The sequence below is a fragment of the Orcinus orca genome, chromosome 17 (genome assembly GCF_937001465.1).
Source record: "Orcinus orca chromosome 17, mOrcOrc1.1, whole genome shotgun sequence".
Taxonomy (NCBI): Eukaryota; Metazoa; Chordata; class Mammalia; order Artiodactyla; family Delphinidae; genus Orcinus; species Orcinus orca.
In genome coordinates this window covers 3,129,750-3,417,412 of record NC_064575.1, presented here as the reverse complement: position 1 = coordinate 3,417,412, position 287,663 = coordinate 3,129,750, and the positions used below count along the sequence as shown (strand labels likewise).

Below are 287,663 nucleotides of genomic sequence, written 5' to 3'. Positions count from 1 at the left end.
CCAGGGATCGAACCCACACCCCCTGCAGTGGAAGCACCGAGTCTTAACCACTAGATCGCCAGGGAAGTCCCTTTCTTTGTGGTTTCGATTCGCTTTTCCCTAATGGGACGCTAATGATGTCCAACATCTTTTCACGTGCTTATTGGCCATTTGTATATCTTCTCTGGAGAAATAGCTATTCAAATCCTTTGCCCATTTAAAAAATTCTGTCCATTTAAAAAATTCTGTAACACCTCTTTGTTGACTTGGAAGAGTTCTTTATATATTCTGGATACCACTTTCCCATCAGATATGTGATTTCTAAATGCTTTCTCCCATTTTGTGGGTTATCTTCTCACTTTCTTGGTATATCATTTGCAGCACAAAAGTTTAAATGTTGATATAGTCAAATTTTTTCTTTGGTTGCTTATGCTTTTGGTGTCATATCTAAAGAGCCATTGACTAATCCAAGGTCACAGAAATTTACTCTCATGTTTTCTTCTAAAAATGTAATAGCTTTAGCTCTGACATTTAGGCCTATGATCTATTTTGAGTTAGTTTTGTGTGTGATATAAGGAAGGGGTTGGATTTCACTCTTCGGCATGTGGATATCCATTTTTCCGGCACCATTCATTGAAAAGACCCTTCTCACCCTAGCCTCACCCTATTGAACTCTATGTCAATTTTGAGCAAAAATAATTCTGTTTCTCTCTGACCACAGCCTGAGGGGAGGACAGCCAGGTTCATTAACGCAGTCCCCTCATATTCCAGAATTTCTAGTACCTGGTATTTTGTGGGACAAACCTCCTCCAAACGCATTTGTTGACTAAACTAACACAAGAAGCGTACTTAACCTTGCTGAACTACCTAAGAACTTGAACCGCTTCTGCTTGCTATTAATACTCAGTGCTGTGAAGGAGGCTACTGGTTTCTATTGAAACTCGATCCTGGAGTATTTGTCTGGGAAGCGGGGGGACTGATTTTCCTGTTTTACCCATGACCTCTCCCAATAAATGCATTTATTAATTTCCATGAATTGTTGTGGCTGCTGGGAGGTGAGGAGCAGCTGCCAGTGGTAGCTCAAAAGCCCAGGCTGCCAGCAGAGGCCACAGAGACCCTGGACTCACTGCTTCCCGACTCTGTCATGGCCTTGGCCCCTCCAGTTCATGCCCTAACTCAGCCTTCCATCCAACTTGCAGAGAGAATCATGGGCACATTTTAAGTTCTCCTGGCCAGTCCTATGACAGCACCTCAAAAACATCACATGAAGTTTTGGCCTTCAAGGTGGACCAGCTCAAGCTACTTGGCCCACTGGAAGCACTCAAACCATATTGTAGAAGATATTCAAGATTTAATGCAGAACCTACGTTTGTTTGTTCCACGGGACTCCAGAAAAAAATCACTATTGAAGGATCTTCAAGGGTCTTCAAGGTCTTCAAGGAGCCCAGAAACAACCTCAAATAAGGGGTTGTAATTATTTCAGAGAAGTCAAGCTCTAATTCAACCTGAGTGCCCTTTCAGGCTGGTGTTCCTCCTTCTAATAGGTACACCACCGTCAGAGTCATGGTGTTCCAGGGAAAAGCACATGCACTGGAACATTCTCAAGTCCTGGCGGGACCCAGAAGAATGGGGTTCAGCCTCCTCACCCGCCAGCATGACCAACATGTCTGCTCCTCTGCTAGGAAGAGATATGGAAAGGCCTGGAATCCCAGGATCCTTTTCTTTTTTTAATGAATTTTTTTATTTTTATTGAAGTATAGTTGATTTACAATGCTGTGTTAGTTTCAGGTGTACACCACAGTGATTCAGCTCTACATACATTTTTTTTCCAGATTCTTTTCCCTTATAGGTTATTACAAAATACTGAGTATAGTTCCTTGTGTTATACAGTAGGTCCTTGTTGGTTATCTATTTCATATATAATAGTCTAGAATCCCAGGATCTTAACAGGAAGAGGCCTTCAAGATGCACGACTCTCCCTTATTTACAGATGAGGGAACCGAGACCCAGAAAATCAAGGGATTTGGCCTGTGTCACGCAGGGAACTGAGGCTTTGGAGAAAGACTGTAAAGTACTGGCACGTGGTAATGTTCTGGGTCCAGAATCACTGGTGTAAGACAGTTTTCCATTCAAAATCTGATGCTTCAAACACGCCACTGTCTTGCCCAAACTATTAAGCTGGGATGTGGATAATTAACAGCAAGTGTTGGCTAAAAGATGGAGGTGGAGGTGGGCAGTTACTACAGCCTCAAAGAAACCCAATCTAAATATAATTCCCCACTGCAGCACTGGGACACAAAAGACATCCTCTTGTACCTTTTTCTCTGCATGAAATGTGTTACAATGAGAGGTCAGCTGACCTTTGTTCCTTGGATTATGTTGAGATTGTACAAAGAGCCTCCCAGTTTGTATTTCACAGGGCCCAGGTGCTGGCCACCCCTGAACCCGGGTCCCCAGACCTTACTGTCCAATGCAGCAATTATGTTCTCTCTCTCTGCAGCTGCACTCGGAAGAGTGCTTTTGTGGCCCACCAGGAATTTCCTGTGATAGAATATCAGAAAGTCACTGGTGGCTCGGAGGAGGTGACCTCACAGGGCAAAAGCTCCCTGTTTTCTACAATAAACATTCTCAGCGTGGCCATGCCGGAGACTTCCTACACAGACCCCACACCTACGAGCCACTTGTCATCTTGACACCAAACAGCCGGAGAAAGAAATAGAACCATTTCTAAGAGATTATCTTTTTGGAAAGTGAACTGGCCTCTGGGTTCCGAGTACATCAGCAGCATCATAAAAACCAGTGACAAAAAAGCTTACCCAAAAAGGATTTTAAGAGAACATAGGGTTTTTAAAATTTATTTATTTTTGGCTGCGTTGGGTCTTCGTTGCTGCACGCAGGCTTTCTCTAGTTGCGGCGAGCGGGGGCTACTCTTCACTGCGGTGCACGGGCTTCTCATTGCGGTGGCTTCTCTTGCTGCTGAGCACAGGCTCTAGGCACGCAGGCTTCAGTAGTTGTGGCTCACGGGCTCAGTAGTTGTGGCTCGTGGGCTCTAGAGCGCAGGCTCAGTAGTTGTGGCGCACGGGCTTAGTTGCTCTGCAGCATGTGGGATCTTCCCGGACCAGGGCTCGAACCCGTGTCCCCAGCATTGGCAGGTGGATTCTTAACCATTGTGCCACCAGGGAAGTCCGAACAAAGGGCTTTTATAAAGCAAATGGTTTGCGGTTCCTAAGCGAGGGATGGAGGCCCTCAAATGACCCTAAGGCCCTTTAGCATCTTAAGGGAGAGGAGCAGGGCCGCTTGCTGTGCTCCACGGGAGACCTGGGAGCATGGTGTGGGGGGAGGCCAAGGCCTCTGTCCACGAGGCTTTATGTCTCCAGCCCTATCTCAACAGCCAGCATGCAGAAGAGTCACTAAGAATGAAGCCAGGACCACGAGGTGATGAACCATCAGAGCTGGCATCCACGGAAGACACAGGCCATCCTCTACGGATTGGGAGACAGTGGTCCAGGGCAGGGGCAGCCAGCATACTTGCTGCAGCTTCCTCTGTGGTCCAGACGCATACCACCAACAGAGGCGGCACCGCAGGCCAGAGGGTGGTGTTTCCTCTTCTCTCTTCCAAAGACTGCTCTCTACACCTCGATTAGCCTTTGTGTGTGAAAGTGTCATGGATCCTCATCCGCAAAATCTCACGCTTAGAGGCTGCGCGGAGTGCCATTTGTAAATAAGGAAACCGTGACGGATTGACTAGTTGTCTAGCATGAGAGAAGAGGGACCCGTCACCGCTGAAGGTTAACTTCAGCCCTTCTGAAGGTCTTTGTAATGAGCCACGTGCTTAGCAAGGACTCCTGAGAACACACCTGCCTGTCCCTCCCCCTAGCTTGTAGCTTGGACTCCCCACTACCACTTGCTTCCAGTGGTTAATGTTTCCCATTCATACAATTAATCCCCTTGGTAGCTAATAAGCTCCTGTCCTTCTTGTAAAATAGGACTTGATGGTTTGATTAGGCTTGTGTTTTCCTGGTCTCTGTGGCTCTCTCTCTCTCTCTCTCTCTCTCTCACACACACACACACACACACCCCGAGTCCTTCCCGTCTTTCCGTAAGAAGGTGACAGCATCTGGGGCAGGCTGCAGGTGGGCGGGCAGCTGTCCTCACCCGCGTCCTGGAGCTCCTGTTCAGAGCATCCCCTGAACCCAGGCCCCTCAGGTCAAGTAGGAAGCCAGTGTGACCAACGGCAAGCACTGACACGAATCTTTACTGCATCCCTTTGTCTTGGCGTGGCCGCATTCTCACAGTCCTCCTGAAGGGTCCCAGGTGTCAGACAAGAGCTCCGAGCCCCTTTCTTCTCCTCCTTCGGTGTGACTGGAATTACAGGCAGGCCATTGTAGCAAAGGGTGGGCGCCTCTCACACCTTGTCTGAGGCACAATGCAGTGTGCCTTTGACGTCACTTCCGCTGACCCCATCTGAGGACTGGACGCACGACTCCTTTCCAGACCACAGTGTGGGTGACCCAGGCTCCCCGCCCCCCTAGTCCAGCGTGCTCTGGTCAAGCTGCCATTGTTCGCAGGGGGGCACACCTGCCCGAGGAAGGTGGTTCCAGGGACCTGGTCTAGGGAAAGGATGTTGCAGGTACCATACAGGAGGGGATTTCATTTAGTTATTTATATTTTAGACCGCGCTGCGAGGCATGCAGGATCTTAGTTCCCCGACGGACCGGGGATCGAACCCGCGCCCACTGCAGCAGGAGTGCGAAGTCTTAACCACTGGACCGCCAGGGAAGGCCCCGGGAGGGGATTTCAGGTCCCAGCCTTATCCGAACAGGGGCTGAATCAGAGATGTCTTAGAGCCGAGTCCCTGCATCCAGCAACGCCCCGTCACTCTCCACCGCCGGCCCAGACAGCACTGTCCCTGCTGAAGGAGCAAAGCGCATATTCTGAGGCTTGGGGAACGGGGCAGAGAGGTACGCCTGGCTCGCCGCTCCTGAGGAGCTACTGCGGCCACGTGTGGCGGCAGCTTCCGCAGCTCGGGCTGCGTTTTCTTGTTACTCAGTATCACTCCACGCGGGATGCCTGGGCTCCCCCTCGACTCGCCCACTGTTCAGCTTCCTCCTCGTCAATCCCCAACCCACGGCTGAACCACCGCAAAATACCGTTTACAGACACGTTTGTGTAGCTGTAATAAATTGGCGCTGACTTCTTCTCTATAGAATATTCAGGAAGGACGTATATATACAGTGGTCCCAGACAGAGACCCAGGCCTGGCGGACGGCACTACGAACTGGGAGCGAAGACGTCTGGGTCCCGGCGCTGCCAGCCCCTCCCCCGCGGTGACGGAGGACGGGGTGCATCCTCTCCCCGGACCTCCACCTGCTCCTGCATCTGTACACCAGCACTATATGATCAGAGGGCCTCAGAGGCCCTCAGGCTCTGAAATTTCAGCTCAGTAATATGGTTTCTGAGCGCTTACCTGGTACCACGCCTAAGACAGCCCAGACCCCTATGCCCGTGACCTTAGCCTAATGGGGAAGCCAGACAGCAAACACATAATTACAAACAATAAACTTACAAGTGTCTGCATCACTACAGAGGAACACTCAGAGTGCTCTCAAGGTACACAGTCCGGTCTGGGTACCGTGATGGCAGGAACTTTTGCGAACACCCAATGGCATCCAGCTACTCGTGAAGAGAAGGTACAGAAAACGCAAGGGTTGCATTTCAGCGGGAAATACGGGAGGCCGGAGGGCATCGCCAAGAGGCAGAACTTGAAGAAGAAAAGACAAATGCAAAGGAGCCCGTCTAGCCCAGTTCTCACTCCCTGTGCCCTCAGGGTCCGGTCAGTCCCGGTGAATCCACAGCAGCCGCCATTTCAAGGCGTTTCCAATGCCGGCAGAGACGTGTGCACTGAACCGCTCAGACCGCCTGGAGACCCGGGTTCAGAAAACGGCAGGAACAAAGGCAAGCCGGGCAGCAGGAGGCAAACCAAAACCACAGCCAAGACCCACACCCCGCGGCGCGGGGGGACTGCCCGGAGGCGGCCTGTTTTGTCCACATCTTAGCAGCAACCGGCTGTGCAGCCTTGAGCATGTCGCTTAACCTCTCTGCGCCTCAGTTCCTCGTATGTAAAATCAACCTAAAACACCGTATTTCAACAAGCCTAAAATGTTGTCAACTGTAAGATGTGCTATTTTATGAGCCACTAAGAAGGAGAAAAACGCTGCCAGTTAAACTATGATGGAGCGCTTTCTCATCACTCCAATTTTTTATTTTACATTTGGTAAAAAATCCTTCTTAGATCTTCTCAGATGCAGGTTTTTACCATGGCAGTCTTATACATACATAAAAAGGAAATATAAATTAGGATACTTCCAGACCTTTCTCAATTTGGAGCCCAGATCTCCTTCCGAATGGCCTGTTGGTCTGGTCATTGTCACCCCAGGCACCAGCCACCGGCAGCGTTTCTGCAAAGCGTTTCTTTTTTTGTTGTTGTTTTTGGGGTTTTTTTTGGCTTTTAATTAATTATTTATTTATTTATTTTTTGGCTGCATGGGTCTTCGTTGCTGTGCGCGGGCTTTCTCTAGTTGCATTGAGCGGGGGCTACTCTCCGTTGCGGTGCGCTGGCCTCTCACTGCAGTGGCTTCTCTTGTTGTGGAGCACAGGCTCTAGGCATGCGGGCTTCAGTAGTTGTGGTACGTGGGCTCAGTAGTTGTGGCTCACGGGCTCTAGACTGCAGGCACAGTAATTGTGGCACATGGGATTAGTTCCTCCGCAGCATGTGGGATCTTCCCGCACCGGGGATGGAACCCGTGTCCCCTGCACTGGCAGGTGGATTCCTAAGCACTGCGCCACCAGGGAAGCCCCTCTGCAAAACACTTCTGCACCGTCTTCTGCTGGACTGGCGTCAAGCCTCAGACACCCCTCCTCCGAGTGCTGCTTTCTTGACCTCCCCCGGGGGTGCTGAGCCTTCAGGGCACAGACACGGTCCTTTCCAAGTGACCCTCAACACGTTTATTGCCTCAGACAGCGAGGGTTTGTGTACCCTCCACGCCACCAGGAAGACAAGCAAGCGTGTGCAGCAAGACAGGCCTGGTGACCACGCTGGATTCCAGACGCTGGGCGGGCTGTGCCTCAGGTCCCAGGAAGGACAGACGTTCCTGCCTGGGGCCCAGCAGGTGGTCACGACCTGGAGTTCATTTCTATAGGGAACCTAGTTGTAGTACATTGTCAGCACTCAATAAACATCAGTTCTTTTCTGCTTTGAACAAACACTTGTAGCCATAGGGAACTATACTCAATATTTTGTAATAACCTCTAAGGAAAAAGAATCTGAAAAAGAATTGTGTGTATATATATATATACACACACACACACACACACACACACACACATATAACTGATTCACTTTGCTGTACACCTGAAACTAACACAACATTGTAAATCAAATATATTTCAATTTTAAAAAAAAGAAATGCTTGTAGCAAATTATGAATGTTTTACAAAGATGAGCCTTTTCCTCTGAGTTTTGCAGGTTGGAGCAGTGTGGCCGGAAGACAAGGTACAATGAGCTGACTGCTCTACCATTTGCGTGCTTTCAAAGCAATCTGAGATCGGGGTGGGAGCTACCAGGAGAGGGACGGAAAAGTGAACCTGGTTTCTTCAGCCCTGCAGGTAGCCCGTGTCCTCGGGATGAAGCTCAACGTGCATGACCAGCAGCCAGCACTCAGAACGGCTCAAAGAAGCCCCAGCAAGGAAGGGACGTTCCTTGGGGTTCAGTGCAGGTGCCTAAATAACTGTTTTTTCCTACTTTTTCCATCTCTAATTATTTAAGCTTAACTCGGTGATTACCCAGTGTTCTTGGGAGCCCAGAACGGCCTCGCTGGTTCTCTTTTGTGTGATGTCAGGGCTTGGAACACTGAATTCTATCTCAGACCGTGACAGCTCACACACCTTTCCCACGTGTGAGAGTGGGGCGGGGGATGGGAAGGGCTCTCCCCGGGGAGGGGCCATCGGAGGAGCGAGTGGAACAAAGGCCAGTCCCCACTGCATGAATGACCGGGGGGCCAGTGGGAGGCAGCTGATGGGTTGCTCTGCCCAACTGGAAAGGCCTTTATTTCACAATCCTTCGTGAAAAATATAAGACCTTTAACCCTTCACCACCATCGGTCCCTCCCCCTTTCATTTGCTTTGGTGCAATTCGGTGTTTCTAAGGGAAATATCTGAAGAATACTGTGAAATCCTGACTTGGCAAGTCATTGGCTACAGGGACCAAAGCTCTTCGGTTTTACCTGTAAGATGAGAATAAGCAGCGGAGGCAGGCCTGGGTGGCAGGCGCCCAGGAAAAGGAAGCGGAGGAGGGGCACTTGCCTTCCCTCTGCATTTGCAGGCCAGGATGTCAGGCTTCTAGTGTTCCAACACCATTTCTGGCTTACAATGTGGCTTTGAGCCTAAAAATATGTGTATTTTGTATTTTGACAAATACCATCCAGCTGCACTCTCAAAGGCTGTGCCCAAATGCAGTCCCATTAAGGAGGAAAAGAGAGCCCAGCTCCACACAGGCTCACCGGCCCCAGATTCTTTGGTTTTTATCTCATCATTGGTGAGGTGGTGCAGATTTCACGCGCTTATGAACTACTTCTCTGAACTTCTCGTTTCTCTGTCAGGTTGTTTGAGCCGTCCTCATCTGTATCTGACAACAGCAGCTTAGAGGGGGAGTATCTGCTGGGACGGAAGGGGGACCAGGCGCTGGTAGAAAAGGTCCCCTGAATTCTCCAGTGCAGTCGGGCCCCACAGAAACTGGGAAACTCTCTTCAAGGATCTCGCTCCTGAAACCTGGAGGTGGAGAAGCCAGAGCTCCGAGGAGCTACCACAGGTCTCACCCTCCCCAAAGGACTGAGCTGCCAGTGCTGGGTGGCCCGTGGCAGCAGCTGTGGGGCCCAGGGGTGCAGGGCAAGCGGCTGCTCCCAGGTCTCTTTGTATCACTCAGCCCAGCCGCAGGGTTCCCCGTAGCTGGTAAGGCTGGAGTCTGAATTTATAGATTTCTTTGTTTATTCTAAAGAAAAGAAGCAGGAAGTTCATTTTTACCAGTGACCTTGACTAGAAGTCTTTGATGATGAGGTTTCACGGGTTAAAGGTTCATCATGGCTTATTTATGTCATTTCTTTAATGGATGGACTTCTTGAAATAAACTATACATACACAGGCGAGCGCGCCTGTAGTTCAAAGCCAAAGTTCTTCAATTTAATATACCTATTTTTATTGTAGCTCCATCCCAAGCTATAATACAAATAATGTCATATCACTTTCAAATATTTGCCTGGACTTTTAGAACAATCATTGTTCTAGTCTTTCTAAGCTATTTTAGACCTTAATAGAGAAATTTAAAGATATTCCTTCTCCACAATCATTCATCAAATACAACTTTATACGTTGTACATAACATTTTTTGTTATGCTCTTTGTTTTCTCTTTGTTTAAAGAGCAAAATGTTATTCCAGTGGAGGAAAAGAACTTTATTGCAAAAAACGATTTACAGCTGTGGTTCTAAAGTCACCCTGAAGAAGTATAAGAAACCTGGGGAAATGGCTCCACCTAGTGCCCTAGGTGCGGTACTGCAACACGCAAGCTCCATAAACGGTACCAGTGCTTCTCAAACTTGACCGTGTACAGAAATTATCCGTGATCTTGTTAAAATGCAGATTCTTACTCAGGTGAGAGGTGAGGACTGAAACTCTGTATTGCTAACAAGCTCCCTGGGGATACACATGCTGCTCGTTCATGGAATTTCCATGAATTTGATGATAAGTCTAGTTGTCTAAATAGAAGGTTGTAATTAGATGTAAAGACCCTTTTAGAAGTTAAAAGTTCGTAAGTCAGAATTGTTTTCCCCCTTGTCTGCAAGGGGCACTATATTAGTTGGGTTGGTGATGTTGATTACTAATTGCAGAAAAACCAATTGCCCTAAGTGAATTCCCTTTAATGTTCAACCCTTATTTTGTAAGTACAACATCTAAGAACATGCTCACGTATTCCCTTGCCCACTGCCTTACTGTGAACAGTTCTAAGAGCAGCGTTTCCATGTTCTATTTCATCTCCCTGGCAGCTGGCATTGGCTAAATTACAGCAGGTGCCCAGCCCGCTGGTCTAGGTAGGTGAGTTCTCCAGGTGAGAGACTAAAGCAGGTGGGCATGCAATGACAGGTGGCAGGTGCAGGGAGCCCCGGCTAAGTGTGTGCTCCGAGACTCTGCTGCACGAGGAGAGAAATCTGTGTTATGGGGACCCTCTTCCCCGAAGCTGTCCATACAATGTCTTCACAAAATAACAAGTGCTCCCACTTCTTGGACCCCCATTGTGCCCAGACTTGCCGATGACGTACACCTTCCCTCTCACACCCAGCACCACGGCCATCTGAGGAGGGACCTTGCCATCTCACAAGAGAAGCTGCTTAAGTTTTGAGCTTTAACAGCCCTCCTGGGTCAGCAGCCCACTCAGGACACACATGCAGGACCATCTCATTCAAAATCTCTTCCTTTAAACCACTTTGCCACCACAGGTAACGCTAGTTCCTGAGCGCACACCTCCTGGGGCGTCTCTTTCTTAAATAGTCTGCAGCTGGTTTTCAAATGTGTATGTTAATATAAAGTCTCAGAAAGTGAGAGTTTATCTCTTCTGTGTCCTTAACACGCTAGGCGGTGCTATTAATGTGCTATAAATGTCGTTTTTGGAAACCTGGCAAGCCACTTCACAGGTTTCTGGGGGAGCTAAGTGAAAATCAGTGTAAAACCATTGTTACTACTTTGGCTTTGATTTCCTCCTCCTCCTGTCACCGACGGCCACCAAGGAAGAACTTGGGTTTGCCGTGCCCAGAGGCAGCTTCCGCTTCCTTTAAAATTAAAGGTGAACTAGAGTATTGGGAGCAGGTTACCTGCAGCACCTACTGCTCTGGGATTCAATTTCTCCTTCACTTGCTTCTCCATTCCCTCCTACTGGTGCGTGTAAGGTGATCACTCTGCCTTTCTGACTTTAGTAGTCCCAGTGCCTGTTGTTGGGCCTGCTGTGTGAGCACTTCGGGTTTGCTGAATGTATAAATCATGAATAATTAACAATCCTAATTAAGTGGGACCAAGATCACACCTGGAAATTCCCACGAAGTGCTCACATGTGGTCAGTAGGTGGCAGTCTTGCCTCATTTCTGATGGCTAAGGGGCACGCGCATGCGTGTGTGTGTGTGTGTGTGTGTGTGTGTGTGTGTGTGTGTGTCTAGTTGAAAGCCTGTGCTTCCTCACTTGTAGAAAAAAGGAGAATTCTCTTTCCAATTCTTTATAGAGTTGGAAAGAGTCTTCTGCAGGTCCCTCACTCCATTTGTCAAAGCAGAGGACCTGGGCTTCCTTGGTAGCGCAGTGGTTAAAAATCCGTCTGCCAATGCAGGGGACATGGGTTCAAGCCCTGGTCTGGGAAAATCCCACATGCCGCAGAGCAACTAAGCCCATGCACCACAACTACTGAGCCCGTGTGCTGCAACTACTGAAGCCCGTGCACCTAGAGCCAGTGCTCCGCAACAAGAAAAGCCACTGCAATGAGAAGCCTGTGCACTGCAAGGAAGAGTAGCCCCCGCTCCCCACAACTAGAGAAAGTCTGTGTGTGCAGCAAAGAGGGCCCAACACAGCCAAAAATAAATAAATAAAATAAAATTTTTTAAATAAATAAATATGCACCCAACATAGGAGCACCTCAATACATAAGGCAAATGCTAACAGCTATAAAAAGGAAACTGAAAGTAATACAATAGTGGGGGACTTTAACACCTCACTTACACCAATGGACAGATCATCCAGACAGAAAATTAACAAGGAAACACAAGCTTTAAATGACACAACAGACCAGACAGATTTAACTGATATTTATAGGACAGTCCATCTGAAAACAGCAGATTACACTTTCTTCTCAAGTGCACACGGCGCAGTGGTTGACAATCTGCCTGCCGATGCAGGGGACACGGGTTTGTGCCCCGGTCCGGGAAGATCCCACATGCCGCGGAGCAGCTAGGCCCGTGAGCCATGGCCGCTGAGCCTGCGCGTCCGGAGCCTGTGCTCTGCAACGGGAGAGGCCACAACAGTGAGAGGCCCGCGTACCGCAAAAAAAAAAAAAAAAAAAAATTACAGACCAATATCACTGATAACTATAGATGCAGAAATCCTCAACAAAATACTAGCAAACAGAATCCAACAGCACATTAAAAGGATCGTACACCATGATCAAGTGGGATTTATCCCAGGGATGCAAGGATTCTTCAATATATGCAAATCAATCAATGTGATACACCATATTAACAAACTGAAGGATAAAAACCATATGATCATCTCAAAATGTCCTTTCTCAGCAGATCCTGATTAAAATAATAAAGTTTAGCATGCCTTTCTTTTCATCGACAAGATGCTGACCACAGACTGCATGAATCTTAAGGTGGAAAGGAAATAACATTTATGGAACAGCTACCACATACGAGGTGGACCACATAAGAGGCTTAATTCACCAACACTCAGAGGCACTTCTGTGTCAGGCGCAGTGTAAGTGCTTCACAAATACTGACGTCTTTCAATCCCCATCATCACTGGATGCGTTAGGATCTGTCATTATCCCCCTTTTTTCAGATGGTGAAACCGAGGCTCGGAGAGGTTAAGTAACGGTCACACAGCTAGTACCGGCCTCTGAGCCCAGGGAAACTCTCCTGGCAATTCTGCAAATTGGCCTCCGTGCCTGGAGCCTCTCCCTGGTAACCCAGTGAGCCCCCAACCACAGGAGAGGGTGTTGCAGTTAAAGGATGCACCCCAGGTCATCCGGCTGCCATTGGGGCCTGAAGCAGCACTGAAGTTTACACGTGCAAGACCATGCCACGCCTGGCACACTGTCTGCAGCAAAGCCTCCCAGACGTGGCCACCAGAATCTGCACTAACTAAAGTCAGGGAGCATGCTTTGTTCTCTGACACACGCGGAGCTGGGTCCCTCTGCTGCCGCCTGGCGTTTTCTCCGCCCTTGCAGAGCTGTTCCACATTCCAAAGAATAAAGTAACATTCAAAAAGGAAAATAAACCGAGGAAATCCAGTTACTACTTCCAGGCATGAAAAGATCTTTCCCAATGCATATCAACTCAAGCTTCTCTGGTCTTGGACCCACACAGGCCACGTACACTGAAAACAGGCTGAAGCCACACACCAGGAAAGGACTGGAATCCAGACGGAGGGCGTCTGGCTTTTCTACTTAGATCTCCAGGTGATGTGAACTCTTCATCCTTGGAAATGACCAGCAGCACCCGGCACTGTTACATAATTCAGCTTGAGTCTCCCCGCTACGCAGTGATTTTAGGACTGGCTTCATAAAGCAGAATGGACGGATTTTGTGGAACGTGCCTGTTTTGGCCAAGAATGATCTGCACGATTATTCGATTAAGCCCAGGATACAGCTGTTTGTGACTAAGCCCCTGTGCCCTGAGGGTGACACGTCACCAGGCAGCTGTTTCCTGTTTTCACTCTTCCCTTTATCATTCTATCCGGACTTCCTTTCACCTGCAGGCCCCCAAGACGACCAACTTCAGCGAGTCTGACGTCTGCCATCTCCCATCTCCTTTTCCACCCTCACTGCTGCTCAGGGTAGTTGAGTCATTTACGTGGTGCGGGGACCCTCGTAAGGGCCTCACGAGTACATCCTGGGACTGGAAGGCGAGGAGACCCCGTCATCCACCTTCACGCAACTGACTGCCCCCTCATTTCCCGTGAAGAACTGTCTGTCGAGGCAACCCCGGCCCCTCCAACACAACTGCAAAGTGAACCACAAAACAGAACCTCTAGCAGCACGTCCGGGGGGCAGTAACCCACCCAGAGCGAGGCTGGCACTCTGCACAGAAAATGAGTGGTCTCTCAGGCTTGTCTCCTGCTTCAGGCCGGACACAGGACAGGATGTGTTTAAATGTAAGGAAGTTCATTTCTGTGCAAATAGGTTGAGGTCAAAGCAGCTTTCCTCAGCACCAAGGCAACACCTCAATCATCATGGTATTTGAGCTTGTAATATACAAAGATTATGGGTCACTGCACTTTACAGTTGGGAAAGGTGAAGGGACTTGCCTAATGGATCCTATATAGCAATGGCTTAAGAATAGGGCGTAGTCTTCCCTAACAGAAAGTGCCTTTGAAACAGTATTAGATGTAACAATAAGAAGTAAGGTCACTGCCTTTATTTGCAATCTATGCCTTTTTTTTTTTTTAATTTTACTTATTTTTGGCTGAGTTGGGTCTTCATTGCTGCGCGTGGGCTTTCTCTAGTTGCGGCGAGCGGGGGCTACTCTTCGTTGCGGTGTGCGGGCTTCTCACTGCTGTGGCTTCTCTTGTGGAGCACGGGCTCTAGGCACGCTTGCTTCAGTAGTTGCAGCATGTGGGCTCAGTAGTTGTGGCTTGCAGGCTCTAGAGCGCAGGCTCCGTAGTTGTGGCGCATGAGCTTAGTTGCTCCGTGGCATGTGGGATCTTCCCGGACCAGGGCTCGAACCCGTGTCCCCTGCATTGGTAGGTGGATTCTTCACCACTGCGCCACCAGGGAAGCCCCCTGCAGGCTATGCCTTTTTGATTCAAAAAAAGAAAAGAGACTCCAAACAAACTAAACAGTGGTAGTAGGTCAGGGATGGGCAACAGTAAGAGAACATGGACTTCTACTTTTTAGACTTCAATATTACATAACTTCAAAACAAGCATGGGAAAAAAAAAAAAAAAACACAAGCATGGACTACTTTTATAATGATAGAAAGTTTTTTGGGACTTTCCCCCGTGATTTTAAAAAATGAAAATGTATTCTATTCCTGACTCTTAGTCACTGTAATCGTCAATAAAAACACGTTTTCTCTGTACCTTGGAATTCTTCTTTGCTGCCATCTCTCTTCTTCTATATACAATATTCAAATAAAACTTTTTAGATACCTAGCATAGGAAATGTAAGATGGCTTTATGGCCAAAATGTTTAGAAAAAGAGGCACAGAAAAAAGTAGATGGTTTCTGGTGCTTTATCATCACTCTCCCTCAAAAACACCTGTCACTTGTGTCTCTAAAAAATAAAAACATGTTTTTAAGTTGTTGCCCATCCTCTGAAATTCATAGGTGACTATCCGAGAAGACAGGGCTAGTAGTGATTCTTATAAGTTCTGGGTACTAAGAAATGGTTTAATAACAAGCCAAACTAAATAATCCTGGATAAAAACTGAAATACACTCTTCGTACTTAAATTACTTTATAAACAGAATCTTAGCTCAGCTATATTTGAGGTAGATAAGGTAACAAAATAATGCACTGTTTAGGTTTTTAAATTTTTTTATTTTCATAAAATAAACAAGCAGGAATCATTTTATTTCTACTGTTGAAGAATTATCATGAATTATTCAAGATTTAATTGCATCAGGATAAATTAAGCTTTCACGTGCTTAGATACAACAGACTTACTGACTGCTGAACCTTTTAAATTAACTGAGTTTAACTTTCACATGACCAGTTGTTTTTATGGCTTATATAATCATTGACCATTTTTTCAAAAGCATTTAAAATGACTGAAAAACAAAGGTTTCCAAAGTCTATAAGTAAAATCGTATCAATTAGAATTAGAACATTTACCTTCTTCAAGGAAAAAAATGATACTGGCTTGATCATTTCTGTCTACTCTGAGTTGAGAAAATGAATTCCCTTGGAGTTCTGGTCTCAATTTTGCTAGCAAATATTGAACTGCTTAGAAGCTACTCACCAGTCTTAAACCTTCAACTCACACCCCACATCTTAATCATCCCAAGCTGAAGGCTTGCTGTCTTGACACTGGGCAGCAGCGCTTCCTCGCGGCTACCGGGTAAGAGGCTCACCAGTTCATTAGCAGCCCTCTGACCTTGACCAAGCAGCCAACAAAGCAATCCCATCCCACTTGCACGTTCACTCTGATTTGCAACAGTAAGACAAGACCTGGATGGAAAGATGATGGAAGACTCAACCGGAAATTGACTAAGAGTTACGCTCTTCCTTGGGCAGAGAACCAGGGAGCTCAGAACGGAGACATAAGCACACAGATCCACCAGATCCTCTATGCAGTCCTTGCTTACTGTATTTTTATTTTAATTTAGATAAGAAAGAGAGAGATGATTACACAGAAAACACCAACATCTGCAGAATTACAAATTAAGCAAATGCAACGGGAAACACACGTGTTTCGGTCCCTTTCTGGTGCTCTTTTACCATCTGCTCTCTTGGAAGGAACTCAGGAGCTGTAGTACTTGAGGAGATTCTCATCCGTAGGTTTGAGGATTTTCTTATCTGCCATATTCACTACCCACCCAGGAGCAAGACCAAACAAAATCTGCCTTGGATCTTTTCGAGTGCTGAGCATTTGGAAGAGTTCGTCTTTCGTGATATCAGGTAAGATATAACCATACTTCTTGGCAAGCTCCAGTCTCGCTTCAGGAAATTCAGCAGGATCCGCCAAGTAACCACGATTCCTTGCATCAGTGTAATAGGTTACCAGTGCCTCAGGGGGGAGCATTCGCTTGGGAATGGGTTGTCCACGGAGAAAGAATGGAATAGGTTTGCACAGTATTTCTAAAAAAAATGTTTAAATAAAAAGAGAGAGATGCAAACACTGCCTATATATATAATGATTTTCTCTTAATAATGGTATTCTTTTAATTATTAATTTTTAAATATTTCCAAGAGGAAAACTTAATTCCCAAAACTTTTTTTTATTAAATGGAAACACTTGACTTTCAAAAGTCTGCATCTTGAAAGTCAAAGTTACTCCTGCATCACCAACAGCGAGTGAATTTCTAAACGTGGGAAATAGCATACTGAAGCCCCATGTTTTAAAAAACAAAACCTTTTTATGACACACTGGCTGAGGTGTATGAGAAGGCGGAGCGCCACCAGCCACACCAGTAGTAGAAACCCCTCAAACAGGAAGCCAAGGGAGCTGCAGAGCAAGTCAAACCCTCGTGTGGCAGTCAGCACGCGACCCCGAGGCAACAAGCTTACCCAGGCTCCGAGGGTCGTAGAAGGCCGTCGTGACGACACCCCCGTTCTTCTCGATCGCAGCGATGGCCAGCTCTGAAGCCAGCTGTACTTCAATATTAACTTTTGCCTTAAAGGTGTCAGCACCCTGTCACCCGTCAAAACAAGGTCTGTGAGGAGACGGCTTGGCTACAAGTGAATTAATTACATGAGCTTCCCGTCTACACTGTGTTTTCTCCTCTAAAGGGCCTGCAACGTGACAGCTATTCCTACTTTAAATACCTCTGCTTTGAGGTCCTATCAAACACCAAATTCTTCCACGTTTTTTTAGGCCAACTTGTTTTACCAATTTTCATTCCCTATGAGCAGGGATGACTAGAATTCCATTTTATGCATTTGGCGGGCACCAACATAAATGCACATTCCCATTACTTCAGTAACAGCAGATTGTTTAGTCCTCAGGACAACTCTAAACCAACAGAATCACTGCCACACCAATGTCATAGACGGCAACACATAGACGGAAACGCAGAGAGGTTAAGCAACTTGCCCAAGATCACAAAGCCAGGGGGAGTCTAGTCCCAGCGCCTTCGTTCCTAACCACATTATGCCATGTGACACAGATAAAAACTTACCTTCCTGACCCATAAGTAAGCAAGAGGCCAAGAGCTGGTTAAAGAGGGGGGCAAGAGGGCTCGAGCCAGCAAAAGAACAAAGTATCTGAGCTTGGGAGGGGCCACTCTAGGGAAAGGGGCAGAGACAACAACAAAAATAAAAATAGTACTCAACTTTTTAAAGTCCCGTCTGGGCACTTTCATTAGGATGTGCTATATTTTACTCTAATTGCAGAACAGATTCTGACAAAATAAAAAGATGGTGGCCCTACCATTCTTTTTGCAGTAATAAAAATTTTTTTTGCTATTCTGGTACGGCCGAAACAAGCTGGCTCCCAATTTCAAAATATTCCATCAATTCTAAGACACATTTTCTCACATTTTTCCCATCTATGATACTGGTAGGCATTTTTACAGTCAATGGCACTCTTGACTCAATGAAACAAAGTCTTGCCATATTATTTGAGATTTCTAATTACTATTCCACAGATTGCTTAACCATTTCCCCATCCTTGGGCATTGGGGTTAGTTCCAGCATTTTCAGTGTTATAAGAAGAATATTTAGCATTTCATTATATCAATTAGGTTTCTTTTATTTTGTTTTTCCTTAGGACTTCTGTTCCCAAATTGGTAATGTTGTGCTGAAAGAGCAAAAGAGTCTTATTATCCACTATTTACTACAAATCTGAAATCCAGAAAAGGGCAAGCAGTTTACAGAGCTGTAAATAATGTATAACTGTACTTATTCAACCAATGTCCTGGTGTAGATTTCAGAATGATTTTTGCTAGTTTAATAGACACATGCCTGAAAGCTGTTGGGATGTGCATTAATGTCTGGTGAGGTCATGGGTTTTTCCATATGTTAATCTACAGTTGTGTTCCCTTATTCGCCTCAAGTAGAATACTGAGGTTTAATGGTGTATTTGGTATTGTCTCTTCAAATCATTTTATTTGGAAAACTTTTATCCACAAGTGTACTTTTTCAAAGGAATCTAAAGGTTTTCCCATAAACAATGCTCCCCTCTAGTGGACACTAAGTTACTTACACAGCAATATCGTATTACTGACATACAAGAAACAGGTAGTTGATCAACAATCTACAAGTTCATTTGCTTATGAAACTCCTGGCCAACTTCTACAAATAGAAAACCGCTTCCCTACAATTAGAACTGAATTTGATTCATTTCTGTCTTCCATAAATACTGAGTGACTATCACAAGCCAATATTTCCAATGTTGTAAATACAGCAATGTATCAAAGTACCTGCTCTCAAAGAACTGACATCACAATGAGGAAAAACAATGAAAAATAAATGCATTACTTGGTAATAAGTGTCAAGTGTTCATACACTCAAAGAAAAATCCTTTGGGCAGAATAAGGCAGACGGTCGGGTATGAGGGTATGAATGTTCCTTTATAAAGAATGTCAAAAACATCTTCCTACTAGGATGACATTTGAACAGAGAACCAAACAGAGTGAGGGAGAAGTACGAATGGGTACACAGGAGAAGAACATCCCAGGACCAGGGAACAGAGCCGCCCCTGCCTCCCGCCACCAACAGCATGCAGCTTTCTAAAACCACAAGTATAACACGATCGCCACTACATAATGTTTATGACAACTCAAAAGGGATAAAAATAAAGCAGGCAGGGTGTCGATTATATGCAAATCAGAAATAGCCATCTATGTAACTCCAAAAACAATCTAATTCAGACTTACCTCCTCTACCAGCTGGACACCATAATCCCTTTTAGATGGCTGGATGGTCACGCCTCTCCCATTGACAAGTTGGGTTAAATCAATAGGTTGTGTAGGATCAACTCGACCCAAATCGATAAGATACTGCAGCCTGTTGAGACTCAAAGGCTGATACTGGCGTCTGAAGCTACACAAGAAAGTAACAGTAGTTGGAAAACTCAGCCAGACTTACCTTCCAGCAAGATCTCCAGATCAACTCAGAGCTTTGTCCTGGGTTTTCCTCCATCAGTTTATATGGTTTAACAAAATAAAACCCCTGAGTATGGCATAAACATGTAATATTCCTTGATTTGGGGGCAATGAAACAAAACCAGTAAGTACTTACTTTGTTTCACCAACAATTATTTGCCTAGGCATCTACTTCACTCATTTAGACAAATAAATATTTAACCCACTATGTAAATTATACATTAATGGAACTCAAAGTAATGGTGATTACCATTTATTGGGTGACGAAAATGAGTCAGATTTTATATATGTAATCGCCCTAAACCTCGCGAGCAGACACCATTATCTCCATTTTGCAAGTCAGTGCAATGTCTGGCTTTTTCCCCAATTCAGGCTAAACTTCATTACCAAAAATGGTTCAGAGAAACAGCAATGAAAGTTTGCCTCAAAGTGGATTTAAATTTCTACCAACCTAGTTTTAGGTAACTCTCAGTGAGAATTAGGTATTTTACACTAAGAAGAAAAGCAAACTTACCTATGTCCTTCATTAAACCCGTATTTTGGGATTCGAAGGTAAAATGGAGTCTGGCCTCCCTCAAAGCCCAGCCGGGGCCGGGTTCCTCTCTGTCGTTCTCCCTTGTGGCCTCTGCCACATTTCCTACCTCTTCTCTGACCTCTTGGTCGTCTTCCCTGTAAGGAAAGAAAAATGTTTTATGATCTACAGATGCACTTTTAAAAATTGCATTTCACCTTTGCACTGTATCTTTTGGTTACGCCCTTCATTCATCCAACCAAGCACGACTAGCCAAGCCCACTACGTGCCAGGCACCATCCTAGCTGCTCTGAAGTCCAAACACTCCACATGAGCAACTCTGCCTCCGAAGATGTAGCTAATTCTTGCAACCAAACTCCAAGTTGTGTTTCAAAGGGAAAGTTCCAAGAATGAGATGAAAAAAAGGAGACTGTGACAGGTTGGAACTGAAAAAAATTGTAGAATTAAACATCCACAACAAGCAAAGTTTGCATGATACGCAAGCGCATTTATTTTGGAATTAATTGTCAATATGCCATTGTTACCCATATATAGCGTTTTATTTAAATACCAACTTATAAGGAAAATATTTTTCTTACTTTACATCCTGTCACTTCAGGAAAGCAACAAATTGATTTTTAAAGTGACAGTATGTCCATGACAGCTTTTCTAGCTATATTCAATGATTTGCAAAAGAGACATCAAATGTAATAAATCTTTCCCATGAAAATAAGGTATGATGGAAAAGCACTCCATGTTAAACCCAATTTTAAATGAGACAATCATTTGTACTTTCTGCGACCTCGCTCCCCCGCCCTAATTAACGTAATTAAGCCTCTAAACCTGAACCTTACAGAGAACTGGGACCACGTGGGCAGGTTTTCCCGCGTCACCTAAGCAGAGGGGCTCAGGGGCCCCTGGTTCCCCCAGCGCCTCTGGACCCGCGACCCCGAGGGCCCCCGCGCCGCCCGCAGCCTTACCGGTTTCCTGGAGCCCGGGTTCGGCCTCAGGTTAGCCAGGCTCACACGAGGAAGGGCCCGCAGCAGGTCCAAAGCCTGGGGCCCTCCGCCCCGCACCGGGCCGGCCATAACGGCGCGCCCGCCAAACCGCAAGGACGCCGGGCCGCCAGAGCTACGTAATTTCCGGCACTGCTTTACGGCCGAGGCCCCGCCCCTGTCGTGCTGCAGGCGCGCCGCGCCGCCAGCCGCGGGGCATGCCGGGAGCCGGGTGCATTCGCGGTGGCGGCAGGTGTGCGAGGGTGTAATCTTCGCGGTGCGCCGGCTTTATGTTTAGTTCGTTGGGGATGGGATCCTGTTTTGAGAGGTCGTGCCTTGACCTTGGCTCGGAATGTGCTGCGTTCTCTTCCGCCGCACAAAGCACGCGTTGAAAACGGTGTGTGCGTTAGAGGGCTTGGAGTCACTGGCCTGATGTGTCTCCCAGCCTGGTCCTTAGAGGCGCAGGGTCTTCTCCGAGCTCCACGTGGGGCCCAGAATAAGATACCCTGGGCGCTGAAGTACCGGGTTGGAGCTGAGCCAATTATACGCCCTGTCCTCTGAAAAGAATTGCACAACGGAGAGTTGTGGGTTAATTGTTAGTTGGGGCAAGATGAGGGCTATAGCATGGGAGATAGCCCCTCAGCTCCGAGGAACTGCTCCGGAGGTCAGTATATATGTGATTTACGTGAAGGGAGGTAGTGTCATCAAGCACACATGTTGGCAGAGGCTTGCTGCTGGTCACAAGGAGCAGATGTCACCGTTAATGATTCTAGTGCCCTTCTAGATACAAGGAGATGCCAGAATTTGGGCTCATAAAATCTTCTGGAAATGCCTATCTGAAAACCTGTTCTGCCAGTTTTCCCAGAGCAAAGTGCGCCTTACTCCTGATCTCAGCCCTCAAGTCTTTTCAAGGGGTGTTGGAGGTCAGCGGCTGCAGTGGCTACCGACTTCATCCTTGTAGAGGCAGATGGCAAGTTCCGACTTTTAGCTGGCAACCTTGAGATTCGAAAATAATACTCAGGGTCGAGCTATTACAGTGTCTGGCTGGTACCAACCCGTGAATAGGACGCAAATTCTGCATCCTGTCCGAGTGCGTCTGTGTTGCTTTGACCAGGTCACAGACATGCTAACTTCACTTGCTGTTAATACTGAAGGAGCCACGCTGAGCGCTTGGCTGTGTGTCAGTCGCGTGCTGAGTCACCCTCATTCGATTCATCAACTGAACAACCCCTCGTGGGGTAGATGTTATTACCTTTCGGACTTGACAAGGGCGGTAGCTTGAACGACGTCTCATAGCAAGCAGCAGAGCCAGGATTCACACTTTGCCTCCTATTACATAAGTAGTATTTTTTATAATATAAAGTTGAATATCTGCAGCACAAAATACATAACAATATTTTCACTCAAAAGTATCGGCTTCCCTATTTTTGTCTTAAGTGAGTATAATATGGACCATGCTCTTTTCTTTTCCTTTCTTTTATTTTTCTTTTTATGTTTCACTGTCTTGCTGGGGGATTGTTCTGCTCATCCCTACTGGTGATCACAAATGGTGAAGGTGGAAATAAATTTTTGGAGGGCAACTACTTCTCTGTTTAAACATTTTTGAAGTTATTTTAAATCAAGTGTGAAAAACTACAGAGGGGACTTCCTGGTGGTCCAGTGGTTAGGACTCTGTGCTTTCACTGCTGGGGCCGAGTTCTATCCCTGGTCATGGAACTAAGATCCCACAAGCCCCGTGACCTGGCAAAAAACCCCACAAAAAACACAGAAAGAAAAAGTTGCATTCATTCCTTTATTTGAGCAATATTTATGAGCGAGACACTGAACTTGTTACTGAAAAATATACATGGATGAAGTCAAACAGGATCTTCTCCCAGATTGTTTGAAATCTAGTAGGGGAGATTTTCCAAGAATTATTATTATTATTATTTTGGCTGCACCACGCACTTGTGGGATCTTAGTTCCCCCACCAGGGATCAAACCCGGGCCCTTGGCAATGAAAGCGTGGAGTCCTAACCACTGGACCACCAGGGAATTCCCCAAGAATGAGTATTTTTGAAAAGTTAAAAAAAAATCAGGCCTCTTGTAGAACAAATAGCACTACAAGAGAAATACAAATATGAATATAAAACAATATGAAGATAAAAGTCCATACTATTTAGAAGTGTAGAAAGAAATATAGTGAAAAAAATAGAAGCTAGTTCCTGCCTTTAAGGGTTTTCAATTCAATATATCTCATCATCTTTCTGTTAGAAATTTCATACTTCTGGGAAGAAAATTGCAAAATATGTTGCAAAATGTGTCCTAATCTACAGAAAGATACATAGTTTTCCCCCTATCTAGAAAATCATTGTTTTCACTAAGTAATGAGCTCTAGATGAGTGTTAGTTCCAATAATATTTTTTATCATCGAAAAAAAATTTTATTGAATAAATGAGATACAGGAAATATAAAACAGTGTGCTGCACTTCTGTGAAGTAGATGCTTTTTGTTGTATACGTTATGTAATGTTATTGGTGGACATCAGTTAATGATAGTGGAAGTAATAATTGTAGGCTACATATTTGTTTAGCCCATATGCAACATGTTGACCAAGCATATAAAACAGTCAAAATAATTTGATGAGTCTCATCTGTGTTGTAAGAATGTAAATTAAGGGTGTATGGTGAATAAGTCATCGATCTTTAAGCCCACAGAAATTTTACATCATCATTATCATTGCAGGATAATATTTATTAAGCACCCACATGCTTGGGGTGTTGTCCTAGACCCTGTTTAAATCACATTAAGGAGACCTTGTAATAAGAAAACATCTCAGCAACTATTTAAGAGTCATCCTGACTCCAGCCCTGGTTAATAGTGACTACTGAGTCATTATATAAAAGAATGAAGTGAACCCTATAAAGATGCTATAACTTGAAGTCCATTGGGAAGGCCCTCCTTCTCATACACTCCCAAATAACCTTCCTCCACCTATCCCAGTGCTTTGACAGTCTGTCAATATAGATTGATTCCTTTTAGCTAATTAATTAAAATTTTCAAGGATGTAAGAATGGGAGTTGGGGATGAAAATAAAAGGGGATAAATTCATCACACAAGGTACTGTGTATGAACCATAATGATAATACACTATGAAATGAAGAGTCACATCAGGACTTCCCTGGTGGTGCAGTGGTTGAGAGTCCGCCTGCCAATGCAGGGGACATGGGTTCAAACCCTGGTCGGGGAAGATCCCACATGCCGCGGAGCAACTAAGCCCGCGCGCCACAACTATTGAGCCTGCGCTCTAGGGCCCCGCGAGCCACAACTACTGAAGGCCGTGCTCCACACAAGAGAAGCCACTGCAGTGAGAAGCCCGCACACCGCAAGTAAGAGTAGCCCATGCTCTCTGCAACTGGAGAAAGCCTGCACGTAGCAACGAAGACCGAACTCAGCCAAAAATAAATAAATAAAACAATAATAAATTAAAAAAAGTTCAACTCAACTGTTTCTGAGATTAAAAAACAACAAGACAAAAGCATGCACATAAAAGTCTCCCATCTCATCTCCCTAAATGAGGTCACACATTAAATGATATTTTGGCAGGGATGGGAACAGGAGGAGGAAAGGAATTTCAGTGATTCAGTTATTACTGACGAGTCATTTTTAGAATGGGACCAAGAATAGGCTTATTTTGTGAAGATCAAAGTTGAGTAAAAAAAACTGGAGATGTGATTTTTCTTAGTGAAGGAAGGAAGGAAGTCAAGGGCGGGAAAGAAGTGAATGGCTTTGATACTGGGAAACAACAAATATTGAGAGAGAAGAGAGCATGAAAAGGGTTGAAAATAAATGTCACCTTCAAAAAAATTACCTAGTTTTATCAAAGGTTGTTCCTGACTCAAAGGTCTTCATTCACACCTAGATAATTTTTGTTTTGATTTTATCATAGTACATAATGCATTCATTTGTTATGAAAAAAATGCAGCTGTACAAAAGCGCCTACACTGAGAAGCAGGAGATCTTCATAGGCAATCACTTTTAACTTTCTGTTTTCATTTCTTCTGGTGATTGCCTCCATATTTACAAATTAAAATTTCCCTACACTAATTGTTTTTTATCAACTTTTGACATTGTATATTCATTCACTTGTTTTATGATAGCTGAAGATCTATATTAAACTACTTCCTTCTAGTATTTTCTCTCATGGTAAACTGTGTGATTTAAATAATATAAGAACTTTAAATAATATAAGAACTACTTCTTGGATGTTCAAGTTTCAGAAGTATATATGAGCTCCTCCCTCTAAGATGAAGATACTGACACGCCTCCCCTGTCACTCCTTTGCCCTTTCTCATTTCCAACTTCTGTTAGCTGCCTATTTACTAACAATTTACTGACAATTTAATCCATTGTCATGGATTATCAATATACCTGTACACTTTCAATCATCATTTAGTGTAAATAAGAAGCTACAATTACTGTATTTGCTCTTTCTAGACCAGTTTTCAGTATTTTCCTCTTTTCTGGCCCCAGAGAACTGGCTTTCAGGTTGATAGACTTTCTTTAAATTCATGGCCATAAACCTCAAATTGGTCATCCTACCTCAGTGTTCTAGAAAACTTACTTTTTCACTCTCCATGATGACTATTTTGTATCTACTTTCCCTCTCTCTCTGTCAATGATTTTCCTTTATACTTTAGAAAAAGGAGTCATGAGACGGAGAATTTCTTCCACATCCCACCAGTAAATGTACAGTCCTTCCCTAGAACAGCATTCATCCTCTATATCCTATTAAAGAGAAGAAAGTGGCTTTTCTCCTGCTAATGGTCAGTCTTTCCACCTGTGATCTGGACTCCTCCCACCTGCTTCAGAATTTTGTAGTTTTCATATCCCCTTTCTTTCCTACATTATCAATCTCTCCTTGTACTGCTAATCAGAATATAAAAAGGTAAAATGGTGGGGCTTCCCTGGTGGCGCAGTGGTTGAGAGTCCGCCTGCCGATGCAGCGGACACGGGTTCGTGCCCCGGTCCGGGAAGATCCCACATGCCACGGAGCGGCTGGGTCCGTGAGCCATGGCCGCTGAGCCTGCGCGTCCGGAGCCTGTGCTCCGCAACGGAAGAGGCCGCAATAGTGAGAGGCCCGCGTACCGCAAAAAAAAAAAAAAAATGTAAAATGGTGCAGCCTCTTTGGAAAACAGTATGGAGGTTCCTCAAAAAAGTAAAAATAGGGGACTTCCCTGGCAGTCCAGTGGTTAAGACTCTGCACTTCCACTGCAGAGGGCGGGGGTTCAATCTCTGGTTGGGGGAACTAAGATCCTGTGTGCCGCACAGTGCAGCAAAAAAAATATTTTTTAATTAAAAAAATTTTTTTAAGTAAAAATAGAGCTACGTTATCCAGCAAGCCCACTCCTGGGTATATATCCAAAAGAACTGAAATCAGGATCTCGAAGAGATATTTGCACTTCCATGTTTACTGCAGCATTATTCACAGTAGCCAAGACATGGAAACAACCCATGTGCATCGACAGACAAATGGATAAAGGAAATATGGGATAGACCTAAAATTAAATATTATTCCAATTTAAAATTTAAGGAAATTGTACCATTTGTGACAACATGGATAGACATGGAAGATGTTATGCTGAATGAAATGTCAGTCACAGAAGGACAAGTACTGCATGATTCCACCTATATCATGTATCAAATAGTCAAACTCATATAAGTAGAAAATAAATTGGTGATTGCTAGGGATTAGGAGTGGGGTAAATGGAGAGTTGTTGGTGACTGGGTGTAAAGTTCCAGGTATGCAGAGTGAATGCTATCTAGGGATCTATATGATCTAGGGATCTATAAGGTCTAGAGATCTATAACATTACAACATGGTGCCTATAGTTAGCAGTGTGGTGTGTGCTTAAAAACTTAAGAAGGTAAATCTTTTTAAAAATATATATATATATATATTTATTTATTTATTGGCTGTGTCAGGTCTTAGCTGCGGCATGCGGGATCTTCGATGGAGCATGCGGGATCTTTTGTTGTGGCATGCAGCCTCTCTAGTTGTGGCTCGTGGGCTCAGTAGTTGTGGCTCGCGGGCTTAGTTGCCTCGAGGCATGTGGGATCCTAGTTCCCCGACCAGGGATCAAACCCACATCCCCTGCATTGGAAGGCAGATTCTTAACCACTGGACCACCAGGGAAGTCCCAAGATGGTAAATTTTATGTTAAACGTTCTTATCACAAGAAACAAAGCAAGGGGACACAAGAAATCTTTAAGAGGTGATGGAATGTTTATTACCATGATTGTGGTGATGGTATCACAAGTGTAAGCATATGTCCAAACTCATCAAAATGTACACATTAAATATGTACAATTTGTATATATTAATTGTACCTCAATAAAGCTAAAAAATAGAAATTATCTTCTAAAGTGAGTTCTTAGCAGCACTCAGAGCAGTTGGCCACCCCCACTTGAAATATTTTCCTTGTTCGATTTCTGGATAGCCCACATTTCTGGTTTCTTTCTTCCATCCTGGCTGACCTCTCTCACTTTTACTGTCTCCTCCTACACCATCTGACCTCTAAATATTGAAATTTATTGTTTCTATGCAGATGTTCTCCCAAGGTGGTCTTAAATGGTTTATAAATTCTCAGATTTATACCCGCGTCCCAAATCAGAGCCAATCTGTATAGAGGGAAGACTGTGAAGACACAGGGAGAAGACAGTCACCTACAAGTCACGGAGAGAGGCCTCAGAGGAAACCAGCCCTGCCGACACCTCGATCTTAGACATCTCACCTCCAGAACTGTGAACAAATTAATTTGTCTGTTAATCCACCCAGTCTGTGGTCCTTTGTTATGGTAGCCCTAGCAAACTAATAGAGATTCTGGTACCAGGAATTAGGGCACTGCTCTAACAAACATCTAAAATTGTGGAAGTGACTTTAGAACTGGTTAATGGGTAGAGGCTGGGAGAGTTTTGAGGGGCATGTTAGAAAAAGGAAGGAAAAGAGAAGATTTGGAAATTTCTCAGCCTTTCTATATTGCAAAAAATGAGAAAGAGTATTCTGGAGGGAACATCAAGGGTGTGACTGGACAAACATTCACTACAGGGGCACAACAGTAAGTGTGAACTGAAAGATGGAAGAGTCAGAGAACTTAAATACAGATTGTTAGAGGTTACGCAATCTGAGGAACAGAGAAAAAGAATGAAGAAAACTGAGCAGGGCCTTACAGAATTGTGGGACACCATTAGGCATACCAGCATTTGTGTAATGGAAGTAACTGAAGGAAAGGAGGGAGGGGAGCAGAAAAATATCAACTATATAGTGGTTGAAAACTTCCCAAACACTATGAGAAACATTACGTATCCAAGAGCCTCAATAAACTCTTAGCATGACTGAAAGGAGGTCTACACCCAGACACATCATGGTCAAATGCTGAAAGCTGATGGTATATGTCCAAAGGAACTGAAAGCAGGAAGTCAAACAGATATTTGTATGCCAATGTTCATTGAAGCATTATTCACAAAAACCAAAAGGTGGAAACAACCCAAGTGTCCATCAACAGACGAATGGATAAACAAAAAGTAGTGTACACCTGCAAAGGTATTTTATTCAATCATAAAAGGGAATGAAGATATGATACATGCCACAACATGGAAGAACCTTGAAAACATTATGCTAAATGAAATAAGTGAGATACAAAAGGATAAATATTGTATGAATCCACTTACATAAAATATCTGGAATAAACAAATTCATAGAGACAGAAAGTAGATTAGACATTACAAAGGGTTAGGGAGAGGGTGGAATGGAGAGTGTTGCCTAACAGTTACAGAGTTTCTGTTTGGAGTGATGAAAAAGTTTTGGAAACAGTGGTGAAGTTTGCACAACATTTTAAATGCAATTAACGCTACTGAGTTATACACTTTAAAATGGCAAAAATGGCAAATTTTATGTTAAATACATTTCACTACAATTACAAAATTAATGATGTAATGTACCAAAAATCATTGAATTGTACACTTTAATGGATGAATTGTATGATTTGTAAATTATATCTCAATAAAGCTGTCAAAGTAAAAGTATGTAAAAAGATAAACAGCAACAATAAGAGAGCTGGAGCAGCTATGTTAATATCTGAAAAAATAGATTTTAAGATAAAAATTGTTAACAGGAAGCAAAAACTGACAGAATCTAAAGAAAACAATAGACAATTCAACAATAAGAGTTGGGGACTTGAATTCCCCTCATTCAAAAATTGACAGAATAAATAGGCAGAAGACTGATGAGGTTATAGAACACTTGAACAACATTAAAAACTAGCTGGACATAATAGACATCTATCAAACACTCTGCCCAACAACAGCAGAATACATATTCTTCTCAAATGCACATGGAACAGTCTCCAAAATAGACCATATGCTGTGACATAAAACCTGTCTCAATAGAACTGAAAATCTGAAGTCACACAAAGTATATTTTCTGACCACAATGGAACTTGTGAAAGAAATTTGGGAAATACACAGATACATGGAAATTATTTTCAAGTATATAATTGCCTAAAAATCCACCAAAAAAAAAAAGCTACTAAAACTTAAGTGAGTATAGCAAGATTTCAGATACAAGGCCAGTATGCAAAAATTAAATTCCTGTATCTAGCAATAAATAATTAAATTGAAATTTGAAATACCATTTACAATTGCATAAGATATGGATTTTCTAGGCATAAATTTGACAAAAGGTATTCCGGCCTATACAATGAAAAGTAGAAAACATTACTAACAGAGGGCTTCCCTGGTGGCACAGAGGTTAAGAATCCGCCTGCCAATGAAGGGGATACGGGTTCAGGCCCTGGTCCGGGAAGATGCCACATGCCGTGAAGCAACTAAGCCCGTGCGCCACAACTACTGATCCTGAGCTCTAGAGCCCGCGAACCCCAACTACTGAAGCCCGCGCGCCTAGAGCCCGTGCTCTGCAACAAGAGAAGCCACCGCGATGAGAAGCCCACGAACCACAACGAAGAGTAGCCCCCGCTTGCCACAACTAGAGAAAGCCCACGCACAGCAACAAAGACCCAACGCAGCCATAAATAAATAAAAATTTATAAAAACAAAGAAACACTTTAAAAATAAATAAATAAAACATTACTGGTAGAAATCCAAGATTACCTAAAAATTCACACTAGTTCTTGGATCAGAAGACTCAGTTGTCAGACGTCCTCAAATTGGTCTGTAGCTTCATGAGAATCTCACTGAAAATCCCAATAGCCTTTTTATTTTGGAGAAATCAGCACCAACTTAACATTTTTGAGAGCCCACAAAATTATCAGCACTCAGATCCAGTATAAGAATGATTGGGGAAAAAATAAAAGAGAGTATGAATAAGACCCCCAAACTTCAAGCATTCTGGCTATCATATAATTAAAGTGGAGATTTTGTTGTTTTGTTTTTGTTTTTAAGATCTTTGTTCACTAGCTTCCCCTTCCCTTACACTGGACTCCCTAAGGATTGTTAAAAAACAAAACTCAACAGAATAAATAAAAAAATCTAATTGGCTTTATGCAACGATTCATGAATGGGGCAGCACCCCATCCAGCAAGTAGAGAGGAGCTCCGGGGAGCCGCACAAACAGAAGACTTTTAAAGGCAGAAAGAGGGTGGCAACGAGGAAAGAGCAGATTACTTCATTTTTCTTTGGGGGATGGAAGGGGTCTAGACAGGCTGATTAACTCACTAGCGCCGACTAGGAAATTCCAGACTGACTTTAAGATTACATCCTGCCAGAGATTGAAACTGGAATAAGTTTAGGTAGTAAGTTTCAGTTTGGGGATGATGTGGGCTTAGCACAAGTGACTCCATTTGGGGCCTGTTATCCTCCTTTTAACAGACTGTATATATCCTCTAAGTTTCTCCACTAGATTGTGACAACTAAAAACTGTCGTTTGACACCTGGTTCTACAAGGGTGAAGTCAGTAGCCGCTGCAGTCGCTGACCTTCAACACCTCCAGAAAGGAGTTCAGGGCTGAGATCGGGATGAGGTACCCTGTTCTCTGGGGAAAACTGGCAGAACAGGACTTCAGATAATTAGATACTTGCAGGTGAAAATTTTTATGAACCCAAACTCTTGCATCTTCCCACATTCAGAAAAGCACTAAAACCATTAAATCTCTTCTGACTAGCAGCAACCTTCTGGGGAGACACGTGCTTGACTGCATGCACACTTGGACCAAAATCATCTACCCACTGACCTCGCCCCCCGCCCAAACTTTTCAGAGCACGTCCTCAGCGCTGAGAGGAGGTGTCCCAGGGCATAGCCCTCAGTGAGTCCCCAAATAAAACGGAACCACAGCTCTCACTGTGTGTTTTCTCCAGTGGTCAACTGTAACCCTCCGAAGGTCAGGGCATTTTGCCTTTAGGTGTGTCCATCTCCGCCCCTCCCAGATCCTACCAGGTATTTGATGGGCATCGGGCCACCGCTGTAGAATGGGGTCATGTGTTCTGGGGCCTAAATCAATAGGACCTCCAGAGCCACCAATCAGCAAATTGTGGAAACTCGGTGACAACTGAGTGCTTCCCTCTCCAGTTGCAGTTCAAAGGAGGCGAGGCGCGGGCCCCCAAACTACACACCTGTGCAGCCCCCAGTGGAAATACCGCAGAAGTTGCTCCCCAAGTCCAGTCCTTCCCGACCTTTGCAAGTGAGTGGGGTCGGGAGTGACCGCGCGGCCCCGCCCCCCAGACCGGCCGCCCGCACTGAGCACGCGCGGCCCGCGGGCCGGAGGTCAGCTCGGGCCGCCCTCTGCCGCGGCCAACGCGGCGTCGGGCGGCCGGGCACTGTGACGCGCGGGGCGACCGGCGGGGCGGGGCGGGGCGGGGCACGGTACGGCGAGGCGCGGCGCGGCGCGGCGTGGGCGCGCACGCGCCTGAGCGCGCGCCCGTGGGCGGGCCGGACTCGGCGCTTGCACCCCCTTGGGCAGCGGCTAGGCGCCCGCTCCGCCTTCCGCTTCCGACGCGCGGTCGGTGGAGCCGGTGTATGTGCGGCAATAACATGTCGGCTCCGCTGCCCGCCATCGTGCCCGCCGTCCGGAAGGCCACCGCCGTGGTGAGTGCGGCGCTGGGGGCCTCGCGAGGGGTCGCGTCGCGGGCCGGTGGGCGGCGGGCCGGGGCTGGGACGGGGCGTGCGGTCCGGGGGGTCGGGCGCGGTGGTGGGCGCCGCCCGGCCGGGCTGTGTGCGGAGGGGGCGGGGTCGCGGCGGGCGGGCGGGCGGCACCGAGGCCCAGCGCCCCCGGCCCCGCATCCCCCGGGCCCTGCGCGCGGATCCGCCCCGGGACCCCGGAGGCACCCGCTTGAGTGGACGGCGCCCCAACTCCAGGTGGCTCTGGAGCACGTTGCTGCCTTGTCTGTGCATGAGGTAGATGCCTTGATTGTGTCACCTTGCACCCCTGTCCTCAGTTAAAGAAGTTTGAAGATTTAGTGTCCTTTTCGATCAGAGGTGCTGTTCCTTAGGAAACTTGTGCGTGAGGATCTCAAACTTACTTTTAGCCGCCGGAAAGCTCCCTTTTGGGATGGAGAAATTATACTGTACGCGTGAGAACTTTCATGGTTTGACCCTAAAGAGACAAAACGATTTTTCTTGGAATGTGATCATTTGCCCAGAAGCCTGTCTAACTGGGACCTCTTTAAGTGCTAAAATCCCACGTTAATTATCTTAGGAAATGCACCGAGAGACGTTAAGTGCTTTTGCCCCTTACGCGAGGTCTGTAGAGATTGATTAACTTGCTGAAGGTAGTGTTCTGTGATTCCGGCCTCCACCTTAACTGGGGCTCTGGAGTGTGTAACATTCCGCTGGGTTTATTTAGGCATTGCTTACTCATTGTTCCTCTTCCGTTCTAGGTGATTTTCCTTCATGGATTGGGAGACACAGGGTAGGTACCATTGTTAGTACCCTAATGAAACGGGTCATGCAACTCTACACGAGCAAAGAATTCTAGGATTGTATAAAAATAGATTGATAGTCATATTTCGTACAGTCCAGTCATGAGATAGAATCCTTTCTTTTTTTGAAAACCCCCAGAATTTTCCCCTCATCCTCTTATTTTGTCATTCTTCACCTTCTCTGTCTGGAACATATTAAAACTGCAAACTCCTCCTTGAGTTGCCGTGTGTAGTGGATACCAGAGATGGGAGGTATGTTTGTAGAGATGCAAGTGACAGCTTTCCAGAGGAGGTAAAATTTCAGGGCAGGTTGAGAAGAACTAGTTGATTTTGATAAGTGAGATAATAGCAATGTGAACATTCTGAATGAGAGCTCCGATGTTCCCTTAAAAGAAAAAAATCAGTTGAAGGGCAGGGAATGCAGCTCAAAGATTTGTTTGGAGGCTTATCAAACACATTCTGTTGTGCTAACTGTAGCCACATGGTTTATCTTTCACTCAGTCTCTTTCTATATTGAGAGCTTTTTAAAATTTAAATCAGTGGTTATCTGTTTGAAACTTCGATCAAATTATTGTTATAACATTGTTACAAAATTGAAGAATTAGAGGAAAAGTGAAGATAAATTTTGATAAGATAGCCAAGAAACTATTAAATCTTCGCAAGGAGGCACTGGGCCAGATTAATTCTTGAAAGTGATTCCTAATATCCTTTTATGCCTCCCAAGTAGAGGTACATGACACATGCCTTGCATGGAGTTATGGGAAAGGTTATAGGACTGTTTCTGGCCATCAGGTAGTCCTATGAAAAGGACAGACTTACTTTACTATTTATTTATTTTTCTAAACAGAGGTTTTAGAGGAGCTCTGTTTTATCACCAAACCCTTCTTGATGCTGAGACCCAGGGAGGATCTAGTTCACCTGTAACTTTCCCAATAAAGAGAGCTTCAGGGTCTGAAGAATCAGTCCAGGGGGTAAAATCTTCAGTTGTAGAAAGATTCTCTGTGGACCCCAGTTTAGCCAGATTCTTTAGACCAAAGTTAAGAGTGAAAGTGATGAAAAAAATGAACAATGTGAGATTAAAAACACCAAGAGCAGCCATGACATCTTGACTAAGAATTAAGTTTATATAAAGAAGTAGAGGTCTCCAGTTCTGACAGTATTTACTTTGGGGGAGGGCACGAAAGAAAGCTGACGCTAGATTGCTTCCATGAGCACATGACGAAATTCAGAACCAGCCGATCTGACAAGTGGCAATTCAATGTTTGAGTTACTTTTTGGAGGACTAAAGTTCTTTTGTCAGGTTACCGTAGAGGATGATAGGGATTAAGCGACTCAGCTATGGAAATGGGCAGCTTTGCCTTTCTTGGTTAAGGTTCTTTTTTGCAGGACCAGCCAAGGTGTGTGCTGTCTGGGAACTTGGGTCTTGCAGTCTGTGTTCTCATGAAAAGTCTCTGATGGCCAAATAAGATTGGGGGACCCTGTATAATTCTATATTTTCTCAATTCTAATATGTCATTTCCCCCACATTTTTATGTTACTGAGATGGGTATTCATCTTACGATATGTGTGTTTATTGTGGTGGTGATTTTTTTTTTTTTATAAAAGGCTTTTTTTCAGTGGTGCCACTTAGATTATATCTTAGTGTCTAGGAAATATGTTACGGCATAGTCTCCTCTAGAAGATTTACTGGGTATGCACTAGCATGTTTAAAGCTCTGGAAAGTTCTGCAGGAAACACATCTGACCACAAAATTGTTTCTATGCATAACATGTATAATAAAATGTGTTAGTTCAAACTACATTGCCTAAGATCAGTTTTCCTTCCAAAATAAAAACAGCTTGTCTTATGATTATGAAAATGTTACATTTGTCTTATAAAAAAAATTCAAATACAAATATGCTTGAGAAGAGAGTGAAAAACAGTTGAACAACCCAGAGATACATATTTATTTTTGATAGCATTTTAAAAGTGTTTTATTTTGAAATGCTTTCAAATTTATAGAAGGGTTGCAAGAATAAAACAGATTCCTTAAAACCTTCTACTCAGATTCACTGATCTCTATCGAATATGTTACTGTGTTTGCCAAAACTTGGGAGAATAAATTGCCGATGCCATGATTCTTTATTTCCAGACTTCAACATGTATCTCCTAAGAACAAGCAGAGTCTCTTATGTAACCACAGAAAATTACCAAATTCAGGAGATTCAGCGCCATTTAACATTGTTATCCGGTCTAGTCTGTCGTCTAACAGACCTTGGCAGCTGCCCCAGTCGTGTCCTTTGCAGTAATCCTGTCCGCCTGCACTTCCATCCCAGCCGCACTGCGCTGAGCTGCTGCAGCTCTTCAGTCTCTTTTAATCTGGAACAGTCCCTCGGCTCTTCTTTGGCGTTCGTGACATGGACGTTTCTGCAGGGATCAGGCTGGTCCCTCCATTTAGGTTTATTTGACATTTCCTCACGATGACGTTCAGCTTGTGCATTTTTGGTACGAACACCATGTACATGGTACGGCCTGTTCATTGCATCACGTCAGGAGGCACGTGGGACGGTCCGTCCCATTACTGATGCCGACCTGGATCACGCGATAAAGGTGGTCTCTTTCTTCCTCTGGGTCTCTCTACGGCACCTACTCTCCCTGTGTAGGTAGAGTGAGTCGTGGGGAGATGCAAATCGTACATCAGACTTTCACCTGATATTTTTCGCGTCTGTGGATGATTCTTGCTGGAGTAGGTTGTTACTGTGATGTGATTTTCTAATCCTGCCACTCCTTTGATGTCTATTAGCTTGCCCCTCCCCACTTGTGTAGTTTGGACTCACAGATTTACTTCGAGGGTTACATTCCCTCGTTGTGTTGTCATGTAAAATTTTTAACTACTTCTTTTAAAATAACTTCAAATTTACATGAAGGTTGCAGAAATAGTATTTAGAGGTCCTTCTACCTGTCACTCAGATTACGCAGTTGTTAACATTTCTCACACGCTTGAGAATAAGTTGCAGACATGTTGCCTCATGACTCCATAGAGCTTCAGTGTGTATTTTGTAAGTACAAGGACATGGCCACCTAGCCATGGTATAAGCATCAATCAGGCCGTTAACACTGATCTGTAGCTACCATCACATCCACCAGCCCCACTTGCCTTTCCCTGGGTTGACCCAGTGGTGTCCTTTCTGGGTCCAGGATCTCAAGTTAGATTGAGCTGTCATGTCTCCTGAGGCTCCTTCAGTCCTGAGCAGTCCATTTTCTTGTCTTTGGTGACCTTGACACTCTTCCCCTATGGGCCAGTTCCTAGGTAGGATGTCCCTCAGTTTGGGTTTATGTGACGTCTCCCTTTCGGCAGGGACACCGCAGAGGTTGCTGTGGTGGTCCTGGGACCACACTGTGTTGATTTTTGTGCCTTTGCTGATGATACTGTGTTTCATTATCTGGTTAAGGTAGTGTCTGCCAGGTTTCTCCACAGTAAAATTAATAAATATAATTGCACTTAAAAAGTGTTTTGTGGGGAGATACTTGGATTTTATGAAAATATCTGTTTCTCACCAATTTTTCACCTGTGGATTTAGCACCCATTAACGATTGCTGTCTGGATCTGTTATTGTGATGGTTGCCAAATAATGCTCTTTTAAAAAATTCCTTCATTTGGTATTTATTTGTTGGCAGTCTACAGTATTATTTTCAATCCTCTCCTTATTTGACCTCTCAGTAAGATCTGACCCACTTAACCACTTCTGCCTTTGAAACTTTGTTTTGTAAACTTTTACAATCTGGCCTAGAAAAATCTCACACAGATGGGCGATACAGACCAGCGAAGCCTGGAATATACGGAGGGGAGGGAGGGGTTTCCATGAAGAGGGCCTGGCTTTCTCCTTCCCCGCTCCCCTTCGTCAGAGCTGTGCTTTCCGGTGTCACGGTCAGCTGTGAGGGGAGGGGGTGTTCCCACGCAAGAAGCATGACTATGGGTGGGGCACCTGGGGGGAGGCAGGTCCCAACCTGCACTGCTGGCCCAGAGTTGCCAGAGCTGAAGCCAGCTTTCTCGCGGAATTACGAATACGGGAAGGGGGACCGACTAGGAAAAAGCCTGTGGTGTTGGGCTGGAATCGAGGAACCAGTGTACTCAGACTTTTTAACAAGTTCCCAGACGGCAACACATTTTCGAAAACCACTGGACTGAATGAACTGTTTGAGGCCACACTTCTAGATAGAGACAGAGTTGGGGCTAGAACCCAAGACTGCTACTCGTTTATTATTTACTAAAGTATTTTCCTTTGTTGCTTGTGCTTTTGTCTTCACGTCTAAAAAACCATTGCCACGTCCAAGGTCACAAAGATTTTTGCATGTTTTCTTCTAGGAGTTTTATAGTTTGATCTCCTACGTTTAGGTCTTTGCTATATTCTGAGTTAATTTTTGTACATGGTGTGAGGTAGGAATCTAACTTCATCCTGTTGCACGTGGGTTTCCACTTATTCCAGTTACTTTTGTTGAAAAGACTATTCCTTCCCCATTGATTTGTTTTGGCACCCTGTTCAGAAATAAACTGACCATAAATGTGAGGGTTTATTTCTGTATTCTCAAATCTATTTCATTGATTTGTATGTCTTTTCAGTGTCACAATCTTTATTACTGTTGCTTTGTAGTAACTTGAAATTGGGAAGTGTGAGTCCTCCAACAATACTTTTTTTTCAATATCGGCTGTTCTGGGTCTCTTGAGTGTCCAAATGAATTTTAGAGTTAGCTTGTCAGTTTCTGCAAAGCCAGCTGTGATTCTCATAGAGATTGCATTGACTGTGGATCCATTTGGGGAGCACTTCCATCTTAAGAATATTAAGTCTTCCAGAATGCAGGATGTCCATTATATAGATCTTCTTTCATTTCTTTCAACATGTTTTGTACTTTTCACACTAAAGTCTCACATACACACACACACGAACCCACATGGAAACACACATATGCACATGCATGCACCCATATATAACTTCTAGAATAGTGCCTGACTCAGTACAGTGTTACATAAGTGTTAATGTTCATAATGTTACTAAGTTTTCTGTATTTCCTTAACATTTTGGGGGAAGGTGGATTAAAATAGAGAAGTAGTTAATAGAAAAGCATTTAACATTTATTTCAAAACTATTTAATCCAAAAAGGTCTTAAGTTACCTTTATTTTACCCTCTAATAGAGGTAAAATGTGGAAAGTATCAGGTGTAATGTCAAGTGTAAAGACACAGGGAGCTGTATGTATGTATAGTATCATTCCATTCTTGTGAAATCTGTATCTATTTCTCAAGTGATATGCATGGAAAAAGTTGGAAGGAAATACGTAGAAAGATTAACTGTTTATTTCTGGCCAGAAGGATTTTGATGACGCCTCATATTCTGTTTTGACCATATATATGTACATATACGCATAAGGAGAGAACGTTAATTAAAGTTACTTTTTCAACTTCTTTTCTTTTTTTGGCTGCGTTGGGTCTTCGTTGCTGTGCGTGGGCTTTCTCTAGTTGTTGCGAGCGGGGGCTACTCTTCGTTGCGGTGTGTGGGTTTCTCATTGCGGTGGCTTCTCTTGTTGTGGAGCATGGGCTCCAGGCGTGCCGGGCTTCAGTAGTTGTGGCACGTGGGCTCAGTAGTTGTGGCTCGCGGGCTCTAGAGTGCAGGCTCAGTAGTTGTGGCGCACGGGCTTAGTTCCGTGGCATGTGGGATCTTCCCGGACCAGGGCTTGAACCCGTGTCCCCTGCATTGGCAGGTGGATTCTTAACCACTGCGCCACCAGGGAAGTCCCATAGGTTGTTATTTTTAATGGTGTAGTAAGCATGGAGAAATATCAGACAGCTGCTTTACTTTACTCCTCTGAGAATTTTTTCTTCATATAAAATGAATTATATCATGTCTTGCCTACTTTGTTAGGCACATTGTTGGGAGGTTATAAAGAGATTAAAAAAATGTATTTTATAAATTATAAAGCCCAGTGAAGTATATGCAAGAGAAAACACTGCTCTTCAGGAATCACGAGAGATCATTTTTATCCGCAGGTGAAGCTGAAATCATAAGCTTTGGGTTGTTTCTAGATTGGTGGTGGTCTTTTAAGGGGTTGAAATTTACCCTCACAGATTTACTCTTCTGTTATTAACTTACTGGAATTTAAAGCAGTATCTAATGGCGTTATTCATGTGGTTTCTCCACCAGGCATGGGTGGGCAGAAGCCTTTGCAGGTATCAGAAGTGCCCACATCAAGTACATCTGCCCGCACGCGTAAGTGTTTTCAGTTTTCAGGCTTGGGATTCAGAGTCTGGAGAGGAACAATCGTGATAGCTTTACTTTTCCAGCAAAGCATTTGAATATAATTAATTTTTATCTTTTAAATGTTCAGCTTCAAAATAAAGATTAGTAAGTTCTGTGAAACTAAAATGTGTCCTGGTTACGTTGAATTTTTTTCTTATCCTTTTTGTTGAGAAATTTAAAATAATGCTCTCTTGGAGATCAGTTGAACTCACAGCCAGAAAAATTTTTGTAGACATACAAGTGCTGTTAAGTTCTCAGGACATCCATGAGCTCTCTCTGAAGGGGATTTACCTATCAGGTTTGGGAGAAATCTCCACTACCTTGAAAACACGCCTAAATTTGATCAGTTCGAGGCAATGTGATGCAGCGTGGAAAGAGCACAGACTCTGGAGACTGTTAGGTTTGGTTTTGAATTCTGAAGACATTTGTCGGTGTCAGAAAGAAACTAGTAAGTTTTGAGCAAACTCAGAAAATCACTAAGATGAGCAAGTCTTAGGTCAAAGTGTGCTGAGAAGCAGTAGCCATGAAGAAACAGGTGGGGTGAGATACATGCTGATAGCTTAGTAATTCATCCTCGGAAGTGGTCGTAGCAGCAGAGTCGATAAATGTGAAAGAGGAAAAATACGAGATTATGTAAGAAAACATCCCCCCTCTTTTTATCCTGAAAGGGTTGCGGTGTCCTTATTAATCTGACTCATGCCAGAGACAGAATTCTTTTTTTTTTGTCTTTATTGGAGTATAATTGCTTTAAAATGTTGTGTTAGTTTCTGCTTTATAACAAAGTGAATCAGCTATACATATACATATATCCCCATATCCCCTCCCTCTTGCGTCTCCCTCCCACCCTCCCTATCCCACCCCTCTAGGCGGACACAAAGCACCGAGCTGATCTCCCTGTGCTATGCGGCTGCTTTCCACTAGCTATCTATTTTACATTTGGTGGTGTATATATGTCCATGCCACTCTCTCACTGTGTCCCAGCCTCCCCTTCCCACCTGTGTCCTCAAGTCTGTTCTCTGTGTCTGCAAGACAGAATTCTTGATGGTGTTGGAATTTCTGCTACACTGTTATTGGCTCCAAGATTGAATTTAGTTTAAGGCTATTTCCCAACCTAGGGAAGTTTATGTTTTCGTGGAAATTTTGCTAAGATTTTGTGACCTCTAAGGTAAACTTGTTTCATGAGTCAGGAGGATGGTGGTGAGATGTAGTTAGAGTGTATTTGGTTTTCTTTCCTTTTGTACCTAGCTGCATTCAGGTTGTCCAGCAAGTTTTTCATCACAGAATTGAGTTGGGTATAATGGACACTTAGGCAAGACTTATATTTCCCTTATTTATTTAGAGGTCTCTTAAACAAGCAGGTACATAGCTAAGAACTAGAAAATAAGCAAAAATGTAATTTGAGCCTATGGGAATTGATGTCACCATTCCTGTGCAGTAAGTTGCTTGTGTCCTTAGCCCCTTAGTCAAAGTCTCAGAAATTTCCATCTGTCTTGGTTACTGTTTTCCTTCTCGTGTCTGGTTTGAAAGTATCAAATAAAGATGTTGAAGAAGGAAGATGTTGTTTATTCGCCAAGCTTAGTCCATTCCAGCTGCGGCTCTGTCTTGAGAACCATTTGGAGGGTGTGGAGAACAGAATTGTGCAGGTGTACGTGCAGTGAAGCAGCTCATCTATTCAAATTGTAGCATTCAATTTTGTGAGAGCCTCAAGTAATCATCTTCAGTTGATGGAATTTATCAGGTTTTGTACTTTGGTATACTATACTTATTTTTCCTTTTCTTTTTCTTCCCCATGTAGACCAGTTATGCCTGTAACATTAAATATGAACATGGCCATGCCTTCTTGGTAAGTAAGACTTCACTTATTCAATAAGAACTTTTTACTTATACTTTTTTTTTTAATCAGAAGTGCTTTTGCATATAGCAATTTTTAATTAATTATTTTTAAGTTGCAAAGTTATATAAATTTAACCTTTATTCGACTATTTCAGGTTTTATATGTTAGATTTGGGGTAAATCTTAAGGAGCTGCACCAACAGGTAGAGAAACAGGAGAGAGTGGGTGGATAGAGATACCGCAGAGAGCACCTCTCACTGCTTGATAAACCTTTGTTGATTTCAGTACCCAAACGTGTTCGTGTGCCCGTGTGGCATCCACTCTGGTGAAGCCGTGGCCTCTCCACCTCCCACCTTCTCGCCTTCCTGGAGAGCTGGCCAGTTTTTAAGGAAAGCAATTCCTGCTGAGCCCTCTCGAGACATTCGTGATGTCAGGCGTTCCCTGTGTGCTTTACAGTCGGTTCTTTGTTCTCTGAGCCACTTACAGACCATGCTTTCTTCCTGCTGCTCTGAGATCTGCCGTCAGGTCTGTTCAAAACTGATGACTTTGACACCTGATTCCTATTTCCCTTTCCCCTCTAGCTCCTGCCACCGTCTTACCTTTCAGGTGACTATGGGATCCAATGTCAGTGACCCATTCACAAGCCTTGACCGGCTTGTCACTTCCTGGACTCTTCTCTTTCCGCTGATGTTTTCCTCTCTCAGCTTCAGGCACCCACAGCATCCCCTGGGCTTTGTCGTCTGGAAGTGTTCCATCTCTGAAGGCACTTACTTCAGACCTGACTGTCAAGCGTAGTTGTTCCCCCTGGGAGTTTGCTCCCCCGTCTCTGCACTGCCTGTTGAGGCCTCGTGGGGACTCCAGCCTGTCGCCACCTTGTCCTCTGCTTGTTCCCACTCACCTCTAACCCACCCTGCACCTTCGTTTTTATCTGCTGGACATTGCTTGGCAACTTTTACAGGTTCCTGCCTACCCTGACCTTTGATTCTTCCACCTTCCCGCTCTGGCACAATTCCTATCCAGAAGCAAAGTTTCTACCTCACGTTGCTCGAGACCATAGTGGAAGCACCGAGCGGGTAGTGAGGTAGTCGGGGCCAAAGGAGGGCCCCAGCCTCCGGCTTGAGGTCGCTGCAGTGCGTGGTGACGGGTTTTGCAGAATGTGGATGGAGGTGGCCTGTGTGCAGTAGGTGTGGGCCGCGCGTGCGCAGGTGCCGTGGTGAAGTAGCTCTTTCCAGACGGCTGACTTACGATGCACTAGGAGGGAAGCGAGGGGCTGGAGTTTATTCCAAAGATCTTAGGGCTGTGGTTTGAGACTCCTGTCAGGCGTCAGGTGGGACTAGGTCATTCTCCAGGTGTTTCTACCTTAAAATTACATGGTACTGTGACTTTTTAATACAATCTGTATCTAGTTGGTGTGAGGGGAACTTACAGGATGTCACATTCACGCATTTAAGTTGACCGTTTGGCCTCCAGAGACAGTTTTTTTTGTTTTTAATATTTATTTATTTATTTTGGCCACGCCGGGTCTTAGTTGTGGCATGTGGAATCTTTTAGTTGCGGCATGCAGACTTCTTAGTTGTGGCAGGTGGGATCTAGTTCCCTGGCCAGGGATCGAACCCAGGCCCCCCTGCATTGGGAGCACGGAGTCTTACCCACTCGACCACCAGGGAAGTCCCCAGAAACAGTTTAATTTGAGTTTAATGTTCTAGAGAATATCTTTGGTTAGCCTTTTTTCTCTAAAATTACCATCTTCTTATCAAGAGTAGATATTCTTAGAATTGAATGATTCTTTTAGAATTTTGCCTTATTTTCCAGGTTTGACATCATTGGGCTTTCACCAGATTCACAGGAAGATGAAACTGGAATTAAACAGGCAGCAGAAAGTGGTAAGTAAGAAAAGTTTTATAGTAGATTCAGTCGTGCTGTTGTTGTTGATGGAATACTACATACTATGTAAACGCAGGTGGTGCTGTCCTTCCTTTCTGACGGCTCACTGTCTTGTTTGACTCGTTAATAATGGCCCGTGAAGGTGAGGCGTGTGGGGAGGAACGGCACTTGTCAGGCTTGAGTGCTGTCGGATGCGTCGTTTTGCTTTGACTGACGTAGGCCAGTGGAGAAAATCGCAGCATGGTTGATGGCTGTGACCAGTTATTGTCATTAAAGAGATTTGAAATAAGGACATAGATAAGGCTACCAATGATGTCATGATATATAACGAAAATTATGGTAATGGTTAGTTTTAGTGAGGGGCCCCTGCTCGAACACTACTGGACCTGCCAGGCGATTCCTACAAATCATCTCACTGGGCACTCCTGTAACGGTATGAGCTCTGCTTTGCAGGGTCTCCAGTCACGTCCTCGCTTATGAACATGGTAACCCCGCTTACTTGTGGGGTGAAAACATAAAGAACACTAACTTACCGGGAGAAGTCTGGTTTTAGCCCATGCCCAGAAGCACGTGTGTCTTTGACTCGTATGTACTGCAACATTGACAAGTAGACAGCGCGGTGGCCAGGCCGGCCTCCCTCATGACCTGGGTGATGACTTGGTGGCCTCGATGCAGCAGGCCTGGCTGTGAGGCGTTCGTTACAGACGCGAGGTGATAGGTACCCAGGGAACCCTGCACGGTCTTCCTATTTTCACATTTGTTGGAAATTTTCAAAACTCATTTAAAAACCAAAAACGGTAGGTAGGTTCCTTTTTAAAAATCTTTTTATTTTTTAGAAGAACTCTTAACTTTAAGACAGGGAAGATGCATTCAAAACATATTGGATATTAAGGAATGTCATACCAAGGACACTGACTTTTAGGACCATCGAAAAGTGGATCAATGCTACACTCCTAGAGCTAGGGTTTTGTCAACCTATAATAGAGCTCGTGTCAGGTCTGGGGGTGGGTTGTCAGGGAGGGTGGGCCTTGTGGAGCAGACGGCCAGGCCCAGTGGGTTGCAGGGTGAAAGTCCCTTCCCCGGGTAGGGTTGGCCCGTGGCATTCTTCGTGTCTGACGTGATGTCTGATTGGAGAGAATCGGGTTGAGGCCCAGAGTTAGGAATGAGGGGTGTCTCCATTTGGGGCCGGGAAGATGTGCCCGTGAACAAAGAAGAAAGGGCTCGGGGTGCGTCCAGGGCCTGGAATCAGGACCCGTCACTCCACAGCTGACTGTTGTCACCATACCTGGTTTAACTTTATCTCAGCGCTTGGTGTAACCAGAGGAGTGAAGCCGTTTGAAACGGAGGGAAAGTGGCCCCAGCTCCCTGCTCCTCCCCAGCGCAGGGCTGCTGCTGCCCACCTGCATCTCCTTTCCCGCCCAGGCCCTGCATTCCCCCTCAGTAAAGCCTCAGGCTTCTCAGCAAGGCTTTCACCTCTCTACTCCTGTCCTCTCCTCTAGCCCGTTTTCCACACACTCATCAGGGTACCACTTGCTTTTCAGCCTATTCTAACTAAGAACTAAATTTATACAAAAAGAAAAAAACGTTTAATTTGGGCTTTGGGGTTTTTGCAGTGTTCTAATAAAAGCAGGGTTTTGGTAAAAAGGAAATATAAAGTTGGCAAGTTTCATCTTAAGAAGATGAAACTTACACATATGTCAAAAATGAGAGGAGATGAATTTGTAAAAGGTGCAGTTATCAAAAACATAGTATTATAAAGAAAAAGGAAATTCTAGGAGTTAATCAAGTAGTACGGTTAATGATGCATGTCAGAGTGTTTTGCAGAAACCAAAGAATTCATTTGATTTTTCTCCCGCATTGTTCATTGGCTATAGGGAAAAGCGTACTGTGTCTTCTTTTCTTTTTTTTAAAATAATATAGTGAACTGTTTAAACACCGTCAGTCACAAACCATGTAAACTACTTAACTACCTACGATTTTAAAATAACAGCTTTTAGGTACAAATGCCTATGGTTCATTGAAGAGAAAGAACTGTAAAATGTATATGAGCAGAATGGACCATGGATAAAGGACTATCCGTACCCATCTGTTGATGCGAGAAAAAACTTGTTTACAGATTATGCAACAAATAATTGAACAGTTTAAGTTTAAGTAACAGCTGCAAAATCTTGAGTTTTTGAAAATCCATTCTAGTTTTGTATTTTAATAGAGTGCTCCAAGTTTTTCACTTGTTTTGACCTTTAATATACTTTGTGGTTTTCTGTTATTAATTTTTTTCCTATTTAAATTATATCAGTGGGCTTAACTTTGAAAGTATTGGTGATTTAACTTTTATGTTATTTTTAGTAAAAGCTTTGATAGACCAAGAGGTGAAGAATGGCATTCCTTCTAACAGAATTATTTTGGGAGGATTTTCTCAGGTAAGATAAAAGTTTGGGTGATATGTCGGCGTCATCAGTATATTTATCTAGAAGTCTGTAGTTTCCATCGTTTTTCTATGGAGGAGTCCTGTTTTTAGAAGATGTTCTAGAATCTGATATATTGCTTACTGTTAATGCTGAATTAAGTTTGAATGGACCAGAAATAATGATTGATTAATTAGAGAGTGTGTCATGCTCTTTTCCTTTTTTAGTTTTCTCTCTTCAGTGATAGCCTTCACCCTATAGATTATGTCTTGAAAGTCAATTTTTTAAGGAAACTGATTGGAACCTGGAATGTATTTTTCTAAAATAGCTAGTACACACGCAGTTAGGCCTGAGTTAACACTCTGTACCTCTCTGAACGAAACTCTGCCTAAACGCAGGTGTAAGTCCCCTTCCCAGGAGCAGACGAGCAATGGAATAAAAAGGTCGAAGACAGGAGAATTCCTTCCCTCTGTTTGTCACAGATTCTCAGTGGTCGAGCCCTGCGGACTTCCCTGTAATCCCGGTGGGGTGAGATCAGGGTAGGGACTCCCACAAAGCGACCCCGGCGCAGGGGCTGTGCTGGCCGCTTCCTGACCGCCACTGCATAGCGCAGGGGCTGTGCCGGCCGCTTCCTGACCGCCGCTGCATCTGTCCTGGTCCCTGGGTCGGGGGTGCTTCAGCCGCACCCCATGTTCAAGGATCCCTCAGTGGTTCCCGTTCTTGAGTAGATGGTGGGGTCGTCCTTGGGAGGGGAGCAGAGTCAGTCTTGGTAACAGCACGGGTCAGAGGGCACGCAGGCCCCAGCATACGGGTGTTGTGAGCTGGCGGCCAGTGCTCCAGAGGTGTCCGCCGCGGGCTTCTTCTCATGAGTTCTTGTTTTGGAAAGTAATACCAGTTTAAGACCAGATTTTGGTCCTACGTGTTTGCTGAGGAGGAGATAGTTACTCTAGGGGACTTCCCTTGTGGTCCACTGCTTAAGACTCCGCGCTCCCACTGCAGGGGGTGTGGGTTGGATCCCCGGTTGGGGAACTAAGATCCCATTTGATGCATGGTGCAGCCAAAACAAAGAAAACAGTAACTATAAGTTCGGAACTTCCGTACGGCATTGTCAGGGCAGCAGCGGGCTCTGCTGTTGGCTGGTTGGGCAGTCGCTGTGGTCTCACGACGGTCTTCACCGTGGAGAGTCAGGTCCTTGTGGACACGGCGGGGCGTGCATGTATTTCTACCAGTTTGCCTATTGTATTGGGCATCAGCCACCCGCTTCGATTTTTTTATGAATGGTGTTGAGAACAAGCATCACTCCCGTTGCTGCCGGCAGAATTTGTGTCCCACTGACTTTCCCTGTTGTCTTTCCAGGGAGGAGCTTTGTCTCTGTACACGGCACTGACCACACAGCAGAAGCTGGCTGGCGTCACCGCTCTCAGCTGTTGGCTGCCCCTGCGGGCTTCCTTTCCACAGGTGCCTGGCGCACGCCTGCAGCGCGGCGTCACTGAGCGGAGGGGTGGCAGATGATGTTGAGGACACCGTCACGTTATGATTATTAATAAATTTAATTTTTTAAAGCAGTTTCAGGTTCACAACAAATTGAGCGGCAAGTACAGAAGGTGTCCATATACCCGCGTCCCCGTCCACGCACAGCCCCCCATCAGCATCTCACAGCACAGGACGCATTTGTTTTAACCAGTGAACCTACGGTGACACGTCAGTGTCACTCAAGGCCCGTAGTCTACATCAGTCACCCGTTTTTAAAAAGAACTGCCGTAGACTTCTGTGATGTACTATCGCTAGGCTTTACCTGTATACTGCACTGTCTCTACCGTGGGTTGCATGGAATAGAATAAGAAATGAGTCCTTAAAAAGAGAAAGGAAGAAAGGGAGGGAGAGGGAAGGAGGAAGGAAGCCCTTACTGTCATAAATTCTATATTTGAAGTCTTTGGTACATTTTAAGATACATATCAAAATTAGGGCTATTCTTTACACATAGAAATGATGTTTTTGAATGCCCAGTATGTTCATTGCTTGGTGGCAGAATTCTAGTGTAGAATGTAATTTCTAAATACTCAACAGTATAAAGCAATATATAGTACACATGGGGGATGCGGGTGTTATTTTATTTTCAAATTCATCCTTAAACCTAGGGGGTTTTTCTTATCACTATATAGTAACCCTTCGGTGTCTTGCACATAGTAAGTGCTGTTTATTAACTTTCTTATTCAAATCAAATAAGAGGGACTTCCCTGGTGGCGCAGTGGTTAAGAATCCGCCTGCCAGTGCAGGGGACACGGGTTCAGTCCCTGGTCCAGGAAGATCCCACGTGCCGCGGAGCAGCTAAGCCCGTACACTTGCTGCAACTAGAGAAAGCCCGCGTGCAGCAGCGAAGACCCAACGCGGACAAAAATAAAAATTAATTAATTAAGTAATTAAATACACATTCTTAAAAAAAAAATAAAATGAAAGAATCAAATAAGAGCTGCAAAGAACATGACTCAGCTAAAACATACTTCTTGTGTCCAGCCACCCGAACATATGATTAGGATACAATGTGTTTCAAGGAACTGATTCATTAGGAAAACATACAGTACAAGGCAGGGTAATCATATGTCCTATAAAAGTCTAAATAAAGAGATGGGGGGGTATAAGGATGGGAGGAATTTTATTTCTGTGGCCAAAGATCACCTGTAACGTGAGCAAGCACGTGTTGTATGTGCCGAGCATGATGCTCCACACGCTTGGATAAATGACCCTATAGTCCTGTTCTGTTTTCTGCAGGGTCCTATCAGTGGCGTGAATAGAGACATTTCTATTCTTCAGTGCCATGGAGATTCGGATCCTTTAGTTCCCCTAATGTTTGGTTCTCTTACTGCTGAAAGGCTAAAGACATTGGTAAATCCAACCAATGTAACCTTCAAAACCTATGGAGGCATGACGCACAGTTCATGTCAACAGGTAAGTGTTTGGAAGCAGTGATTATAGGGACATGTCTGCAACGGTTTGCATGTGATATTTTCAAGATAAATAACATTTGACTGGGGATTTAAAGAAGTTAATTAATGAATTCACATTGAACCATAGGTTAGTAGGACTTAGATCAAAGTTTACGCAACTTAATTCAACAGACATTCACTAATTTCTTATTACATGTAAACACTGTAAATAGTTCAAGGACAAATAAAATCATTTCTTTGTTAAAATCTAAAGTAGTTTACTTAAAATGAAAATTTTGAATAGGGAGAAGGATATATATCCAAGTAACTATATAGAAAGCAGAATGTGATATGTGTTATATTAGGAGTTTTTTAAAAGTGCTCTGAAAAACTGAGACGGGTGATCGTAAGAACGAGGTCAGGATAGGTTTGGAGGCTTGAAAAGGACTAGAATAAAAATCAGTTGCTAAGCATTGAGACAGTCCAAGTTAACATTTTTTGCACCTGTCAGCCTGGCGAAATCATTTGCTTTGGGACAGAGAAGGCAGGTAGTAATATGACTTATCCAGAAAGATGGGGAACCTGGGATTCTAGGCGTTACTGAGAACATAGTTGAGCCCCTGATGATGCATTGAGTCCAGAAAGGGCAACACGCCGGGTACCAGGAGGGAGGAGCTGAAGGTCCAGAGCAGTGGTTCCCCCCCCCCCCCCCCCCCCCGCTCCCGGAGCTTAACAAACACACAGATGCCAGGACTCCAGACTCGGTGCCTCTGAGTCAGCACACTGAGGCTTCAAGGGGCAGACGCAGGCGGCTGTGTGTGTGTGGTGAGACTGTTCACCACACTGGAGAACACTGGACGGACGGTTCGGGGCAGGAAGGGACAGGAGGTGGGGCTGGAGGAGGTGGGGTCGCAGTGGGGGCCACACGGTGGGTGAGACAGGCCACCGCCGTGCCGTGCCTTCTTTCCCGAGTGAGGAGGCGATGCGGGCGAAGGTTCCTGCGTGCTCCTGTGTGGGTCTGGCGGTGGCAGCAGGAGATGTGTTTGAGGGAAGTGAGAAAGCTGGGCCAGACGCGGGAGGTGCCGAGCAGTTTCCTCTGTGGTGGATTCACCTCTGCGTCTCTCCAGGCCTGCCTTGGGGACCTGCTCCCCTCAGCCTCAGCTGGCTGGTTGTGTGTGAATCCTTTGGAAAGGCACAAAGCATCTGGTACTGTTGATTTCGCATCTCATTCTAATGAGGGAGTGTTAGAAGCTGGGCACGGACACTTGGTTGACGGCAGTTGTGTACATACCAAGTCTTCTCTGTGTAGTTATTGTCACTTTTAGACCCCCTTCCTCTCCCCCCGCCACCCCCAGTGTTTTATTTTGTTCAAGCAGTGCAAATGCAGACCATTTTCATAGGACTTCGTAATACGTGAGAGTGATCATTGAATTACGATAATAATCATCGTGGGAAATGTTTTCTAATTTCTATCGGTGCCTCATTTCTTTTTCACCACTTTTTATATAATTGTAGTAAAAATGTGGTTTTAGTTAGTGGTATTTAGTGGGGATTTAATTTCTGATTTGTGTAACTGCATATTAATAATCCCTTTATTCCAAACAGGAAATGATGGATGTCAAGCAGTTCATTGATAAACTCCTACCTCCTATTGATTGACGTCACTAAGAGGCCTTGTGGAGAAGCGCACACCAGCATCATCGTCATAGAGTATAAAGTTTTTTCTGTGCCCGATCTTGAAACCTCTGATGTTTGCAGTGTTAAAATGTTTTGCAAATACACACCAATGACACAGACTAAAAAATCTCCTCATGGGAAATTTATGATCTTTTAAGTTTCTATGTATGTATTTGTATAACATGATCCAGAATATATTAGTATTAAAGTAGGTGAAGCAGGTAGCTTCTTTCTCTCATATGTAATTCAGCAAAATAATAAAATACTGTAACCAGATTTTTTATTACATCACTTGAAAATTATTAGTATGCTTAATGAAAACCTGCTCAGGTATAAATGAGCAGTTAAGACATAAAAGGTCTATGCGTGCTGTGACTTAAGGCTCTGGACTTATTCCCAAATTACTTAGTCACCATGCAGTATCTGTATTTTTATATATGTGTTCATATGTACTTAATGATTATAATGCATAATAAGAATGAGGTGTTATTACATTATTCCTAATAATAGGGATAATGCTTCTAAGTGTCAGTAAAAAGAAATATTGCTGTCTTCAATTAATGGCCCTCTTATTTTGGGGACCAGGTTTTTCTTTCCTGAATATAATTTCTATTTAATACTCTTTTTTCCTCTCTAGAAAAGAAAAGTGTTCTTTCTTCTTTTTTATCCTTCATAACAGACCAAATATTGCCTACTTGCCATGGACGTCTGCTGTCAATATGTGCTGTAATTTGACATTCCGAATCACAGACGTGATGGCACTGAAAGTGTATTTATACTTGTAGAAAGAAGCCAGGCATCCCTTCAAAGTTTCTACACTACTTCTTAAACTGGACCTTTGTCTGCAGCTTAGGCCTGCAGAGTTACAGGTAACGAGGATAATTCTGTGGTTGTATTTTTCTGTAATTAACTGAAAGAATAATTAGGTCATATTCTAGTATGTTCCGAAATATTTAAGACTGATCTTACAAACTGTAATTTCTAAGATGATTTGTTCTAAGATGATTCTTCTCATAGCGTAGAGTTTTAGTTTACTTATTTTGCACATATGTTTGAAACCGACTGCTGTAGGAAATGAACAATCCATTTGAAAAATTTGCTTTACTTTTATCTGCCAGTGGACTTATTTGAAATTTTCACTGTAGTCAGAGAGGATCTTTTTAAGTTAGTTTCTGTGCAAACATGAAAGTAGCAATTATTTGATTTTAAATAGATTTTTCAGATTATTGGTTAACATTATTTGAAAACAAGTTTATGGGTAATAAAAGCTAGTCAGAACTCAGTACATATGGTGTAGTTACCACCCAGTTTAATATGTAGCAAAAATGTACGCCTGATATTTCTGAACTGTTGTTAATTTTTCTGCTGTATTCCAACTGACTAGAACACCGTTACGAACGCATCTTTATAAATGGGTGCTACTTGATGATGGAAATGATTTCGTATGGACAGCGTAGGATGTTAATAATGAAGCCATACGTTTATGTCTGGATTTACAGTTTTTAAACAATCATTTACTAAGTCATTTTGCTTTTATCTTGAAGAATGTAAACTGTTGTTTCACTTACACAAATCAGCAAGATCTAATTTATGGCAAGAAATAGATTCCATTGAAATGTGCTGTAACGTGGGAAAATGTAAATCTTTTTCACGGTTTCTATCAATGTGAAATAAAATGTAATTCTGACTTTTCCGTGACTGGCTCTTTGGGAATATGATTTTTAACATTTGCGTTTCCTTGGAATGGCTGTCTGTAAGGAAAAAGAGGAAAGCGACAGTGTAATCCCAGGAACACACGTTGAGAGGGAAGTTTGATGGTGGTGTGGCCCCCGCCTGGCTCTCTCCAGGCGGGGCCCAGGCTTCCTATTCCTCAGTGTTATTAACAAGCTGAACAAATCTTCAGTTTGATTTTCAGTGTTCCTAACCTATTTAAGAAGTTTGGTGTTTCGCTCTGTCTTTTCCTTCCATGTAGTATTCATGGGATTTTTTAAAATTCGTGTCATAAATCAGTTATCCAAGTAGTTTCTTCTCCTTTTATCTCACTGCTGATTTCTAACTCTTCCCAGGAAGGAATCCCGTCTGTTCTGCCTCTTAAGCAGTCCTTCAACTTCTGCTTTTGAATAAAGTGACAGCTCCCCTTTTTGTGAGGCTGCTTGTTCCATTTTGGGGTTGCCCTCGTGGTAAGAGAGTTCTGTACTGTAATGCTCTCTTCAACAGCTCTTTTTTAGATTTATCCTTCTTCACAGCAGCATCATATTTCACGTGATAATCTTTGATTTCATCATCCTTTTGAAACTCTTGGTTCACAATCAGATGTAGTCAGAGCATGGTATTGTTTACGTCTGTCGACAGGTAACGACAGTGTCTATGTATGTGAGTCATTGGGAGGTTTGCCTACTGCTGAAGTCCTTATTGCTACTTTTTAGAAGTAGATACATGACACCCTCCTAACAACATACCATTTTATTCGTAAAATTTACTAAAAAGTGAAAATTTGTTTATTCGTTAAGTACTTAATATATTCCAGGCAGGCACTGTACTAAGCATTTTATATCCTTTACTCATATAATCTTCACATCAACCTTAGCTTCATTTTACAGAAGAGGAAACTGATCCCTGGAGAGATGAACTGTTTGCCTGTGGTTACAGAGCTATTATGTGTAAGAGCCAGGGTTCAAAATGATGTGCCTTAATTACTTTGTGGTCCCCTGCCTTGCCCTGTGCCCCTGTGAGGTAATTTAAATGCTTCTAAACATAAATAAATGAATAACTAAATAAATACAGCACAAACTTATATTTCATATAATTCAAAACACCTAGAAATGCTAAATAAACCAGGGTAAAAATCAGCTTGCCCTAAAGAAATTGCATCCTGCGGTACCCAGAGAGAACTCAAAAGGGACCTAAAACCCACACGGCACACTTGACTTGGGGTGTCTCAGAAATTACTCACCGTTATGAAGCTAGCACCCTTTTAAGGGCTGTGCTCTCTGTCATATGAACTGGAAAAAAGTCTGACTGCCAGGAAGCGATGGGGAAGCTTGTCTATTTTGGCCTGGGCTCTGAATGAGAGAGAAGGGAGCTCTTCACTTGAATTTGTTTAACCAGAAGCTTGTCCTCATAGATACTTGGATTTTGAATGTATACTATTAATGTGGCCTGGAAACACATAAGCTTCTAAGTTAATATCAACAATTTCCTTGGGGACTTCCCTGGCAGTGCAGTGGTTAGGCCTCGGCACTTTCACTGCTGGGCTTGGGTTCGAGCCCTGATCGGGGAATTAAGATCCAGCATGCTGCAAGACGAGGCAAAAAAAAAAAGAATTTCCTCAGACTGGCGCTGACCCTCGGGCACCTGGAAGAGGCAAACAGATTCTTTTCAGTTGTTTGTTTATTTATTTAGGCGGCCTTCTCATTGCCTGACTTATCTTGTTGCACGGGCTCTAGGCACGTGGGCTCTGTAGTTGTGGCGCGTGGGCTCAGTAGTTGTGGCTCACGGGCTCTAGAGCGCAGGCTCAGTAGTTGTGGCGCGCAGGCTTAGTTGCTCCGCGGCATGTGGGATCTTCCCGGACCAGGGCTCGAACCCGTGTCCCCTGCCTTGGCAGGTGGATTCTTAACCACTGCGCCACCAGGGAAGTCCCCAAACAGGTTCTTTATGGAGAGTGACATTCTCAACCCAGGCTGGTTAATTTAGCCCTGCCAAAAGTGAGCTCAACACCCCCAAAGGATGAAGCCTATGAGAGAACTACCTACACGGGAACACGAGATGACACAAAAGGTAAAGGGATCATTGGGCTCTCAGGAACTTTAAAAGGATAGATGGTATGAGAGAGTTAACCAACCAGAGAAAAGAACAGACAAGTGAGAAGGACACAGTATCAGAAAATGCAGCTTTGGGGACTTCCCTGCTGGCGCAGTGGTTAAGAATCCGCCTGCCCATGCAGGGGACTCGGGTTCGAGCCCTGGTCCGGGAAGATCCCACATGCCACGGAGCAACTAAGCCTGTGCGCCACAGCTATTGAGCCCACGTGCCACAACTACTGAAGCCCGCGTGCCTAGAGCCCGTGCTCCGCCACAAGAGAAGCCACCGCAGTGAGAAGACCACGCACCGCAACCAAGAGTAGCTCCCGCTCGCCGCAACTAGAGAAAGCCTGTGCGCAGCAACGAAGACCCAACACAGGCAAAAGTAAATAAATAAATAAATTTATAAAAAAGAAGAAGAAAGAAAGAAAATGCAGCTTTGAAAAAGAAAACGTCTAGAAGTGAAAAACAACCACTCAAGTGAAAAATCTTAATGGAGAAGCATTATTTATGATGGTAAAATATTTGAAACAACCCAACGTGGGATAAAAGTGGACCAGCTAAATAAACTACCCTCCGCCTACACAATGGATTGTTACACTGCTATAAAAAAAGAATGAGGATGCTCTGTATTAATTTGGGAAGGATTCAGAATACATTATTGATGAAGAAATAAGGTACAAAACAAAGGGGAGGAAATAAGACCATATATTTGACTTGGCTAGAATTTGCATTAAAAGAAAACCTCAAATGCGAGAAGGATGCAAAGAAGAACCTAATAAAAGTGGTTGTGGATGGGGGAGAGGATGAGGCAGGTAAGGAAAGGAGGGGAGAAGGCCGGCCTTGGATGTGTTTTCTTTTTTTTTGCGGTACGCAGGCCTCTCACTGCTGTGGCCTCTCCCGTTGCGGAGCACAGGCTCCGGACGCGCAGGCTCAGCGGCCATGGCTCACGGGCCCAGCTGCTCCTCGGCATGTGGGATCTTCCTGGACCGGGGCACGAACCCGTGTCCCCTGCATCGGCAGGCGGATTCTCAACCACTGCACCACCAGGGAAGCCCGGATGTGCTTTTTTTATTCTTCAGATTTTTTACTGTGGTAAAATATAACAAAATTTACAGTTTTAACTACTTTAAAATTATACAGTTCAGTGGCATTCATTACATCCACATTGTTGTGCAACGGTCACCACCATCCACCTCCAGAACTTTATCAACTTCCCAAGCTGAAACCCCATACTCCTTGTTCTTCAGATTTTGAGTTGTAATATCTGACCTACAAAAAATATTCAAATGGATGAATTAAACTGCATACTAGGGACTTCCCTGGTGGTCCAGGGGTTAAGACTCCACACTCCCACTATGGGGGCCTGGGTTCGATCTCTGGTCAGGGAACTAGATCCCACATGCTGCAACTAAAGATCCCGCATGCCGCAACTAAGACCTGGCACAGTCAAATAAATATTAAAAAAACCCTGCATATTAGACACAACAGACGTGTATGTATGTGAAATTGTGTATGAAAGAAAGCTCTGAGGAATTTACTCAGGAGAAATCCCAGCAAGCAAAAGGGGAGGGTAAGAGACTAGAAAAGTAAAATTAAGAGGTCCAATGTAAAGTTTAATGGAAGTTGCAGGAGAGAAGAGAATGGGAGAGAAGCAATATATGAAGATAAAATGACGGACATTTTTCCAGACCTCAGGAAAGGTAAGAAATCTCAGATTCAGGAAGAAAAATGTTACTAACAGTATAAATAAACTACTAAGTCTCTAAAGAGACATTTCATGGTGCAAAGCAAAACTGAATACCATAGAAAAAGGTCTTAATAGCAACCAGAGAGAGCCTGCTTTCACTGTCACACAGCATATACTTAAGAAAAACACCACCAGAGGTCAGAAGATAATGGAATAACATCAAAGTGGGAGAGAAAAGGACAATTGGGAACTTCTACAGAGATCAGCTCATTTCACAGTGAGGGCAAAAGAAAACCACTTTGTCATAGAAAGTGTATGAGAAAAAGAATACTGACAGAACTGTTAAAAGGTGTTCTTCCAGAAGAAAAATGAGCCAGAGGAAAGGAGAGATGCAAAGAATGGGGAAAGAGTGGTAAACATTTGGGTAACTAAACAAAACCGACTGCATGAAACTAATACTAACTTGGGAGCTGAAACACGATAAAAATGAAGTACCTGCCCAAATCAGTTGTACTTTATATACTAGCAAGGAACGTGTGAAAACCAAAATTTAAAACACAATACTACTTATAATTGCCCAAAAGGAAAAAGGAGTACCTAAGTGTGAACCTAAGAAATGTACAGGATTTGGAGGCTGAAAACTATAAAATGCTGATGAAAGACATCAAAGAAGATGTAAATAAATGGAGACAAACATCGTGTTCATGGATTGGAGGACTCAATATAGTAAAGATGTTACTTCTCCCCAAATGGATAGAAAATTTAATGCAATACCTCTCAGAATCCCAGCAAGATTCTTGTAGCTATACACAAGATTTTCTAAAATTTATATGGAAAGGCAAAGGAACCAGAATAGATTAAACAGTATTGAAAAAGAAGAAAGTGGGAGAAATCCATTGGATTTCAAGACCTACTATACAGTGACAGAAATCGGAACTATGTGTTATTGGCAGAGAGAGACACATAGATGAACAAAATAAAGCAGAAATAGCCCCACACAAGCACAGCCAAATGGTTTTGGACAAAGGTACAAAAGCAATTAAACGAAGGAATGATAGTCTTTCAACAAATGGTGCTGAAGCAATTGGACATCCAAAGCCAAAGAAATGAACCTTGAACTAAACCTTATACCTTATACAGAAGTTAATTTAAAATGAATCATAGACTTAAACATCAAATATAAAACTTATAGAAGAAAACCCAGTAGAAAATCTTCAGGATCTAGGGCTTGAAGTGTTTCTAAATAAGACAGCAAAAGTATAATACCTCAAAGAAAAAAATTAATTGGACTTCCTCAAAATCTAAAACTTTGGCTCTTTCAAAGACCCTGTTAAGAGGATGAAAAGACAAATTAAGACTGGGAGAAAATATCTACAAACCATATACCCACATATCCAGTACCTATAATATATAAAGAACTCTCAAAACTCAACAGTTAAAAAAAAAAATCCAGTTAGAAAATAGGCAAAAAAACATGAAGAGGTACTCACTGAAGAGGCTACACGGATGGTAATCGAGCAGATGAAAATACATTCAACATCGCTAAACCATTAGGGAAGTGAAAAAAGCAAAATGAAGTATCACTATATACTTATTGGAACAGCTAAAATAAAAAATAATGCCAATGCCAAGTGCTGGTGAGGGTGCAGAAAAGTTGAGCTTTATTTCATCCCCACCCCTACAAGTCTGGAAGCGACATATCGTTGTATTCTTTTTTAGTTAACCTTACATTGTGAATATTTAAATGGAATGACTATTTCTCATCTACTTTCCGAAAACAGGAGAACCATAGAATATTTCAACTCCTATCATCCCTACCATTGTATATAAGAAACCCACAACTTTTCTTTTGAAGCATTCATAGATTGACAGGGAATTATGAAGATAGTGCAGAAAGGTCCTGTGTACACTTCACCCAGTTTTCTCCAATGGTTACATCTTACCTATGTAAGATGAACAGAGCCTAAGAAATCTGTGGGAACCCATCAAGTATATGGAGTCCTAGGAGAGAAGAGAGAGGCAGCAAGAATATTGGAAGGAACGATGGCAAATCTCTCCCCCCACCCAAATTTTGATGCCATTCCCACCAGATTTGTACTACGGTTCCGCTATCTCCACATTCTTGTCAACACTTGTTTTTATTCATACTTTTATTCTAACCATCCTAGTGAATGTGAAATGGTATCTCGTGCAGCTTTAATTTGCATTTCCCTATTAACTGATTGTGTTGAGAATATTTTAATGTGCTTGTTGGCCATTTATACATCTGGAGAAATGTCTAGTCCTTCGCCCAACTTTTAACCAGGTTGTCTTTTTGTTGTTGAGTTTTAAGACTGCTTTATATGTCCAGGACACTAGGTTCTTATCAGATATGATTTGCAAATATTGTTTCCCATTTGGTGGGCTGCTTTTCTCCTCTTGATAGCAATCTTTGATGTGCAAACCTATTTAATTTTATCAAAGTCCAGTTTATCTGTTTCCTTTTGTTGCTTGTACTTTTGGTGTCATACCTATAAAACCATTGCGAAATCCAAGGTCATGAAGATTTATCATTGCCATTTTAACAAAATTAAGTGTTCCAGGTTGCCTTTTGTAAGCTCTATAAAACTAACCCTTGCCCCCAACACCCCTGGAAAAGTGCGCCACTGCTTGTGAGGCAAGGTACTCCCCAATCCATGGATTGTTTTCCTTTGGATAAAGCACATCAGATTCATCACTAAATTGTTTCAGTTTTGTCATTTGACAATGTTATGTGTATTTTACCACAGTGAAAGTATAGTAAGCTGATTCTTTGGAAAAAAACAAAAATGACAATTATTAGAGTAAATGTACAAATCTACAAACATAAATGGCGATTTGTACATACTCATTATTAACTGATGCATCAAGTGGACAACAAACTGAGGTATAAGTATTTGAACAATAAAATTAATTTCGGGCTAATGGGCCCATATAGAACTTCACATCTGCCGTTATAGAATACACATTCTTTTCCAGGACACATAGAATATTTATAAAAATTGATAAAACAAATCTCAATAAATACCTTAGAACCAGTAACTTTGCAATCGTATATTTTTACTGCAATTTAAGTTGGGAATCAATAATAAAAAGACAATTTTAAGATGAAAACAAATAAATGAAATAAAGAAAAAGGGACATGGTTCAAGTTACTCTTTCCCCCAAATAACTGAGGTAGAACAAAACCTTACATCATAGTATAGAAAAAACATTATTAGGTGGTGAATTTTGACTAATGATGGTTAAATTGGGTGTGGGGATAGGTCTGCAAACTGCACGAGATGGTAGTCAAGGGCGTTAATTGGGCAAAGACCTATTGAAGGAGCCTATACTCTCCAGTACTGATAATTTCAATTTTCTACCTTGGCTTTATGTTGTTAGTCATAACTCTTTAGGACGTCAACTTCCTCACTGACCTTCAGAGCAGGCGAGATGCCTCTATTAACTTCTTTGATGAGAACGTTACTGTCAACTATTATTCAACTGTATTCAAGGTACTGCGTCCAACATTCTGAGTCAGGAAACAAACAAGATTGGGTCTCCGGCTTTACGGCGCTTACAAACGACTTTAAAGAGGAAGCACTTACAATGGTCACATTCCTACGACAAAGGCCTATTTAGGGGGATGGGGAATCTGATTTCCAGGCAGCCGTCGACGGCGGGGAAAATGCTGGGGTTCCGACTGACTGCAAAAGCCGCCCACGTTCCAGCGTCCAAAAGCCGCCGGGCGCGGCGTCCCGGGGCTCTGTGCGGGCGCCACAGCCCGGGGAAAGGGGACCGGGGGACTGGGGACAGGGGGTGGGGTCCGCTGGGCGGGCTGGGCGGGGCCGGAGGGAGCGCGCGCAAAGCTCGGCCGCGCCGCCCGCCCACTTTCACGACAGCCGGCGAAGCCCTGCGGCCCGGCGGACTCGTTGCCCAGCTGGTCCGCTGTCGATTGGAGGCCCCTGCTCGGCGCGCGCGGAGCTCGATTGGCTCTGCCTGTGGGGGAGGAGCGCCGCCTCCTCAGCCGCTGCCGCCGCTGCCGCGGGCTCCGTGAGTGAGGAAGCGCCTCGGTCAGGCCTGCTGAGGGCCCTCGCCGACGCCTGGGCTCGCCCGCCGCCCCGCCAGCTCCGCTCGCTTCCCGTCCCCCGCGGCCCGGCGCGGGGCAGGGCTGCCGGAGCCATGGAGGACGAGGTGGTACGCATTGCCAAGAAGATGGACAAGATGGTGCAGAAGAAGAACGCGGTGAGCGCGGCGGGCGGCGCGGGCCGGAGGGAGGCCGGGCGGCGGGCGGGGGCCAGTCGGCCTGAGGGGGCTCCGGGCCCGCGGTGAGCGCGGCGGCTGCCGCGTGACGGCGGCGAGGCCCGCGCTCTGGGGAGAGGGTCCTGGGCGGGGGGCTTCGTGTCCCGCGGCCGCGTCCCGGGCAGGGGTTCTTGGGGGGCGTCCTGTCTCGCGGCCGCGTCCCGGGCAGGGGTTCTGTGGGGGGGGCGTCCTGTCTCGCGGCCGCGTCCCGGGCAGGGGTCCTGGGGGGGCGTCCTGTCCCGCGGCCGCGTCCCGCGGCCACCGGCGCTGGAACCCGCCCTGGGCGCCCGAGGCCCCTCGTGATTAGCGCAGCCTGGTCAACTCCATCGAGGCAATAATGCTGCTCATTATTTTAAACGTCGCGGTGGTAAAGCCTCGTTGGTTTAGCTGAAGAGTGCAGAGAGCCCTCCCTGTTTGAAAGCATTCGTTCTCTTTTCTGGGCTCGTTGGCCAGCATGGAGAAAACAACATCAGACAGTGGTTTGTGATCAGTTTTAGACGTGAAACTGTTAAAGCAGAAGGTGAATTTCCTGGAGCTTATTTCTGAAGAAGGCTGCACATTCCCTCGATTGTCTCAACCACCCTTGCATGTTTGCTTAGCAATTAAAAAAAGGTAGACGATGCCAGTGTACTTGGCAAGTGGCTAAACTTTTTTGACCAAGTGCATCTCGTTACGCCGCGGCGTGCGAGGAGCTGTGTTGAAGGCACTCGCACTGACGAGGCTGTGCTGCCGGCTGGGTTCGGACACATGTCGTTGTTGGTCCTCTCGAAGTGGTTTATGGTTGATACCAGCGACGTTTTCTGTTACTGATAATGTGTTCATGTGAACGTGTTCTCTTGTGGTTTGTAGGAGGTGCTCCAGTTTCTGCATTTCTGTCCACCTGTGTGGGCCACTTGCAGTCCCTCGCTTCCGAGTCGTCTATTTTCAGCTAAACTTCTGAAATTCTAAGTCAAACTAATGTGAAGGAGAAAAGGGCCGCTCTGATTTGCACAGCACTTTGGAGTTACAAAGCATCTGTGCAGAATTCTTTGGGGACTCACGACAGCTGTGTTGCGTTCATTTTACAGAATAAGAAACTGAATCAGACCAAGCAGTTCACCTCCTTAAATGAAGTGTGCATTGTGGATTAAGCCAGGACCCGAGTTTTCTGCTGGGCAGCAGGCAGAAGTAGTGTTAAACACTGAATTCTTAAGACTTCAGACGTAGTCAGCTCCTCTTTTCCTTTAGCAGGTGCATTGCCCAGCATGTAATTTCATACCCTGTTAATCAGTATTTGCAATTTTGGCTTTTTTAAGTATTTCCTGTTTGTTTTCTGTTCCAGACGTTGCCTGTGCCATTTATTTTTTCTGTTGATACAGGCCTTTCATTCCTCACTGCAAGTGATGAGTTCTGTATATTTGATTGGCTGAACGTTTCTGTTATTCCCGTTAAACTGGCAAGTTTCTTTTCTTTGCCTAGAGAACCCTGGACTCCCCTAGTAGAAGCTGGCTCCTAGGGAAAAAGGCTGTTACTTGGGTAATTTTTTTCTCGGACTCAGGCTATAAAATGTGTACCTTTTAATCATACAGTGCACTAGGTGTTTTTGTTTGTTTCCTTTCCTTGAAATAGATGTTTCCTAGAAATGAGGAATTCCTTAGTGAGCAAGTATGGAGAAGACCACTTTGTATTTGTGTGCAGTTCTCAAATTATAAACACATAATGCGCCCGCAGGAGAATGAGGATAAGCTCCTAGATAGTCCTCAAGGCTCATTGTTCTTCTCAAATCTTACATTTCTAGTAGTGCAAAACTTCACCAATGTAAAAACTTGCCCCCCCAAGAGAAAGGGAAAATTGACTGGCTCTTTTACTTTTTATTCCTCCTCTATTTTCCTGTCTGTCTTACAGAAATTCAAATAGGCAAATGAGATAGAGAAAGGGAAATGGTCTGAATGACTCTCCCTCCCTGCCCTCCAGAGCACATCAGCAGCCCATAATTAGCTTTTTAAGTGTTCAGTAATTTAACAGAAGTCATTCTGGGCATTTTAGGATTATGGTAGATTTGTTTCTCTTTTTTGTGTGTGTGGTTTCCAAATTTTCTCTGAGTTAATTTTTGTATTATTTTGATACTGTGAAAAAGTAAACTTTGCTTGAAAAGTAATAGTTGTCCTATGAATTGAAATTTAAGTGCTGTTATTAGATATTGTTTTAATAAAACCGTAGGTATCACTTTTAAGTAATAATAAAACAGCTATCATTTATTGAGCTATTACTCTGAGCTAGGCATTCTACTAAGTTACCTACCTTATCTCATTTATTCCTGACAGTTTATTGAGATAAGCATTATCTCTATTCTAAAAATGAGAAAATGAAGTATTTAGAAAGTTAATTGTCTTAAGCCTAATAGCTACAAAGAGGCCAAATGAAGATGTGAATCTAAATCTATTTTGCTTCAAAGCCAGTACTACTCTGTTCAACTACAGCATCTCTAGAAGACCCTTGCATCTGTATCTGAACCTTGCCTGGGTACAGTTGTACGACCAGGGCACTTGCTGTCGTGGGGCAGACGGGTTTCCCTAAATACCCCAACAATATCTTGACCGGGTACTACCCAGGGTGTTGCCCCACGTGTGTACTTGATCTTAAACAGTACACGCTTTGAGGCCATGATGGACCATGTGAATTAGTGCCAAATTTTCAGATATTAGCTTTTTTTTTTAATAATGTATTTTTTTAAAAATTTATTTATTCATTTTTGGCCGCGTTGGGTCTTTGTTGCTGCACGCGGGCTTTCTCTAGTTGCGGCGAGCGGGGGCCGCTCTTCGTTGCGGTGTGTGGGCTTCTCACTACAGTGGCTTCTTTTGTTGCGGAGCACAGGCTCCAGGCATGTGGGCTTCAGTACTTGTGGCTCGCGGGCTCTAGAGCGCAGGCTCAGTAGTTGTGGTTCGCGGGCTCAGTAGTTGTGGCTTGCGGGCTCTAGAGCGCAGGCTCAGTAGTTGTGGCTCGCGGGCTCCAGAGCGCAGGCTCAGTAGTTGTGGCGCATGGGCTTAGTTGCTCCATGGCATGTGAGATCCTCCCGGACCAGGATCGAACCCGTGTCCCCTGCATCGGCAGGTGGATTCTTAACCACTGCGCCACCAGGGAAGCCCCAGGGTGTTAGCTGTTTTTTACATAGCTTTTTTCTTGTCATTTTGACTTTATCAATAAGCAAGTCTTTGACTCCTAATCTTGGTTCAAATCCTGGCTCTTCTGAACTTTAGCTGAGTGGTCTTAGGCAAGTTTCTTAACATCTCTAAAATGTTTTTCTTGGTAGTGAATTGGAGATAGTTTAGTAAAGATTAGATGAATATGAAATTCTTGGCAGTGCCTAGGATATGGTAAAGGCTAAAAAACCTTCTGGGTTATCTTTGTAAAGGATTTATAGCACTAGACTGTAGAAAGAGGAGTCAGGTGAGAGCGTAGAATTTTCAAGCTCACAGACACATTTTGTGGGGTGTTGAGGTTTGTGTATTTTTTCTGCACTGAAGGCTTAGGGCTGAGTAGAATTAAATTGCAGAGAAAGAAACTGAAACTAGGTGTTAGAATTTCCTAGGAGCAGGGATACCTGAAATATGTACATTTCTAAGTCTTTATTGTACCTGGGTTAGAAAGAAAACTTTGGTTTCCATATTAGGGTTAGATTAATTAGCATAAATCGAAATTTAGAATGACTGCACAATCTTTTATAACAGCTTTATTTAGCTGTACATTACAGTTCACCCTTTTAAAGTACACAATTCAGTGGTTTTTAATATATTTGCAGATTTGTGCAGCTATCGCCACTATCTAATTTTAGAACATTTTCATCACTCCAGATAGAAACTGTCCATTAAGTAACCCATTACGTCGTCACCATATCTACCCCAACCACTAATATACTTTAATAAAATAAAAATAAAAGCTTTTATTTTAAAATTTTTATTTATTCATTTTTTGGCCACGCTGCGTGGCTTGCAGGATCTTCATTCCCTCACCAGGGATTGAACCCAGGCCACTGCAGTGAAAGCACTGAGTCTTAACCACTGGACTGCCAGGGAATTGCCACAAGCTTTTAATTTTTATGAAGTTGATTTTATATATTTTTTTGTTGCTTGTGCTTTTGGTGTAGAATAACTACAAATTTGAGGCGACATAGTAAATTTATATTTCCTAGTTTATAGTGATATTGCTGACTCAAACATTTATAATTTGTTTCCTTTTTAAAAAAATAAGTAGCATCTTAATTTTTTAGACCTTAAAATCTCATCATAATTCTTAGTAAGAATTGTTTTTGAGTTGATTGAGCTTAAATAATGCTCTCTTAAAATGCTGGCTTTATGGCTTTTTGAGAATATTGTTATGGTAGAAACAGACAATTTTTTGTATCTTTTATACCTCTTATCAACCATCTCCTTTGTGTTAGGCACTCTAATTTGATAACTTCATATGTGTTACATTACCTCATTTGACCATTTTAACTACTCAGGGTTGGCATATTATGCTCATGTACATATAAAGAAGCTGAAGCTTGAGAAGGCCAAGTAACATTTCCAATATCTTGTAATTTGGAAATGACAGAACGTGGATTTGAATCTAGATCAACCATATATGTATAGCCCGTGTTCTTAACTGTATATTCCATGTTGCTCCTTTTCTCTTACATCTCTTTGAAGAGAAGGAGTTTTGTATCCTGTACAGTCTTGTATATGCTGGGTTTCCAGTATACCATATTTTATAAAAGTACTTTTTTCTGATAACAAGTAGAAGTACCACCTATGTAACATGGTAGTGTGGTGGCTATTTATTTTTTAGCCAGTACTATGAACTAAATTTGGCTCTGGAAGTTAAGGTAGGATCTTTCTTTCTCTTGCATCATTGTCTATAGGAGATGCTGCAATCTAGTAGACTTGACCTTTAGAGGCAGGTGATGATTGGGGACTGTTTGATAATGCTGTTCATCGGAGTTCACAGAGCGGAACTGCCGCGGGGGTTGGGGGAGGGGTTATGGAATGGAAAGAGCAGTGGTATAAGGGTCAGGAAACTGGATTCTTGTCCCTTTACATTACCCATCAGTGTGGCCTTGGGCAAGTCACTTACCTTCTCTGAGTTTAAGGTTTTTTTCTTGTGTAATTGAGGGTTTGAAGTAGATGGCTCAAAGGTTTCTGCCTATTTTTGAATTCGCTGAGGTCAGAAAGGGTTTCTGTTGTGCTCATTGCTGTGTCCTCAACACAGAGCAGAGCTTGGCATATGGTGCTAGTTGGGTGTTTGTTGAGAGGCAATAAGTGTCCTTTGACAGAATGGGGTAAATCTCACCTTTTCTAGTTAGTAATCATGTGACCTTGTGCAAGTTTCTTAACTTACCTGGGCTTTAATTTCCTCCTCTAAAACGGGGACGATAAGATTCCCTTCTTCCGTAGGGCTTACTGTAAAGATGAAATGAGATACTGCATGTAAAGTGTTTACCACAGCGCTTGGCACACAGTGACACTCAAAAGCTTTTGTCACTGAATTAATATACGATCATCTCTTTTTTGCGCTTTTCACTCACACAGATCATCATAGTTGTTTGTTTCTTTTTTTATAAATTTATTTATTTGTTTATTTTTGGCTGCGTTGGGTCTTCGTTGCTGCGCGTGGGCTTTCTCTAGTTACGGCGAGCGGGGGCTACTCTTCGTTGCTGTGCACGGGCTTCCCATTGCGGTGGCTTCTCTTGCTGCGGAGCACAGGCTCTAGGCACGTGGGCTTCAGTAGTTGTGGCTTGTGGGCTCTAGAGCGCAGGCTCAGTAGTTGTGGTGCACGAGCTTAGTTGCTCCACGGCATGTGGGATCTTCCCGGACCAGGGCTTGAACCTGTGTCCCCTGTGTTGGCAGGCAGATTCTTAACCACAGCGCCACCAGGGAAGTCCTGTCTTCCTTTTTAATTGATCCTAGGTCAGAAATCGTTCAGAAAGACCATGGAGACATGGGTAGAAGAAAAACATCTATGGTAGATAAGGATACAGGCCCACAATCTCGCAATCAAAACCTTTAGAGTCTGATATATTTGAGAATTCCAAATTTTTCAGGTTTATAAAGATGATATAGTACAAACATCATATATTTCATAATATCCTCAGTGAGATCTGGGAAGTTCCCAGTAATCAGATATTAGCATTTCTGTAGTGAAATGCAGCATTTTCGCATTAAGTGGGATAAGTAGAACATAAATAGCTTTATGCAACTGTTGAGATGAGATGTTGCTGCCAAGTGAGTTTACTGAAAATCTGTAAGAAATGAGAAGTCTTTGGTTTTCAAAGGATTTTGGTTTGGAGATTTGCAGATACGGGATTGAAGATACTCGCTCACAAAAATGTCATGCCTATAGAAATTTGTAATTAATAGTAAATTTAAAGTCAGTGTTTTATTTTTTAACAACTCTAATGTTTTACTATTTTTAGTTGCCTGTAAAGAAAAATTATAGAATTTTATGATCAGAAGGAATCTGTAAGCAGTGGATCATTAACATCCTTCATAATAGTCTGTTTCGTAATTTCTTTTGAACTTAAGTTTTTATTTATGAGGTACTGGGTTAAATTAAAATGATGTCTCTGTTTGTGGCCAGAAGAGTCAATACTGTTTTATTCTCTACAGCCAAGTCTGTCTGTCAACTTTAAATGGAAAAATTATCTGACTGGAAACCTCTGCTTGATTTTAAATTTAAGAAATATACTGATACCATGAGGTTCCATGCTTGTTTCTTCCTTTAGGGTGCATATGAGGGATATGTTGCAGGGCTTTCTGTTTTCCCTGGGTGTGCTGTGTTTCACTGGTTTGTAGGGTGCTAGTTTTCATATTTTAACATTTCAGAAAGCAGAATGAGTTACACATGTTGCTGGCCAGATGGCCGTTGGGATGTACTTTCACAGGCAGAGCATCAAAGCCAGCATCGACATTTGCGGAACAGGTGTCAGTGGCTTGGAAGCAAATCTGAGAGAGTAGTGGAGTGCTCTTCGACCCTCGAGGGACCAAATGGTAGCAGAGAAGTGGGGGCGAAGGCAGTGAGGCCCGCGTGCACCTCAGTGCCCACAGAGAGCTAGTGGCTCTGAGCTCTTTTATGGATTCTTGTGTGAAGTGTTGCGTTACTAGTGTTTTGATAACAACTCTTTGTGGGCTAAAGACAGATATTATTGAATCTGAGTCAGTGAACAGTTTATAAGCATTAGACTCTGAGTGCGATATAGTTTTAGAACCGCCTTAGCCAGTTTTGATTATATTTTTCTTTTTCTGTATGTAAACGGTGATACATGATAAAAATTCCAAGTCTGAAGGAATTGCGAAAGTAAAAAGAGGTGATAAAAAAGTTTACCGTAGTTTAATAGTTTTTTTGTTAGTAATATGTAGAATAATGATTTGTCCAAATATAGTACATTAAGTCACTATTAGACTAAACGAAATATGACTGATTAAGTGGATGTATTAGAGGAGCTGAAATATGGCCGATGGGAGTGAATATCAAATTGGAACGTTGGCCACAAGCTGCAGGTGGCGCTGTTGCTTCTCCCCTTTTAACCTTAGCGCTCTCCATAAGTTTCCAGGTTTGTTCCGTCTTCCTCAGCTAACGTGGGAGCCTTTGATTCTAGGTGGCACCTGACAGTGGACAGGCCTGCGAGCTTAACGCAGATATTAACTGTGGATTTCCTTTTAGAATTTGCTTTTTACTGCTTTGCAAGAATCAGGTAGACAGCAGTGTTCTTGTGACTGAGCAGCGAGGTACAGGGGCCTCGTGAGAATTCCAGGGAAGTGATGCCCCTCGGGAATGCTGGAGGTGCTGCGGCATTTTGGGGACCCTCCCCACTGCTGCCATTCCCACGTCCCCAGGCAGCTGCCCTCCATGAATTTTGGGATGTGTTGTACCACCACAGTAAGAAACATTTTATATTTGTAATTGGGGCACATATAGACAAATACTGGTGAAAGTAAACTTTCACAAAACAACACTTAGGTGTGGGTTATAACCCAGTAAATACATTTTATGATCCTCTAGTGAGTTGCAACCCCTGTTTGGAAAACTCTTTCTCTCTCTCTCTCTCATCTATATATCTATATACCATTCTCCTCACATGAATAAGTGAGCCGTAGTGAATTGTGGATAGGAAAATATAAATTTAGATCTCTAGTTACTCCTTGCTTTACTATCTGGGAAATTCAGTTTGAAATTATTTTATTTTACAGGCTGGAGCATTGGATTTACTGAAGGAGCTTAAGAATATTCCCATGACCTTGGAATTATTACAGGTATGTGTTAATATGTATCATAATTTTTGAATAGGTATTTTTGTATTTTCCTGTTATGGTGAAACATTATTAACTTGTTTTTTTGAGATGGTAACGTAAATCAGTAGTCTACTAAGTTACCATTATAGAAAAATGCTGCCTTTCTCAGGAAGAATAAAACATACCCTCAGAGGTTGACAGTGGGAGTGAAACTCACTATGAAAGGAAGTTGGACTCTTGGCCCTGACTTGATCTCCCAAGATTTCCCTTTCTGGATCTGCGGTCGCCAGCTGTGCTGCGTGAAGCTGGCCTGAGGGTGAGGGTGCAAGGGTCGCTCGCTCTTCTCCCTCTCTCAGCGCCGGCCTGCCCTGTGCACAGTCGGGTGTCTCGTCGTCATTGTGTAGAGTCATTATTAATGTTGCAGCTGGACTAAAACATAAAAATACAACTTTAACACAAGTCACAATGTTAAAAAGGAAGCTGAATTGTGAGATGAATCTGGCTATTTTCTACTACACATTTCTTATTATCCATGAGTGCCACCTTTGATATTTCCATTCCATTAAGTCAGAATTTAGGGAAGGGTGACAGGGGTGTGTACGTGGTTGAGGAAAAGAAATCACATGTATTTTCACTAATATCTAACTGAAATCGAGCATTTCTTTCAATTATGAAGGCAGTAAACCACAGTTGAATTAGTATTTATGACTAACTGAAAGAAATCACAGATATTTTAACCTCAGATATACTGACGCGTGTTTTTGCCCATTATCATGGTAGCTCTTATATGTTACGCTAGATCTTATTTAAATGTTTCAATAAAGGAGCACATATATTACTGTATCACATTTAAGAAAACATTTTGTAACTTTATATAACTGCTTTTCTTTTTGTAATCCTATGTATTTTATTTAATCCATTTAAAAAGCATTCTGAGGAGGAGTCCATAAGCTTCAGTTTACCAAAGGGATCCATGGTGGGAAAAAGGTTAAGAATGCCTCCTCTAAGAATAGAACCAAGAAGGAGAAGGGAAGCAAGTCATTAAGTCCTGTCTTCTCAGTTCAGATTGTCCAAGGATCAGCAGCTCTGGCAAATCAGCTCTGAGAATAACCTTGAGTTTGTGTCCGTACCTTACCACCTAGATGTGGCCTTATCCCAGCAGTTCTGTGTGGGGATAGCCACATGGAAAACAACAGTAACCTCACCGTTTGTTTAAGAGATGGGTAGTTTTATAGAGGCTGTGGAGTTTGGGTAGGATTATCATTTATAACACACTTCGGATTTTTTTTTTTTGCTTCGTTCCTTGGAAAGTTTATGTATTTATATAACAAACATTTGAGTTTTTATTAGGATTAGAAATTGTGTTGGGGTTATAAAGATGAATAAAATATGGTCTTTCCCCCTCACTGAGCTTCAAGTCTAGTAGAGGAAAACTGCCATGTAAACAAACAGAAAGGTATAGTTGCCCAGATAGACGTCTGTATAGGATTTACAGTAAGTCCCCTACATACGAACGAGTTCTGTTCCAAGAGCTCATTCATAAGTCTGATTTGTTTGTAAGTCCCACAAAGTTAGCCTAGGTACCCAACCAATACAATCGGCTATATCGTACTGTACGGTAATAGGTTTATAATACTTTTCACACAAATAATACATAAAAAACAAACAAAAAATAAAGAAAACATTTTTAATCTTACAGTACAGTACCTTGGAAAGTACAATAGCACGGTATAACAGCTGGCATCCAGGGGCTGCCATCGAGTGAACAGGCAGGAAGAGTTACTGACTGGAGGAGGGAGAGGAGGTGGGCGATGGTAGAGCTGAAGTATCCTCAGCAATAGCAGACGGAGGGCGACCTGCCATTTCACTCATGCCTGATGCTGATGGCACAGGTTCTGGTTCCTTGCCGGATTCAAGTCTATCTACCCTCTTGAAAAAACGGTCCAGTGGTGTCTGGGTAGTAGCTCTTTTTTTCTCATCATAGATGACATGGTAGCACTGGATTGCATTCTGAACGGCCTCTGCAACCTTCGTGTACCATTCTGCGTTTGGGTCCTGTGCCTCAAAAACTAACAGTGCCTCCTCAAATAGAACTAACTTATGTGATTGGACATGCGAACACCCGTTCGCATCTTTGCAAGTTCGCAACTTGAAGGTTTGTATATGGGGGATTTATTGTGTTTGTTATAGGTAGGGCAAGAAAGAAGCACAAAGAAGTTTACTTCTTAATCTGATTCCTTAACCTTAACCTGGGAGGCTCAGGAAAGCCTTCATATGGTGATAAAGTGTAAACTGAGTCTCAAAACATGAATAGGTTCTCCCTAGGCAGATAGGACCGGGAAGGGTATTCCAGCAGAGAAAGCAGGATGTGGAAGCAGTGCGACCTGTTCAGGTGGAGGAAGTCTGATGCAGGGTTGAAGACACAGGCTGGCTGGCATGCAGGCTGCAGCTGCGGTCCTGAGAGCATCCTGCCCGGTGGCAGGGGGCGGGGGAGTGCGTGCCCAGGTTTGCAGGGAGGAAGAATCGGGAAGCTTGTTGACTGACGCAGGTGCTCAGGGAGCAGTGATGAGGGCCTGAACTAAGGGCGTAGCAGTAGGAGCGGAGAGAAGGGGTACTTGTTATTGAGGGACAACCTACAAGAATTGGTAGCCAACCAGATGGGGGGGGTGAAGGAGAAGGTGGAGTTTAGGATGACTGAGGTGTTTGCCGTGGTGACTGGGTAGATGGTGCCATTTTACAGTAAAGCAAAATTCAAGAAAACCTAATGTGGTGGGGTTGGGATGAGAAGGAAATAAAGGTGGAAGGGTAAAGAGATAAAGGATAATTTTGGATCCATTGGGTTTTGAGATGCCTGTGAAACAGATGTAGATTCTGCTGTGTAGCTGAGTTTATATCCTAGAGCAGTGCTGTCGGATAGCTTCATAGTCCTTTCCTCTTTCTACTTTCTTCTACTCTTCCCAAAATACCTCCTGAAAGGAAGAAACAAACTTATTCAAATAATCTTAGTGTTTCACTCTACCTCCACAGCCTCGTTTCTCATTATTCTTGACTGGACAATCTCTCCCTTAGGTGAGCATGTTTATTACAGATCCCTGTGTTCTCCTTATGGGTTTTCTTAGGTTTTAAGCAGAGCTTAGGTTTGGTCTCTTTAGTGATCAGAATGTTCTGTGATAATTAAAAAGCAGTCACTCTACAGTACACGGTTTGTTCATAATCTTATACCTTTGCTCGCCTCTGACCACCTCCTAAAGTCCCATTTTCTTTGCCAATCCGTGTTGATCCCAAGCTCCAGAACTGTATTAGTGACTCAAGTTATTTCCTCCACTCATGCCAAAATTGGGTTTTCTTCTAGGCGGGGGTCAGGCGCTGGGGAAGGAGGGGCGCCACAGGCATCGGGGCGGTAGCAGTCAGCACGTTAGCAGCATCCTGTGGGGCGGCTCGGAGACGACGAGACTGAGCTGTGCCGCCCGCCCAGGCACCTGCCTCTGGAAGGTTTTCTACATTGAAGTGCCTGCTACACCAGCTAACAAAGTAGTGCTTTAGAGAAGTTCTAAAGCATTCTAAAGTTCTAAAAGTCTTTTCTTCACTGAAAAGAGTTCTAAGAACGTATTATTTTCTACAAGAAAGAAGCCACTTTCTGTGGGAAAAAAATCCCCAAAACACTAATCTCAAATCATCTTGGAGTTTTAGGGTCATGAGTCCCCTGTGTCTCTCTGCTGTGGCACCTTCATCCGCCTTGCTCAGCTCTCCAAGAGAGAACACAGGGCACTCCAGCCAGACACATATTCTAGACTCTTGAGCAACTGTCCCGATTCTCTTTGTTGAGTACTTTGAATAATTTAAAAGGAAATCTTAAGGACCCATTTATTTCTCGGCCTTAAAGTTTATAGCAGGAGTTCCCTTCTCTTTTTATTTTCTCACTAACAATTCCTTTTGTTATTTTGTTCTTCCATATCCATATTTTGAAAGATTGTCTACTGACAACCTGAACTTACTAAATTTACCATTTTTAATTTATCATCCATAATTGGCCTGTCATTGCCTTTGTGTTCTTTAAGCACAATTTGAAAACCGTTGATGTGTTGGAAAGAGCATGGACTTTGGAGGTAACAGACCTGGATTAAAATCCAGTTTTGCCAGTTAGTAGTGGTGTGATGCTGGGCAGTTATTTATTGATACTTCTAGTCTGTTCATCTTTAAAAATAGGGATAATGATCTCGACTTTAAAGGGCTGTTAGGAAGGGTAATGAATATGGACACTCCCAGCATAACCCTGGGCATGTAGTGTCGCCACAGTCAAATTATCTGTGTTCTGTGACATCCATTCTTAATATCTGTGATTATGTGCTGGTGTTTAAACCTCTGTGGGTGGTGGTATTTGTTTGGGTGTCCTTACAAGTTGCAACAGGCGGTGTACAGAGTAATCTGTAGGAGAATGTAGAGAAGCAAAGTGCGTGTGTTAGCCGTGGTTGCATCAGCCTGCCTTGTGTACAAACACAGACACTTTATCTTCTGTTCTTCTCTTGTGGGAAAGACTGATTTCATTGTGCTAGTTAACCAGCCTTACTTTAGTAGCAGGTTACATGCTTGCAGGTCTCAGTGATGAGAACCTTGATGCATCTAATGTTTGATTTGAAGACGTCTGTGTCTTAAGTCTACAGTCTACCACTAAAAGAATTCAGATAATTGATTTTTTTTCTGTTCTAAAATGGACACAGGCATCTGGGAAAGAAGAAAAGGAAACAATGAATTGCCTGAAATAAAATCGCTTATACGTATTTTTTTGTCATTGCCTTGCAGTCCACAAGAATCGGAATGTCAGTGAATGCTATTCGCAAGCAGAGCACAGATGAAGAAGTTACATCTTTAGCAAAGTCCCTCATCAAATCCTGGAAAAAGTTATTAGGTATAATCAATCTTCCATTACATATATTTATGATGTTCTGGTTTCTTCAGACATTGGGTTGTTGTATTTTTTTTCTCTGAATGAATATAGATGTTTTGAAATCAGTGCCTTATAATACGGGAGGCGGCTTTAGTCTGACTTCCTTGAGGGTTCTACTTTTTAAACTAGTCAGATTTAGCTTTCTTGTTTTTCAACATTTACAAGTGAATTGCCTCTTTAAGAAGAAATTTTCCTCCGGGGGGAAGGTGTGACACTTATGGAAAAGGTTTTTGAAATAGTTTTCTAACTTACAGAAAATTCGCAAGAATAATAAAAATAACTCAACGTGTCCTTTTTCTAGATCATTAATTTTTAACATTTGCCATATTTGTTCTGTCATATTCTCTCTCCTCTGTATGTATATACTCTCACACACACATATTTTTTCTGAACCATTTGTGAATAGGTTGCCTCTGTCATGCTTTATTTACTCTTTAATACTTAAGTGTGTGTGTTCTTGGAACAAGTTTATTTTCTTATGTAATCATAATACAGGAAATTCAGGAAATTTAACATTGGTGCAGTACGTTACTCTGCAGCGCATGTTGCAGTTTTGTCAGTTGTCCCAGTAATGATCCTTCCAGCTTTCCTCTCCTCCAGAACAGGACCCAGTCCAGGACCATGTAATCTAGTCTGCCAATGTGGAATAGTTCTTTTAGTACATTGACTTTTGAAGAACGCATGCCCCTCCCCCCCCTTTGTTGTTGTGTGTGGGTTTTTGTTTCTTTGTTTTGTTTTTTGGGGCTGCACAGCGCAGCTTGTGGGATCTTAGTTCCCTGACCAGGGATTGAACCCGAGCCCATGGCAGTGCAATTGCGGAGTCCTAACCACTGGACCGCCAGCGAATTCCCTGCTTTGTTTTTAATAACATGTCCTTATTTGGGGTTTATCTGGCATTTTCTCATGACTAGATCTGGTTGCACATCCACAGTTGAGGTACTGCATACGTGTGTTGTGTCTTTCCCAGGTATCACATGCAGAGGCAGGGTGGTGTTAAGGTTGAGACCCAGCCGAGGTGTGCACTGCATCGTTTATGATTTTTCCTCTTGTATCTAGTAGGAGTTCTGTGGTGGTCACTTTAAGACCCTGAAACCATCTTGTTCCCCATCGGGCCCCCCCCCCGCCCCCCCCCCCCCGCCCCAGCCCCAGTTAGTACCCACCGATTGTTGCCGAAACCACCCTTTACAGTGACAGTTGCAAAGTTATGATTTTCTAGCTTTTCTACTTCTTCAGTATTTATACGTTATCATTCTATAAGAAAGAACCCTCCTTTTACCTCCCAGTTCTTTTTCTATTATTAGTGTGGGCACGTGGATTCTTATTCTATATAATGGATTATAATCCATTACTGTTCATATTTATTTTGGTATTTATATTGTCCCAGCTTTGACCAGTGGGCACCCCTTCAAACTGGTTCCTGTGTCCCTTTGACAAGCTCCCTTCAGTTGTGTGTGTGTGTTTTTTTTTTTTTAATCTCTCTGACATTCTGGCATCACAGAATATGTTGGGCTTATCTAACCCAGCCCTGGAATGAGCCATTTCCCTAGCAGTTATCAGCCTTATATGGAAGAGAAGATAGAAAAAGCGAAGCTTTTAAAATTTCATAGACAGCAATAGTAATAATAAAAGACTTGTTACTTAGAAGAACTTGGAAACTAGGAACCAAAAATTGTAAAGCCTATAAAATTTAGAAAGTCTTATCTTAAGAAAACTAATGTAATATATGATCCTGTATTGGATTCCTAACCAGAAGGAAACATTGCTATAAAGATCGTTATTGGGATAATTGGCAGAATTTTATAAGGTCAGTGGGTAGGTAAACAATCTTGTATCATTGCTGGATCTACTTACTGTGGTTATATACATGAATTTCTTTATTCTTAGGGAATTCATAGTGAAGTATTCAGGGATAAGGGAGCATAGTATCTGCTACTCATTTTCCAGTGGTTCAAAAGAGATGTGTCTTTGTGCACACAGTGGTGCGTGTGAGTGTGTATGTGTCTGCACATGCGTGTGTATGTGCGTGCCGGGGGCTGGGGGATGAATGAGTGAGGAAGGAAGTGTACCAAAATGTTAAACAGTTGGGGGGGGGGGTCTGAGTAAAGCTGTTTGTAATACTTTCTTATAACATCTGTGCAATTGTTGAGTTCTTTCCGAATAAAAAGCTTTTTTAAAAAGGCTGATCTTTAAAGACACACTGAAACTCTATATTTCATTTAAATTTTAAATTAATTCCACATTCTAAAGTAATTAAAATTAGCAACAGAAAGTTGATTAAGGACCATATATGTACATTTTTATTTCTGGAAAGAATGGTTTACGTTTTGTGGGAGAAAAGAGTGGACATTGCAGTTATGTTCATTTAATCTTAAAGAAGTTTTACTCTTGTATACTTATTGGAGGTATCTAATATCAGTACAAGTTCTTCTATAAAAATGTTTTTATTTATCCTAAAAGATTTACATGTTCATTAAATAAAATTTGGAGAGTTGGAGGAGGGAAAAATCATCCTTATTAAATCTCTCTCTAAATACAACTGTCAGTTAATATCTTGTATTTTCTCCTCTTTTTCCTCCTGGTACATGAATTTTGCTTCAACTATAATTTTACTTATGCTCTGTATACTTATATTGTCTTTTTTTTTTTTTTTTTTTTTTTTTCGGTACGCGGGCCTCTCACTGTTGTGGCTTCTCCCGTTGCGGAGCACAGGCTCCGGACGCGCAGGCTCAGTGGCCATGGCTCACGGGCCCAGCCGCTCCGCGGCATGTGGGATCTTCCCAGACCGGGGCACGAACCCGTGTCCCCTGCATCGTCAGGCGGATGCTCAACCACTGCGCCACTAGGGAAGCCCTATATTGTCTTTTTAGTGGAATTTTTTTGTATTTTTCCATCATCATAGCTCATTTTTATTGGCTTCAGAATAATCTACTGGGTGATGAATCTCTCTCTGCTTAAAACTTTTTCTTTAGATTGTTAGCTAGATTTCTGGAAGATCTACTGCTTCCAGGTAGCACAGTTTTGAATACTTAAGATATGCCAAGCATTGGGCTTCCCTGGTGGCGCAGTGGTTGAGAGTCCACCTGCCGATGCAGGGGACACGGGTTCGTGCCCCGGTCTGGGAAGATCCCACATGCCGCAGAGCGGCTGGGCCCGTGAGCCATGGCCGCTGAGCCTGCACGTCCGGAGCCTGTGCTCCGCAACCGGAGAGGCCACAACAGTGAGAGGCCCTCATACTGCAAAAAAAAAAAAAAAAAAAGATATGCCAAGCATTGACCTGTATTAGTGCGTTTAGTTCTCCTGACGATCCGGTGTGCTCGGTGCTATTGTAACCCGCATTTTGTGATGAGGCAGCCGAGGCACTGGGAGATTAGGCACCTTGTGCGCAGCTGGATTGGTAGTGAGTAGCCAGGGTGGGATGTGATCTGCAGACAGTCTGAGCCCAGCGCTGGAGCACTTCCCCGGGGTTCTGCTCTATTACCCACGGCACTCTGTTCACAGAGTAGGAATGTTTTTAAGACTGGTCATACCTCTACTGCCCTGCCTTCTCAGAGGACTGCCCCAGTACACACTGCACTAGAGCTGCTTTACTGCTCCCCCACCATCACTGGACGCTTGTTAGACAGTATCGCCTGGTTATGTCACCTTTCCGAAGCTTTCTACCTGTTACTTTGGGAATACGTCTTAGTCCTTGCTGTATTCTGTAATGTCATTATTGATCTTTGTTTTCTACCTCACAATACTGTAGTGTGTTTAGGCCTTCCAGGGGAATTATAGAATAAAGGGGGCAATAAAATTGGTGTGTGAGAACTGACGTGTGTCATAGGGACTTGAATTGTGTTTCAGGTTTGGTCACCCTAACATTTACAAGTGAAGTTCTAGAATTGCGATTGGGACCATTCTCGGTCAGTCAGTGTCATCCGGGTTGGTGTATTAGGTCATCTGGTGACGCTCATGCCTCACTGCCAGAGATTTGGATGGAATGGTTTGGGATGGGAGCTTGAGCACGAGGGCATGCTTAGAGTTGTCTAGGTGGTCCTGCCACACAGTTGGATGTTTGTTCTTCTGTATTCTATACAGAGGGATGTGGAGAATGGAATTATTTATGTAGTTCTTATTTATGTAGCTCATGTAGGGATCAAAATGTAGATCAAAGTGGGTTACACAGTAGATCCAAACATTTTCTGAACCTAGCTTCAAGGCTGTTTTGGTTGATTTAAACATGAATGTTTCTTTTCAGTGCTGAAGTATTGCCTTGACCCAGCCTATTTTACGTACTTTATTTCCCCATGCCTAATTGCTCACTTCCTTAAGTCTTAAAGCTTGTGCTCTATTAGTATTAATAATCTGTATTAGTTTACAGATTCTTTAAGGTAGAGGAGGTGCTGGGTAGGCCTAACTAATAATCCTGAAGTGTATTCTATGAAAATGTTCTTTGTTTACTATCCCTGAAATATTTATTTGTATTTTGAGTACCACCTCAAATTTTTTGACTTCATGAAAAATTATCAAAACGATATAGCTGTATATGCTTTGCACTTTCAGTATTTTAAATGACAGTGCTAATGTTTTGCCATATTCCTTCCTTCCCTTGTTCTGAATACTTTTCTCCCTTTTGTTACCACTGGCGTATGAATTTATGGTTCCCACCAAATGAAGGAGTTTATTTGGGAATGCCGACTGAGCACCCATGTACATATGCTAATAGAATAGCTTGCATAAACTTCATTTACTTGTTAAAAACTTAGGATTTTAGTGGGGGTTTTTTTGGTTGCATAAATAGCTTGATAACCTGTAGCAGTCCCATGTTTTGTTTTGTCTTGTTTTGTTTAAACAAGTGCTAACAACTTAGGAATTTCATAAATTTTCAGATGGACCATCAACAGATAAAGACTCTGAAGAAAAGAAAAAAGATACTGCAGTTACATCACAGAATAGCCCTGAAGCAAGAGAAGAAAGGTATTTCACTTTATGGAAACTCATTTATGTTGAAGGTCATAGTTTTATTTGACCGTCACTTCCTCCATGGTCTTCTGATCCCATGTCTGTACTTTCTTTTTTCCAATCACACGGAATCAGTATAAATGTATATAGCCAGATATCTAAGATTTCTTATAAGATTTCTTGGAAATTTAAAAGAGAGTTAGAAGATACTACGTAAAAGAGAAATGATTTACATTGCACTTGGCGAGTGTAGTTGGATGGGCCCTGGGGTGGCACTGGGAGAGGTGGTAGTGGGGGGACTGACTAGGTGACTAGGGTTCATGTGGTTACTTCCTTTATTTGCCACATTTCTGTTTTAGATATTTTTGTCCCTGAATCTGTTTCTCCTCTTCATGGTTCTGTTTTCCTTCCCAATTTAGCTGTTTGTTGTAAGAACTTAAAACGTGTTCAGTAATGAAGAGTTCAAGTTATTCCTTTGCCACTTAAGAGGCCTTTGCATTTATTCTTTCCTGTGACATGCAGTGAACTGTGCTGTGTCCCCATGCTGACGTGATCAGGGATGTGCCTATTATTCAGTAGATTAAATACATACCCTCTGTTCTTGGGAGGCTTGACTTTGACTTAGAGCAGTACTTCTCAAAGGGTGGTCCCCAGGAGCAAACCTGGCAGCTTTGTGAAAAGCAGATTCTTGGGCTCTACCCTGGAATTACAGAACCAGGGTTTCTGGTGGTGGTGCCAGCCACGTGTTTTAACAAGCCCTTCAGGTGATTCTCACACACGCACATTTTAGGCCACCTACTTTAACTCCATTTACTTCTCAATATTTTCCCCAGATTGATAACGTACTCCTCATTTTTTATTAATCAGCTGTGATTAATATCCCCTACACTGTTTTTTTATGTAGAAGTACTAACTAACTTGATGATAAAAAAGGTAAGCTAAAGATAGAGTTAAACACCAGTTGTTAATAAAGTTTATTCAGTTTTTTTCTAACTATTTTGAGATAATTTTGGGCTTTTAGAAAATGGTATGAATAGTGCAGAGAACTCCCAAATTGCCCCAGTGATATTTATATATGTATTTGCATATGTGTGTATAAATGAATATACACACGAGTTTTATTTTGAACCAGACAAGAATAATTTACAGACATTATGCCCTTTATACCCCTAAATGCTAAATACATCAATGTGTCTTTTCTAAGAACAAGGACATTTTCTCACAGATAGCCACAATACAGATATCAATATCTGAACATTAACATTAATCTGATACTTTTTCCTGATCTGCAGACCTTGTTCATATTTTACCATGCGTCCCAATAATATCTTTTGTTGCAAAGGAAAAATAATTTCCCAAAATATCATCTCGGGTCACATTGCATTTGGTTATCATATCTGGCTCCTTTAATCTAGAGTAATGCTTCAGTCTGTCATTGTCTTTCATGACCTTGATATTTTTGAAAAGTACAGGCCATAATTTATGGATTGTTTAACACATGCTTTCAGTTGTGTTACATTCAAAGTAATGAATGATTTAATGCCTGGAATATAATATATAAAGGTATAGACAAATATTTTAAATAGACATTGAAGGAGGAGTAAGTTCTTAGTATATTTTCATCAGTTTTAAGTAATTGAAGTTTAGGGATAGAGCCTTTCTACAAAAGCATAGGATTATTTTGTACAAAGTCTGACGAGGTAAGTGATTGGTATCTCCATACACACACACACACACAGACACACATACACACACTCTCACTCATTCAAACAGTGAAGAAAAATTGTAAAATATTGGAGAAATGAGTCTGAGGTATCATCTAAAGGAAGATAGAAGGTTAGATCTAAGTGAGTTGCAGGTGAGGAGGGTTTTACGCCTTGGTGTAAGGATTTAAGGAGAAAGTGGTGCGGTTAGCTGCTTAGAATGTCAGAAGTGGCGCCAGAGGTGGTGACGTGAGGGGAGAGAAGGCCCATCGTCCTCCTGGCAGCTCCCAGGGGCGAGCGAGGCATTGGGCCACGGGCACAGAGTGAGCTCGTCCTTGAAGGAGCCGAGAGTGGCGTTTGTAAACAGGGCATGCTCATTGGTGTGCGCTGAAAGCTGGGTGCTGTGCCCCGGGGCACAGAGAGGAGTGAACTGAGTGAATGCTCACCTTTGCCCGTGAGAAGCTCGGGCTGGTGGCCGCAGACACAGACCTGTGTGTAGACGGCACTCTGGGAGACGGGCAGCAGGACTCTGAAGGCCTGCAGAGCGGCCGCCCTGCCTGCGTGGGCTGTCTGTGAGCGCAGCCACTCACATCCGTGGGGTGGAGGGCTGGCTTCATCTGGAAAGGTTTGTGGCAGAAATCTGCACTAGGATAAAGTTAGCTGAAACCAGTCAGCAAGGTATTTTGCTAAGAATCTAATGTAGGAAGTTAATCAGAAGTAGTGGAAATGATTAGGCTGACTGGAAAAATTGCTCAACTGTCCTGATTGAATTGATGTTTCTGGGGAGAAATTAAGAGACATTGTTGTATTTTCACAACTACTTCTCACTACACGTGGTTTTTATCCTAAAGTGGGTGTTGTATGTGTAAACCTCCCTGGTTGTCTAGTTGCAACAGGGTTTTTCAAGCATTTTCCCCTCTGTTTTTGGTCGAGAGCAGTCATATTCTCTGGTGCCATCCCTTTACCCCTGTCATAACCAAGATCCTTGCTTTGCAGTTGTTGTATTGAGCTGTAATGTGTATTTTCTATATGAAAAATATTGTTTAATGTTTAAAAGGATGATCAAGGTTAAAAAAATAAAAGACATGAGATTTGTGTCATCTTTACTAAAATTTTAACTTTTTAATCTATATGCAGGCAATTTTTTTTCATGTAAGTCACTGAAATACAGTTTCATATATTTATGCCCCAAATTTTTGTTTTTAGAGAGTGATAGTAACGATGTTCACTTTAAGAGAGTTTTCCTGACTTCTTTTTGGTGTGTGTGTGTGCGTGTACGTGTACTTCAGTAGCTCCAGTGGCAACGTAAGCAGCAGAAAGGATGAGACAAATGCCCGAGACACTTACGTTTCGTCTTTTCCTCGGGCACCAAGCACTTCTGATTCTGTGCGGTTAAAGTGTAGGGAGATGCTTGCTGCGGCTCTCCGAACGGGAGGTGAGTTTCGCGTACGTCTCGTGAGTTTCGGTGGTCAGTCATTTGACGGCTGCCACTGCCGCCCTGTCCACCTCCTTGTTTCTGTCCTCCCGGTGGGATCCTGATGATAGCTGCTTGCCAGTGCCCAGCTCAGGGAGGGCCTGCTGTGATGGGGGTTACTGATGGCAGAGAGGAGGGTGCAAACTGGACCTCTGCTTATTACTGTGTATTTCTGAGAAATAGGTTCCTTCTAATATGTGGATGTTTCCCCTGACTTGTAGTAATTTAAGCTTTTCTTCGCAATCTTTTTTCTCCTCACGTTTAGTCTGCAAACTAAGTACTCTACCCTCAAGATTGGGAGTTAACAATACTGTATTTGGGTCCCATTGTTAAATGTTAGTATGACATATAGTAAGTTTTATATTCATAATTTCATTTCCTACTTTTTTTAAAGTGGAAAAGAGAGCTTGAGTTGTATATGGGAGCTTTAATTTAACTTGGAGGTACTCATTCTTATGTAAAATTTTGCTTTTAAAAGTTTCATGTATAGAAATATTTACCCTCCTATACAAATTCATCCCTTCTCTTTTCTATTGTACTGAACCACAGTTAGTATGACCCAGTTTTCTCCTTATTCTGCCCTTTCTACTCTGATTCCTTTACTGTCTCTTTATATATTTTTTCTTTTTCTTCCTAGTTTCTTTTTATTTCCTTCTATCCCTTTGAATATTTGCATAGGAGTCTTCTGATTTTGTCCATATATGTGACTGGCAGATGAAATGAATGGTTTCTTGGCATTGAAGCCTGAGTCACAGGAGACAAGACAGTTCTTTATAACTTTCTCTACTCTCTGCTGGAGCAACGAGAATTTATGGAGTTGTGAAGTGAGGAGTTGCCTGCTGGATGCATTACTTCCCCACTCCTGAGGGATAAGGAGTCATCCATGCAGGAGCCCTTTGGACATTAGGTGAATCCAGAGGAGGAGCATAGTGGGTAGTAGAGACACAAGACTCTAATGAAACTAAACTGAAAGGATTCTTTGTACAGGGCAAGTGGGGTTGAAGAAATAGGAATACAGTTTAACTGACCCTGTATTGAAATTTTCTTTTAATGTGTTATAATCACTTTTTCATGACAATTCTCTGTGCCTGTGTTTAGATGACTACATCGCTATTGGAGCTGACGAGGAAGAATTAGGATCTCAAATCGAGGAAGATATCCTTTGCATGTATATTCATAATTGTTTTAAGAAATCCGCTAGATTATTTTTTCTTCCTGTAAAGAATTCAAAGTTTTATTCTTCAGTTTCTATCTTGATTGTTTTGATGGGAAAGGGGAGGGCTATCCGTGTCATTTTATTATTCTTGTTTTCCTGTCATTCAAAAGTAAAACACATAGTACTGATAGTATTTTTATTTTTCTGCCTTGCAAATTGAGAACGTAGCATCTCAATTGAAGTTGTGCAGAAGGGCATGGAAAACACACATGCTAGTAAATGGGAAGTAGGGTTTCATCTTTGGGGGTACTCAGCAAAGTGTATACAATCCCCTGAGCTCATTATCCTGGACAGGAGTGTGTTCATGCTGGGGGCCTTGGGAAGGGCTCTGGGAGAGGGAGGGGTCTTGCACGTGGGTCCAGAGAACAGGGAACATCTAGGTGACAGTGTGACTGTGGGACTGTCCTGGTTGAGGAAATGGCCTTGTTAGAAAGGGAGCTGCTCTGGAGCTGGGCCCCTGCTGTTGCCTGTTCTCTTGAGAAAGCCACCTGCTAAACTAGCTTCTTGCTGAGCCAAGGAGGAAATGATCCCTCAGGGCTACTGTGAAAGATTTTCTCTCAGAAGGCCCTCCAGGGTGCTGTGTAGCCTTTTCTTTTTTTTTGATTTGATTTGATTTTTTAAATAAATTTATTTATTTGTTTTTATTTTTGGCTGTGTTGGGTCTTCGTTGCGGTGCACAGGCTTCTCATTACAGTGGCTTCTCTTGGTGCGGAGCATGGGCTCTAGGCGTGGGCTTCAGTAGTTGTGGCTCGCGGGCTCTAGAGCACAGGCTCTAGTTGTGGCTCACGGGCTTAGTTGCTCCGTGACATATGGGATCTTCCCGGGCCAGGGATCGAATCTGTGTCCCCTGACTTGGCAGGCGGATTCTTAACCACTGTGCCGCCAGGGAAGCCCTTATTTATTTATTTTTGACTGCGTTGGGTCTTCACTGCTGCACATGGGCTTTCTCTAGTTGCGGTGAGCGGGGGCTACTCTTCGTTGCAGTGCGTGGGCTTCTCATTGCGGTGGCTTCTCTTGTTGCGGAGCACGGGGTCTAGGCACGCAGGCTTCAGTAGTTGTGGCACACGGGCTCAGTAGTTGTGGCTTGCGGGCTCTAGAGCGCAGGTGCAGTAGTTGTGGCTCACGGGCTTAGTTGCTCCGCGGCATGTGGGATCTTCCTGGGCCAGGGATCGAACCCATGTCCCCTGACTTGGCAGGCAGATTCTTAACCACTGTGCCAACCGGGGAAGTCCCTGTGTAGTCTTCTTGAGACTCTTAGGATCCTTGGTAGAATGCAGATTTGGGCAAGGGAAAGCATGTGTAAGTTCAAGCTCTTATTCTCAAGTTTTCTCACTCAGATTGCATATCTGAGTTACCTTTTGAAACCCTTTTACTTTGTGTCTTGCTTGGCATTAAACATTGAGAAAGTATTGCTCATTCATAGCATAAAAGTATGATCACTATTTTTTGCCAGTTACAGATCAAGAAATCAGGCAGAAACAGTGCCTTATTGTTAACTTAATCTAAATTGGAAACACTGCTTAGAAATTTCAGGAATTCTTATTGCGGCAGAATAGGAAAAAGTTATCTTACCTTTATAACTTAACCTTTTTTTCCTTAATGGCCTAGTACCTATCTATCAAGAAATAAGGAATACGGACATGAAATACAAAAATAGAGTACGAAGTAGGATATCAAATCTTAAGGATGCTAAGAATCCAAATTTAAGGAAAAATGTGCTGTGTGGGAATATTCCTCCTGACTTGTTTGCTAGAATGACGGCAGAGGTGAGTATATTTGTACATTTCTATGACAGTATTCCATGATATCAAGTGTAAAGTCTATTTAAATCATGAAGTACTGTATAAATACTACATATTAATAAACTGTTATTAGCTATTCTAATATACTTATATATACAGTATACCAGACAAATACTTAAGGTGATTGAATCTGTTGGCCTCAGTATTTTGTTCCTTTCACAACTGTGCCGTGATCTTTGGGTGATTGCCTTAAAAATTATTGTCTAAAAACAAAAGTGTTTTTTACTTATTGTAGATCCATTTAGAATCAAAGAGTCGAATCTCTAATTGCAAACAGACTTTGTAACCTCTAAGCTCTTTTCATGGTTAAATACTGTAAAGTTGGTTATATCTTATTGACTATTCCTTATATATATTTAGAAAATGGTGGAGAAAATGGAATTCATTGTCTGCTATTTATAGATGTAGCTGTTCATAGATAATAGCTGCAGTGTGTCTGCAGTCTCACTATCTGACTAAGCATCCAAGACAGTGAATTTGTCTTTCTATATAGCTAATAAAAATGTTATATTTTTAAAATTCATTTTTTAAAACCTCATTAAAATAATTTAAAACTGTCACAAAGTAGAGAACAAAGTATAATGAAATCCTATATATCCATCACCTAAGGTTCAAGTATTTTCAATAACTAGTCACCTTCTTCATCTATCCCTTTTTTTGTTTTCTTTCTTTTCCCCTGAATTATTATTATCACTATTTTTTTAGAAATGACATCCAGGATTTATTTATTTATTTTTAATAAATTTATTTATTTTTGGCTATGATGGGTCTTCGTTTCTGCGCAGGCTTTCTCTAGTTGGGGAGAGCAGGGGCTACTCTTCATTGCGGTGCGCGGGCTTCTCATTGTTGTGGCTTCTCTTGCTGCAGAGCACGGGTTCTAGGCACGCAGCCTTCAGTAGTTGTGGCACACGGGCTCAGTAGTTGTGACTCATGGGCTCTAGAGTACAGGCTCAGTAGTTGTGGCGCATGGGCTTAGTTGCTCCGCGGCATGTGGGATCTTCCTGGACCAGGGCTCGAACCCGTGTCTCCTGCTTTGGCAGGTGGATTCTCAACCACTGCACCATCAGGGAAGCCCTCCCCTGAATTATTTTCAAGCAAATTCCAGACATTATATCCTTTTACCTTTCTATCCTTGAGAGATATCTTTAAAAATATGATACTTTTCTTATGTAACTACATTGGCATCATGACATGTAACAAATCTAATGATAATTCCTTGGTATATCTAATATCTAGTTCATGTTCATATTATGTTCGATTGTTCATTTATTTTGTATCAGGATCCAAAGTCTAGATGTTACCTTAAGTTTGGTCTCTTAAGATTTTCTGTGTACATATTTAAATCTAAAGCATTTTCTTCTCCTGCTCGTGCCCCCTTTTTTTCATAACATTGACCTGTTGAAGAGACCAGTTTTTCTCTTGTATATCTCACAGTATGAATTGCCTGTTTCTTCCTCATGATGTTATTTAACTTTTCTGTCCCCTTCATTTTCTATGAACTGGAAGCTAGTTCTATAGGCTTGGTTACATGCAGGTTTAACTTTTCCTGCGTAAATATTTCATCAGTGGTCCTTCTTATTTCATATTGCATCACATCAGGAGACACGTTTTGTTGCTCGACTCTTAGGGTGCGGAAATTGATCAGGGGTTTGTGTACTGACAGTCTGATCCCTCCGTTGTAAAGTTCTCCATCAGCCTTTCATCTATGTGTTCATCCACTGAATTGGTGATTTCATTAGGGGTTGCAAAATAGAGATTTCTAAAATTGTGTCATTGCTTTCACATTTATTAGCTAGATTTCTTTGATAAGCACTTTCCCTGAGTTGAAGGCTCTTGGTTACACTGTTGGTTAGAACAGGAAAGGCAGGGTGAATGTGTAATTCTTTCCTTTTGGTTAACAGTTATCAGAAGGAGGAGTTGGCGCCCTACTAACTGCCAGTGGAGGCTTTTGTTGCCATTCTTGCAAACGTTTGTGCTCTCTTTTTTTAAGTGTCGTCACGGACTTGTGACTTCTTATTTATCCAGTGGGGATTGGTCTTTTCCGTAATTCATATTGTTGGCTGAAGAAATCATCCTCTCTGGCCAGTGGGAGGTCCTGCATGTAGCTCCTCTGTCCGTGTGACTCACTCAAAGTAATCAGGTAGTTTCCGTGCTTTCTGGCACAAGATGACTCTGACTTATCTTCTGCTTTTCTTGACTCAGAACTGGAACGAGACATTCCTCCAGAGGCCTCTGGTTCCTTTGTCGGTAGTGGGGGTGGGTGAGTGCAATAGTAGAGACCATAGTCTGGATACGAGAGGTGCTCATTGCTACAGGTTTACATTGTTTATAAGCCTTTGAACAGTAATTAAATCCAGTTTTCACCTGCAGACTTAAAAGTATTTGAAAAAATTTTAAGAGTAAGCAAACTCTTATGAGTTCTTTGAGGAAAAATATTAATTTTTCACTTTTTAAGACTTTAAAAGTTGATTTTGATCTTGTTAGTGTTAAACTAAGGGAGTGTAAAAAGCATTCCGCATATGTATAGAAGATGCCCGTAACTGAGTGGTATTGCCACCTTCCGAACAGGAGATGGCCAGTGATGAGCTCAAAGAGATGCGGAAAAACTTGACCAAAGAAGCCATCAGAGAGCATCAGATGGCCAAGACAGGTGGGACCCAGACGGACTTGTTCACATGTGGCAAATGCAAGAAGAAGAACTGCACTTACACACAGGTTTGTGATTGTTTATAGAGTCTTATTTTCATACTAAGAATGCTTGCAACTCCTATTTTAAAACAAGTAGTAAAGATAATTACCAGTATTTTGGTATTTTTTGAGAGGAGATATCTCTTAAGTATAACAGTGCATTCTTAATACTAGCAGATTCCAGTTAATTGAAAGTAAGTTGAAATAGTTACACTTCCATAGGAATTGTTACTGTGAAAGCTGTACAAACCGAAATTGATGAAATATTATAGAATTTAATAAAATGGCCATGTTTTTTCTCTAAGAGCTAAAAAGCACTGGATTATTGGTTAGTGTATAAACAGGCTACAGTTCTTTTTATTTGGCAGGATCATGTAGTTTAGGGAAAGTTCTTTGCTCTCCCTCACTCGGAGCCTGGGTACTTTTAGCTTAACTGGTTTCCAGTTATTTATTCCTTTTTTGCAACATATTGATGGCTTTTATCTTCATTTATCACATCATATATGATGTGACTGACTTTCCTTTTTGTTCTTGAACCACTGAAAAGAGCTGTGTTATAGTTGTTTTGATTGTATGTGCATATGTGAAAAAATTTTTTCTCACTGTCATTAATTTCATTTGCTAAATAGGCTGTGCTATGTCTGTAATCCGCTAAATTCAAAATTTTCCCTTTAAAGAACAACTAATTGTTTCCGGTTACTAGAGAGACTGAGGGGATTGCATTTTTTGATTGACAGAAAATTAAGCACTTTATAAAAATAATGTTTAGTTTATTTGTTATTCTGTAAGTATACCTACTTATAGAAAATTTTGAAAATACAGAAAAGTATGAACAAGAAATTTAAAATCACTTATTAATCTGCCGTCCAGAGAGGGCAATGTTCTATATTTTGGTGCTTGTAGTATTTTGTGGATTTTTTAAAAACCTAGTTGCAGCTAAATACTGTAAACTGTTTTATATACTTTTCCTCACTTTGTGTAAGCATTTTCCTTTGTTTTTTTAAACCTTTATAAACATCTTAATAGCTGTATAATATTCCATCAGATGGGTAGACTCTAACTTATCTCATTATTTCCCTGTTGGATGCTCAGGTTGTTTCCAGTGTTTGTGTTATTATAAAAGTATACTCTTCAAACATCCTTGTACACAGATCTCCCCTCCCAACTTTATTGAAAAATAATTGACAAATATAATTGTATTTATTTAAAGTGTACAATATGATGCTTTGATATACGCATACGTCATGGAATGCTTACCAAGATCAAGATAATTAACACATCCATCACCTCACATTTTTTTCTTTCTTTTTTTTTTTCATTTGGTGAGAATGCTTAAGATCTACGCTAACAAAATAGTCCCCATGCTGTATGTTAGATCCTCAGAACTTATTCTTCTTATAACTGAAAGTTTATACCCTTCGATCTACATCTTCCCATGTCCTCCCATCTATTCTGTTTCTGTGAATTCAGCTTTTTTTTTTTTAAGATGCCACATATAAGTGATGTCATACAGTATTTGTCTCTCTGTTTGGCATATTTCATTTAACATAATGCCTTCCAGGTTTATCCATGTTGTCTCAAATGGCAGGATTTCCTTCTTTTTTATGGCTGAATAATATTCCATCATGAATATATGCCATTTTTTCTTTATCCATTTATCTGTTGAAGGACATTTAGGTTGTTTCCATGTCTTGGCTATTGTGAATAATTCTGCAGAGAACATGGGTGCAGATAATCTCTTTGATATACTGATTTCATTTCCTTCAGCTGTGTACCAAGATGCAGAATTGCTGGATCGTATGGTAGCTCTATTTTTAATTTTTTGAGCAACCTCCACACCATTTTCCACAGCGGCCACACCAACTTACATTCTCACCAGCAGTGCACAAGGGTTCCCTTTTCTCCACACCCTTGACAACTTGCTTTTTCTTGTCTTTTTGATGATAGCCATTCTAACAGGTGTGAGGTGATATTTTCTTGTGGTTTTAATTTGCATTTCCCCAATGATTAGTGATGTTGAGCTGCACACAGATCTTTATTTGTGTTTCTAATTACCATCTTACGATAGATCAGATATCAAGTTCCTAGGTCACAGAAGACGGGTATTTAAGGCTCTGTTGCTGCCTAACTTAGAAAGGTTGGTGGCAGTTTATATTTGTCATAATGAAATATTTTTGTAATTTTTACATCCTTGCTAATTTGTAAGAGAAAATTGATATGTCTTTTAATTAACATTTCTGTGCTTCTTAGTTATGATGAAAAATTTTCATATTTATTAGCCATTTATCAGTAGTATAATGTGTGACTTTAGATGAACAGATAAAAGATGAAACGACAAGGACTTAGAAAAATGAAGTTTGGAAACGTGTGTTTGTTTGACATTATTTCGCTTATCTGAGCTTGTTTCGAGCTCTTATACATTTTACTGTGGTACCGTTCTTAATTAGGTTGGACTTTTTGTAGTATTGTGAAAAGTGGTATTTTTCACCCGACTTTGCTACAGGTCCAAACGCGGAGTGCTGATGAACCGATGACAACGTTTGTTGTCTGCAACGAGTGTGGAAACCGGTGGAAGGTACATGCCTCCTGGGGTTCCCGTCTCACCTGTTTACATGGGGTGGTTCTCCATGGGCTGGTCTCTTCGGGTCTGCTTCGGGGGCTGCCTGGATGCCCCGGTGTGTGCACGTGCTCACGCTGCCCAGTGCTGGGCAAGGCCGTGGCTGGCGTCTGTCGTGGAACGTACTGTTTGCCGTCCTACTAGAAATAAAGAGGTTGACTTAATTTGCCAACCTTCATGTCGTCTTGCTGCAGAAATGACAGGTTTGAATCTTAACTGTGCATTACAGGGTCACAGTCCTGTATCTACTGTATCCAGTCAGCTGCTTCCACTCTTGTTCTTCCGGAAAACCCGCACAAGTGTATGGCTTGTCTTTATAGACTTTGGTTCTGGAAAAACTACTCTGCCTTGTTGAAATCCAGCCCGATGGTTTTAGTGTTTATTTTAGGAAATCCAGATGAGCACCGCCATGGTTTCGTAGGCTTTCCACTAAGCCTTCCTTTGTACGGCCTGTGTTCTCTTGAATTAGCCCCGCACAGGCAAGTTAGGTTATTTGAATGATTCATTCTTGAGTGATTTTTGTGAGCCACAGAAATATAATTTAAAATTGAGAGAAGAATTACACACATCATACCTGAGACAGAGGTGGGGATACTAGGAGTGTGGGACTGGGGGGGCTCACACGGTAGGAAGATACTCCCTGGAGCCAAACAGGCTTTGAACTGCTTTGCTACTTAGTGTTACCGAACCGTGATGTTCTCATGACCCACGTTACAGGGTGTGGTGAGTGGTAGATATAGTATATTTAAAGTGCCTGGTCATTGTTGGTGCACCAAAAATGCTGGCTGTTTTTATTAGCTTTTGTGAAATTTGTGTAAGATTCTTTTCTTTTTTAAGTTATACTTACATTAGACTTTTTAGTCTAATGCTTATTTTGAATTATTCTTATAGTTTAAAACATTTTCTGAAAACAGAAGTGAATTAGAAGGCAGACAATGGGAGAATATCCTTCACGAGTATAGTGTGAGACTTTGGCTCTCGGCACTTTCTCTGGGCTTGAGGACAGTACACATTTTATTACAAAGATTCGTTCTGGGCCGGGAGATTAATGGTATTGAGAGTGTCTTCGTGGCTTGAAACAGTGTCTCCCTTCCTGAGTTGGCAGGTTTTTTAATTGGTCTAAGAGAGGGATGTTCATTTTTTTCAGTCCTGTTGGGCAAATCTGGCTTTTCCAGAGGGCTCTTGGATTTGTTTACATGATGCCTCGTGATGATAAAGATGATGATGATGATGATGATGATGATGATGATGATGACTGGGTATATTGCAGTTTGTATTGAATACAGGCAATTGGCTGCTTAAGTGCTGACATAGTTCTGTTGGATTTAAGAAAATTCAATTTAATGTAGAAAGCTGATGCCTACGGTGGCTTACTCTAGAAGTTCAAATTTGGAATTAATTTTTTTAACCTGAAATTAAGGAGAGAGGTACTTGAGAAAATATTTTACACTGTTTCTTTATTTATGTATTCCTAGTAATTCTAAGTTGGAAGAGCCAAACACTTAATATAGGTGACTATTCATGTCTGGAAAACACAGCATCTTTTTTAGAAATGCCTCTTTCTTCAGCAATTTAAGGTGTATGCTGTGTTAAATGTGGGAAGGGATACACCCCACTGTCTGTATTTAAAGGTCTCACAAAATATTTCTTCTTTTTTGACAGTTCTGTTGAGTTGGAAGAATTGGCAAAACACCTGGACCATTAAGAAAATGGATTTTGTAATTAGCTTTAAGACTAGGCCAACCAACTAGTTTTCCTGCAAATCAGATTTTTAAAGTAACATATATCCCTTGGGTTAGTCTCTGTTTTTGACATAGGATCCCTTCCTTAAATGCCTTCTGTAGTTGCAGAGCAGTAAGGAGACCACATGATAATTGTATGGTATCTGTTTCAAAACTTTTTTTTTCCATTTTTATAAGTAAGTTGATATTAAACTTTTGGCAGTTTATTTTTACCTTTTTTTTTCCTTCTTAAAGGAAAATGTACCTTAACTTTTTTACAATCTGAAACATACACAGTAAAAATGTTATTCTTCTCAGTTAATACACAAATGGAAATTACATTTTTTCCTATATTGGCATGTACCTGCAAATATTAAAAGAGGTAATGTAATTATAAGTTTATCAAACATGGTGTGTATTCAGATAATACTTGACCAGCTTATCTAAATTGTACATAATATTTCAACTAGCATATGAAATTGATTTTAATTATTATGTTCACAAGTCTGGGATAATTAGTTATTATTTTGCATTTGTAACTAACTGTGATCCTCATTTCTTGTAATTTCTTGTACATGTTTATTACTTGTTCGTAATAGATTTTACTTTTGGAAACATGACTTGACTTTGTTGAAATCAGTTTGGTTTGTTGTTTATTTACCTGTTTGACTTTGTAGTGTATTTTACTTTTGCAGAACATTGTTGTAGTCTAGTAGGCTTTTCCTAAATCCCAGCTCAGGCAAAGAATGAAAACTTTTGACCATTTTTTCGTTTTGTAGGAAGACATACTGGGAAGAAAACGTTAGCATTTTAGGATAGTGTTGTTCTTATAAACAGTTCATGAGTTAACTTTGATTTGGAAATCTGTGCTGACCAAGGACTTTAAGGTTTATATAAATCATTAACGCTGTGACCTTTCCGTATGGAGACTAATGGAGCACATTTCTGTCCTGACTCTCTTTCTGTCACACAAGAATGAGGTTGTGGAACAGACTAATACGTGGGCTGTAACGCAGCTCATTTGCAGGAAGGACCTTACAGTTAAGTGTGTGCCATCTGTTTTGTTAGGAATAAGAAAAAATGATTTTCACACTTGGTCTAGCACATCTTAAGGCCACTGTTACAAAGTCCACATTTCATTGTGCTCCGTCTGCGCTCTCAAACCTCTATAGAGAGATCTGAGTACCTGCTTTGCACTCCCCTTCTCTCCCTCTTCTCCACTGCTTACTGGAGGTCAGTTTGATGTAATAGAGAAAACAACATCTAAAAGTCCATGTTCAGACCCCACATAGAGGAATTGGCCCACTGGTACCATCCCACCTCTACTTCGTCAGGTCACAGAGTAACCTTTTATCATTTGAAAAATAACGTGCATTTTTGAAAGAATGAATTTAATAAGAATAAAATTAAAATAGTCCCACTTTTAAATTAAGTGATCCATTTTTAAATTTGTTAATTCAATAAAGTTTCTTGTTATTAATCATGTATCACATTTTGTTATTTTTATTTAGATATTGATGCTTGCTTTACTTTTTGTTTAAAAAGTTCTACTTTCCCAACTATTAAGGTGATTTTAAAGTCCAGTTTTAATTAAGTGGTGGCTGCCTGGTTGTAAGTATTAAGGGACTAGTATTGAGCAGTAGTACAGAGCACGTTTGTCTTCTTTCCTGGACCCCTGGTGAGGGATGCAGGCTGGTTCTGAGCAGAGCACGTGAGTGCATCCCTTGTGTGCACTTAACGTAATATGAGAGACCAAATAGTGAACCTTATATTGGAAAATGCCAGCCAGTTATAAAGTAACTGGAAGTGAATGTTCTCAAGGGTAATATTTGCTAGCGTCTATTTCCAGGACAGAGTCACTGTGTTAAATGAACACATACAGGAAGTCAGTTAGAAAGGTGTAGTGGCAGTTAGCGAAGCACTGTCCCAGGAAAGCAGAAAATGGCCACCTTGGTTTTCCTGCTCACCTGAGGGTGATGAGCGTTGGTATGAACATTGAGAAGCCATGGCGGGAGTTCTGAAATGCTTACATACACGCAGACGTCAAATCTGTGTATGCCTCATAGATGGAAGAATATTTAAAGTATTAACAAGACTAGACTTTGACAGCGATTGTCTACAGGTCAGAGTGAAATTCGGGGATTTGAGTTGAATTATCAAAATAAAAACTAGAGTTAAAGTGATGAGATTTAAGGAGTTTTCATCAACAGTTCCTCTTTCCTGCCCCCGGCGGGCCCCACCTCCACCCCATTTAGCTGGAGCAAATTAGCCGTTCGAGAATTGAATATCCCACTGGGAAAGGTAATGTGAATAGTCACTGACATAAAATCCACATATTTCTGTAAGCTTCAAAAATAAGTAGAGTGTCAATACCAACATTGAAGGTGCTATTACCTCACAGTAAGTAGGACAGAGTTACTGCCTGATGAGTTCCTAGGTAGTAATGGAAGAATTAGGCTGAAGGAAGCTGAAGTGAAATCAGTCCAGAGCAGTAGACAAGTGTGCTTGGAAGTCTCCCCATGTGGCTGTGCTGTGGCCAATAGCTGTAACTTAGGGAAGGTGGAGTCCATACGTTTTTATGGGAAACTTGTTCACTGCTGTATTTAGCCCCTAGAAGAATGGGTGTCACATAGGAGGTGCGTGTGAAGTAGTTTTTCTTGGTTGTGTTTGTGTTACATTTCTTGACTGTGTGGGAGCTGGGACCTGAAGACTTCCACAATTGAGGACCTGCGGGAGGAGGGTAGGTAAATAGTGTTGGCGATGTTTTAGACTCCAGCTCCAGAGGAAGAAGTAACAAGCTCGAGTCTCGGGAGGTTTCTTTTGGTACTGAAGTTCTGCAAAGTGATGCGATAGTTTTATTATTAATTAAAAAATGTTCGGATCGGACCTGTGTACTCTGGTACTTGTTCATCCAGGTGGGGGATGGAAAATGAAAGCACAGGTGACTGCTTCCAATGACTTGTTCTGCTTCCTCTCCCCAGTGCTGTAAAAAGACAGCTAATTATGATTATTTTTTCTTTAATGGCCCTGACTGCAGAGAGGAACAACATTTCATGTGTGATGTGCCCTACAGTCCGGTTAAATTAGCCCAAGTGTTTTCATAATTGGAAAGCTGAGCTGCTTTGACATAAAGAGGCTTTTTCACTCTTATATGTAGTTTACAGTGTGTATCCAAGTTATTTTTGTAATAATGCCATTGGAAAGTATAGCTGATAATAAAAAGGCAAAATTGTGAGAATACTGGCAAGGGAGGGGCATAACTGTATCTTTCGATTTTTTGGCACTAGTTCCCAAACATCTTTTCTGATTCATTTAGGGGACACCTCGCCTCCATGTGACCTGGTAGGTCTGTCATTCACTGTCCCACCCCACCCCATGCTCCTTCCCTGGGGTTACTTTATGAAAGATGGGAGAAGCAGTGTTTCTCCTGGATGAGCTAAGCCAGCAGGAGCTGCCCCTGGGGCTCCCTGTACCATTTTACCAACAGTGTGCAGAGACCCTCTGTGTGTGATGAGCCTGGGGGAGGCTGAAATGGGGAGAAGGTCTCGGTCCAGCCACGTGGGTGTTGGAACTACCCTGGACTTCTTGCTAATGAAAGCCAGTCAGTTTCCTTTGTAGTTAAATTAGATTTAGATTTCTATAACAAGCAACGGAAAAAAGATGGTTTCATCCTAAATTGTTTTGGATGAATATTTAAGTAAATATATGATTCTAAATGAAAGTACTGATAGCAGAACATCAAAACCTATGGGAACACTACTAAGATTTCCAGTTAACTGCAGAAGCATTTTTGATCCAGAAGGAGCATTAAAGTCACAGGTCAGTATCAGGCTGATTTATCTCGGGATTGTTTCACTGATGGGTCCATCCCTGCCCCCTTAATAATTGCAGCCTTCATCTTTTTTTTTTTTTTTTGCGGTACGCGGGCCTCTCACTGTTGTGGCCTCTCCCGCTGTGGAGCACAGGCTCCGGACGCGCAGGCTCAGCGGCCATGGCTCACGGGCCCAGCCGCTCCACGGCATGTGGGATCTTCCCGGACCGGGGCATGAACCTGCATCCCCTGCATCGGCAGGCGGACTCTCAACCACTGCGCCACCAGGGAAGCCCCCTCTTTTTAAATTCATATTTAAAAACATATCCGTAAGATCAAATGCTCATTAATCCTCTCCCCATTAAAAACTTTAAAAATTGAGGTACACAGTTGACCCTTGAACAACACGGGTTTCAACTGCCTGGGTCCACTTATTTGTGGATTTTTTGATACGTACTGTGGTGCCATAGGACCCACGGTTGGTTAAGTCCACAGATGCAGAACCTAGGATACGAGGGCCAACTTTTTAACCTGGTGGAGGGTTGGCTCCCCTAACCCCCCATGTAGTTCAAGGGTCAGCTGTAATCGACATATAACATTATTAGTTTTAGGTGTACCACATAATGATTTGGCCTATGTGTATACTGCAAGGTGATTGTCACAATATATCCATCACCACATCTAGTTAACGATTTTTTTAATTAATTAACTTAATTTGGTTGTGCTGGGTCAGTTACAGCAGGCGGGCTCCTTAGTTGCGGCATGCGTGTGGGATCTAGTTCCCTGAGCAGGGATGGAACCCGGGGCCCCTGCATGGGGAGTGTGGAGTCCTAACCACTGCGCCACCAGCGAAGTCTAGTTTACAATTTTTTTCTTGTGATGAGAACTTTTAAGATATGCTCCCTTAGCAGCTTTCAAATATACAGTACAGTATTTTTTAAAATAGATCTATGTTGGAGTATAATTGCTTCACAGTACTGTGTTAGTTTCTGTTGCACAACAAAGCGATACAGTATGTTATCTATAGTCACCATACTTTTAATTTAAAAAACTTTTTGTGTTTTTTAAGTAGATAATTATTTTTTTATTCAGACTTCCCATTCTGAGGCTAATCAAGTTTTAACTGCTAGTTTTCTTATAGTTAATATTTTGATTATTTATTCGCCTTTCCAGAATGTTCCACTGGGACAGTTAATTCAAGTGGATGGATTATAATGTCAAGGCCACAATTTCATCCCCTGTGAGATTAAGTTGGCATTACTCAGGAAAAACCCTGTTTGATGACTGCTGTACTTTAGATGATTCAGAATTGAAATTTTTTGATTACACATGTCAGGAAAGCGTAATGGTTTAGCTCCAAATTTGGTAACAGGAAAAAAACAAACAAACCTGACTGACTTGTGTAAGACAGTATCATCTTTATATATGAAGAATGATTTTTTTAAGATGTTTATTTTGTCATGTTCAATGAGAAAAACTGGCCACCTGGGCCTTTGTGAGTTCTAAAAACAGAGAGGCCTGCTGGACGGCTGCTCAAATACCAGCCCGGGAGACTGGCTGGATTACCTTCATCTTCTATGTCAAAGTCGTGAACTAGAGAAAATGATCTCCCTGGCTCTGTAGTTTCTCTGTTACGTCGGCGTGTGTGTACATGCTCATACCGGGCTATCTAGTCCTCTTTTCCTTGGAAATGGGCCCTGCATAGCGGTTAAGAGCGTGGGCTTCTGGTCTGCTCAGGTTCAAACCCAGCTGCCATGTACCAGCTGTGAGACTGACCAAGTACTTCACCCCTCTCCCTGCTCATCTGTAAAGATGAGCATCCTACCGTAGAGGGTTGTAAGGACTAAACGGTAATTTACAGCAATAAGACTTTGGAACAGTATCCAGTTCCACTGGTGAGAAGACTCTTTTGGGGAATGGCCATTATTAACGTTATAAATGGACACATTTTACATACCCTACAGTTTGCTGTTTTAGCTTAGAACACTCGCTGCCAGTGCATGGAGGTGTATGCCAGTCCCCTTCACTGTAGGGCAAGCAGTCTGCGGGTATATACCATTCCCTTGAAAACCTGTTCCCCTGTGGGTAGATTGTGATGTTTTGTCGGGTGGATTCAGCTAGTTGACATGTGCATGCAGAATGATATTGCCAGATTGCTTTCCAAAAAGTCAAGACTAGTTCACCCACCTGCCAACAGCGCAGGAATGCCCATTTCCTGACACCTTGCTAATGCTGGATGTGAGCTATCCTTGTGACTTTCGCAAACCTAGGGGGAAACGGTAACCACTGTCATCTCGTTGTTCTGAGTTCACATGATTTATCATTTTGTGTATGTTGTGTTCATATTTTCTTGTTTTCTGGCCAGTTGATTTTTTCCATTAATGGTTTATATTGTGGTTTTCCTTTTCTGTCTACAGAGTTGTCTAATTTGTAGACACTCCTAATACATTCTGCATAGTAATCTTGAGTGTGTCTTATAGCGTAATATTTGTGTTTGCATTCTTTTATGTTTTTATGTTGTACAGAATTTAAATTTTTACATAATCCAATCTCAGTGTTTCTTTTATGGTTTCTAGATTTTACGTTTTGCTTAGATGCTTTCCATCTGAAGTTACAAAAATGTTGCCTACATTTTCTTCCAATATTCTTATAATATTCTTCTAGACCTTTAAACCATTTGGAATTTATATTTGTTTATATATACATTTTTTCCAAATGGAGTGCCATCCATCCCAACAAGATCAGCCTGTCAGATTTTACATAAAATTTTTTTAAACCTTGGAGTTGCATTGAAGTGGAGTCCAAAGAAGCTTCCAGTGTGGAAAGAAGTCAAGGGGGGTGGAATCTTAAGAGCCGAGTCTAGGCAGCACCCACTCCGGGGGCTGCTGCGTCCCCAGAGGCACCCCCCGGCCCTCCCTGCGCCAGTATGGGGACGATGAGCTCCTCTAACTGTCCTTCGGGAGCGCTGGCTTCTCTGTCCACCTGGCAGGGATGTGTGTTCAGCCCTGCTCAGGCTTTAACCCTCCCTCCAGTCCCTGTGTTGACAAACCCCCCGTCAATACTCCAGCCTAAAGCCTAGGCCCCCGGCTCCAGCTTCTCTTCCACATGTTTTGCATCTCCACTCACCTTCTACTTGACAGGCCGGAACTGGACCATTTGGGGTTTGCTCCAAGTATCAACGCCTTCCCTACACCTCCGCCCCCCACACACACTCTTGTTCTGTAGGTTGTAGCTCTGGTGTCATCTCCGCCCCCAAAGCTTCCAGTAGCCTCCAGGGCGTCGAGAGCTCAGCTGTTCTCTGGATCGGTACTCCTCACTGCTGTCGCCACTGTCGCACACGTCTGTCATCCTTACTTGGATGTAAGCAGCTGGAGGGCAGCATTGATGCCTTGATCCCAGTGACCTCCTCTTTGTCTAAAGAAGAAATGGGGCCCTAGAACATGGGAGTCAGAATTCAGATGCAAACTCTGATACAGAGGATGGATAAACAGCAGGGTCTTGGTGCACGGCACAGGGAATTCTGTTCAGTATCCTGGGATAAACCGTAATGGAAAAGAATAGGAAAAAGAATCTATATACGTGTAACTGAATCACTTTGCTGTACAGCAGAGATTAACCCAACATTGTAAATCAACTCTACTTCAATAAAATTAGAAAAAACCCAGAAGTACACGAGGCGTTGACGCCTTGAAAAGGAGGAAAGAGCACCTTCTCTGGGATTGGGCTGTGAAGGTGGGCATAGACCTTGATCCACGCGGATTTATAGGTCACGTGAGAAGGTGTAGGGTTAGCGGCACGATTTTCACAGTAAAGGGGGAGGTGAGGTGTTTCGCTGAGAAAGAGGATGAGGGCTTAGGGTTGAAGAGCATATGAAGGAATCATCAGGCTGAAGGGCCAGGGAGGGAGGTGACCAGGAGGAGGGCCATCCCATTAGGGCCTCGCGTAAATCACGTTCCAACCCACTACTCAAACTCCTCCGGGTTCTGGATGCCTTTCTTTCATCCTAGTGATGGGTTTCTTCGGGATGGTTTAGGCCTACAAACCGGTATTTTTACTGTGAGCTATGAAGTTATCCTATTCACCTGTGATAAAAATAGTGGGATCGAAAAAGAAAATCCTAGTCTGGGGGCTAGAAGAGAATCTTGCGTGTGTCCCCACTTACTTAATCTTATATTTCCCAAATAGTGACATGTGAAAAAAAGATTGAGATAAAACTCTTGTGCTTTATTTTTTTAGAGTGAAAATGCCCATATTTCTTTCAATAGTAAAAATGGAGATATGCTTATTTGAACGCTTTGTGATGAACACCACCTACATGAAAATTCATTCTTCAGGTTGGCAGATTCTGGTAATAAAGGTAACTTTTCAACAAGAGCATTTTCTAGGCAGTACTTCTCTTATCAAACATTTGAGGCTGATCCACTTCAGAGCCCAGGGCTTTACATTAACCATGTAAGATACACACGCACATAATACGCATCTACATACATGTATCCTAAGATAAAGTAGAATACCAGTTTTACAGGTAGCGGTCACATCTTTATAAAATGGGAATTTGGGTCCTGTTCCCATGGATGTACACGCTGCAGGCAGTGTGGTGTCTTCTTGTGTATCCTTTGTCACTGAGAAAGTGCTACTGTCATTGTAAGTGTAAATATACTACCTTTCTACACAGCCATACCCCATTTTTCCCAAAAGTATCACAAAAGGTGGCCGCAATTTACTTGAATATACAGCCTTCTGCAGAAGGAAGAGTCTGTTATTAAAATAACCCGAGTATGACCCAGCAGAAGACACTACTGCCTCTAAATTCCCTGTCCTACACGGAGTCCACGAGTTCTTTGTTTTATTAATAATAAATATTTTGAACATCCTAGGCTTCCACTGCTTTCTCAGATAAGGAGCGAAGCAGGTCTTTGTAGAGAGCAGAGTTCATGAACCGGGGGTACGAGTCCCTGTGCATCAAGGTGTAGATCTGCAGCTGGGCGTCATCGAAGATGTGAGGGGACGGCTCGGCCATGCTTCTGTTGATGGTCTCCCTCACGCGGGAGTCCAGGCTGACCTGCCGGTGGGGACACATGGGGCTGTGTCAGACAAGGGCCTCTTTGGACATACACCCCAACTCCCATACCTTGTTTGTTTTTTTAAAAATCCCAGACCCAACAAGGTCATCCCCAAACCTAAGCTGTTGAAAGAGGAACTGAACACAATGAACAGTGGTCCCAAACTTCAGAGGCATCAGAAGCCCCTGGAAGGCTCGTTAGAAAAGAGTGCGGGGGGCCGCCCCAGAGCTTCTGACCCAGTGGATCTGGGGGCGGCTGACAGTTTGTATTTCTCATGAGTTCTCTCGGTGATGCCGGTGGGGATCGCACTGCTTTAGAAAACCACAGCGCTGCACTACTTCTTTAAAATGAGGGGACTGTGGCCGCAAGGAAGAAAGGTAGCGCACATTGACTTACCCCTGGCGAATTGCCTAAGAACACTAGGACTAAAACCTGGAGCTCCAGGCTGGGGTCAGGCAGAAGTGACCCGAAGCACCGTGGAAGGGTCAGTGCCACGGGCTTGGGCTTAACTCCCGGCTCTGTCGCTGTTTGGCTGTGGGACCTCAGGCAAAGTGAACTGTGTCCTGAAGAACTGCTCCCTAGGGACCTACCCGGCGGTCCAGTGGTTAAGACTCTGAGCTCCCAGCGCAGGGGGCGTGGGTTCGAGCCTTGGTCGGGGAACTAAGATCCTGCGTGCCGCGGGGTGCGGCAAAAAACCCCAAACAACCTGCTCCATAAAGTAGGGGTGACGAAGGTGGTAGCTGGCCAGGGCTTAATGAGAATGAATTCAAAGTATGGGGAGTCCACGACGTCCCGGGAGATGCTGCCTCCTTGCACTCCGATGTCTGCTCGTCCTGGACGAAGCGCATCCCAGACCAGAGCGGCCCGCAGGAGCCAGACAGCCGAGAACAGGACAGCAGGGGCTCACACGCCTTCCCTGCCGCGTGAGGAACCTCGGCTGGACCGTCTCTGCACCAGGGGGGCAGGATAGATACGCAATGCATGTGCTGTTGTTTAATATAAAACTGAAAGTGTGCTTATCCAAGTCACTGAGCATGGGCTTCAGTGATCTGTCTTTCCAGATGCATCTATCCACCTCCTCCTGGGAAGGCTGGGGGCGCTTATCCCCTGCAAGTCAGGGTCCTGCTCACCCTCTCCCTCCCTCTGGCTCTGTAATGGGCACAAAGCCCTGCTGACGCCGCCTCTTTGACGCGGCTCGAATCCGGCCACCTCCCCCCGCCTCTCTGCCGTGACCCTCGTGGAGGTCAGCCACCACCTCGACGGCATTTGTTCACCAGCCTCCTGACTGGCCTTGGGCCGGCAGTCCAGGGCCTCTCTGCACCACCCCTGGACCCAGCACTCGCCTTCGGACCTTGTGCTGGTGTCGGTGGGCTCAGGATTAAGCACAGAGCTTGCAAGTTCCAAGTTTAAACTTAGGAGGCCCTTTATGACCTGCTCCCACTGGCTCCCCAGCTCCGCCTCACTATTCCACTCAAGAATTCAAGGAACTTGGCATTCACCTGGGATTTAAAGGAAGAAGGAGCGAGAACTAGCTTGTCTTTGTTCTAGGAGGCTGTCTAGGGGAACTGTCTAGAATGGCCTGACTACGTGTACTTCTCTGTCAGGTCTTGGTTTCCACGTCACTCCCCAGTCCTGGGAAGCCTCCCAGCCACCCTGAGCTGATCCCCACGGCTGCCCTCACCACCAGGCCATGCCCTCCTAGAAGCTTCCAGAGTGTGAGGGCCCAGGTCTTAGGAGCTCAGCTCCTGCCAGAGGGGGGACTCGACACTCATTGTGGGCTGAGAGGAGAAAGCCTCCTGCTTGCTCTTGTTAGAAAATTCCTTTGCATAGCAAAGGAAACCATAAACAAGACCAAAAGACAACCCTCAGAATGGGAGAAAATATTTGCAAATGAAGTAACTGACAAAGGATTAATCTCCAAAATTTATAAGCAGCTCATGCAGCTCAATAACAAAAAAACAAACAACCCAATCCAAAAATGGGCAGAAGACCTAAATAGACATTTGTCTAAAGAAGATATACAGACTGCCAACAAACACATGAAAGGATGCTCAACATCACTAATCATTAGAGAAATGCAAATCAAAACTACAATGAGGTATCACCTCACACCAGTCAGAATGGCCATCATCAAAAAATCTACAAACAATAAATGCTGGAGAGGGGGTGGAGAAAAGGGAACCCTCTTGCACTGTTGGTGGGAATGTGAATTGGTACAGCCACTATGGAGAACAGTATGGAGGTTCCTTAAAAAAACTACAAATAGAACTACCATATGACTCAGCAATCCCACTACTGGGCATATACCCTGAGAAAACCATAATTCAAAGAGTCACGTACCAAAATGTTCATTGCAGCTCTATTTACAATAGCCAGGAGATGGAAACAACCTAAGTGTCCATCATCGGATGAATGGAGAAAGAAGATGTGGCACATACATACAATGGAATATTACTTGGCCACAAAAAGAAACAAAATTGAGCTATTTGTAATGACGCGGTTGGAGCTAGAGTCTGTCATACAGAGTGAAGTGAGACAGAAAGAGAAAGACAAATACCGTATGCTAACACATATATATGGAATTTAAGGGAAAAAAATGTCATGAAGAACCTAAGGGTAAGACAGGAATAAAGACACAGACCTACGAGAGAATGGACTTGAGGACACGGGGAGGGGGAAGGGTAAGCTGTGACAAAGCGAGAGAGTGGCATGGACATATATACACTACCAAACGTAAAATAGATAGGTAGTGGGAAGCAGCCGCATAGCACAGGGAGATCAGCTCGGTGCTTTGTGACCACCTAGAGGGAGGGGATAGGGAGGGTGGGAGGGACGGAAGAGATATGGGAACATATGTATATGTATAACTGATTCACTTTGTTATAAAGCAGAGACTAGCACACCATTGTAAAGCAATTATACTTCAATAAAGATGTAAAAAAAACCCAAAACACTAGTGCTTAGGAAATCTAATGGAGGCAGAAGCAGTAAAGGGTACTTTTAGGGGAATAACATCACAGTTTTCTGTAGAACACACAGATTTTGACTGGTTAGAAGGTCAAGGAGGAATGCTTTTGTTCTGAAGATATAAACCCTCTTCTAAATTGAGCTGTTATTGGAAGTTAGAAATTTTTTGTTGCTGTTGTATTGCTTTGTGTTTTCATGATTATTCTGCTTGCATCTCCCTCGTTAAACCTTTGATTTAGGGAAGATGCCATTACTGGAAATGAGTTTACAGAATTATTCTCAAAAACAGAAGGAAATGGTTCTCACCTAAATATTAAGAAATAATCTCTATAGTGGTATACTAACAGAATTATGATTCAGGGATAATAATTCTATGAAATGTAATTAAACACACAATATATATTTTTTTCTTTTAAATTTCCATTGTTAATTTTTAAAAGTACAATTATAATTCAAGTTCTTTGTAACAAGTGAAATTTAAAAAATTTAAAGTAAAAGAAAAAAGAGAAAATTAGACTAAGCGTGGGACTTCCTGGGCGGTCCAATGGTTAGGACTTCTCCTTCCAAAGCAGGGGGTGCAGGTTCGATCCCTGCTTGGGGAGGTAAGATCCCACATGCTTGCGGCCAAAAAAACCAAAACATAAAACAGAAGCAGTATTGTAACAAATTCAATAAAGACTTTAAAAATGGTCCACATCAAAAAAAAAGTCTTTAAAAAAAAAAGAAAGAAAATTAGACTAAGTGTTACTGCAGAAAACATCAAAAAATATTCTAGGAGACTTCCCTGGTGGTGCAGTGGTTAAGAATCCACCTGCCAATGCAGGGGACATGGGGTCGAGCCCTGGTCCGGGAAGATCCCACATGCCGCGGAGCAACTAAGCCCATGCGCTACGACTACTGAGCCTGCGCTCTAGAGCCCGCAAGCCACAACTACTGAGCCTGCGCTCTAGAGCCCACGAGCCACAACTACTGAGCCTGTGAGCCACAACTACTGAGCCTGAACGCCTAGAGCCCGTGCTCCTCAACAAGAGAAACCACCGCAATGAGAAGCCCACGCACCGCAATGAAGAGTAGCCCCCCGCTCCCCACAACTAGAGAAAGCCTGCGCGCAGCAACAAAGACCCAATGCAGCCAAAAATAAATTAAAAAATACATTCTAGTTCACAAACAGTTAAGGCGCAAATGGAACTGTTTCATTCTCTACAACCTCCATCTGAAGACTGTCCCTCAAGTGCTGGTGGGGACAGGGTCTGCTTAGGACAGGAAATGGACACAGGGTTGCTGAGGGTTGTCACCTGGGGTGAGCCCGCTCTGCCTGGCGTGGGCAGGACTTCACATTGTCCCCTTGTCACTCTTCCCAAATGTTCAGGCAAGTGTGGACCTCCCCTTCCTACACAGGAGGGAACCGAGGTGCAGAGAGGCTCAGAAACACACCCGAGGTCATGCAGCTATTAAATGAGAGAACTGGGGCTCAAACCCCAGTGCATCTGACCCCAAGGTCTACGCTCTTAAACTTTTCAAGCTTTTACATTTCAAGTAATAGATGCTTATATTTGGGAGGAAAGGGTCGTCTTTTTATATCATCTTTGCTTTACAAATTTGCCAAGTTTTCTGCTTGTATAATGCTTTGAAAGACAGTGATGAAAAACCTTGCCTTAAAAAATAAAAAGGAAAGTCATGACAAAATAAAAATATGTCGAAGCCATACATTAAAGGACAAAAATTCTCTTGCTTTTTGTTAACCCCAAATTGAAAGAACTTCCTGAACTTCGTATCCGTACATCTGTCAATGGAATATCTCCAACTTACTGCAAACTTAAGGAAGCGATATTGAGTCCCACTGTCTTTCTCCCAAGCATGGTCCCCACCCTGTCTGCCTAAACCAGACATGCAGTCATTCCAGACTCAGATCAAAGCCATCCTCTCTGGCTTCTCTTCAGCTGGCCTGGTTGGATCATCGTCATGTCTGGGTTGGAATTCGTCCTCTAAGTGGCCTCTGCCTCTGGTCTTCTTTTCGTAATCTATCATGTGGTCTTCAAAAATCCAAGTTTGGTGATATTACCAGGTTAAAATCCAAGCTCTTCCCGGATAAACCTCAGCTCAGCCTGGTCTGCAAACCTCTCCGTGCTCTCGGACAATCCTCTTTTCCTAAACGTTCCTCCTGCTGTTGGCCACAGGCCCCAATTGTTTGGTAAGCACTGTACCCTTCAGCCACCAACCTTCTGACGCTTTCACTGTTCCTGTGACCCCACGCTCTTATCCCTGGCCCATCTAGTCCTGTCCCGTGGGATGCCTTCAGCCCACTGCGTTTCTGGTAATTTCCTCCTCATTATCCTTGGCCCATCCATGGCCTCTCCAGGTACCTCTTCCTCATGCCCCCCGCCCCCCAGTGATGGCTCGTCCCCCAGCCTGTCACGACCCCAAGACGTCGCACCCGGGGCTCCATGTCTGCTGCCCCCTTGTCTGTGAGCTCCCTGACAGGAGAGGTCCTGAGCGGCACATGTGGGATTTTACCATCGGAGCTACAAGGCACTTAGGTTTGAGGCCAACGTAACCTCCTAGATTTTAGATTTGGAAGAATGAAAACTGAGAGATGGAAACCTGATGATTTCACTCCTCTGATCATTTCTCTGATGTCACAAAGGGCCACTCTGGGGCGAACCTCTGCAGCATCAGCATCATATAAGTGATGCTCTTTCCATCTAAAGTCAGGATACCTGAAATGAGACTTTGCTCAGATTAAAAGGATAATTTTATTTAAAGGAATGCTTATAGGCTGTCATTTAAAAACAGCATTTACAGCAAAATGCATAGACGCCTACTTCTAGAGAATTGGATGAAAGTTATAGATACTTTTCCCAGGAAAATGCACACAATCTTTGACTGATTTCGGGGGGCACTTGGCCCCCATTGGTGGGACCACGCCGCAAGGCGTTTGAACACCATGAATGGTGGAAGCAGCCCTGACCAGCCCGGGTGACCAGACACCGAAGGGGTTCCTTTCACCCGCGGCCTCCTGGGGGACGTTTCTGGTGGGTACGTACCTCTTTAGGAGAAAGAATAGAAACGTAGTCTTCATATATTATTCGTGCTTTCTCTTCAATCGTGGTTTTATTAGCTTCTTTTTTCAGTTCCTCACACGCCATCCAGAAGAGCATGTTTTCCTCACTGAACTCCGTTCGGAGAAACTCCCGGAACGCGTTCCTTCCCGCAGGCATGAGCATGAGTTTGTCGAAGGACTGGGCCCAGGCGCGGGCCTCCTCCAGGCTGGGACCCGGGCTGGGCGGGGGGGCGGGGAGGCGGGAGAAAGGGGCGAAGGGAGCAGAGGTATTGGTGGCTGATGTGAATTGCATCCCGAGAAACGTGTCTTTTTCGCTCTGAGAATGAAAATGTGCCCTTAGGCCCTTTTAGGCAGAGAAAGGGCTGTTCTCCTTTCCTCGCGCCTTCGGCAGAAACACGTGTGGCATTCTCCAACTGTCTAGCTGGACGGCACCACTGCTGCCAAAGGGCTTGCAAACCAAACTGCTGGAATAACTGCTAAGAACAAGCCCGTACATCTAGGCACATCCTGGCAAAGGTTTTAAATTATAAAAGTAAAACAAAAAATTCTTATCAACCATCTGACCACAAACTCCCCAGGTGGCTGTGATAGACCCAAGTCAGACCTGACCACCTGGCTTCCAGGACAGTCATGGGGCAGTGTCTGCCCAGGGTTCTGAAAGATTCAAAAGAGAATGTTAAAGAGAAAAGGAAAGAAGATAAGTTTGTCCAGTAACTGCAAGTGATGAACAGCGATGACGAACTGAGCACTTACGGATTCACCTTTTAGCTGGAGACCTAGGCCATCCGCGGCAGTGCACTCACCTGGGTGCTAGGTCCACACACTGCCCTCTGGACGCCCCCCTCCTTCCCCGATGGAGCTGCTCTTCTTGATTTGGGGGCTTACCCTGTTTTAGTTTATTTTTACTTACATTTTCATTATATTGAGGCCAGAAAACACAATCTGTTTAACAATGATCCTTATTAATTTCTTTTCCCTTACCCTTTTTCTTTTCATAGTTTTTATGTATGGATGTATCCCTGAAGAATACATTCTTTAGTTTTTTTTAAAAGACTCTGCTTTTATTTTTATTTTATTATTTATTCATTTATTTACTTATTTATTTATTGGCCGAGCCTTGAGGCTTGTAGGATCTTAGCTCCCTGACCAGGGATTGAACCCATGCCCCCTGCAATGGAAGCGCAGAGTCCTAACCACTGGACCGCCAGGGAATTTCCCTTCCTGGACAATTCTGATAGTTGAATTCAGCCTACTCATTTTTGTGATTCCATGTTTAATTGGTTTCAACATTTCAGAGACCATAACTTTATATGATTGCAGATAATTCTAACATCTGAAGTCTTTTGGCCTCTAAATCCAAGTGTTGTTTCTACTGACTCTCATTTGTGGTAGGTTGTGTCCTTCTAGTTTTGTAATTTTTGGTTGGTCTTAATCTTTGGGAAACTGAGAGTCACATTTGATGGTATTCCCTTTCCTCCAGAGAGGATGTGTGTGTGCTTCCTACTGACTGGGGACCACTTCTGCTCCTTTCGTGGACCAGGGCTGAATCGTGGAATCCTGGCTTTAAGCTCCTTGCCCTACCCCCTCTGCACTGGCTCTGAGAGAAAACCCTTCTGTCCTGTGCTTAGCAGTCACTGCTCAGGGCTTTGCTTACTTTTTATTTGGTTTTGCTTTTCAGGTGCTTTGTCCTTTTCCGTACTTTCTGTGAGCCCAGTGTTGCAAAAACTTTTAGACTTATGCAAAATCTGTTCTTCTGTCTTGGGAAGGCCCCCAGATGATCTAATCTGCCACACTGCCAAAGGCTCTCTCTCCATTTAGTTTTGGGGGGTAAACTGTACCGCCAAGAATTTGATATGTAGTGAACTTGTCCTAATTATATGATGATGATAGAAAAAACTCTCTCCCATATGCAAAGTTTACAATGTTTTTTACAATGTAAAAAACTCTCTCCCATATGCAAAGTTTACAATAAGCCACGCTGCACGGCCAAAAAAGATAAAAAAGCTGAAGACGAGACAAAATGGGTCATAGAAAGCGAGTAGTCAGCTGAGCCAGCAGTGAGACACAGACAGACAGTCATTTCAAGTTTAGTTTCAAAGTTAGATTCAGTGTGTACAGATGAATCCTATGTAAGTACAACTGTGTGGAAATGCATAGATAGTTCCTTTGAGGATACGTAAAAAAACTGGTGATGGTTTATATTTGGAGATTGGGACAAGGTCTGGAGTAAGAGGACAACTGAGCTTTTATTGTAAAACTTTTGTATTGTCTGATTTCTGTTTTTTATAACAGGTGTTTAAGCTTTTCATCACGAAAAGAGTATTCTGTATGAAAACATAAATCTCTATCATAACCAGTAAAATTAGTTTTGAAAGAAATATATATATATACATGTTTTTTGGCTATGTGGCTTGTGGGATCTCAGTTACCCCACCAGGGTTTGAACCCGGGCCACAGCAGTGAAAGCCCAGAATCCTAACCAGTGAACCACCAGGGAACTCCCTGAAAGAAATATTTTAAAAGATGCTTAAAAGATAATTTAAAAATAGTAACTTAAAGCAATCTACATAAAAATACCAGATTCTTTTTAGATAGGTTAATTAAATTGGCAAGGCTTAGTAAAGAATGCTAAATTAAAAAAAAAAGAATGCTAAGTTATGTTCCTTAAGTATGGGGATTCAAAATATATCTTCTTACTCCTTTTAATTTAAGAAATACGTATAAAAGAATGACTGAAAAGGGTAATCAGTAGTACCCTTTAAAAAGAGAGAGAGAGAGAGAGAAAAAACATGTCTTTTCCATAGTACCAAAGAACCTAGAAGCAAAGAAAGCACAGTTCATACAGTTAAAAAAAAAAAAAAAAAAGGAAATAATTAGGGTGTATTGTAAGTAGATAGTCAACAAACATTCTAGAAGATTAAACATATCCGTAATCATCAAGACAACTGACCCCATGTAATTGGATTTTAATTCCCAGTTGAGTGACAGAGACTCAAACTAGGCAAAAATCCAACATAACGCTATTTTCGGGAAGCATACAAAATACTACCAAAAATTACAAATAGACAGGCAAAGATATGTGAGGGAAATGCAGATGAATACGATTAATATCTAAATAGAAATGGGAGCAAAAGGCATCAAATTGGGTAAACAGTCATTTTATATTATTGGATATGATTGAGAACAAATAATGGCCGATATACATGGAATCGTTCCCTCTTGCCTGGCTCTGTTCTCAGTGCTTTACTGGTGACTCAGTGCTCACGACAACCCTTCTTTGGCTGAGTCACAATACACTGTTATTATCCCCATTTTACACACAGGGAAACTGAGGCAGAATGTGGCTGCTAAGTGCCCAAGGTCATACAGGCAGGATGGACAGAGCCAGGACCAGATGAGGGCTTTCTGGTTCCAGACAGTACTCAAAGCCTCAAGCCTCAGTGCAGAACACAGTATACTGAACTATATACATAAGAGAAAAGCTGTTTTTAACAGACTCATGAATTGTGGAAGATTTTAATATGCATCCTAGACTCTGAAATATCTGGGTAAAAATAAAATAAAGAATGAAGAAAAATATTTTAAGTAAACTTTTAGGTTACTTGTTTTTTCCCCCCCTCAAAATTAATAATTTAAGACAAGACCTATTTGAACAATGCTTTTAGGATATTTGTCTATTGCCTGCAGTTATATTGGCATAACACAAAGAAAAGGAATAAGAATAGGTAAGTGGAAGTAAATCCATAGATAATACAGGAAGGAAAAAAGACAATTTTAAAATTTGGCATTATGGAAAGCAATTTGTGTGTTTTTCCAACTATTTTCCTCAAAATACTTAAAAAATAATACATTTACTAAAGTATATTTATAGTTAAGGAAAAAAATGGACCTTTAAAATTTTCCTGAAACCCTAACTTGTGTATTTCATTATGTTCTTTTATTTAAAAAAGTAAATCACATAAAAATAAAATGACATCATATGTTTTGCCAAGAAGCATCAATTTCTATTTGTGATTAACAGGCATTAGATTAACAGTGGAACTGATTTTTCTCCCTGTCACACAATGAATTAAAAGGAATTCTGCAGGGACTTCCCTGGTCGTCCAGTGGTTAAGACTCTGAGCTCCCAGTGCAGGGGGCCTGGGTTCAATCCCTGGTTGGGGAACTAAGATCTTGCATGCCTCACGGCATGGCCACAAAATAAATAAATAAATAAATAACTTTTTTAAAAAAAAGAATGCTGCAGTGAAAATGTGATGCAACATTATGATTTGATATTATTAAATTGCAGTTAGAGAAACTGTGTGTTCTATTGAAACAAAAATACACACAAAAAAATCTGGTTGAGAATCTACGAGAGGATGGACGTTCACTAAACTTATTTTGATCATCATTTCATGCCGTATACAAGTCAAATCATTATGCTGTTCTCCTTAGGCTTACACGGTGCTGAATGTCAATTATATCAATAAAACTGGAAGGAAAAAATAATAAGGTTGGCATTTCTGTCGATTTAGTGAGCTAAACACTATGAGATTTTACCTTTCTTCACAGATGGGAAGGTCCTCTGTTCTGAGTTCATAGGAAGCACTCCTGAGTCTCTGTTCCTCTTGGTTTCTAACAGTGAGACTGCAAGAAATAAGACAAACACGTGTTAGTTGAGATCATTCTGTATCAAGGAAAGATTTTTTACAAATATTTCAGAGAACTCCAGCTTACCAAGTTGAATTAATTTCTTTTCTTGATAAAAGTGACAATTCTTTGTTTTCTTAAGAAAACCAAAAGTATGACAATAAACTATTAGCAAAATTAATTCTATTTATAATACTATGGTCTACACTCATTGAGAGAGTTTACATTTAGAATAATATTTCTTTTCATAAAACATGTCCATTAGAAAGTGGTAAAAAGATCAGATTTTCAGGAATGTTTTCAGTTTTCATTTTGTTTCCTGAACCTTGAAAAAAGGTATACATTCTCCAGACTTTGTTTCCCAGTGAAAATGGAGATTTTATGTATTTACAGGCACACATATGAAAGTATGAAAGAAAGCCAGGAAAGTGTACAATCAAAATCTCTATTGTATCTTTCAAGGGAGTTTGTTTCCTTATACACGTTTTGTACCTTCATTTGTAAATTTATTCCAGGTATTTCTGTTGTTATAGTAAATGGAATTTTCATTTCCATCTCATCTTCTAACTTTATTGCTTGTACGTTTGAAGGTAATTTGTTAATAGCTTTACTGAACCATCATTTTTACATCATAAAGTTGCGTCTTTAAAGTGTACAACTCAGTGTTTTTTAGCATAATCACAAGGTTGTATGACCCTCGCTATCTAACTTCACAACATTTTCATTACCCCGAAAGGAAGCCCCAGACCTGTTGGCGGCCACTGCTCATAACACACTACCTCTGACCTACACCAGCCCTCAACATACACTAATCTGCTTCCTGTCTCTAGAGATATGTGTATTCTTTTTCATTGAATGAAAGATTCTTTAAATTCTACAGTGCTTTACAATCTTCAGAAGTTTCACACACATGATTTCATACAATCCCATAGTAGCCCTTCTCTCCGCCACCCCTCTATGGCCGCTTCCCCTTCCCTCTCCCCAGTGGTAACCACTAGTTGGTTCTCTAAGACAAGTCTATTCTGGATCACACACCATATGTCGTCCTTGGTGGCTGGCTTCCTTCACTTGGCATACTGGTTTAAGGTTCATTCATGTTGTAGCATGTTTCACTACGTTATTCCTTTTTGTGCCTGAATAACATTCCATTGCCTGTGTACATCACAATTTGTTATCCATTCATCAGCTGATGAACAGTTAGGTTGTTTGCACGTCGGGGCTATTTGTAAATAATTCCACTATGAACAGTCATGTACAAGATTTTGTGTGGCTGTCTGTTTTTATTTCTCTTGTGTAGACACCCAGGAGTGGAAATGCTGTCATGTCGTAACTCTATTGTTAACATTTTGAGGAAGGCCCAAACTGTTCTCCAAAGCAGCTGCACCGTCTCACACGCCCACCAGCAACGTTGGAGGGAGCCAATTCCTCCACACCCTTGCCAACACTTACTGTTGTCTGTCTTTCTTATTCTAGCCATTTAGGTGGTTATGAAGTGGTATCACATTGTGCTTTGAGTGGCATTTTGCTAATGACTCATGACATTTGAGCATCTTTACAAGTATTTATCATCTAGTTGTACATCTTCTTTGGAGACATATCTATTCAGATCCTTCACCCATTTTTAAATTGGTTTGTCTTTTTATTTTTGAATTGTAAGAGTTCTTTACATTCTGAAAGCTATTATTTTTTGTTCATTTGATTTCTCTCTTTTGTGTTTGTGTCAGCTTAGCAACAATTCCCCTGGCATTCTCAAGGGAATTCTCTTATCATCAGCAAACAGGGAGCTTTTCCTCTTCTTTCCCAATTCTTAGGCCTCCAGTTGTTTTTTCTTGTCTGATCCCTAAAGCACAGTGTTGAATAGTAGGGAAGATCCTGGACAGCCTTGTCTTGTTCTTTTTTTAAAAAATTAATTTATTTATTTTTGGCTGCGTTGGGTCTTCATTGCTGTGCACGGGCTTTCTCTAGTTGCAGCGAGCGGGGGCTACTCTTCGTTGCAGTGCGTGGGCTTCTCATTGCGGTGGCTTCTCTTGTTGCGGAGCATGGGCTCTAGGCGCACAGGCTTCAGTAGTTGTGGCACGCGGGCTCAGTAGTTGTGGCTCATGGGCTCTAGAGCACAGGCTCAGTTGTTGGGGCACATGGGTTTAGTTGCTCTGTGGCATGTGGGATTTTCCTGGACCAGGGCTTGATCCCATGTCCCCTGACTTGGCAGGTGGATTCTTAACCACTGTGCCACCAGGGAAGTGCCCCTTGCCTTGTTCTTGATTTTAGCAGGAATGCTTTTAGTTTCCCATTAATATCAAAATGGATTTTTATCATTGATTAGTTGAGTTTGCTTTATCTTACTATTGCCTCTGTACTGTCTTTTCTATTCTTTCATTATGCCTTTCCTTAACATTCTTTACACCATTTTATAAAAGTCTTTTATTCTATTTTCAGGCATTTATGAATTTTCAGTAATTGTGTGTTTGTGTGTAGTTCTATTTTTCTTTAAGTGCCGTCATTAGACATGCAGGAACTCGTTTTTCTTGTTGCTTTCATGACGCCAGGGCTAAAGTTTCAGTAAATGATGGTTTCTTAAAACAAAAACAAAAACGAATTTGAAAGGCATCTGGGTGGTACGCTCTCTGCAGGAGTATTAATACTGCCCGACGTCATAGACTTCTTTCGTAAGAGAAAATAGTACTACACAGTGGGTATGAAAAAGCAAAGAGGAAAAGGAAGGATGAATTTGACACAAGATTCTTAAAAGAACTGTAAGTTGTATTATGAATAAATAATGCAATAGGTACTTAAGCTTTGGCATTTTTTCCATGTCTCATTTTTTTAAAAGTAGGAATATTTCTTAGGAGACAATGTGTTCTTGAAAAACAGTAATATATTTTGTGTCGACTTTTTGAACCTGAATTTATTTTTATTGTTAAAGTAGAGTAAGAAAATATTGATAGAAGCCAAAATAGTTGCTCACCACTTTGAAGAAATATTCAATAAAAGAAGACCCCTGCTTAGGTCTCTTTCAGTAAAGTTTAGAGTTGTTATAAAGAGGAAAAAATTCTTCAGTCTTCTAGAAAGGAAAACAAAAAGGTTATTTTCAAGAGATCAAGACTCTGCATGACTCCTTTTATAAAATGAAACGCCTGAAGGCCAGAAAGCAGGATTCTGAGAAAGATAATACAAGGGCTTAGAAAACTAATTCCCATTTACCTTTCTTAAAAATGGACTCTTGTAAACGAATAAAAAAAATCACTCCGAAAAAAAAAATGGACTCACTGTGTACTCTCAACATGGATAAATCTCAAAAGCACGTTGTGAAAAAAATCAAGGAAATCAAATATTGGAACAGTTGAAGTTTTCCACGCACTTTTTCCCCAACCTATTTCCCCCTTTCTTCTCCTGAGATAACCAGCACACTTATTTTTTTGTTTTTTATCATTACCATTCACAGTTACCCTACCCTCTCTAAAAATGTATAAATAAATAAATAAAAATATACAGATATGCACATATTTCCAAACTTTGTAAATATGCATTGCTTTACAAGTTGCTTTTTCTCCTTTAAAAGCACATGCATTTAAAAGCCGGATGGTGTCACATTACATAACTACACCACAAAGCATCTATCCAGATATTTTCAGTTTTTCTCAATCAGATTAATGCTGCTATGACCCCTCTCACAGGATGAATCATGATGCAATGAATGTTCATGTACAAGTCTTTGGATGAAATGTGTTTTTAGTTTTCCTCCTAGCACATTTTAATATTTTAATGTAGCCAAATTTATGAATCTCTTCCTTTTACAGATTTTCCTTTTTCTTTTTAAAAGTAATTCTTCCCAACACCAAGATCATAAAGATATTATCTTGTGTCTTCCTCTTGGATATTCACGTTTAGGCTTTTAAGCCATCTGGAGTTGATCTTGGGAGATTAATTTTTTACATGATGCAATATAGGAATATAAATCTGTTTCTATGGATTTGGATACCAGGTAGGGTGACCAACCTTCCCAGTTGGTCTGGGGCTCATGGGTTTGCAGCGACATAGGACTTTCAATGCTGAAACCAACCAGTCAACTGGGATGAGCTGGTCACCTAATGCCAGGAATCTGGGTATTTATAGAATAGCTCATTCTTTCTTTTGCTAAAGTCACCTTTGCTATATGCTGATAAAGTTTTCAGTATTTTTTTTTTTAATTTTTAAAAATTTTTAATTTTTTTTGGCTGCAGGCTTTCTCTAGTTGTGGTGAGCGGGGGCTACTCTTTGTTGCGGTGTGTGGGCTTCTCTTGTTGCGGAGCATGGGCTCTAGGCGTGTGGGCTTCAGTAGTTGTGGCACGCGGGCTCTAGAGCGCAGGCTCAGTAGTTGTAGCATACGGGCTCAGTAGTTGTGGCACACGGGCTTCAGTAGTTGTAGCTCGTGGGCTCTAGAGTGCAGGCTCAGTAGTTGTAGCACGTGGGCTCAGTAGTTGTGGCTCACGGGCTCTAGAGCACAGGCTCAGTAGTTGTGGCGCATGGGCTTAGTTGCTCCACAGCATGTGGGACCTTCCCAGACTGGGGCTTGAACCCGTGTCCCCTGAACTGGCAGGCGGATTCTTAACCACTGCGCCACCAGGGAAGCCCCAGTATTTCTCTTATTGCCTTCCCTTGATGTGGAAAAATCGATGTTCCATTTCTGACTAAGCATAAATACCATTAATTTTGAAAGAAAATGTTATAGTTTTGTCCTAAGAAAGACTGAGGTGTTTGATTTGTTGGTTGTTAACATGAGGTTATTTGTTTATGGCTCTGGATTTACACTTTCTAACACAAAATTAAATACCAAGTTTTACAGCTGCTTTTGTATTCATCAGTGTTACCTGTTCCCCATGACTGCCCTCTGGGTTCAGTTTTTGCCCTTTTTACCCTTGAATACATCCTTAGTTCTTTAGGGAGGGTCTGCAGGCAGTTACCTCTCTTGGCCTTTGTATGTCTGAAAATGACTTATTTTACCTACACTCCTGAGTTATAGTTTGACTAAGTTTTCTGTTACTTTGCTCCCGTACTTTGAAGACGTTGCTCTCTTGTCTTTCGTAGACACACATACCACGTGCTACACAGGTGCTGGCTGTGATGAGGATGTCCAGGTACAGATTTATATTTTATTCGCCCTGGTTGACGTTAGTAGGAGGAGGCTGCTCTGGGACCCATCACCACCTGTCGCCCATACACCATCAGTCCCAGACATTGTTCAGGCCATGGTCCCCACCTCCTGTGCCATCCCAAGGCACCAGAGCAGGGAAGGGCGGATGGGGTAAATGCCAGGCAGCATCCCTCCTGCACAGGGACACCTTTGCACACCTCTCAGGCATCATCTCACTGAGCCTGATGAGCAGAGTGAAAGGGTGGAAAAGGGGCCTCAGTGCAGTCTGTCACCCCTGGTAGGTCCCCTCCCCGACTACCGGGGGTCCTGGACACCTCGGTGCGTCAGGGGTGCCAACGTGCCCTTTCCTCCCGTCTCCTGCCGGCTCCTCTAGACCCCTTGTCAGGGCTGAAGGCTCACTTTAAACTCTGGGCTGCTAGGCTCTGGTCAGCCACTCCCCCCCATATTCCCACTTGAGTCTGGGGTTCCGTCCCGAATGGACAGACCTCCCAGCATCAGGGTAACATCCATCCTCAGAGGCACCGGCCTGGAACTTTATGGAAATTAACACCAGCCCGAGGCAAGCAGGAACAGCCCAAACCGTCCTGGACTTTTCACCTTCAGCCTCCAGCCCGCCCACCCCCAGTTCTAATGGTTCTACTTCCCTGATCAATCCCAGTTTTCCTTCTCCACGGGATAGTGAGGTCTGGTCTAACTTGCAGTCAAGCCCAAATAAATTTACAATCATTGAACTGCCTAAAGCTACGCACACATTTGGCTGTCATGAAGCACGTTTCATATCCAAGATTTCAGAAATGCAACCTAGCATTCCTGTGATTTCTGGGTGTAAATCAGCCCCGTTTCTCCAGATTTTCAACAGTGACTCAAACGCTCAAGTTGTATCTCTTTTTTTAAAGCAATGATTGTGTATCTTCCACTACTAGTAAGTGAGTCTGTATTTTTAGATTTTCCTCTCTCTGTCAAACTTAGTTTTTGACATTTTTCTTTATTAAAAAACAATATTAATAAAACAGAAGCAGCGGAATGTAAAATGCAGGCTCATTCTCCTTCATAACGCTAGACTTAAAGACCCAGATTAAATTCTAAGTCCTCCATGAAGCCTTTGTTACCGACTGGAGGGCCTTGAGTTCACTCCTTTCTGCCCAGATAGTAATATTCAATCGTCAGCTGCCTTAGGTTGTTCTTTAGATATTTGATATACATTAGTTAGCCTGATTTCAGGGATCTGCATAGGTCTCTCCAGAGCTAGGACGCAGCCGCCTCTTGGGTTTGTTTGTTTGTTTTCGTTGTCGTCCTTTACAGAACCCACATCAGAGGCAGGCATATAGCAGTTGCTTAAAAGCACTTACTGCATTCATCGCAAACTGGCACCATTCAGGGTACCGTTTTCCTACCGGGAGCGCGATCATGAAAAGCCGCAAACCTTACCAAGAGCAGCTACAGCAGCAGCACCAGCAGAAGCAGCAAGCGTTGGGCCCCCGGTTCCCCACTCCGCGCGGGCCTGGGGCGGAGGCTGCGGGCCCCTGGGCGGCGCACACCTGCCGCTTTCGCATCTCCACGCGTTCTGATCCCATCGGCTGCAACAGGGAAAGTGAAAGGGGGGCGGGGGCAGACTTAGCACCACATAAGCTGGAGATTCCGATTCCGTTGTCGTTTGGATCATTGAGAAGATGCAGCGTGACTCTCTCCAGATCATTTCTGCTAATTTTGGTAACATTTGGTGCTTACAATCCGTTCATTGACCAAACATTTATTCCCTGTCTGGAAGCACTGTGATAAATTCTAGGAGTGAAACGACGAATGGGGGCTCCCTGTGCTAAGGCGCTCACAGTTGGCTCAAGGAGACAGACACTGGCATCACATCCCTCAGACATCGTGGTGAGGACCTACCACAGGTGCGTTTCACAGCTCGAGTCGCCCCCCCGGCCCCCGCTGGACCATCGTGAGGACGGGGGCAGTTACAGGGGCAGCTGGATCGCAGCTGCAAAGCCCTTGGAGCCGCGCCCGTGTGCAGTCCTGCTCAGGGGTGCCCGGGACGCGAGCCGGGCTCAGGACAGTGACCCACACCCATCCTGCCACCTGCAGGGACGGTGCCCTGGCCTTCTTCCCTGGGCATTGCGCGGTCGGAAAACGCTTCATCCCTCGCCTTGCCTGAGAACTACAGGAATGGTTGAAGGAGAGAAATATAAACGCAGCATAAGAAACGAGAAATTGCTGTGTCCGTTTTAACTTTTGATACAATTGTTTGAGTTGTTGGTAGGTTAAAAAAAAAATCCAATCTGTGTTAAAGAACCTTAAATAGATCCTTGGAATCAAATTCTGAATTTGATATTCTATTCCAACATTAGATTTATCTATCCCTACTATTACTTATCCTTATATGCTGTTGGACTTTGTTTTAATTATCATACTTTTATTGTATGTTTTCATATTGGGTAAGTTAAATTCTCTTCATGAATTAAAACCAGGGAGTTCCCTGGTGGCCTAGTGGTTAGGATTCTGGGCTTTCACTGCTGTAGCCCGGGTTCAATTCCTGGCCGGGGAACTGAGATCCCACAAGCTGCCATGGCACAGCTAGGGAAAAAAAAAAAAGGTTATAAATTAAAACCAAAAACCCTTTTTGGCTGTTCTTGCCTGTTTGTGTTCCAGTGGAATTTTGGAATCAACTTATTAATACCATGTGGGAATCTGATTAGGACCACACTGGATTTACGAGAAAGATTTGCGAGAAATGACATCTGTTTCAGTACCTATCAGGGATGACTGTGTAATAGGGAAGAACCATTGCTCTATTACAAGTTCATCACTAAAGGGATGTTGCCTGTAAGCTTAAAGGATACATAACAGCCCATCTCTGAGAACCCTGCCTCCCAGGTAACGAGCGTTAAGCTAAAATACCCTTGTTTAGTTCACAAGAAACATCCTGACCAGGCCCACCTGTGGATGGCTGCAGGAAAAAAGAAACTCACACAGCCCCGTCCGGAGGCGGGCTAGAACCAGGAAGGGCTCGACTTTACGCCCTCCTCCTTGAGTATAAACGAAGCCCGAACTCTGATTTGCGGAAGGTGGTTCTTTGAGACCTTAGTCCACCGACTGCTTGGTCTGCTGGCTCTCCGAAGTTGTTCCCTGCCTCACCAGCCCGTCTCTAGATTTATTGGCCTGTCCTGCGGTGAGCACAGGAGCTTGGACGGTAACTACTACTCAGGATTGGCCCTTGTCTTTTAATCATCCTGGGATGTAAGTTCCAAGACAGAACGAGAGACCCATCAGAGGGATTTACTGTCCCTTCCTCCACGGCCAGAACAATGCTTACAACACCGTCCACAGCGCCCAGCCTGGGTGGTCCAGCCTCCTGAGTGGACCCCTTTGATTCGCCCTGGGGGAGAAGCTGGGCTCCTCTGGCATCACGTTCTCACAGCATCCGTGGCATTTCAGTGGAGCCAGAGACTGACAATGGCTTCACTTCATTCAGGACACGGAGAGGCAAGGACACGCCAGCACAGTGTCCAAACAAAGGTGCTTTCAGCCAAAGATGCTCCGGGTAACTTATTTTCTCAGAGATACTGATGTACCTTGCCTCATTAAAAACAAAATCCCCATTGCTTCTCAAAAGAAGGAAGGATTGTGACGTGGTCATGTCAGTGGGTTTCAACGTCTTTGCAAGACTGGGTCTCCGCAGTCGGTCATGAAATAGCTATTCATTTAAACCCTGTCTTATGTACAGTTCAAGAGTTATCCTCAAACAGGTTCTGCATATTTTTGATAGTTTTTTTTTCCTGAATATTTTAGAGGTCAATTTTTGCTGCTGTTGTAAATACCTCCCCCGGCCCCATGTTTCTAAATAGTTACTTCAGAGTCTAGGAAGGCTAATGACACTCTATCTGACCTATTGACTTCTCTTAGTTTTACGAGTCTTCCTGTTAATTCTCTTGTTAGCATCTCTTGTTTCCTAGTTAGATACTGTCTATAAATAATCACACTTTACTTTCTGTCCCTTTCCAAGGTATATACCTCTTTCCTCTCCTTGGTCTTACCTCACTGGCCAGGAAGTTCAGTAAATATTGAAAAGTAGAAATACTGTCAGGCACTTTTGTTTTCTTCATGACTTTAATGAGAAGACTGACAGTATCTTCCCTGTGTGTGTGATGTGTGTCGGAGGTTTCTGGGAGAAGATAACTTTACCAAGTTAAGCAAGTTTTCTTATATTGCTTTTACATAGTATAAAATAAGTTGTGCCAGCCTATCTTAATAGTTAACATATTTTATTTGTTCGTACACAGCTATTTCTTTGTAAATACAGTTGTCCCTCAGCACCCATGGGGGACTGGTTCCAGGACCCCCAGGATACCAAAGTTCACAGATGCTCAAGTCCCTTACATAAAATGATGTGGTATTTGCACATAACCTGTGCACATCCTCCTGGACGCTTTAAATGATCTCTAGATTACTTGTAATACCTAATACAACGTAAAGGCCATGCGAATAGTTGCCAGTGCAAGGCAAAATTCAAGTTTTGATTTTTGGAACTTTCTGGAGTTTTTCCCAGTATTTTTGATCTGAGGTTGGTTGAATCCACAGATGCAGAACCTGGGGATAAAGACTGCCAGCTTACCTGGAAGAATCTTGATTTAGTGAGTAAACTCTTAGAGAACATCACAAGGTTGCTCATGACTGAATATAGCCTTCAGAAAGCAGAGGCAAATCTCATCAAAGTCTGTTCTTATACACTTTTTTTGTGTGTGTGGTACGCGGGTCTCTCACTGTTGTGGCCACTTCCGTGGCGGAGCACAGGCTCCGGACACGCAGGCTCAGCGGCCATGGCTCACGGGCCCAGCCGCTCCACGGCATGTGGGATCTTCCCGGACCGGGGCACGAACCCACGTCCCCTGCATTGGCAGGCGGACTCTCAACCGCTGCGCCACCAGGGAAGCCCTCTTCTTATACACTTTTGAAAACAGCTTTATTGAGGTCTAACAGACATGCAATAAATGGCACATGTTTATTGATGTTTTGACATGTATATACTTGTGACACCACGACCACAGTCAAGACCACATCGTCAAGCTCAGAAGTTTCTTCACATCACTTGGGATCCCTCCCTCTTGGATCCTGGCCCCAGACAGTCACTGATCTGCTTTTTCTTACTATGTATTAACTTGCATTTACTAGAATTTTATATAAATGGAATCATACGACATCTACTCTTTTTTATCTGGCTTTCTTCATTCAGCACAGTTATTTTGTGATTGTTGTATTGTTCATTCCTTTGTATTTCTGAGCAGTATTCCATTGTATAGATGTGCCACAATTTCCTTATCCACTCACGTACTGATGGACTTATACCTTTTTGATAGTTGCTGGAAAGATTATATATATATCTCATTGTCTTCTTTTGAACGTGAAAGTCTTTCATCAGACAAAATGAGAGGTGTATGTTGCTGAGACTGTGTTAAAAGGTACTGCACTGTTTACAGTTGTAACGTGTTTCTCCAGTGTGTTCTTCCACATTGACTAATGCTTGCTGGTTATGTTCTTTTGGCATTTGTATTGGATTAGTCCTGGGATGTTAATCATTTTCCTAATTTATAATCCCTCGTTTCATTTCTCAGTGTTCTGTGTCTCAGTTCATCTTTGTAGAGTCTCAACTTGGTGTCAGAATCTATTTAATTTTTCCTCTGAAGGTAATTACAGTTTCTTGTATGGTTTCTTGGAATTCTTATACATGGTTCAGTAATTCTGACAACTTAAATCATTTAAAGCTTTAAATACACAAGTACACAGAAACATATGCCATTCCTATAAAATTTACGAACAAGCTATCATCTCTCAGTTCCTCAAAATTCTAAATTAATAGGCATGGTTTTCACTCAGTCACTAGCTGTTGGAATGTTTAGTGGCGGGAGTGGTCGTGATACCCAGGCCCTGCTGAGCAGTGGTGAAATATAACAGCCTGAGAGGAAGCTAAAAATGTTAATAAAACATGAATATAAAGATAAGCAAAATGTTGATAATTGTTGAAGTTGTGTCATTGACCATGGCATTTGTTATACTAGCCTCACTACATTTATGTATGTTTGAAAATTTTCCTTAATGAAGTTTCCAAAATGTCAAATTCTATCGCATTAAAAAAAAGATCTTTTGAGATGATCATATGAATTTCCTCCTTTGAATAGTTAATGAAATGAATCACATTAATACATTTCTTTTTTTTTTTTTTTGGCCACACTGGGTGGCGTGTGGGATCTTAGTTCCCTGACCAGGCATCGAACCTGAGCCCCCTGCAGTGGAAGCACAGAGACCTGACCACTGGACCGCCAGGCGAGCCCCAAATGCATTTCTTTTTTTCTTTTTAATTTAACTAATTAATTAATTAATTTGGCTGCATTGGGTCTCCGTTGCTGCACGCGGGCTTTCTCTAGTTGCGGCGAGCGGGGGCTACTCTTTGTTGCAGTGCGCGGGCTTCTCATTGCAGTGGCTTCTCTTGTTGCGGAGCATGGGCTCTAGGCGCGCGGGCTTCAGTAGTTGTGGCACGTGGGCTCAGTAGTTGTGGCTCGCGGGCTCTAGAGTGTAGGCTCAGTAGTTGTGGTGCACGGGCTTAGTTGCTTCGTGGCATGTGGGATCTTCCTGGACCAGGGCTCTAACCTGTGACCCCTGTGTTGGCAGGCGGATTGTTAACCACTGTGCCACCAGGGAAGCCTCCCAAATGCATTTCTTTTTTTTCTTTTTTTTTTTTCCAAATGCATTGAATCATACTTACCTTACTAAGTAAACTCTTGTTGGGTCTAAAAGATGATTATTCTTTTATTATACTGCTGAAATTGATTTGGTAATGTTTTTTAGGGAGTTTTAAAATCTATTTATCTTTGTTTTTTTCTAAGAGAATTATTTTTTCCCTGTAGATACGTAGAATCTGCCGGTAAAATTACTAGAACCTTTCAGGTGTGGCTTGCTGACGATGTTTTCAATTTACTCTTTGATTTCCGTTCTTTTTTTTTTTTTTTTTTAAAATTTTATTTATTTATGGTTGTGTTGGGTCTTTGTTTCTGTGCGAGGGCTTTCTCTAGTTGTGGCAAGTGGGGGCCACTCTTCATCGCTGTGCGCGGCCTCTCACTATTGTGGCCTCTCTTGTTGCGGAGCACAGGCTCCAGATGCGCAGGCTCAGTAATTGTGGCTCACGGGCCCAGTTGCTCCGCGGCATGTGGGATTTTCCCAGACCAGGGCTTGAACCCGTGTCCCCTGCATTGGTAGGCAGATTCTCAACCACTGCGCCACCAGGGAAGCCCTGATTTCCGTTCTTTTCATAGTTTCTTCCTGGCTTTGAGTCAATATGGTATTTTTCATTTCCTGAAAAAAATCCATCCCTTTCATCTAGTTTTCAAATTTACTGGAACTTTTCATTATTAGTCATCTTAACTGTCAGATCGAGATGCTTTAAATTACAGCAGGCTTGTTCAAAATGCAAATAGGTAGTTGCTTATGGGAGAGTTGCATATTTAGTGTCACTAAATATTTGTAGAGAATTAATTTTTTTAACATCTTTATTGGAGTATAATTGCTCTACAATGGTGTGTTAGTTTCTGCTTTATAACAAAGTGAATCAGTTATACATATACATATGTCCGAGAATTAATTTTTAAACTGTCATAGCTAGTTAATATGAAGACTAACAACATATATTAAATGAATGCTACCTATTTACAAGATTTAAAAAATATGCCATTGTCAATTATGTTAGTTCGGTTCATCCTTTCAGACGTTGATATGTGGTCTGATTAGCCAAACTAGCTTGCATCTTTTTCTTCGCCTCCATCATATGTGTGGGAGAACTCCACACACATTTCATTTCCATTTGCTTTTTCTAAGGAACATGGAATCAGTGCTCCTTTGATATTGCTATTCTATTCTTCCCCTGGTGTGTGTCTGGCACAGACTGCTGGCCGTCATTTCAGTGTCTGTTGGGATGACCCAAGCGTGCCACATACACGAGGCCCCAGTAACTGGCTGCCTTTGCTTGAGGATCCCGAGGCTCAAAAGTTAGATGAACATAAAACCAATGTCAGTGACCTCAGAAACATTTTCTATAATTTATGGCAGCCTGAGGAAATGGGAAAAACAGGTTGGCAGTTTATTAACTATTCGGATCTTAGCTAAGAGATAATCCTACTCAGTCATTGCTTTTCCAGTCCTAGGAACCCAGCATTCAAGAGAATTCTTTCAAAGTTCAAGCAAAAGCCAAGGTAAATAAGGTAAATTCTTTTTTTTTTTTTTTGGCTGCACTGGGTCTTCGTTGTGGTGTGGTGGCTTCTCATTGTGGTGGCTTCTCTTGTTGCGGAGCACAGGCTCTAGGCGCGCAGGCTTCAGTAGTTGCGGTGCATGGGCTCAGTAGTTGTGGCTCGAGGGCTCTAGAGCGCAGGCTCAGGAGTTGTGGCGCACGGGCTTAGTTGCTCCGCGGCATGTGGGATCTTCCCGGACCAGGGCTCGAACCCGTGTCCCCTGCATTGGCAGGTGGATTCTTAACCACTGTGCCACCAGGGAAGTTCCCCAAGGTAAATTCTTAATCTTGATCGCAATCTTCTGGTAATTTGGAGTTGAAAGCAGTAACTAGTTAGAAAAAATTTTAACCAGACCATGATTAGCTCAGAAAAGTTATTTCTTATTTTCTGGTAAGCTTGAACTTGGTGGTTGGATTCCATGAATAGATATTTATTTTCATTATGGTTTCCAAATTCTAAAAATAGCCATTATTGAATTACGCATTGGGAATATGATGAAACATCAAGTATTGTGTGAAAAAATTCTTATCTCTTAGAAGGGCCTGAGACCTGAGTCCGTGTTCCATGAGGTGTAGAATCATAGACAAGATCCTGATGAAGGAGAACCAAGAACCTTACAGGACATACATTCAAAACCACCCTCAACGACCTTTAGAAACATAATCTTATCATCAGTAGGACATGATGGGCTCTGAAAGAGTTAAGCCAGGACATAAGGAAATTTGAGAGGAGAAATTCCTCTGTGTGTCCCGAGCTCTCTCTCTTTATAAAGACATCCTAATCCAGAATGACCTCATCTTCACTTGATTACATCTGCAAAAGCCCTTTTTCCAAATAAGGCCACATTTACAAGTACCGGGGTCAGGACTCTGTCTTAGCCCGTTAGGGCTGCCGTAACAGAAGACCACAGGCTCGGGGCTTATAAACAATAGATATTTACTATCACAGCTCTGGAGGCTGGAAGTCTGAGATCAGGGAGCCAGCAGGTCGCAATCTGGTGAGGGCACTCTTCCTGCTGTGTCCTCACAAGGAGAAGGGGACTAGGGATCTCTCTGGAACCTCTTTTATGAGAGCATTCATCCCACTCATGAGGGATCCCAAGGGCTCCACCGACTATTACCATCATCTTTAGGGGTTAGGATTTCAACCTATGAATTTTGTTGCGGGGGGACACGAACATTCAGCCATATTAGACTTCAACATATTTTGGGGGGGATACAATTTAACCCACGACAATGTCTAACATAGTCAGGTGCTCCTGTGAAGCCATTTTAATGCTTCTTTCCAGAATGAATCACCCCCATTCACGTCTTTAATCTAGAGCTGAGCTGGTGAAACAAGGTGATACTTTACTAATGATGTTATATTAAAAGTCATTTTAAAAATGAAAATAACACACGCCCATGGTAGGAAAAACCAGACAATACTGAAGGATTTGCTATGAAAACTCCTAAAGGAAAACATCATTATCTGTTTTTTGTATGTCCTTCCAGATAGCTACACACATTTACACACTTTTAAGAAAATGGGAGCATAGTATACACACCACCCCGTGCCTCTCTTTTTCACCTGACAAAGCACTGAGGTTCTTTTCACATTAGGACACGTGGTCTACTGCCCACACCGGAGTGAATTAGGTTTCTCCAACTTAAGTGTCTCAGAAAAGACAAAGGCACAACCCAAATGCTTTGCTTCTCGAGTAATGATTTGTTTCTATTGTGTTTGGGTATACCCAGATTATTTGTCCATTTATTCGAGAAATGAAAACAGAGGTAGAAAAGTAGAGTCTAATACCATCTTAAGGGATTCTCTTATCCCTTCTATGGGTGGGTTCAGTCATCACACTGAAGCGAGCACAGAAGGGCTGGAACCCCTGTGCTGAGAAGAGTGGACGGTAAGAAGAGGCTGGCTGAATGAAGGAACACTTCAAACAAAAACAGATGCTTTGTTTAACATCATACCTCATATGAAATAATGACTGTACTTCTGCTGTGCTAAAGAGCTTTACTGAAAAAGTCGTTCCATTAACATCCCACCTGAAAGGTCTGATTGGTTGAGCAGCATTCAAGGCTAATTAAGAGAATAATCCTCGTATTTTTGTGGGGTTTTACAGATTACAGGAGATTTTATATGTATCACCTAATTTCTTCCTTCCCACAATTTCGTTAGCCAGGAAAGACAGTTATTAATTCCTCTTTTCAGTAAAGAAACCAAGGCTTAAAGAGGCTTAACTCACCCCCTGAGGTGACACAGATGACCTGTAGCCCAGGTCACCGAGCCCTCAGCCAATGCTCTTTCTTTGCACCAGCCTGTCAGTCCAAGGGACTCTTTCAGAAATTTGATAGCTCAGTGCAGACACGTGCATTTTAAAATACACTAATGTGATGATAGTTCCAGTTATGATGCTTACTTTTACCTGAACATGGTCTAATCTATTTAATTTTTAGGCCAAAGGAGCTAAAGTGACTTGTCCACAGACACATGGCTAGTTGATAGCATATGTGGGATTAGAATTCACAAACACACACACAGAGTCATTCTTTCTCTCCAATGCATTATGCTGTTTCCCTTGAGACTGCACATATTTTTATCTTTTACTTTAAAAAAATTTAAACCATTTTAAAAAACTGGAGTATAGTTAATTTACAATGTTGTGTTAGTTTCAAGTGTACAGCAAAGTCATTCAGATATATATATATATTTCAGATTCTTTTCCATTATAGGTATTACAAGATATTGACTAGAGCTCCCTGTGCTATACAGTAGGTCCTTGTTGGTTATCTATTTTATATATAGTAGTGTGTATATGTTGATCCCAAACTCCTAATTTATCTCACCCTGGTAACCATAAGTTTGTTTTCCATGTCTGCGACTCTATTTCTATTTTGTAACTAAGTTCATTTGTATCACTTTTTTTTAGATTCCACATATAAGTGATATCATATGATATTTGTCTAACTTACTTCACTTAATATATTTTTAGAAATGTTGACATGCACTTAGGTCTTTAGACATTCCAATCAGTTTTTTCATTTCTTTTGGCCCAAAATGCAGAAACCATTTGCAAATGAAATTGCAGATATAAGATTTCATCAAAGGCAAAATATTAATTTAAACCTGAGCTTGAAAATAATAAAACTAATTTTTAAAAAACAAACAAAACTCCCCAACAAAACATGAATACGTGCTGGTGAACATTCAACTAGGCTTCTATCAGGAACACAGAGGTACACAGAGAAATCACAGCTCCTCTGAACTTTCCAATCCTCTTCCCACCCCCAGAAATAACCAGCTTTACGGTTTGATGTGGTTCTTTCCAGGACCACTTCTGTGAAATTAAGAACGTGTAATTAACTTTAGTTTAAAACATAGTTTTAGTATGCTTATCTAAATGGCCTTGATGCTATGTGTGACCCTGTGCCGTATATTTTTTACTTTAAAAATGTCTCAGAAATCTTCCTGGACAGTACACGTAGCTCCATCTCATTCATTCAACAGTTGGCTAATATCTCATAGTTTAGATGCCTAGATGTATCACAATGTAACTACTGTTCCCCCCGGAGACCACAAAAGATTGGCAGATTTGAATATATACAAATGCTAAACTTCAGAGCCATGAGCAAATATAAACAAGGCTGCCCCCTGCCAAGTATGAGAAAGTTTAAGTATCAATAAGAATATTAACTGCAATGAACTGAAACATCGTATGTGTGTACATCCGTGATTTCATAGTGATACTAAAACACTCACTGTTGCTTTTAGAAAATGTTAGGGAACCAACTGATTTTGAAAACTGGTAAATAAGGACAGAGAATCAAGTTTTTATTCTGCCTTTTCCTACACAAACATTACTTCAGGGTAATCCAAGAGTTGATAAGAAGTCTCTCCTTAGAAAAGTTTACTATCTAGTAAATGAAGGAGAATCTCCCTCCTGGACCTCAAGTGTCCAGCCTCCTCTCACAGCACTATGCCAGGGCAGTCCTTTTACCTTAGTTCTTCAGTCTCGCCCTGTAAAGACCCCTCCCGATATATTCTGGAGCCTGTTCGAACGACCGGGTCTTTGTTGCTGCTCTGTATTAGGAACAAAGCTCCTTTCCTCCGGAGCCACGTCTGGTCATGTTTCTTTTGCTGTTTTCTGAGCTTCCCTTGACTGGTACCAACGTGCATCAAAAGAACGCTCTTCCAGGAATATTCTCTGCACAGCATCCTCCAGAGACACTCTCACTTCCTTGTTCTCTGCAGTCATGTTTCTGAGCATTTAGCCCCACTTGCTCCTAATTTTAGCCTCCTTTTGGTCTTTCTACCTTCTAAGTTTTCCCAGCCTGGGGAAGCTTTTCCTAACATACTTCCCCTCTGGATGCAAAAGATGATGTTTCACAGATTCACGTTAGTTATAGGCTCTGCACTGACCCTGCCTGCAGGGCGAGCACATCCAGGGTGTGCTCGGTGGAGGTGGTGACATGGTGGAGGGTTGGGTGGGCCTCCTGCAGGTTCTCCTTGGGGTCTGGTGCTCACCCCGGGGGTGGGGGTGGAGGAAGCTATGATGAGGTCCCTCTCAGCCCAAGCCCCTCACCCCTGGTAGGACTGGAAGAAATCCAGGGCACAGGCTGGGGAAGGGACAGTTAAAAGGGACTTGTTCGTGAGGGAGGAGGGCCAATCTGGTGTGCTGAGCGCGAGGCTTCCAGAACCCAGATGGGAGCTATTTCTGAGGATGAGGGGCTTTGAGGCTGATTAATCCGACAGGAAGTCTTTTTTGGCTGTTGATTCTCTTTCATTCAAGAATCTACACAATGGGGGGCTTCCCTGGTGGCGCAGTGGTTGAGAGTCCACCTGCCGATGCAGGGGGTGCGGGTTCAATCCCTGGTCAGGGAACTAAGATCCCACATGCTGCACGCCATGGCCGAAAAGAAAGAAAAAAAAAGAATCTACACAATGGATAAACAACAAGGTCCTACTGTAGAGCACAGGGAACTCTATTCAATATCCTCTGATAAACCATAATGGAAAAGAATATGGAAAAGAATATATATCTGTATAACTGAATCACTTTGCTGTACAGCGGAAATTAACACAGCATCGTAAATCAACTCTACTTCAATAAAATTAAAAAAGAATCTACACAATGGAGTTTGAGAAACAGACCAACTGAAAGCAGCAGGGAAGATTTCACTGCTGAACTCTCCCTGGGTTTAGCCACCTGCTCTGAAAACAGCCACAGGTGAATACATCTTTCTCCGAATCCCAGGCTCCAGGCATAAACACCGATCACCTGAAGCCAGTTAAGACACAACCAGGCCCTCCGCCTGCTCTAGACTCCCACCTGTTATTAGCAGCTGGGAAATGAAATGAATTCAGTCAATGGCAATGTTTCTACTGTTTCTGGGATCTTGCAGTCAGTGGGTTTTAAGTCTGAGAATGCCGGCAGCTTATCCTGTGGCACACTCGTCACCAGAAAAACTCCAACTCACTCTGGCTCATGAAGTATTAAGGACGAGCTGGAATTACCTGCATTAACTTCAGCACAAATAGACCAAACATCAAATCAAAGGTGTGTCTTCCACTTCATACGACACAGGAAGCTAACAATTGTTAGTAGCTATAGTGGGTTTTAGAGGGAGAGAGCTTAACTCTTCCGCTGTGCAAAACTATGAGTTCTCAAAATTTTCTCTTTTGGTTTTATTGTCTGAATAATTTCGGACTATTTTAAGAAATAGCTGGTTCACTGTTCTAGTAAGGGAAGTCAACCGAAAGCTTAATAATAACAACAGACTTTTTAGAATTATGATTACTTCCAGATGGATGCTTACACATGTCCTGAGCTTTTAAAAAACTACTGACGTATGTGACCATCTGTTTTTCAGTGACTTTGAATGGAAATCTTTACTATTTTGTTGATCTCGCTGTCGCCAAGTTTGTAACTTGAACCACCAAAGGTTTGAAGGCTATGACAGTAATGTCTTTTTCTTCTGTTGTTACTAAGTGAACATATTGTATGACTCCACTTTTACAACTGCCTTCGGGAATTATTAGAAATAATAAGAAAGTATGATTGGAAGGAAATTAATAAATTATGCATGCTTTTACTTGTTCTTTCTTAATACCAATCAACAATTACAGGGTATTTTGCCAAGTACTGACTGAAATCTTGACCATGGGCTTTCCGTACCCCAGGAGGCCATGGGAGTTTCTCAAGGAGACTGTAGGTGGCTGCCTTCCCGATGACCGCTTAGCCCAGGGCACCTCTGAAAGAACTGCACACTTATTAAATCTTTGCTGTGGGGCTGTTTCAGGCAATTTTCAAGTCGCTAAAGGGTGAGAATTCTCAGGTTTGGGTGAGAATTTCTGCTAGCTTTTTAGTATTTCAAGGAAATAAAGTAAAGCAAGGAATAGGCTCTCTAAGAAGAATTTCTGAGCCATCGTTGCAAATTACAGAAAAAACAGGACAAAATATCTGCAACACGGAAAAATTCATGTCTAAGATGGAACTTATCATTCCTCGGGCAAACCCACCCATCCTCTCCCGCCTTCTACCTTGGTGAGCAGCGTTACTATCTGTCTAGTTGAAGTTACCCTCAACTTCCAACTCACAGCAAAACCGGAGGAAATCTACCTCCTGGATGTCCTTCTTGTTGCCCCCTGTTCTCTCTCCACGTGCCACAGCCCGGGTCCACATCGCGGGGCCTTGGATTAGGAAGGAAGGCTCCGTATCAATCACTCTGCCTCTTTGCTTGCCCCAGGTCACTAGAAAACGGGTTAAATTGTGCAAGGATGTTCTTCCTCCCTCTGAGGTTTTTCTTTTTTACTCTGCCTTCTGAAGCATCATTGTAGGTGGTGAGCCTTGTTAGGGAGGAAGTTGACCTTTGGATGAATGTGCTTTGGCTTGGGAAATACATTTTCATTTTGGACAGCTGAGAAGGGAAGGCTGAGGGACAGAGGGACAGGCTGCCTGATGCTGCTCTGGCTTGGGCTCTGAAGCATGGAGACGGCCAGGTTGTCAGCCTGGGTCATCGGGTTACAGACCTTGCCAACATCACAGGCAGAAGCCAGTCGGGAATATGGTTTGCTTCTTGCAGTTTCTTGTGTGCTATGGCTCAGGGACCTAACCGTTGTGGAAGGTGGCTTGCTGGAGTGCCGATGTAGCCAAGGTTAAAATGATAACCTGTATACTCTCTATACAGTTACAGAGAATAGAGACCCTGGCAAAGCTGTTCTCTGCTTTTGGGAAGTCAGAAGAGTGCTTGCCTTGAGGAGGGAATTCGGGGAGCTGGTAACGTGCTGTCGTACAGTGCGAACAGGGCGTTTGTTACACAGGCGTGTTTGGTTTGTGAAAATGTACCAAACCATATGTGCGCTTTTCTATTTGTAGGGTATCATTTTAAAGAAAGCTAAAAACACAATCGGGAAAGTCTAGCAGGAGACAGGGTAATGGAAGAAGGGGAGGGGACCCCGCTTTTATAACCACCGGGATACCTGTCCCTGGCCAGGGCACTGACCGCATGAGCCTCGCAATGACCACAGGGTGGTGAACACGGGCCCGGGAAGCCCTCCCACGCGAAGCGTGCACGACGGACTCCAGATGCCTGCTTGCCCCCTCTCCTATTCAGGTGTTCCTTCGTGATTTTCCTCCGCTGCAAGGTGTTTTCCTTGTCTTCCCAGTGTTTTTGACCCTTGTGTCACAGAACTGGAAAGCATTATGAGGAGGAAGCTTTCAAAGAAAAATAATGACTGAGGTGGTGTCTGTTTGATGCAGAAATCCTACACAGTTCTTTGCCTAAATCTGGTGTCCAATAGGCACAATCAGGCTTATTGCAAAGGACTTTAGTATTGTCCAGCATCCTGGGATACTGTCAGCAAGACATCAGGAGAAATGGTGGAGGGGATCCCTTCTAAACATCCTTCCTGGCTGCTCCGTTTCATGGTTTCCCAAATGTTGAAAATACGCCAAGTCTTTGTTTGATGGCTTCTCAGGAGGTTCAGGTAAAGAGCGACCCAGTTATAAACCTAGCGTCAAGAGGGTAAAGACACGACTTGCGTTTGTTTTCAAAGTGTTCTCCTGTTGAACTGATCACAAATGTGTACTGAGCACCCCCTGTATGCATCAGCGCTGCAGGCGCTGACCACGGGGGTGAACTATACTGTTTCTGCCGAGGGTTCCAGTGAGAGAAACAGACACAAGCCATGAAAACAAATAGGTTGGAGAACTCCGGGTCCAAGAAGTGTTGCCAAGATGGGAAATGGTTGAGACCCTAGAGCATGACGTGGGGACGACAGTCACAGTCAGGGCCTCGGGGCGTCTCTGAAGAGTGGGGGGTCTCTGAGGAGAGGGCACCTGAGGAGAGGACTGTGACATGGCGTGTGGGGCTTGAGGCTTCTAAGAAGGAACTGCAACCACAAATGAGATGGGCATGTCCCTGGATCACGCAGGAAGTGCAGAGGAGGAGGAAGGATGGAGGCTGCTGAGGACAGGTATGGACAGGTGAGCACAGGTGAGGACAGGTGAGCATAGGTGAGCAAAGGTGAGGGCCATGGAGGGGGGAATGGGCTGGAGGCCTCAGAGACCAGGGAGCTTGTGGAGGAAAGGATGAGAGCGGGCGAGTGTGCAGGAAGGGCGGTGCGGTCATGGTGCGGGGATGGGGTCTGAGGATGAGGTTTCCCAGGAGGTGCGGGCGGTCATCGCCGACTCCAGGGATGGCTGAGGTGGGGGCTGACGTGGGGGAGGGCAGTAGACTTCTGGGGTCGAGAAATCACGGCGCTGGGAGACCAGAGTACAGCACAGGTCATTGACAAGGTTGCTGAAGAAATAGAATGATGACAGGAACGGCTCTGGAGAGGAAATGATGGCCACACGCTAGAGTCTTCTACGTGAGGGGCAGGGATCAGAGGGTGAGCAGATGCTGGAGGGAGCGGTACTGGGGGTTCGGTCTAGGACATGCATTCAGGAGAAGTGTGTTCTTTATGGTGGTAAATGCACGTGGCAGAAAACACACCACTTTAACCATTTTTAGGTGTACGGCTCGGTGGTGCTAAGCGCGTTCACTGTTTTCCAACCCTCACCTCCATCCACCTCCAGAGCTCTTCTTCCCAAATTGAAACTCTGTCCCCATTAAACACGGACTTCCCCCCTCCCCCCGCTCCTGGCACCCACTGTTCTACTCCCTGTCTCTGTGAATGTGACTCTTCTAAGTTCCTCAGATAAGAAGAATCGTAAAATATGTCTTTTTGTGACTGGCCTACGTCACTTAGCATAACGTCTTCAAGGTTCCTCATGTGGTGTCCCGTGTCAGACCTAAGAGGGAGGGTTTTGGGGGAAGACAGTGAGGAAGTGTCTTGGGAATGGCAACGGGAGCAAAGAGACACCCATCTGACTTCTAGGAGTGGACGTAAATGGTGCAATTTCAGCAGAAAAATGTCCCCGATTACCAGGGCCGTGGGAGAAGCGCTGTCCTCGGAAGAGTTGCCACACTTCAGGGAGAGACAAGAGGGGAGGGACATCGGGGGACAATGTGGAGAACTAGGGGCGTCTTGCTGATGACTGACTGGGTCCCAGGGAGCACAGTGGGCATGGTGGAGGGGCACCTGATGAGGTCATCACGGGACAAGCAGCCCTGCGCTGACCAGGATCAGAGAGGCCCAAGGGGTTAACTGGGGGCTCCTGCATGTCTCGGGCTCCCAGCCCACAGCTGGCCCTTCCAGAAGGATCGCTGGGAAACATGAGCGATCGATCAAGAATTTAAAAAGCCGTGTAGTGGGAACGTAGGAAAAGCCATCGTGGGCTTTTGAGTCAGAGGTCCTTCCAGTCTGACCTTTGCACTTGTGAGGCCTGGACCAAGTTCCCTCACCTTTCTAAGCCCCCCACCTCCTCATCTGTATGATATGAGCTACACTGAGATTTGATAAAAGTAGTAAATGAGAGAAGGTACACGAAAGGTCTCTGAAACCACGAAGTGCTAATCCAATGCCATAATTATTCCTCTGACTTAGTACTTACTGATGACATTTAACGTAGAAGACTATGGTAAGTCCTTAAATTGTGTTCTAAGATCATAAACAAATTGATCCTATGCCTTTGGGTCTATATTTGGTGGAGTCAGCTAGCGAGGCCCCTCCCTGTTCGCTCTCAGACATCTGGCACCTTGACCATTCACCAGCCTACGAGCAACCTCAACCGCCTCTGAGGGAAGGCAAGCCGTGACCAAAGCAGCTGAGAAAAGCTAAGGATGGGAGGACTGGAGAAGGGGGTGTAAACCTGCTGGCCTGTCAATCAGAGCGAAAGAGCACTTTTGTGCTGTCACTGGGGAAGCCCGAGGACGGCCCGCTGCAGACGGAGGAGGAAGAGGCGTGGGCCCAGCCCTGGCTTTCCCACCATCAGGCTTTGTGACCTCAGCCATCGGCCACCTCCCTGGGACTCGGCTTTCACACCTGCAAATTGAAGGAGGAAGGTGTTCACTAAGCTCTTGTTATTCTACGATGCTGTCATTCCCGGGCGAGCTATGCAGACGTTACCAAATGAAAAAAGCCAGATATGAAAGGCCACATACTGGGCTTCCCTGGGGGCGCAGCGGTTGACAGTCCGCCTGCCTATGCAGGGGATGCGGGTTCGTGCCCGGGTCCGGGAAGATCCCACATGCCGCGGAGCGGCTGGGCCTGTGAGCCATGGCCGCTGAGCCTGCGCTTCCGGAGCCTGTGCTCCGCAACGGGAGAGGCCACAACAGTGAGAGGCCCGCGTACCGCAAAAATAAAAAATAAAAAATAAAAAGGGCCACATATTATATGATTCTATTTATATGAAATGTCCAGAACAGGCAAATCTGTAGAAACAAAAAGTAGATCAGTGGTTGCCAGGGGCTGCAGGAGAAAGAGACTTGGTGAGTGACAATTACCTGTGGTAGGTTTCTTCTTAGAATGATGAAAATGTGAAAATGTTCTAAAGTGGATTATGGTGATAGTTACACACTGTGAATATACTAAGAGCCTTGAACTCTGCATGTCTAATGGGTGCGACCTTACATAAATCACTTGCCTGAGTTGAGCTTCTGTTGGCCAAGTCATTCCCACTTTCTGTTTCATGAAGTGCATGTGAGTCAGGTACAGTAGCTAATTGGGCACTGTTCATTTCACTGGGTATGACAGTGGCATTCCATGACTGACAGCTGAGACACATCAGAAGAGGAAAGAAAAATACCCAAGGAAGAAGGGAGAGAGAAGACAGCGGGGACTGGTGGCCATGCTGTGCTGGTGTGCCTCAGCACAGAGATGATGCTGGGGAGACAGGGATGAGAGCATCCCACAGCGCTGGGGCATGGTCCATAAGGGGACCAGTGCCGGGCTCCGGAGGGAAATGCTACGTCATAGCCCAGAACCACGGTATTTATCAGAAATCCTAAAGTGTGTATTTGGGGGGGAAAAGTGCCACGGAAATCCTTTCCCTGCACGTCACAGTGCAGATTCTGCACAATTGGAGCTCTCGTGGACATCTCAGACTCCAGCGTCTAAACGGACTCAAGTCCCATCCCCTGCCCCCGCTGTTTCCTCCCCTGTGTGCTTCAAGTCCATCCACGGTGCACCAGCCACTCACATCCCAGGAGTCACCTAGACTTTTCTTTTCACCTCACTCATTGGTAAGCTTGTGCCCTTCCCTCCAACCCCACTGCACACCCTCCAAAATGCATCTCCCTCTGCTCTATCCCCCAGATTTTTGGCTACAGTGGCAGAGATGAGTAGTTGCAATAGAGACCACATGGCCCTCAAGGCCTAAAATAGTTACTGTTTTAAAATAGAATCCAGACTTTGTTAGTCCCCTCCTGTGGCCGTCAATGGTAATGCATGACACCAGAATGAAAACTCTTTATCAGAGGCTGCTTTTTCCCCTAACAATCTCCCACGAATGCACAACTTCCCCTCGGTCTAAATGAGCCAAGGTAGCTGTAACCACACCTCACTCCATTTACTCTGTGGAGCTGTCCCCGCGCAGACTCAAATCCACGCCGTCCGGCTCCAGGCACGGGTCCCTCTCAACACCCGCACAGTCTCACCCTTCGCACCACAGCTGTGCACAGGCTACGGTCAGACAGACGGGGGTTGTTTTTGGACACCCATCGGTGGTCTGCTGCTGGTCAGAACGGGCTAGGGGATACACCAGCACACGGTCACCTTGGTTCTATACTGCCTTCGTGTTCCCAAGACAGTTCCCGGCGGCCGGGCCGATGGGACGTTTTTGTCTGCTGTTCCTAGGGGGTGTGTGACAGGATCTCTGTTCCTCAAGGTTTTGGTTTTCTACAATTTGCACCAAATTATCTCCTGAATTTTAGGTCCCCACGCCCTCGGCATGAAGTGTTAGATGGCTAGTGCGCTGAACAAGCAGACCTAAAGTTGAAATGGATCGAAATGTTTAATGGTTGTGCATTTTGGACTCTGTAGGGAACCACAGCCATTCGATTCTCCTTTTGTGAGACCACATAAGGCAGTCAGACGTGGGGATTTAGGAATAAAACCCCCATCCTAAGGGATGCATAAAAAGGCTCATAAAGGACCGATTTCCATTAAAAAATAATCTCTATGTAGTCTCCTGATTCTGACTACTTTTGATACATTTTAACAAATATGTGCTCTATCTAACTTAGAATTTATAGTTTTATTTCCTTCATGATTGGGAACAGATCATTAGAAGATAAGGGAAAAAATAATATGTCTTTTGGGGGTTAGTTTATGAGATGTGTTTACCACAAACAGGTTAGTTATGCATGTTATTAGATTTTGCATACTTTTTTCATACCTCTTTGTGTCATTGTATTCACCCTCCTTTAACCCACATTTATTCCACCTGGTCTGGTATGCTGTTCAGTTGTTTTTGTTAATAAGTACTTCATTTTGCCAAAAGAACAGTACGGAACTTCCAAGTCATTTAAAAGTCTAGAAATAACTTACTTGCTTTATCGGAAACTTAGCTCTAATGAGAATTTGATAAATTCTAGCTTGTTGTAAACTAGACCCCATACTTCTTTTTTTTTTTTTTTTTGGCCTCGCTGCATGGCATGCAGGATTCTTAATTCCCTGACCAGGGATCGAACCCGTGCCCCCTTCAGTGGAAATGCAGAGTCCTAACCACTGGACCGCCAGGGAGGTCCTGAGACCCCATAATTCTTGTGCCTTGATTTAAATCTGCGTACAGATTGTAAAGAGTCCAGTCAGATGCTAGACCCGCAAAGCCGGCTCTTATCACGCTGGAGAACTAAACACAGATGCATCTTGGGCCTCAGGGATGCAGGCCGGAACGCTGTCCCGAACGCTGTCCCACTGGCTGGGGAGGGGGCGGGCGTTCCGGAGAGGCCTGCTACTCCAGAGCCATCCAACTGCCCCCAGGACTACTATTTCCATTCTAAATTTAGAGTAGAACTTAATTGTTCCCATATATTAGTGAGGTCTTTTTTTAAAAGAAACAAATGCTGAAGTCAAAATAAAAGAGCAGAGGGGTAACAGGAAATTTAATATAAAAATTAATTATATTTAAATAACGTGGAGATAACATTAAAATTACTCACAGACCCCACAGACTCTCCTCTGCAAAGATCAACAACCAGCTGTCCTTTCCAGAAAATACTGTTAGCCTTTTCTTCATATTTCCTAATATGGTTTTCTTGTTGCCAACATCTTATAATAAACCCTAGTGGATATAACACCAAGTAGCTAGATGTGAATTTTGCTGAGAGCAGACTGCTTTGGATGTCATTCTTCCTGCCACTAAAATTTATTTATTTATGTACTTGGATTTATTTGGTCTAAAAAGAGAAGGATTTTGGCAAAATATGAATGCATAAACTTACTTAGTAATATTTTCATAGATATTAAGTTATAGGTATAGGCATTTCATATCAAAGAACTTTTTTCAGCACCCTGTTTGAATGGTAAAAGTTTCAGAATCTGTACCAGATATAAATATATCAAAATATGTGTTTAAAATCAGATTATCCATGTTCAGGGGCCTAAAATAATGATGGATAAATATTAGAGGAATAATGATAACAGCTACTACCACTTAACTGAATACTCTCGTGAACCCTCTACTGTACATTTCTTGTTATAAAGTAAGTGTAATTATCCCCGTTGTACATCTTTGGAATCTGAGGCTCACAGAACTAGCAAGAAAGTCAAAATTCAAACCCAGTTCTCTTTCATTCCAGTGCTCATGCTTTTGACATCACACAACTGCAACCTGAAGCAGGAAGAGCTGCAGGGATTATAATGTACTTCTTTTCCTACTAACATTTTTTTTTTTTTTTTTTTGCGGTACGCGGGCCTCTCACTGCTGTGGCCTCTCCCATTGCGGAGCACAGGCTCCAGACGCGCAGGCTCAGCGGCCATGGCTCACGGGCCCAGCCGCTCCGCGGCATGTGGGATCTTCCCGGACCGGGGCATGAACTCGTGTCCCCTGCATCGGCAGGTGGACTCTCAACCACTGTGCCACCAGGGAAGCCCCCTACTAACATTTTTAAACTCACAAAACATGTATTGCACTTTATATTCATACACGGCAAAATTTTTAATGTTCATTTTCTAAATTGCATTGGAAACAAATGATACTATAGAAAGATAAAAAATGTGATTCAAAGATAGAAGAAAAAGAAACTTAATTCAAGAAAAATGGTAATAGGTCAGCTCCTGAGCAACAACTAAAAATGTTAGATGGATAACTGAAATCCCATTTCTAAAGACATCAAAGAGCTGTGGAGGCAAAAAGGCTGAATTAACTAAAGTGTCTGAGGGAGAGCTCCTCCCCAGGGAGCAGTCTGTCACCATGTGTCTCCTTCCCTGAGGGCGTATGCGGACTCAGGGCATGGGCTGAGGCTAGAGTCTCAGATGGGAGAGCACGTCTCCCTTCAGTAACAAGGTCTCCCTCAGACACACGGCTGCCCTCCTCGTGACCTTTACCAGACTGTGGAAGCCACCTGTGGAAGGCGGGGGCAGAAAGAAGCCTCTGAAGGTGAGACCGAGTCTCCTGGTCTTTCAAGACTGAGGAGATTTAGGTTTCAGCCTAACTGAAGCCCATTAGGCTCTAAATCCGGAAGCCCAGGAGAAAACACCTGAAGAATGGGAAGTAACCGAGATTATGTAAGTCTTAAGTAAGTCTTACTAAAATTGCAACCCGTCCCAACCCATTTCAATACCTGTTAGGACTGAAGTCATTAGCTACTCATTCTCACAGAGCAAATCCCTCCAAGGGAGATTCCTTGTTGGTGGAAGATGTAATCCAAACCTACATACACAGTTTCTTTATATATGATGTCTACATATAACAAAAATTACTAGATACATGAAGAGACAGAAAAATGTGATCAATGATAAAAAAACAAACAACAGGTACAGGCTCATAAAAACCTCAACACTGGATTTAGTAGGCAAGAATTAGATGAAAAAACTGATGAAAACATGGAGAATTTCATCAGAAAACTGAAATGTATTAACAAGCATCAAAGGGACATACTACATTTAGAATAAAACAGTTTTTGAAATGAATGATCACTAGATGGTTTAACAGAAGACTGGGCACAGCAGAAGACAGGTCCCGTGAACTAAAACACACGTTAAAAGAAAGTATTCAAGTTGAAGGAGAGACAAAAAATGGACAAAACTTAGGATCGAATAAAAGACATACGTATGATTTGAGTCTCAGAGCAGGAGAGAAAGGGAGAAAACTGCTAAGAAGCAATATCTGAAGAGATATTGAGTGAAAAATTTCCAAAGCTGATGAAAGAGATCAGTTCACAGATACAAGGAGCCCAATGAATCCAAAGCAGGACAAATATAAAACCACACCTAGGCACATTGTGTTCAAACAGTGGCAAGCCAAAAGCAAAGAGAAAAATTTTAAATGAGCCAGAGAAAGAAGACATGTCACCTTCATAGAAGCATGACTTTTCAGCAGAAACTACAGAAGTCGAAAGGTAATGGAATGAGAGTGTAAAGGCAAGACACAGATTGGGATTTGCAATACACACACAGATAGATAAACAGAGACACACACACACATTTTTGACAATAACTTATATCCAGCATATATTAAAAACTCGTACAAATCAATAAGAAAAACACAGACCATACAACAGAAAAATAGGTCAAAAACTTGTAGAGGCAGTTTACAAGAGAAGACACACAAATGGCTGAAAAAAGATGCTCAGCATCATTAGTAATCAGGGAAATACAAATGAAATCCACAACGCTAAACCTCTATGGACACCAGAATGACTACAATTAAATCCGTGTACGATACTAAGTGCTGGTGAGGATGTGAAGCAATATATGTTGCTGGTAGGGATGTAAGTTGGTTTGGCGTGTAAAAACCGCCAGTATCTAATAAAGCTAAACATACACTGGATCTATTACCCAGCAATTTCATTCCTGAGCATCCAATGGAAATCAGGGCTTAATGTTTATCAAAAGACATGAATAAGAATGTTCACATTAGTATTATTCACAGTGGAAACAACTCAGATGTCCTTTAGGAGTGGAATGGAGGGACTTCCCTGGTGGCGTAGTGGTTAAGGATCCTCCTGCCAAGGCGGGGGACACGGGTTTGAGACCTGCTCCGGGAAGATCTCACATGCAGCGGAGCAACTAAGCCTGGGAGCCACAACTACCGAGCCCGTGAGCCACAAATACTGTAAGCCCACGTGCCTAGAGCTCGTGCTTTGCAAGGAGAGAAGCCTGTGCACCGCAACGAAGAGCAGCCTCCGCTCTCCGCAGCTAGAGAAAGCCCGCGCACAGCAATGAAGACCCAACATAGCCAAAAATAAATAAATTAAAAAAAAAAAGAGTGGAATGGATACGTGAACTGGGGTATATTCACATAAAGGAACACTGCAGTGAAAAATAACAAGATATGCAACAACAGTGAATGCACAAGAGGGGATCTTATGGGTACAGGTTGAGAATATCCTGTATCTTGATCTAGAGCAGTGGTGAGCCCCCAGGGCACATTTGGCAATGCCTAGGGACATTTTTGGTTGTCATTTCCAGGGAGGGGATGCTACTGGCATCCAGCGGTAGAGGACAGGAATGCTGTTAAACATCCTGCAACGTACAGTTCAGCCTCCCACTGGGAGGGAGTCAACCCAAAATGTCCACAGTGCTGAGGCTGAGAAGTCCTGATCCAGACAGTGGTAACACGAGGGTAACTGAGAACGTGTACATTTTACTATAAATTATAACAAACGAAGCTAAAAAAAGCAGGACTCTCACAAAAATAGCTACAGTTCCTCACTGAAATTTAGAAAACGTACATGAAACTTCGTTTCCATTTTATAAATAGTCTAATTTATTAAAGAGTCCTAACCACCTGAACTTGCCAGGAATTGCATTAAGCCTGGAAGAACTAGACTCTTTGTGTGCAGTCCCTATTAAATGGAAAAAAGTATCTACACCTTTCTATAGAGCAGGAGATGCACAAATTAGAATCTGGGTCATCACAGAAATGGATATTTGTAGAAACACAATAAGGGTATATGGTAAAGTCCATACATCTGGGTTTCTCTTGCATCCACTACAATACAAATAGAGAAAAACATACATGTACTTTTAAAAACAATAGTCTCATAACCTTAATTCCAAGGATAATAACTTCTTGCCATTATTTATCAACAAGACTTTTACATAAATTTAGGAATCTACTGGTCCCTTAAATCTTATCATCACCACACCCTGAGACATAAAAGTCACTTAGAAGTGTTGGGTAGGGCATGGGTTGCACAATTCTTTCCAGTGTCTTGCAGAAACGGAACAGCTATCCAAGCCTGTGTGGATCTAGCTAAACAGCCCCAAAAGGGCTGGAAGTGCTGGGTGTGTTGCAGCCTTAGAACGACGGGCACCACAAACTCGTGTTCTAGCTCTGGAGCAAACACCGTCCAGTTAACATCAGAGGTGACAGGGGCACAAACAGAGACAAACCAGAGAAAAAGATGCTTCCCTCCACTTCACCGTTGGGCTGAGGTGCACGTGGTCAACCCAGGACCTCAGGAAGTCCAACTGCTGGGTGACTTTACATGAGATGCTGTTGTCTAAAATCCAAACACTGATATGTACTTGAGAAGGATTTTACAATGTAAAGTAAAATTAATTAATAACTAGAAATCGAGCATTCCCAAACCATCAAGGTCAACTGGCTGTAATAATCACTGAAATAACCCAAGTGAAATATCACTGCTGGGCAACAGAGCATATTACTCATTCTTCACAGATGACTCCCCATGCAAATAGCTGAAATCTAATCAGCTGGATTCTATGAATTCATAATCACGGAATATCACCTTGGGCACTCAGTCATATAAGGCTTTGCCGTGAAGAGCTGCTGCAGAAGCCCATTCAATGGTACTGGGAACGGACTCACCCCGTGCGGCGCTGTCTAAACTCTTGAACTGGCTGCTCAAGGTAACATTCAGGGATCATCTCAGAAGTGTCGGGTAGTCAGTGACTCACTTGTACTGTACTAAATGCTAGGCTCTGACTCGGCGTGAACCCTATCAGTTGCTGCTGACACTATAGGTATTTGAATAGAAGCTCACACTGTGAGTCACCTGGTTGCTGTACAGAAAACAAATCGGCAATATTCCCAGTTGAACAGTGATTCACGTTATAACCATAATGGGACCTGACTTGATACGTGTGATTTCAAAACTCAGTTCTGCTGGACTGGCTTGGGAGCCTGCTAGAAAGTCACTCCCTGCTTAATGCCCTGGATTTCTGTCTAAGAACATGTGTCCAGAGAGGCAAAATCAAGGGTAAGACATAGCGCTCACGACTGGAGAGAACCATGGTTTCCTTCTTCAAGGACGCAGGCACAGTTCCTAGAGTGCCTTCCCTGGCAGACACAGCATTCCTGTAAATAACTTTGCAAGGCCAGACACTCACGTGAAAAGCTCTGCCATGTAATTTCTAAACCGCTTATGCGAGGTCTGGACCTTTAAGCCACCAGCTGCGTCTGTTTGTGAAAGGTGAATGTCATTAGACGGACACATGCAGAAATGAAAAAACAGCAGAACTTTCGGAACTGGTGTTCAAGTGTCTGGAACGAAACCAGTCACCTGGCAATTGCATTAAAATAAGAAAGCTTTTTTCCCTTTTTCACGCATGCTTGTCTACAAAAATCTGGAATAATAAAACCTCCTGGTATGTAATCCTGAAAGACTTTCCTAAAAAGCTCTCTTACAGGAAAGACCTTCAAAGCCATCAGGAAGGAGATTTTTAAACATTTAAGAAAAGCTCAAAACTGATTTCTAATGTAAAACCGCTGCAAGGGATTAACAGACTATGCAGCCGAATGTGGGACCTTAAATTCTAACGCTGGCTCTACCTCTTGCTTGATCTGGGACCTTCCCATAACTCAAGCAAGTCATGTTGGTCGTATCTTCTGATGGGAGGGACCATGATAAAGCGGTCGGCCAGCAGTAGCCACATTACTGCCCGGCCTTTCTTATATCGCTGATAACACATGCTTGTATATTTTTTCCTTATATCATACCTTCTGGTTTCCTATTTGTTAAAGGTTCATAAATCTGCAGTAAACAGGAAATCACCCGTGTGGTGTGTAAGAGGCCTGGGCAGAGCCAGAAGACCTAATTCTAATCCCATTTCGGCCTCTATTTAGCTGCAGATATCTGACCTTTAACCTCTCTGAATGTTTCCCCACCTGTAAAGTGAAGGAGGTAAATAAATAATCTGACTTTTATCATTCTATATTTTTGATATCAAGGGCATTTTGGCTAAAATGTTTACAATGATCTTAGAGAAGTTAGCATGTCTAGCTCCTAAGTTTCCACACTCTCTTAAGTAAAACTGACTCCGGGCAATATTTTAATGCAGACATCAGATTTTCTGTATATACCATGACCTAATACATAGTTTTAATGCATATCTGTTTTACAAAGTGAAATATTTTGAAGGTTAGAGATAATTTTCTTAAAATGCTATTTGAATCACTGCATATAAATACTTCATAATTATTTGAAATAAGAGGGCCCAGATGATATAGAAATGTATTGTTTTTAAATTTAGATACTGACATAGAAAACATTTTCTATTTTTCTAATTTTGACGGACATCTTCTATTTCATCACATATACTCTTTATAACAAACAAAATGTGCATTTTGTTCCTGATCTTTTAATATTTTGAAGTCTACTTAGCCAATTTAGCATGGACATCTTCTATTTTGACGGACATCTTCTATTTCATCACGTATACTCTTTGTAACAAACAAAATGTGCATTTTGTTCCTCATCTTTTAATATTTTGAAATCTACTTAGCCAATTTAGCACCAATACAATAACAATAGTAATAGTAACTTTTGTTTGGTGTGTGTCAGAGCTCTGCTGTATTGATTTACTGAATGCTGGCAGCCAACCTGTGAGGCAGGTATTTTTCTTATCCCCATTTTACAGATGATAAAACTACGGCACCGAGAGGTTAAGCAACTTGCCCGAGGTCACACCGCTAGGCTGAGATTTGAATCTAGACAGTTACTGAGTCCAGGGCTCTTACCCATTAGGAAATACTGCCCCTCATATGCGATACTGATACTGATACAAAAGACGCCACTTAAGGAACAGGAGATAAACCGGAAGAAGCCCAGTAGAAAATCAGGTTGTGAGCAAAAAACTAAGAGTTTACAGATAGAGTCTTTCCATGACACATCTCCTTCGCGAAGTCGGGGGAGGAATTCACACCATTTCGTGAACTCGGACCCCTGTTTGGTCAATTCCACAATCTGGAACCACCAGAAGTGAAAGAAGCCAAGCCACGCAGCGGCCCTGCGACCTGCGCTCCAGAGGAGGGGGGGGCTGACCCAGGACGGTAACGAGACGGCGCAGAAGCTCCCCGCCTCCGGGGCCACCGCGAGCACCCGCGGGCGAGTGACTTCTGCTGCCCGCCCGCGCTGCGGGCACCGGCTGCGGTCGCCGCAACCCGCGCCCTCCGGCTGATCGGCTGGGCGGGGGCGGACAAAGAGCGCTCGGCCTCGGCCGGATTCTCCCGAGGAAGGGATGTGGGAGCGAGTTCCCTCGGAGCGCCCGCCCCCTCCCGGCCAGAAACTCGGCCTCGGCGCTGACTCCTCCACCCGGCCAGCCTCCGGGGGCGCGGGGGGCTGAGCTGCTGGCGGGGCCGCGTCGCCCGCCCCGCGCCCGCGCCCTTCGCCACCGCCGGGCTCGCTCCGCGCCGCGGCCGCCCGCCCGGGCTCTCCTCGGACCTGGCGACTCCCGGGGGCTTGCAAGCCGATCGGGTCCCCACGCGCTGCCCCTTCCCAGACCCCTCCCTCGCCGCCCCCCTCCCCCGCCGCCCCCCTCCCCCGCTGCCCACCCCTTCCCGCCCACTCCCCCCGCCGGGGGAGGGCCCCGGGCGCACCAGCCAAGCCCGCCGGAAGCCCGCCGCCTCTGCGACCCCTCCCCCGCCCACTCCGCCCACCCCCGGGGGAGGGACTTCGCCGCGCCCGCCGACCCCCCGAAGCCCAGTCCCTGCCGCGCGCCGCCGTCCCGGAGGTCCCCGCAGCCCGGGCGCCAGACTCGTTCCAACTTCCGAGCGTATCCCCGAGAGCGCGGAAGACTCAATCGCCGGGTTCCTGCAAGAAAAATACCCGCGGCGCCCGCCTCCCCCACCCCCGCCCCCCTCGGCTCGGGCAGAGCGTGGGGACGGTTCTGTCCATTCGGTTTTCCGAGCTTCAGTGGCGACACCGAGTCAGGCCCCCGGGGTCCGCGGCGGGCGCCCGCTTCCCGCCCGGCTCCTTGGTCCCCGCCGTAGTGGCGCGTCTCCGCTGCGATTCCGGGAGCGTCTCCGCTTCCTTCCCACCTGCGCTCAGACCGCCCGCCTCCGGCGCCCGGGGTTTCCCAGGTCTGTTTCGGGTGTCAGCAGCCCACCCACTCGCTGACGCCGGGCCACAGAGGTCGAACCGTGCGGACGCCCCGGCGGAGCCCCTTGAGACACGGTCACACCCCAAGCCCCGCACGCCCTGCACGCTGACCCGCTCCCGCCACCGTGGTCCAGCCGAGCGTGCGCGCCCCGCCCGGCCCCGGCCCCGGCCACCTCCCGGCCCGAGGCCACAAGGCGAGTCCGGGAGGGAGAAGGGGGCGTTGAGGAAGTGGGTACTCACGCTTCCACCGTCTGCCCCGCGAGCCCGAGGGGGAGCTGCGGCCCGCGCGCCTCCGTCGGCCGTGCGCATGCGTCCCGCGAGTGCCTTATTTTTATGATAATTCTAGGTGCTGCCCTCGCTACGCCCGCGATCGCTCTCCCCGGCTTTCCTCTTCCTCTGGCTCTCCGTCTTTCCTGTCGCCTTCTTCTCCCCCCGCTCCCTCGCCTCTGCCTCTCCCCGCCCCTCCCTCCCCCCTCCCCGGCCGGGCCACCCAGGGCTCGCTTCCCTCCCGCGGCGGCGCGCTCCTCTGCGGCGGGGCGGGGGGCGGGGGTCCCCATCCATGCCGGGACTGTGGTTCCCTTCTTCAGCCCCGGGTTAGGAAGTACCGAGAGTGTGGGCCCCGCAGAGCCCCCTCGGCTCTCCCTATGCTTGGGCGCGCGGGAGCCGAGCGGGACCCCGGCGTGCGGGAGAGCGCGCTGGGATCTTGTGAATGGAGCGGGCGGGGGAGGCACCCGTGTGTGCGCGCGGGGTGCTCGTACCCGGAGGGTCCGGCCGTGGACTCTCCGCCTCTGGAGGCCGGTCCCCATCATCTCCCTTTCCCCGGGGTGCTTCTCCAGCTCTATCCCCGCCCCACCCGGCTGCAGCCTCCGCCTCCGGAGGTACCAAACTGGAAAGGGGTTCCTCGCCCCCTCCCCGCCTGCCGGAGCCGAAGGTCCCACCTGGCTGGGTGGCGGGGGGCGGTGGCTAACTCCCGACTCCCGAGTCCGGGGAAGGGGGGGACCCGGAGGGTGGCGGGAACCCCGCCGCCGACCAGCTCTGCGGGCACGGAGCCCTGGAGCCCCCGGTGTGCCCTCGGGAGACGCGGTCCGACCTCCGGGCCGTGCGCCCGAGATCGGCGGGGTAAACTGAAGCTGGAAGCCGACCTGACACTAAAATAACATCACGTCATTTCCTCCCTGGCCTCCCGAGCGCGCCGTAGCCGGGGGCTGGGGAGTGGGAGCGCGAGGAGGGGGCGGAGGCTCGTCCGGGGGAGGCTTGGAGGAGGGGCAGGAGAGCGACGGGTGAGTTCGGGAAGCGGCTTCGGAGGGGGGCTTCCCCCCTCTTCCGTAGGCTCTGGGAGGAAGTGGCCCGAGAAGAGTTGCTTCGAGGGTCTCCTGGGGGGAGGGGTGTCCGGCGGGCCGCCGGCGCCTTTTCCGTGAGCGTTCTCGGCCGTGTCTCGACCTTCCCACCCGCCCCCCTCCCCTTCTCCCCTTGCTGGCGGGATCCCCTGCTCGCCCCACGTGGAGTGGGTCAGTTGGGGTTAGGGAGGAACCCGGGAAACTCGCGTCCCGCTGAGGCCGCGGATTGGGCGGCGGAGAGCACAGTACTCACGGGCCTGGGCGGGCTCTGCCCGGCGCCGGCGTCCTCTTCCCGCGGCAGGCGTCCCCCTGGGGGTCGGCCGGGCAGTGCCAGAGCTGCCCTGAGCAGGAGCGAGAGGCGGCCCGGCCGCTCCTCCTGCCGCGGCGCGAGACCAGCGGCTGGCAGGACGGGGAGCAGAAGAGAGAAGTCCGGGCGCCGCAGGGGAGCCTCAGGAAGGGGTCGCTGGAGAAGGTGAGCGAAGAAGCGCGCGAGGCCGGAGAGCGTGCCGGAGAGGAGGCCGAGCAGCTTCGGGGCAGCGGGCGATCCTGGGAGCTGTGCAGGGCCGGCGGCGGGCAGGGCGAGAGGAAGGGGAGGAGAGAAACAAAATCACACACCGTCACTGTCGGGTCCCGCTACAGACTGAAGAAAAGGTGCAGAGTGCCAGTTACTGCGGCATTTCGAGGCGTTACTTTCGGGGTGCAAGAGAAGGTCGGTGAGAGCAAAAGGAAAGGCCTCTGCGTAGCAGGGGAGATCCCCTTCTCTCCTTCCTCCCCTCTCTTCCCTGCTTCCCCTCTCTTCCCTGCTTCCCCTCCCTCCCATTCTCCCCCCACCCCTTTCAAACTCCTTGCTACTCAGAGTGTGGTCCCTGGGCCAGCAGCTTGGATAATACCCAGGAGCTTGTTGGGAATGCAGAACCTCAGACCCTATCCTGACCTACCGCATGAGAATCGGAATGTTAACATTCCCAGGGAATTCGTAGGCACCTTCACTGTGAGGTGCCGTGTACAGGAGCGTCTGTGTTCACCTCTCTTGGTTCTTTCGACTTCGGATGAAGATCTCCCAGTTCACTTTTGCAGTTCTGGCTCTGGCTCTGCCTCCTCTTTCCCCTGTCCTTTCCCACCTTCCAAAGTGTCCAGAGCTCTACCAGAAGTTGGTATGAGGTTAACTAGGTCCTTGTGATAGGTGTCCATGGGAGGCTTGGATACAGGCAGAAGATGAGGGGTCCTCAGGCTGGCGGAAAAGGGACTGGCCATGTGACTTTGGTGGTGCTGGGTGCGGGGGTCAGGGGAGACTAGGACTTAAGAGCACAGTCTGCATCCCCCTTTCCACACTCGCTGTGTCCATCTTATTTCCCCGAACACAGGCCTTTCCACCCTCTACTTGTTGCTTGGGAGAGCTAAGCGGCCGAGGTTAAGATAAAAGTATTATTTTCTTGGAAGGCATAGGGAAACATTAATTTAGAAGTCAGAGGCCCAGGGGTCTAGACTCATCCTCGAAATGAACTCCATTGGCAAACCTTGGGAGATTCTTTATTCTTTGAGTTGGTCTGATTCATTTACGAAGTAAAGGATTGAACTCAGTGGCTTATTAATTAATTAATTAATGGCTGTGTTGGGTCTTCGTTGCTGCGCCCGGGCTTTCCCTAGTTGTGGCGAGCGGAGGCTACTCTTTGTTGCGGAGCGCGGGCTTCTCATTGCGGTGCCTTCTGTTTTGCGGAGCACGGGCTCTAGGTGCGGGGGCTTCAGTAGTTGTGGCGCGCAGACTCCGTAGTTGTGGCTCGCGGGCTCTAGAGTGCAGGCTCAGTAGTTGTGGCTCGCGGGCTTAGTTGCTCCGTGGCATGAGGGATCTTCCCGGACCAGGGCTCGAATCCGTGTCCCCTGCACTGGCAGGCAGATTCTTAACCACTGCGCCACCAGGGAAGTCCCTCAGTGGCTTTTTAAGGTCACCCGCCTCGTTCAGGCTCTCGTTTTGGAGCTCTCAGGGCTTCTTGGTCCACTAATACTTAGTGAAGTTACAAACCGGAACCTAACTCAGCCAATCCAAACAGCCCCCTCAAGCAAAACAAAAAGGCAATTTAATCTGTTGGTGAAGAGCGAGAGAAGTGCTTGCCAAGAAAAATGAAGGGGGAGGCGGGAAGCCGCGAAGGCGAGGGACCGGGCGGCGAGGCGCGGGTCCCCGGGGCGCGGCTGCCGCTCTCCAGGGTCCTGACGGCGGGAGCGGCCTCGGGGGCTTGGCGCGGTCCCCCCCGCTCTGCCGTGGCTGGGCCCGGCCCGCTTTCTTCCGCCTGTGGTTGTCTTGTGGGAAGCGGGTGTCGAAGGAACGAAGAAACCTAGCAACCCATTCTCATGCATGAGGCTCTTCCTGGGCCGCCGCCGGCCGCGTCGGCTGATTCGTCGTTCCCTCGTTTGTATGCGCCCGGCGAGAGTGGAACTCGCTTTGCATTTCCGAGTAAGTTCACACTCTTTCGCTTCCCCTCATTACCTTTTCCTAGAGAACGGGGTCGTTCTCCCGGTATTTTCTTTCTCCGCGTGCACACGGGCCTCTCCCCTCCCCCGCTCTCTGGACAGGCGCCGCGTTTATTTCAGGGGTTGGAGCTGGGAGCCCAGGAGGCTCCTGGATAAGCGCCAGAAGCTCGCTCGAGGGGGAAATGATTGATTCGGAAAACGCTCGGAGCGGGACTCGGCGCCCAGCGTCTGTCTCTTGGGGAGGGCCGCAGGCGCCTCGCCCCTGGCCGGGGTGGGTGGGAAGGGGGGGCTCGGCCGCGGCGGCGCCCCTGGACGCGGGCGGGCCGCTGCTGACCCCGTGCGCACCTGCGGGGAGTGTGGGCCGTCGGCCGCGTCCGCTCCAGCGCGGTGCCCGTGGCCGCAGGCACCCCAGCGGACGCGGCCCCGGGCCGGAAGGACCGTATGCTAAGGATGCCCAGAGAGAAGCGCCGCGGTCCCCGGCGGCCCGAAACGTGACGGCTCCGGCTGCCGGGGCCCGAAGGGCACGCCCCCGGCCTTGCGTGGGTCCCGGCATTTGCGTCTCCAGCTCAGGTTTCCGAATGGTTTTCCGAGAATGTGTGAACCTGTAACCTGACTCTCCCCCTCCCGCCCCAGCCCTGCTTCCCGAGCCGCTTGACGCCCCTTGCTGGGCACGCTTCATTAGGCCTTGCGCTGCGCTCCGAGACAGATGCTTGGGAGGGAAGCAGGGGAAATGTTCCGGCAGAAGGGAAGTCCCTGACTCAGCCCCAGAAACGCCAAGCCCGGCTCCTGTGCGTCTCCGGAGAACTTCACCTTTTCCTCTTCCCTGGCGTGGTCTTTTCCCTCCGGATGAGCAGCCGGCTGCCCAGTTCTGTCTCCTGTCTTTGCGAGGGACGGAGGCTTCTCTGACTGGCGGGGCTGTGAAGCCTGACGGGTGTCGGGTGCTGAAACGCGTCCACTTCCTTCTGTCGTTCTAGCAAAGTCAGAGCACGGAGTGTCAATGTAGCCACAAAATTCGATCTGAGAACCGTTATCTGAGGAGACGACTTCAGCCGCCGGCGGTACTGATCACTCCAAAAAGCCCTGTCTTCCTTTCAGGCCAGATTCTAGATGACGGTCTGAAGGTTTAAAAAACTTAGCCGCCAAAGGGAATCATCTTGGCATCCGTATTCCTGAAAGCACTGCTCCTTAGGGATCCGGAAGACTTAGGGAGTACCTTATTCTGATCGAGTATCCACTCGCCTAATTGATCATGGTGGTTATCGAACCATGCAGAGGAGAAAATCACCACACCCCTAATCAATACCAAGAAAGTCTCACCCCTTTAAAAGGCAAATTGAAAAATTTTCATTCACCCCTGAATAGTACTCTTTCATAAAGGAAACCTCCATGGCAGAATTAACCCACTTTATTACCAAAACATTCTGAGAACTTTAGAATTAAAATCACAGTCAGAATGGAAATTAAAATTAGATTTAATTTTATGAGATGACCTATTTTTTTCCTGAACTTTATTTAAAAAAATTCTATTTTGCTGTGGTTTAGCCGTACTATGCATTTTAATTTTCTATTGTTTAGAGAAGTCATTTTTCCACTTGGATCTAAGAATCTAATTCAGAGTGATTGAAAACTATAGAGGCAAATCTTTGCTTGTGCTGACTGTAAATCATGCAGATTGGAAAAGCAACAATATATAAGACAAAGAGATCATGGATACTAGAGTCACAGGTTAATATTAATTGGAGGCCAACTGAACAATTAATCAAACGTTTCTATTAAGGTTCACTTAGAATTTTAATGTTGCTAGTGAAAGTACAGCTGTTAAAAAGAGTACCTCTGCAGCTCTTAATTACTCTGACTTCATTCTCTTAATAACTTTCTAAGGCTTATGGGGAGGTGTCATAAGGAGATGTGGAATGATGGAACAAAGGTAATGAGGAAGGTGGGCCATGAACAGAAGTGGAGTGCACCAGAAGTGAGGGCCACTTAGGTGACGCGCGCGCGTGTGTGTGTGTGTGTGTGTGTGGGCGCGCGGGGGGGGGGGGGGGGGGGGAAGGGAAACACTCCCAGGCTCTATCTTATCTGTTTTCGCTGAGATAACAGGGCCTTCTGCCACCCTGCCAGTATTCCAAACCAAGTGAGGAGCTTGGGACAGGAGGTGGGTCTTTATTTGAATGTATCCATATATTTATTTGAATTATATCCCGAACTGAACTCTGATTTTCCCCTCCAAACTTTCTCCTCCTGCAATCTTCACTGTCTCAGTAAATGGCAACTTGATTATTTTAATTCAGGTCAAAAACATTGGAGTATCCCTGACTCCTTTCTTTCCTTCATACTCTTCAGTCAAATCCAACTGCTTCTCATATTGTCTTTTTTTTTTTAATCTACTTAAAAAAATAAATATATTTATTTCTTTGGGGCTGTGTTTGGTCTTCGTTGCTGTGCACAGGCTTTCTCTAGTTGCGGCGAGTGGGGGCTACTCTTCACTGTGGTGCACGGGCTTCTCATTGCGGTAGCTTCTCTTGTTGTGGAGCACGGGCTCTAGGCATGCGGGCTTCAGTAGTTGTGGCACGCTGGCTCAGTAGTTGTGGCACACAGGCTTAGTTGCTCTGCGGCATGTGGGATCTTCCTGGACCAGGGCTCGAACCCGTGTCCCCTGCACTGGCAGGTGGATTCTTAACCACTGTGCCACCAGGGAAGTCCTGCTTCTCATATTCTCTTAACACAGCTGTCACTCTGTGTTATAGGCTGAATTGGGTCTCCCTCAAATTTGTCTGTTGAAGTCCTAACCCCCAAGACCTCAGAATATCACCTTATTTGGACATAGGGTTGCTGCAGGTGTAATTAGTTAAGATGAGGTCTTACTGGAGTAGGATGAGTTCCTAATCCAGTATGACTGGTGTCCTTATAAAAAGGGAAAGTTTGGACACAGACAGGTACCTAGGAAGAACGTCATGTGAAAGTGAAGGCAGAGATCAGGTGACGCGTCTACAGGCAAAGGAATGCCGAAGGTTGCCGGCAAACCACCAGGATCGAGGAAGAGGCAAGGAACAGAGTTTCCCTTAGAAGGAATTTGGCCGCAAGACTGAAACATAGAAACCGTCCCTGAGTTTCCAGCCTGCTTGGACTGCCCTGTGGATTTCAGACCAAGACTGAAGCATTAACTCATACCTGAATTTCCAACTCTTAGCTGAATTTCCAATCTGTAGGGCTGGCTTGCCCTGCAGATTTCAGACTTGCCGACCTCCACAGTCACGTGAATTCAGTTCTTTAGAACCCCTCTCTCTCTCCTTCATTTATCTGTCTATTTATCTCTCTATCACATGTATATCCTATTGGTTCTGATTCTCTGGAGAACCTTGACAAATACACCCTGCTACAGGTCTTCTCATCTTTCACCTGGACTATTGGAATAGCCCCTAAGTGGTATTTTTACTTCCCTTTTGCCTCATTTTCCCTCATAGTCTAATCTCAGTACTGAAACCAGATATATCCTTTACAATGTAGGTCAGTTTATGTCACCCTGTAACCCTAACCCTAACCCTAACCCGAACTCCAAACTTGCTATTGGCCACTTTTTTCAGAGTAAAATCCAAAGTCCTTGCACTCCCTCTGAAGGCCCTACATGAATGTTGCCACCCTACCTCTGGGATATCCTCTTCCTATACACCTGTCCCTGTAATACTGGTTTTCCATAGAACCTATTACCATCTGACATACTACATGTTCACTTGTTTATTAGTACCATGTAAGTAGTTAACTTTTCCCCTTTTGTTCTTGGCAAAATCCATAGTGCCTAGAATAGTTCTTGGCCCTTAACGAAGTGCTTGATAAATATTTGTTGGACAAATGAATTAAAAAGCAAACAAATATTATGCAGCCATGAAAAGAAATGAAATTCTTTTTTTTTAATTTGAATTTTATTTTATTTATTTTTGTATAGCAGGTTTCTTATTAGTTATCTATTTTATACATATTAATGTATATATGTCAATCCCAATCTCCCAATTCATCCCAACCTCCCCCCCGACCGCTTTCCCCCCTTGACGTCCATATGTTTGTTCTCTGCATCTGTCTCTATTTCTTGCTTGCAAACCAGTTCATCTGTACCATTTTTCTATATTCCACATATATGTGTTAATATACTATATTTGTTTTTATCTTTCTGACTTACTTCACTCTGTATGACAGTCTGTGAGTCCATCCACGTCTCTACAAATGACCCAATTTCGTTCCTTTTTATGGCTGAGTAATATTCCATTGCATGTATGTACCACATCTTCTTTATGCATTCCTCTGTCAGTGGGCCTTTAGGCTGCTTCCATGACCTGGCTATGGTAAATAGTGCTGCAGTGAACATTGGGGTGCATGTGTCTTTTTGAATTATGGTTTTCTCTGGGTATGTGCCCAGTAGTGGGATTGCTGGATCAATCTGGATCAATCCAGATTGCTGGATTCTATTTTTAGTTTTTTAAGGAACCTCCATACTGTTCTCCATAGTGGCTGTATCAATTTACATTCCCACCAACAGTGCAAGATTGTTCCCTTTTCTCCACACCCACTCCAGCATTTGTTGTCTGTAGATTTTCTGATGATGTCCATTCCAACCGGTGTGAGGTGATACCTCACTGTAGTTTTGATTCGCATTTCTCTAATAATTAGTGATGTTGAGCAGGTTTTCATGTGCCTCTTGGCCACCTGTATGTCTTCTTTGGAGAAATGTCTATTTAGGTCTTCTGCCCATTTTTGGATTGTGTTGTTTGTTTTTTTAATATTGAGCTGCATGAGCTATTTATGTATTTTGGAGATTAATTCTTTGTCCATTGATTCGTTTGCAAGTATTTTCTCCCATTCTGAGGGTTGTCTTTTTGTCTTGTTTGTAGTTTCCTTTGCTGTGCAAAAACTTTTAAATTTCATGAGGTCCCATTTGTTTATTTTTGTTTTTATTTCCATTATTCTAGGAGGTGGGTCAGAAAAGATCTTGCTGTGATTTATGTCAAAGAGTGTTCTTCCTATGTTTTTCTCTAAGAGTTTTATAGTGTCCAGTCTTACATTTAGGTCTTTAATCCATTTTGAGTTTATTTTTGTGCATGGTGTTAGGGAGTGTTCTAATTTCATTCTTTTACATGTAGCTGTCCAGTTTTCCCAGCACCACTGAAGAGACTGTCTTTTCTCCATTATATACTCTCACCTCCTTTGTCATAAATTAGTTGACCATATGTGTGTGGGTTTATGTCTGGGCTTTCTATCCTGTTCCATTGATGTATATTTCTGTTTTTGTGCCAGTACCATATTATGTTGATTACTGTAGCTTTGTAGTATAGTCTGAAGTCAGGGAGTCTGATTCCTCCAGCTCCGTTTTTTTTCCCTCAAGATTGCTTTGGCTATTCGGGGTCTTTTGTGTCTCCCTACAAATTTTAAGATTTTTGTTCTAGTTCTGTAAAAAATGCCACTGGTAATTTGACCGGAATTGCATTGAATCTGTAGATTGCTTTGGGTAGTATAGTCATTTTCATAATATTGATTCTTCCAATCCAAGAACATGGTATATCTCTCCATCTGTTTGTGTCATCTTTGATTTCTTTCATCAGTGTCTTACAGTTTTCTGAGTACAGATCTTTTACCTCCTTAAGTAGGTTTATTCCTAGGTATTTTATTCTTTTTGTTGCAATGCTGAATGGGATTGTTTCCTTAATTTCCCTTTATAATCTTTCATTGTTAGTGTGTAGGAATGCAAGAGATTTCTGCATGCCAGAAGCGGGTGGCACAATATATTTATAGTAATGAAAGGGAAGAAACTACAACAAAGATTACTCAACCCGGCAAGGATCTCATTCAGATTCGTTGGAGAAATCCAAAGCTTTACAGACAAGCAAAAGCTAAGAGAATTCACACCACCAAACCAGCTCTACAACAAATGTGAAAGCAACTCTAAGTGCGAAACACAAGAGAAGAAAAGGACATACAAAAACAAACTCAAAACTATTCAGAAAATGGTAACAGGAACATACATATCGATAGTTACCTTAAATGTGAACAGATTAAATGCTCTAACCAAAAGATACAGACTCACTGAATGGAAACACAAACAAGACCCATATATACACTGTCAACACGATACTCACTTCAGACCTAGGGACACATACAGACTGAAAGTCAGGGTATAGAAAAAAGATATTCATGCAAATGGAAATCAAAAGAAAGCTGGAGTAGCAATACTCATATCAGGTAACGTAGACTTTAAAATAAAGAATGTTACAAGAGATGAGGAAGGACACAACATAATGATCAAGGGATCAATCCAAGGAGAAGATATAACAATTATAAATATCTATGCACCCAACGTAGGAACACCTCAATACATAAGGCCAATGCTAACAGCTATAAAAGAGGAAATTGACAGTAACACAATAATAGTGGGGGACATTAACACCTCACTTACACCAATGGACAGATCATCCAGACAGAAAATTAATAAGGAAACACAAGCTTTAAATGACACAACAGACCAGACAGATTTAATTGACATTTTTAGGACATTCCATCCAAAAACAACAGATAACACTTTCTTAACATTCTCCAGGATAGATCACATCTTGGGTCACAAATCAAGCCTCAGTAAATTTAAGATAATTGAAATCATATCAAGCATCTTTTCCGACCACAATGCTATGAGATTAGAAAACAGTTACAGGGAAAAAAATGTAAAAACCACAAACACATGGAGGCTAAACGATTCATTACTAAATAACTAAACGATCATTGAAGAAATCCAAGAGGAAATCAAAAAATACCTAGAGACAAATGACAATGAAAACACGACGATCCAAAACCTATGGGATGCAGCAAAAGCAGTTCTAAGAGGGAAGTGTATAGCAATAAAATCCTACCTCAAGAAACAAGAAAAGGGGCTTCCCTGGTGGCACAGTGGTTAAGAATCCGCCTGCCAACACAGGGGACATGGGGTCGAGCCGTGGTCTGGGAGGATCACACATGCCGCAGAGCAACTAAGCCCGTGCGCCACAACTACTGAGCCTGCGCTCTGGAGCCTGCAGGCCACAACTGCTGCAGCCTGTATGCCTAGAGCCTGTGCTCCACAACAAGAGAGGCCATCGCAGTGAGAAGCCCTCGCACCGCAATGAAGAGCGGCCCCTGCTGGCCACATCTAGAGAAAGCCGGCACAGCAAGAAAGACCCAATGCAGCCAAAAATAAATTAATTAATTAATTAAACTAATCTATTAAAAAAAAGAGAAAGAAACAAGAAAAATCTCAAATAAACAACCTAACCTTACACCTAAAGGAACTAGAAAAAGAAGAACAAACAAAATACAAAATTAGGAGAAGGAAAGAAATCATAAAGATCAGAGCAGAAATAAACGAAATAGAAACAAAGAAAACAATAGCAAAGATCAATAAAACTAAAAGGTGGTTCTTTGAGAAGATAAACAAAATTGATAAACCATTAGCCAGACTCATCAAGAAAAAGAGAGAAAGGGCTCAAATCAATAAAATTAGAAAGGAAAAAGAAGTTATAACGGACACTGCAGAAATACAAAGCATCATGAGAGACTACTACAAGCAACTCTATGCCAATAAAATGGACTACCTGGAAGAAGTGGACAAAATCTTAGAAAGGTATAACCTTCCAAGACTGAACCAGGAAGAAATAGAAAATATGAACAGACCGATCATAAGTAATGAAATTGAAACTGTGATTAAACATCTTCCAACCAACAAAAGTCCAGGACCAGATGGCTACACAGGTGAATTCTATTAAACATTCAGAGAAGAGTTAACACCCACCCTTCTCAAACTCTTCCAAAAAATTGCAGAGGAAGGAACACTCTGCAGCTCATTCTATGAGGCCACCATCACCCTGATACCAAAACCAGACAGAGATACTACAAAAAAAGAAAATTAAAGACCAATATCACTGATGAATATTGATGCAAAGATTCTCAACAAAATACTAGGAAACAATACAACAACACATTAAAAGGATCATACACCATGATCACATGGGATTTATCCCAGGGATGCAAGGATTCTTCAATATAGGCAAATCAATCAATGTGATACACCATCTTAACAAATTGAAGAATAAAAACCGTATGATCATCTCAATAGATTCAGAAAAAGCTTTTGACAAAATTCAACACCCATTTATGATAAAAACTCTCCAGAAAGTGGGCATCAAGGGAACCTACCTCAACATAATAAAGGCCATTATATGACAAACCCACAGCAAACATCATTCTCTATGGTGAAAAACTGAAACCATTTCCTATAAGATCAGGAACAAGACAAGGTTGCCCACTCTCACCACTATTATTCAACATAGTTTTGGAAGTCCTTGCCACAGCAATCAGAGAAGAAAAAGAAATAAAAGGAATACAAATTGGAAAAGAAGTAAAACTGTCACTGTTTGCAGATGACATGATACTATACGTAGAGAATGGTAAAGATGCCACCAGAAAACTATTAGAGGTAATTAATGAATTTGGTAAAGTTGCAGGATACAAAATTAATGTAAGAGTTTCTGCTGAGAAATCAGCTGTTAACCTTATGGGAGTTCCCTTGTATGTTGTCATTTTTCCCATGTTGCTTTTAATAATTTTTCTTTGTCTTTAAGTTTTGTCAATTTGATTACTATGTGTCTTGGCCTGTTTCTCCTTGGGTTTATCCTGCCTGGGACTCTGCACTTCCTGGACTTGGGTGGCTATTTCCTTTCCCAAGTTAGGGAAGTTTTCAACTATAATCTCTTCAAATATTTTCCCAGGTCCCTTCTCTCTCTCCTCCTTCTGGGACCCCTATAATGTGAATGTTGGTGCGTTTAATGTAGTCCCAGAGGTCTCTTAGGCTGTCTTCATTTCTTTTCATTCTTTCTTCTTTATTCTGTTCCACGGCAGTGAATTCCACCATGCTGTCTTCCAGGTCACTTATCCGTTCTTCTGCCTCAGTTATTCTGCTATTGATTCTTTCTAATGTATTTTTCATCTCAGTTATTGTATTGTTCATCTCTGTTTGTTTGTTCTTTCATTCTTCTAGGTGTTTGTGCTTTAATTTTTTTGGGTCTTTGTTAAACATTTCTTGCATCTTCTCAATCTTTGCCTCCATTCTTTTTCCGACCTCCTGGATCATCTTCACTATCATTATTCTGAATTCTTTTTCTGGAAGGTTGCCTGTCTCCACTTCATTTAGTTGTTTTTCTGGGGTTTTATCTTGTTCCTTCATCTGGTACATAGCCTTCTGCCTTTTCATTTTGTCTGTCTTTCTGTGAATGTCGTTTTTGTTCCACAGGCTGCAGGATTGTAGTTCTTCTTGCTTCTGCCGTCTGCCCTCTGGTGGATGAGGCTATCTAAGAGGCTTTTGCCAGCTTCCTGATGGGAGGGACTGGTGGTGGGTAGAGCTGGGTGTTGCTCAGGTGGGCAGAGCTTAGTAAAACTCTAATCCGCTTGTCTGCTGATGGGTGGGGCTGAGTTCCCCCCCTGTTGGTTGTTTGGCCTGAGGGAACCCAGCACTGGCGCCTGCAGGCTCTTTGGTGGTGCCAATGGTGGACTCTGGGAGGGCTCACGCCAAGGGGTGCTTCCCAGAGGTTCTGCTGCCAGTGTCCTTGTCCCCACGGTGAGCCACAGCCACCTCCCGCCTCTGCAGGAGACCCTCCAACACTAGCAGGTAGGTCTGGTTGAGTCTCCCCCGGGGTCACTGCTCCTTCCCCTGGGTCCCAGTGCGCACACTACCTTGTGTGTGCCCTCCAAGAGTGGAGTCTCTGTTTCCCCCAGTCCTGTTGAAGTCCTGCAATCAAATCCCACCAGCCTTCAAAGTCTGATTCTCCGGGAATTCCTCCTCCCGTTGCCGGACCCCCAGGTTGGGAAGCCTGACGTGGGGCTCAGAACCTTCCCTCCAGTGGGTGGACTTCTGTGGTGTAAGTGTTCTCCAGCCTGTGAGTCACCCACCCAGCGGTTATGGGATTTGATTTTACTGTGATTGCGCCCCTCCTGCCGTCTCCTTGCGGCCTCTCCTTTGTCTTGGATGTGGGGCATCTCTTTTGGTGAGTTCCAGTGTCTTCCTGTCGATGATTGTCCAGCAGTTGGTTGTGATTCTGGTGCTCTTGCACGAGGGAGTGAGCCCACGTCCTTCTACTCCGCCGTCTTGAACCAATCTCCAGAAATAGAATTCTGACACAGGTTACAACATGGATGAACCTTGAAAACCCTATGCTAAGTGGAAGAAGCTGAACACAAAAGGACAAATACTGAATGAGTCCATTGATACGAGATACCAAAAATAGGCAGACATACAGGTAGAAAGTAGAAGAGAGGTTACTTGGGGCGGAGGGGAGAGGAGTTATTGTTTAGTGCGTCCAGAGTGTTTGGGTTGATGAAAACCTCTGGAAATAGATCGTAATAATGGTTCCACAACCTTGTGAATGTATTTAATACTACTGCATTATACACTTTAAAATGGTTAAAATGGTAAATTTTACGTTACTTATATTGTAGCACAATTGAAAAAACACTCAAAACTCTTCACGATGTGAGCGGAGAGGAGCCTGAGAAAGCCGCCAGGGCTCAGGGTGCGGCAGCTGAGTTAATCAGTCGCGGTTCTGCCGTAGCGTTGTCACCCCCCTCTTGGGGTTCTCTCATCCTGATTTCTGCTGCCAGATAGACATTGCCAGCTCTCATCCTATTCCTAGCATTTAGCGCAGCCTAGGTTGTGATTTGGGAAAGTAGAAAAGGAATAGCAGACGCAGGGATTAGACCAAGAAGGGTCTTGCAAGCCACTCATTTATTCATTCTTTCAGCAAACATTAATCACCTGCTTATTATTTTCTTAAGTTCCAGGCAATGTCTTAGGTGCTCGGATTCAAGGTGAGTGGGGAAGAAAACGACCTTCTCTTGTATGTACTGAATGAGGGGGTGTAAGAGTCTAGTAGACTGAATAGGGCAAGCAAGTCATAGTAAGGATTCTGGATTTTATTTTATTTTATTTTATCTTTTCTTTCTTTTTTTTTTTGGCCACACCATGTGACATGGGGAATCTTAGTTCCCCAACCAGGGGTTGAACCTGGGATCAAACCCATGCCCCCTGCACTGAGAGTGCAGAGTCCTAACCACTAGACTGCCAGGGAAGTCCCTGGATTTTATTTTTAAGGTTTTAAGCAAGAGAGTGACATCATGTGATTTATGTATTTTAAAGACTCTTTTTTTTTTTTTGTGGTACACGGTCCTCTCACTGTTGTGGCCTCTCCCGTTGCGGAGCACAGGCTCCGGACGCGCAGGCTCAGCGGCCATGGCTCGCAGGTCCAGCCGCTCCGCGGCATGTGGGATCTTCCCGGACCGGGGCACGAACCCACGTCCCCTGCATCAGCAGGTGGACCCCCAACCACTGTGCCACCAGGGAAGCCCCTAAAGACCCCTTTGACTGCTTTGCATAAGAGTGAATTGGAAGAGGGCAAGCATGGGAACAGTGAAGCAGGAGGCTTTGCACTGGTGCAGGTGAGAGAGGGGGATGGCCTGGGCAGGTAATGGGAATAAAATAGAAGTGGACAGATACGGGATACATTTTAGAATTAATGGGAGTCAGGTGGATTCAAGGTACAGGCTGAGAAAAAGGGACTCAAGGAAAATTCCTAGGTTTTCTGCCTTGAGCAGTTGGGTGACTTGCTGAAATGAGGACGGTGGGGAGGAAAATCAGGAGTCCAGGTAAACACACGTCTTGGGTGCCTGTGAGTCACTCAGATGGAGACGTTCCAAAGGCTGTTGTGAAACAGCCTGAAGCTCAGGGTAGAGGTGGGAACCTTGGAGATGTAAATTTAGGAATCATTAGCATAAAATGCTATTGAAAGTATTGGGATTGGGTAAGACCCCTAGAAAGAGATGAAAAGATAGAACAAGACTGAAGCCGCTTAAGGAGTTTGCCACGTCCAGATGGAAACGGGGAGCCACGGACAGAGTTGAATCGGGAGGTTAACACAGTCACGTTTGTGTTTTAGGAAGATTTCTGACTTCCGGAGTCACTTAGAGGCAGGCATGACTCGAAAGAGGAGACCAGAGAAGAGGCTGCTGTGATACATGTTTTGGGAGATGAGAGTAACTTTATCCAGGAAAGTGTTAAAAGGGATGGAGATAACTAACTAAACGGATCAAGAGATAATTTTGAATAGTGTGGACAAAACTTGAAGACTGATTAGGGGTATGAAATGAGGATAAGATTAAGGTCAAGGGTTATGCCTCTAAATTTCTAGTTCAAAACCGGGCAGATCATGGTACCCTTTCACCATCATGAAAAAGTTTGGGGAACGGTAAAGACAGATTGCTAATTTTGACATGCCTAGACATTTCAGGCTAGGTGGTGAGTAAACATTTGTACATTCATGTGTGGACTGCAGGAGAGAGAGCTGAATCATCACCCGTAAGCTGTCTCAAAGCTGTCGACGCAGCCAAGATTAGCCAGGGAGAACAAGTTGAGTGAGAAAAAGGCCTAGGATGAAAACCTAGGGAATTTCCAATATGTCAGAGTCAATAGAGGGAGAGGGATTTGCAGAAGAGGCTGAAAAAGAGCAGCCGGCGAAGTAGGAGGAAAGCAAGGTAAAAGGGACGTCGTGTCCCCGGTTCCAGACATTGGTCATTCGACACGTCGTTTATTCCTTGTCACAGTCCGGCAAGCAGGTATGTCTCATCTCCATGTTAACAGAAGGCCGCACTGAGACTCAGAAAGGTGAAATGGCCTCGCCAAAGACTCTTATCCAGAAAACAGAGCACGTGTGAAGGAATTTAAGAAACCCTGGGCTATCTGGTTTCCACCCTTTGGCCTTTAGTAAAAGGAATGACGTGTGTGCGTGTGTGCGTGTGTGTGTGTGTGTGTGTTTACATGTTTTTATATACATAAGACCATCTCTGCAGGATACGGAGAAGCTGGTAAGAGTGGAGAGCGTTTGCCTTTGTGGGGGAATGGAGGTTGCTGACTGGCCAGATGGAGACTTCTGGGCTCTGTACTAGTGTAACAGAGAGTGGGTAATGAAGAGTTTGACTTTGTTTTTAATGCCTGACTGCCGACAGCTTCCAGGTCCCATCACTGTCCCCCTTCTGTCTCACATCTGGGCGGCTGATACAGGACACCAGGTGCCCTTTCCCTTGGCTGCCACGGGAAGGTCCAACCAGGTAAGCCCCGGCCCTTGCCAAGCAGAACCCTCGGCCCGGCTCGGCCATGGAAACGCCAAGCAGATCCCCTTTCTCTGCTCTCTCAAGCCGTTTCTGGACGTGCTTCCATCCTGCCCTCCTCAGAGGCTGCATCGTGTGAGTAATAAACCTTTCTATGCTCTCTGGTGTGCGTGTGACCTCACCGGTCTGGACATCAGAACCACATCTTGGGCAGGTGCCGGGCAGGGGGTCCATCCTGCCTATGTGGGGTGACCACAGCCATCACGTCCGTTCACAGCTGTGGGGTTGCACGATTCTCATTTCGAATATTTTAATTAAAAACGTAAATTAACGAAAACATTTTGAAATGGTAAGAATAAAAAAGATCCATGGGGCTTCCCTGGTGGCGCAGTGGTTGGGAGTCCGCCTGCCGATGCAGGGGACACGGGTTTGTGCCCCGGTCCAGGAAGATCCCACATGCCGCGGAGCGGCTGGGCCCGTGAGCCATGGCCGCTGAGCCCGCACGTCCGGAGCCTGTGCTCCGCAATGGGAGAGGCCACAACAGTGAGAGGCCCGCAAGTATAAGGTTGACAAGTGCAGGGGACAGAGGCGTCCACAGTAATCAGTCTTCTCTTTCTTCAGTTGTGTACCTGTATGTAAAAGCTGCCAACACCGCTGTCGTTTGAATCCTAAGCACACGTACACCAGCCCCAAGCCCAAACCTTGGCCCTGCCTTGAAGTGGAGACGCAGAGCGGAATCCACAGAGAAAGCTCTGGAGCGCCCCAGGCGTGCACTGCAGCGTCCCCGCTGGACTGGCTGGCTCGTTTATTAAATTGCAGCAGACTCCTCCACAGGTCCCGCCTTGGCGTCTACACCGCGCCTCTGTCTAGTCTAATCCGTTCCCCACCCTGCAGGACGGGTGACCTTTCTAAGAGGCAGACGTGATCATGTTACTTCCCTCCCTCTAACCATTCGGTGGCCCCTCATGTGTCTACAGGACTTGATGTGGCATAAAAGCCCTTTCGTGACTTGCTGATACTCCATTCACTCACCCAGCTTTCTCACCGTTCTTTTGTACTCCAGGCTCCAATCACATTAAGCATCCTTCGGTCCCTAAAATCCCCTTGTCCATTTGCATTCCTGCTCTCGGTATAAACTGTTGCCTCTGCCGGCATCACGCCCCTTTCCCAGTCTGGGCCTCCTCTTCTCCCTGGGTGATCTCCCACTTAGCCTTCAAGGCTCAGCTTAGATGCCGTTTCCCTGGGGATCTCACTAAGGCTGGGTCAGCTGCCCGTCTCCTTTCTCTGACCACAGCACTTCCTGCCCTCGGTGGGGACAGTGACAGGCCGTTTCCCTGCGTGGCTCCAAGCCCAGTATGTGTCAGGACTGTGCCTTATTCAGACCCATGCCTGAAAAGCCTGAAGCAGTCCTGGGACATAATGTGTATTCAATCAGTATTTGTTAAATGAATGAACTTAGAAATGACATGACCTGGATTTGATGATTGTGCAGGCTGTGTAAGGGCTACCTAGGGTTTTATCATGCTGTTTTTCTCTGCTTTTGTGTATATTTGACATTTTCTGTCATGAAAAGATTTTTTAAAAGTCATGTTTTTTAACTTCTAGATGATGTGTCTCATGTCTTGTTAAATTGCAAAAGACAAGAAACAGTGGGACAGAATCTGCCCCAGTTGCGTACACATGGGTGTTCCGAGAAGGCCTGACGCCGAAGGGGACACCTGCACTCCATTTGTCCCCATCGTTGGGCCGGATCCACCAGTGTCACATTGGAGGAGCACAAAAATCAACAAACAGGTTGGTAAGAACAAGGGGAGCCGTTGTTCTGTCCAAGGCAGGCAGCCTGTGACGGGCCGGGAGGGCTGCGTGGGCTCTGTGCGAGCCTCTCCGAGCTGCCCGAGAACTTGTCAGAGGACCCTGATTTCTTCGAGCTGGACATGGCTGAATTGGATGGCTTTGCCCAGTATTTTATTATTATTATTTTTTATTATTTTTTAAAATTTTTGGCTGCGTTGGGTCTTCATTACTGCACACGGGCTTTCTCTAGTTGCGGCGAGCGGGGGCTACTCTTCCTTGCGGTGCACGAGTGTCTCACTGCGGTGGCTTCTCTTGTTGCAGAGCACAGGCTCTAGGCGCGCAGGCTTCAGTAGTTGTGGCTCATGGGCTCGCAGTTGTGGCTCGCGGGCTCTAGAGTGCAGGCTCAGTAATTGTGGCGCACGGGCTCAGTAGTTGTGACTTGCAGGCTCTAGAGCACAGGCTCAGTAGTTGTGGCACACAGGCTTAGTTGCTCCGCGGCATGTGGGACCTTCCCCGACCAGGGCTTGAACCCGTGTCCCCTGCATTGACAGGTGGATTCTTAACCCAGGGAAGCCCTGCCCGGCATTTTAAAAGGGGTGTTTTCCTTGAGGAAGCTGGAGGCTGCCACCGACTTGAAATGACACATTTTGGGGCCGTTCAGGACTCATAGCTGTCATTAATTTCCTTTGCGACATGAGACATTTGGCTGAAGAAAGATTTTAACAGTGACCTCAGGTTAAAGAGGTCAGGAGAAAACTTTACGTCTCTGATTAGGGTTTCACCCACGTGGTGGGAAGGAAGCAGGGCAATCATGCATTTCTATCTACTAATCAGTCAGCCAATCAGTATTGACTGGGCTCTTACCACGTGCCCAGCAGGTGTGAGGCCCCACCTGTAGAGGGGAATAACTAGGTTAATAACTGTGCTGGGAGAAACCGGCTACACATCAAGCACGTGGGTCCTGGGGGTGCCCCAGGGAAGCCTGGATCATTGGACGCACGTTGTTTTTCAATATTCAAAGTATCTGATAAAAAAAAAAACCAACCAAATGAAATTATATGGGACAGGTATAACTGTGGTGATTTCATAGAGGATAAAACCAATACTCAGAGAATCGAACCCAACTTGGACCTGCATTCAAAGCCCATGCTTGCCATTCCAAAGAGATTGCTTTGTGGCATCTCACTGCCTGGTGGCGGTTTGGACCTGGGCAGGCCGGAAGGATGCGCGTAACTGAGCTCCTGTAGTTGGGATAAAGGACGTCTTCGAGTCATCAGACTTTGATTAGTTACAGCCCAGCCGCAAGTTTTACTAGTTTGAAAGCCTGCAGTGCTTGCATTTCCACCAGATGTCAGCGTTTACCGTCCCTCACTCCCTCCAGTCTTTTAAAAAACAAGGGAGCGCTGCGTTGCTCTTGGGGTCCTCAGCGTGGTGATTGCATCTGCGCCTGAGGTGGAGGGTTGTGTGGCAAGAAAGCCGCTGGGCACTGAATCTTGACTCAGCGAGGAGGAATTTGAAAATGGAGTCAGCCTTCCACTTCCCCGATTTCCTACAATCCAAAGGCATTCTTTTTTTTTTTCTCTCCCCCTTGTGATTTCATGTCTGTAAAAAACAGCCCATTTCTGATGGATGAGCCAAGGAGAGTTATCTGGCCTTTGGCCGAGACTGCATCAGACAGAGGAGGTTCTGGGGTGAAGGGAGGACACAGGGAGGATGCAGGGCGGCCGCGGTAGAAGCCCCGGCCAGATGGGGCTGGGGCGGGACCAGGCCACAGCGTGGCTTCTGGGGAGGGACCAGAGGCCGCCAAACACCGGGTCAGAGTTTATTCGCCCCCGATTACACTCTTGGAAGAGTTCATGCTCGGGGATCTAATACTAGCATTCCCTGCAGATTTTGTGAGCAGGAATGATACATTAGTTCATTTACATCTAAGTGCCAAATGAACGTGAACTTCCTTTGTTTCCTAATGGGAGAAACCAGGCCAGAATGAGAGGCTGAGATGCCCAGGGTATGCCTGGGGGTACTGGGGAAGGTGTGCGTGGGCGCAGAGGGAGGAGGGCCAGAATGAGAGGCTGAGATGCCCAGGGTATGCCTGGGGGTACTGGGGAAGGTGTGCGTGAGGGCAGAGGGAGGAGGGCCAGAATGAGAGGCTGAGATGCCCAGGGTATGCCTGGGGGTACTGGGGAAGGTGTGCGTGGGGGCAGAGGGAGGAGGGCCAGAATGAGAGGCTGAGATGCCCAGGGTATGCCTGGGGGTACTGGGGAAGGTGTGCGTGGGCGCAGAGGGAGGAGGGCCAGAATGAGAGGCTGAGATGCCCAGGGTATGCCTGGGGGTACTGGGGAAGGTGTGCGTGGGCGCAGAGGGAGGAGGGCCAGAATGAGAGGCTGAGATGCCCAGGGTATGCCTGGGGGTACTGGGGAAGGTGTGCGTGGGCGCAGAGGGAGGAGGGCCAGAATGAGAGGCTGAGATGCCCAGGGTATGCCTGGGGGTACTGGGGAAGGTGTGCGTGGGGGCAGAGGGAGGAGAAATTCTCATCTCCCGGTTGGACCCAGGCTGATGGCTGTGGAGCCGGGGAGACCTTTGCTTCCTTCCCTCATAACCTGCCTCTCTCAATGTTGTCAGAATATACATGGGGCAATGATGGGCCCCCAGAGCCTGGGCTCCCCGAGGGGCCAACAAATGACGGACATGCCTGGCTTTCTTCTCTGAGACAGAAACTCTGAGAAAGGGGAGCCCTACAGATTTTGCTGACACTAGTGAGTTGTTAAAAACAGTCACTTTGCAGCTATTTTTAGGAAAAGACAAAAACAGAGAAAAGGCAGTGATAGGACCTGGCTCTTGTTTGCTGATCGTATCCTTATTTGTCAATCCAGCAAACTTGTTCTGCAGCAAAAGTGTCCGTATAATTAAGTACAGGATGGTGCTGACGGAACAACGCTCTCTCTTCCACTGAAAACTTCAAAAAATACATCCTTCAGAACATGTGACCTTCTGGGCAAATGGTCGCAGATCAGAGTCTCAAATAAACAGGACTAAATCTAACTTGCAGAAGCAGAGAGAGCAGATTTATTACAGAACTGGGAAATGTGGAGCGAAATTGGTAATATCAAATGCTTTTGATCGTTTCTTTCTAGTCATGTTTTATTCATTCCATTTGGCCATATTTTGCTCAACGATTTTTTACATAACCTCAAGCAACCTTTCCTGATAACTTACAGGTAAAAATAGTCATGTCCCCATGTGTCTGAGTTATCAGGTGACCCACACTGGATCCATCTGGTCTGACTCAAGAGAGCAGAGAGGGTCCCACGAAAACTTCAGCGTCCACCCATGTCCCCTCGGGGAGGGGATGTATGGGGAGTGTACAGTTGTGGAGGGCCTATCCACGGATCTTTGCTAATTAGGGATAAACAGAGGAGAAGGATGGATTTATCTCTGAGATGTGATCATAAAGCCCTTGGGCGATAGATGTCAAGATGCCCGAACTCAAACATCGAAATCGGGGCTCTCTCCTTTGAGTACGTGGTTGCCTTCGGAGGTCCACACGCTGCTTCAAAGTTGCAGTCCCTTAAAACTCGTGCTGGACAGCTATTTAAGGCTGTCTCACAGCCGACGGAATGGCCAGGGCTGTTGACCCAGGCGTAGGCACCAGACCCCCCTGGGTTGGACTCTCTCTCCTGGGCACTGGCAGTGAGGCCGTGGAGAGGCAGCGACAGCCGAGTCTTGGTCTGAGCCTTTTCCACCACCTTCCACGGACCCCCGGGGTCAGGTTTCTGAGCTGCTCGGCTCCTGCCTCCCTGCTGTGTACTTTTCTCTTGTAGTCAGGTGCCGTTTGAACGGGCAGCTACAAAAATGTGTTGAGACTACGCTTATGATATTTAATTCACTCTGTCTGTTTTTGAATAACGGTCCTTAGAATGGTCTCTCACTTGAAAATGAATCCTTATGATTTTTAGTGTTGAGAATTCAAAATCACATCAGCAAAATAGATTCTTACGGAAAAACGTATTTGGTTACATCATCGACGTCAAATTAAGTTGCTTACGTAGTCTGCAATTTGGGTTTTTACTCTTGAATATTTGAATATATGCCAATTGTCACTGCGAAGTTTAAACTATTATCTTTCAACGTAGTTGCTTCATTTTAAAACTACTTATTTCAGTCATTTAAAATGCAGTAACTATAAAACCATTTTGCAGAGGTTTCTAAAATAAGCTCTCAAATGATACAAGCCTAATCGGAATAGCTTTATGTGCGGAATGGAAATAAACGGTTCGTATTGAACCTATAACACAAGATTACTATCTAAGATTCCCGGTAAATTTCATCTACATCTTTACCCTGCAAGAAGGCAAAACTTTAAATATTCTAATATGTTTGCAGTGGTTTTATGGTTTGGTGAAGGCTGGCTTGATTTTGGCAGGAAAGCCAACATGATGTTATGAGATCTTTTGCACAATGGAAATGAGACTTAGATATATTTCTTCCTAACCATAAATTTAAAATCTGAGAGCGATAAAATTTATGAATAAAAGTCTAAACAGCACGCCGAGGCCAACAAGGACTTTTTACAGTATACTTTTTAGACTTCCAGACAGGATCTTTTTGCCATTTAAAATTTTTTCTGCAAGGTTAAGTTCAATCTTGCTATCCAGTGAAAGTCTAAAGCATATACTAGCTGCTCCCACTGTGGTATATATATAAATAGAATATGGAAAGCTGTATTTATGTATTTATTTAATTTGTTATTTAATTTTAAAGGGTAAATTCTAAGCTCTAGTCTTTGTGATTTTTAACAAAAATGTTTTTATTATGTTAATTTTCAAAATTAAAACAAATAATAAACTGAGCAAATAACCAACAAACCCTCATACCCGTCACTGTTTCAAGAGTTATCGGCATGTTGCCAGTTGTGCTTCGCCTCCTATCTGCCCTACCTTCCTCTCCTCCAGGATTATCTTAAAACAAGTTGAAAGTCACAGTCATTTGTTCTGCAAACACTTCCGCGTGCCTCTTGGGACTTTTTAAAAAGCATAACTGCAGTCCCGTTTGAGCTGGACATTCTTTAGACAGCCAAGGGGACATCACTGCCTTTCCCTTTGGTGGCATCTGGCTCCACCGCCTCAAAGGCGCCTCTCCCTCTGCTTTAGAGATGCTGTCCAGGCAGAATTCTTCCAGCTTTCTTCCACCAGACACGAGGAGTGAGGCCCGATGTCTCCTTCCTCCCTTGCTCTGCCAGTTAATCTGGAGAGGTAAGCCTCTTCCCTCATTCTTTTCCCCTTTCTTTTTATGATATAACCAGACTTCTAAAGAATAGTCACACTTTACAGTCACTTTTTACCTCTATTAGTTCCATCTGATTAACTGTTTCAATAGTTACCACCAATCCCTCCGAACTGTGACTCTCATTCGTGGGTTCTCATTTTGCCCTATCTTTTGTTGCTCCGACAAGAATTTTCATGTGATTATACAGGAAGTGCAGTTGTGTCATGTGTCATCCACATCCTGGCATATCTTAAAATATCTTCCTCTTGTGTTAAGGCATGAATGACACCTGGCTATGAATAAGTCTTGAGACAGTATTTTTCATTTTTTTTTTGAAAGCTCTCTAGTTATAAGTCTATTGTTTTCAGTTATTTACTGCTTCAGAGAATTATAAAGTTTCTTTTTTGTTTCCTTGTAGGTAATCTCATTTTCCCCCTTTTGGATATTTATAGAAATAGTGTCTTAATTTTTGAAATTTGAACATTCTATGAAGATATTACTAGACTTAGTTTTTATTGTCTGACGGAATACAATATGTATTCTCAAATTATTATATGAAATCTTTATTTATATCAGGAATATAAAGTTGTATTTTTTAAAAAAATTGATTATTGCTATTTCACTGCTCAGATCCCCTTTTAATCTGTTCCTTTTATCTATCCCTAAGGTGAATTTTGAAGATCTGTCCTCCGTATCCCTTATTTCCTCTCCTCCCTCATAATTTTAATTTATCTTTCTTCTCTGTGTTCTGATAGACTTTTTCAAACATTTCTTTATTTTGATATTTCCTACTTTGATAATTTTAATTTTTGTGGTGTCTAATCTGCTATTAAAAGTCTCCCTCCTTTTCAAAATTGATAACAGGATGTCTTATCTCCATGTAAAACTTCCTTTTCTCCAGTTTTTGGTGATGTCTCAGTCATTTCAGAAATGCAACATCTGCTTGAATATTATAATGAATATAACACAGGCACGAGTTATTAAGACGTGTCTTCTGTGTCCTACGTGAGTATGCCGTGGTGGTTCAGTCAATGTCAACCGACAACAAAGCTACCAGTGGCAGCAGAAAGCACCCGGCTCCTTAGGCTGACTCTCCAGGCAGCGATGCTGGTTGGGCTGCAGAGAAGCCCTGTGTACCTCTCATCACACACCCTAGAAATCAAGCCGTGTGTGAGAATCCGGAGACACCAAAGAATAAGAGGCTTCTTACCATGTGCCCTGAGCCTGGTGTGACTGGTAACATACACGAAGCACTTCAGAGCCACCACTTTTAGAAATACTGCCATTCGTTTGTGTGTCCAGAAACTCTAGGTTTACAGTCTCAAGAAGAAAAGCTAAGGGCTTCCCTGGTGGTGCAGTGGTTAAGAATCCGCCTGCCAATGCAGGGGACACGGGTTCTAGCTCTGGTCCGGGAAGATCCCACGTGCCGCGGAGAAACTAAGCCCGTGTGCCACAACTACTGAAGCCTGTGCTCTAGAGCCTGCAAGCCACAACTGCTGAGCCCACAAGCCACAACTATGGAGCTCGTGCTCCACAACAGGAGAAGCCACTGCAATGAGAAGCCCGCGCACTGCAACAAAGAGTAACCCCTGCTCGTTGCAACTGGAGAAAGCCCACGCGCAGCAACGGAGACCCAGCACAGCCAAAAATAAATAAATATATTCATTTTTTAAAAAAAAAGAAAGAACAAAAGCTAAGTTTCAAACTCAAGCTAAGTTAGAAAACTACCTAATGCTATATATCCTCTAACCCATTCTCATTCAGAAAAACTTCAGACGAGCAAAGAAGCCCATAAACATAGTCTACCTTTGCTCAGCCGAATTATTTGGTGGCGCTGGTGGAGATGTTTGCCTCTAAAAATAGAATCCAGCGGGGAAAACCCAATCTTTAACGTAAAAGCCTGAAAGACAATTATTTAAATGTTAAAAAAAGTTGGTAAACATGATCAAACCTTGTATTTAAAAGTTTTCATCTAAAACTTTGAAGAATAGGACTGATGTGGATCTTTTTTGTATAGTTGTTTTCAGAGTAGAAAAATCTTGCGGAGAATGAAGACGCTGACACTGGGTTTTACACGATATTCCCACTGGCGGGAAGAATCACATTTTCCCAGAAGTCCCTGAGTCTGGAGCCTGGTGAGCCCTCCTGCCTTTGCTCCCCTGGAAACACCTGCAGTAGGAACCCAAGGATTCCCGGCTCACCCGTGCGCGCCAAGGACGGAAGATGTAGCCACGACAGACTTCCAGGTGAGCCTTTCCCTAAGCGGGTTTGCGAGCCTCTCAGGTGTTAAGCAAATTGGTACCGAATTCTTTTCAGAGGGTCTTCGGAAAGATAAGAACCACCTTTGTCCTTCTCAGCGAACTTACCCTTTCACAACTGGAGGCAGGACAGAACAATTTTGTCTTCTGAGTACGTTCATGTGAAGGTGCTGGATACTAGAAGCATAATTCCTTTCTCACTAAGGTATTTTTTCCTCTCTTCTTTCTTCTATCGTTTTTGCCACACAAAGCTCCGCTGTCTTCGTAGGTGCCCTTTGGGGCCTTGGAATTGGTTTCTCTCCTTTTACTGTGTAATGTCTCAAAACAAGTGCTTTGATCAGACGCCCAAGGGGTCACACATCTGGAACAGGAGAGCACTTAGGAGTCTGTGCTCTTAGAGGGGCATCGACATTGAAATGATACGAACAGTAATTTTGTGTAGAACACTTTCTTGTCTAAGCTCTGCCCACTTTTATTACTGGGAAGGAATGCACACACATATGCGTATATATCTGTATTGATGGATGGATGGGTCGATGACTTGACTTATTGCCAGTGTGGCTGGAAAGTTTCCTCTCTGTCTCTCACGTTTACTATTAGAAAGAGTGACTGGTCCAGGGAGCACCCCACCTCCCGCTTGTACTTTGTGCCCTGAATGGAAGGAAGCAAAAATCCTTGTGGAGAAAAAAGAATTCTGACGAAGCCAAGTTCGTGAGTGTGTGTGTGTGGTGTGTGTGCGTGTGTATGTTTGGGGAATGTTAATTTATTTTGTAGTAAACTAGTGGCCGTGTTGGGCTGCTTTGGGCAGAATGCACAGAGAAATCACTATCGAGGCTACTGGCTTCAAGCCCACGAGATTATAGCCTGCTTCTAAAACACTGCCAGCATCTATCGAATTAGTAATGACATCAGTGTCAGAAAAACCTAGGTTCAAATCACCACTCAGCTGACTTCACACATGGAACCAAAAGTTTTTCCAAACTTGTTTTCTCATCTCTAAAACAGGTCTAACGACGTCAGTGCTACTGACCTAATGAAATTGGTTAAGAATTCAAATAAAAAGAACAACAGGAAGAACCACAGTGAATGTAGGCAACACATTTATGCAACACATAAATGTATTGTTATTTCAGTCTAACCTGCCTTTGGAGGGCTTTTACTTTTTTTTTTTTATTTTGAAATAATTATAGATTCACCGGAAGTTCCCAAAAAGAATCTACACAATGGTCCCACGCACTTTTCATCCAGTTTCGCCCAATGGGAACTTCATAAGTCGTACAACATCAAAACCAGGAGACTGACATTGGTACAATTCTAAGAGCTTACTCAGATTTCACGAGTGTGTGTGTGAGTGTAGTTCTATGCAATTTTATCACATGTGTAGGTTTGTGTAACCACCGAAATCAAGATAAAGAAGTATTTCATCCCTGCAAAGCTCCCTCAAACCACCCCTTTGTATCTGCATCCACCACCCTCGCCATTCTAGTCTTTGGTAATCGCTAATCTATTCTCCATTTCTCTAATTTTATTTTAACAATGTTATATAAATGGCATCATACAGAATGTGACCTTTTGGGATTGGCTTTTTTCACTCAGCCTCATTCCCTGGAGACCGATCCCAGGGGCAGTGTTAGTAGTTCATTCCTTTTGTGTATCAGTAGTTGATTCCTCTTAGTTGGTTCATCGTGTTCCACGGCACGGATGTACCACAGTTTATTTAATCCTTCATCCCTTGAAGGACTTTTGGGTTGTTTCTAGTTTTTGGCTATTATGAGTAAAGCTGCTGTGAACATTAGCATATGGAGTCTGTGTGAACATAGGTTTTCATTTCTCTGGGATAAACGCCCAGTAGTGAAATTGCTGGACCATACGATAGTTGCATGTTTAGTTTTGTGAGAAACCGCCAAATTGTTTTCCACACTGCCTGTACCATTTTGCCGTCCTACCAGCAATCTTTGAGTGATCTAGCATCTCTGCATCCTTGCCAGAAATTGGTTTCATCACTATGTTTCATTTTAGCCATTCTGATAGGTGAGTAGTGATATTTCATTGTGTTTTTAGCTTGCATTTCCCTAGTGGTAGTGATGCTATCTTTTCATGTGTTTATTTGCTGTTTGATGAAATGCCTGTTCACGTCTTTTGCCCATATCCTACTTGGAATGTTTGGGTTTTTTATTCTTGAGTTTTGAGAGTTCTTTATATTTCTAATTACAAGGTCTTTGTCAGATATGGGGTTTGCAAATATTTTCTCCAAGTCTGTAGCTTGTCTCTACATTCTCTTAAATAGGGTCTTTGGCGGAGCAAAGGTTTTTATTTTTGATGGGATCCAATTTATCAATTTTTCTTCCATGAACTATGCTTTTGCTATATAAGAGCTCTGCCTGGGCTTCCCTGGTGGCGCAGTGGTTGAGAGTCTGCCTGCCGATGCAGGGGACACGGTCCGGGAGGATCCCACATGCCGCGGAGCAGCTGGGCCCGTGAGCCATGGCCGCTGAGCCTGCGCATCCGGAGCCTGTGCTCCGCAACAGGAGAGGCCACAGCAGTGAGAGCCCCGCATGCAGCAAGAAAAAAAAAAAAAAGAACTCTGCCTGCCTTAGGTTATAAAGATTTCCTGTCATTTTTTTCCTAAAAGTTTTACAGATAGTTGTGCATTTAAGACCGTGGCCTCTGGGCATCTAGACACATTTCAGCCCATGTTTTGCTTACTTCTCTCCATTTCTAGATATTATTTCCTGTCTACCTTAAATGTCACCTTTTCCACTCTTTCATTAGGCCTTTTTCAGTTGTTTTACTCCATATCAATCATATTCCATCTCAGCGTCTTACTGATTGAAAGGGTGTAATCACATAGATAACCTCTAGTATTGGCAGGACTCATGCTGATAGGATGCAGTTTTGATAATACTGTGAGTCTGTAGAGAGGAAGGACAACATCTTTCTCTTTCTCAAAACTTAGCCCAAGGTTTTGCAGATAGTAGGGACTCAGTGATATTTGTAGAATTAAGTGCATTGAGTTCTACCATCCTGATCCTTGCTAGATGAAGGGACATGGCCACCTCAATGTGCATCTATGTTCAGACGCAATAGAAAAAGGCAACACTGAGTGGAGAGGCCAGTAGCATCCCAACTGGATCACTCCTGACTGCTTGCACCTGCTGCTGCACAGGCTGGGACCTGATTACCTGGGTTAATGAGGTCAGGATGGCAGCTCGGAGGGCCCAGCACCCCAGGGCTGTCGATTCCAGGACGCTGTCGGAATGTGTACTGCACGTTCATAGATACTTTCCAGTCCTTTGCCTATGACTCTGCTTAAAGCATACTCTCCAAGGCAGTTAGATCTTTGACATTATATGTGTGTATGCACATATTATATATATACATACATGTATATTATATACATGCACACACGACATATACTGTTATTGCCGCCTGCTTCCTCAGCGTTGTCTCCAAATTCTACCTTTTAGAAATCTCTTTTGTGTGTGTTGCCTTCATTTAGATGCCCATTAATTAAGGACTTCTGGCCATTCTATCCCATTTCATTCTAGTTTCCTAAAGACCTAGTGTTTCGGTGATAGGAGGAGGTGTGGAAATTCATGTATTATTTGTCTGAAAGCTCGAAAGTAAAGGTCAGTACATTCCTACAGAAAAAGGTTCCTAATGACTAAAAAAACCCACAATTTTTCTTCTCCTTGTGCCAATCGGTTAAAATAACATTGGGGAGAGGGCAGATCCAGATACTTAGAGTCTACAAATAAATAATGATTATTATGAGGATATGAGCATAGGGACAGATAGATTTTCTAGTGCTACAGGATTTGGACAGGTTTGCTGTCGTAGGATTTGCAGCATTTAATTCTGAGTTCTGATCATTATTTGTCAGAGGTATTAACACGTGCCCATCTCTCCACATGAATAACCTTTTAAGAGGTGGTTCTATTTATAGTTAAGAGGATTTACAGACTTAAACTGTACTTTCTGCAAAGATACACACAATACTGAGCAGGAAAATGGTTACTCTTTAGGGAAATCGTGTTATCTAGTGGCAGAAATTCACGCTTAGGAAATTCACCTAGGAAACTATGACTTTAGGAAAAAAAACCCTAAGCCCCTTAATGTTCTTATGTGCCTGTATTAGTTTATCAGTTTGTTTTCTCGAGCAATTTTTGTAGAAAGCTTTTCATTACTATATGGTATATAATTTTTATATCAGAGAAAAATATCTAAGGGTTAATATCAAGAACCACAAAAATCTATGTCTAGGTTTTTTGCTTTTTAAAACATTACCTCCTGAAACATACAAACAAACAAAATGTGATTGTTTGCCTTGGTAAAGGGAAGTTGTTTAGATTGGAGAAAACTGGAAGGATCAGGTAATTATTATCAAGGTTCTAGTTTCTCTCTTGGGTTTGGTTTGGAAGCATTTTTGATAAATCATCAATAAGATAAAATGATCACTGGCACTAAAGCTTGCTTGCGGTTTTATATTCTTTCTGGATAAACCCTTTCCTTGTCAAGAAAGGTCACGGACTGTGGAGATGGTCTTACCTTGACATTGTGCCTGGCTATGGTGCCTCCTTCATTTTCCACTGTTTGATGAATGTTCGCATTATATTCCTCAGCCCTGGGCGGGAGCAGAAATTGTATCGGCATAGATGGTCTGGAGAAATGTTTCTGGAGTTCTTCTTGGTTGTCTGGGGAAAGCCTAGGCATGTTTTTACAATAAAGTCTCCAAATGAGTCCTGTAGCTTGATTTTAACACCACCAGCCCAGGGTCCACTCTGTTTCTCTTCCTTTGGCTGGTGCTGGTGTGTCGCTCAGTCTGCTGGGCTCCTCCCTGCAAAGTTACATCAACTGAAGCAAAAGGATTATCTGTGTTGTGGGTCAGCAGTTTATCCACAGACCATTAGCTCTATTCCAGGCTGAGCCTCTGATTTTGAGCATCCAGGTATGTTATGACTGCCCTCTACAGGTAGCAGCGTATTCCTAATTCAAGTTGAATGCTAAATCAAAACTGAAAGACATGATTCAGATGATACATTGCTTAGTATATCATGATAAAGGAAATAGATTGCGTGGCAAAGTTCTGTGTTCGTAGTGTGTGATACTTGACAATTTGGGGCTATACACTCAAGAGGCAGAGGAGCCACCTGGTCTATCTAGGTCTCTTAAAAGGTCCCTTTAGTAGCAGTCAGCTTTGTGGATGGAAATGTGTGCTAAACTCATACCCAAACTTAAGCCCAAGGATTATTACACTTTTTACTTAGGTCATATAGAATTAGTTGAAGTGGTTTTCTTAGGTGGTAACTAGTCCTCTAATGATTAAGCCAAGACTTGGCTTCTACATCATGCTTCCTATTCGTAAAGTGCTTTATAAAGATAAGATTATTAAACAGAGTGCAAATAGATAGACCGTAATACCTTTTTCTCAAATGGTATCTAATACCCAAGTAGCCTCTGCTGGCTCTGGGGGTACACAGAGGTAAGGATCCCAGGTATGTATTACTGGGGACTACAAACTGGAAAAGTTTCCTTTATAAAATGATCCCAGGCCCCCAACACTGACATACAAAACTAACACAATCCCCAGCAACATCCCAGCTCCCTTTTTTGCAGAAATTGACCAAGCTGATTCTAAAGTTTATATGACATTGTAAGAGACCCAGAATATCCAAAACAATCTAAAAAATAAGAACAGAGTTAGAGAATTCACACTTCTCAACTTGAAAAATTACTACAAAGCTACAGTAACTAAGACTGGGGTGCTGGCATAAGGATAGACACATATATCAACGTTTTGAGAGTCCAGAAATGAACCCACACATTTACGGTCAGTTGATTTTTGACGAAGGTGCCAAGACAATTCAATTGGGAAAGAACTGTCTTTTCTGCAAATGGTGCTGGAACAACGGGACGGCCTCAGGCATAAAAATTAAGTTGGACCTCACACCACATTAAAAACTGAACTTGGACTTCCCTGGTGGCGCAGTGGTTAAGAATCTGCCTGCCAATGCAGGGCACATGGGTTCGAGCCCTGGTCTGGGAAGATCCTACATGCTGCAGAGTAACTAAGCCTGTGCGCCACGACTACTGAGCCTGCGCTCTAGAGCCCGCGAGCCACAACTACTGAAGCCCGTGTGCCACAACTACTGAGCCCGCGTGCCACAATTACTGAAGCCCGTGCGCCTAGAGCCCGTGCTCTGCAACAAGAGAAGCCACCGCAATGAGAAGCCCGCACACCGCAACGAAGAGTAGCCCCCGCTCGCCGCAGCTAGAGAAAACCTGCGTGCAGCAACGAAGACCCAACGCAGCCAAAAATAAATAAATAAATTTATTAAAAATAAACAACTCAAAATGAATCATAGACCAAAATATAAGAGTTAAGACTATAACACTCTTGAACGAAAACATAGGAGAAAATATTTGTGACCTTGCCTAAAATATTAGGCAAAGCCTTCTTAGGTTCAATACCAAAAGCGCAAGTGACAAAAGAAAAAAATAGGTATACTTGACTTCATCGAAATAAAAAACGTTTGCTCTTCAAAGGACATCATGAAGAAAGTGAAAAGACACCCACAAAATAGGGGAAAATATGGCAAATCATACATACATAATAAGGGACTTGTATCCAGAATATAAAAAGAGCTCTTAAAAAAAAACAACTAGAAATGAGTGAATTGTCTAAATAGACATTTCTCAAAAGAAGACATGCAAATGGCCAAAAAGCATATGAAAAGATGTTCAACATCTTTAGCCACTGGGGAAATGCAAGTCAAAATCACTAATGGATACCACATCGCACCCAACAGGTTGGCTTTAGTAAAAAAGACCATCACAAGTGATACGATGCAGAGCGACTGGGACTCTCACACGCTTCTGGTGGGAGTGTAGAATGACGCAGCCACTTTGGGAAACAGTCTGGCGGCAGCAATTCCCTTGTAGATATGCACTGAACCAAGAGAAGTGAAACATGTTCACCAAAGACACGCAAATGTCCAGTAATTGGAATCCACCCACATGCCCATCTACTGGTGAGCAGATAGACAAAGTGAGGTATATCCACACAATGGAATATTATTCAGCCATAAAAGGGAGTGAAGCACTGATACGTACCGCCACATGAATGAACCTGGAACATTGTGTTAAGTGGGAAGAGCCAGTCACAAAAGACCATATATTGTATAACTCCATGTATAAGAAAATGTCCAGAACAGGCAAATCTATAGATACGGAACGTACGGATACATTAGGGGTTGCCTAGGGTAGGAGGGTCTGGGGAGAGATGGAGAATGATGGCTAATGAGTAAGAGGTTTCTCTTAGGGGAGATGAAGAATGTTATTACACTGATTGCAGTGATGGTTGCCCAACCCTGGGAATAAACTGAAAATCTGAGGGTCTAAGGACCTGGTGTTTGGCTGTCGATTCTCAGAACGAAAATGGAATAGGTGGTATCAGTAGACTCAAATTGACCTGTATGATTTCCGGAGCTGGAAGGGACCATCAAGAGTGTCTTGTCCTCCTTCCCATCATCTTCTTCATTTTGTGGATGGGGAAACATGCGTGGGATATCAGGTGATGTGTCCAAGGGCTACATGTGATAGTACAGTTGGGACCAGCCTCCACATCTCCATACCCTGGGGCCGGAAACCATGGCTTTGCACCACCCTGCAAACCAAATCGTTTGCGTTTCTCTTTAAGGATGTCATTTAGGTCCACCAGCCTTTTCCTCACTTCCCCACTCTCATTTCTGCATCTTCTATTCTGGTGTCAAACATTGGAGGAAACATTTCCTTCGAACATTTGTTAATTTCTCTTAGTACTTTCCCGACACTTGTAAACATTCTCCCTCAGAAACTTCTTTCTACTTAAAAATTATTTGTATGACCGTTCTCTCATCTTCTTAAGTTTAATTTGTTAATGATTTTTATCTAAGTAAGTCTCCTAATAAAACATTGCGCACCCAGTGCTTCTGAGATCCTAGTAAACATTTTTTCATATTTGAGGGTGTGTGTGTGTGTGTGTGTGTGTGTACACTAGTGGAACTGCAGCATTGACTGGCATTCCCTGGAATTCTCTGTAAAGCAAGTGTCCTGGAGATTGCAGGAAGGAGAGTTTGTATGAGAAAAGAATTTTACAATTTGTTGAAGGTGAGTAAAGTACTTATTGACAAATGTGTATTTATTTTGCTTTATTCCCAAGTATAAGGACATTTCCTAAAGGGTCAGTGTAACAGGCAGGATGGAGAGACTTGCATCTAAGAGCATAAACATCTCAGAGTGCGTGGAAGCTGATGGATGTTAATCCATGCAACTCCTAGAGGAAGCTGAAGAAGGCAAGGAGATGGATCCTCCTCCAGCGCCTGGGGAGCGGCGTGGAGGACTCAGCCCAGCCAGACATCCGCAGCCGAGTGACACCCACCGCAGACTTCTGCCCTAGAGAACTGTAAGATAATACATTTGTGTTGCTTTAGGCCAGTAAATCTGTGGCAATTCGTTACAGCGGCAATAGAAAAAGAATGCAATATTATATACTATTCCTACTGTGTTTATTTGTAACCAGTGTATAATATTAGTTTTGTTTTCAAAACTTGACCTAAATTTAACATTTGTAGGAGAAATGTATTGGTTATACCTACAAATCTCTTTCAGCAGTTATCAAAAACAATATGCTATTATGTTATACCCGCTCACTAGTTGCAGTGTAGCGTTACTCATTGCTATCTTAAGACAAAGAGGGAAGCTGAGGCCTGGACTGGGGAAAACTTCGGCTCAAAACGGGGTTTTCAGAAAAATACAGGGTGCTATTAAATTTGAATTTTAATTAAACAGGAATAGTTTTGTTTTTTTAGTATAATTGCAGCTGTGGCATGGAACATCCACTGTTCGCTAAATCTGCAGCCCTAGGGCAAGATAACTTTTGTGACCCATGTCTCAGCATCAGTTTCATATTGAGACGCTGAATAAGAACGCCTGCTTCACTGACTTGTCAAACCCAAGTGAAAGTCAACCGATTTCAAAGCACTAAATTAAACTTTTCAGAATGACGGTTGAGCTAGATGAGTTTTGGCCCGGCTCTCCCCCTCAGACTCCGTCCCCGGGGCCGCCGGGTCTCGGGGTGCGGGGTCCCCGCGTGTCCGCCCCGCCCCCAGCCCCGCGTTCAGAGAAACCCTCTCGCGCGCAGGGCGCTCCTCTGGCTGTTTTGGGCCCTCCCGGCCCCCGTCTTCCGGGCGGTCACGTGCCTCGGCTCACGTGACCTGCGCTTCTGTTGTTCCACTGCGGCTTCCTCCTGCCAGTGAGGCCCTTCACGTCCGCTCGGTGCCGAATCGGGCTCGCTTTCTGGCGCTGCGTCCCCGCCGCCGCTCAGGCCTGCGGACTCGGCAGGAGACCCGACTCGGCGCCCCAGCACGCCAGCGGTCCCGACTCCGGACCGCCGCAACTTCCCGCCGCCTCGGGGTGAGTTGGAGGGTCCCGCGGGTTCGCTGGGTGAGGCCGCGCTCGGGTCGTGCCGTCTGCGGCCCCGGTCCCCGACTCCTACCCCGACCCCGGCGAGGCGAGCTTGCGGTTTCTCCGCTTTCCTGGAGCGCGCTGGGTTCTGCCGCCCAGGCGCCGCCTGCCTTCCTCCGGCCCCGGTTCCCCGATTTCCTGCCTTCCGGGCCTCAGCGGGGTTTTGGAAACTGCGGAGCCTTCCCCGCAGAGAAGGGCAGGGGAGAGAGGGTGGACGGGTGAAAGGTGTGCTTTCCCCAGGATTGGGCCGGCTGGGGGTTCGAGTTGTTCAGGGACCTAGGTGACCGCCCTGAGGCACCTTCAGCCGCCGCAGGAGGGGCCGCTGGGGCTGAGCCCGCTTGATTCCAGGTTCCAGCTTGGCCCGGACGGAGTCTGTTTTCACCTGGGCCCAGCCAGTCCGCATTGCCCGTGTTTGTTCATGCAGCACAGCCTCAGATGTAGAAGTTACTTCCAAACTGACTAACGTCATTGGGATCCTGGAATAGAATTTGGGGTGTGGTTTAAGCTTCTTTGTGGTCATAACTATGAGCTTCTATTTTGTAAACCGGAACTTATATTTTGTGTTGTGATAAAATCAGGCTGAAGCTTTTATCTTTAAGTTTAGGAGTGAGAATTACTTAAAAGCTCATTATTGTAGGATCATATTATCAGACCAGTCTCTCATTGTTGGCTGAGCCTAAACTGTAATCTTTATTTGTTTCAAAAAATTCTCCTAATATTGACTTCGAAGCTGCTATAAATTTTGATTGAAAAAAGAAAGCTCTGTCTTCTAAGATACTGCATTCCCACTTTGGGTGTTTTAATTTGAGTAAATAATGTTAGAAAGGACATGTAGGTTTTTCATATGCCACTTTAAGATTAGGCTTAGTAAATGTAAATAAAATAATTGGTCCTATCTGTACTATGCAGGTTCTTATTTTTTCTCTGTCAGAAGAGGAAAGTTGATCTCAACTGTATACATTTAAAATACTTTCCTATTTTGTATGCCTATTCTAAGCATGGTTTCTTAATTCAGTATCTTACATGGTTACTTTAAAAATCTTACTGCGATATTGGTGCCAATAATTAGAAAACCTTACGTGGAAAAGTAAAAACCTATAGAGAACACTTCTATGGAACAGTGCATAACGGGACAAGATTTGAAATATAATGGCATAACTATTTAATATTTAGGATATTTAGTATTTGAGTTGAATGCTTGTAGAGATTAAGGTGATAATGATGCTATTGCTAATAATAATAGTAGTAGTTGTTAAAAAAACAAACACACCTTGTATTCTGGTTTTCCCTTGCATCAAAATTGAAGGTCCGCAGAAAAACATTCAAGATCATAAATTTAGACCAAGATGGACATCCGGGGTGCCGTGGATGCAGCCGTTCCAACCAACATCATTGCTGCCAAGGCTGCAGAAGTTCGTGCCAACAAAGTGAACTGGCAGTCCTACCTTCAGTAAGTGCTGCTTTGCTGTGAATCATGGGTAATCATGTGCCTTTGCTTCAGACTTTTTCATGGTCATGCTTCTGTGAGAGAAATACTGGAAAAATACTAATAAATGTGGAAGAAAACACTTCCTCCTTAGAATAATTAGCTGTCACAGGGAGACAGCTTAGTGTGATGGAAACAGCTTGGGGCTCTGGTTGGGAGGCAGCAGTGGCCACAGCACTTCTGAGCTTCTCTGCCTGGAAAGTGGTACTGTTTGGATGAATAGGAAGCACAGGAGGAGTGTTCAGGCCCTGGAGGGAGGAAGAGGATGACTGGCAGAGCCTGCCCGACTCCCCCCCAGCCCCGTATGCCTTGGTGATCAGCGTGGGGACGGGTGGTGTTGCAGAAGGGCTCAGACAACTAGCAAAGAGCAGGCGATTGAGTTTCAAGACTTGAGTTTGAATTCTGGTTCTTGTGTCTACTAGTTTGCTGATCTTCGGCAAATCCCTTAACTCCTCTGAGATTCACTAAAGTAAATGTGAAATGGGGATACATATCCCATGGGAGCGTTGCTGAAATCGTGTATTTAAAGCATTAGCACAGTTGAATACAAGCACTGGTGTGTTGAATACATTCAATAAATTTTAGTTCTTTCCCCCTCCTTGTGTGTGTTAAGATTTAGCATGTGGGTGTTCTGTACTTATCTTAAAGTGAGTGATCATTTATCCTTGATCATACTTTATCATGTTGACTTTACTTCATATCTGTTTATTTTGGTATATTCATAACGGTGAGTTATTAAGGAAATTCAGTTAAGATTTGCATGCATATTTTGAAAAACAAATTGGGAAAGCTTTAGTTTTATATTTAGCAGTTTGCTTTGTTCTAAGAGGTGTATGCAGTGTACAAAAATGATCCCATTTATTTCTGTTAATTTAGTTACTCCTCACACATTTAATAACCACCTGCCAACTTTGAGGCATTATTTCCAGACTTTGGGGCTACAAAGAGATAAACTCATAGTCTAGTAAGGAAGTCAGGTATATAAACTGATCATTTGGAGATCAGCTGACCGTATGTTTAGGGGTCTATTTCTGGGCCCTAGGAACACAGTTTTAAATTCACTGTTGGAGGAATTAGAAATAACTGATAGTTCTATGCAGGAGTCAGATAATCACATTTGCCTTTTGGTTGGATTGTTCTTCCCTCAGTGTAGAAGGTAGATGTGTGGATAGTAAGCCTGGAGCTAGGGACAGGTTAGAGCAGTATTCGGGTTGTGGGAATGGCTAGAATTGGAGAGACTGGAGAAAATCTTAGTGATCAGTTTGATGTATGAGGGTGAAAAAGTATCTAGGATGAGTTCTGGTTTCCCGGTCTAAGGGAGTGGATCATGGTGAGGCCACAGGTTCAAGGGCAGGAGCGAGAGGGACTTCCGATGTTTCCTCTGGTCATCTGTATCTGTGTAATTGTTTACGTCCCCTGTGAAATGAGGATTTTGAGCTCTGTTTCCTAATCTTAGTCCAGAGTGTGTTTAGACTAGAAGACAAGGAGTTTCATGTTTATAAAGCCCGACTGTTTATAACCTAAATAGAATAATATTGAACTTGATCATAAAGCACTGGCTGACGGGCAGGCATTCCCTCACATTGGCATTTGGAATGTTCGTAGTTACAGGGAGATTTTTAATTGCTTTCTCTGCTGTTCCTCCTGTTCCATGGCCTCCCCACTACATAAGTCATAGTCTCCCTTTTTTCCTACTTCTGTCCTTTATTCTGTTGTCCAGCTCGTGGGTTTCCTTTATAGAAGCCATCTACTCTGTATGTCTGTACACAGATGCTCCCCACGTGTCAGCCGTGTGCCTCTGTTGAGCTGGCTGTGGGGACACTAGTGGGAGTGAGATGTCCTCCCCCCAGCCCCAGAGCGCTCACAGCTTGTTGGGGGCTGGACAGGACCCGTGAGTTACCAGTGAATCTGATGCCACATTGTTTTCTGATAGAGTAAAACCAATGGGAGAATCGCCCAGTGTCAAAGGCCAGTATCTCTCACACATTAACATGTTACTATGGAAGTCCTGTGCCTTAAAGTGTATTTACATGTGATTAAACTTCTTAATCATTCAGGTAGGCAGTCCATAAACGAATGGGCGTGGCTATTCCGGTCAAACTGGAATCCAGTAAAACTGTCCTGAGGATGCGAGAGTTAGAATAGTGTCCTTCCTCCCGAGTTTAAAGCTCAATGGGAAGCAAACCTTTAACTGAAAAATTAAATAATGCGTTGTGGTGAGCATTAAAATGGAGACATATGTCAAGTTTTCCCAGATAACAAAAGGAGGGAGTGACTCATCACCCAGCAGCACTGGGGACGTCCTCAGGGAGCACATGAAGATACCTGTGGGAGTCATGGGCAGAGGGGCTGGAGCTGCCGGGAGGCAAGGAGCCTCCGGGCGGGGACTGGAGACTCAGAAGGACGCGCAGGGCTCGGGGAGCTTCAGGTCGGCTGGTGGAGCCCCGCCCAGGCTGCTGCAGGCCAGAGTGTGGCACCCACACGTGCCAGCTCTGTAGGCCAGACACCTAGGAGTCGTCTCCTCTCTTCTTGTCCCTGACAGTCCACATCCCGTCCAGGCCCAGGTCCGCACATCCAGGCCCCGTCCCCAGTCTGACCGCCTCTCTCCAGGTGTCCTGCTGCTGCCTGGCGCAGGCTACCCGCGTCTCACACGTGCCCGCGGGTCCTGGCCGGGGGTCTCTGCTGGCACTGTTCCCCGGAGGTACAGTTTCAACAGGGCAGTGAGAGTCATTTCAGACAATGTGGGTCAGACCCACACGGACCTGCTGTGTAGCACAGGGAACTATGCTCCATATTTTGTAGTAACCTGTAAGGGAAACGAAGCTGAAAAAGAATCTCTCTCTCTCTCTCGCTCGCTCCCTCCCTCTCTCCCTCTCTCTCTCTCTCTCTCTCTCTCTCTCTAGATAGATAGATAGATAGATAGATAGATAGATAGATAGAGATCTTATTCTTTCTCTCTATATATAGATTTAGATTTTATATATATATCTGAGTCACTTTGCTGTACACCTGAAACTAACATGACATTGTAAATCAACTCTGCTTCAACTAAGAAACAGTGCAGTTCAGATCATGCCCCGGTGCCCCCAGCCCTGCAGCTGCTCTGCGTTCCTGCTCTTTCCCACACAGCCAGCTCCCTGCTGCCCCTGCGTCCTTGGACTCACACTTCTGTCTGTGGAAGTTCCTCCTGGATCACTTGGTTCATTAACTCCCTTCAGGTGTCTGTGCAGGTGACCTCAGGAAGGTCTTCTCTAATCCAGCTAAAATATGTCCTTTCCTCCTTACCTAGCTTTAGTTTTTTGTTTAATAAACTTTTAGAATCCTGGCATTATGATATGTGTGTGTATATTTTTTTAAAAAGTATTTGCTTTTGTGCTTGTGTATTTTCTGGTTTCTGCTCTGGAATGTGAGCTCACGGAGGGAGGGATGTCTAGTTCATTGCTGTGTGGCCTGTTCGTTACGGTGTCTGGCACATAGCTGGCTGCCAGCTAATACTGGCTGATTAGATCATGAGTGAGCAGAGGACTTGGAGGGGTGCCGTGGAGACAAGCTTTTGGGAAAAGAAGTAGCGTACTTGGTAAGTCACATATTGTTTCATGGTAATTTCATAGCAATTCTGTGAAATAAGTTTTCTATCATTTTATTTATTTTTTATTTTTTATTTATTTATTTTTTTGTGGTATGCGGCCCTCTCACTGCTGTGGCCTCTCCCCTTGCGGAGCACAGGCTCCGTACGCACAGGCTCAGCGACCATGGTTTACGGGTCCAGCCGCTCCGCGGCATGTGGGATCTTCCCAGACCGGGCACGAACCCGTGTCCCCTGCATGGGCAGGCGGACTCTCAACCACTGCGCCACCAGGGAAGCCCTATCCTCATTTTAAAGATGAGTAGACAGCTGCTTACGTAGGTTAAGTAACATGGACGTGCTCATATAGGTTTTAATGAGTCACTGTTGAAAGCCTCTGCCTAGGTGCTAGGTAGAACCGCCTTTCACATTCACAGTCTGACCAAATGAAAGGAGTAAAACAGTCTGGGGGGGGTGTTTGACAAAGCTGCCTGGCAGTGTAGGTCAGGGGGCTGTGGAGGAGGGTTGGATTGGAAGCAGGAAACCCGCTGGACCGGGGCCATCGGGCTGAGCCACCCCAGCAGCGGGGAAGTGGGGACGAGAGTGATGTCAGGGGGAAGAATTGTGAGGACGGGGCCCGACCAGACTTGGCTCATCACAGAAGGGGCCGGAGTCCATGGCCTGTTAGATTGTGGGACTGTCAGAGGAAGATTACAGGTGAAATAATTTAAACACAGAAAGCAAAAAAAGGTTCCTTGGGACAAATGCAAGGAAGTTAGACTTCAGAAGGAATGGCTTGCCAAGTAAAAATACAAAAGAAAGCTGCAGAATTTCCAGATTACTGAGTATAACCTTCATAGTACACCTTCTCAGTGGTAGAAAAACTGCATCTCTTTCCTGTGATTGTCCTATTTAAAAGGTATGGCATGCTTTTACATGTCAGCATAGCCAAATTTGGGGGTAAAATTGTTTGAGCTAGGGAGTTCAGGTTTATGAAAAAAGACTTCATTTATTTTGGGACTGGAACCAGACAGGTTGGCGTCATTATCTTGGTCTAGCCTGGGGTGCAGAGTGCGTTTTCTCCTGACCAACTGTGATAGGTGAAGTGCTTAGTCTTAATGGAAACAGGGCACAGTGTCTGTTTTTGCTTCCATCGTCCCATCAGCCTGGCTGGGGGATAGAGTGTGTGTGGGGTATATATTCGTGACCTCAGTTCTGCTCCTGTAGGATGTGCAGTGCCTGTGTCATATATGTGATCTGTGAGTGGGGCTGGGAGAGGTCGGCCTGGAGTTCAGATCACAAGTTAGCACTGCGGAGTGGGGAAGAAGATGGAGTGCGGGCTGATTGCTGGGAGGATGGGGGTGTTTTCAGAGAGGGTTTGGTCACATTTTTCTGGGTCTGAAAGGAAAGAATATGCTGGAGGACATGATTGCAGAAAGTTGTATACAGGGGTTTTTGTCTTGATAACTTAGATGGCCAAGTAAATTGGCTTGGGACGGAGATAGGCTGAGACTTGGATAAGGCCCAGAGGTGGCATTTTAGTGAGTGTTTCCTGTGGACCAGGCCCTGTGCTAACCACCTCATGTGAATTATTTCATCCTCAATTCCGCCCCTTAAAGGCATGTGGTTCTTGTTCCCATTTTGCAGGTAAATTAGCTCTGGTCAGGGCCTGGGAGGCCCATGAGTAGTAGGTGGTGCGGCTGGACTCAGACGGCAGGGCCGTGGGACACCAGGGTCTGGTGTCAGCCCTCGCAGAGAGAGGAGAGACGCAGGGCATCCTGTATCACTTGGTCCCGGTGGCTCTTCAACTCTTGCTGAACGAAAACCTTGTTCTTTCTTTCTAGGGGGCAGATGATTTCTTCCGAAGACTGCGAATTCATTAAAAGATTTGAAAAGAAAAGAAGTCCTGAGGAGAAGCAGGAGATGCTTCAGACTGAAGGCAGTCAGGTGATCAGTTGAGATATTAGACCATGAACACTGCCCCGTGTCATTAGACATTCTAGAAGTTTTCTCAATGACCATGTGATAGTCCACTGTAGGTAGGCATCATAATTTAACTAAAGACTCTTTTTTATTGGAAGACATTTGAGAGATCTCTAGTTTTCTTTGTTAATTTTGGAAAAAATGTCCTATTGAATATGTTTATTCCTCCATCCTTTTCTGCATTTCTGAAAAATATTTTCGAATTAGAATAGATTCCTAGCATGGAAATTACTGTTTCAGAGTATACAGTATTTTCAAAGTTGCTTAACTTTTCTGTTTTTTAAGCAATTTTTTTCTACTTTGTATTCTCACTAGAATAACATCTAACTCCCCTGTCCATCAGATTTTCTGATACGGTGCCCTGATTGGCCGAAGGAGCCCGTATACGATTCTGCCTGATTCTCACAACAATCCTGGGAAATTTGGGAGGAAACATTATCGTGGGTGCCAGTTTTGTTGAATTCTAGAGAGTCTGTGACATAGGTGTTAAATCATAGGGTGGAGACTGGTCAGAGCCTTCTGATTCCAGTGCCTGTACTGAATTCCTGTACTTGTGCTGCTCTGGTATTCTGTTTCCTAGTAAAAGCAAAAAAACACCAAAACCAAAAACACAAACAAAAAAACCCCAAAACGAATGATAATATTAGATTTGTCTACGTAACTTAGTCTTTACGGTATCAAGAGTTGATAGTGGTGAGGTCTGTCTATTTAAAAATAGTAAACTTTTTTTTTTTTTTTTTGCGGTACGCGGGCCTCTCACTGTTGTGGCCTCTCCCGTTGCGGAGCACAGGCTCCGGACGCGCAGGCTCAGCGGCCATGGCTCACGGGCCCAGCTGCTCCCGCGGCATGTGGGATCTTCCCGGACCGGGGCACGAACCCGTGTCCCCTGCATCGGCAGGCGGACTCTCAACCACTGCGCCACCAGGGAAGCCCAAAAATTTTGACGTCACCAGAAATTATTAAAAACCTGATGCAAGCTCTAGTCTGGTCCTCCCATACTTCATCACAGTATCTGTAAAAGGCAGGCATTTTCTATAACTGCCTCCTAACTTAGGCAAGATAAATAATATTTTAATGAAATTCCATTAAAATGTTGTGTTTGCACATTTGAAAACAGTGGTTAACGTTCATTTCATTTTTTTCTAGTGTGCTAAGACATTTATAAATCTGATGACTCACATCTCCAAAGAGCAGACGGTTCAGTACATACTCACCATGGTTGATGACACGCTGCAGGTGGGTGTGTTCTTCACCTGACACGTTTGGTCCTCACCTTTTTGTGCTCTCCCAGTAACAGCACTTCTGTAAGCTTTCACCTAGAGCACTGGTTCCCTTCCAGAGTGTGATAGTATATGTTTCTTCATTGTGTGAGTTGTAATTTGCTAATGGTGGTAAAGATGGGACTGCCCACACACTGGCTGTTGTGTTGTTTTTAGGATGTCGGGGAATCAGTATGTCTTTTTTCCGTATTTCCTCAGAGTTCTGTGTTGGACAGCAGCAGTGCTCGGTGCATCCCTTGAGGCTTTCCGGATGCTCTGCCTACTCACAGATGATGTGGCTCTTTTCTTCCAGTCATTCAGCAGATTTCAGTGCCCCTGTGTCCCGGGCCAGGGCCAGGCCCTGGGAGTTTAGTGCTGACTGTAGTCAAGGTGCTTGCCCTCAGAAACATGGTGTTTTTGGAGAGCATTTTGGCTATCATCTGAGACTTTTCCAGTGATGTGAAGTTTCTGTTTACTGCTTTGTTGTCCGTAAACACAGAGGGCCTCTCTTATTCACAATATTGTTTCTTTTGTTTTTTTGTTTTTTTTTGCGGTACGCGGGCATCTCAGTGCTGTGGCCTCTCCCGTTGCGGAGCACAGGCTCCAGACGCGCAGGCTCAGCGGCCATGGCTCACGGGCCCAGCCGCTCCGCGGCATGTGGGATCTTCCCGGACCAGGGCAGGAACCCGCGTCCCTTGCATCAACAGGCGGGCTCCCAACCACTGCACCACCAGGGAAGCCCCCACAATATTGTATTTTATACTCAAGTATAATCTAGGTTTAGATTGTTGGTATTGAGAGCAGTCTTTCTGAAACAGGCCAACTGGCTGCAAAATCCAAGGCCTGTCTGCACGTCTCAGGGAAAAGAGTCTTGAAGACGCAAGAGTCTGCCTGTCTCTTGAAGAAAAGAGTCAGTCTGGCTGCTTGGAGGGCGTCTGTCTGTCATTTTACAAGGAAGAGCATTTATCGCTGGCCTACTGTGTGCAACCACTGGGCGAACTGTTCCCGAGGACCCGGAGGTTAGGAGGAAGGGTGCTGCCCATCTAGGGGCCATCGTATCACTTACAGGGATATTGTGATTTAATCATCTCAGGATGGCTGTCCAGCCTGGACTGATGCAAGCCCGTCTGAGAATGATCTCCGTCTTTCTTGGCACTTTTTCCTTTAGGAAAGTAAGGTCAGGATAAATGGGGAGTGTTGTGGTCTGCCTTGGTAACCCTTGTTACTATGATTGGACTAGAATGAGGAGACCGTGAGCTGGCCTGCAGACCCTGGTGTTACTGATACGTACACACCCACCCACCCACACTCACACATGCACAAATTCCCTCGATTTTTATACACATTTACAAACCCGTAAATTAAGAACCGTGAGTTCACACAGAGCATCTCTGGTTTGTGCCCTCCACCGCCCCGCCCCCGAGTTCATGCCAGGTCCCCGTTCCATGCTGGATTGTCTTCTCTGCCGGCGAGTGGGCACAGTCATCTCGTCCTCTGTTACCCGTGATACAGAGGAAGTCGGCTCAGAATTGCTGACCCGCATACCCGAAAAAAAGCCCTTTGCCTGGAGTACAGTATTTGTATGCAGTACTTTGTCTTTAAACGAGGTTGTGCAGAGTATTGTGTTCAAGTTTGTTTTAGTGTGGTTATATTATTTTTCCAGAAATAGTCAGCTTCATTTATTTTTGTTTGTAATCTACTTCAGTTTTTTTCCTCATCCCTGTTGGTTTTTACTGTTTTTTATTATGTAAAACGTTTACATGCTTCCAGAAGTCAAAACTATACAGAAAGGTGTGTCCCCAGTCCCCCTTGCCCACACTCCCACCCACCTCTTGTAGGTCATAATGTCATAGACTTCTGTTTGTCCTTCCTGTTTTTCTTATTGCGTACAGGTACACATGTATTTTCTTATTTTCCTCTCTTTCTTATACAGAAATACATACTAGACGGAGTCTGTTGTATTTTCTTTGTTTCACTTAACAATATGCCAGAAATCATTCCATTTCAGTTCAATCTCCCATATTTTTTTTGACAGCTACAGAGGACATTAGTAGCTATACCATATTTTACTTAATCGGCCTCTGATGTAATAGCCATTGAGGTTGGTTCAGGTACACATATACTGGGTTTAATAAAGTTTTATTTTTCAAAATGGGCAGTTGGTGGGACCACTCATGCATCTTCCCAGCAGCTGGGACATCTCCACCTCTGGTGTTTCTTGTGTAAGTTACTTGAGCTGTTTTAAAAGCCATCACTAGGTCTTCTCCTGTGGAGCTCCTGACGGACTGGCCTGGCCAGGGAAGCACGAATCTTCCCGTCTCTCAGAGGCGACAGCTGGGGTTGCGAGCTTCCTACCTAGTTGGCCGCGTGTGGCCTTGTTACAAAGACCAGGTTCCTGAGCCTGTCCCGAATTCTGCCTTTGGACCACTTCTTCTTTTTGGCTTTGCCCTTAGATCGTTCTCCGGGTCCTTGTCCTTAGTGGCCGACTTTCTGGCATCTTTCTCTTTGGGGGCATCTCAAGCTTGGAGGGCAGCTGCTACCACTGAGGCCTCGCTTAGATGTCGGGCAAAAAGCAGTTACGATATTTTGTAATTAGAAATAATGACGATAATAACCTTATGCAAATGTATTTTCCTATTGTTGGGAGTGTACTTCATGGTAAATCCTTAGAAATGGGATTTCTGGATAAAGGAGAACCACGTATGCAGTTTTGTTAAGATATTGCCAAATATTCCATTTTGTATTCCCACCAACGTGTGAGAATGCCTGTTTCCCTGCAGCTTTGCCAACAGAAGGCACTGTCAGGTTTTTACATTTTTGCCAATCAAGGCGGTGTCCGAAGTAGGACATCTTCAAGTGTATAGTTTCATTTGTTCTTGTTGACCTGTGTTAATGAAAGATCTGTGGAGAGATTTAGACGTAGGTAGCTGCCATTATCCTTAGCTACTGATTAAACGTATTCTGACAATTGATCTTATTGGTAAAATTTTGGTTACGTTGAGAAATTTGCGCACACTTTCACCACGTGAGTCTGTGTGCCATTTAAAAACTATTGTTACACATTTCCAATCCAGTCTTTTTATTCTTGACACATCCGAATGGAATACTTTGGGGGAAGAATTGCTTGTTTTTCCTCACGTGTTTAGTTTTTAGCACATAATTTTGAAGATTAAAATGTTTTCTGTGCTCACATATTAGTATCAGCTGCTCAGTGCCTCTGAGAGGGCTTTATCCTTATTCTGTTAAAGATGTGGATTTGGGTGCTTGGAGTGGCAGTGGCTGGAGGTGCGTTTTTAAGGAGGAATCAAATCCATGAAGGACTTGTTGAGGAAGATGGGTTTTAACCTTAGTTAAACGTGTGACAGCTTCTTCTCTTTCTGTGTGTAGGGGACTTTGTTAATTTACGTGTACAATGAGAATTACACTTTTAGCTTTGAAAATAGTCCACCAGTGGAGTTAATGAAGACCTACCTGAACTTCGAGTTCTTTGATGAACTCGTTATCATAACTATTTCAGTTGTTAGTCTAGACTATAATAATTTGTTACTTAAAGAGATAGTAGTCTACTCCTCAAATAGGTAACTGCTAGCACAGACCAAAGTTAAAACCACTGTATTTAAAAAGATTTAAATGTTGATCTGAGAGTTAAAATTATTGTTTATGTGGTTATTTGTGCTGTTTACCAAATATTGCTACTTAACCACCGTGTTCACTTAGTGAACCAGATAGTGGATTTCAGCCAGCAATATGCGGAGAAAATTTCGGTGACAGGTAGAGTTTGCATGGTTTCAACTAAGAAGTAATTGTTCCTCTGATCTACCTGCTGGTATGCTATGCTGTTTTTTCTGTCGTTATGTGCCCCGATTTTCCTGTCACAGTGTGTAAGGGTAACCCAGACGTCCGAGGTTTCTCTGATGCCCTGTTTCCCTGGCCTGTCTGTGAGTAGCTTGAAGTGCTTCCTGCTGGTCCTCCCATCGAGAGCTGAATTGGGATCTCCCTGCCCTTCCCGATTTTGTTTGTGTGGAAGGAGGGTGGAGGTGTCCAGACAGCACTGAGGGGCAGGCTGAGGAGAGATGTAACTCAGTTGCTACACCTGCGGGGGGTCTGTTATCGTGGCTCACCTGATTTAAACTAATCATAATAATTAAAGGTGATTTTACTTAAAACTATCTCCCCCTGCCCCCATCGTCACCCCCTGCCCCATTGTAATAATAACAGGGAGACAAATCTCATACCAACTGGAAAGAGAAAACATGGATTGAGGGGGACATAAAATGAAAGGCTGAGAAGCAGTGTATAATCGTTACATTCTTTAGGAAAATGCGTTCTGATCAGTGATGTTTATTTCTTTCCGGTTTTTTTTTTCTTTCTCTCTTTTAGGAAAATCACCAGCGCGTTAGCATTTTCTTTGACTATGCTAAACGTAGCAAGAACACTGCCTGGTCCTACTTTCTGCCCATGTTGAATCGCCAGGATCTCTTTACTGTTCATATGGTAAGTTTTGAATTGGTCACATTTCTGATTCAGGGAAGAAATGCACCCGGGCCGGTTGTGACTTGGTAATGTCCCAGTACCCAGAGGAGTGACCGCTCTGACGTTGACTTTTCAAAGCAGCGCTTCCTTACTGGATCTTAGTAATGTGGGGTGTTGGGAGGTCAGTGGAGGCAGGGTTGCTTTGACACAGTTCAAGTTTGTAGGGCATTTGATGAGCTCATTGAGATAAAAGCCTTTGGTAGGGCTTCCCTGGTGGCGCAGTGGTTACAAACCTCCTGCCAGTGCAGGGGACATGGGTTCGAGCCCTAGTCCAGGAAGATCCCACATGCTGTGGAGCAGCTAAGCTCATGCGCCACAACTACTGAGCCTATGCTCTAGAGCCCGCAAGCCACAACTACTGAAGCCCGTGTGCCTAGAGCCCATGCTCCGCAACAAGAGAAGCCACTGCAATGAGAAGCTCGCGCACCTCAACGAAGAGTAGCCCCTGCTCACCGCAACTAGAGAAAGCCCGCACACAGCAATGAAGACCCAACGCAGCCATAAACAAACAAACAACAAACAAATAAATAAATAAAAATTTAAAAATAAAGCCTGTGGTAAATTCACATGTGCAAACAGCTTTAGGTGGTCTGTGACAGAATTAACTGCATTTTACTATAGAAATTACATTTTGCTTTGAAGCAGCTGTTGTGTTTAATTTTTATTTTAATTAAGTAGTTAATTAATTGCTTTTTAATATCTTAGATACACTTCTGTTTTAAACTTAGCCTGAAAGGCTATCTTTTGAAGTGTTAACACTGAGCAGAAGGTCTGAGAGGACGATCAGAGAATCAGTCCTTGTACAGGCCTTTTCTGTTCCTAGCGTATTGTGGGCTGCAGGGGACGCTCCTGAGGCTGCATTTCTTAGATGTCTACATTTTCACAGCAAGATCCACTGTCAGTGAAACAGTTTTGAGCACACGCTTTCTCTTTCTCTCCATATATATCTATATTCATTTATGTACTAGTATGTTCATATATTGTATGAAACATTCGTAAAAAATTAAAAAGGATGACCCATGAAATAAACTATTTTAAAGAGTACTTTAAAAAAAACAGTAATATATTTTCTTCTTTCAAATTGTGTAGAGGCTTGTTTTCACTGTCTGGAAACATGATTTAAACATTTTCCTAATTTTGATGGTCTTATAATAAAATTGACAAATATGTTAAAGGCCAAATACACATTTAGGGTAAGATTCATCGTTATTCATGGTGTAGCCAAGTCTGTGTTTCCATTTCTTTATGATTTCAGTTACTTTTGGCTAATCTTTCACATTTTGAGGGTCATGCTCATTGGTTTACCCCGTGCTGATGAAGAGCTTGTGCTCGGAGAGGAAACGCCAGGCCTCGGGTTCCTCTGTCTTTGCCCCTTAGCTTGTGCTTACACAATTTCCTTACAGGGATCCTTTCGTGTCACTTATCTGTTTTGTGACAGGTCAGTTTAAGTTAGATAGCGTGTCTGTGAACTCACTTAGCGAGGCGCGTGAAGACGACCGCATGTCACTGCAAAGTGAGGGCGTCGGGGTGCTGGGCTCTGCCCCCCCTCCCCCGTGGTGCAGGCTCCCGAATGTGCCACGACACACGCTGCCCTCTGTCACCTCGCTCGCTGTGTGCAAGTCTGGGAACAGACCTCAGTGTATTTTTGGCTTAGCTAGTCAGCCTTCACGGTCTCTACGAGGATTAACTCTTGCTGAATGATGAGAGCTTTGAAACACTAACTTGCTTATAGAAAGTACTCAAAGAATGTTTATTAAATTGGGTTTGTGGGTGGAGAAGTGGTATTTTATACTGCTTTTCCCCACTCCCCCTGGTATATCTATATCTATATATATTTCCAGATTTATTGGGGTGTAATTGACAAAATTATAAGATATTTAAAGTGTACAACATGATGATTTGATAAAATACACTTATACTGCCTACTTAATAAAAAAATTCATGATTCATTTTTTTAACATCTTTATTGGAGTATAATTGCTTTACAATGGTGTTAGTTTCTGCTGTATAACAGAGTGAATCAGCTATACGTATACATCTATCCCCATATCTCCTCCCTCTTGCATCTCCCTCCCACCCTCCCTTCGTGATTCATTTTATAGCTTGAAGAAAATTGAGAAATTTTTGAGTGAGGAGAAAAGGGTGTTTGCTTCTACTGAGAGAGATGACTGTCCAATACCCAGGATATATTTTATACCAATACCCAGGATATACTTTATACCGAGACACAGGTTTGGAACCGAGAGCTCGCAGGGGCCTGAGTGGCCAAGGCAGCGGCTGGCCATTGCTCAGAACTCTGGCAACTGATTCGGTGAAAGTCACAAAGAAGGATTTTTGTGTTCTTTGATTTTTGCTGGTCTTATAATGAATCCTAATCTTACTTTTGAAACTCAGAATAATGCAGGGAATATCGTGAAATTCTTCAAACACAACTGGTTTTGGTTCACATTAACAGAACTATTTAAAACTACCTTTGACCATATTAGAAATATTTTTAAAAATGAAATATCTATTATCTTTGGAGGAGTTGAGTGCTAAAAGAAATCCTGCAGCAAAATGGTTGAGTCCTGTTTCTTAGGGTCTGTGGTGTGATTTTTAGAATCAGGATAATATTCAAATGTATTTCTTATTTTTCAGGCAGCAAGAATTATTGCCAAGTTAGCAGCTTGGGGAAAAGAATTGATGGAAGGCAGTGACTTAAATTACTATTTCAATTGGATAAAGACTCAGCTGAGTTCACAGGTAAAAGACATTCCTCTTAGTATCTTTGAAAAGAACATAACGTCCATGTTCTCTAAAGCTATTTATGGTAATTATGTGAAATTACAAAAAACTCTGTTAAAAAAGAGGCATTCTGAGTTTGATGAGTCAGCCGTGCTCCTTGCAGGTCTGGTAGGGGCTTCACCTTTTCTGCCTGTAACTGGCTTCAGCTCAGAGCTTCCTGTCTCTTCTGCCACTCGGGATTTTCCCTTCATGCATTTCAGCAGGTAGGGAGGATTTCCCTTCCAGGAAGGTGGCTGCCGAGATCACACGGGTTGGAGGATTGGAAGGACGCACACAACTCCAAGGGTACCACTCGTGTGAGGCTCACGAGAGAGGAGGAGAGACAGTGCGATGGGCGAGCATCTCTGCCCTGGGACCCTGGACCACCCAGATCGGTGCCAGGAGTCTTGGTTTGGGGAGAGTTCTTTGAAAGTGTGCAGTGGTTCCTTTATGCCCTCTGGTCACATACCCAGGCCAAACTGTCTGACCAGTCACACCAATAAATAAACTGGCCCTGGCTGCTGCCAGGAGGGCTTCAGACTGCAGACAGCACGGGACAGCTCATTAGGCAGCCCGCCTCTAGTCCTGGCCAGGAGGCCGTCCCAGGCACCACTGGGTGGCCTGGGGCTGCTCTCTCCAGCCCGAGAGGATGTCTCCCTCAGTGACTCCCACTTAGGATTTTACCGTGTCCTTGTGGGGTTGCATTTAAGCCCAAAGGGAAACACGAAGCCTGCTTGCTGTGGTCTCGCTGCTGTCAGGGCCCTCGAGCCCGTTTCTTCGTGGAGGAGGACAGCTTTCGGGGTGACGGCTGGCAGATGACGAGTTTTCCCTTCTGTCTTCTCGGTTCCCCAGCGCAGGGCGGATGGCCGGACACTCCTGACAGCTCAGTGGAGGGTTGCTTTTCCTTTAGGTGTCCGGTGACCAAGTGAGAGGTGGTGAGGGTGCTTGGAGGGAGCGAGCCGCGGAGAGGAGCGAGCTGACCTGGGTGGGGAGGGCGGCGTATCCGTATCCGGAAGGAAAGGCAGGAGGGGGCGAGCTTTGGTGTGGGCGGGACATGGAGGATGGGCCAGGAGAAGCTGTGCTGGGAGGCCTGGTGGCCTCAGGGCTAGATGACAAGTAAGGGCCTATTTGAAGTGAAGGTTTGGAAAGTTGTAATTTAGGTTGCTGGTGACTTTATGATTTTAGTAGATTTTAATTTGAAGTATGAGAGAGACACCATGACATTTTGCTTCGATTTATTTTTTGTCTTATCGTTGCCTGCCTTTTTGTGGGGGGAGCCTACTAACCTTTTCTGTTCGGATAGGGAGATTTTGAAGTGTCTTGAACAAAATCAGTTATTTTTTCTGTCATCAGCATATACTTTAACAGTCTTTTGGGCTTAGTTTTTAAAAGTACTTTTACAAGAGTCGCAAGTTTTGCAGATTTTACTGAGTTTGTGAGATATTTCAAAAAGAAGATACTTAGAACATGAAAAATACTATGTGAAGATGAGATGTATTTATTTCTACATGTGTATCATTTGGGATCAGAGCGCTTAGTTAAAGAGGTAACCCGCCCCCGCCCCCCTTTCTTTTTTCCTCTTATGAGATTAGTTCTCCCTTTGAAGAAACTTCATTCTGCTTTAGTGTTAGGCATGGTCTGGTGGTAATAAGGCTTTATGCTGTCTGGACTCATAAAATGAGATCTGGTAGCAAAGAATGCACGCTGCAGTGTGCCGCTAACATTTTGGGTTGTTTCATCTTAGACTTTTCCCCGTACGAGTAACATTTATGCTCTGCCTCACAGATAATTGGTTAGTTTTAGAATGATTAGCTGTGGTTGTAACCATGTCCAGCAGTTGGGGGGATATTTCTCCGGTCACTAGTGGAAGCAGAGATTTCAGTGTCTGGAATACTTTTCATTAGAATTGGTGTGAGACAGACGCTCTTAAAGACCTTTCTGTATCTTTCCAGCGCGCTTGCTCTTTTTATCGCCGAGTCTTTGGCCTTGTTCAGTTACTGTCTGGCGTTGCTGCTTTGCACGTCCTGCCCCAGGGAGAGGCTTCAGGCCCGTCCAGCCGTGCCTCAGAGTCTGGTCACTGCTTCCGCTGGGCTCTGGCTGGCTACCACCCTTGCTGTGGGCAGACACTTGTCCACAGCCTTTGATCAGGGTGTAGTGACAGGCATGAAGCAGAGGCTTGTTCGGGCTTTTATTTTCTACTTTGCTTAAACGCCACGTGGTAGCACTGTATCTGCAAGGTCTCTTTTTCTCTATCGTAAGCGTTTTCTCCCTCATAAAAAGGACCACATTTTCATGATTCTGATAGAAGTAGACTTTCAAAAGTCTGAATTAGGTGCCAATTTGGATATTTTGTTCTTTGACTTTATAGAGACATTTAGGAGACTTTTTCCCAATAGTTTAACCGTTATACTTGGGTTATAGGGGCTCATGCCTGGCACTTAGTAGATAAGTTATTGAATAAAACAAAATAAAAATTTCCTTTCAGAAATTCATTATCACTTTTCTCTTGCCTATTCAGCTTCTGACTTTCTACCTTAAATTTTCTTTGGTCATTTCTGTGTAACAGGTGAGGTTCTGATTATCATTATAATGTGTTAGCATTGCCGTGGATAACCTAATTTTTTAAGTTCCATGTAGTATCTTCCCATCATCAGGCACCTGTTTTGAAAGCTTTGCCACAGAATATAGTGTAGATAGTTCAGCTTAACACAGTTGTCTCATTGGAAAAATGACTCAGGAAGTAAATCCTGAGACTTGGAAATTTGCACTCACTTCACTTATGAAATGTAATTGGAACTTAGTATTCAGTTTATTATTGTTCCTTTTAAAATAATTTATTGATTAAGATATTATCCGGAAGAGTGTAACGACGTTTAGAATATTTCGTATCATCCCCACGTTTTTTATTAGTTGATGATACTCCATTCAGTAGGATTAGGAAAACAGTGATAAAATTTGCTTAGCTCTCTTTCGTAAGCTGATGAAGTAGGATAAAATTAAAAACAAAACTAAGTAATAAGTTATTTATTTCGTAATAGAAACTGCGTGGTAGCGGTGTCGCTGTTGAAACAGGAACAGTCTCTTCAAGCGATGTAAGTACATTCCTTGTTCGTTCACTGGCCTCCTAACACCCTGAATTTAAGTTGTTTTGAGTCCCAGACATTTAACGTTTTGAAGATGTTCCCTAGTCCCCCGGATGTAAATCCGCGGATTTGGTTGGGTTAATGGTGGTGTGAAAGCTGCGTGTAGGCCTTTCTGGGCCGTGCGGTTGCTTCCTGCTGTCGGTGGATGTGGGGCTTCCTCTTCCTGTTGCTCTTCTCTTCAGGCGGCTTTATCTCAGGCCTGAGAATCAGAGCAAGTCTGGACTGAGATGCACAAGTCGAGTGAGTAACCAGAGCTCCTCTCTTAACACTTTAGCTGTCTCACAGGCGCTAACGTCTGACAGATCCACGGACCCTGCGCCAGGCAGCTGAAAACAGTTCCGTTCCCCACTGGTACGAAAACCCACTACTTGCCTGAGTTGCTCAGGGTTTAATGGGGGCCTACGTGGTGGCCAGACTCTCCCTCCCCCTTTTTCAGGCCAATCCTGCCCCACATTTATGTAGAGCCAAAAGGTTAAAGGTTAAAACTAATCATGTCCCCCCAGTTCCTTTCCTGGTTAGGGTCATCCCCCCCGGTTGGGAGTGGTTTAACTTTGCTGTCTTCAGACTAGTTCAAGAATTGCCAATAGATTTGGACAAGTATGGGTTGGCGTGGTTAGCGCCAGCTGAGAGCGAGGTGGGGGAAGAGTTAAAAAGGTAGGTGAGGCGTATTCAGCTTCCTTTGCTGGAAATATCTCTGGGAGACCGGAAGGCACCTTCCGAGGATGGTGTCTCCCACCGGCCTGTGCTAGACCTCAGCAAAGCTGTGTGGGGGCCACGCAGGGTCCGTGTCCATAACCTGCAGGCCACACCCCTGTGTGTGTGCTCGTAGACTAGAGAGGGCGACACAGTCCATCTCAAAGCCAGGAGTGGGGCTTCTCTTGGGGCACGGGTCGAGGGACTTGACAAACTGTGAGTGTGTCAAGCCGGAAAATGGCCACGCGTCTTCTGAAATCAGAACAGGGTATAGAACTAAGTGAGCAGTCTTGGGGCCAGGGTCGGGGAAGGAGGTGGTAGGTTCGAAGTCTAGATATTCAGCCATAAGCAGATGTTTAAATTGGGAGTCCTTATTTTATATGACTTGAGTTTCTTTCCACCGGTTTGAAATTTTGAAAAATGGTTTGATTTGAAAAATTGTCTAATTAGACTTATTTGTAAAAATTTTAAAAGGTGTTTTCGGAATAAACTTAAGTGGTTATTAAAGTGTTTGGAGGTTAGTAGAGCTCACGCAGTGAGGTGTGAGCTCTGGTGACATGACATTCTTCTTTTGCTCTTTTCTGTCCGGCGTGTGGGAAAAACAGCGCTGATCTATTGAATTGGCAGTGGTTAGTCAAAGTGGTTTATCTGGTCGACTCAGACACGTACGTCCCAAACGGTATTAGCATCAGGGGTGATTGTGAGTGAAGAAAAGCTGGCCTTTGATGTCCCCTCTCTTCCCTTCAGTGCTTCACACCTGAACATCCTCCCTGTCCCTTGCTGGAGGTTCCTACCTTCTCAGAAGGCTGGCAGCTTGGAAGGCAGAGACTTAAAGAAGTTGACAGAGAGGTGATAGCGCTTCCTTTGATACTTGTATTTCAGTAGGGGGATCAGAATTGGTAGCTGGTATGTATGGAGCTCTTCCTGTGTGCCTGGCAGTGTTTTAGTCGTTTTGCATTTACATCTCCTTGAATATTCACACCCCGTCTTTGACATTGGTCTTACCGTAAGCCACGTTTTAGGGATGAGCAGTGGGGCTGGAAAGGCACACCAGCTTGCCCAAGGTCATCCGCTCACGGTGGCAGAACCCCCAAGGAGACGCATTCCTTACCGAGAGGATTCTGAGGCACCTGGACTGGACTGGGAGCTTTAGGCATTCTCCAGGTTGCCTCACCTACTCAGACTTGTAAAGAATATTGACGTTCTATCTTAAAATCCCTTTAGGTTTTCAGACAGCATAGAAAAGGTTTGGTAAACTGCATTCTGTGCTGTTGCCACTTGATGTCAGTATAAAACAAACAGAACAGAGCTTCACACAGCAAAATGAGAAATTAGCAGGATGCAACAGTCATGACTTTTAAAATGGCACAGAAGCATCATCATAAGTTATGAGTGGATCATTACAGACATTTTTATTTAAATGACATTATATAAATGAAATCTTTGAAAATGATTTGTGTTGTTTTTACCTAATGTAAAAATAATAAACTCCGTCACATGACATGTACTTACCCTGACTTACCTTCAGCCGTCCGCTCAGTTCTTTGTTGCCTCTTGCACGGGAATTATCAATCTTCTACTTTTCCGAGGACGTCGCCCAGGCTTAGATGTTGATTGCTGGGCCGCTGCCCTGACAAAAAGAGGAACACCGTGATCTCTCCCAGCCTTTGGAGGAGTCAGGAGAATCTGGGCATTCTTTTCCCTCTCTCCAGCCTCTTTCATACCTGTGTGCAGGGGACCGTGGTGACTCTCCACTCGCGCGTCCTGTTCTCTGTTGTAGACCAGGTCCGGCCGCACTTATTGCTGGATGGACATGGTTTCGTTGGTAGTAAGTAATGTAAGTTGCCAGGTTCTCCATATTGCTCATTTTATCTTGCCTTTTAATGTTCTGGAGCAGTTCTGTCCAGTAGAACTCTCCGGGGTGATGGCAGCGTTCTTTATATCTGCGGTGTCCACCCTGGTAGCCCCACGTGGCTCTTGACCACATGGAAACCTGGCACGTGTGAGCGAGCAAGTTAACTTGCAGTTTTTTGTAGGCTTTTTGGTTTGTTTGTTTACAGCTTTATTGAAATCTGTTTCTCATACCATAAAAGCTTTCCATTTGCTATTGGTTTTAGTATATTTACAGAGTTGGGCAACCATTGCCACCATCTGATTTTGTAGCACTTTCCACACCCCAGAAAGAAACCGTGTCCACCGAAACAGTCACCCCCGTTCCTAACCCCCTCGCCTACACTCTGGCAACCCCTCACTTACTTTCCGTCTCTGCATTCACCTCTTCTGGCCACTCTCTGTACACAAGTCACGTAATATGTGGTCATCCATGACCAGCTTCTCTCACTTAGCATATGTTTTCAGGATTCATCCATGTTTTAGCATGTAATAACAGCATTTTGAATGAAAGGGGAAAAAAAAAAGCTTAGCTTTTTTGGCTTTTGGCCACATTCCTTAAATTGTTTTCTCTGACAGTTCTAACATCCTTGTTAATGTGAAGGTAGTGTTACTGCTTTGACTTTTTTAAGGCTCTGTTTTTAATTTAAGACTTTTCAGTCTTTCAGAAGAGTTGGAGGACTTTAACGATTTGGTTCTTCACTGTTTGTCCATAAGTGTATCAAAAGTGCTACCTGAGTAGCAGACATGAGGGGCTGCGTCAGGAGTTCGCAGAGTGCAGGCCTCTTGTTTAACTCTGGTCCCCTCTAGCCTGTGATTTGTAAAGTCTGTGAGGACCCAGAGATGTTCACAGTCAATTACGTGTCTTGGTGCTGGTTTCCAGAGCGTTTGCTCTTCACCTGCAGCAATGTTTGGGTGACCTTCATTGTATCCTCTTATCATAAGATTAGTACGTTTTAAACATTGTGGATCATTAAAATATATGCGAAGAATAAATGTTAAGAAAAGGAGAACAGATGAGAACCTGTCAGTTTTGCCTTTCTGATCAGATATTTGGAAGGATTGCGTATATTCTGGCAATGCAAAGGAAAATTAAATGGTAAAGTATTTCAGTACCAGACTTTCTTTTACATATCATTTTCAAACTATAGCATCAATAACAATAATAAGGTAACCTAATATTGTACATTGGATGTGTTCTTGGAAGTTGCATACAAAGCAGTGATTTATAAAGTAAATCATATTTCTTAAGTCTGCAATAATTTTTCCTACAATAAAGAATCCCAGTAGTCATGTAATTAAATTATACGCCTAAGAAAATTAGATTGAAAGTAGTACTTGAAGGAGATTTATAAATTTGTAAATTAACAGTGAAATTACTTTCTTGGTTAAGACTTAAGTCTAAGATGAAATTATCTTAAGTTAATTTAGGTATTAATTTAATATAGGTATTTTATGAGTATTGACTAGAGGGTCTCTCTTAATAAGCCAACTTCAAGAGAATTCTTGCACTATATTTGTTTTAGTTCCTGAATATGAAGTAATAATAACGACAAGAATAATAATGATGATAATGTACCTTACAGTTATTTTGTGTTTAACTGATGTGAGTTCAGATTTGAGTAGCAGAGGTTTTTGTTTTTGTTTTGTTTTTTAATTTAAGGCTGTTTTTTAAAAATTGGGCTGGTATTGCTTTCCTTTATTGATGAGACAACAATTTTGAAGAGTTTAAAGTGATTTGCCAAAGGTAAATTGGCAGAACTTCTGACTGACAAAATCTCTCTCCCTCTTTGCCTCCCTTCCTTTCTTTGGTCACTTATTTTTATGTCACAACTTCGTTGGGGAGGAAAAAATTATGCTCTGCTCCTTCTGGGTTCTTCTGTCTGGCCAAAGAATTAAATTGACGTGAGACAGATTAACAGGAGAAAACCAGATGTAATTACGTATGTACAGGGGCCACGTAATATGAGGCCGCAGATGTGGCGCCTGAGAGGAGAAGGGGGTGCGGGGGGGGGGACTTCAGCGGGGAGAAGGCAGTTCACACGGAGGTGGGAAAGCAGATGTTTGGTGACAGATGCTTGCTGGGCCCCCAGGGACAGTGGGACACACAGAGGACTCTGGTCTCCCGGCCCTGTGCAGCTCCCCCCAGCGCCGACCGTGTTCTTTGTAGATCTCCGGTGACAGTGCCCTTCCTGGACCAGGGCCTTTGTCTGAGTTCTTTAGGCAGTTAAGGGGCAGGTACAAAGACAGACTTCTTGAATCCTCTGCTTTAAAAAAAATAACCACCCTAAAAGAATCCTCGTGCCAAAGGGACCCATTTAAAATGGCAAATTTTGTTCCCCTACAGCTTACATAGAGTAAAATAGACAGATTTTTAAATGTTCAGCTGAATGCATTTGTACATCATGTGTCCTACTCAATACTTTCCTAAGCCTCGGCTCCCACAAAGGTTTTCGTTATTATGCATTAGTTTTGCCTGACCTTGAACTCCATAAAAGTGGAATCATACACAGTGTGAACTCTTGTGTATCCGAATTCTTGTGCAGTATTGTGTCAGTGAGAGTCACTCACGTTGCACCTGGCAGTAGTTCATCTCTTTATTGCCGTGTAGTAATATATTAAATGTATATTATCCATGCTCTTATTGATGGACATTTGAGTTAGTTCTGGTTCTTGGCTGTTGTGAATATCTTGCTATGAACATCCTTGTACATGGCCTTTGGTAGATGTAACCACTTACGCCTGGAGCACTTCTAGAATGGAGTTGCTGGGGTACAGGTTACATGTGAATTTAGGTCCAGCAGTCCAGTCACTTTTCTAAACCAGTTTACACGTCGCCAACAAAGTAGGAGAGTTCCAGTTGTTCCACACATAAGATGTGCACACTCACTTTTTAGTTCTATGAGAAAAGATTCATTTAATAGTCATGACACATTGAATACTTTTGGGATTGGTTAATCACCAGTCCTGGAGGATTTCATGTAAAACTGGCTTCTGGGGTTTATTTTGGTCGATGGTGTGTTCTGCAAACTCAGCTTTGTGCTTCACTGATACCACTGGACACACGTGTGTTTCCACTGCATCTGAGACAGGTGCTCTTCTCTGCACTGCAGACGTCTTTTTTTTTTTAAGCACCCTTGATTCCAAAATTTAGAGGAATATTATCTTTACTTTTTCTCATTTAGTTTGTACTTAAATCCCAGCATTATGGAGATAGATATTGAAAATTGGTCTGTAAACATTGTTATAGCGTGAGTTTTACTTTGGTACAATGTGGCTGCAGTTTTTATGTTTATCTTTTGTTGCCTACTTGCTTTGTAATTCCTCACTTCTTGAATTACTTTGTAATTCTGCAGAATATGGATCTGGGAGACCCTCTTCACCAGGAAGGTGAATTCTGTCAGTTGCTGTTTTCCTTATGTGATTATTCCACCATAATATAGGAGAATTTGCATTTTCAGCAATATTAGAAAATGTATCTAATGATGTTCTCTTAATGTGTTGAGAAGTAAAGTTAGTTTTTCTCTACCAGGGAGGTTTGTGTGTTTGAGAGTACACATTGTAGCTGGTTCTCAGCCCAGTCTGTCATATATTAGCTAATGAGATTATCCCCACACCCCATGGGATGTGCCCTGTTATCCCCATTTTATAGGTGGGAGGCTCATTCAGGGGCACACGGCTTGGAAGTGGCTGAGCCTGGCAGGCTGGTTCCAGAGCCTTTGTTCGTAACTGTTAGGCTACATTACTGCCTTTCTTTCATGGTGGTGGAGTTAACATTGGAGCTGTGAGTCAGTTCAGCTGGAGAAAGGAGGGGCGAGAGCTTTCCCGGAAGCAGCTGGAGGTAGAGGTCTGGTTCTCTGGGGGAGAGTAACTGTTGGACCTGGCACTTTAAGGTCACTGCTGGTCCTGGCATTTGCCATGTTGGTGGAGTGATAAGGTATCAGAGAGGTAAGAACCTGGTGATAATTCTGTCAAGAAAACTTCATGCGTTGGGAGGAAGAAAGTTGCTGAGATTGGTACAAGGTTTAGGCATAATTTTAAGACGGGAAAAATTGAGTATATTTAGGGGCTGAGGAGAGGAAACCTGTCAAACAGATCGGAGCTACAGGGAGGGGTCGGACTGATGCGATGCTGTGTGGGAGGAGTGGGACACAGGCCTTGCTGGGGCCGTGGGTCCTGGACAGGAAGAGCTGTCTGCCTCTGCTCGGCGAGAGGGAGGTGAGAAGGGCCGTCAGGGAAGTTCAGTTGGGGGCGCGATGTTGGCAGCTCAGTGACTCGCTAGCTGATGGTCTCTGTTTTTTCTCTCAATGCTGAGGTGAGGGAAGAGAGCGGGACAGGAGGGTAGAGGTGAAGGTGTGAGCGTGGCTCTGGGGGTGGTGGCGAGAGCAGAGCTTCCTGATGGCTCTGCGTGGCTGTGCAGTCTTCTCCAGCAGTGTTTGAATGACCTCTGTGTGGGGGAAGAGTCGGTGGCTCGCTGGGTTGATTGAAGGCTGATTATCTTCTTCTAAAAAAAACCATTGAATAACTTTGTACATGAGACTAACAGGACAATGTGAGAGAAAGGTAAGGCAGTGATACAATTTACTTTGATTGAAGGCAGTACCTCAGTCATTTATCAGTGTTGCCTTCACTGTGTACTTTGAAAATAATCTCTGGACTGGAATTGGACTGCCTCATGGTGCATCACAGGAGAGAGTGAAGTTTTAGAAGCAGCATCTTTTTAAAAATTTTTTAATATATCTTTATTGGAGTACAATTGCTTCACAATCCCGTGTTAGTTTCTGTTGCACAACAAAGCGAATCGGCCATATGCACACACATGTCCGCATATCCCCTCCCTCTGGAGCCTCCCTCCCACCCTCCCTCCCTATCCCACCCCTCTAGGTGGTCACAAAGCACCAGCTGATCTCCCTGTGCTATGCAGCTGCTTCCCACTAGCCATCTATTTTACATTCGGTAGTGTGTATATGGCGATGCTACTCTCACTTCGCCCCAGCTTCCCCCTCCCACCCCAAGTCCTCAAGTCCATTTTCTGTGTCTACCTCTTTATTCCTGCCCTGCAGCTAGGTTCATCAGTACCATTAGAAGCAGCATCTTTTTAAAATTTTTTAATAGATCTTTATTGGAATATAATTGCTTTGCAATGGTGTGTTAGTTTCTGCTTTATAACAAAGTGAATCAGCTATACGTATACATCTATCCTCATATCTCCTCCCTCTTGCATCTCCCTCCCACCCTCCCTATCCCACCCCTCTAGGTGGTCACAAAGCACCGAGCTGATCTCCCTGTGCTATGTGGCTGCTTCCCACTAGCTATCTATTTTACATTTGGTAGTGTATATATGTCCATGCCACTCTCTCACTTCGTCCCAGCTTACCCTTCCCCCTCTTCTCTATGTCTGCATCTTTATTCCTGTCCTGCCCCTAGGTTCTTGAGAACCTTTTTTTTTAAGATTCCATATATATATGTGTTAGCATTCAGTATTTGTTTTTCTCTTTCTGACTTACTTCACTCTGTATGACAGACTCCAGGTCCATCACTACAAATAACTCAATTTCATTTCTTTTTATGGCTGAGTAATATTCTGTTGTATATATGTGCCACATCTTCTTTATCCATTCGTCTGTCGACGGACACTTAGGTTGCTTCCATGTCCTGGCTATTGTAAACAGTGCTGAAGCAGCATCTTTTATATGCTCATTTATATGTGAGTCCTGAAGCTGTAACTAGCAACGAAGAATCCATTTTTTAAATGTGTCATGTATTTCAACATAGTAGGGTAAGTGGACACAGACAAGAAAAATACTTAACAGTGAACCAAGAAATTCTTGTGTTGAGAGGAAATCGATGATAAGTGGAAGAGGAGAGAGTGCCCTAGGCTGCCTTTCATTCATTATTGTAGAAACCTTGCTTAAGCTGTCTCTCTAAACAAGGAAGATGGAATTCTTTGCACAAAGGGTTAGTTAGCTGCTGACCTAATTGGAAAAATACATATATATTTTTTTCCCATTATGGAAGATGGTTTTCGAGCTGAAAATTCACTTTTTTTTTTGTCATTAATTTCTGCGAATGTTTTGAGTTTTCAGGCAAATTAAGTTACTGGATATAGTGTGCTTTTGGGCAACTGTGTTCACTCCTTTCTTGGTAAAATCTAAGATAACCTTTTCATGATAACTTTGATTATTCCTCCAAATATATCATAGTGTTTTTGTATTTGAGTGCCTGGAATTCTTTGAAGTGTTAGGTTTTAGCAAACTTAGTTTAAGTTAAAACATGGAACTGAAGTGGCATCATGTATATTAGGTTTTGTGAATTTATATGACATCCACGATCCTCTCCGTTCTTTCTTTTTGTTAGCATGTTCTTTAAGACTGTCCCTCCATTTCTTATAGATGTAGGGCTCATGGTAGGTATTCCGGGAGGCGCCCAAGCCAGGTGTCACTACCAGCTTTCCTAACATGGAGGAGCAAGCAGCTTCTTGCTTGTCCCTCCATTTCTTATAGGTGTAAGGCTCATGGCAGGTATTCAGGGGGGCGCCCAGGCCAGGTGTCACTACCAGCTTTCCTAACATGGAGGAGCGAGCAGCTTCTTGCTTGTCCCTCCATTTCTTATAGGTGTAGGGCTCATGGTAGGTATTCAGGGAGGCGCCCAGGCCAGGTGTCACTACCAGCTTTCCTAACGTGGAGGAGCGAGCAGCTTCTTGGGGATGTTTGTTCTCTTTATTTCAAGCTTCAGATTTAACCTCAATTTCTCTAACATAGTGCCTGTTGAACTGATAGTTTAAAAAAAAATCAGTCTTTTTCAAGTGTTTAAGTAGACTTCTTATGTGCTGTATAGTTTTATTTTTTAAGTTCTTATTTATTGAGTTTCTGTGACATGTCTAGCTCTGTGCTAAATGAATTACTTTACTTAATCCTAAGAGGACCCTTTCAGGGTGCTTGGGGGCATGATCCTCAGTAAGGATGAAGAAATTGAGCATTGACAAGGTTCGGACACTTGCTCACGGTCACTCAGATATGGGTCTGTCTCAAAGCATACGCTTCTCTCTCTTTCATTTTATTGTTGTTCTTTGATACTTGTGTAATTATGAAGAGCAGTATTCTCTGTATCGTGCTTCTATTCAGGGCTAAGTGAAACATTGCAAGATAATAAGCTGTTTATCAAACCATATCAAAGGCATAATTACTTTGTTCCTTTATTTCCCTGACTGGATGTGTTCAGTGGGCTTGAGCCGTGTAGGCTTAATTTGGCAAAAGAAGTCGGCTTCGTTTCTAGGAGGACGAGAGAAGAGCAACAAGGATTGACTTTTGAAGAAATATTTGAGACTTCTAGACTTTTCAGATGATAAACTCTAGTAAAAACCACTCCAGAATTTGGTATCTGCATGACCTTGTGACTTGAAGTGCTTTCCAGTTTTAAACACTGTGCTTCTCCCTGCACAGAGCTCTCAGTACGTGCAGTGTGTGGCCGGGTGTCTGCAGCTGATGCTCCGAGTCAACGAGTACCGCTTTGCCTGGGTGGAAGCAGACGGGGTGAACTGGTGAGCGCCCTTTATTTTGACTGTGTAGTAACATTTAAAAGCATCTCTCCTTGACAATTTCAAAGAAATGAATACATTTAATCATCTAAAATAAGGTTTGTTAAAAAAAATGTCTTGTGTGAGGTTCCTGTGCAGGAGACTCTCTAGCGACTCAGGGCCCCCGGTTTCCCTGGAGGTGTGTCACGTCGGCTCCCTCTACCTCATATGGAACGTTCCAGGCTCCAGCAGGAGAGCAGGCGCTCACCACAAGCACAAGCATCCTGTTTGTGCACACAGTTTAGTTTTCCCTGTCATTTCGGAGAACTTTGGTTTCCGTGTAGGGAACGGATTACCAGTCAAATTCCCTCAAGTCAGCCAAGGGCCAGCTTTGCAGGCAGCCCTTTCTGAGGATAGCTGTCTCCGGACCATGACGTTAACTCTTTTCCGCACAGACACTTAAAGGTGGACTGCACAGATGGTGTTTCCAGTCTTTTTACTTTCTTAAAAGTGATGCAATATTTTGGGCAATACAATAAGAAAGGTTAATTATTTCTTTCACTATTATATCATCTTCCTAGGTGATTCCGTCATTCTCCAATTTTCTTATAATTTAGTCTTTAATATTTATTAGCATAGTTGAGAATAATGGATGAATAATGATGAAATAAGATCTAGGATGATGAAATAGTGTGATTCTTCAAATTATAGTTAACAAACTCACCAAGATCACATAGTGTATCTTAGGTTTATAAATAGGTCCATGGACCTGTATTGTAATTGCAAGATAAATTGAATTTTATTCTATTAAACAAAAAATAGATTTTCTTTTTTGTTCTTTGGAAGACCTATAAGAGAGAATAAAAGTCATGAAACACCAGTTTATACAAATAGTTATAATTGCTCAAAAAATAAACTTAAATACTAGAATTTGGTCCAGTGGACCGAGGCTAACGAAATGCTGCTGTTCAAAATACTGTTGGCACTAATATTTTGGAGGATGGTAAGTAGTATTAACTATGCAGTTCAGCAACAAGAGCAGGCATAAGTACAATCTAGAATATTCCATGTTCAACCTACACACTTTGATATGCTAATGCCCACTAACAAGGTTAGTAGTAATCAAATTAATACAGAGACTTTTAGGTTGAGAACAGGCATTAATAAAGGTAGAATATGTTAACTTGCTGAGAGTAGGGCAATTTGGAAAAGTCATTGAATTTTTTTACTTTTTTTTTTTAAAGTGAAAGCTTTGCTTATCTGCTGTGCCTGACTTACGTCCTCCCCTATGTGACAGAGGATGTCACAAGCCTGCATCTGACATTAATTAATTAATTTATTTTTGCTGTGTTGGGTCTCCGTTTCTTTGCGAGGGCTTTCTCTAGTTGCGGCAAGCGGGGGCCACTCTTCATCGCGGTGCGCGGGCCTCTCACTATCGCAGCCTCTCTTGTTGCAGAGCACGGGCTCCAGATGCACAGGGTCAGTAGTTGTGGCTCACGGGCCTAGTTGCTCCGCGGCATGTGGGATCCTCCCAGACCAGGGCTCGAACCCGTGTCCCCTGCATTAGCAGGCAGATTCTCAACTACTGCGCCACCAGGGAAGCCCCTTTTTTCACTTTATAAGAAAGAAAACACGTACTTTCTACTCTGCCGTTTCTTTTGTTTAGGGTCGAATGTTTTCTTTTTTTCCTTTTTGGTGCTCCTCAAATCACAAGCAGGGATCCTGAGAGGAGAAAAAATTGTAAGCATACCCTGTTTGAGGAGAGTGGAAGAGGAGACTGATGGTTTAAGACCCCAGGACCTTCTTATCTCTGCATAGTTTCCTTTCTTTCCTTCTTGGTTACACGAATGACACACACTCTTTCTGAATGTTTCTGGGCCCGTGTAAGATCAAGAGTGTGCTTTGACTTCACTAGGAAGTCTGAAGATTAGCACTGATTTTTTAAATACTGGAGCTAAAACGGGGCTTTTGCTGGGGTAGTTGCTTCCCCAAATCCAACGGCCATTTATGAACATTTATATCCTGACATTTGAAGTATTTTGAAAGTATAAAGTAGTATATAAATGAAAGGTAAGTTTAAAAAAAAAATATCGCATGGTGAGGTGCGAGGGGCCCATGGGTCTGACGAACAGCAGGAAGTGTGCATGTCAGCCAGTGGTCAGCTGTTTGTCTCCCTAGTCCCTGCGTTGGCATGATTTAAAAAGAAAAATCATCATTAAAAAAGCAGAGCACAAAATAGTTATTTTGGCGTCATGGACCTTAACCTCCTTTCTGATTTTGGATTTGACAGTTTGTGTTTTTTTGCCCTCTCTGCGTGATGTTATACCATATATTATGGGGAGTAAAGGAAACATATGTGGTCCTTTCCTTTAAGAGATATACAGCCTAGCTGGAAAGTATGAAACACCTAACAAAGGTAGCACATAGGATGCCACAGCATCTTTTAGTAACTTTTACGGTGACTTTAAAAGTAACACTAAACTCAGCAGTTTGCGAGGGAGAGCAGAGACCTACATGGTAATTAGCACCCACTGGTTCTTCAGGCCCAGCTCGAGGGCCACGGCCTCTGGGAATCCTCCCTCCCCCTGCACGGGGCTCTCAAGGAACATGGACAGTGTCTTGTTTTTGCCCATTTTATCCCTGTGCCTTGCACTGTACCTGCCGCATAGACCCTCAACAGATACTTGTTAAATGACCGTGTTTGGGTTTCTGTTGGGCCTTTGTGTCCTTTGTCCCCCTTAGCTCGCTCTTCCTGCCTCACTGGATTCAGAGTTGGGTTCTTGCCCTAAGGGAATCCCTGCCTTATTCCAGTGAACAGGGGCCTTATTTTGCTTCATTAGGGCATTTCTGTGGTTGATATTTGGGTATAGAAGACTACCTTGTCTCTGCAATAGAATCCCGTCTGTCGTGGGCACACTTTTACTCTGTTCAGCTTCTCTGCGGTGTCCGCATCGCTGAGCACGCCTCCCCTTGAGACCTTCCGTCTGGATCTCAGCACCAGTGTATTGGCCTTGAGCTCTCCTTCGCCCCTCTCATCGTTAAAAGTTTTTCCTTTTAACAGAGAGAATTTAATGTGAAGAAATTAAATTCTTCCTAGCTATAAACTATGTATAAACTTGTGAACTGGGTTTCTGAAAATGGGTAAATAAAGGGACTCTCAAGTGTCAGAGATCCTACTACCCCTAAAGCGGGGAGCAAAGGGTAAGAGGTTGGACTTGCCAGGATTCACGGGCTGCAGGAGGGGCTGCATGAAGTGAAGTTCAGGCCTGGAGGGGACAGTACAGCTCAGCTGGGGCTGGGTCCCCACCCTCGAGGTCGGGGACCCAGACGGCAGGTGCTAGTGTCTCGAGGGTGCAGGGACGCTCGTTCTGCCACAGCCCGTGCAGGATGAATTCAGCCATTGCCGGCGGGTGAAGAAGCGTGCCGAAGTGATGCTGGCAGGAACAGGAGGTCGACAGGAGAGGTCCCTTCTTCCTCCATCCCTGAGTCAGCCGCGAGCACCTCCTGTCGCTGAGCCAGTGGGGAAAGCGGAAATGGGGAACCCGGAAAATGAATTGTCAGCCACGGCATCCCAGAGCGTAGCAGGCTGACCTTAACAAGTGGAACAGGCAGAGCGCAAAGGAAGCCAGGTACCAGGGTGCTGACAGTGTGAAATGCTGTGCTTTGACCGCTGTTGAATGCTGACATCAATATTAAATACAAGCAGGCCTTACGTACCAACCAAAAGTAGAACAGGTTCAAGGGAGAAATCATGCATGAGAACATTAAGGGCAATTCAGCGAATTTATAAGTGCATGCAAATCACAGAAATGGGGAAACAGCACAAATACAAGCCGTCCACTAAGTTAGTAGCTGTAAATCGCAAAATTAGATTTAAAATGTATTTAATTTTATTAATAGACTTTTATTTTTTAGAGCAGTTTTAGGTTTACAGAACAATTGGAAGCACAGAGAGTGCCCATATGTGCCTGCGCTCCCACGGTCTTCCCTGTTACTAGCAGCTGGTGTTAGTGTGATGCCTTGGTCTCGCCTGATGAACCAATAGTGATGTGTCCTTACTGACTAAGTTTACATTAGCGCTCGCTCTGCGTTGTACATTCTGTGGATTTTGAGTTCTCTTTAACCCCTCTGGTCGCTGTTTAACCGTCTGATTTGATGGTTTCTGTCCCTTGTGTGAATGTAGGCATGCCCCAGGGAAATTTCCTTAGCGCTTTCCTTGGTGTAACCTGTCATTTTCACACCGCTTTCCCAGTTTCCTTAACAGTAAGACGGGAGGCTGAACTAGAAGCTTCTGAGGTTCTGACCCCAAATTTGATGATTGGCTCTGTCAAATTCAGACTCATGAAAGGCTTTTTCCAAACTCATTTCCCCTTTTCTCTGTCGAGTTTCCTAAATATTTTTAAAGCTCTAAATGATCCTCTTGGATCATTTTCAGTCCAGATTGAAAATCTTGATTATACCGTCTGGCTTCACTGAGATGTGCATCCGCTGTGTCACCATGTCCTGAGGCTTTTACTTCTTGAATGTCCGTCAGGGTCCTCCTACTGTTCCCTCTGTGGGCCGTGCTCCCTGCAGCGAGGGCGGTGGTGTCCTTGAGACTCTGGAGAGAGACTCTGGAGAGAGCCGTGCAGGACTGGCCCTCTGTGAGCAGGGGTCTGGCTTGCTCGTTCCTTCAGGGGGAAAAAGAGAGGACGTGATTCAGAGAGACTGATCCATCAGCACAAAAGAAAAATCAGTTATTTCTTCTCTCTGTTGTGCTGTCGTGTTAAATGTTTTCTCAACGTGTGTTCCTTTTCAGCATCATGGGAGTTCTGAGTAACAAGTGTGGCTTTCAGCTCCAGTATCAGATGATTTTTTCTATATGGCTCCTGGCGTTCAGTCCTCAGATGTGTGAACACCTGCGACGCTACAACATCATTCCTGTTCTGTCCGACATCCTGCAAGAATCGGTCAAAGAGAAAGTGACAAGAATCATTCTTGCAGCATTCCGGGTACGTGTTTTGTGTGTGTGTGTGTGTGTGTGTGTAAGGCATTTTTTTTTACTGTGGAGTATATTTCAGGGCTTTTAGCAGGTGGGAAAAAGTTGCTTGTTCTCCATGTAGTTATGGAACTGTGGCATCTTGGTGAGCTTGGAGTAAAATATCCCAGTTTGTACTCATGGCAGGGGGAGTGGACAGTGGGGGGAAGCCATCTAAATGGATGACACGTAAGAGTGGCTGGGAGATGGTAGACCTACAAATCCAAGCTATTGGCTTTAGAATTTGTGTTTTTAACCATTGTTTGTTCTTACGCTTTCTTGAAACAAACAACGACAAATCAAAAATAAAAGGTTGTGCAGATGTATTGCAAAACCGTAAATGGCGTAGACACCACATTTGCCAAATATAGTCACTAACATCTTTCAGATTTTTCTAAGCAAATAGAGATAAATATATAAATAGGTGTCTAATTTTGTTTTGTATTTAAAAATAAGAGTGGTGTCAGGCTATAAATACTGTTCTGTAACTTTATTCTTAACTATATAATAAATGTGTTTTCATTTTCCTGTACTAGATCTTCAGTATTCTTTTCAATGGCTATATTCTACTGTGTTGATGTAAAGTGGTTTATTTAATCAGTGTCCTATTGATGGAAATGTGAGGTGTTTCTAGTTTCTTTTACATATGTTTTCCCACTTCGATGAGTATTTCGGTTGGGTAAGTTCCAGAGATGGAATTGCTGAGTCAAAGAATATACTTTTTACCAGTTCTTATAGATAATGTCAAATCACCTTTCAAAAACGTGCAAATTGGACTTCCCTGGTGGCGCAGTGGTTGAGTCCGCCTGCCGATGCAGGGGACACAGGTTCGTGCCCCGGTCCAGGAAGATCCCACATGCTGCGCAGCGGCTAGGCCCGTGAGCCGTGGCCGCTGAGCCTGCGCATCCGGAGCCTGTGCTCCGCAGCGGGAGAGGCCACAACAGTGAGAGGCCCGCGTACCGCAAAAAAAAAAAAAAGTGCAACTTTATGTTTCAAGTAATTATATATTGGGCAAGAATACAGAGAGTCCCTACTTTCTCTTAGTGCATGGACTTTTTTCTAAATTGGAAGCTGTTCATGAAGTTGGCGTGAAAACCCTTTTAAAAAAATAGATTTTCTTAATTGGTGAACTGTTAGGAAAGATAGTCATCCTTGATTCAATATCTTTGCAATTAGATTATCCTAGAAAGATGTTTTGGATTATTATTTTTTTTTCCCTTTGTATGACTTTCACTTCTGGGAAATAGAAAGATCAACAGTTGCCTGAGTGATAAACATGGAAGTGAATCGTATTTTTTCAGCTCATATCTACCTACCCTTTTCTGTATGTTAGTTACATATTTTTTACGTTAAAATATCTATCTTTCCAAATGTTGAAGATTGTAAACATTTAGCACAAAGTTATTTCTTTTGATAATTTGTTAATAAGGTGACTTGTTTAAGGTGAAATATAGGTGTGGGAAGAACTGCTGTAGAACTCAGGGTCTTACTTCAGCTGTTCTCTTGTTTCATAGACTATATCTCTACATTTGTATCTTTCCCCCTCAGTTTTGATAAACTTACATGTTTTTTGTTGTTGTTGTTGTTGCGGTACCCGGGCCTCTCACTGTTGTGGCCTCTCCCATTGCGGAGCACAGGCTCTGGACGCGCAGGCTCAGCAGCCATGGCTCACGGGCCCAGCCGCTCCGCGGCATGTGGGATCTTCCCGGACTGGGGCACGAACCCGTGTCCCCTGCATCGGCAGGCGGAGTCTCAACCACTGCGCCACCAGGGAAGCCCCCTTACATGGTTTTTTATAAGTGTCATTTAGATAATATAGTGAGTGCTGTGAGTTTTAGGAAGAAATCAGATACTAATAATTTATAGTAATGGGTTGAGATTTAATCTAAAGCTCAGCATAAGATGCTTTTGTTTTTGTTTTAAATAAATTTATTTATGTATTTTGGCTGCGTTGGGTCTTTGTTGCTGTGTGTGGGCTTTCTCTAGTTGTGGTGAGCAGGGGCTACTCTTCCTTGTGGTGCACGGGCTTCTCATTGCGGTGGCTTCTCTTGTCGTGGAGCACGGGCTCAGTAGTTGTGGTTCGCGGGCTCTAGAGCGCAGGCTCAGTCGTGGCTCACGGGCTCAGTTGCTCCACGGCATGTGGGATCTTCCCCGACCAGGGCTCGAACGCGTGTCCCCTGCGTTGGCAGGCGGATGCTTAACCACTGCCCCACCAGGGAAGTCCGTTTTTGGTTTTTTTTGAGACAAGCCATTTGTCTTATCAAATCATTTACTTATTTATTTATTTATTATCTCAGTTGATTTATAATATTACATTAGTTTCAGGCGTATAACGTTGATTCAGTATTTTTATAGAGTATACTCCATTGAAAGTTATTACACAACAATGGCTGTCGTTCCCTGTGCCATACAGTATGTCCTTGCTGCTCACCTATTTCACACACAGTAGCTTGTATCTGTTAACCCTGACCCCTGTCTTGTCCCTCCCTCTACAGCTCCCAGCATAAACTGCTTTGCCCATAATGTATGTAGCAGCTGTTCTAGCTGAGCTTCCCACAGACCTTGCTTAGTATTTTGTCCCTTCTCTAGTTCCTCCTCCCATTGATTTTCATGTTAAGTCATTATTATGTTAGATAAAAGGGTCACTGGAAGCAGGTACCTCTAATATGGGTACATGGTAGGTGAGAGGTGTTTGTTGATATTAGCTGGATCCTACCTGTGAGCTGTTCCCTCCCCCTCTCCGTCCCTCCCCCTTCCCATCCTATCCTTTCTTTTTCCTGTTCCTCCCCCCATCCCCCATTTCATGGATTATCTATCCACCTCTCAATGCATCAGATGTTTCTTGAACACCAATTATGGAAGGATGAATATGACAAGATACTTTTTCTTAGGGACTTTGTATTTTGTGTGAATCTGTTTCTGATGGAGAGACTTCATGAAGTCACCATGATGAGTGTTTACGGTATACAAAGTTCAAAAAGTCACAAGAAGTATAAAGCCAGACTGAGATTCTTAGTTTTCTTTTGACCTGATTTGGGAGCTCTCCAGATTGATTATCTGCTTTTTATGAAGATTTGAGGGGTACAGTAGCATAACCCTTTTCTAATTTTCCTTTCCACGTGGTGTGTTAGCAAGAGTGTAGGCTCTGGAGTAGACACGCCTAGGGGTGAATCCCAGCACTAGGTTGCTGGGAGAGTGGTTTGAACTCTCAGAGCTGATTTCTCCACTTGTGAAAGGTGGTTAGTGATACTTAACTCACTTCAAGATTGGGTAAGAATTCAATGAAATAACAGATGATGGCTGGCAATACTAAATATACAATCTGTATTTATTTTCCTGCCTTTTCGCTCCATAAAAGCATAAAATACTAGCAATTTGCCTCTTTAACGCCCACCTGTAGCAATTGCATTCTAAGTTAATGTGGAACCTAGGCAAAGATGAAGTGCTGTTCTGTTTGATTTAGAAAAGACAGCATGAATATTTTACTAATGTTTATTTAGCAAGATTTAAAAATCTTATTTATACTTCATTTGCAGTTTCAATTTTTTTACCCACAATGTGTTGAACTTATGCTAATTTCTCGGCTTCTATTGTCTAATTTGGATTTCAGATTATTTAAAATACATGCAACCTATTGACAGGTATATTAGTTTTTTGGACTCTCCTTGATAAATTGGGATAAATCATTGCATGGTTATACTGAAGACTGAATATCAGAAGAACATCTTTAGACATCCCGAACTTTGATGTACACAACTGAGTTAAAATCGAGCCATTAGTAAGGACATAGTAAAGCCATTTGATTTAGACCATCGAATAGGTGTAAAAAATGACGTGTTCTTTTTTTTCTTCGTTATTCTCAAATTCCTGTAACCTTTGATAGAGATTTCACCGATGAGGTTGTTTGAGGGTTGTCTGATTATGCACTTTGCCCCACATCCTGAAACTCAGGAGGGGAAGTTTTGTGCTTTTGGAAGCTTGCTGAGCTGCTGTGAGCTGAAGAAATCTAGCAGCTGTTAATTTTTTTTTCTTTCCATTTGGCTGGGTGAATTTATTTTTGAAAATGTCTGTCTCAATTATTCATAGCAGGTGCTGAACTCCAGGTCTCCATGAATGTTATTCCATTGGTTAACTTGATATGTCAGTCTTTCGTTTCTAAAATAAATTAGAATGTTTTTTGAGGCTGTGACTGAGAAAGACATTCTAGACCATATTTGCTGTATAGAGTTTTTCTCTTTTTGGCTCTGTTTAGTCAAGAGCCTCCGTAATATGTCAGATAATAAGATAAATTGTATTTTACAACTGCATGGTTTTCAGCATAAAAGCTTAGAAAGAAATACCACCAAATTGAATTTGGATTTACACTAGCTGTACTAACCATGATGTTTAACTCACACCCACACGCATATGCACACACAGACACAGACAAACACAGACTTACATCTTCCTCTGCAGACAGTTCACAGTCATAACCCCTCCAGAGACACCTGCTCTGGTTTGGGTGTATGGGGGTGTTTTGCTCACTGCTTTGACATAGAAGTGTTGCTATCAAGAAATTTCATTCCTAGGTCCATCCCTCATTCCTTATTTCAGGAATTTATCTCTCTTGTTTATTAGATACCAGGTTTGGAAGAGGTTTGGTAAGACTGAGACATTTTTAATCTTGGGGTGAGTTCCATAATAACAGCGCTGCTTCAGTGCAGTTCTGTCAGCTGTTGGTTAGCAGCCTGCAAGGGATAAGTACAGAAAGTGAGAGCAAGCATTTAGAAACTTACAGTAATTTGACATGTCTGTTAATAATATAAGATTTGAGCTTGTATTTTGCATGTCTTTTAAAGTTCATTTTTCTAGAAATTCATTTTTGTATTTTTTACTAAAAGTATTTGTTCCTGACTGATTGGAAATTGAAAATCAAACAGAACTGGTCTTCACCACAGATGGTTTGAGAAGCACTGCTTTAACATGTATGTTACAATGTTAGCAGTTTTGGTGAAGGAAGGATCTCAATGGTCACTTGGTTCCACTTTGTTCTTAGTGAAGTCAAGGTTGCTCTGCACTGTTACTTGGACACAGGCCAAAATGATATTTACGCTTTGGTTTTGTTGAGGTGAAGATGTCATTGAGTTTAGCGACTTTAAAGGGTACACTGCTGCCGGATGATCTAGGTTTGTTTCTGGTAAATTCATTTTCCAAATATTTTTCACAACCTTTTTATTCTTTGTAATGAGATGGAGAGATGAAATTAAAACATGTTTCGAGGGAAAAACAAGTAAGGTTTATTGATTGATTTGACATAGGCTTGAAGGAAAGGGGAGCGTCAAACATGACTAAATTTCGAAGTCCTGTTGTCTTAGAGAATCGAGAGGAGAGATGGTTTCAGAAGAGCGCCATTGGGCTGTTCTTTACCAGTTACACTGACTGGGTTGAGGTTATAGTTGAAACTGTTAGTTATGATAATATCTTAAATATGAAGTGTAAGTCTCCTGGCAACAAATATGTAGGACCATATGAACAGAAGAGTTTTGATATATTTCTAAATTTAGGAGAGATAATAGTAAGAAAAGTAACTGGAAAAGGTAACAGAGAAAACTAAGTAGACTAATAAGTAAAATCTCACAAAAGCGAGGGGTGAAGGGAGGAGTTTCATAAAGGGGGATGTTATCAGAGTTCAAGACACCCTACAGTTTAGGGTCTTTATTTGAATTCCATTATGGTCAGAGAACATGTTCTATGTGGTTCCAGTTCTTTGAGATTTGTCTTCTGCTCATCTCACGGTCTGTCACGGTGAATGTAGCCTGTGTGCTTGAAAAGAATGCATGTTTTGCAGAGGTATCACATTCTGTAAATGTCAGTTAAATCAGGGTGGTTCATAGTATCGTTTGGATCATCTCTGTACTGATTCTGTTGTCTAGTGGTTCTATCAATGATCAATTGCTAAGAGAGAGAGTTGTTAAAATTTCCAGCTGTTAGTGTGGATTTGTCTGTTTCTCCTTTCAGTTCGGCCAGTTATTGTTTCATGTATTTTGAAGCTCCTTTTTTTTTAACTTTTTATTTTTAAAAATTTATTTATATTTATTTATTTTTGGCTGCATTGGGTCTTCGTTGCTGCGCGTGGTCTTTCTCTAGTTGTGGCGAGCGGGGGCTACTCCTCATCGTGGTGCACGGGCTTCTCATTGCAGTGGCTTCTCTTGTTGCGGAGCATGGTCTCTAGGCGCGTGGGCTTCAGTAGTTGTGGCACGCGGGCTCAGTAGTTGTGGCTCGCAGGCTCTAGAGCGCAGGCTCAGTAGTTGTGGCTCACGGGCTTAGTTGCTCCGCGGCATGTGAGATCTTCTCGGGCCAGGGCTCGAACCCGTGTCCCCTGCGTTGGCAGGTGGATTCTTAACCACTGCGCCACCAGGGAAGTCCCAGTGCTCTTGGTCTTGATATCTACTTTATTTGAAATTAATATAAACATGCCAGCTTTCTTCCACTTATGGTTTTCCATCTTTTAGTTTCAACCTATCTGTGTCTTATATTTAAAATTTGTCTCTTTGAGACAACATAAACTTGGGTCTTGAATTTTTATCTGTTCTAATAATCTCTGCTTCTTAATTGGAGTGTTTAGTTCACTGACATTTAGAGTAATTATTGGTGTGGTTGGATTTAAGTCTACCATTTTATTATTTTCTTCTGTTTGTTTCATCTGTTTTTTGTTCTGTCTTCCATTCCTGCCTTCTCTTACGTTAACTGAGTTCTTTTTAGAATTTCAGTTTAATTTTTCTGTTGGCTTTTTAATACTACTTTTTAATACTACTTTAATTAAAATACTACAAGCTGCTTTGTAGTATTTTATTTCTTATAGGTTGTTTTGGTGTCACAATATTTATCCTTAACCTTTTCCATTATACTTGAAGTTAATATTACGTTCTCACCAGTAGTGCACAAGTGTTCTCTTATCTCCACAATCTGGACAACACTGGCTGTCTTGTTTTTTGATAATAGCTGTCCTAACAACTGCAAAGTGATATTTAATTGTGGTTTTGACTTGATTTTCCCTGATGATCAGTGATGTTGAGCATTGTTTCATGATCTGTTGGCCATGTTTATGTCTTCTTTGGGAGAATGTCTATATAGATCCGCTGCCCATTTTTTAATTGGCTTGTGCTTTTTTGTTGTTGTTGTTGCTAGTGAGTTAAATGAGTTCTCTATACATTTTAGATATTGCCCTCCTATCAGATGTATGGTTTGCAAATGTTTTCTCCCATTTTGTAGGATGCCTTTTCATTTTGCTTTTTTTGTTTCTTTGGCTGTGCGGAAGCTTTTTAGTTTGATATAGTCCCAGTTGTTGATTTTTACTTTTGCTGTACTTTTGGTGTCATATCCAAAAAATCATTCCCAAGGCTAATGTCAAGGAGATTTTCCCCTGTGTTTTCTTCTATGAGTCTGACAGTTTCCGGTCTTATGTTTAAGTCTTTAATCCCTTTTGAGTTAGTTTTTGTGACTGGTATAAGATACGGGTCCAATTTCATTTTTTTGCATGTGGTTATCCAGTTTCCCTGCTGACATTATTGAAGAGACTGTCCTTTCCCCAATAGGTTTTCTTGGCTCCCTCGTCAAATATTAGTTGACTGAATATGTACGGGCTTATTTCTGGGCTCTCTATTCTGTTCCATTGAACTCTGTCTGTTTTATGCCATTACCATACTGTTTTGATCATTGTAGCCTTGTAGTTTAGTTTGAAATCAGTACGTGTGACTTCTCCAGCTTTATTCTTCTTTCTCAGGATTGCTTTGGATATTTGGAGTCTTTTATATTTCTATACAAGTTTTAGCATTGCTTTTCCTATTTCTGTGAAAATTGGAATTTTGGTAGGGATCGATCTTACTAATTTCCATATGCTAAGCTAAATCTATCTCTGCATTTATTTAGCATAATTATTAGAAGTATAACTTCCTTGCAAAAATAAAGAAATTTAAAATTTTGGTACAGTTGATTTAGAATTGTTATTCCAGGATTTTTTTGAGTGTGGGAGATTTGACAGGCCTTCTTTACCAACTTTGTGAAGGTGGCTTTCTTGAGAGCTTGTTTGTCCTTGTTCTAGACCTCAGCGTGAGCATGGTTTTGCTCTGAAATATTGGTTAATTTAGTGAACAGTTTATCTTCAGAAATACTTAGATTCCTTTGCTGATTTCATCAGTACTCTTAAAAATCGCAGAAGAAAACTGAGAAATTTGCTTGAATGTCACAAAACTTTTCTGGTAATTACTGAAGCAAGAGAGTTTTTTTAATTGCCGTCCTTTGTGCACTTACAGGTTGATTGGATGGAGAAAAAGGTCAGTGACTGGGAACTAGAGAGATGCTTGAGGAAACAGTCTTTCTTAGCATCCTAAGGGCTCCATGTGGCCAAGAAATGGAGTGTTCATGGTGGTGACCTCAAGAGCAGGGCTGTGAGGAAGGATGGTGATGGATCTCACTGTAAATGTGTTCAGTGTTTTGAGGCTTGTCTAGGTCAGTAATTTAAAATGTTTAGTAAGCCAGTAAGTAAGGAAGGAATCAGAAGGATGCCCCTGATGTGGGACAGATGCGTAGGAAAGAAGTCAGGATTTGTGATCCAGTCATCCACTTAAGGTGATAGTTAACCTGAGAACAGGAAGGGGAAAGAGGATGTGAAAGCAGGTGCAGAGAACATCACATAACAGATTATATCATTTCTCATTGTGTCTTTGTCTAACCCAGAACTTCTTAGAAAAATCAACTGAAAGAGAAACTCGCCAAGAGTATGCTCTGGCTATGATTCAGTGCAAAGTTCTGAAACAGTTGGAGAACTTGGAACAGCAGAAGTATGATGACGAAGATATCAGTGAAGATATAAAATTTCTCTTGGAGAAACTTGGTGAGAGTGTCCAGGATCTTAGGTATGTTATTCTTTTTAATTCTCACAGGCTGGGTATATTGGGCCTTGTTTGACTTGCCTCATATTTTAAGGAAATTTAAATTTGTTATGAACTATAAACTCAAAAGATTGCACTAAAACATCATGTCTTCTACTGAAAATTGAGGGGTGTGGAAACACTGGCTCACCATCATGGCAACCATTGGTCAGAGCTGTGTGTTATTTCTCCTCTTTCGTGTAGATCCCCACTGTTCTCTGTTGTCTAAAATCTGACCTGGTGTTCTACCACGGGTTGTGGGTGCCACCCTTTGAGAATCTCCCCCTGGTTTAAAATCTTTTTTAAGTAACAGTCATTGTTAATTTGTGGAGGAGGTTTGCTTGGATATGGAAAGAGTATTTTTCCTGCTTTTTTTTTTTTTTTTTTTCCGGTATGCGGGCCTCTCACTGCCGTGGCCTCTCCCGTTGCGGAGCACAGGCTCTGGACGCGCAGGCTCAGTGGCCATGGCTCATGGGCCCAGCCGCTCCGCGGCATGTGGGATGCTCCCGGACTGGGGCACGAACCCATGTCCCCTGCATCGGCAGGCGGACTTTCAACCACTGCGCCACCAGGGAAGCCCTCCTGCTTTTGTGAAGTCCCTATTGGTTTTATTTATTTTTTATTTTAAAAATTATGCAAGTGATGTACATGCAGTAAAGAAAAAAATCCCTTTTTTTATACAGTCCAGAATACAGTACAGTACAGAATCCAGTACACTACAGAATACAATACAGTACAGAAGGGACAACACACCAGTACCCCCATCTTCCCCACCTACTTCCCCCTGCCCCTCTGGTTTCTTGTGTTCATTCTCAAAAAAACCTAGCCCCCCTCCCCCTAGCATGCATGCATGTGCGTGCGCACACACACACACAGACACACACAAATAGGGTTCTATGTATTCTTCTGGTCCTGGTTCTTTTTTGTTTACTAATAGCTTGATGATTTTTCCCATTAACCCATGCATTCTTTGTTTTTGAACTATTGATACATTTTAAAAAGAGAGTTACTCACTAGAAGTAGATTGGGTTTGGGAGCCAGGATGACTCCAGTTTGAATTGTTTGTCCACGTGTGGCCTTGAACAAGCCTCTTGACATTTTAAAGTCTCAATTTTCCCTTTGGTAAAATAGTGATAAAAATGCTAACCTTGTAGGATTTTCCATTAGGTGTCCAGCAAGTGCCTTTAGTATAGTATGTGTTCCAAAAATGTGTTTACCAGATAATTCAGTGCAGCCCATAAGCTCAAGGCCCAGAAGCGTTTATAGAGATGGGAGCTGCCACCCATATCAGTGGTTTGTATGGGGCTTTGTGGAGGAAGGCAGGTGATTTTTGTCTTTTTATAATTTCAAATATGAATAAGTTGTTTGTAATATAATAGGCCAGCAATAGGCTTGCATTTTATACAAATTCTATTTTATTATGTTTATTTAAAAAATTATCATTGGTTCTTCTGTAATAATGATTTGAAACCCTTTTAAAAAAGTAAATAAGGTTAGTGATAGCTTTCTAAGTTATTTAATCCATGCTAGCCAGTTGTTATTATTTACTGACTTTTCATGTTGAATTTGGTAATGTGAAAAATATTGCTGTTTACATACAGCTAACATGGTGATGGGAGCAGTTGAAATAGATTTGTCTCTTTATATTGTTACAGGTTTAGCATATTAGTTAAACAATATTGTTTAACAATATTAGTTAAAGAATATTACTTCTTATACTAAATAGCCTTTCATTAAATTACTACTTTATTTAACAGGTTACTCTGATCAACTTAACCAGTGAATCTTTGTTATACTGAATTATCAATCAGTATTAAATAGCTAATTCTTTTTGAAAATTTTACTTGAAAGAAAGTATAAGCATGTCTTGTCACTTTGTTCACTGGCTAACCACATTAAAGCAATTTTATATTATGAAGATTTGAATAATTGTTGCTTGATACATAGTGAATAATTTTTGAATTAAAGTGCATTTTAGTTTGTTACATGTACAGAGGTTTTTGTTTTTAATTAATCTGTAGTGGGCTAATTCAGTTAGTGAATTACCTCTGCATTGTTGGTAGTCACATTTAGAAATATTGTACTGAGGTATGTGTTTTTATTTTTGTACTGCAGTATCATGGTTTGTCATTTAAAGTATAATAGAATATTCTATTTTATTTTGTGTTAAAGTAATATACTTTTACATAAATTTATCTTTATGTATCTAGTGGTCTGGCAAATACAGTGTTTTAAGAGGCATGGTAGAAACAATGCTAGATTATCAGATATTTAATTTATTTTTATTTATTTATTTATTTATTTATTTGTGGCTGCGTTAGGTCCTTGTTGCTGCGCACGGGCTTTCTCTCATTGTGGCGAGCGGGGACTACTCTTCATTGCTGTGTGCGGGCTTCTCACTGCGGTGGCTTCTGTTGTTGCAGAGCATGGGTTCTAGGTGTGTGGGCTTCAGTAGTTGTGGCACGCAGGCTCAGTAGTTGTGGCTTGTGGGCTCTAGAGCACAGGCTCAGTAGTTGTGGCACACGAGCTTAGTTGCTCTGCGGCATGTCAGATCTTCCCATACCAGGGCTTGAACCCATGTCCCCTGCGTTGGCAGGTGGATTCTTAACCACTGTGCCACCAGGAAAGTCCCTATCAGATATTTTAGTGGTGTACATACATTTATGTGTATATTAAGGTTAGAATTTTGAAAGCAAGTGCTCCTTTTAATATCTCATGGTGAACATTCAAATTTGACAGGAGTACTGGACCTTAGTACCCTGAATAAGTTTCACATGATTTATTGAAAATTAAGCCATTGAAACTTGTTTAGAGGTAATTTTTGAATGTACAAAGTATGATCAGTCTTCGTCGTTAAATAATTAGTGAAGATGTTTTATTTTATTAAATTTTGGAGTATCTATCTCTCAGATTCTTATAAACTTTGAAATCTTTTTACAGCTCATTTGATGAATATAGTTCAGAACTTAAATCTGGAAGATTGGAATGGAGTCCTGTGCACAAATCTGAGAAATTTTGGAGAGAAAATGCTGTGAGGTTAAATGAGAAGAATTATGAGCTCTTGAAGTAAGTTTTAAATGCCAGTTTACACTCTGAAAAACCCCCATCCTTCCACATACTCGTGGACACATTTTTGTCCCTCTTAAAATTTTTAGATATTCCATGGTTTTAATTTCTATTTTCTTCCTTACCATGTGGTTGAATACCTTTTTGTGTGCTTATTGGCCATTTGGATATCTTTTTTCCCAGGAGAAGTGCCTGTTCAAGTTTTTGTTTTTGTGGGAATTCTATAGGTTTCTTGGTCATATGTATTCATCACAGCTCTTCTTCTACCACGTCAAATGCCACTAACTCTTTACTTTTGATGTAGCTCAGTTTATTATTTATGGCTAGTGCTTTCTTGTGTCTGGTTAAGAAGTTTTTGCCTACCCAAGGTCCTGAAGATATACTTCTGTGTTATCTGCTAGAAGCTTTATCGTTTAACCTCTCACATTTAGATTTCCGTTGCGTGTGGAATTGGTTTTTGGGTAAGGTGTATAAGGTAGGACAAGATTTGTTTTTTTCATTACATGGATATCTAATTGAACTAGCAACATTTATTGAAAATAACATACATTTTCCCCATTGCTTTGCACGGTTCCCTTTGTTATAATAAAGATGACCTAATATGTGCAAGTGTCTTTCTTTTTTTACTGAGATATAAGTCACATACCACACAATTCACCCATTTAAAGTGTATAAATCAGTATATTCACTGGGTTGTGTAACCATCGACACAGTCAATTATAGAACATTTTCCATCACTTCAGAAAGAAACCCTGTATCCTTTAGCTGTCACTTCTCTGCCCAACCACGCCCTCAGCCCTAAGCTTTTACTTTCTGTCTCTATGGATTTGCCTATTAGGAAAATTTCATGTGAATGTAATCATATATTTGTTCTTTTGTGACCAGCTTCTTTCATTTACCATAAGGTGTTCAAGGTTCATTCATGTTGTAGCATTTAGCAGTACTTTGTTCCTTTTTATGGTCATATAATATTCCATCATAAGGACATATTACATTTTATTTATCCACTCATTAGGTGATGGGCATTTGGGTTATTATGAAAAATACTGGTAATAAACATTTGTGTACAAGTTTTTATGTGGAAGTACGTTTTTATTTCTCTTCCTTGGGTAGACATCTATGAATAGAATTGCTGAATCATATGGTAACTCTGTTTAACCATCTTAGGAACTACTCAACTGTTTTCCAAAGTGGCTGTACAATTTCATATTCCCACCAGCAGTGTATGAGGATTCTGATTTCTCCATCTCCATGTCAGCACTTACTATTGTCTGACTTCTTGATTCTAGCCGTTTTAGTGAGTGTGAAGTGATATCTCATCATGGTTTTGATTTGTATTTCCTTGATGGCTAACGAGTCTGGCATCTTTTCTTGTCCTTATTGGCCATTTTATATCTTTGGAGAAATGTCTGTTCAGATTCTTAGTTCATTTTTTAAATGGGTTCTCTTTTTAGTATTTAGTTGTAAGAGTTTTTTAATATATTTTGGATGTAAATCCCTGATCAGATAATATGCTGTGCAAATATTATCTCCCATTTTTGGGTCATCTTCTCAGTTTCTTGATAGAATTACTACATATATACCTTACTATAACTGGTAAAATTAATAGAATTTAATTTTTAGAATAATTTTAGGTTTACAGAAAAATTGAAGGGAGTACAGAGAGTACTCATATACCCTCTCTTCCTCCACCAGGCACAGTTTCCCCTATTTTTAATGTCTTGCCTAAGTGTGGCACGTTTGTTAGTTGATGAACCAATATTTATACATTATTTTAACTGAAGTCCATAGTTTACGTTCAGGTTCATGCCTTTCTGTTGTACAGTTCCTGCTGTGTCACAGTATCACACAGGATAGTTTCACTGCCCTAAAAACTCCCTATGTTTTCCCTTCTTCCCTTTCCCTGGTATTGTGGGAATTGTGGGTGGTGGACGTTGTGAATCTGAAAGTGACCTGTTAATGTGTGTATAAAGGTTTGAAAGCTGCTAACTTACCTGCAGTAAATCATGTGTAGTGTATCGTGTGTAGCAGTGAAACTTGTAGAAAATAGTTATATTTGTAAATGTTTATTTTCAGGAAAGTATTGGCATTATACCTTTGCTCTGTTGTGCTCTAGAAAAGAATTAGAAATCAATCTCTCTTTGTATTAAATTTATTTCAGGATTTTGACCAAACTTCTGGAGGTGTCCGATGACCCACAAGTCTTAGCTGTTGCTGCCCATGACGTCGGCGAGTACGTTCGGCATTACCCGCGAGGCAAGCGGTAAGTGAGGAGCCTTGGTTTCCTCGGGGTGTCCCGAGGCATTCCACATAGAGGTCCTAGTTTATATACTCCTGTAAAGTAGACTCATTCAGCTGAGGAGCTGACGGAGTGAGCAGAACCAAGATGACCATAGTACCGGGAATCGTGATAAATGATAAACCTAATTAAAGATGGGAAGTATGAAAACATAAGCACACGTGTACAGTACTGTTGTGCAGTAGCCAGCAGAGATCACACCAGAAATTTCACGTTCAGGGTTTTCTTTGGTTTGTATGATTTAATTCAAAAGCCATTTTGTTAGCACTGGTGATTTTTAAGTTATTATTTGTGGTTATATTGTTACTGACCTGAGTAGTTTCCAAATATAAAAGGAAATATAACATGTGTAAGAAAAGTCACAGTAGATATATAGTAATGGAAGGATGTGTTTCCAAGTACTGAAGAGTGAGGAATTCCCTCTGGGAGGAGACAGGTAAGGCTTTGCAGAGGAGGTGAGGCTGGCTTGGTAATGTGAAATCGCTTAGGTACGCTAACAGTGAAAGGATAGGAGTTGAGGGAGAAAGCATTAAATGAGACTGAGGCTGTTGTATGCTGTTTGGAGAAGCTTGTTACATTCCTGGCACGTATCAAGCACTCATAAAGTTTGGGTATAATTATACTGCATTATTTTTCTCAATTCAGTACATTTTTTTTAAAAAGATGCTTTAAAAAATAAAATATAAACAGGCGTACAGATGAAGCGTCTCCCTCAGCCCTGACCCCACGTGCTCATCTGCGAGGTTGTCCTAAACCACCAGAAGCCCTACTGCACTAAGGTGCCGCTTGTCACGGACTGTGTGGTGGCGATGTCACTCACCAGGCAGCAGCGACCGCAGCTCCCACACTCCCAGGCTGGGGTTAAAGACACTCGCCGGCTCTTTGCACGCCCCCGCTCCCCCCCAGAGGAGCAGAGAACCTCCTTCCATTCGTGAGGCAAATAACCATTTTCACTTTGCTTTTGTGTCTGTAGTAACTGGATTTTTCAGGGGGTTGAGGGGGCAGTGACAGAAAGCAGTGCCAGTTGTCAGTCCTCCTGGTGTTCTTGACAACAGGAATTTTCTCATTTGTTTCACTGCCCAGCAGGTCATGTGGCATGTTCATGTTCCATCATTACAGGAAAGGGCAGATATCTTAACAAATCAAGTTTTTTCAGGAAATTAACATGGCTCCTACGGAGTGCTTTTTAACCTCGTGTTCTCTGCTGTCTGCATCTGAGCCCGTATCTGGTTCACAGCATGGCAACTGCTGGGCTTAGTATTGATCTGATGTTACTTCAGACATAAGGTGGTATTCAGTATACTGGTTTTTAAGCAAGCCACAAATCCTGGTGATAAAGAAGTTACTACTCAACTGCCTATAGAACACTGTAATCTAGATTACTGCAGCAGTCCAGGTTGATGACATTTGCCCAGACTAGGAAATGAGAATAACAGTTGGATTTATCACTAGGGATTCAAGAGAAAATATATAAAAACTTTAAGTCTGTGATTTGGAGAAAATGATATTTTAAAAAAGACACGTGTGTTGGTAACTTTTCTTTGTAAAACCACTGGGCAGTTCGGAGTTGGGCCTTTCTGCTAACAGCTTGCATTTGAAAGTAACTGCAGCATCTTCACCACGTGGCTTCTGGCCCCCAGGGTCATCGAGCAGCTCGGCGGGAAGCAGCTGGTGATGAACCACATGCACCACGAGGACCAGCAGGTGCGCTACAACGCCCTCCTGGCCGTGCAGAAGCTCATGGTGCACAACTGGTAGGTGCCGCCCGCCCCCTGCTGCTCTGCTGGGCCTCACGTTCCCGTCCAGAAGTTCTTGTGGAAAGGCTCCGATGAGTGGTGGCTTTTAAAGCAGTGATTTGATTAATACCTGGAACTACATTTTAGCCGTCAGAGCAGTGACGTGATGATTTAGAAAAAACAGCTGCATTAGTGTTCTGAAGAAATGTATATTCAAAGTACTAGTATCAGAAACAACTCCAGAAGTAACTAAAAGGACCATTACGACATAGGTGAATAAGTTTTTTGAGAGTTGAATGGAATTCATCTCGACTGCTGATTAGAGACGCTACAATTTTGCAGGGTTTAACTCTTCGGCGTTTGGTTAACCTGAATGGATTTTTACCAGTTCACATGAAAACAGTAAAAGCTGATTGATCAGTTAAGATTCAGCTCTCACATTTCGTCCATTACAGCCTTTTGCCTTTGAAATAGTAGCCAGAGTCATGTTTTTCCTCTTGCTTTTATTTTTTAAGTCAAAATTATTGACCTTTTTGTACTCAAAACAAGATAAATTAGAGTGACTACTTAGATACAATGGTGAACTATCTGTGTCCGTGAGCGGACACCCCTGGACTCTCTCGGCCGTGGCTGTTTTAGCAGTAGGTTGGCTGTTCCGCGCTCTTCTGCACTCAGATGCCTCTCTATTCCCCATCCTTGGGAAAGATGCGCTAACTGACGGTAATGCTACTGATAGTTCCAAAGGACAGATTAATGGCACATGCAAATGCTCACGTGTGAAAGATGCAGGCAGATACAGGATAGCAGAGGATCCAGGATTGCACCGTGACATCACGTATTAAATATTAGGCTCCTGCCACTTAAGTACTTTTCATGAATACTGACATTTATGCATTCTTCCAGCAGGTGCTCTTTGAGCACTTAATTTGTACCCTGTTACGCTAGGCTCCAGGCGACAGATGTGATGGAAGTGGGTGATGAGAGATGGCCTTTCTGAGTGGTCCCAGCAGCCAGGCTGAGACAGTGATGGAAAGGAACCAGTCACCCACCTCCAGTGTTGGGGGTTGGATTGCAGGTGGAGGGAACGGGAGGAGAAAGGACCAGGAAGCAGGAGGGAGCTTGGCTTCTTTAAGAGCAACGCCTGGAGACATGTTTGGATGTGGCAGCTGGGGTCTGGGAGGTGGTGCTAATGGCAGCTGGTGGGTCGAGGCCAGGGATGCTGTTCAGCATCCTGCATTGCGCCAGTCGCCACCACAGGGAACTGTCAGCAGTGCTGCGCTTCGAGGGCAAGTTGAAGGAGTGGGTGAGGCCAGAAGGAAAGGAGATGGGTGAGGCGAGGTGGCCGGGATCTGATCACGGAGGGTCTGGTGGGTCCTTCTGTTGGATGAGTTGAAAGTCATAGTTAAAGGTTTTAACAGGGGAGTGACAGGATTTGATTTGTACTTTGAAAGGTCTCACAGGCTCCTCTGTGGAGAGTGGATGGTTGGGGGTGAGTGTGGCAGCAGGAAGACCGTATAGATTCTCATTGTGGCCGTGGGTAGGGATGGCTCGTGCCATGGACTAGAATGGTAACAGTTGGTACCAAGCAGTAGATGGACTAGGGATAGATTTCAGAGCTGGTGCGTGTGGTGCTTGAGGGACTGAAAATGTTTTTACTCTTTTCATATCGTCTATGCAAGAAGAATGGGATTCAAGGCAGAGGGCACTCAAAAATGGGTTTTTATGTACTATTTAGCAGAGAAAAATCTTTCAAGTCTGTCAGGAAACTAGAGAATACTCCACTGGATTCCCTCCTTTTACTTTACCCTGAGCCACATTTTTCAACGTAAATTAATTATTTAGTAATTTTCTCTCTCTTGGTTTGTTTCTGTTTCTTTCATGAAGTTCGTTTACAGAATGTTGGCATTTAATAGAGTTGGAGGCTGTTGCAATCAGTGAGCTTTTATTGACAGATATTTTCCTGAAGTTTCCATTAAATAGTTTTATTTTCCCCTTTTGTTGAAAGTAGGGCTGTTGAAGCATAATTCTTTTGTTAATAAAAAACAACTTCATTTTAATAGTTCTTTCTCTTGAAGAATTTATTGTTAGTTTTTTTTTTTAATTAATTAATTTTTGGCTGCCTTGTCTTAGTTGCTGCGCGTGGGCTTTCTCTTGTTGCGGCGAGTGGGGGCTACTCTTTGTTGCCGTGCGCGGGCTTCTCATTGCAGTGGCTTCTCTTGTTGCAGAGCACGGGCTCTAGGCATGTGGGCTTCAGTAGTTGTGGCACGTGGGCTCAGTAGTTGTGGCTTGCAGGCTCAGTAGCTGTGGCTCACAGGCTCAGTAGTTGTGGCTCGCAGGCTCTAGAGTGCAGGCTCAGCAGTCGTGGCGCACGGGCTTAGTTGCTCCATGGCATGTGGGATCTTCCTGGACCAGGGCTTGAACCCACGTCCCCTGCATTGGCAGGCGGATTCTTAACCACTGTGCCATCAGGGAAGCCCCCCCCCTTTTTTTTAATGTATATTTCCAATGTGGAAAAAAAGCTGGGTATGGAATAGGATGTTGACTGGGAGTTTTCCCTTTGCCAGTGGAGAAAGTTTTTTGGTTAAGAATTTTTATTGTGCAAATGATCATGAATTAAAGATGAAACATTTAAAATTTGAAAACTTTTTCTTGAATTTAGGAATCTGATTTGGCCTCAGTAAATTTTTTGATGTACGATTACAAAAGGAAAGGTAAATTGTCTCTATAGCCAAAAACTAGTTTATTTGCTCTTTGTCATTGACTAGCTGATGAGAGAATATCCTTTTCCCCCCTCCTCTCTAGTTATGCACCAAGCTATTTTAGCTTTAATGTTTTAGTTATGATAAGTCCCCTGGAATGGAGAAGCTTAGTGTCAGCATTTTCCTGTGCTTTCTTTGAGAAAGGCATTTTCATATGCAGATTAGAACTCACATGTGACCTGTGTCTTTTGCTGTGACATACGCATTTCTCTGGCACTTTGTGCCAGAGAGTGAAAATTGCCCAAGTCATGGCAGTTCATTTCAACATCAGATTAGTGTGAGACCAAATAGAATGCCATTGGAAAGTAAATCTTCAGCAGAGTTTTCCCCAAATGTAAAAGGATTTTGAATCGGTATCTTTATGCACGTAACCAAGTTGCCTTTAGTAAATCATGCTGGTAAAGTCTGCCTTTCTACTTTCCTAAAATAGAGGCTTTTTAACCTAAACCGTGGGACTGGTGTCCGAAAGATGTTTCACACCAAATAAAACCTGAAAACACAGTTGACTTGGTTTCCTCTCAACATTTTGTTTGTTTTGATTTAATTAATACAAAATTTCAGAAAGGGTATATTTTAGTACAATACAGTGAAATGAATTAGTTGAAGATAATGAAAATACACCCATGGGTAAAAGTAGAATGGAAGTCTGTCTGAATGGCAGCAGCAGCGTTTCCTGACAGTTCTGCACGTTCTCTCTGTTGTTGTTTTTCTCCGAGGCCCTCCCTGGCTGTTCACAGATTTCCAGCGCACTCTTGACTTTTTTACCTTTTTCTACCATAAATGCTTTTTAGATTTTTTGGCATTGCATTTTTACCAGTTTCTGTTGATTAGACGAAATCGTAATTTTGGATACAGTAAAGTTAACATTTCTTTTTTACTGAGGGGAATTTTCTTTTGGTTTTAAGTTAAAAATTACATTTTAAGTATAAATTGGATATTGGATACTCACAACATCATGGAACTGCATTGTCTCTGGGTCTTGATTTAGACTCTGCTCTAGGGAGTTAAATATTACTTTCTTGATAATGTAGAGAAGGACTTATCCCTGATTATAGAACATGGAGCATGGAGTTGTATATCATGTGAAAATGTTACTTAATTCTTTTTCACGATTTTATGACTGATTGCAGAATTATTTCCGTGAACTGTTTCTCCCTTCCACTTAACACCTGTGTTTACGCGGAATGACGGGTGGGTTACGTGTAACCCTGACTGCTGTGGGTGGCATGGGGGGCCAAATGGAGTTGCTGGGGTGTGCGTTGGGCACACACCAGGGTCTCCTCAGTCCAGGGGGCCTCGAGCGGGTCAGTCCTATCCACAGCTCTGTAAGTGGCACGTGCAGGCTCTGATCTTCCCGTCCCCATGTGCAGTTCCTGGTATGTCCCTCGTTCTTTTGAGCAGGGCTGGATTTTTATATTCGTAAATTTGGCAAAATATGTAAACAGTGACAGCTTACTTTAGAGAACTTTTATATAGACCCTCAGTTTATACTTTATACTTTAACATCATAAAAATGTCATCATTTTTCTCCTACCGAATGATTTTTAATGTCATCAGCCTCTAATTCAGAAGCAGTAATATGTGCATATGGACAGCTCAGGACCTCAGGAAAGAAACACTGAATTTTGTAGGTAGAGGATTTCCTGTAGAATTTTCTCCTTGTTTCTAGCTTCTTTTTCAACCTATTTTCAAACAGAATAATAAGTTATAAGAGTGTCACCCTCTCTCTGTCTTTCATGTGTACGTAAATAGAGAGGAACGCAGCAAGCCGAGGGTGTGGGTGATACTACTTTATTCTCGGACCTTTACCTCTGCTTAGTATATTTTAGTTGTTCTGTAAATAGTATGTAGCCATAAATGCAGTGATTAAAACAGTTACTTATGAACAGAATTGAAGGAAAAAAACCCTATGTAAGTTTTAACTTTTTAGCATTAATAATCATGTTAAAAAACATTCCATGTGATTTTAAATAAACATATGACATTTCTGGGTTTAACATTTTCCAAAACTAATTTAGAAAATTGTGGTCTCTCTTTGGGTACCTGGAGTTTTCCACATTATTCTTATGATATTTTTAGTGGAGGAATTCTCGTGTAAGAATCTTACATTCTAAATATAATTAAAGAAAAAGGAGTCTATAAGAAGCGCTAAACGTGGACTTTGCTTATTGCATACTGTCTTCTTAAGAGTCCTTCTAACAGCACAGACATTTCTCCCACACAGCACATTACATTAACCAGATTTGCACATACTGTGGTCATTTAGGGGCATACTCTGCATTGTGCAGATCGCTTTTTGTTGTAACTACTTGCTGGTCTGGAACCAGCATTCAAAATGAAACGGAGGGACTTCTGGTTTCCAGTTATGCATGTAAGGAGTTTGGAAGTTGCCACTACATCTCAACAACAGGTAAATAGCTGAACAGACTGAAAAAATCAACAATCCTTCTTGGATCCATAGGGGAGAAGGTAGGACGAGACTGGAGAGGCAGGTGAATACAGGGAGTTGTGGCTTACCTGAGCAGGACTCACACGTGGAGACCAGCAGGGGACCAGTGCCTGGCAGGAGAGCTGGGCTGTGCTTGGTGAATTGCAGGAGGCTCCGTGTGCACAAGTCTGAGGATTAAAAACTCCAGGGGATCCAGTCATGGGGGCCCCCACCATATGGGGAGATTTCTCTCCAGAAGCCAGACCAGGTTCCCACAATAAATATCTGAGAAAAATTCCCTTGGGCTTCTGGCAGGGGGAGGGGAAAGGAACCATTTTGAAATAGTTCTAACTATTGTTCTGTTCTAACAAGGCCTGCACGCAGGGGAAACTAGTTAACCAGAGCCCAGCCTGCTGGGGTGTCATCAGAGTCTGACTGACCTGGGGAAGGGAAATAACCAACTCTAGCTGTCTCTAATCATGCTGTCTCACCCAAAGGGGTAGAAAAAACCCTGAGGAGCACTCATGAAGTTCACAATCCTGAGGCCCAGGTTCAAGAAAGACTGAGACCCAATCAAAGGACTCCAGAAAGCTTCCTCTCCCTCACCTCACCACCACGTTACATAAGGTTCATTTACAGCAGTTTCTTTTACCTAGCACACCGTGTCTAGCTATCAAGAAAATACTACAAGGCATACCAAAAAGCAAAAAAAAAAAAAAAAAAAAAAAGAAGAGACATAGGAAGCATCAGAACCAGCCATGGCAGTAATGTTGGAAGATCAGACTGGGAACTTTAAACAACTAGGATTAATATGCTGAGGACTCCAGTGGATAAAGTAGGCAGCAAGCAAGAACAGATGGGCAAGTTAAGCAGAGAGATAGAAATCCTAAGAAAGAACCTAAGAAAGAATCCTAAGAAAGAAATGTTAGTGCTCAAAAACCCTGTAAAAGAAATGAAGAATGCCTTTGATGGACTTATGAGTTAGACTGGACACAGATGAGGAAAGACTCTCTGAGCTTGAGGATATATCAGTAGAAACCTCCAAAACTGAGAAGCAAAGAGAACAAAGACTAAAAAAACGGAACAGAATATCCAAGGACTATGGGACAACTACAAAAGAGGTAAAATACATGTGGTGGGAATACCAGAAAAAGAAAGAAAGGAACAGAAGAAATACTTGAAACAGTAATGACTGAGGATTTCCCAAGTTAATGTCAGACACCAAACCACAGATCCAGAAAGCTCAGAGAACACCAAGCAGGATAAACACCAAAAAAACTACACCTGGACATGGAATTTTCAAATTACAGAAAATCAAAGGTGAAAAAAAAAAAATCCTGAAAGAAGCCAGGGGGAAAAAACACCTTACCTACAGAGGAACAAAGGTAAGAATTACATCTGACTTCTCGGAAACCATGTCAGCAAGAAGAGAGTGCAGTGAGATATTTAACATGTTGAGAGAAAAAAACTCACCAAATTCTGTACCCTGTGAAGTTATCCTTCAAAAGTGAAGGAGGAATAAAGATTTCCTCAAAGAAACAAAAATTGAGGGAGTTTGTTGCCAGTAGACCTGCCATACAGGGAATATGAAAAAAGTTCTTTAGAGAGAAGGAAAATAATAGAGGTCAGAAACTCAGATCTACATAAAGAAAGGAAGAGCATCAAAGAAGGAACAACTGAAGGTAAAATAAAAACTTTTATTTTTCTTATTCTTAACTGATGTAACATAGAAGTTTGTTCAAAAAACTAATAGCAACAATATCCTTGAGTATGTATGCTTTTATGTATTTTATACACGTTGCTTATGTATGTTTATATATAAGTGAAATAAGTGGCAGCAATGATTCAAGGGACGGGAGGAAGGAATTAAGATTATTTGGTTATTACAAGCTACTCACACTATCCGTGAAGTGGTATAGTGCTATTTGAAAGTATACATGGATTAATTGTAAATTAATATATTGCAAACTCTAGGGCAGCCACTAAAAAAAGTAAAAAAAGAAGTATAACTGACATGCTGAGTAGGAAAGGAGAGAAAATAGAATCATATAAAATGCTGAATTAAAACCACAAAAGGCAGAAAAAGAGTGGGAGACAAAAATAGGAGCGAAAGGGCTTCCCTGGTGGCACAGTGGTTGAGAGTCCACCTGCCGATGCAGGGGACACGGGTTCGTGCCCTGGTCTGGGAAGATCCCACATGCCGCAGAGCGACTAGGCCTGTAAGCCATGGCCGCTGAGCCTGTGCGTCCGGAGCCTGTGCTCCGCAATGGGAGAGGCCATAACAGTGAGAGGCCCGCGTACCGCAAAAAAAAAAAAAAAAAAAAAAAGCGAAAAAAAAGGGCAACAAATAGGAAACAGAAATGAATATGGTACATATTAATCCAGCTGTATCAGTAATCACTCTGAATGTCAGTGGTCTAACTGCACCAAGCAAAAGATAGATCATCAGAGCAGATCGAAAAGCATGACCCAACTATGTGTAGCCTATAAGAAACCCACTTTAAATATAAAGACACATATAGATTAGAAGTAAATGAATGGAGAAAAATATACCATGCTAACACTAATCAAAAGAAGAAGTAGCTGTATTGCTTTCAGACAAAGCGGACTTATAAGTAAGGAAAGTTTATCAGGGATAAGAAAGGTCATTCTGTAAAGATAAAGGGGTTAGTTCTCCAAAAGGACATAATAATTCTTAACATGTATATATCTAACAACAGCGCATCAAACTATGTGGGGCAGAAACTGATAGAACTGTAAGGAGAAATAGATGAATTCTATCATAGTTGAAGATTTCAGCACCCCCCTTTCAGAAATGGACAGATCCAGCAGGCAGAAAATCGGTAAGGACACAGTTAAGTCAACAACACCATCAATCACCTGAATAGAATTGACACCTATAGACTACCTCATCCAGTACCAGCAGAATACACATTTCTCTCAAGCTCACATGGAACATTCACCAAGACATTCTGGGCCATAAAACCCACCTTAACACATTAAAAAAACTAGGAATCTTGCAGTGTCAGCTCTCAGACCACAGTGGAATTAAAGTAGAAATCAATAACAGGAAGATAACTGGAAAATCCCCAAATATGTGGGGATTAAACAACACTTCTAAATAACACAGAGGTCAAAGAAGAAATCTCAAGAGAAATTTAAAAATATTTTGAACTAAGTGACAATGAAAATACAGCTTTTCAAAATTTGTGAGATGCAGTGCAAGCAGTGCTTAGAGGGAAATTTATAGCACTGAATGCATATATTAGAAAAGAAGAAAGCTCAAGAGTCGGTAATCTAGGTTTCCAGGTTAGGAAATGAGAAGAAAAGAGCAAATTAAATCAAAGTAAGCAGAAGAAAAGAAGTAAGAATAAAAAAACAAGGAAATTGAAGATAGGACATTTGTAGAGAAAATCAAGGAAACCAAAAGCTGTTTTTTTGAAAAAATTAATGATACTGATAAGCCTATAGCCAGACTAAGGAAAAAGGAGAAGGCACAAATTAGTGTCATAAATGAAAAAGGGAACATCACTACAGATCCCATGGAAAGTAAAAGGATAATAAAGGGATACTATGATCCCCTCTCACAACTCCTTTGTACTGGAAGTTCTGGCTAACGCATTAAGACAAGAAAAGAAAATAAATGGTATACAGATTGGGAAGGAGGACATAAAACTGCCTTTGCTTTCAGATGACATGATCATGTACATAGAAAATCCTAAAGATTTGACAAAAACAAACAAATGTCCTGGAACTAATAAGCGATTACAGCAAGGTTGCAGGATATGAGATTAATACAGAAAAGTCAATCACTTTCCTATATACCAGCAATGAACAGGTGGAATTTGAAATTAAAAACACAATACCATGTACATTAGCACTTCCCCAAAATGAAATATTTAGGTATAAATTCAACAAAATATGTATAAGATCTACATGAGGAAAACTTTTAAACTCTATGAATGAAATCATGGAAGAATTAAGTAAATGGAGGGAGATTCCATGTTCATGGATAGGAAGATTCAATATTTTCAAGATGTTAGTTCTCAACTTGATCTATTGATGTAAATTTAATGCAATCCCAATCAAAATCCCAGCAAGTTATTTTTTTTTTTTGGACATCGACAATCTGATACTAAAGTTTGTATGGAGAAGCAAAAGATGCAGCATAGCCAACACAATATTGAAGGAGAAGAACAAAGTTGGAAAACTGACACCACCTGACTTGAAGACTTATTATAAAGCTAAGTAATCAAGATAGTGGGGGTGTGGGTGAAAGAGTAGACAAATGGATCAATGGAACAGGACAGAGAGCCCCGAAATAGGGCCCCATAAGTATAGTCAACTGATCTTTGCCAAAGGAGTGAAGGCAATACAGGGGAGCAAAGGTAGTCTCTTCAACAGATGGTGCTGGAACAACTGGACATCCACAAAAGCTAACTCAGAATGGATCGTGAACCTAAATGTAAAACACAGAACTCCCAGAAGAAAACATAGGAGAAAATCCAGATGACCTTGGAGCACTGTGATTTTTACGTGGTTCGTGGTTTACATAGGAAAATCGGTTCATAAAAACAAAATTTGCTTTGTGTGTAATACTCAGAATCATGATAAAAGCTGGAGGAATAACTCAGCTTTAAACTATATGGCATCTGAGAGAGGAGAAGGAGGTGCGGTGGGGGTACTTCAGCGGGGAGAAGGCAGTTTACACGGAGGCGGGAAAGCAGATGTTTGGTGACAGATGCTTGCTGGGCCCCCAGGGACAGTGGGACACACAGAGGACTCTGGTCTCCCGGCCCTGTGCAGCTCCCCCCAGCGCCGACCCGTGTGCTTTGTAGATCTCCGGTGACAGTGCCCTTCCTGGACCAGGGCCTTTGTCTGAGTTCTTTAGGCAGTTAAGGGGCAGGTAAGAAGCGAACTTGCCAAGGCTTTCGTTTTTTTAAAAAATAATCAGCCTAAAATAATCCTCATGTTGAAGAGACACATATTGGGTAGCAAATTCTGTTCCCCTACAAAGTCACGGATGAAGTTCAAAGAGAAGAGAATATTACACTTCTCAAATTTTGCTTCTTAGGTAGTAGAAGCAAAGAATTAATGTCCAGCTCCTGTAGATTGCTGGTACAAATCGGATACCCTTTGGGTGAATTATGCGTTGAATTTTTACTGTATTGATCTTCGTGTTTGGCGAGACTGACTCAATACTCAGATTAACTCACTTAAGTAGCTCTTCTGGCGTCCTATTAGAGATGCATTGTCACCCCCTGAAGAAAAGTCCATAGTCACTTTTCCTCTTGCCTGACAGTGACGTAACCTTAACCTGAAGAAATTATTCACACCTGTTATTATTTCCTACTATAAAGATAGGCGCAGTGTCTGCTTTCTGCACCTTTCTGGCCTCTTTTTGGAGGCCGCGCAGCCTCACAGTAGAGAGAGGAGTGGACCTGAGCCCTGGCCTGTGCACCTGCCCGCTTTGCTCCTGAGCAGGTGATTGCAGCTTTCCCTCCCCTGTCGATGGAGATGAGAATGCCCACTCCCAGGATGCTGCAGAGGTGAGAGGATAAGGGTGGGCACACCTGTACTCAGGTTTCCACGGTGGCCGGTAACAAAGTGCAGACTTAGCCACCTTTGTGTGTTCCCAGCCCCAGGCTACTGGTGTCCGGACTGCCCTGTGCCTGGGGTCACACAGGACTCAGAGGCAGCTTGGGTGAATCTCGGGAATGTTTTAATTGACCACATTTGATGTCAGGACAGCAGACCACAACCCTTTACGAGCCGAACCCAGGAGTAGATTTTCTCCGAAGCTTCGCGCAGGCTGGGTCCTCTCTCTGTAGGACAGGATCTTTTTCAGTTGCGCCTTGGTTCGGCTCCCTCTGAATTTAACAACCCACATGCCATAGCAAATGACAATTTCAGGAAAGCCTGAGGAGGAAATTTGATTCTTCTGTCCACGGGTCCCATCTGGGCTCTTCTCCCAGTAGACTTGGTATCCTGTGACCTACCTCAAGTAGGGCTCGCAGAGTTCCATCTGGGATTCTTGATGTGCGGGTTTTTAGTTGAACCCTTTACATCTGTGTGTGTTCTTGTCCTTCGCTTAAATCCTAGCTTGCATAAACCCTACTTAGCAGACAAGGAAAGGGGGCCCTGGTTTTTGTACTCACCGAACAGTAAGGTTGTGAGGAAGGGAATGCCCCGTGGCCACCTTGTATGCAGGGAAAAAATGAGAGTGTAGTGGATGGAGCATTATTATTTATCTGTAATAAAGACCTTTGACCAGGAAAACAAGAACAGAAGACACTGGGGAGGAAGCTATGGCTGGGCATGTTTTTTTAAATTTTTTGTTTAAAAAAAATTTTTTTTTAATGTGGACCATTTTTAAAGTCTTTATTGAATTTGTTACAATATTGCTTCTGTTTTATGTTTTGGTTTTTTGGCCGAGAGGCAGGTGGGATCTTAGCTCCCCGACCAGGGATCAAACCTGCGTCCCCTGCATTGGAAGGTGGTGTCTTAACCAGTGCACCGCCACAGAATCCCCCTGGGTGTGTTTTTAAATTCTCTGCTGGAAAAACTCTTCTTCCCTCTGTTTTAATCCTCCTGCTGTGACCCTACTTCAGCAACGCCTCTTATGTGAGGAAATCAGTTATCTTCCCCACGTCCCGGTATTCACTGTTGTCCCCTGAGTATTAGTTTTGTCCTGGCATGGGAGATGAACCACAGCCCTAAGGGACTGATCCACCTGGTGGTTCACAGCGTGAGCTCTGGGCAGCTTAGCCAGGCTCCGGAATGTAAACCCAGTCCCTATTCCAAAACTCAAGCTTTTCCCTTTTTATAGGAGGGGATCTTTTAAATATTCTTAAAAGATCTCTTTTTCTGGTCCTTATTAGGTAGTTCAAAAACGAAAGTTTAGGCAAATCCTTCATAGGAAAATAGGGAAAAGATGGTTTTCTGTCCTGGAATCAACAGTGGTATCTGTATGCAATTTAGAGTGAAGTATACACAGACCATTCAAATAATTTTCTGAAGTAGAACGTCACCTAAAACGTTTGGAGACCACTGCTCTAAGCCGCAGTTGCCCCGTCTGTAAAATGAGAATACTGCTTCTTGGCTCTGGTGATGGTTCTGTGGATTCAGTAGGACCATCTTGGTGAAGGTTTCAGACTCTGCCAGTGCAGAGTAAGTGCTGGGTAACTAGTAGCTCTGATTAAGTGTCGTGATTCTGGATGTTATTTTCAGTGATTGTTTTCATGTGCTCTTGTGTAAATCCTTAGAGATAAACACTTGTACTTTCTAACGTCAGGAAATGTGTTTCTCATGTATCAGGCCACTTACTTGGAATCATACGTACGTTGATTTTGAACTTGTTAGATTGCAGAAGCGGTGGCAGCAGACACAACTCTCTAAACAGGAAAGCAGACGTTGCCGGTGATCGGATGCAGAATTACTTGTTTGTGTGTGTCATGCCTTGTTTGTGGTTCATGGAGTGTTTAAAATTCATACAGTACAGGTACTTTTGAAATTTGGACAAGATTAGTTTTCTGGGGCTATTTTATTAGTTTTTAGATGTTAAAGTAAGCATAGACGACAGTGTATATTGTCCTTCAGTTTTGAAAGAGATTCTTTGTTGTTTCAGTTCTAATCTCCCTTGCTATCTCCTTCCTATGTTTCAGGGAATATCTTGGTAAACAGCTCCAGTCTGAGCAACCACAGACTGCAGCTGCCCGGAGCTGAACGGGCGCTCAGCCGCGGGGTCTCCAGCGCCCCTTCGCCTGGGGCAGAAGACCTGGAGTGTGAGTCTCAGTGATTAGAACAAATAATTTCTCATTTTACGTGTCATTTTCTTCTGTTGTGTAGCTTTCCCCAGTGCTGATTTCAACACGAGTGTTTGCCCGTTACTTTGTATTAAAGTAGGTGCTCTCTGTATCTAAGGAAAACATTACTGTTACATATACTGCTTGTAATTTCTATATTTATTGTTCTCTGGGAATGAATATAGAATTATTAAAGGATTCTCACTCCAAATATGTTTTTGTCTTTCCTTGTTCCTGACTTGGCCTTTAACACAAATACCTCTTGTCCCAGCCAAATTGGGAGAATTGTATTTGCAAAATAGTGAATGGTAAATAAATGTTTTGAAATTATATGTATCTCTGTCTTCCATCCGTCCATCCATCCACATCCATCCGTCCGTCCATCCACACATACACACCGCGGCAATCCTCTGCTAATACTCAGAGACTTTAAAATTTAACTTTAAAGTGTTAAATTAACTCGACGTGATGCTGTGGTCTAGAAGATTTGCTTATGGAGCACAGTGAGGAATTTTAGCTTTAAATTATTTTCATTGATTTCCTGTACTTTTATTCTTGGATTTTGGTACCTCAAGTCTATTTTCTTTTAATACGCTTTGGTTTAAATGTTGCCAGTAGATATTTTATCCCACCCCCAGCCCCAGCCCCTTATTCTGGAACGCCAGGCCTTCAGCGGGACATCCATAGCCTGTATGTTCACGTCCCCCAGATCTGAGCCTTTTGTTTCTAACCTTATGGCCTGGTCTCTCTGAGTCTCATTTTTCATTCATTTTCATTTTATTTTCACTTTTCATTCCTAGCAGTTCTCTGAATGTTGAGTTGTTGAGTAAAGGTTGTAAGGCTAATAGACAGTTTATTTGGTAAGTTTTTCTTCTACAGAGAGACACTCATAGGATCCATCTCCTGTTTAAGGATGAAGGAGTGTCTCATTTTCAACGTAGAGATCTTGTGGGAAGAGTTAGTTGAAATAATGGTCGTCGGTGGGTTCACATGACTCAGTGATTTTTCTTAGAGTTGATTTCCTATTTTCCAAGAAAATAGGTAGTCCGATCAAACCAATTTTTTTCTTGACTGAAAGTTCTAAATTTTTAAAACTGGTTAGACCCAGACATTTTTACTTTTTAAACATGGAAGAATACTAGCCAGTGGAATTATAGATTCTGCATTAGCAAAGGATCAGTTTTCATGTTAAGGTATTAATGGTCTGCAAAGTTATTAGTTTCTTAAGACACTCAATTTCTAGAAGTTCTGGTAACCAGAGACAGTGAAATCTTCTGAATTTCATAAGAACACGTTGATTCTCTGATGTCGTACTTTCTGATTTTAGTTTCATTTTGCATAGCCCTGTAGTTACAAAGTAGACAGTCGTCCTGGTGGAAATCATTGGTGCTCTAATCCCCGAGAAGTGCTTTTGTACATGGGGAGCAATACTCCCATGCCCATGTTTTAATTATTATCCCAAATATTAAAATTAACTCTCTCTAGGCACTTTTTTCCTTTTAAGTCTTCACACTCAGCTTATAGAACTTATAACAATTACAAAACAATCACTTTCATTTTTTTCTGTGCTTAATGTTTTTAACATTCAGTGATTAAATCCTCCTATAAATATAATGCCCCTTTCACTTTCAAGTAAACCGCAGACACTAACAGAGTGGAGTTCTAACTCTGACAAACAAAATCTCAGTAGGTAACCCTTTTTTTAAAAAAAGACCAGCTAATATTCTATCCATTGACAAGCTATAAGCCATATTTGGGTACCCAAGTGTCAAATTCCAAATCTGTTCTGAGAATCACCTCTTTTTTTCTTTTCCTTCCAGTTTTATTGAGATATAATTGACATGTAGCACTGTGTAAGTTTCAGGTGTGCAGTGTAATGATCTGACTTAACATGTGTCATGGAATGATCATAGCAGGTTTAATGAACATCTATCATCTCATATAGATACAAGATTAAAGAAATAGAAAAAATATTTTTTCCCTATGATGAGAACTCCTTAGGATTTACCCTCTTAACAACTTTCATATATAACATACAGCGGTGTTAGTTGTATTTATCATATTGTGTATTATATCCTAGTGCTTATTTATCTTATAACTGGAAGTTTGTACCTTTGACCACCTTCATCCAACCCCTCTCCTACCACCCCCTACCTCTGGTGACCAGACGTCTGATCTCTTTTTATATGAGCTTGTTTGTCTTGAGGTACAGTTGACCTGCGACACTGTGTTAGTTTCTGTTACACAACATAGTGATTTGATATTTCCATACATTTCAAAGTGATTGCCACAATAAGTCTAGTTACCATCTGTCACCGTATAAAGACATTACATAGGGCTTCCCTGGTGGCGCAGTGGTTGGGAGTCCGCCTGCCGATGCAGGGGACACGGGTTCGTGCCCCGGTCCGGGAAGATCCCACATGCCGCGGAGCAGCTGGGCCCGTGAGCCATGGCCGCTGAGCCTGCGCGTCCGGAGCCTGTGCTCCGCAACGGGGGAGGCCACAGCAGTGAGAGGCCCGCGTACCGCAAAAAAAAAAAAAAAAAAAAAGATTACGTAACTATTGACTCTGTTCCTCACACTGTACACATCATACTTGTGGCTCACTTATTGTGCAACTGGAAGTTTGTACCTCTCTCACCTATTTCTCTCCTCCCTCATCCCCTCCCCTCTGGCAACCACCTGTTGGTTCTCTCTATGACTCGTTTCTATTTTGTTACATTTATTTGTTGTTTTTTAGATTCCACATACAAGTGAAATAATACAGTATTTGTCTTTCTCTGACTTACTTCACTTAGCATAATACTCTCTAGGTCTATCTATGTTGTCACAAATGGCAAGATTTTCTTCTTTTTTTATGGATGAGTAATATTCCACTGTCTATATATACCACATCTTTATCCATTCGTCTATTGACGGGCACTCTGGTTGCTTCTGTATCTTGGCAATTGTAAATAGTGCCGCCGTGGACACTGGGGTGCAGCTGTCTTTTTGAATTAATGTTTTCATGTCCTTTGGTTAAATACCCAGAAGTGAAATTGCTGGGTTGTATGGCAGTTCTGCTGCAGACTTTCTGAGGAAATTCCGTACTGTTTCCTAGTGGCTGCACCTATTAATACTCCCACCAGCAGTGCATAGCATAGGGTTCTCTTTTTCTCCACATTCTCACCAGCACTTGTTTTCTCTTGTCTTACTGATAATAGCCATTCTAGCAGGTGTGAAGGAATAGCTCATTGTGGTGGTGATTTGCGTTTACTTGATGATTAGTGATGTTGAGCATCTTTTCCTGTGTCTCTTGGCCATCTGTATGTCTTCTCTGGGAAAATATCTATTCAAGTCCTCTACCCATTTAAAAATTATTTTTAACTTGTTTCATTATTTAAAAAAAATTTTTTTTGGAAAACTTCTTTTTTGGGTTATATTGACCCTTATATTTTAAAAGATGTGTGAAAGGGACATCTCACTGGCAGGTAAAGCTTGTTCCCTCACATTGTACCTGGACAGTCACAAATACCAGATTTATAGAACATATCCAATTGAAAAAAATCTTCACACTTCCTGTTTAGCCACATCGGAGTAATTGAGGTTAGTTTTTATATAGTTAAAATGTAAATAATTTCGTACCTTCTAGGTGTCAAATCTTGGAAAGCACAGAGCCAAGTTTTGATGCTTTTGATTTACTTGATAATTGCTTAAAAGGTGCTCCATTCTCATCCTTTGCCTTTGAAAATAGAGAATATTTGAGACTACAATTTGAAAACATTCAAAGTTAGTAGGTGTCAGTCACTTTCCAGATCTGAACCTTGTGATGAAATCACTTTTGAGCTTGAAATGTCTCCCTTATTTTGCTGTACACAGTGTTCGTTCTGGTTAAGAGTTGTGGCTCTTTCAACTTTCTGAAAAAGTTTCCAGTGGAAAAGTCAGTTGGAAAGAAGACTGACTTTTACTGCAAATGTTATGTTACTTCAACATTCATGCAAATCCGACACTGAGGACACATTCCCTTTCAATTCTTAGAAGAGAAAGAGAGTTGATTACTCTTCCAAAAATAGAAAAAAAGTGGAAGAAACATTTCTATGATTGAAGGAACGCTGGTTCTAAGATGCTTTACCTTCTGGTACCTGTCTGTGCCTTTGTCTCTTTCCCCTCTCAAAGGAAGAAAGAAAATATCAGGGAACTTAGCTGAAAGAACCAATGTACAAAAACTATTGAATAACCATGTATCAGGTAGAAATAACATATTTGCAACAACATCACAAAGGTTGCAAGGAGGAAATGGAATTATACTCTCATGAGGTTTTTACATGATACGTGAAGGGGTATAACATGTAGACTGTGATGAACTAAGGATGCACATTTAATTCCCTAGAGCAGCCATTAAAACAATAAACTAGGAGGTCCAGCCAAAGAACCATTAGTGAAGATAAAATGGAACACTAGAAATACTTGATTAACCTGAAGAGAGGGCGGGGGGAACAGAACAAAGAAGAGAGGGGCCACATAGAAAACAAAGTGCAAGAAAATAGATGTAACCCAACAGTAACAATAACTACGTTACAGAAGGGGTCTGGGAATCCCACTGTTACACATCCAGAATTTTAACTTCAGGACACCCGTTGGCTCCAGTTCCTGAGCCTGGGGAAGAGGGGGTGGGTGATCTGGTGTGCTGAGTGACTTGCTTCTACACCTTCCCCCCGCCTACCCCTTGGCAGGCTGTTATTAAAGCAGAAAAGCAGAAACCTAAGTCAGTTGCCATTTGTCCATCTACTCTCCTGTATTTGCTGTCATCTCTCTTGTTCTCTTTGTCTTTGTGGGTTTATTCCTTTTGATTTGTTTTTATTTCTTTTTTTATCCATTGGAGCATTTGAGTGGGGTTGGGTAGGAAGCCAAGAGAAATGCATGTGTTTAGTTCACCATGTTTAACCTGAACTCCCAAAATTTAATCAAAGTTGACATGTAAGATCCATGTTAGAATAAGCCTAGATTAACCCTGGGAGTGAGGGGGCGGATGTGCCAGTGCGTACGGCCTCAGAGTTGGAGGGATTTTTGCGTCTGTCCATTCTAACAATGTTTAACATTTGAGGTGATGCGAATTAAAATTAGTACGTGTAAAGGAGTGAGAACAGATTGTAATCGTTACATGTGACTATTTTATGTAGCATGACAGATATCCTGCCTCTTCTCAATGTATACCAGTGACAGGCTACCTGTTTTATTGCAGACAGCTCTAGTTAAGAGTGTTTTCTTGCTTTGAGACAGTATCAGTTTCTAGTAAATTTCAACATCTGGGGCAAGGTCTACCTTTGGAATAACAGAACAAGTCCTATCCTTAAGATTCTATTTTCTTCTAAAACGTTTCTTCTACAGTAATGATTCTTGGCATTTAAAATGTCTCTCTTTGAATGCTGAACATCTGAGACCAGATTCTGATGGAGTGAAAGGTGAAGCAAACGCACCGTGTGATGTGTTAGTGGGTGAGGCTGGGACCCTCCCCCCGGGCGGCACAGACATCAGGAGAAACTGTCGGGAGCAAAGATTGAAAAAGTGAGGTTTTTGGCTCTGAAGAGAGCAGCTGTGCCCGTAATCCCTCCAGAGCAGTGGTCCTGCCTGGGGCTTTGTGCAGCGATGCTGCCTTGGCGGCTCCCTGCAACTCTCTGCACCCGTACAGCTGACGGCTCGGAATGGGGGCCTGACCCAAAGGCAGCAAATCAGGAGACGGCCGTGGCCGGGCCGGGGTGCGGTCCAGTCTGGGTGCGGGCCCGGGAGGACGGTCATGCTGACCCAGACCTCTCCTTTGAGATGTTGGCATGAGGCTCAGACGAAAGTAATAGGCAGTGAGGTGATACACACGGGAGAATACCTAGAAAACCCTCAGCAGAAATCCCTGAGGCAGAGAGGAGAGGGAGGAGGTGAGCTGGGTGACAGCGGGGCAGGAAGAGTGGGGCCATCGGTGCCCATCATCAGCCTGGCAGAAGGCCAGCATCCCTGAGGCCCAGGTGTGTGGTCCTGGGTGATCACAGGACATAAGGTCCATATGTAAACACACATTTCTCTGTGCTGGCAACCAACAACAGGAAACTGAAATTGAAAATAGTGTAAAAACAGTAATTGGCAATGTTAGAGACCGTGGCTAATCTGCTATCCCGTGTCCCTTAGTGCGTACTCTGAGCAGAGACCTCTTCTAATCCTTGAAGGCGTGAAAACAAGAAATAAATATTTGTTGTTTAAAAAAAAAGGAAATAATGTAAAAATACTTCAAAAATTTAACAGAATATGTGTAAGATCTGTGCACTAAAAGCTGTAACATTGCTGAGGCAAATGAAAGAGGATGAACTTTATGAGGAGATATATCATGGATGTGGAGATGCAGTGGGGTAACGGTGTCAGTTCTCCCCAGTCGGTCCACAGATTCCATACAATCCCAACAGCAATACCAGCAGGCTTTGTTGTAGAAATAGACAAACCGATTTTAAAGTTTACGTGGAAATGCAAAAGACCTAGAAGAGCTGAAACAATTTTGAAAGAATTGAAAGTTGGAGGCATTAACAGTACTTGGCTTTCAATAGAGCCAGGGTGGTACTGGCATAAAAATCAGTGTATAAACCAGGGACAGAATAGAGTCTGGAAACAGAGCTTGCTGGAATAAAACTAAACAAATGAGGCCTAATTTGGAAGATTAAAATAAAAACAAAGTAGAACGAAAATATTGCACATAATGGAACATGATTTGTGAGGTTCGTGATCAGAGTTTCTGTCCTTGCTTTACTTGGGAGAAGGGAAAAGGTATTGCTTAACTTTCAAGTTTTATAAGTTAAATATTTGTGGTGATATATTTAGGGTAACTCATGTTACTGGAGCAACTGGATATCCGTGCACAAAATAATAAACTTCCGTTTATACCTTGCACCGTATAAAAAGGTGATCGCAAACTGGATCATAGACCGAAATGTAAAACCTAAGCTCCAGAGCTTATGTCCCTGAGTGGCTGGTGTCTGTGAGTTGAAGGGAGGGACACAGATCTCAAGGGGAGTGAATCCAGCTCAGGTGTGACCTGCACTAGACAATAGGCATTGTCTTCAAGCAGCTTACAGTTAGTTCAGTGAGAGAGGAGAGCCAGCACTAGGTGAAGATGTTCGCTAGCTTTGCTGAGTGCTAGAGGGAAGTGAAAGGGAGCATTTCCTGCACACTCCCCCCATCCCGCACGTGCCCTCTGTCTCGTGACCTGCCCTTACACGCAAAGGGCTCCAGCATGTAACCCACCCGGCCTCTCGGGCCCCTCCCTCACTTGGTCCAGGAGAGGGAGTGATTGAGCTCACGGTGAGTTTGGGAGGAGGAACTTGGCCCGTGGATCATGGTCCTCATCTCCGCTTCCCCAGGGCGTGAGCTGCCTGCAGGAGCGTCTGCCCCTGTTGGGAGGAGCCTGGCTGGTGCCCACCCCTGCCGTGACGGGGGTGGAGGGTGAGTCTGCCGAGATTTGGGGTTCAGTATGGTGGAACTTACTTGCTTGAAGCCTCCAGCAGCAGCTGTATTAGTCACAAGGATTCCACTGGGCCTTATCTCAGTGGGTTCACGTTCAGGTGGGGAAAAAGAATAGCATTTATCAAGGTCCTCAAAGATAGCTATGGTAAGAATAGATAGATTAGGGGCACAGATTGGGTCCCAGTTTAGGACCCCTAACCTAGCCTGGGGCTTCAGGGAAGACGTCTTAAAGGAGATGATCCTAGAGCTGAATGTCGAAGGCTGAGTAGAGGTTCACCAGCCGGCAGGAGAGGAGAGGGTGTGAAGACTGTCATTACCTGCGAGAGCACTGTTGTGAAAAGGCCTGGACTCAAGAAACAGCGCTATTTGTTTGAGGAACAAACACAGCACGATTTCTAGAGGGCAAGGTGGACACGGGAGTGAGGGAAGTATGAGGAGTGGGCTTGGTTTTCCGATGTAACTGTTGTCCCTTTCTTTAAAAAAAAAAATATCTGTTTTGACTGCACCGGGTCTTAGTTGTGGCATGCATGCGGGATGTAGTTCCCCGACCAGGGATCGAACCCGGGCCCCCTGCATTGGGAGCGCAGTCTTAGCCACTGGACCACCAGGGAAGTCCCCATAACTATTGTCACCTTTGAGACTCATAGTCCAGAAAATCCCAATTCCTTAAGTAGCCGGGCAGGTGCATCTTGACAGATATGTATACAGGCTCGGAGCTTCCACGAAGAACATTCCTGCTGTGGGTCCACAGGCCACGTGGCCGTCAACCCTAGTGCCGTCTGCATTCCCTTACAGCAGTAGAGCATGTGTGACGAGGGAGGGGGGCAGCCCTGGGATGCTGGCGTGGGAATAGCTAGAGCATCATGCTCAGGCTTGGGCGTCATGATTCGTGAGAAACAGTGGAAAACCAGAGAACATCCAGTGATGTGTGAGCTGCACTTCAAAGTAGGTCATACAAAAACGCATTGAAGAAACGGGTAAATCGGACCCATCCTGCGTTGTCTGGTGATAGATCTTTGCCTCTGGATAAGGAAGGAACTTTCTATTAGACTTGTGTAGAATAAAATGTTGCTGAGAGGTAGTGATTCTAAAATCAGTGAGTGTGCCGTGAGGTGCCTACTTTGTGGAAGGCCTGCGCTAAGTGCTTTAAATGCTTTACCTCTCCTGAGGCTTAGAACAGCCCTCTTGTGAGGCTACGACTGTTACCCCTCTTTTAGAGAAGAGGAGGCCCTGAGGGAGGTTAAGTGACTTACCCAAGCTTATGGGATTTGCACTCAGCTTTAACAACTACTTGGTTGAGACAAGGAAAATCAGGGGTAGCCACCTATCAAAGATACTCTAAAGTCAAAACGAGCCCCAGATTTTACTAGATAAGCAACTAGATGGCCATGCAGTAGAACCCTATTTAAAATGAGTGGAACCCCACTATTTATCATGGATAGAAGTGGACTTGCTCTGTATTAAAGTGGATATACATCAGCACACCTTCCCCGTGTTAATGCAAGTCCGTGTGCCTGACACACAGTGAGGCCAAACAAACCGGAACATAGGAGTTTGGAGCAGAGAAAGGTTTACTGCAGGGCCATGCAAGGAGACGAGGTGGCTCATGCCCTAAAAAGCCCCGAGCTCCCCAAAGGGTTTTGGCAAAGCACTTTTAAAAGCCAGGTGAGGCAGCAATCAGAAACGAAAAAGAAATAAAAGGAATCCAAATTGGCAAAGAAGTAAAACTGTCACTGTTTGCAGATGACATGATACTATACATAGAGAATCCTAAAGATGCTACCAGAAAACTGCTAGAGCTAATCAATGAATTTGATAAAGTAGCAGTATTCAAAATTAATGCACAGAAATCTCTTGCATTCCTATACACCAATGATGAAAAATCTGGAAGATAAATTAAGGAAACACTCCCATTTGCCATTGCAACAGAAAGAATAATACCTAGGAATAAACCCACCTAAGGAGACAAAAGACCTGTATGCAGAAAACTATAAGACACTGATGAAAAAAATTAAAGATGATCCAACAGATGGAGAGATATACCATGTTCTTGGATTGGAAGAATCAACATTGTGAAAATGACTATACTACCCAAAGCAATCTACAGATTCAATGCAATCCCTATCAAACTACCAATGGCATTTTTCACAGAACTAGAACAAAAACTTTCACAATTTGTATGGAAACACAAAAGACCCAGAATAGCCAAAGCAATCTTGGGAAACAAAAACGGAGCTGGAGGAATCAGGCTCCCTGACTTCAGACTATACTACGAAGCTACAGTAATCAAGACAGTATGTATGGTACTGGCACAAAAACAGAAATATAGATCAGTGGAACAGGACAGAAAGCCCAGAGATAAACCCACGCACATATGTTCACATTATTTTTGATAAAGGAGGCAAGAATATGCAGTGGAGAAAGACACCCTCTTCAATAAGTGGTACTGGGAAAACTGGACAGCTACATGTAAAAGAATGAAATTAGAACACTCCCTAACACCACACACAAAAATAAACTGGAAGTGGATTAAAGACCTAAATGTAAGGCCAGACACTATAAAACTCTTAGAGGAAAACATAGGCAGAACACTCTATGACAAATCACAGCAAGATCCTCTTTGACCCACCTCCTAGAGAAATGGAAATAAAAACAAAAATAAATGAATGGGGGCATAATGAAACTTAAAAGCTTTTGCACAGCAAAGGAAACCATAAACAAGATGAAAAGACAACCCTCAGAATGGGGGAAAATATTTGCAAATGAAGCAACTGACAAAGGATTAAGCTCCAAAATTTATATGCAGTTCAATATCAAAAAAACAAACAACCCAGTCCAAAAATGGGCAGAAGACCTAAACAGACGTTTCTCCAAAGAAGATATACAGATTGCCAACAAACACATGAAAGGATGCTCAACATCACTAATCATTAGAGAAATGCAAATCAAAACTACAATGAGGTATCACCTCACACCGGTCAGAATGGCCGTCATCAAAAAGTCTACAAACAGTAAATGCTGGAGAGGGTGTGGAGAAAAGGGAACCTTCCTGCACTGTTGGTGGGAATGTAAATTGATACAGCCACTATGGAGAACAGTATGGAGGGTCCTTAAAAAACTAAAAATAGAACTACCATATGACCCAGCAATCCCACTACTTGGCATATAACCTGAGAAAACCATAATTCAAAACGAGTCATGTACCACAATGTTCACTGCAGCTCTATTTACAATAGCCAGGACATGGAAGCAACCTAAGTGTCCATTGACAGACGAATGGATAAAGAAGATGTGGGACATATATACAATGGAATATTACTCAGCCATAAACAGAAATGAAATTGAGTTATATGTAGTGAGGTGGATGGACCTAGAGTCTGTCATACAGAGTGAAGCTAGTCAGAAAGAGAAAAACAAATACCGTATGCTAACACATATATATGGTATCTTAAAAAAAAAAAAAAAGCTTCTGAAGAACCTAGGGGCAGGACAGGAATAAAGATGCAGACATAGAGAATGGACTTGAGGACATGGGGAGGGGGAAGGGTAAGCTGGGACGAAGCGGGAGAGTGGCATGGACATATGTACACCACCAAATGTAAAATAGCTAGCTAGTGGGAAGCAGCCGCATAGCACAGGGAGATCAGCTCGGTGCTTTGTGACCACCTAGAGGGGTGGGATAGGGAGGGAAGGAGGGAGACGCAAGAGGTAGGAGATATGGGGATATATGTATATGTATAGCTGATTCACTTTGTTATACAGCAGAAACTAACACACCATTGTAAAGCAATTATGCTCCAATAAAGATATTAAAAGAAGAAAAAACTGCTGTGTGCAAGACTGACCTAAGTACTTATTGTGTCCAGGTGTGTGTGTGTGTGTCCAGGTATGTGTGTGTGTGTGTGTATAAAAGAATGTGTAAGAGATGCTACTTTCTATCTTTGAAGAGTTTGTAATACAGGAAGAGAGGAATCATAGCTTTAATATAAGGCAGATGTGATGAATCCTGTAAGAAAAATTAAAAATGTTTCATGTGGTTGCCAGGAGTGATGTATTGCTTTGGTTTGGAGAAATGGGGAAGAGAATCACAGAGGAAAAGATGAGACTTGAGGTCTGTGTAGCTTTTCCACAGGGCCTTTTCTCAGTCTTTAGTCACCTGGTAGCCTCCCTCGCTCCCCCCGTGTGACTGCTCTTATCACCTGACCGCCCACATCCCTGTTGCTGGATGGGGCAGGTACCTGTCAGTCCTCACCTAACAGACTTCACAGCATTGGTTGTTCTTAACCAGCCCTGCTCTCCCTGAGGATGACCCGTTCTCTGCTTTGACTGATCCTGGCGGGATGAGACCTTTCCCACCCACTCAGGAGAGAGGGAGCCACCGTGCTCGGGTGGAAGAGCCACCGTGTGGTCTCCCACACCCACCCTCAGGATCATCTTGCAAAGATGCGCCTATTAAACATGGCGCCTGCAAAGAATGCATCAACTAGACACGGGCCACCATGGAACCCACAGAGAGGACCACACCAAGCCGGCATCGCAGCTGATGACGGGTCACCACCGGTCCGTGGGGAAGGAAGCAGACGGTGGTCTCAGCATCCGCCTGCATCTTTTGTGACAGTGTCCTCCACACGGGCCGCACCTTGAGGTCATGCCTCTCCTCACTTCCTCTTTCTCCCACTTCACAAAACAGGAAGAATCTGAGATCTTGGTCTTGGCGAAGCTCTTTTCATCAAAGTTCCATGAACCCGTGTGGGGTTTTCTGCGTCTTAACTAGATTGCTGTTGAGTGAATGTGACATTAGAAACAGTATTTTGGTCAATCCTGGGATGTTCTGAATTCAGATACACTGCAGAGTGGGGCAGCGTGAGAATGCCACGTTTTATTTTGTGCCTTCATCTTTCATGTCCTGACTGCTGAGAGCAGTGCTTCCCTCTTTAGGGAGAGCTCCCTGAGAGCCTGGCTTGGGAGTCTCGTTACAGATTGAGGCCATGGCATTCTATCCATCCAGATACAAGCTCACGGCCAAGCTGCAGGTCTTACTCGAAGTGTCCGCGGAATCAGGTAGTAAAGGTTTGTGAAGAGCATCCTGGGAAGCATCATCCGTTCCCAGACAAACCCTCCACACTTCAGGAACGAGACAGACCCCTCTCATTGGCCCGTTTCGTGGACCATGTTGCAGTTCCCAGGATGGTAGCATTTCAAGGAGGAAGAGGTGAAAAGATTCGTGTTTACTTCTGGCAGATAAATGCTACATGTTTGCAAAAAAAAGGCATATCCAGCAGATACCTAATTGTTTTACATTTTCACAAACTTTTATTCAGACTCAAAGGGCAAAAAAACTATTTTCCTTCACGCTTGCCAGATTGTTGAAGGCCGGGAGTACATTGTACTTAATAACAATCACTAATATGTCTTTTGTAAGCTCCATACCTGCTAGCCACACAGTAGAATCTCTTCTTTTTGCTGTTTATTTCCAAAGAGAAGATTATCTTATACTGTTACAAGCAGAGAATTTTAAGCATGAATAGAGACGAAATATCCCCCATACCCAATCAATACCCTGAAGGTCAGAAAACCAGTTTAATTTACTTAACAGTTAATTCGTGATATAGTTAAAATCTTGGCATGCTGTTGTCATCCTGTCAAATTCATGATTCTAAATTTAACCATTTAAAATTATTAACTATTGTTCATTTATTTCTATACAGTAATTCGTATTTTCTCTACATGAGTCGTGTTTTTTTAAGGCAGACAGACACAACCAAGAATATTGAAGTTTAGTATGAAGCTGTATGTTTTAGTTTATAGTCAATGGGAAAAGTCCTAAAATATTCAATATTCAGTTTTATACATTTTGTTTTCACTCCAGTCGTATATCAACTTGGTAAACTAGGTATTTCTAAGTTAAAGACGATCAAGTTTAATGAGCAGCATTTGGAAGTCTAGGAAGAGCCTTTTTTTTTTTTTTCTGGCCGTGCCACGCAGCTTGTGGAATCTTAGTTCCCCAACCAGGGACAGAACCCAGGCCCTCGGCAGTGAGAGTGCCGGGTCTTAACCACTGGACCGCCAGGGAATTCTGAAAAAGCCCATTTTTGAAATGCCTTCCCCACATTGAGAAAGAGGATTGACTTGGTAACAAATCAAAGTCAAGTTGATTTTCACATCTTTGCTGTCAACACGACTGAAACAGGACCTAAGTGAATTGTCAGCCAATAGATCGTTTCAAATAGTTTTTTCAAGCTAAGTCAGTGTGTGCTTTTTTTGAAGGGCCATATAAGTCAGAAGCAGTTCAAACAATTCAGTGACAGTGCTATAAGAAAACTCCTTCCTCTCCCATGTACTCATTATGGGCACAGTTACTTCTTAACACTGAGGGCCATGTGAATGACAAACAGGTGTACAGTTAAAACTTACCTCTGTCTTATTTTAGCAATCAATAATCTTCATGAATGAATACATGAAAAGACCCAACATTTAACCCCATTAATATAATAAAAATTTACCCGTTCATGTTTAGTAATTATTAAAATTTGTAAGACATTGATGTGAATAACTCAATCCAGGAGACATTGCTTTTTTATATTTGGAAAACAAGACTGCTAAGAAATTAGAAAGAATATCTACCTATCCATTTATCTTTATCTATCTTGCAGAAAACTGATCGCTAAAAACTTTTAGGCATAAGAATATATTTAAATAGGGTACATTTCTGTGGAGGGAAAGACTGTAAATGTGAATTTCAGAGGAAAGAGAATGATATAAATTTTCTGTTAAACAATAGGACTTGTTTTCCGTAAGTCCCTTTCGTGTGTAAACAAAGAAAGCTTGTGTGTGATTCTGGCTTCTCAGTATATTCTTCTGCTTCTTCAATAAGACCTACACCAAGGGAACCATTTAGGGATTATTTTAATATTTGTATGCAGCCTGTGGACAGGCACAGATCCTTCCTGAATTTTAAAGCTAGGATTCTGGTTCCTAGCCTTCCAAATAAAGAGCATTGTCTTTTAGGGTGCTCTCTTAATAAACTCTAGTTTTATCTGGATGAATTGCATGTTATAGTTTTTGTGAGTAGTCTCACCCCATGTTTCCAACAGATAATATTCATACCAACCTCATGGAGCTTCAGGGCAAGTCTTTTTTTTTTTTTTTTTTTTTTGCGTTACGCGGGCCTCTCACTGCTGTGGCCTCTCCCATTGCGGAGCACAGGCTCCGGACGCGCAGGCTCAGCAGCCGTGGCTCACGGGCCCAGCCGCGCCACGGCATGTGGGATCTTCCCGGACCGGGGCATGAACCCATGTCCCCTGCATCGGCAGGCGGACTCTCAACCACTGCGCCACCAGGGAAGCCCAAGTCTTATTTTTATCTCCTTTTATAGTACAAGTGATGAAACTAGAGAGAGACATGTTCTCAGTTATGGAAATTCTTAACGTGATTCTCAACTCTAACATATAGTTTATAATTGATAAGTTTTACTTATAGCGTTATTATATTTTTAACTCTATAATAACCCCAGGGATGGTAGAAATCCGAGAACAAAACATTATCAGAGAAAATTACTTGAAGTTGAGGTTGTTACCCATATGAAAACAGAGAAGCGAGCAGATTAGCCTGCTTTGTTTTCCCTCCGGGGAGGCTGCCTTGCACCAGCATCAAACCGTCCAGCCCTCCGGGGACCATATCGCTGCCCCTGTGCCCAGCCTGGTGCCTCAGGTTGCAGGGGAACCTTGCTGCTTTGACATCTCTGGAGCACAGTATTTTTGTTCTTTCTCAGCTCAGCAAACTAGAAGTAGGTTTGAATTCTCTGTTCCCTGAGGTGTCAGCTTCTTCAAGGTAATAGGCATTTAAGCAGCTTATCAAGTTTAAAAATAAAACTGTGCAGTTAAAAATAATTAAGATGGTAAATTTTACATTATATGTATTATCATAATAAGAAAAATATAGATGCTAATCCCTTCTTACACGATACAGTTAAGTCCTAGTTTTCTGTGTCAAGGCCGCAGTGCCCTGGTGTCGATTGCTCAATCTATTTGTGAGGTTATGGTTCCTCCCCACTAGGACTAGTTGTGGTTCTGAGCCTGAAGGCCAGCAGCTGCAAGGGGTCCTGTAGGGCAGATAATCCACAGCATCAGAACTGAGCATGTGTCAGAATGGGCTTGACCATGATGTCATTTTTGTTAAATTAATTAATTAATTAATTTTTGGCTGCATTGGGTCTTTGTTGCTGCACGCAGGCTTTCTCTAGTTGTGGCGAGCGAGGGCTACTCTTTGTTGCGGTGCGTTGGCTTCTCATTGCGGTGGCTTCTCTTGTTGTGGAGCATGGGCTCTAGGCACATGGGCTCAGTAGTTGTGGCTTGAGGGCTTCAGTAGTTGTGGCACATGGGCTCAGTAGTTGTGGCTCGCGGGCTCTAGAGCGCAGGCTCAGTAGTTGTGGTGCATGGGCTTAGTTGCTCCGTGGCATGTGGGATCTTCCCGGACCAGGACTCGAACCCGTGTCCCCTGCATGGGCAGGTGGATTCTTACGCACTGCGCCACCCGGGAAGACCCCGTGATGTAATTTCAGAAGCTCCAAATGAGGTCACTTTGGGCCACTACAACAAAATACCATATTTCTTGTAAACAGTAGAAATGTATTGCTCACAGTTCTGGAGGCTGGAAGTCAAGGTCAGGGTGGCAGCGTGGCCGGGTGAGAGCCCTCTTCTGGGTTGCCAACTCCTGATCTCTTGCTGTGTCCTCACCTGAAGGAAAGGGCAGGGGAGCTCTGTCTCTTTTATAAGAACACTAATCCCATTCATGGGGGCTCCACCCTCATGACCTAATAACCTCCCAAGGCCCCCCCTCCCAATATCATCACCTCTGGGGCTTGGGATTCAACAGATGAATTTGGAACTAGGGGGCACAAACATTCAGACCGTAGCAAGATGGAGCCTGGAGTGGGGCTTTCAGAAATAGACTGACCTGAGTCTCCCCACGGCACCCCACAGGCTGTGTGACCTTGGGTTACGGAAATTTATTAGATATTTGTTTTCTCTCCTATAACTTGTGTCACGGTAATAGTACTTACCTCAGAGGGCGGTTGTGAGAATCAGTGTGCACGCTGCCATGGTAAGTGGGCCGCCACCATGACCTCAATCCTGGGGCCCTTCTGACTGCTCTCTGGCGTTTTGGAACTGCCACCACATTTGGAAATCAACCAGCTTGCAGTGTAGATTGACACTAAGATATCAGTGCTGTGTATGGGATTAAGGCCTGAGAATAGGACGATTATACTAAAGATAATATATGAAATATATTCACTTATTCATTAAAACATTTAGTGAATGTCTGCTAAATGCCAGACTCTGATAGACAATCAAACCACGATCTGTAGATTGAACTCTTGTTGGGTTTTTGGTCTTGTTAACGATGCTGAGAGAAGCATGGTGTAATAAGGTGCATCTCTGAATGAGGAGATAGGATGTATTTGGCATGCCCCGGGGAGGGTATGAATTCTCTTGCAGAGAGCATGCATTAGACAGTTATTTTTCCAGTTTTCTTGCTGTGTCATTAAACGTACCTGGGGCAAATCATTTGACATTCTCAGGGTTCACCTTTCTCTCGCACGATGAGAAGCTGATTCAGACTTGGGTTGCTGATTGTTCCGCTGTGAGGATGGGACGGGGGTGGTGGTAGGTGAAGAGCTGCGGCACCTAAGGTCACTTGGAGGACAGGAACTCAGGGTGCCAGTTCTGCATTTTTGAAAGAACTTGACTTAGTTCCGGCTTGAGACCTTCTGCTGATGGCAGAAAGTTGAATGCAGGCTTAGTCAGCTGATTTAGGCTTTTCTCAGTCAGTTCCGGGTTTCTTTCCTCTTTTTCTCCTCGGAGCTGCAGCTGCCTGGGCAGAGCCCTGGTGTTGGTGTCGGCCCTTGGTCATCTCTGTCTGGCGTCTGCTGGAATGTCCTGTCTCTGTCCAGCATCTCAAACAGCCACGCCGTGTCCCCTTGGTCCTGATGAGAAGGCTGCCCCAGCCTCCGCCCTTGCTGAGTCCAGTGGTGGAGGCCCAGTTTTGGTGCTAATTCATTCTTCACTGCTTCGCACACACCTCCCCTCTTGGGGTGAGAGGGGGGCTGTGAGAAGCTTAGGTGCTTTCCCTACCTCTCGGGGGCTGTGGACGTGGGGACAGGGACCCTCTCTGGCCTCAGCAGTGTCTCCCCTCTCCCCCCGCCCTGATTTTTCTTCCGCAAAGTGTGGAATCTTTGTTATTTAATCTCTCTTCATCTGTGATGCCTAAGTCTGCTGTTTACCTGCCACACCTAATTTAAGGCAAATCTTCACATTTAGTAAAGACAAAGAATCTGTGGCTCTGAATCAGAGCTTTTCAATGTTTTGTGGTTTCAGAGACCCCTGTAAGAATGTCATGAATTTCATGAATCTTCAAACCAGAAAAATGCAAAGAAAATGCACACACTCATGACTGGGTGTTTGGTGGACTCTCTGAAGCTGAGGCTTTCATGTCCTTGATGCCAGCTGCTGGCCTTGCATCAGGCAGAAATTCCATTACCCGAATTTCCAGAACAGAAAAGACTCTAAAGTAGAATGTACTAAAAACAGCACATTCGAATCCCAGAGCTTAGAACAGAAAGTAATAGGAAAGACTTCAGGTGCCTTTACTTCAACCGTGAAGAAACTGGGGCCCCCAGACAATGGGCGATTGGCCCGGGTCACTCAGACGCTGCGGGTGAGGATGCAGATGTGTGAGCTCCTGTCACTGTCACATGTGCTGATGTGTGCTACTGAGCCTGCAGTGGGGAGCAACCTGGTCTCTGGTCAGACAGTGGGGCTGGACTGTCACGAACTAGGTCACCTGGACTGGGTATGAGCCTAGCCAGCCTGTAGGTTTTCTCTTCTGAGAGAAATACAACTGAAAACAAACCAACCAACTAACCAACATAACTAACTAACCAAATAACTAACCAACCAACTAGCCAACCAGCTAACTAACTTCCTAACCAACCAAATAACTAGCCAACTAGCCAGCCAGCCAACTAGCCACCAGCTAACTAACCAACGAACTAACTAAATAAGTAGCAATAAGTTTTCAAGATCTTTAAAAATACTTCCCTGGCGGCACAGTGGTTAAGCATCTGCCTGCCAATGGAGGGGACACGGGTTCGAGCCCTGGTCCCGGAAGATCCTACATGCCGTGGAGCAGCTAAGCCCGTGTGCCACAACTGCTGAGCCTGCACTCTAGAGCCTGCGAGCCACAACTACTGAGCCCATGCACCACAACTACTGAAGCCCATGCACCACAACTACTGAGCCCACGAGCCACAACTACCGAAGCCCATGCACCTAGAGCCTGTGCTCAGCAACAAGAGAAGCCACTGCAATGAGAAGCCCGCGCACTGCAACGAAGAGTAGACCCCGCTCGCCGCAACTAGAGAGAGCTTGTGCGCGGCAACGAACACCCAACACTGCCAAAAACAAACAAGTAAATATTTTTAAAAATACAGGGCTAAAAGTAAGATATAAAGTTATAAAAGTAATACATATAATAATGTAAAAAAAAGTATTAAAAAATACTGACACCCTTGGATTCTGTCACTCCATTTATAGGAGTCTATTTTAAGGAAATCATAACTGATGCAGAGATTCATCATAGCTATTCATGGAGTAGCTATTCTAATGGTTTTAAAAAATCTAAGTCATTAATGGGGAAGTTAATACATCAGTCAGGAGACATCTATGCACTAGGGTACCACATAGACACTCATAACTTGTTGAAGAATTCTTAATGATACAAGGCAACTTTTCATGATATTTTAGGTAAAAAAATAAGAATAAAAATATAGATTATAATTTCAATTATGTGAGTTGATACATGCCTATATACATATATTTATTAAAAAACAAGTTCAGATTTGCGTTGTATTTAAAATTTGGATCTGCTATGATCACAATTTACTTATATAACTTACGTTACGAAGAAAGAAACCTTAACAAATGATTTTTCGTAACTCTAAGAAAGCTTTTACATTTTATACTGTTATTTGGGTCAATTAAAACAAAGCCCATTTTGTCAAAGTTGAATTTGCTACCACATGTTTGGTTAGAAACTTAAGTTTTGGTAACATCCATGCAATAAATAAATAAAATTTCTCACAACAAGTAGAACAGTATTAGTCTCAAGACCAAAGGTTTTTATAACAATTAACCATTTTGATTAGACTATAAGCTCACAGGAGTATTTACTGTCAGTGAGTTACTCCATTTCATGGAAACTCAAGAATACAAAGTAAACCTGACTTCAGAGTCTTCACCTGTCTTGGCCCATCGTGGGAGGATCTACTGCTCTGTCCCCCGGAGCTCGCTCTTCTCTTTAAACTGGGCGGACTGCTCGGCCAGGAAATCCCCAAGGCTATAAAGCGCCCCCTTAATTGCTTCTGGAACTTAAAACATAAACGGGGCATAGTGGACGGGGGGAATCAGACAGCACGGGGCAGGAGGTGCTGGAGGTCAGGGGCCGGTAGAGCTGGGAGAGATGCACACGCAGGAGGTGGGGAAAGGAGGCTGTTCATTGGCTGGGGCTCAACCTGCTTGGCTCTCGTGGTGGGTGGTCCTTAGGTGTTGAGGCATTTACAGGCTGAGGTTTTGGTTCGCTTTCCTCTGCTGCTAAGGCGCTAGAGCCTCCTTAGTCCGATGGCCTCCTTGTTGAGTTAATTTACAGCTTTTAATGATGGTTTTAATTAAGGCTGAAAAGAGTATTGGAGCGTATACCTGCCTCTGTAGACACATCTGCGTCCCTCCCAACTTTACCTACACACTGCCTCCTGGATCCAGGGCTTCTCTTGACGCCCAAGCCCACCCCCTCGGTCCCATGCAGGGGGAGGCCAGGTGGAGGGGCTGGGGTGCTGCCCCTGCTGCATAGGGGCCAGTCCCAAAGCTGACCTGGCCCCAGCCTGGCCCCCAGAGCTTCCTCCTGGTGCCTCTCTGGCTTCTCTCCGGGCACAATCCTGGTTCCCTCAGTTCTCCTACTAGACTCCTCAGAGTCACAGCATTTCCTCCAAGAGGCCTCCCTGGCCCCAGTCTTGCTGGCCTTTCCCCAAGGCTGCAAGCTCTTGAAAGCAGAGAGGGTGTCTGACTCACGGCCCTGCACCCAGCCCCTCAGCAGCGCTGGGTAAACAGAGGTGATCGATTTGCGTGTGAACGATTTACCCCAGAAGTGGAATGACTTTCCCTAAAAGAAGCCTATGGAAGAGTCGATGGCCACGTTCCACAGCATTTACTCTGTTGGTAGAGGGGGGAGGGATTCCTGGACCCAACTCCTGGCTGAACCTCAGGGAGGTCCTGGCGGGGTTGGTCCCTGTAGAGACGGGGGCTCCAACGTGCAGTGAGGGGCACCAGGCTGTGCCGAGCTGCCTCAGTGGCCCCCAGCCCTTGGCCTTGGAGAACAGGCAGTGTTCAGCTGTCGAATGGCAGAGACTAAGCCATGAAGGGAAGGGACACTTGGGGATGAAATCGGCCTCGTTTTTAAGTGTCAAGAGGTCGGCGATGAATTGCTTTCTTCCCTCCTCAAGCAGGAGGGCTGGGAGGGCCTGCGGTGGGTGGGCAGACCTCCTACGAAGGATGATACTTGGCACTGTGCTTCCTGGGGCTGAACACTTTTTGGAGGTGCAGTTTTCCATCAGTAGAATGGGGTCAGTAATGCCTATTTGATTGTGTTGTTATGAAGATGAAATGAGATCATGAATTTGGATTATTACAGGTCCTGACACAGAGTTGGTGCTCAATTGCTAACTCCAATAAGCAATTGTCTCCTTGTAAGAGAGAGGCTCGCCAAGTTGGATGACCTTTCACAACTCTCACGTACAATTCAGTTTAGAATCAGGTTTGGGAACCATTATCTGAAGCACTCGTGGGTCTGTAATGGTCCATCCTATGCTTGCTCGTGACCTACATTTTCAAGCTGAGTGATTGTTTTCCTAGTTATCTGCGAACATCCGCTCTTTCAGTACCACTTGGCCATTACCGTGGCTACGCTAATTTCGGTGAATAAAACATAGATGGTTTCTTTTTAAATTTTCCATGAATGCAGATGGATTTCTGGACTCGAATATCATGGCCTCGTTTTGGTCACTGATTTGTGGGTGGAGGTCGTGAGATGTCATTTCCAATAGCAGGTTTGTGTTTTTCTGGAAGCTTTACCCCATAGACAAAGTCTCTGCTCTTCCTTTCAGGGAAGGGGACAATGGAAATGACACTCTGTGCTCTCGCTTGCTGGCTTTTATGTGCACATCTGGACAAATTGAAAGCAGAGCAGAAAGCAGCAGTCTCTTACACGTTTCAAAGGTGCGGGGAAGATAAACACCATTTGAATTGTCAAGTCACTCTTCACAATAGAGGAAGAGAAATTGTGAGCAGCATAGAAGGAAAACTGGGGCAAACAGACAAAAGAGCGTGGTGAGGCCGGGTCGTGGCCCTGCCCTTCAGGTTTTCACGTGAGAGACGGGAGGACGGACAAAAGTGGAGGGAAAGGCCGCAGGTTCTGGGCTGAATTCCGTGGTTCTGGCTTGGGACTCTTGACTAGTGACGACTCCCTGTTCTTCAGTTTCACAGATAAGCAAACTCATCAAGACAAATTATTTGTGCTGGTAAATAATACAGATAATCAAGGCCAATCAGTAAGCACACATTATATTTTAGTAATAATTTCTAGCGTAAATGAGATTGCACCCTCACACGCATGCTTGGCACTGGCGGATCCAGCTGGCGGTCCATTTACCTGCTCTCTTAAACAGGGCAAGGGGGTGACCCCAGACCAGCGGTCGGAGGGCCGGAGGTGTGGATTGGTGTGTCCTACCCAGTTCGGCAGGTGCCACTGTAGTTAAGAGATTAGGTAAAGTTGGGGTATGTGGGGGGCATGGGAGATGGATCACAAAAGCCAGGGAATGGAGTCTAAATGGATCTTTAAAAAAAGGCCAGGGAACTGTGTAGAAAATTCAGCTTTTGAAGCTAAGAGTCTGGGAATCAGGGAAGAGAGCCGGGACAGCTGGGATCAGGAATTGCCCCTGGGGTTTGCTGTGGGCTCCCAGCAGGGGGTGGTGAGTGGTTAAAAGGCCAAGGCAGAAACTTCTGCAGGCTCGCGATCATGGTCTCCTGGCCCGCTGGGTGGGGCTGACCGGCTATGCTGTCCGTGCTCTGTGCAGGGGTTTCCTTACTGGTCCCCCAGGGGGCACACTCTGGAGCATTCGTGGGCACCAGTGAGGCGTCCTGCTCCCCCCTGTTCACGGTCCTACAGCGGCTGGCATTTTACTTGCATCAGCCCCAGTGACGTTGCCCAGAGAGCTGGTTCCCCACCGTCCTCGCCACACCGTGCCTCATCACATTTTTTGTTCTTTGTCAAAGTGGGCTGCGGAGCAAGTCAGCTTGGGCCTGAGTCCTGGACCTGCCACTCGCGAGCTCTGTGACCTTGGGCAAGTGACTTAACATCTCTGTGCCACTGTTTCTGCTTCTATAAAATGGTGAGAGTAAGGGTACCCAACTCACAGGGCTGTGATTAGGAACATGCGCCACAATATTTACATGACCTCGGATAAAGCTCGTGTTAAATAAATCCCATCCATTAGTGCTTGATGACTCTGCCAGTTTTCCGACTCTTTGAAGTGTAACCAACCACACAACATCCTCAGTAATCCGACACTTGCAGCGCGCATGGCGTGTGAGGGTCCCGGGCTGAAAAATCTGAGGCCTTGACCTAGGAGGTAAGACTTCGTTCTTTTTTCATTCAGCCCCACACGACGCAGCGCTGAATTCCCATCAGCCATTGGTTTGGTCCTCGGCTTTCTTTCTTTTTTTAAAGTAAGAAAACAATATTTATTCATTCATTCACTCACTCAATGAACATATAAGTGCCTACCATCTGAGGGATGGTATGGTCTGGAATCTAAAATTAAATGATGTAGTCTGTACCCTCAAGAGTTTTTAAGATAGTCAATAAATAAGTGATTAAAATGCGTTGTGGCAAAGGTTAGTAGGAGGCACTCTTAACCTTTGTCATGGAAGGGGTATAAGGCAGGGGATCGGGAAGGGCCTCCGAGAGGAGCTGCTGTCTGAATGGGATGCAGGGAGAGGTACTGCTGGTACTTCACTATGGCTGCAGTGCCAGTGTGGAAAGATGGGGCGGAGCTGAGCGTGGAGCGTAGAGCAGAGGTCGTGTGAAAGCTCTGCCTCTGCTCTGAGACCCATGTCAACCCCGTGAAAGATTTAAGGAAGTCGGTCTCCTGCTTTCAAGCCCACAGCGACAATCTGTCTCCACGAGGGAGATGCCCTGCTTCCTCCTGTGATCGTTCATTCTAATCTCATTGGCTGGCTTGGATTCTCCGCTGCTAGGCAACACTTACTTTCTCTGTGTCCTTTTTGTCCTTCCCATCCAGCTGGGTAGGGAGCTCAGGAGCTCCGCAGCCAGCAAAGTTCACAAAGGCAAATAAAAGAGAGAACAGGGAGGGGGAGGGGAGTGAGCTGTCCCGGCCCCGCTGGGAGGCCCTGAGCTTCTGACCATCCAGGCAGCAACCCGCTGGGTCAGGCAGCTGCCCATCACCCTGGCGATGCTCAGGGCTGTCCAGAGCCCCGCTCTGTCCCTGCTGCCACCTCCTCTCCTGTTCTGGGACTCAGTGTGAGCCTTCCTGGTGCGGCAGGATGGGCTGGAAGTCCCTAGAATTTGCCCAGTAGAATATGTGGTAAAGGTTATTTGAAGAGCGTGTAAAAAGTTTTTGGGCCCAGGAGCTGGTGTGGCCTCAGCTCAGCTTGTTTTCTTCCGGTTCTGCCGAAGCTCTGAGCCAGCCCTGCTCCAGGCTGGGCTCCCCAGGCTTCTCCACCTGCAGGGGGGCCGGCTCCACCCACCTCCTTCCACAGCATCCGTGGGACTGCTTTCTCTGCAGGAAGAGGCTGCTTGGAGGTTCTAATTGTTCTAACGTTTGTTTTCTGTAAAGCACAGGGGAGGCCCCTATCAGGAGCCACCCAAGGGCACTCCCTCAGCACTCTTTGTTCCTGGCCAGATGGGTTTACACCCCCAGGCTGACCTTGTTCACGGAGGGAGCACTGCCTGACCCATCCCACTCAGCTGTGAATCCAGAGGCCGGAAAGGTCCTCTGTCCCACTGCCAAGAGGAGGCACAGGTGTTCTCTGCCTTTCCAATCATGTGGCTGAAGTTCTGGGAACCAAGGGAACCCCTTTACCTGCCTGGGTCTGGTGTCTGCCTCTCTGTCTCTCTCTTATGTTTTTGAACTGTAAACAGATTTGTTTCTCAAATATTAGATACTTAAAAAAATTTACATATACTTTAGAGATACAGGTACTATCGCAATAATGATAATAATCACACCACCCGGATACTCGCCACCCCCCACTTCCCCTCCAGCTAAGGAAGGTGCATCACCAGCCCTTGCAGGACTCCTGAGTCTCCCTGCGGCCCCTCCCCTCCCTCGCCTTTGCGGTGACCGGGATCTTGAATAGTATGTTTAGCATCCCTTGCCTCTCTTCCTGGTTTACTTCAGGTGAATCCCTAATCGGTTTATTCAGTTTTCCACGCTCTTACATTTTTTATAAATAGAGTCACATGGTAAGAATTCTCCTGCAGCGTATTTTTCAAATGGTAGTCTTTTCCAAAGATTCATCCACGTTGATGAGCATAACTGCTGCGTTCCTTCCTTTTTAGCCTCTGCTATGTGAGGACGCCCTGGTGGGTGAACCGCAGTGTGCTTACCTTTCCTCATTGGGCTTTGGGTGTGGCTGTGGTTTCCTGCCCTTTCAGCCAGTGTGGCCATAGACTTTACCTCCAGAACTCGGGGGCACAGGGCAGCAGTTTCCCCCAGGTGGCAGTTCTCAAACTTTCTGTTCTAGGACCCTTCACATTCTTAAAAACTATCGATGGAAGGGCTTTTGTTTGGATGGGTTATATCTATTGATGTTTAATATATCAAAAATTAGCAGTGAGGACTTCCCTGGCGGTCCAGTGGTTAAGACTTTGCCTTCCAATGCAGTGGGCGCAGGTTCGATCCCTGGTTGGGGAGCTAAGATCCCACATGCCTCGCGGCCAAAAAACCAAAACATAAAACAGAAACAATATTGTAATAAATTCAATAAAGGCTTTGAAAATGGTCCACGTCAAAAAAAATCTTTAAAAAAATAAAATGTGGCTTCTAGAAAATTTAAAGTTACGTATGTTTCTACTAGCATCATATTTCTACTGGAAGGCACTCCTCCAGAAAACAGCACCATCTAATTACTTATTAGGTTTTGAAACACACCCATTAAAATGGATTAAAAATTCCCCTGTTTGCTTTTCCAGTTTTTCTTAGCTTACTGAGACATTTGACAAAGTTGCCTGCTCAAGGAAGGCCATTCCTGTATGAAAAATCAGTTACACATTTTCAGATTATAAGCCAGTGAGGGCTCTTTCTAAGATTCAAGCCTCTCAATTATTCAAAATTCATCTAATTTTTTTTTGCCCTCTCTCTAACTTTACCAATGTGCACTTGCTCAACATAGATAAAGTGTAAATGTTTCCTTTGGTGGAGTTTATTCATACAAAATCAGAAATAGAGTTGTGGCTTCAACCCAGTTCCAAAACTGCTCAGTTATACTTTACGTGCTTTCTGTTTGCCATCTGGTGAGGTTCATTGAGGCTGCTTTTGAGTTGTGTTTGAATGCCCCTGCTTTTTTTTTTTTTTTCTGCCTAGGACTTATCTTGAGATGGGCAAAAAGAGAAATTAAAATCTACAAGTGATAAGTAAATTTGGGAACCATATAACCAAGAACAGAAGAGGCTGCTCATAAGATTCTTGCCAATGTAACCTGGCATTTGGACTTCATTTCTGTCTGCCACTCAGAAGGCGCCATGGACGTTGCTGGGGAGGTTTCTGAAGCTGTGCTGAGCTCAGGCACGAAGGCACAGTAGGGACAAGGTGTGCATTTAAAACGTGAGCCTGTTTGCCCTTCCTCTGCAAGCAGTTGTCTTCACGGTTCCTGTGCAGAAGACTCACTACCTGTAGTCGGTGGTAGATCAGATGTTTGGAGGCTTTTAGCTCGTCTTTCGGTTTTCAGGATATTATTTCAATTATATACAGCGATTCCTTAAGAAAAGGGCCAGGGAGAGGAAGTGTGTGTAAAACGCGTACATTCATGAATGGAGTCATAGGTTAAGGAGCTCAAAGTGTACTCTTGAAGTTGACGCTATAGGGGATGTGGAGCTCTCTTGGTTTTTCGGTGTCTAAGAGTTAAAGGAGCCACGTCAGAGCTACAGTAAACCCTCTCAGACTGAAGACACGGCTTTCACCCTCGTGGTTACAGCTGGTGCTGCTTGTCCTGCGGGGGGCTCTCAGCGAGTGTGGGAGCCCAGGTGAGATCATTATCTGTGCTTGTGCATGACCATTGCACGTGTCTCAGGCCGCTCAGGAGGTGGCTGATGGAGGCCTGTCTGGATGCTTCTGGGACACCACTTGGTCTAGGGCCCCTCTTCTCCTGTCTCTCAGCATGGCTGCCGCATCCAGAAAGTGACTCTTAGGGAATATTGATTTCTTGGAAGAGGACCTGGTGATCCAAGGGAGGACTGTTTTAAACAAGGGCTTGGGCCTTGACCACGTTTGTCATAAACAGGGCAGACATGGATCTGGGGAGACCAGGAGAGCAGGAAACTTGGATATGATGTGAAGGGGGACCCGGCAGCAAATGAGAAAAAGAGTGAAGCTGTCTCTTCCATTAAATCTGGGATCATTCATCCTCCAATACCTGTCATGTCCTGTTTCAAAGACCTTCCCACATGAAGATTTATCACTCTTCTAGAAGCCGAATGGAGTGTTCCAAGTGATTGCACGGTAACAGTGTGAGGGACATGCCTATTTACTCAGGCATGCAAGGTATGCCCTCTGAAATGCAGGGGTTTGTTTCTAATCGTTTCTCTCTTTCTCTCCCTTTTCTGTACTTTCACACCCAGAACCTCCCAGTTTAAAGGGACATTGGGTGAGCTGCCCATTATTTAAATCATCCTCTCCACGGCAAAGCCCTTGAGTGATTTGGGGTTGGGAGGAGATAAGACAAAGAGTCCATCAATTTCTTATTTGCACATAGTGTCTTGACACGTTAATAAACCAATCCAGAATGACTAATCATAATCTTTTCATGTTATAAAGTATATATCTCATAGCTGTAGTCATTAATGCCAGATGAAATGAGGGCTAAATGGGGATTTTAGCCGTAATCCCATTGTACAGTTCCTCAGGGATATACATTATACTTTAATAAGCCAGTAACTTATGAGAATTTGTCATTGTAGTCAATTCTGGTGTAGTATTATTGCTTTAGAGAAAATCCAGTTCTAAAAATCTTATTTCCCATTCACACATCGGCAAATATGTTTAGACTTATTGCTTTTATTCTCAGATTTGGTTATCACATTTTAATTATTACCTTTATTAGCCCTCTCCCTAAAAACATGTGCTTTATATGTATCTCGGTATCTCTCTCCTTGAACTCTTCAGCCCTTGGGAGTGACCTTCCTCTTTAATATCTAAACAAAATAATTGAGCCTTATCTAACATGACTGCAGCAAGTCCCGTCCTGAAGTCCTAAAGTGTGTCTCTGAAGGTTCTGGGTTATGGTTATGTTTTCTCCTGGTTGTTACTTATTCCCTTTTACTGCAAGTGACTTCTAGCTGTTTGCCTTCCATCTCTGGCCACGCGTGATGTCGCTGTCTCTGTGAATCCCTCAATCCATTTTATCCCCGCCCCAAATGCTGAACTGGTCCCATCCCCTTAGTCCACAAAACAGAGCAGGTGAGTATAAGGCTGGTGCGAAGGCTGGGAGGTGACAGAGCTCAGTTATAACCTGGAACAGGAGATGGTTTATACCTCACAACCCTTCCCCACCGACTCCCCCTTCCCTCGAACGCCTCCTCGGGGGTGGCAGGGGTGGGTGACAAGTCTCCTAACCATGCCGTCTCCCCACAGACCACCAGGACCCCAGACTCCCTGATTACAGGCCTGTCAGTGGGAACCCGAAATCTCTCACCTCATAGCCATCCCTCCAGAGATGCAGTCCACCACCACAGAGGTAATTTTTTCCATATTTAATCGTAATAAAATGAACACGGTTGGAAGCATCTGCATTTGGATTACTTCACCAACGTTCAAGACCAGCCCATACCTGTGTGAGCAAAACTGCTTATAAAAACGGTCCCTCCCAGGACAGAGATAAAGTCTCCCCAGGGATAGATTTCAGCTTCCAGCCTGGATCCATAAATGACTGGCGTTTTAAAAGTAGCACATTTTGGAGGGTTATCTACCTGTTTATCTATCTACCTACCTACCCGTCCACGTAGTGAAGCACAGCTATATATACGTAGTAAGGATATACCTATGATGGTGGACATCTTTGACGGCAGAGTGTCAGTATCCACTAACAGTGTGGAATGTATCTTTTGCTTATGCCAAGAAGTGTTGCATAAACTACATATGGCTTGGGATTAAAGCTTAAATAGTGAACGTTGAAGTTAACTTGGATAGTAGTGATTTTTTGAAAAATAAAAGGTTGTTTTTTTTTTAAAAAAAAATCTAAATCCTCCATTTTCTGGCTCTAAACTATGAATCGTCTCACTACTGGACCTCATCTTTTTCATCAACAACCTAAAAGTTGACTTTCTTTTGGAGGCTATTTCATAAGGAAATCAAATCTCCCTTCACAAGAGTTACTAAATCTGGTGACTTGCAAAGAACAATGGGACAACATTGACGTGTCCTTATCTGCCAGTTCCATGCCCCCCCCCCACTGAATGAATCCTGCAGCCTTGTGGCAATTTAAATCCATGCTTCAAGAAAGATGACGGGTCTCCATTTTTGGGTACTCAGGAAGCTTTGTTAATAGTTACAGCTGCAAACTTTTCAAGGTGGAAGACCTTTAGTTATTTTTTCTTGCATATAAAATTTATATGAGAATAAAAGTGTAATTTGCTATTTTCTCTGGCTGCTTAGCACATTCTTCTAGAATCTTGGTGGGAGAATACATATATACATACATGTGTGTATACACAGGGAGGAGAGAGAAAGAGAGAGAGAGAGGGACGGAGAGTGAGAGGAAGTGAGAGGGAGGAGGTGGGAACCATTATTTTAAGGAATTGGCTCTGTGATTGCAGAGGTTGGCAAGCTCAAAATTCACAGACCGGCTAGAGATTCAGGTAAGAGTTGGTGTTACAGTCTGGAGCCCAAAGTCTACAAACTTCAGCAGGATTTCTCTGTTGCAGTCTGGAGACAGAATTCCCTGTTCCTTAGGGAACCGCTGTCTTTTCGTTGAAGACCTTCAACTGATTGGATGAGGCCCACCATTATGGAGGTTAATCTTCTTCACTCAGTATCTATTGATGTAAATGTTAATCTTATCTAGGGACTTCCCTGGCGGTCCAGTGGTTAAGACTTCGCCTTCCAATGCAGGGGGCACAGGTTCGATCCCTGGTCGGGGAGCTAAGGTCCCACCTGCCTCATGGCCAAAAAACCAAAACGTAAAACAGAAGCAATATTGTAACAAATTCAATAAGGACTTTAAAATGGTCCACATCAAAAAAAAAATCTTAAAAAAAAAGTTAATCACATCTAAAAATACCTGCAAAGCAACAACTAGATTGATGTTTGACCAAACAACTTGGCACTGTTGCCTGGGCCAGGTTGACAAACAAAATTAAGCATCACAATGACTTCAGCTCTCTCCATCACAAGCACGTGGGCCACTATTTGTTTCAGAATTTGGTGTCCCAAAGAAGCAGGGTCAACAGGATGTCTTCCTGGTGAGGACAGCAGCATGGGCAGTGCCACTCCCAAGGATAGCTGTGGCAGGTTCCCAGCAGAGGGTCGCGAGCCTGTTGTGCAGATGGCAGCTGGGCAGGCAGTGGCCGTGGGGAGGTGTCCACAGGGACAGTTGGTGGCCTAACTTTGAACTGTTTCGCTGTGTAACCTCAGCCACTGGTTCTCCAGCCCCCAAGAGTTACTTTGAACAACTCAATATCATTTAGTAAATTCCTGCTGAATTAGTCAAAGTTTATTTCTGTAATTTCCAACTGATTCAGGAGGTCATACAAAAGTGAGCCTGTAAATTGTGATGTATTGAATTTGCTTCTACGGGTGTCTCTTTGGGTATTGGGCAAGGAAGGCATTTCAGAGGCATCCTGGTGTCTTGGGGAAGAACGCATAGATAAAGACAGATGTGTGAGCTGACAGAGGTGTAGCCGAGAGCCACACACAGGGGGTCTGTGCGGTCATGGGGCAGACAGCCCAGGCCGCTGGGAGCGATTGATGATTGAAGTGTAAAAGCAGGAGTCTGGTCTCCGATTCGAGGCACACTCGAGGGTTATACAACCTCTTGATGCAGGACAGACCACCTCCTACATTGAGAGTAAGTTTTGCATTTCAACAGAAGCAGTGGAGAGGAAATTCCAGCATGTAGCAGTTTATGTGGTGCTGGCTTCTGCACGAAGCAGATGTGATTTCTGACTGAAAAGTCCAGAGGGAGGGAGGGAGGGAGGGAGAGAGAGAGGCTCTTTTAAAATCTGTAAGCTGGACGCTTTCAGTGCCCTTGAAGCATCCAAGGTCATTCTCTCCTCCTGCAGATACATTTTCTCTTGGTTTTGCTCTAGTCACAATAGTCGTTTAGCTGCTTGCCTTCAAGTGCTCACGTGGCCCTGATATTCTGGCTGTGAGCTTTTCCATCTTTTGTGAGTTTATCAGAGTTCACAAGGTTAATTATTTCTTCAGAGGCCAGAGAGAGGACAACGGGAGCCGATAGCAGGAGAATAATTGTAATGCTCGGAACGGCGCGGCGCTTTGCATTTCATGTAACTCTGCGATAAATTTTGCTCCCTCTTCCTCCCAGTTTCTGCAGTGGACTTCATTTTTCTCACGTGGAGTCACCCAGAGAAAGTGCTAGCTGTCTAGCTCTACGTGGTAACATAATCACATATTAAAATGAAAACTTGTGGACCCTGAGCTTGGCTGACGTGTGTCCTGTCTCACATAGGATTGATAATTGACCTAGACAGAATTTAGCTTGTTTCTGTTGGACACAGAAAACATCAAGAAACAGTAAACGCTGAAAACCAGATAAGTCAAACTCAGAAGAACGAGAACAACAGGGCTGAAACGTAGTATGTCAACGAGGAACCTCTGCGAGTGGATAGCCAAGCCGGAGGACAGCGTTTCAACCAGTTACTATGAAAACAGGGAAATCACCACCGCCATGCCAGGCCGTGTTTCAGGTCCAGACGGGGCGGGAGGGCGGTGCTGTCCTGGCAGGTGGACGCAGGGGGCAGCTGTGCTTTTGCTGAGACGTGGCGAGGGATGGAAGCAGTGGGGGGCGCACAGCAGAGCGGCTGAAATACGGACACAGAGGGATAAGAAGGAAGCAGGCTGGGAGGGCATTCAGAGACTGGATTAAGTCAAGGGAAGGGGTCAGCAGCCTGGAGCTTGCAGTGAGGCCATCAGGTGGGTGGGCAGGAGATAATGGGAGGAATACCAGTGCAGGAGAAGCCCACACAGAGCCAGGTATGGTCCAGCTTACGGCTTCAAGCGGTGACAAGCCTCAGGCCCCTTCACGGGCGTGGAGGTGAAGGGGAGGAAGGGCAAAGGGCGCGGGAAGTAGGAGGCTGGTGTTCTGAGGGGCGGCTTGTGGGGTGGCCGGCCTCACGCACACGTGCACGTCAGCAGGATGATGGGTGGGGTAGGGTGTCTCGGTCTTTGGGGTGGAACCAGCAGTGGTATCGCCGAAGGGCAGGAACCTAAAAGAAACGGGGCTTTTCACTTGAGTGCGGGCAGCCGGAACCGGGAGAGGGGTGGGGCCAAAGGGACCCAGAGTTGCGCCTGCCCCTGAGGTTTACGGGGCCGGGGAGCCCAAGCAGGAGTGATTCGAGGGCTTCTCAGCTGCTGTGAAGCTCAGGATGGCTGGGTCCAGCAGAGACAAGGGGTGGATGGGAGAATCCGGAGGAGAGATCTGCTGCAGTTTACTTGCCATGGAGCAGGGAGGGGCTCAATGGAAAGGTCTTGGAGAAAAGGGGGGAAGGCTGAGTTAAGAGCAGAAGATTCAGGATTTCCGAGACCTGTGGCAAACCCTAGGCCAGCGGATGCCGCCAGGGATCACAGCGGTTGCATACATGTGCACCACGCAGTGATGGTTAACTTTACGTTTACTTAGCCAGGCTGTGGTTCCCAGTTCTTGGTCAAACATCGGTCTAGATGTCACGCAAACTTATTTTTGATGAGACTAACATTTAAATCAGTAGCTTTTGTGTAAAACGGATGACCCTTCATCGCGAGGGCGGGCGTCAGTCTGTCAGCTGAAGGCCTGAAGAGCAAAGGCAGAGGCCCTGAGGAAGAGGGAATTCTGCCAGCGAATGGCCTTTGGGCTGAGCTGCAGCATCGTCACTTTCCTGCATCTCCAGCCAGCTGGCCTGCCTTATAGATGTCAGACTTAGATCTTGTGCTCTCCTGAGTCAATTCCTTAAAGCCTCTCTTGCTCTGTCTCTCCTGTCCCTCTCTCTTCACACTCACACACACCCCCCCCCACACACTCACCTCTCTCTATATGTAAACCTTTATATATAAATACATCCTATAGTTTCTGTTTTTCTTTGAGACTACTACACATGCTTACTATTTTCCAGTCATTTTTAAAAAATAAATTTATTTTATTTATTTTTGGCTGTGTTGGGTCTTCGTTGCTGTGCGTGGGCTTTCTCTAGTTGCAGCGAGCGGGGGCTGCTCTTCGTGCGGTGCGTGGGCTTCTCATTGCAGTGGCTTCTCGTTGCAAAGCATGGGCTCTAGGCGCGCGGGCTTCAGTAGTTGTGGCTCGCGGGCTCTAGAGCACAGGCTCAGTAGTTGTGTCTCGCGGGCTCTAGAGCACAGGCTCCGTAGTTGTGGCTTGTGGGCTCTAGAGCGCAGGCTCAGTAGTTGTGGTGCACGGGCTTAGTTGCTCCGCGGCATGTGGGAACTTCCTGGACCGGGGCTCCAACCTGTGTCCCCTGCATTGGCAGGTGGATTCTTAACCACTGTGCCACCAGGGAAGCCCTTTCCTGTCATTTTTTAAGAGCTTTTCATTTACTAACTCATCTTACTTTCACAGGGATCTGAAATCTTCCGGGACGGGTGGTGAGTCGGAGGACACAGGCCTCCTTGGAAGGGTTAGAGCATCCTGGGATGAGCTTGCCTCGGATGAATTCCTGGCCTGGGGTTCAGCCACTCAGATTACTCAGAGGTCCAAGTCCCTGGGCAAAAATCACATTGTGCATCCAGTTATACGCATCTCCTTTCTCTTCTTTCAAAGAGCTGTGAGTCTGGCGCTGTGATTAACATTTTATGTGTGAAGACACAGCGGCTCAAAGTTTTCACATGAATGGATCCTGGTTTAGGTAACAAGGCAGACTGAACGGGTGCTGATCAATTATGCTCTGCTCTCCTGCCCAGCTTCTTTTTTTCCCCTTGTGGCAAATAATGTAAAAGTTACCATTTTCACCATTTTTAAGTATACATTTCTCCATATGTGCCTATGGAGTGATATTGAATATATGGTGATGTTGAATTGTTTCTTTGGAAATATAAAAATGTCTCCTAACATTAAAAAGAACTTAATAACGTAAAATAGGATTTGAAAGTCCAGGCAGTAATTGTATGAGAAATCAGTAATGTCCGGGACTGTTATTAAGCAGTTAAACCAGGTTATTGGTTAGAGCCTGTGTTTGGTGTTTAAACATTGCAGGTGAACACGTGACTATATTTACATTGCCTCTGCTTCTGTAAGTGTAATGAAGAGTTGATTTCCTCATGGCAAGCGCAATGAGGTAGACAAGCCACTTGCTCTTCTAGAAGACATCAATTCATCAGCATGTATACTATTCGGAAATGCTTAAAAGACATGAATTCATGTCAGCCACAGTGAGTGTTGTCTTCTCGTCGACTTGGGCTTACTGACTGCCAGGTGGTGAAGAGGTTTCAACTCCTGCGTCAACTTTAATTGGTTGGTAAAGGCTGCCTGGAGTACTGTATTGAATGGGCTTTTGAGACTGGCACTGCCCATTCAATCTCACGTATTTAACTGAGCACCTACTGTGTGCAGGCAGCACGTTAGATACTGAGGATGGGATGGCAGATGAGACATCCCAGTTCCTGCCTCAGAGAATTGAGAGCCTCGCAAGGAAGACAGTGAACCTGGTGACTGCGATGGGGATGGCGAAACTGGGAGGATGGTGTGGGCACAGGTGAAGCAGCCACCTGGGCGGGGGGGTCTTGGGCAGCTTCCTGTAGGAGGCGGTGGTTGACGGTTTGTGTGGGGTGGAGGGGAGACGGACAGAGGGCGTTTGCACTGGGCAAGGCAGGAGGAAGAACGTACCGTGTTCTCTACACGATTTAACTGCTTTAGAGGCAGCCTTCTAACCACTTAGGCGAGTTTTCAAGGTGTGTAACGTGGTTTGAAGGCGTCTTGTAATGACCTCTGTCAGTCAGCCAAAGTGGGAATCCGGGATAATAAAAAATCAATAGCAGGAGAAGCTGGATCACTCGCACACTGCTGGTGGGGGTGTGCAATGGTGGGGGCCCCCCGGAAGATACTTCGGCAGCTTCGTAACAAACTAAGCACGCAGCTACCACCCGACCCAGCAATTGCACTCCTGGGCTTTTTTGGCAAAGACGTGAAAACTTAATTTTACACCAAAGCCTGTACATAAATGTTTATAGCAGCTTTATTTGTAGAGGCCCAAACTGGAACCCTGCCTGGGTGTCCTTCAACAGGGGATTGGATAAGTGCACTGTGGTACAGCCACCCCGCGGAATACTACCCCCACGAGGAAAAGGAGCAAAGTACCGATGCACTCAGCAACCTGGAGGAACCTCCAGGGAATTACGGTGAGCAAAAATTCCCATCTCCAAAGGTTACATATGGAACATGTTTGAAATGGCAGAATTTTAGAAATGGAAACCAGATTCGTGGTTGCCGCAGGAAGGGATTGTGGATGGCTAGAAAGGGTAATGTGAGGGATGCTTGCAAAGTTGGAACCGTTTGGCATCTTGACTATGGCAGTGGAAACACAAACTGACCTCGATGATACAGTTGTATGGGACTTGATACACACACAGCAAGCAGATAAAACTGGGGAGATCTGAATAAGGCTGTGGAGTCTATCAATGTCAAGATACTGGTTGTGATACTGTGCTGTAGTCTTATAAAATGTTACTACTGAGGAAACGATAAGGGGGATGAAGGGTTCTTCTGCATTATTGCCCACAACTGCACACAAATATATTCCCTAAAAAAAGGAAAGAAAAAGACACAAGACCTATAGCTCAACAACGCAACGTTCAGAAGTCAATAAATAGTATTCCACAAAGTCCAGACGGGTGAGAAAAATGTAGATGGAGCAAGGGAATCCCAAGGGGAGGGCTGGGAGGGAATCCCTCACGTGGTGAATAAAGGATCAGAGGGTTTGCTTCACAATTATTCTTTAAACTGTGATTCGGCTATGTGCTTGTCGGCGTGTATGTTACATTCAGCGACAAAAAGAAAAGGAAACAGAAGGGAAATGTAGTCTTTTTGGCTTAAGTTAGCAGTCAATATCTTCAGTACTGTCTTGCCCTGGTCTCTCCCCCTTCCTGTTAGGAGCACAGTACATTTAATTTCAATCCACTCTTACTTTAAAGCCTGCTGGCAAATACAGAGAACGTGGGAGAAGACCATGCCGTGATCATGCTAGTTTTAGAGATGGTGAGTATTCTCAGCAAGTTCTGGAACAGTAACGATGCCAGGTGAGTGCACGTTAAATCCAGAAATTGGCAAGCAGGCACACGGCCGTCTCACCGGACTTCTTGTCACAGCAAGTGTCACTTCTTGTCTCTGAACCCAACCGTTGCTACTGACAGTGGAGAGAATCAAGTGTCAAATAGCCTGGCGTGGCGGCCTGGGGCAGGACCGGTTCCACAGGGTCTGGGGTGTAGAATAGGAAACAGGCCTCCTTGGAGAAAGGTATGAGCCTCAAGTGTCTTCTCACATAGATTCCCTGGTTGTATGTTGTGTTTTAATTTTATTTTCCAAATTGATTGCAAGTTCTTTCTATCCCCCCAAATTTCATTCCCTCCAAATACCTATAGCAAATGCACCAGATGCCACTGGTTCATTTATTTGATTAATAAATACGTGTTGAATGCTCTCTGCGTTGCGTAAGCAAAATAAACCTTTTGCCCAGTGGATCCCCGGGCTTGACACCAGGCGAGGAAACTGCTGGATGGTCAGGGAGCTTTGGGACCATGGACAGATTCCCTGACATCTAAGGCTGCTTTGGGTGCTGAGCCTGCGTGGATGTACGTTCCGTGTCTTTATCTGGAACTCTAGAATTAATGGCTCAGACCAATTTTAAACCCCTCAGGAGCATCTGGGGCATCTTCCTGATGGCTGACTCTTCCGGGAACGGGGTAAGATAAAATCACAGCAGCCCAGGACAAACTGTTCCCACTTCTTCTCAGTGGTGCTCAGAGCCCCCTCCTTCCTGGCTGTCCCCCCGACAGGCCCACCAAGCCTCAGCTAACCCGCCTTGAGCATCTTCTATGTCCCAGACTCTGTTCCAACCACCTTCCACGTATCACAGTATTTAACGGACAGCGACCCAGTGAGACAGGAGTGTTAGGATTCCCGTTTCACGGAGGGGGCCGCTGAGGCACACAGCTACATAACCTCCCCAATGTCTGTAGCTGGTGCGTGACAGAGTGCGGACGCCTGGGTCCCTGGTGCCGTCTGAGCCCGAGCAGGGTCACTGCGATTGTCTCGTCTTCGCGGTCAGTGGCCCGAGGGGCTTCTTGCTTGGACATCGGGACTCTCTCCTGTTGCTTCCCCGGCTGACCGAGGCTCCCGTCGTGGCCCAGCTGGTGTGGGTGGGTCCTGGGCTGTGGACTGGCTCTGTGTTGCTGGGGGCCAGCAGGAGCCTGAGATTCCTCGTGCCTCACTGTCCGGGACACTTGGGGGCTCCCAGGCCTTGAGGGGTTCAGTCTCGGGGGCCTTGTCTTTTACTGTGAATGTTTCCAGAGCTGCAGCTGGGGGTTTGGGGGTTCAGGGTGGAGCTCCCCTCCCAGCTCCTTGGAGGGGGCCTGAGGTTCTCTCTGTGACACTAGGATTCTCCCTCAAGAGCAAATCGGTGATGTGTGCATGTCACTGGTGCCGAGTCCCTTGGGGATGTACACCAGTGAGTGTCCACCACATGCTAGAAACTTCTGGCACCCCCTCTGCCCCATCCTTAAGCCCCCTCTTGTGTGGGTGATGCCCAGGGCTGGCATCTCCTGATCTCCGGAGGGTTAGGAGTCTAGAGTCTGCTCGACTGGGCCCCTTTCTTTGAATTCATACAAACGCATTTTACTAATTCTTGAGAAAAAGCAATTCCAATTATTTGGAAAGACACAGCATTTCTGAAGAAAGGGCAAACTTGTTTATTTCTTCCAGCCTGGAAGTGGGTATTATGCTTGTTTTTTCCAAGTCCTAACTGCCCGGAGGGAGTTAACCTTCAGCAGGTCACAAACAGTCTTATTTTTAAATGGTGAAATGGATTGAAAAGGTTTGCAGAGGTTACTCAGTTTACCTGGTCTCGGGAGCGGAAGCAAACCCGGGACCGTCTCGTCTCCCTCAGCCCCCTCAGTTCACAGGTGCCGGGGAGCTCAGTGGAGAATCGGGGTCCTAAAGTTTGTGTGGGGTCTTTGCAGCATTTTCTAGAACTCCCCGCCGTCTCATGAGGGTCCTTCAGCAGGAACCTGAAGAAGGCGAGCCAGTGCTCAGGGGAAGCCCCAGGGCACAGCCGGCTCAGTAAACGTGTACGAAAGGAATGACTCCTAGACGAAGTAGTGACGTGTCTGAAGGCATTTTACATAAGAGAAGACTTTCCTGCGAAGATGCTGAACCACTGTCTACCAGATAAGGTGTCGGGACTGAAGGTAAGTCAGATGGATTCGTGCTGGAGGCCTGCTTCCCTTCTTCTGTCCTCACACCCACCCCCGCCCAGCCCTGGGGTAGACGAGGTGGGTGCCTCCCGGGGGTGTCGGGTGAATCCGAGCCTAGTGTTAGATTTGGGGTTGCCAGATTCCCTGCGAGAATTCAGAGCAGAGGAAATCAGTAGTTTCCAGGATTGTGCGTGTAATCAGGCATTTCTGAGGGAAGGGACTGCCTTTGAGGCAACCAAATGCACCATTTGACATGGATTAAAAACATTTGTTTTTGGATGAGAGTTTGGTCAGCGAAAGTCCTCCAGCCAGCCCATCCCCACTTCTGCCCTGAGCCTCTTTGTCCCAGGTCACCACACGCCACAAGACAGGACAGCTGCTGCTCCCAGGGAGAAGTTTCTGGAGCCCAAAGCTGGATTTCTACATGGAATCAGGACCCCCTGGGGGCTCCCCTCTGCTGCCCGAAGTTCTCTCTGACCTTGACCCTCTGCCAGGCTCTGAGCAGGAGGTGTGGAAAGACGGAGAAACCCAGACCAAATATGATTCTGATTCCACCAGGAGCAGGTCACTTAAACTGAGCTTCAGTTTCCTGGCTTGTGAAACGGAGGTAGCAGTGCTTATTATACAGGGATATTATGAGCATTTGAAGTGCGGCACACATCAATTCAGTGCATCTCCCTTCTCTTGGCTAAAAATTTCAGTGGAGACAATGGCTAGAATTGTTCTGGTATGTGAGTTCCTTTAGGCTGATGTTAGGTGCTGATAAAACGTAAACCTTGATTTTCATTATAAATAAAAAACTATTTGATGGGATTGGCAAATCTACAGCTATTTTCCTTCGGAGAAGCAGAAAGCTGTAAAGAGAGTAAACTGATAGACATTCAACTTTGGGAACCACCCCTCTCTTCCTTCTCTGGACAGGGGAAGCCGTGACTGGACCAGGAGGGGGGTGCCTGTAGCCTTGTGCTCCTGGGTGTGGAGCACTGTGGTAGGGCCCCGGGGGTGCTAACGCCAATAGTCATGAGCTCTGCTGTGGCGGGAGGATGCCGTGCCTGAGGATTTTTATCACGTGTGCTATAGGAGACAGCGAACAGGCCTATGTCTGAGACCCAGGTGCTGGGGAAACAGCAGAGTGGAGACACCAGTGATGGCAGGGTTAGGTCCCGTGGCTGGTGGGTTCCTGGTGTTCACGCCCCTGGGTAGCCACTCCTCTTGAGTGTGGGCAGGACCTGTGACTTGCCTTCAACCAACAGGATACACAGAATGATGGGCCGTCACTTCCACGGTCGTGCTACCCAGGACTTTGGCTTGAGTCTTGCCAGCCTGTCCCTGTGGGCTCTGATGAAGCAGGCTGCCGTGCTGGGGGTCACCCTGTGGACAGGCTCTTGCGGCCAGGAGCTGAGGGCGGCTTCTAGCGGCTCACAAGCAAGGAAGTGAGGCTCGCATCCAGCATTCTGCCGGGGCTGGATTCTGCCAACAAGCCCAGGAGCTTGGACACAGACCCTTCCCCAGTGGAGCCGGGAGATGAGACCACAGCCCTGGCTGACACCTTGACTGCAGGCTGGGAGACCCTGAACCAGAGGACACAGCTGAGTGTCCATGCCCAGACTCCTGTTCACAGAAACTGAGAGTTCATACCTGTGTGCTCTTTAGGCTGCTAAAGGTATGGTAGCTCGTTAAGCCATTGAGTGTATACAGGTCTCAAGGGAGTTGCGGTTGGCGGGGCTTAGCAAGAGAGTTAAAGCACCCAAATTCCAAAGAAAGAGCAGAAAAAGCAAATGACATGGCCTGAGAGGGCGGATGCCTTTCAGAAAACAGGGCGGGTTCGGTGCGACTTTTTGTGAAGGTGGTGGTTGCATCAGGAGATGAGGCTGGGAAGGAGTGTGGTGCTGGGTATAAAAGGCCTTTGCTACATACTGAGGTGCTTGATCTGCATCCTGAAGCCTTTGGGAAACTACCAAAGGGTTTTAGGCTGGGGAAGGAAAGCACCAGATTTTTATATAGGGAAAAAAAACTGGCGGTGGTGTAGAAGATGCATGGAAGTGGGGAGACTGGTCCAGCTGACGCTGAGGAGTGATGCTCTGTGAGGTTCCTGCCACACCTCCTTCCCTATAAGCTGGACCCCTTAGTCTGAGGTGATGTTATATTGATAAAGGGGCACCTGTAAGCCTTCACATAATGGTGCTGACAGCAGAACAGCTTGCAGGGAAAGGAAACCAAGATCTGGAGTCAGTGTTGTAAGGACGCATGGCTACTCCCTCCAGGGTGGAAACATACAGCACATTAACCTAGTTGTGGGTTAATTACCAGTGGCCGCCTGCTCTGCCCAAAGCCTCTGTGCTGGCAGCTGGGTCCCTGGAACAGCCGTAGTGGGTGGAGGCCATGCGACTGGGCCAATGAACAGCTCCCCTCCTGCCATCAGGCTGCCATCCACTCAAAATTTCATTCTTTTTTATGGCTGAGTAATATTCTATCTTATATATACCACATCTTCTTTATCCAGCCATCTGGTGATGGACACTTAGGTTGCTTCCATATCTATGTAAGTCAGACAGAGAAAGACAAACACTATACACGTCTACTTGTATGTGAAATCTAAAAACTAAAACGAATGAATATAACAAAACAGAAACAGACTCATAGATACAGAGAACAAACTAGTGGTTACCAGAGGGGAGAGGGGTGAGGGTCGGACAAGATAAAGGAAGGGGATTAAGAGGTACAAACTCTAGGTGTAAAGTAAATGAGATACAAAGACGTGATGTGCGGCACAGGGAATGTAAGTGATATTTTATAATAACTTTAAATGGAGAATAATCTATAAAAATTTAAAAATACATATGTATTGATTAAAAAAACCCCAGTAGGGTCTATTCGCTCTTCCCATAGATTCTCGCAGATCAAGGGGCCCTGTTTGCAGCTCTGGCCTTGACACCAGTTATGTCCACCTTGGCCACTGAGGATGGTACGTTGTCTCAGGGACCCTCTCAGCAGGGTTCCCGTGGTCCCCACTGACTCGAGGTGACGCCCTCTCCTGGTGGAATCTTCTAGTGTCAGCCCCCGTTTATGAGGACCCTGAGCTTCCTGAGTGCTGTTCTCCTCTCCCTAGAGCATTTCTTAGGAGAAGGGAGGGTCCCTGTGCCCTCTTAGGGGACGCATCCGGCGAGGGGTTCTCTGGTCTCGGGTGACAAGGCCACTTGAACACGCCCTCCTCCTGGAGCCTCCTCCGCCCACCCTCAGGACCCCACCAAGGAGGTTCCGGCGTCTCATCCCATTCCCTGGAGGCCGTCACGAGGCCCTCTTTCAAGGGGCCATTCCACCGGCTCCACAGGGTGGGCTCCAGTCATCCCTGCCAGATGGTGAACGTGGACCCGAAGAGAAAGCTCCCCTATCAACAGATGCCCCCCGTGTAGCCTCACGCCCTCTCCCCGCTCGACACCCTCACCCCCGGCGCCCGAACCTGCTCCCCTGGGTCCTCCCGGGAGGTCTTCGCAAGGTCCGGCACTTTGCGGTGAGGTGTCTCTTTCCTCTTTGCTCGGCCTGTGTTGACACCTGCACTCACGATTGTTCTGGAGGCAACGCAGAAGAGCAGAGACGGGCCGCCCGTGTGAGGTCTCCTGCAGTTGGAGGCTCTCTTTAGGCTCTTCTCCAGAGACAGGAAAGGTGGGGGGGTGGTCAGCTGTCCTGGAGGCTCCAGGGGAAGCATCTTCTGGTGCTGCATACTCCTCCTCTGCTGTTCCCCCACCCCCACGACCACGTCTTCAGCCGAGTATTAGTACCATTCGCTCTCAGACTGTAGGCTGTGAAGGACACAGGGGTCTCTGAGCCGTTACAGAGGCTCTGCCTTGGAGGTGGCGACTTGAGCCTGTGTTCAAGGCTTCCAGGATGGGCTGGGCTGGAATCAGGGTGAGGCGTACAACACAGAAGACGTTCCGAGTTCAAGTGTTTACAGGGGCTTATGGACGCTACAGCAGAGGCACTTCTGGAAAAGGGGAGCCTCTCTGGAACTGGAAGGGTGAGCATCATTTAGCTGAGCAGAGCAGAGGGAAGCTGTTCTAGAGAGAACGCTGGCTGGTGACCCCTCCTTTGTGGGGCTGGGGACGGGCATGATGCCAGCAGTGGGCGGCTCCTTGGGAAGGTAACTGAGACGGACTGGGGTTTAGCATGTGGCCAGTGACTCATCGTTTATTCAGAAAAATATGCATCTTCACTGAAATGACAAACATTAATTGAATGCAGCTTTCTGATAAGCCTGATGGACACCGTGTCAGCCCATCCTCTCCTGACACTGAGCTCAAGTCACTCATTAAAGCGAGAATGTCCACTGCCTCCTCAAGGCTCCGTGTCTAACTCTGAGATTTTTCTATCCTTTCTTCCCCACCATCCTTTTAACTTCTACAGGAATATTGCAACTTGGCTTGCCACACTCTGGGCTTTCAATCCCCGTGTCCTTTCTTGTGGCTCTGCGGATTGAAGCCCAAAGCAGCCACCTAAACTAATCACCGTGGCTCCTGGCTTTGGGGGTTGCATCTTTCTATAAGGTTTCCTTTGGCCGCTCACTTCTGATTCATTCATTCTGTCATTTCATCTTTATCTTGACTCTCTATAAAGCCACTTATTGGAGATGAAAGTGCTCGAATTTTATCTT

General features: G+C 43.9%; 5 protein-coding genes and 1 long non-coding RNA gene across 25 annotated transcripts; 3 read left to right on the top strand and 3 right to left on the bottom strand.

Annotated features, from left to right (window-relative positions):
• Nucleotides 1–16,073: 16,073 nt before the first annotated feature.
• Nucleotides 16,074–21,199, bottom strand: MRPL15 (mitochondrial ribosomal protein L15). The gene is made up of 5 exons (XM_004275012.3): nt 21,040–21,199; nt 20,063–20,217; nt 19,321–19,486; nt 17,012–17,135; nt 16,074–16,582 (listed from the first exon to the last, which is right to left on the bottom strand). The coding sequence occupies exons 1-5, from the start codon at nt 21,145–21,147 to the stop codon at nt 16,245–16,247; spliced, it is 891 nt and encodes a 296-aa protein (XP_004275060.1). The 5' UTR covers nt 21,148–21,199; the 3' UTR covers nt 16,074–16,244.
• Nucleotides 21,200–28,623: 7,424 nt separating this feature from the next.
• On the bottom strand, nt 28,624–31,877 carry LOC125961758 (uncharacterized). The gene is made up of 2 exons (XR_007472737.1): nt 31,659–31,877; nt 28,624–30,284 (listed from the first exon to the last, which is right to left on the bottom strand). It is a non-coding gene; the product is annotated as an uncharacterized LOC125961758 (long non-coding RNA).
• A 9-nt stretch (nt 31,878–31,886) lies between these two features.
• LYPLA1 (lysophospholipase 1) lies at nt 31,887–51,644 on the top strand. Of its 3 annotated transcripts, none has more exons than XR_004486048.2 (10): nt 31,921–32,130; nt 32,922–32,953; nt 39,139–39,204; nt 41,030–41,077; nt 42,880–42,950; nt 45,298–45,371; nt 46,713–46,814; nt 48,126–48,302; nt 49,886–49,990; nt 50,637–51,644. XR_004486048.2 is itself a non-coding variant. In XM_004275013.4 (9 exons), exons 1-9 carry the CDS (start codon nt 32,062–32,064, stop codon nt 49,937–49,939), a joined length of 693 nt encoding a protein of 230 aa, XP_004275061.1. In that variant the 5' UTR covers nt 31,887–32,061; the 3' UTR covers nt 49,940–51,644. The 3 variants fall into 3 exon arrangements, 1 of the variants encoding a protein (XP_004275061.1); XR_004486047.2 differs by having other exon boundaries at nt 50,595–51,644; XM_004275013.4 differs by having other exon boundaries at nt 31,887–32,130; nt 49,886–51,644.
• A 7,806-nt stretch (nt 51,645–59,450) lies between these two features.
• On the top strand, nt 59,451–92,587 carry TCEA1 (transcription elongation factor A1). Of its 2 annotated transcripts, none has more exons than XM_004275014.4 (10): nt 59,451–59,692; nt 67,954–68,016; nt 72,796–72,901; nt 77,809–77,896; nt 80,874–81,019; nt 82,157–82,213; nt 83,886–84,040; nt 86,645–86,791; nt 89,268–89,339; nt 91,044–92,587. In XM_004275014.4, exons 1-10 carry the CDS (start codon nt 59,630–59,632, stop codon nt 91,050–91,052), a joined length of 906 nt encoding a protein of 301 aa, XP_004275062.1. In that variant the 5' UTR covers nt 59,451–59,629; the 3' UTR covers nt 91,053–92,587. The 2 variants fall into 2 exon arrangements, with proteins under 2 accessions (XP_004275062.1, XP_049556585.1); XM_049700628.1 differs by lacking the exon at nt 59,451–59,692 and adding an exon at nt 69,980–70,150.
• A 6,529-nt stretch (nt 92,588–99,116) lies between these two features.
• Nucleotides 99,117–176,924, bottom strand: RGS20 (regulator of G protein signaling 20). Of its 5 annotated transcripts, XM_033437659.2 has the most exons (6): nt 176,752–176,924; nt 147,518–147,827; nt 117,196–117,344; nt 110,547–110,633; nt 105,988–106,222; nt 99,117–99,975 (listed from the first exon to the last, which is right to left on the bottom strand). In XM_033437659.2, the coding sequence occupies exons 1-6, from the start codon at nt 176,922–176,924 to the stop codon at nt 99,787–99,789; spliced, it is 1,143 nt and encodes a 380-aa protein (XP_033293550.2). In that variant the 3' UTR covers nt 99,117–99,786. The 5 variants fall into 5 exon arrangements, with proteins under 5 accessions (XP_033293550.2, XP_033293551.1, XP_033293548.1 ...); XM_033437660.2 differs by lacking the exons at nt 147,518–147,827; nt 176,752–176,924 and adding an exon at nt 146,866–146,883; XM_033437657.2 differs by lacking the exons at nt 147,518–147,827; nt 176,752–176,924 and adding an exon at nt 146,168–146,346.
• Nucleotides 147,600–283,622, top strand: ATP6V1H (ATPase H+ transporting V1 subunit H). 13 transcript variants are annotated; one of them, XR_007472727.1, is made up of 21 exons: nt 161,050–163,029; nt 164,500–164,688; nt 171,971–172,199; nt 180,412–180,654; nt 181,393–181,664; nt 183,022–183,165; nt 188,611–188,713; nt 189,896–189,985; nt 194,389–194,502; nt 197,179–197,283; nt 200,343–200,396; nt 210,473–210,570; nt 215,345–215,537; nt 224,279–224,457; nt 227,413–227,538; nt 229,700–229,801; nt 231,478–231,591; nt 273,023–273,125; nt 279,794–279,946; nt 280,739–283,009; nt 283,365–283,622. XR_007472727.1 is itself a non-coding variant. In XM_033437650.2 (20 exons), the coding sequence occupies exons 8-20, from the start codon at nt 183,062–183,064 to the stop codon at nt 244,483–244,485; spliced, it is 1,443 nt and encodes a 480-aa protein (XP_033293541.1). In that variant the 5' UTR covers nt 147,601–147,736; nt 162,793–162,894; nt 162,982–163,029; nt 164,500–164,688; nt 171,971–172,199; nt 180,412–180,654; nt 181,393–181,664; nt 183,022–183,061; the 3' UTR covers nt 244,486–244,776. The 13 variants fall into 13 exon arrangements, 8 of the variants coding, with proteins under 8 accessions (XP_033293542.1, XP_033293541.1, XP_004275066.1 ...); XM_033437650.2 differs by lacking the exons at nt 273,023–273,125; nt 279,794–279,946; nt 280,739–283,009; nt 283,365–283,622 and adding exons at nt 147,601–147,736; nt 244,425–244,776 and having other exon boundaries at nt 162,793–162,894; nt 162,982–163,029; XR_007472730.1 differs by lacking the exons at nt 273,023–273,125; nt 279,794–279,946; nt 280,739–283,009; nt 283,365–283,622 and adding exons at nt 242,121–242,309; nt 244,425–244,776 and having other exon boundaries at nt 161,042–163,029; nt 231,398–231,591.
• The last annotated feature ends 4,041 nt before the right edge of the window (nt 283,623–287,663 follow it).

Coding starts and splice junctions, on each gene's coding strand:
- MRPL15 (XM_004275012.3), bottom strand. CDS start 21,147: ATGGCCGGCCCGGTGCGGGGCGGAGGGCCCCAGGCTTTGGACCTGCTG. Junction 20,218..21,039: donor ACCCGGGCTCCAGGAAACCG/GTAAGGCTGCGG, acceptor CTTTCCTTACAG/GGAAGACGACCAAGAGGTCA. Junction 19,487..20,062: donor GGGTTTAATGAAGGACATAG/GTAAGTTTGCTT, acceptor TTTCTTGTGTAG/CTTCAGACGCCAGTATCAGC.
- LYPLA1 (XM_004275013.4), top strand. CDS start 32,062: ATGTGCGGCAATAACATGTCGGCTCCGCTGCCCGCCATCGTGCCCGCC. Junction 32,131..32,921: donor TCCGGAAGGCCACCGCCGTG/GTGAGTGCGGCG, acceptor CTTCCGTTCTAG/GTGATTTTCCTTCATGGATT. Junction 42,951..45,297: donor TAAACAGGCAGCAGAAAGTG/GTAAGTAAGAAA, acceptor TGTTATTTTTAG/TAAAAGCTTTGATAGACCAA.
- TCEA1 (XM_004275014.4), top strand. CDS start 59,630: ATGGAGGACGAGGTGGTACGCATTGCCAAGAAGATGGACAAGATGGTG. Junction 81,020..82,156: donor TGCGGCTCTCCGAACGGGAG/GTGAGTTTCGCG, acceptor GCCTGTGTTTAG/ATGACTACATCGCTATTGGA. Junction 86,792..89,267: donor AGAACTGCACTTACACACAG/GTTTGTGATTGT, acceptor ACTTTGCTACAG/GTCCAAACGCGGAGTGCTGA.
- RGS20 (XM_033437659.2), bottom strand. CDS start 176,924: ATGCCTAGGCTTTCCCCAGACAACCAAGAAGAACTCCAGAAACATTTC. Junction 110,634..117,195: donor TGCTGCTGTAGCTGCTCTTG/GTAAGGTTTGCG, acceptor TATTTCTTGCAG/TCTCACTGTTAGAAACCAAG. Junction 106,223..110,546: donor CTTCCCATCTGTGAAGAAAG/GTAAAATCTCAT, acceptor CCCCCCGCCCAG/CCCGGGTCCCAGCCTGGAGG.
- ATP6V1H (XM_033437651.2), top strand. CDS start 183,062: ATGGACATCCGGGGTGCCGTGGATGCAGCCGTTCCAACCAACATCATT. Junction 188,714..189,895: donor TTCAGACTGAAGGCAGTCAG/GTGATCAGTTGA, acceptor ATTTTTTTCTAG/TGTGCTAAGACATTTATAAA. Junction 189,986..194,388: donor TGGTTGATGACACGCTGCAG/GTGGGTGTGTTC, acceptor TCTCTCTTTTAG/GAAAATCACCAGCGCGTTAG.